Source organism: Rattus rattus, chromosome 13 (genome assembly GCF_011064425.1).
Source record: "Rattus rattus isolate New Zealand chromosome 13, Rrattus_CSIRO_v1, whole genome shotgun sequence".
In the NCBI taxonomy this organism is placed as follows: Eukaryota; Metazoa; Chordata; class Mammalia; order Rodentia; family Muridae; genus Rattus; species Rattus rattus.
In genome coordinates this window covers 68,915,258-69,198,344 of record NC_046166.1, presented here as the reverse complement: position 1 = coordinate 69,198,344, position 283,087 = coordinate 68,915,258, and the positions used below count along the sequence as shown (strand labels likewise).

The 283,087-nt window shown below is 47.0% G+C and overlaps 2 protein-coding genes across 3 annotated transcripts; both read left to right on the top strand.

Annotated features, from left to right (window-relative positions):
- The first annotated feature begins 93,816 nt into the window (after positions 1-93,816).
- Positions 93,817-230,292, top strand: Dlgap2 (DLG associated protein 2). The gene is made up of 12 exons (XM_032918939.1): positions 93,817-93,903; positions 124,816-125,885; positions 143,960-144,171; positions 175,972-176,119; positions 181,178-181,397; positions 204,918-205,270; positions 206,152-206,193; positions 212,089-212,174; positions 213,437-213,852; positions 221,943-222,034; positions 225,500-225,652; positions 228,209-230,292. The coding sequence occupies exons 2-12, from the start codon at positions 124,884-124,886 to the stop codon at positions 228,425-228,427; spliced, it is 2,943 nt and encodes a 980-aa protein (XP_032774830.1). The 5' UTR covers positions 93,817-93,903; positions 124,816-124,883; the 3' UTR covers positions 228,428-230,292.
- Positions 230,293-261,806: 31,514 nt separating this feature from the next.
- On the top strand, positions 261,807-271,991 carry Cln8 (CLN8 transmembrane ER and ERGIC protein). Of its 2 annotated transcripts, none has more exons than XM_032919124.1 (3): positions 261,807-262,064; positions 268,362-269,020; positions 270,454-271,991. In XM_032919124.1, the coding sequence occupies exons 2-3, from the start codon at positions 268,478-268,480 to the stop codon at positions 270,775-270,777; spliced, it is 867 nt and encodes a 288-aa protein (XP_032775015.1). In that variant the 5' UTR covers positions 261,807-262,064; positions 268,362-268,477; the 3' UTR covers positions 270,778-271,991. The 2 variants fall into 2 exon arrangements, with proteins under 2 accessions (XP_032775015.1, XP_032775016.1); XM_032919125.1 differs by lacking the exon at positions 261,807-262,064 and adding an exon at positions 262,219-262,404.
- The last annotated feature ends 11,096 nt before the right edge of the window (positions 271,992-283,087 follow it).

The window sequence follows — 283,087 nt, the reverse complement described above, 5'->3', positions numbered from 1 at the left end:
TGACTCTCAAAACAGTTCCAGAGGTGACAGGATGTCCCCAACTGCCCAGCCCCTGAGCTTCCAGGGCCTCAATCCTACACACACCCATCTACTCCAGAATGTTGGAGAGCATCCACAGAGCACCTCAGTAGGTGAATACAAACTATTAGAAGTTGCTTGGCTGAGTGTGAGTGCTGGAGACATTGGCCAGGGTTCAGGTTGAATGCTGGAGGAATAAATTCACCCAGGCCTTCTCAGTAGGGTCACTTTGCTTTTGAGCACCTGGGTCACACTGAAATAGCTAATGTCTTTTTGATGCACAGGGGGCAGGGGGCTCTGCTCATGGCTTTGTTTAAAAGGGATTTAAAAAAATTAATATTATGTGTCCATTGTACAGAAAACAGGGTTTCTTGTTTGACACATCCACTCGATGCACTTCGTGAGAAGGAGAGGGATGTTGGCTCACTGAGCTGAGGAGTGAATAAGCAGCTGCTGGCACTCTTTCAAGTAATTTGTAGTGGAATATTGGGGACATTTTTAGTCCCCTGGATCTTGTAATGACTGTCTGTCCAGCTGTAGAATGCAGCCTTACCCTTCTCCCTGGTGGCCTGGGCACCACTCACCCTGCTTAAGACTCTCTCAGCTGTCTGAGGCAGGGCACACCGGTGCCCAGACACGGCTCTAGGTGGGTCTCTGCAGGACCGTGTAAGGTGGCTGGCGAGAAGGTATCACAAGAAGCAGAAAATGCCATGAGTGAAGAACACTGTCGGAGTGCAGGCTGCCACCGGCCCCATCCCTTATCCCCATCAAGGAAATTCCCCGAAGCACTGCTTCCTACACCTGGCAGGAAACTTCCAGCATTCAGTCCCCGCTGCACCCCACACACACACAAGGTGACTCCCAAGGACAGCATGGCCCCGTTCTTTCTGCTGGCATTTCATGGGTCAGCTTCTCCCCACACGGGACTTAAGAGTTCTAAGATGACCCAAATTCATCTGACGTCTCTACCGTAGGGCATGTTCATAGGATGCATGTTTATCGTTCTTAGTGACTTATAAAAAGTGGAAATCTATGCACTGCCTTTTAAAACGGCTTTATCTCTACTTCCCCCTCCTAGCTTCAGAATTAATTTGAACACCCAGCCCCGTAGCCCAGCTGCCTGTTGTAGCAGGATACATAAACACTTCGACTTCTGCTGGACCACGATCATTTTAGGCGAATGGCGTCAGATGGATCATATTATCATTTGGCTGGCTATATCCTCTGCTCACTCCATAGTCTAAGCAGAAGCAGAAATCCATCTGGAAGCTGCCAGCAGCTGCTTATTCACTCCTCAGCTCAGTGAGCCAACATCCCTCTCCTTCTCACGAGGTCCTGTCCGAGCTACTGGAGAAGTCTCGGTCGGTGACTGACTACATTCCCACCCAAAAACTCTGGCACAGGACAGGACACTCTCCAGTTCCTGTAAATAGAATCCTAAGAAAACAGGACAACCAATGCATGACTTCAAGCAGGAATTTCTGTCCTGACACATAGGCCTGAGCCGGGCACCTCTCGCCTTTGTTACAGATAGCCCTTCTCTGTGGCATGGCGTCCTCTGTGTGCTTCCTTCCTCTCACTGAACCAGATGAGAAACAGAAAGAGGGAGGGTGGTCCTGAGATGACGGATCCTTGGGAAAATGAGGTTTAGAAGAAGGGAGCAGTCAGGACTTAGGGGCAAATCTTATCTACAACCAGGTGCATATTGGGACCCCTCTGAGGAGTCTCCAGCGGTACCTGCATTAGCAGGAACTGCAGATGAGAGAGAGCCTCACACAGACGCACCTTTCTCCCCTCTGAGGACTCAGCTTTGGACCTGGAACAGACAGAACATATCATGTCCAAATCCTAATGGCACCAGCGAGGTTTGGCTCCAGTCCACCTACCTACACTGCATAACCTTGGGGCAGCCGTGTTCCTCCTGAGTCTGTTCTTCACATCTTAACTGCTGAGGACGGTTGTGATCTCCTTGTGGTGATAAGGAATAGGAGTTGGGGGTGGCTGCAGCATTCATCCATGCAGGGAGCTGCTACACCGGTCTATCTCACTGTGCCCCCAGAGCTGTGCCCCCACAGAGACCCTGGGTGTTCTCTCTCTCTCTCTCTCTCTCTCTCTCTCTCTCTCTCTCTCTCTCTCTCTCTCTCTGCCCCCCCCACTCCTCTCTCTCTTTCTCTCGCCCTCTCCTAGAGCGCTGATGTCACTTTCTTGGAAAGTACTTCGCAGGGGGCCCTGCTGAGCACTGAAGTTTTCACATTGATTTTCCACAGATTTATGTTTTAATTAGGGAAGCTAAGACTTTAGCTTTGAGCACCAGCACGCATGTCTTCCAGATATTTATTTTAGCTTAAGATGCATGGCTTCACAAATTCCCGAGCTTTTCTTAATTTAGTGCAATTTCAAAAGTGTGTAACCGGTCTCTCCTGCCGTGGCTCCTTCCCCATGATTTTCAAACATTTTATTGCTCTTCTGGCATTCCTAGGTGTACACACACACATACACACAGACACACACACACACACACACACATACACATACACACACACACACACACACATACACACACACACACACACATACACACAGACACACACACACATACACACAGACACACACACACACACACACACACACACATACACACACACACATACACACACACACATACACACACACACACACACAGACACACACACACACACACACACACACATACACACAGACACACACACACACACACACACACACACACACACACACACACACACACAGACACACACACATACACACACACACACACAGACACATACACACAGACACACACACACATACACACAGACACACACACACACACAGACACACACACAGACACACACACACAGACACATACATGTACACACAGACACACATACACAGACACACACACAGACACACACACACACACACATACACACACACACACACACACACACACACACACAGACACACACACACACACACACACACACACACACACACACACACAGACACACACACATACATACACACACACACACAGACACACACACACACACACACACACACACACACACACACACACACACACACTGTGCTCCAGCCCTACAGAGTACAGGGTACAGTGCTGCCAGAGCCCCCAAGCTCGTTTCTGTTTGAATATGAAATTTTCTCATTTTTAAATGTTGGCAAGTAATTAAAATACAGAAGTGGGCCAAACAAGAACCTTCTGCTTCTGCAGGTAGAGGAGGCTGCCAGCCAACACACTTTCATCCTTGCTGCAGAGGAAAGATGGGGATCATCAGGAGAGAAGACCTGCATGTGGCCTTGAAATTCCTCCTCCCAGAGCCATGCTGAGAGGACTCTGAGGCTTGATAGCCTTGCATAGGAAGGAAGAAGCACTTCCTCTACCCCTCAGCACAGCTCAGGGACAGAGTTGCTGTTGTGTTCATAAAAAGATGAAGGAGAGAAGGAATGTTTGGTGGATGGGTAGCAGGGGTGGGGAAACGGGGAGCCTCCGTGGGCCCATGCTAAGGCATCCCTTCCCCCTGAGGGACCAGCCACGGGTCAGTATACTATAGAATAGAGTTTATTCAGGGCATGGGAAAGGCAGTTGAGAAGGTAGTAGAGAGAGAGAAAGGCAGAGAAAAGGAGAGAGAGAGAGAGAGAGAGAGAGAGAGAGAGAGAGAGAGAGAGAGAGAGAGAGAGAGAGAGAACACGAGTAGTTCACATCCACTCCCACAGTTACCTGGCAACAGCCAGGTATGGCTGACACTATAAAAGGGGTTGCTTGCCCCCTCCTCACTCTCTTGCTCTTGCCCTCTTCCCCCCTTATCCCTTCTTTCCCCTTTCCCTTCTCCCCCCCACCTTCTCCCCATGTGCTCCTGGTCAGCCTCTACTCCTCTCCTCTCCTCTCTCTCTCTCCCTGCCCTACTACCCTCTTAACCCCCCTCCCCATGCCCTGAATAAACTCTATTCTATACTATACCGTCATGTGTGGCTGGTCCCTCACGGGAAAGGGTTGCCTCAGCATGGACCCACTGAGGCACACCCTTTCCCCAGACCTCTATAAACATAACCCCCCACCCCCCACCCTTTTGTTAATAACAGTGGTGCAGGAAACCTGGAACATATCCCTCTTTATCTTTTTTATACACATCCCTGGCCATGAGCACATGGACAGAGAGGGGGAGGGGAATGGGGAGAGAAGAAGAAGGGCAGAGAACAGAGTGGGAGCAGAGGGACAAGAACAAGAGAGAGCTGAGGGGGCAAGCAGCCCCTTTTATAGTGAGTCAGTCACACCTGGCTGTTGCCAGGTAACTGTGGGGCAGAGCTTATACAGAATGCTAACAGTTGTCCTTAGCATTGTCCTCTGAAGACGCCCTGCTGAGTTCAACACAGGAGAAAGCCTGAGATTGACCCCCGGCTTCTCATTAGCTCATGGACCACAGGCTCTGCAACCTTCAACACCCAGTGCTTTTTGGACTTCTCTGCTTCCTTAGCTGGGCAAGGGAAGCTTATTCAGAAGTGGGGAGAAGCTGGGAGGGAAGGAAGCCACAGCTGCTGCTAAGGGAGGTCTGAACTGACCGTCCATCCCCATGGAGCTACCTCCCCCCCCCCGGGGACTACACTTTGACTGCAAGTACAGCAAGCCTCTAGCTGCACTTTTTCTGCAGTGTTCAGAGGTCTTCCTCCCACCACCCATCACCATGCTCCTTCCCGGGCACCGTGTAAACCTTGTTCACCCTTCAGTGAGACTCAGACCTTTATCTTGGCTCAGGCATGGTTCATCCACAGAGTGGATGCACAGCCCCTGAGTAGCCCCATACCTCTTCCCGCTGGGTAGTCTGTTTCTTCCGTAGGACTGTCCTCACAAGACCACAGAAGAGATCTGCTCTCAGATCTGAGTGGGAACTGGTTTAGTCACTAAGCAAAGTGACTGGATGATTGGGTCAGTCAGAGAATGTAGGATAGGAGGACCAGGTATCGGGAAATAACAGGGCACATGGTTTAGTTGAGATAATCATTAATCCCGTGTGTCTGAAGGGCTTCATGTCACATAGTGGACCTCATTCGAATGCACCTGCTTCCTTGTCAAGGCAGCCAAAGGCTCTTACAATTGAGTAGATGTCCTAGGAGAGGTTTGGCTGCTGCTTGGGGTGAGCATAGCTTCTAGAAGTTTGCTCACCCATACAGAATAATTCTCGCTAAACTAAAAGCTGCTGCCTGAACGTCCTCCAGCTATTAACGGCATTGACCTGTCTCCAAACTCAAGTATCCAAGCGTGCCAAGCAGAGCAAAATCAATCTCAGGTCCCAGCAGACAGAGCCATGCAGCCAGCTCTCCTGAATGTCTCCTGGAGCTGAAGGCACGGTGAGGGAGGAACCCATAAAAAGACACAGGAGGATGGAGCAGCTCCACACTGCTGAGCTTCAAGCCCAGAGGGGCACAAGGGCTCAGCTATAAATGCTGCACCACTTTCCCCTCAATGCCCTGAACAAATGTTTGCCCAGCAGGAAGAATAGGAGGTGGCAGGGCACAAAGCCTCTGCTTACACTCCTGCATCGGAGCTTGGCCAGCTCTGTTCTTGTCACATTCTGCCTGTCCCGCTGTCCCACACAGCTTCTGCAGCCACAGTGCAGGGCCTTAACTTAAGGCCCACCCTAGCATTCTGAGTTTTATCATCGCATATCCAGGCCATCAGCCTCTGCTCTGCAATCCCATAACAACCACAGACCTTTAGCCTCTCGTAGTTTCTTTTTATGTTTTCCCTTTTATTTTTTAAATGAGTTCTAATATCCTATTTTTTTCTGAATTACCAACATTTGTGCAATTATTACACCATGAAACAGACATTGGTCACCTACTTGTACCAGATACAGAGCCAAGGATTAGGGACACAGTTGATTAAGATGACAGGGAGTTCTCAGGCTAGCCATGTCTGTGCCTATCTAGAGGAGGGTATAATTCTGCCTGGGTGTGTTGGGTAGTACCAAATAGATGCAGGATCCAACCTGAGCCAGGAATTTCTGGGACAAGGCTTCCGGGATTGACCAGCACTGATGGGAGGCCTGGGGAGAAGATGGGGAGGACCAAGGGTTTCTGGATTGCAGGGGTTGTGTAAAACACTTCTTCTTTTCCTCCCTCCCTATTTAGGGACTCTCAACTACAGTCTTGTTACTGGTGTGCGTATTAACTGCACACTACATGTAGAGCATGTTTCTAAGGAAAGAACCTTGTTTTCTTAAACCAAATGGAAGGACCTGGCCTTGTAGGAAATGTATGATCTGTTTAGGCAGCATCATACATGAGACAGCATCATTTCCTGTGAGGATGTGAGGCCATGGCCTCCTGTTTTGGATTATCTTCTGGATCTCAAAGGTCTTTAAGAAAGGAGCTGAAGGGTTTTGCAACCCCATAGGGAAGGACAACAATACCAACCAACCAGATCCCCCCAGAGCTCCCAGGGACTAAACCACCAACCAAAGAGTACACATGGAGGGACCCATGGCTCCAGCTGCATATGTAGCAGAGGATGGCCTTGTTGGGCATCAATGGGAGGAGAGACCCTTGGTCCTATGAAGGCTCAATGGCCCAGTGTAGGGGAATGTCAGGGCAGGGAGGCAGGAGTTGGGGGTAGGTAGGTGGGGAAGCACCCTCATAGAAGCTGGGAAAGCAGGGGTGGGATTTCCAGAGGGTAAACTGGGATAGGGAATAACATTTGAAATATAAATAAAGAAAATATCAAATGAAAGAAAAGAAAAATCCATTGGAAGCGTCTGTCAGATAAAATTCAGTGATCAACAAACTCAAAAAGTAGGGCATACTTGGTGACTTAATAAACCCAGCCTTGCTTGAGATGCTGGAAGTCAGGCAGGGCAGGGCACCCACACTCACCCCCTCAAGAGCCATCCTTGTCCTAACCATCATGGAAGACAACTCACAGGTGACTAAGGAAAAGCATTTGGGAAGGCGATTTGGGCTGCTGTGCTTGGAAACGATTCGGTCTCTGTCTTGCAACAAAGAGAATGAGAGGCACATCTCATTTAGCCTCGCTTTTGAAACGGTTTGCACTTGTGTGTACATTCCTTCTGTGACTCAGAAAATTACACAGTTGTACAAGTAGTTACATTGTATTTCTGTTTAAATGCCCCAGTTTTGTTCAGAAGTAGCAAGCTACTGACTTATCCTATGTCCAGGGGTGAGTCATGCGCAAGTTGGCAGGAGAGTGAAGAGGAAGCAGCAATGAGGGGAAGGAGGTTGTTCAGCTGCGGCATCACCAGAGAACAGCCTGGCCTCTGAAGACAAGGGGAAGGCCTTCAGTGGTGTGTCAGAAGTTGTTTTAATTTTAATTTGACTCCCATTTTCATTTTAGCATACAGAGACTGTACCAGCCCCAGCCTGGGTTGTTGTGAGCACTTATTTTATTCATTTATTAAAATTGTATAAGTTCTGGATGCTGAATTTTCTAGACCACCTGGGATTCCTGCACAGGCTCCTGGGCTCCCCCACTCATCCTGTAGAGTCCCCGTGGAAACAGACATGCATGGAGAGAACCCTCTCGTCAATATGAACGAGGCACGTCCTCAATTCAGGCCCTATTTATGAAGTGGGAGCCTATCTAGGGAAACTATTTGTTGAAAATAGTTAAATGTATACCCCTCAGTTACGAGCATACTCGACTTCCTGATGCCATGCGACATGCCATGGTTCTGTCTCGCTACCTCTTGGATCTGAGCAATCAAGTCTCAGGACAGTGAGTGCTTCTCCACACATCCCTGAAGTCCAGCATGATCTTCAGCCTTCCGAAATGTCTTTATCTAGGAGCCATAGGCTTTTCATGTCTTTCTGACACAAAGGCTGACTCGCCTTTATGGCCAAGTGGTCGTTTCCATCATAATGTCTACTGCCACTTCCACCTCATCGTCTGCAACCTTTCCAGCTTCCCTTGAACTCTGCCTACACACAGCACCACACTGTGCTGGGTATGACCTGAGAACCTATATTGAGAGCCCTTGCCCCTCAGAGCTCACGCACTAAGGTTCCATGGACAAGTTATACTCCTCACCCCTGAGGAAGATGAAGTTCCAGAAGCTGCGGATCAGTTTTCAGGGTTGGCGTCTCAACTCATCTCAAGGTACTGTAACCAAGTACCTCAGACCAGACGCAGTTTGACAGACAGGCACTGATTTCCCCATAGTTCATCTGTCCAGACGCCCGACATGCAGGAGTGGCTGGACATGAGCTTGTGAATGGTGCCTTTTCCCTGAGTCCTCCCCATACATCTGTCCTTTTATGGGAGTCTGTGTCCTGGTCCTCTTTCCTTATGAGGATTACGGTTGTGTTAGATTCCATCTCATTCAGTCATCTCGTGTCTACAAACGTGGCCTGCTTTCATTTCCACGGTGAGCAGTTCCAGGGGATTCTAGACACAGACCTGGTGAGATGTGCACCAGGTTCAGGGCTTGCATTTGCTGCTTTGCTGAGGTCTGTCTGTCTGCCTGTCTGTCTCTGTCTCTGTCTGTCTGTGTCTCTCTGTGTCTGTCTCTCTGTCCCTGTCTGTGTCTGTCTCTCTGTCTCTGTCTCTGTCTCTGTCTCTCTCTGTCTCTGTCTCTGTCTCTGTCTCTCTCTCTCTCTCTCTCTCACACACACACGCACACACACACGCACACACACACACAGCTTTCTCAAGTCCCAGAGGCTCTCCAAGAGAAGGAGGTAGCTCTCCCAATGTCTCTAGGGTCTGTCTTGTCTCTTCATCCCTAGGAGAAGAAATATAAGAGGAACATAAAGTCTAAGCATACAAAAGCAGAAACGGTGATGGGCTAAGCCACAAGAGGATGGACCAAGTCAAGGATCTGCTCGCTCAGCAGCTGTGATCTCTCCAGCTCAGCAGTGTTTTCCCTCAGTGTGGTCCAGCCTGCTCGACCACACATGTCTCTGGGGAGATGAACATGGACCTCAGCAGTTCATTCTCCCCCATGCATCTCTACACTCAGTTCGTCCTGAAACAGGCCCCGGTCTTTCCCTTAATGATACTCACCTGTGCCCCAAGTCTGGTCCTCCAAAGTGATAGACTCCTACTTCAACCCACCTCTCAGACTGTAGAAGAGACACACAGCCAATCACAGGCTCTGGCCATGCTTGGCAGATGCTTAAAAGTCACCACTGAAACATCAGTCAAGCACCCTTGTCCTTTGGAGTAGCAGTGCTCCTTCTGCTTTCCATCAGTCTGTCCCAGAAGACCTTCCTGCCATCTGTCACTCATGATACTTTGGCATGCCTGGGATGGTGAGTGGCAAGAGGAGTGAGGTTCTTCTCCCCCATGCCTTGTATCTTCACACTGTATCGTCAGTGTGAAGCCATGGATACATTACTGCTTGCTTGGCATAAGTAAAACAGGAAGGAAGAACTTTAGGAGGGAGAAAGTTTACCTTCTGCTGCTTCCTCTGCTGCACATGAGCAAGCCAGGGGGTTGGAAGGGGCATCTGCTCTAGGACCACCCCATGCTTGACCTAACTCCCTGCTTCTTTCTTTTCTTCTCCCAGGGTGAGATCACTCTGCTGTATTGGCCCCTGGCCTCAGTCATTTATCAAATCCTCTCTCCCTCAGTTTCCGTCTTGGATATGAGCATGGATGAGGGATGACCACAGCCCAGGATTGCTGTGAGAACCATGCATGCATGTGCTTGGATTGGTGCTTTGCATAGACTCTAGGCACTGTGAGGTGGGCAATGGTAGCAGTGACATATCAAGGGTCTGGAAGGCTCCAGCGTGATTCCCTCAATGCACCTATATCTGCCTTGTCTCCCTAATGCAACGGGTTCCCCAAGGGAGGAGTGAAGCACATTTTCCTTCTATTCTCTAGTTTTTGTCCTGAGCCTCAGAATGGGTCTGGCACTGAGCAGGAGTTGAAAGGAACTGAAATAGTAACTCTCCCACACACAGCTGTAGGATTACCACAGCCTTAAACATGCACTTTCTAACATAGATTCAGTGCTGCCTGGGCCCTATATCCAGTTTGGACTGTGCATGTACTAGAGAGTAGCTCAGGGGTCAGCATGAAGAAGAGGTGCAGGCCCACACTGGCCCTGTGAGCTCACAGCCTGGCCATCCACAGCTAACATTCTTATTAGGTCTTGGCATCTCTACTTTGCAATCTTTAAAGCAGAGTCCTGTTTGCTTTCTTCTGGGGCTAATTGGAGAAGCCGGGATTTAAAGATCTTTTGTATGTTCTCGAGTTTGATGGTAATGAGTCTGAATGCTGATATTTGATAAATAAATCATGGATAACGGCATATCCAGGGATTTGACTGAGAGAGCAGGATTGGGTAAGAGCATTTAGATCCTGTTCTGTCGGTTCAGCAAAGAACAGGGAGTGAATATTCATGTGTTGTTCCTGTTCGGAATGTGTTGTAAGGCTGTTTCGGCCTCTGGAGAAGGGAGTGTATGTCCCGTTTCCGGTTTGGAAGTGGAGCTCTGGGATTGGTGTCTCATGATCCAGCAAGCATGTGCCAGAGTGGGTGTTCTTCTTTAAAATGCCTCTTGGCTCTGAAAACTGGACCCAGCAAACAAACCGAAGATTTCTCACAAAACTATTTTTGTCAAAACTATTTTTGCTTTTTTGTCAGCCTCTTTGCTTTGCAGGTGACTTGGCCCACAGGTGGACAGCACAGGGGTGACCTCACCTTCTGGTGTAGGCTTCTAATAGGCTGCGTCCCTATAATCAATCATTTTGACAATTAAAAATGTTGTAATGAGTATCTGATGAGGCTCATTGGCTGCAGATCTCCTAAATCCTTTCCTCGGGTACTAATTTTATAACTTTTGCTCAAAATATACCATGAGTGACTATGCAGAGCTAAATGAGAACAGTTAAAGTTGATGTTTATGAAAATCTTTCCTCCCTCCCTCCCTCCGTCCTTCTCTGACCTTTTTCCTTCCTTCCAGAGAACAAGGCTTGTATGAAGGTCTCATCTTCATATCTGTGTACATCACATCCTGTATTTGTCATGTTGATACTACATGGGCTGTGTCTGTATCCTGTTTATGTCCATGCCTGTGTGTCTGTCCTGCCCATGTGTTTGTCTAAAACTCAGTGTCTTCATTATTCTGAACTCTGTCAGGTCCTGTGTTTTGAGTGCTAGAGTCCAGAATTCTCAGAAGCGACATGACTCTAAATAGTCTGTCTTCCAGCCTTCTCCAAGAAGGAAGAGCCAATTATAGCACAGGACACCAGAGGAAACAATGGCTCCTCAGGCTGTCTTGGGATGTGTCACTCTGTGAGTGGTGTTTAGTCTTTACAGGAGGCCAGGGTTCCTCAAGGAGACAAGAGAACCAATGTCAGAGAGATTTGTCTACAGCAAGACCAAAGGGAAATGGCTTTGTGTTTGGAGGCCACTGTGAGCCCTCTTGTGCAGAGTCAAGGGCACAGTTCCCAATGTGAGAGAACACCACAGACCTGTGATAGTGTGGTAGTGAAGTCTGGAGCTCCAGGCTATGGCTTCTAGTCTTCAGTGCACCCCCAACCCCAGAACTGGTCAAACAAGACTTCCAGGCCTACTAAGACCAGCTGGTTCATCCAGCTCATCCCTTGAGGTTTATACTGAAGGCTCAGGAGAAGCACTCTGAGGCCAGCCTTTCTAGGAGCAATCAGCATAGAGGAACAGGTCTGTATGTCCGTGAACTCAGGAAGTGGTGGGAGAGAGTGTAGCTAGGTGCTCTTACTCTCTTGACGCTCATGGTATACCAGATGTCCCAATTCTCAGTGGTAGGAAACAGACACTGAGCAGGCTTGCTTGACAGAAGGACTTGACTCTGCCGGCATGTTATTAACTCCCTTATGCATTATAAACATCACGCAATGCCTCAGAGCAAACCTGGCTATGAAGGTGAAGGAGTGAACCCACTTCCCAGCTAGTGATGAGCCCCAGACTTCCTAAACCTCAAACTACTCTGGAGTAAGATGAATGGTGTGGATTAGTGAGAGCTTGAGGAATGCAGATGTAAAACTCTTAACACATCTTTCACTGCTGGATTCTTATTTACAGAGTTGCAAGGCAGGCAGTGCCTTTTCTCAAGTGGACAGGAGACAGTCAACCACGTTGTAAGTTATTTCAGTGCAAGAATGTCCATGTTTAGCCTGTGTTTTGTTCTTCAGTGTAAGTGGTAGTTCCATTTAAACATGTATATAAGACCTCTATGTGTGTTAGCATTTCAGAGAAAGAACCATAGGGTCATTCTTAACATAAACATATGAAGGATTGCAAAGTGAGAGGTAAAGTTCCTAATTCTGGTGTCCTTTGAGACCAGATTTGTGTTTGTTCTGACATGCCTTCTGCAGCTCTGGAACTGAATCCAGGGGTAGTTCCCACGTCCCTGCTCACATTAGGTGGGCTACGCTGGGATGCACTTTAAGTGCTGTGTCTTGGCTCTGTGAATGTCTGGGTCTACTCGTGTTTAATTGAGCGACTATGCAGTGTGAGTTCACACTGGGGAGAAGCTTCACCTTACGGACCCTTCATGCAAACTGTGTATGATCTGAGTGTCCCACAGAGGAGATGGGGCCAGGAGCCTAGAAAGGTAGGAAGCTTGACTGCCATCACCTTTGAGGAATATTTCATATGCCTGCCCATGGCCCACTGGACAGCAATAGTGAAATTGAAGCCTCTGCAACCTGGGTGCTTGCTACATACCCCATGTGAGTACCAATGTCTCCATGCCAAGCATGGAGCCTGTGTACCATGTCTGGGATTAGATATGTGTGGCCTGTGAACATACTTACTCACCAAGGCTACAATGGAAGAGTCTTCTTCTGACCAATTGCAGTGTTTTCATCAAGAGTTGTGCATTATTTGACCAACAAAGACACTATAACCCTGCCCCTTCTTCACTCAGATTTGACTTATGAGTATAGTCCCTATCTTAATGCAGTGGTCTTTATGCCTGCCAATCAGGACCATCATTGGTCCAGCTTTGTGCCACGTGCTCCTCATTGCCATTTCCTGGTACACAGCAGACAAAACACCTAAGAGGAAGGTCCTTTCCCACCTGCGACCTTTCTCTACTTCTCACCTATGTGGCCATACACAACTGAGCTTGTAGAATGTTTGAGGAGATGGTAAGCTAGGGCATAAGTAGAACAAGTGTCTAGGACAGTCTGTGCAGAAGGGTAGCCAAGTCTGCAGTGCTAATGGGAGAGTCACCAAGTGCCACCTAGACATGAGATGCGGTATGGACAACTGTGGATGGTTTACTCTCCATAGGGAGACCTGAAATTCCTCTCAACCATGGCACACCCTCCAAACTCCCCAAGGCTCATGCTTACGGTGGCCCTTTTCCTTGTCATTATAAATGGGTGTGTTCAGTTGGACATGGTGGCAGCATCCTTTGTAAGGCTGACTCTTCCACAGAGAGGCCTTGATTCTGCTACCCCGTCTTCAGGCGGCCAGGAACCATGCCGATAGCAGAGGCCTCTGTCCCTCCTCCATTCATTTGCACATTCAGATCAAGGGTCACTGAGAAAAGCCTTCTATTGTACGACTCTCTATCTCATGGTTAAAACCCTGCTCACATTAGATGATGCAGGGATGCTCTCTGTTCTGTGCTGTGGCTACATGTACAGCTCATAAGTGCGCCTCAGGTCAGGAGCCAGAGGTCACTGCTCCTCGTTGACCTCTGAGAGTTTTACACTCGGCCCTTGTTGATCTTCTCAGAGTCTATTAGTTTCACCTTATGTTAAAAAACCATTAGTGTGGGGTTATACTAGACTACCGCAATCACCAGAAAAGACTTGGTTACTTAATTGGCTAGTTCACGTTAGTTTGAGGAGGCAAATGGCGCTATGCCATAGCCTGGTGAATGGAACCTTAGCCCACTGGGACTTTGCCTAGTGATGTTCATTTCTGGAACATCCTTTGTCCTTGGGAACAGTCTCCAATCCCCTCTTCAGGTTACAAAAATTGGTCCCAGGCCTTCTACCCAAGAGCTACTGCTTGACAGATAAAATTACCAGCCACCAGAGAGGATCAGGATACTAGTAAGCTATATAGGTGAAGGCTGTCACCCTAGCTTGGTGACAGATCCAGACCCGTCTGCCTTTGGTCCAGGGAAAGCAGCCTCCTGGGTAGAGGGACCCAGACAGGGTGCTTGTTTTTATCCATTGGCCTGAACTCATGAGCTGCAGGTCCATGAAAGAAACAGCATGAGCCTGAGGAGAGGGCTGCTCCAAGCAGCCTCTGTGGTGTGCACACACAAAGCTTCTCATCTGCTGTAGGCCTGACCCTGAGCTCAGAGCTGGGACTGCCATTGTGCTGAAAGATCAAAGGTCCGGAGAGACTGAGGTGCTCTGTGGGATCCAGCAAAGTACTCCTTCCCCTTGGCTGACAACGGGGCTTCCTTCAGAGTTAGGAGTGAAAAACAGAATTAATTTCTTTCCCTAAAAGGTTTAGTTGGTTTCTATAAAAACTGTGAAATGTGGAGTGCGGGTTAGCAGAAATGTTCTTGTTATCTACCTTGCCTGACAGGATAGGTGCTTGCCCCTGCCGGGTGACTTCCTGATACTCTCTCAGGCACTGGCCTCCACCTTGGAACCTTCACCCAGGTTTGCTAGTCCTCACAGATCACGGACTCTGTGTCAGGAGCTTCCTGGCACACTTTCCTAGCCTCTTCCATCCTGTGCAGCAGTCACATCTGTCACCCTCATCTGAAAGATGAAGAGAGGCAGGGGGTGTGCCACTGGGAAGAAGTACCACCATACCTCTCCTCCACAGAGATCTCTGCCCTGCTGGGGTTCTCCAATGCCTTCAACACCCCTCTTCATTCAACCATCCAGTCATCCTGGAATGCTCTCCTTGGCTCTCCCTAGCCCTGGTGACCATGTTACCATATATGACCTCCCAGATCCTTGCACTGTGAAAACAGGAATGCTCCATCTGGGCCTCAGATGCTTTTGCTTTCTGACTAGGGAGGGGCACCACGAACCACACATGCAGGGTGTCATCACCTAGGGTAACCCAGACATAATAACCTGCCGTGCCTCCTGACTTACAGTGTGCTCGTTTATTTTGCTGGGCCCCAGCATTCTCATCCAGATTTCAAGAAATGCTCAACTGCTTCCCTGGAATCCTTGGGGCGAGAGAAAACTCCACTTCTTCATTTCATTCTCCCTGTGTCCCGGCCCTTGGTGATAAGTACTTCATAAAAACAATTTTAAAATAATTGAGTAATCACTCAATGAATACTTCCAGGTAAATTTGGGCAGAGCATTTAAAAAAGAGACCTGGGAAGCAAATAAGAATGAGGGAAATCTGTTAACACTCCCCACCACAGAGCATTACAAAGAACAGGTGCATGCAAACTCAGGGCAGCTTTGGAGCTTGGATACAGTCTTACCTTGTTACAAACTAGCTAAGCTTGACCAGTGGTGGCAGCCATTGTGCCCTGTATTTGGAAGGTCTCTCAGAAACACCCTGTCTGCATCATGAGTCAAATTAAGCTGTTGCTTTTGGAAAAATCACAACTCAACGGAGAAAAAAAAATAACAAGCAAAAACCAAACTCTCACCACATGTCTATGAAGTTACCTGTACAGATGTGCTATCAACAATGCTTTCTTTACTCCTCAGTGGAGACAAGACCTTTTGTCTGTCACCCAACTACAAAGTGTCACAGATCAAGGAGCTGTGTGAGGGATCTGTGCTTCAGTGCTCTGAGTCATGTCTTGAAATAAAAGGCACCCACACACTTGAATTCAGGGAGGCCTCCAGGCAGCACTCAGCCGCTTCAAAAGGCTTTGTTAGTATTGTTCACCTGTGTCACCGTGAAAACTACCTGGAAATGGAGACACAATGGGGAGAACTGTGTGTGGCCCTATGCTTTGTGGGCCTGTTTTGCAGGGGTCTGTGGGAAAGCTGAAGTTATAACAGTGGGAGCATGTGGAGAAGAGGCTGCTCACCTTGTCAGAGCGAGAAGGCAGAGAGACTCACAGGGACTACAGGCAAACCATGCCCTTCAAATATATCCCTCATAATTTCTCCAACCAGGAGAGTGCCCCCCCAAGTAGTTCAGCCAGCTGTGAAGTCATTGAAAGATTAATCATTGATGGAGACAGTTCTTTCATATAAAACCAGATGGGGACTAAGCCTTTGACATGAGCCTTTTACTGGGGGTTGGGTTACCTTGTATCCAAATCACATCATGATCAATAAAATGATAACTATTGGTTGTTAAATGGACCAAAGGCATAGCTTACTGCGGGGGTGGGGAGCATTGGCCTACTAAACTCAGGTTAAATTACAGGAGCTCCAAGAAAAGATAAAAATACTGTGAGATCATTTGTACCATCTTGGGCATATCAAATTATCTCAAGCATGATTACAAAAACAAAGATTGAAGCCATTATGCTGACCAAATAAAATAACACTAAATAGTTGCTCATTAAAAGTAGACTTAAAGGTAGATTGCAAGTGGAGTAGTTGCTAGCACATAGAGAAGAAATGATCCTACACACCTGCCATAGAGCCTCAGCAGAAACTGCATGAAGGCCACCAACAAGGGGGAAGGAACAAGTGGTTCATGGGAGACCATGGAAAACTGTGCAAACAGTCAACGAATCCAGGAAGATATTCAACTTCACTTCTATTTTTCGCCAGTTTGCCACCAGGCTTTAAAATGAGATTCTATTGTTTGCTGGTCAGACTGACAGTCTTAACAGCTGATCCTAGTAAAGTCTGGGAAATGAGCTGCCAGGTGGTGAAGGTTTATGCATTAAAAATGTCTGAGGGTCAGTTTGGCAATTTAAAGTGAACATAACTGTTTTAGGAGTGCAATGTGGGGGTCACTTGATAGCCGTGTGCCTTGTGTGGCTCTGATGTGCACATAGCCTGCGAGGGTGCTCTCCCATTGTCTATGCATGAAGAACTGGATGGGTCGGACCACTGAGAACTCAATGGGTGGGACCTGAAGCCTTTATGGCAAAATTCTGGAGACTAGGCATACTGTAGCAACCTCACTGAAACAAGCAGAGAGTGGACCAAGGGAGAGTCAGCAACAATGTAGCACAGAGACGGGTGTAGACAGTCTGAGAAGCTCCTGGCTTTCTTTATTTTGAGGACTTGTTTAGGAAGCCCAAGGACTACATACCCTGCAACCAGATCTGGATATATTGGCCCAAGTGTTACTTTCCTAGACACTCACAGAAAAAAAAAAAAAAAAAAAAAAAAAAAAAAAAAAAGCTCTTTATTCAAGGTCACCCAAACATTGCCCATGTTTGCAGTAACTCTATAGGGACAAGAAACATGGAGTGAGCTCCGGGTTGGAGGACCACCAGCAGTTGTAAGCAAGCATCTCCAGCAGAGCGAACTAATAAATCTATTGACTGCTCACAGGGCCCAGGGCTGTAGCTGCAAATGCCTTTGGCAGCGGGTTCCACTGGAGAGAAGGTCATTTTGCTTCTTTCTGTCCTCTCGGAGTGCAGTTATGTTCACAATGACAATTCCCTAAGCCTGCTGCTAGTGACTTAGTGACTCCATCTGTGGTTAGTGCGAAAGAGAGTTGGGAGTGTGAAGGGGTTTTCATGACCTGTGGTTCATTCAGATGTTAGGAAAGAATGTCGCCTTATTTGAGCATCAATTAAGGGAAGCTCAGATGAACAAGGACTCTGTAAGAGAAATCACGGCACCAGAACTCCTTGCCTGTATAGCAGAGCATTACCGTTGGGACCAAAGGTGTTGTCACTGCTAGGAGCTAACTTGGTCTCAGACAGGATTTGGTAAGTTTGGTAGTTTTCTGTTTGACGGGGAAAGAGCTCTGTGAATGAATTGTGCCTGGACCACGGGCACAACCCTGACTTTGAGTCCCTGCCTCCCAAGTACCCACTGGCACCTAACTACAAACACGCCAACTCCCTGTAGCCACCCAGATGTCACCAGGGACACCATGACTCCATTACGTTGCTCTATGATGTTTAGAAACTCCATCAATTTGCAGGCAAACACTCTGGGAAATTAAAAATATGGTTCCAGAAATTTTGCAAGGGAGAGTTGGAAGCGAGTGGGGAAAAAAATGCAAAGACAAGAGAAAAGGAGGGTAGACAAACACTTCCCATAAACTCCAGCACATGACTGGAAGGGTTCTATGGGAGCATAGGGAAGCGGCACAGAGAACTTGCTCCTTTAGAAAATTCTAGAAAAAGAAATCTGTAGACCTTACCAACAGTGCCTTCCATGTCATAAGTCACAGGAGGGAGGGGAAGTGTAAAGGGGGAGGAAGAAAATACACAGCCTTAGGGCTTCACATCGGAGGTCTGAGGTACAGCTGTGCCAAGTCTATTAACCTCGCGGTATCACTGGATTTGTGTAAAAACATACACATGCCCGATAGGTCAAAGGTGAAAATTTCAATTTAAAATGAGAATGAAGCAAATTTGAATGGGTCGAGCAGAGCTGAGCACAGGCAGTGACCGGGGCATCAAGGGAAGGGTGGGTTTGAATGACTTGTGCAGTGTCTGTCAGACAGTTGCTGGGATGCCTCTGTCATAGGAGCAGAGTTCCAGCTTGGGACAGTGAAGTGCTGGAGACAGAGAGCGATGACAGCTTCGCAAAAGTGCAGGCGTCCATGTGCCGCGGAACTCGTGCTTAGAGACTGCTGGAGTGGCAAGTGTTGCACTCTGTGTGAGGGGGTTTGGTGTGTTTTTTCTTAATGTTTTGAAATTATAATGACGTCATTTCCCCCTTCCCTTCATCCAACCTTTCTATCAACCCCCTTGCTCTCTCTCAAATCCAGAACCTTTGCTCTTTAGTTGTTAGTAAATACACCCCGCTTAGTCCATATAATATTGCCTCCATGTATATGATCTTAGGGCAGACCACTTGGTACTGGATGACTAATTTGGGGTCCCTTCCCCAGGGAAGATTATTTCTCCTCTTCTCGCCATTCCCCAGTCATCTGTGGTTCTTTGTCTAGGGTTGAAGCTCTGGGAGCCTTTCCTCTCCCATCATAGCTTGCCTGTTGGGCTTCTTACACAATATGACCATGTGAGGAGTTGATAGAGCAGAGCCTGGTTCCATGGACGAGATTCTTGGTGATGGAGTGATTCTCTACGTAATTAGACAGCCATGTGGAGCCTGGCTCTTGCTTCAACAGGAAGGGAAGGGGACCAGAGCAGTGGGGGAAGCATTTGGTGTCCTTGTATTTAGGATGTCAGTGACAAGACAGATCCAGTAGCAAACCAAAGCTTTGATGCTCCGATGCGTTCCCAAGGTGAGTCTAGTGGGTTATAGATGAGATGGGGGACCCACGCAGGACATGCACAGAGCTCATGGAGTGTGCTACTGTGTTTGCTTGCCAAGGGGGAACTCTCTCCATGCAGTGAGGGTGGGGTCAGAAGTAGGGGGAGGGGTTGGAGAGCAGTGGTGAGACAAAGAAAAGCAGAGAAGTGGGCCTGAGTCCTCTTGGAATGCAAGATAAAGACAAAGACGTGTGAATGCATTGGCTTCCTTATGACATAGGTACCTGAACATATATACAGGGATAGGGAGTCGTTGGGCCAGAAAAGAAAGAGGAGGGCTCACTCAGCAGAGGAAAGATTCAGAGAGGTGACTTTCTCCTTGACCGGACGGGACAAAGGATGGGACGAGTGATTGTCAGTGCAGTCTTTGGAACTCAGAAGGATCTAAAATAATGATCAAAGAAAAAGGTTAGTATTAGGAATGAGCCAAGGAAGGGAAGGGCAGTCAGCAGGAGCACGTAAGACGGGAGAGCTATTGAGAGAGCAGCCGTCGAGATTCTGTCGAGAGTTGGGGTTGTACCAACCTACACATCTTGTGATGCTCACCCCCTTGGCTCAGCACCCTGAGCACAGAGTGCTGAATGGCTAGCGTTTCCTGACCTCCGAGTCTGCAGAGGGAAGAGAACAGAAAGAGAAGAACCACTCATCCATCAAATATTCTTTATCTCTGTCCTTCCCTTGGCGACATCTGAGCAATGTGGGACTCTGTGATCACAGCAAGATCCAAAGCAAGAGCTCTCTGGGACCATGGGCACAGAGCCACCTAGAGCAGACTCCTGTTACATAATTACTTAGAGATCAGCCTCCCCGGTTCCCCAGAGGTGGGGCCAACACACAGAACGGCACCTAGGTTCCCCTGTGGAGAAGAGACCCGGGGAATTCTTCTCACCAGTGCATAGCAACAGAGCTGTAGAAATTTAGCATGCACCATGGAGGTTTTTATCTGAAAGTTCCAGAGCAGGAGTCAGAAGGCCAATGCTTCAACACATCTGGATGGCAGGAGAGGTCGTTCCGAAATCAAAAAATGAATAGACCTGCTGTGTGGACTATCAAGATGCAAGCCAACTAACTGTGGGATGATCTTGGCCTAAAGTAGCAATGTTAGTGGGAACATTTTGCCTCCTGGGACTTCTGTAGTGGACACAGAGACATTTCCGTGACCTACCACTTGTGGTGAGATATTTCCCTTTGAAACTCTTTTACATGCTTTTAAAGCTCAATTTATTAAAATAGCCCCATTTCCCCCTGCCTTCTATCCCCCTCTCCTAGAGTTAATGAATTTGTTTCTGTGCAGGTTCAGGGTGACACAGATGGCCAAGAACTCTTGAGTATCAGGGTTGGGCTCAGGTGCACCCATACTGCTCCTTCTCCTTCCCAGACCTCTGTACCCTGTGCCACACTGACATTAGAGTGGTGGCTTGTCTGTGCCGTGTGCCCAGGTAACAAAGGGTGGCTGCTCTCCCGATTCGAGCATTTGATTTGTAGGAAGACTGTAGTCACAGCACCTCCATCTACCTCATCACCTCATTTACTCTGCACTGCTTGGGGATCACAGTGGGCGGGGCATTTCTTATATGGCCGAGGCTCTGTCATCATCAATAGACTTATGCAAATCTCCTTTGCAAAACCATAATGTAGTTCTCCTAGGCAACTACATTACGTACGTGTGCGTGAGAAGCAGTAATTGTAGTCCAACAGTTAGCGCCCTTAAAATGAGTATGACCAGATGGAAGCATCCCTAGGTGGTGGTCAGGTAGCTTGAGCGGATGCAGGTGACCAGTCTTTACAAGCTGAGGTTATTTGAAGCAGGTACCCGAAGAAATGAGTTGCATTAAGTCATCAAGGGAAGGAGCACACCTTATGAGTAGGATTCGCTTCTGAGATCGGGGAGTCTAGGAACCGCAGCCATTGAGTGTTTTGGAGTGTGTATGGTAGGGAACCGGAAAGAGTCACTCAAAAGTGGGTATTGACACCAAATCCCTAGGTCTTTGTTTCAAAGGTTAATACTCTGAGGCCCAGGGTTAGACATCGGGTAAAGATCTCTGAACAGGGAGGAGGGGTGCATGACTGCAGAATGCATGCTCTGGAGGTGAGCAGGTCCCCCGGAGGTTTTAGTACCTGCAGCTCTGGGTGTCTCACCTTGGAAACATGGGTGCTGCAGGAGTAGTGACGCAGTGGGGTGCTGAACACTGTGACACATGGAGACAAGTGGGGAAAGCAAACATGAGCCTTTCCTCACTGAGCCCGAGAGCCACCTGTGAGCATGTATAACTAGACGAAAGCAAATACGTCCTGTCGGCGGTTGTCCCTGATAGACTGTGCCTGCTTGCTTGTTTTTACACATCTGCTTTGAATTTTAATTGTAAAACTGTAACCTTGGGTACTGAGGAAAGACCTGTGAGGGGAGAGAGCTAGCACCAGGAATGCAGGAATGCCTCTGCACAGTCCGCTGAATGCCAGCGCCACGCTGGTCCCATCTACCACACGGTGACCTAGCCAAAGAAACACTCATGAACTCATGGATGGCTCTGGGGACATATTTTCTGTTCCTGATATTACTCAGGCATCTTTAAAATAATTTGAATGTATACATTAGAGGGCTGCAAAGTGATAAAGCAGGATATAGAAATGGTGGAAAGGCTCCCACTGAGAAGTCACCTAGCTCACCGGCATGTCATGGTAACTTTTTGTGATAAAAGTAGCTGAGATCCATTTATCTAACGGCCCCTCTCACAAGGTGCTGCTCCTTCCCGTGGGCCTCACGCTGCACACCGGTTTGTCACTCCTGAGTGGCTTTGCTTTGAACCCTCTGACCCACATCCACATGTGGCTTCAGGTTGATGCTTCGTCCTCAGGCTGTACCTTTGAACAGTTTCCTGCCCTTCTCGGGCACTGCTCAGTTCATGCAGGCTGTGTTCTTTTGTGCCTGCTTCCTTTCCCTTGGTTCATCCATCTGTCCATCCATCCTAATGGCAGCCCCCTCTCTGAAGGCTATGTGACATCCCTCTGTATTCGCGTGCCTCTGTCTGCAGGCAGCTCCCATATCTTGACCAAAACACTGTTGCAGCAATGAACAGCAGTGGTGGAAGTCATCAGAGGTGGTGACAACACACCCCTTGGATCAGCACTCAGAAGCGGGTCCTGTGGTTCTGTTTTTCATTTCCTTAGGGGTCTCCATGCTGGCTGTGACTGACTGGCATTGCCACGGGTGGTGCTCAGGGTTCCTTTATGCATATATATTCGTCAGCTCTGAATACTGAAATATTCAAGTATTAGAGAACTATTCACCTCCAAGGGAGGAGAGCCTCTTTCCTGCATGGGAGGAGATTCTCCTTTCTTAGGCCAGAGTGGTTAGAAAGCATTCCCGACTCCAAGCTTAGACTCATTTCTACTCCGTGGAAGTGAATGAGTAATGCCTTCTGTCAATTAGATTGGGTCACTGGTGTCCAGTGAATATCCCTTTTCTCAGTTCCTAATCAGTGACTCCTTTTTCCCTGGAAGCTCTCAGCAATCAAGAGATCCCAGGATCCAGTCATTTTCTGGTCACCACGAAGTCTAAGCCCCCGTATACTCTCTCTAGTGTCACAGGGTTCCTTTCCTTCTGAGCCCAACAGCCACTGTTGAGAATGGAACGGAGTGAAAACCCGTGTGCTTGGTCTGCCATTGTTTCAAAGAGATTGGTTATTTTCATATCAGCTTTGAATTTTAATTGCGACCTTACGTGCTGTGGAAGCAAACTGGGCATCAAACTGATCCAACTGTCCTGCTAATGAACTGGAGTTGTCCTCTGTCTCCAGAGATGCACAAAACCTGGCTCAGCACTTCTCCACTGCAGCAGACGCGCTGACTTGAGCGAGGTGATTGAACAGGACGGGCTGCAACCCCCACGCTCTTCCTTGTGGATAATTGCAGTTTGGTGTTACCAGGCATCTGCGACAGGACTTTGCCAAAGTGCCTACCTATCTTATGTGTGTGGGCTTGTCATGTGTGTGCCTATGTTAGGCGGGATCCCTTTTTTCCTCCCAAATATTCTCCCCAAAGGCAGAAAATTTGGTTTCGTTATAAACATAAGGCAAAGGCTTCTGGAGGGGCCTTGGGCTTGTTGAACTCTCACAGAGCACCACTGTCAAAGGAAATTTCATATCGGGTGATTGCTGAGAACTGACTGGCTTAGTTCGGGGTCTTCCGGATGGCTCTGCTTCCATCAATGGGCAACAGTGGATAACCCTTCATGAGGGACTTTCTGCATAGTATAGGGCACCAAACTCCATTGTTAGACTCCATCTACTAGCTACCTACCATGTAGCAATAATGTGTCTCCAGAGTTTATAAACACCACCATAGGTCTAACCATCTGCACTAGAAGAACCCACGTGTGCTTGGACATGGCCAGTTTTCGATATCACCTCTATCCTCAGGACTTACTTCCAGGAGTCCAGGAATGCGGGAGCCCCCACACCCTTAGCCTCACTCACCCAGCATATCCCAACATCCACATTCCATTTTCATATCCTGTCTTCTTACAGTCAATCTGATGTTTCTCCCCTCATGAGTGCTTATTGAACTCCTTTCTCTGCAAAGACATTTATACCCTCAGAGACTGGTAGATCACCTGACACCCACTCGTCTCCACGAATACCAGTTTCCCTTAGGTTCCTCAGGCACCTGGAGCCCCAGTGCATTGCACACACCAGAAGTTCTGACAGCAGATCACAAGGCTGGTGGGGTTCTGAGGGCAATGGAAGATCAAACTCTTTAGGCTCTCAGATCTTTGAGATTGTGTTTTCCAACAATTCCAGCACACAAGTGTTCTGTGTTGACCATCAGCCAGTGACCATCTCACTGCTGAATTAATACCATGTTACTCATGACTTGAAAATACATCTCAAGATATTTGGTGGCCCTCTAGTGAGTTTTGTACTAGGCATCTTTATGGACACACAAAGGCTTTCCCAGTGAGATCAGGGCCAGGGATCACAGCTCTGCCAGGATGACAGCCATCTTCTGCTGGCATTGTGTGGATCAGATTTGCAACTTTAAGGCTGAGATTTTAGAAGCACGGAGGACAGAGTACTCACTGTAGCATCCCATGTGTTCTGATGACCCATTGGGCCATGGCTTCCACTGCCGTACTGAGCAAAATGGAGGTGTTATGGTCATCATTTGCTGAAGCAATGTCAGGCCACTGCTGGGCTAAGCAAAATGGAGATGAAGCAATGACTCTCTTCCTGAGACATGAACCCTTCGAGAAAAATGGGTTCCAAACTTCAGCAGTCTCTGCCCAACCCTTTTCACTGTGGCAATATTGTCTCCTGTTGGAAGGCACTGTCCTGAGAACAGCATGGAGGGTAAACTGGGATCTGGCGGGAAACCCTCTGCAATCATTTTCAGAAATCCCCCAAATGTAAGTTCTAGAAGAGAGATGAATACAGGGAGAGGGTCCAAAGCTCTCTCTACTCCGCCTCATGCATGGGGGTGAGCTTACTCAATCATTTTGATGGGCCTAAGAGCACTGGTAGCAGGAAAAATAAACATGATTTCCAGTCTTCGGGTTCCAGAAAAGACTAGGCTCAAACTGAATATTAAGTAGACAGGGCTCTCACCAGTCTGTGGAGGGAACTGTTATTCCAGTATGAAGGAAGAACACATTCATTCTCTCTTTTTGAGTTGGACATTCGTCTCCTGCTCTCTGGGCCACAGTAACCTTTCCAAGAATCGTGCTACCACCTTCATAGATTCTCTAGCCTGCAGACAGAAGTCAGTAGGACTCTCCACTTCCACACCTGTGTGAGCTGATTCCCACCTCCCTATTCCTGGACCAGTATGTATACATGTATGTATGTATGTATGTATGTATGTATGTATCTATCTATCTATCTATCTATCTATCTATCTATCTACCTATCATCTATCTAGAGATATGTAGATATAGATAGATAAATGATAGATAGATAGATAGATAGATAGATAGATAGATAGATAGATAGATGTGTGTGTGTTTATGTGTGTATGCCTCTGTGTGTGTGTATATATGTATGCACATGTCTCCTATGGGTGCCTTTTCTCTAAAGGACTCTGGTGAATAGGTGCTGGTATGCAGACCCACCATAAATAGGAAAGTACAGTGAGTCCATCACTCCCGGGAGTATCAGAGGCTGATATGGAGTGGGCAGCAAGGTGACCTTCATGTGCTTGCCTTTTCTTGTGACCTCAAGCTTCAGTCAGCACCCAGTCACCCAGGAGTGGCTGGAATTCTACTGGCTTTAAACAGTACCTTGCACCTTTTGAGAGATGGATGTAAGTTGGCATGTCAGAACTATCCTCGTGGAAAGAGCACTGTGAGTATTTCTGTCCTCTCGAGGATGGAGCTCATAGCAAAACAAATAGTGCAGGCTCTCGGTGTTGACCAGCTTCTACGCTGAGAGAATTCTACAATATTCTGGAAATATTGACTTAGGTGCTCCCTTTGTCCCCATCCTCTCCCTTCAAATGTTTCTATCTAGTACTTATCTACAGAGTGAGTCTTCAGTCATGAGCAAACATTATAAGGTCAAGAAGTAAGCATGTCTCTTCTTGGAATGACATGTGTTCAAGTCATTGTTAACAGTTCTATAGATGTCGCTTTTCTGGTATGGGAGATTCACTGGGCTTGGTCTTCAGCAAAAGCAAATAGATGAAAACCCAGCACAGCTTCTAAGTGGACAGGACCAACAACACACAGTGTTTCACACAGCAACAACACCCTGTGACTACAGTCCACTGCTCTCCTGGAATCCTCTTGTGCTTTGCTTAGTTTACTCAGTGAACTTCCTCAAACCCACTGCTCTTCAGTGAGCTGTCCTGTATTACTCTATAGCAGTTAATTTTTATGGCCCTGTCCTAAATCGTCTGCCCTGAAAATACCTTTTGAGTTTCAGTGAGATGTAAACACAGGATATTCAAGATATTTTAATGTTTCTTTTTTCTTACAACTCCATAGTTTTAGATGGTACTTTGCTAATTCGTATGCGCTGAACCAATATTTCTCTGGCCTTCCTTTACAGAACTTCAGTGTACCAAAGGCTCTTTGTCAGTAATGTGCTTGCCACACAAGCACAAGGACCTGAGTTCTGTCTCTAACACCCACATAGGAGAGCTGACATTGGTGTTGTGCTTGTAATGCCAGGGCTGGGCAGGTGGAGACAGACTAGGCCAGCCAGACTATCTAGTCAGCTCCAGGTCCCCAGTGAGAGACAAATAAGTAAATAAATGAATAGGTTTAATGGGCTTCTTAGGAAGGACATCTGCAGTTGTCGTGTGACACCCACCCACCCACACATCCACACTCACACTCACAGAACACAAATAAAGAAGCTGAGGCATGAATAGAGCTTACAAGGAACACACCCTCCTTGGGAGACCTGCAGGTACACCCGTGCTCTGAGCTCTCAGTAGCCCAACCCCGGAAACCCAGTGCTTCTTCTTAATAGTTATTCTCTGAGAATAAACATTCTGCTTAACAGAAAAGTAACCCCTCATTCCAACTTGATTTGAAGAGCAGTGCTTAAATTTGTCTAAACTGACTCATTTTAACAATGCACAGCGAATAGCTAGATCTGATTCCAGTGTATCTTGAAAAAAAAAGTTAGAGTTAGGTCTAATCAAACACCAAAAAACGGTACACGATTTTTGAAAAACAGGAGACTTTAATGTTATTGAATAACTTCACACTTAAAAAGTGGAAGAGGACATTAACCACTGGACCCACCGTTTAACTTTAGTACATAGCTTTCTGTCTGAAGCCTAGGCGTGTGGCCTCCGGGATAGAAGGAACTTTGTGCCAATGTTGGCGGGTCGAACAAGAGGATTCTGGGTAAGACAGTGTGAGTGGCAGATATGGCCCTTGCTCCCCTTGATGAGTTTATTTGCAGCTTCCCTGTTGCCTAGGACCATCTGCTTAAACTTTAAAGAATGCCCAATAGATACATGTTACACGCCCACTGGTTTCGGTCTTTTTCATCCAGAAACCTTCTAAATTTTTATTCATGAATTTTCTTCAACTCAAATGTGTGGAAAGCCAAACATTATAACTCTCTGCCGAGCAGTGATTTAATTTATTTTCCTGCTCAGCTCTGCCTCCAAACCACTTCTGCCTCCAAACCTGTGATATAGTCTCTTCTACCCGGGTCCCAGACCACGAGTGAGCAGGTCAGAAATCCAGTGTGCGCCAACTGATAACGTGCTCGAAACGTGCTGAGAGCAGCAGCAGGGTTCCCAGGAGACGTAAGAGGGTGGACACATCTGATGGGCCCTCTCCAGTGTGAGGTGCTCCACAGTCAACGACTGGCTCCGTTCTGGCCAACATCCCTTCCAGAACGCTTTGTTCAAGCATCTCTTACTTGTCCTTACATCAACCCCAACCTGTGGTGGGCCAGATTCGACATCAGCCTGGCTTCCATTGCCCTCTGTTGAGCTGTCCAATCCTTGGGACCTTGGAATTTGGGGGACATGGTTAGCCTGCCTTCTTGCACTGCACATTAGATTCCAGTCCATATCTGCTCCATGCTTCACCTTCTGTTCTTCAGGGCTGCCATTCTCTCTCTTAGTGTTGTTCCATCTCTTTCGGTCCTTCCTCTTTTTTTTTTTTCCTTTTTGGAGGTAAATGTTCTAGATGGTTCTGGGAATCTTTCCTGCCTCCATGGTTCATCGCCTGTCTTCTACTGAGTAACGTCTCCAAATAGCATGAGTTAGCAACTGATCACATAGACTCCTTTGGCCCACAGAAAAGAATGAGGAAATCCTTTGGTTGGCATACAGAGTCTTTACAATCTAGGCTCCACTGGCCGTGTCCACATCACCCTCTTTGGCTCCATAGGCTCTGTGTGGAGATAGGAGACACAGGCAGTTGGTCTCAGGCCTGCCCTTGGGCACACAGACAGAGCTTATTCAATGCCAAGAAGTTCCTAGTTGACCCTTCCTCTCTGCCATGTGTTGGCAGAGCATCATGCTCACGCCATGAAATTTCAAATGCGCACAGCAGCAGGTTGTCTACCTTGGCAGTATCCTGTCCATTAGTGTTGCTTTGTCTGGACTTTCCTCCAAACAGGGAAATGTTCCTTCCCTGTGGAGGTTCCTGTCCTTGAAGAACCAGAGCCTTAACATTTTTTGAGCTCCCAGCCTCTCCCTGCGGGGGCCACTGTTCTAAGACTCACAGATGATACCCAGTTTCCCGTGTGCTTTCATTATGGACTGAAGTCCTTCTGTGGTCATCCTGGCCACCACAGCCCCTTAGCCTAGTTCAGTTCCTTCAACTATGCACTCTTTGTCGGAATGTATTTTAATGGATAAAGCAAATAGAAGATGGAGCACAGGGACAGGAAGTGAGAAGAACAGAGAGACGAATGGCTATGCATAAGGACAGATGAAGAAATGAATGACTGCTGAGATAAATGACTCTTACCAGAGCAAGGAAAATACAGTTGAGATGCTGAAAAGGCATAAAAAACAGGTTTTCCCAGATGACTCAATGAAGGGCACACAGGTTTATTCCATTTCTCAAAAAGCTATTGACAATTTTGCATTAAATCAGACAAGTTGTTCTGGAAACCTTAAAAACACTTTACCACACACACACAAATATGTTGCCTCCAGATCGGGGAGGACAGAATAGTTGGAGTCGTTTCTCATGAATAAGAGGGACGGAAGGGAGCCAAACACCTGGTGACTCATCATTGGAGTGAGAGATGCTATTGAGTCAGATGGGCACCATAGAGTCCCAAATCTGTAGTTCCTCTGAACCCAGCGACAAGATGGTGGGAAGACTGAAATCTTCATGAAACTACAGGAAATGAACCGATGTGTGGCTGTCCTCAGGAAAGCTACAGCGTGAGAAACACTTGTAGACATATAGTATCAACTGTGTGCCTATGACCACTCAATGAGGGGCCCTTGCAGAAATACAGTATCAACTGTGTGCTTACGGAATGATAGGCCCTTGTGTGTCTACGGAAGGACCCTTGAAGTCATTATAATCCATTCCCCAGCGACCTGTAATCAGAAGGATCCCAGTATTCCAAACGAATAAACATGGTGTGTGTGATACACTGAAAACAACTACAATCTTACACTTCCGTGTAAGGAAGGTATTTGTTTGGGCTTCTACAGGCAGGGGTAGGTGGTCGAGCAGAAACATAATGGACAGATTGAGTCTAATGAGAGATATGGTAGAATTGCCAAGGATCTAAATGTCATTTCTCCTGAGCATGCATCTAATGCTTGGGATTTCTTCAGTAGTCACCCTAGTGAGTGGAGAGTAGACCACAAAGGCTAGACACCTCTGCTCCATAGAGGAACACTTCAGGGTGAGCCTGTAGCTTATATCATAAGGTCAGGGTCAGTCAAGTACAGTGGAGCCTGCCAAGGTCGGTGACAGGAAGTCTGTGGAATGCTTGATGCAGGTCAGGCTCGTGTCAGCATGGAAGCGAGGAGGGCAACTGCTAAATTGTGACCTGTGAAATGTGTTCTCAGGGATTTCATTGCCTGCTCAAGTCTCGGTGGCTTTGCTCCTCAGTGGGTCTCAGCTTAAAAGAATCACATAACCTGTTCTGTTTCTTTCTGTGGGGTGAATGAGTGTATTATGTGAGTGCTTGAGTGTTATTTTAATGGGGGTAGGGCAGGGTGGGAGGATGGCACATGGTGCATTTGTGCATTTTTCAGCCCTACATTCTATATGTTCAGCCATCAGAGACTGCCCTGTCCCATTGTTTAAGTTTTCACGGAGACTTCAAAACCATCGTTGACCGACTCCTGAGAGTCAGTTGAACCAGGAACCCCCTGCCCTCTCTTGAGTTGAGCAGTAGGGAGTCTGGCTGTTTCCCGACAGTCTGTCCCTCCCATTCCTTGGCTACAGTGAAGGCAATCACGGGACCCTGTGCAGGGGGAGGAGCTGTTAGGACAGCACAAGAGCCTCCTTTCACTTCCGTAATGGTCTCCACTGAAGAAGTGACAAGAGATCTGCCCAGAAGCAGAGATGAGACCTGGTATGTTTGCTGTTACGCCACAGTGTCCCAGTTGTTCTTATTAAGTGCAGGTGACAAAATCTCTCTCTTACAACCCCTTTCTGCGATGCAGTGTTACTGCCCACCCACAGTTACAGATTCCTTGCCTTTCTAAGTCCTTTTGTATACTTTTTCTTCTTGATCCAAGTCATTATTCAGGAATTTCCATGAAAACTGTAGTACATACTGAGCGTTCCATTTTCTCAGTGATACCTTAGCCTGGGTTGGAGTCAAAATCGCTCATTTACACTGGTCTTTACTGTGACGCATTTTCAACCAAACATGGCATCCCTCACTGTTTCGGTTCTCCCTCTTCTGACTGACTTTACTCCTTATTCCACCTTGATTGAAATTCTGTGATCACCTATGTTCAGACAGGCCAGTGCCTTCCCAGCATGCTCTGCTCCATGTGGTTCTGTTGCCATCGGGACCTCCATGGTTCGGCATGGATCGTTTCTGTGTTGTGTGTGGACATTTGAACAGCTTAGGCTGCACCGAGTACCAGCTTCCCAAAGAGAGAAGGACCCTTTTCTGTATGTTGTAGATGAAAGTTGTGCTGTGGCCTTCTTGACTGATGACAGGCAAACCACAAGTCACTCCAAAAACTGCTAAGCTGAAGAGGACAGAATAATTTATTGAAATAAGCACCTGGGATATTTGAGTTTCCTGGTTCAGAAGCGGGAATCCTAGTCCTGTAGGCAAAGGCCACTATTGCCTATGAGGAGAGTCTACCATCCGTCCTTTATAATTCCAAGTGCTTTTGAATGTAAAGGTGTGCACACATGCCCTGTTTGCATACACCGCAGTCTTTATACTTTGAATAAAGTTTTGAACTGCAAGCCATCAGTATCATCAAGTTCTTATGGCTCCAGAGTAATGGCATTGCCACAAGTCACACATAATTAGTAACTAGGCCAACAAAATATATCAATGCCTTTGTAATAGGTAGGCCAACAAAAATTGAAAATATAGAACTGGTCTAATGATATTTATTTGGTCTTACTATAATCCCATGATATTCCATGGGAGGGGTTAGTTAGTTTGCTAAAAGTTGAAAATATAGAAAATTCTATTTCTATATATTTATATGTAATTGAACAACTGTTAATGGTCAAGAAGCAAGCATATGTTTTTAGTACACAGAGGAACTGTCCCCAGAGACACTGACTTCACTGTGTCCACTATACACGGCACTGGCTTGAAGATACTCACCAGTCCTCAGAACATCCTGCAATGTGTTTGGGGCTGTTACACAGCTATCCGGGGAATTCTGCTGAACCTCCATATTGGCTCATATCATCAATGGGTGGGACACACAAAGAGGCTTCAGGACAAGGACTTCCCCATGATGAACGTAGCAATCTAATCCCTGTCATCCCAAAGACACAAGACTGGTGTCTGCCATGGCTAAGGCTCTGATCTCCTCACCCCTTTAAGAAGTGGTTCATGAATGTGACACTTGAGGCCAACACAGGCATCATCAGGAAACCTCACAGGACCCATTGAGAATAAGAGGTGTAGGAAAGTCTCTTCTTGGGGGATATGTGACTCACAGTTTTGTAAATTGATGTCCTTGTTCATATTCATCTCATGAAGACAAAAGACAGAACAAAAGATTGGGCTAAGGCAACAGAATGTGGTTAGTAATAGTACACTGGGGTCCATGCTGAGGTCACTCTGTCATTTCTGCCAGCTGTGACACGTGTCCTTACTACCCAGTGTATTTGGACACAGCATATCCACTAAGTACTCAAGGTACATAGGAAAGCTAAGGAGTGACCAATGGGGCTGCAGGGACACGTGGTGTCTCAACACTTAGGATGGGACATGATGATTCCCACTGGGATCTCCAACTTCTGAGATTTGGGGATGCTGAGGGTGGAGTTTGGTTATGTTTAAGTTAAATGACTACATGGTTGGAGCAAATGGGTTGAATGGTGCCAGGATTGGGCAATGTCTACTTTGTCCATTGTGTGCATTCAGAGCAGTACCAGAAAGGTCTGGATATGGTAGGCTTCTGCTGTCTGGGGTATGTAGAGGAGAAGTGGCAATGGGGCTTTCCCATCTACCCACTGTTCATCTATTGACAGTTTTCCAGATGATGAGCAAGGTACCCAGGCTGCATGTGATCTCCGCTCTTGTAATGGTGGTTGTGGGAGATTTTCAGAAGGATTCGAGAAGTGAGCTGAGCTAACATGCTGGATCTGGGATGAGCTCCTCTGTGAAATATGCATCCCTACCAGAACTGAAGCTTTGCTACTAGTGGCTGTAGGCCTGGGGTTCTGTGAGGCCCTCGGGTGTTTCTGTGAGGATATTTAAGGTTGATGTCTGGCAAATTGCAACTCTTTGGGGGAGGTAAGGTCCACCATAAGAGAGAAGAAAACACCATACTCAGGGTCTCAGGGATCTGTGACATCATGGACAGGCCCCAGAAGAGGAAGCATCTCCTCTGAATAAGCTCTTCCTTCGAGATGTAACCCCAATTTTTTACATGAAAAGAAACATTCAGGAAAGAGTAGGTAGGATCAGTTGTGTGCCTTGCTCAAAGTCTGTAGCAGCACACGTAAGTGCATTTCCGTGCTGGGTATCTGGAGCAGGTCTCATACATTAAATACATTTTGAACACTTCTTCTTGGCTCTCCCAAGAGAACAGGGTAAAAGAAGATCCCTCCGAGTCATAGACAGTTTGCGGAGCAACGTTCCAGATTCTTCCCCATAGCGAGAACTCACGGATGTCTCTGGATCAGACCCTGTGGGCATGCAGTCCTGGGTTCCTCTCATTAGGAAGTCAGCTCTAGGAGCTGATGAAGCAGCCCTGCTTTCTCAGCAACCCTCATCCTCTCCCATGAGATTTAGCTACGGCGCTCCTTCTGCCTAACCTTGATTTTCCTAATTGAAACGTTTCTCTTAGCTTTCTTAGTGCCCTGTCAAGGAAAAAAGAAAGCCCTATTTGTTTTCTATTCCTCTTTGTGTGACTGTTACTATGGGCCTGGCTATCTCAACTCCTGAATTTTGGGTTCCTCGACTTAAAGTATTTTTCCACACAGTGAAGCCCGTTTTTAACTTTCCCTTCTCTCCCTCTGGCGATGTTTCTAGAGATCTTATTCACAGGTAGAGGCTAAGAATTTGAAAGAACTATTGGTATATAGGTCACTCACCATGGACAAGCAATCTGTTATCCTTAGGGGGAAAGGGCAAGCAGGGAGGACTTCTGGGCACAAAGGGGTCCTCTGAGTACCTGGAATAGGGCACATGCCTGCCCGCTCACTCCCATCTGCCTCCTGCTCCCTCCCACCAGCCAACCTGCCACATCCTAAGGTTATCGAGGTGCTCCCTCAGTATACACACATTCATAGCACAAGTGTTTTAGTCACCAGGGTAAAGATGTTTGGGTCATCCCCACAATGCAGACAAGAGACAGTCTTTTATGGAATCTATTTTAGAATAATAAATGAATAACTAAACTTCACAGCTGAGCCTAAGCCCATGGTGGTAATTTCATGTACACATTGGAGCTTGTCCAGGAGAGTCTTATTTTATTTATCATAAATGAAAGTGAGCAGAGCTTGTAAGCACAGGTTAGCCTCTCTTTTTACCATTCCATGTTGCTAGTTTTCCTCAGTTCCTGGAGACAGTTTGTCTGGATAAGAGAGGCCTGGGATCTTATGTAGATCTTGCCACTCTCCCCAAGTCCCACCCCATTTCTCACTCAAGAGGGGCTGAGGAATCTCTGTCTTCCACCATTTCTGGCTTGTTGATGTCTTGCTTGAGTTGGTCCTGCTGTCTTCATGTTAGCTACTTCTTGTACCCTGGCCCCAAATGGATAATGTGCCAATGCTTTCAAGATTGGTGTTGTCCTGTTTTATTCTGGAAGTGCTGACCCCGAGCTGTTCTGAAAGCTCAGTCCTAAGAGAGACAGCTCATGAGCCTGGGTAGCTGTGATTAGCAAAACATGCTCTCCTCTTGTTGAATGTTCAGAACAATTAAATTCACAGTAGCTGTGAACACTGGCAATATGCATTTAGGAAATGTTTGGAGGGAGAGAAACAGTCGGGGAGGTTAGAGTGGTTCAGGCAGCAGGAGCAGCTAGGCCTTATGATTGAGGAAATCATGAAAACTAATCTCTCTCAAGGTAACTCCTGTGTCCCTATACTCAGTCCTCAGAGGAGGAGTGTTAGCAAAGTACAGTACAATAGGTCAAAAAGAACTCAAAATGACCAAGCATCACAGAAAGCTTTCCCATGACCACCTCTCTCACATACTGTCTTAGTTAGGGTTTTACTGCTGTGAACAGACACCATGACCAAGGCAAGTCTTAAAAGGACAGTATTTAATTGGGGCTGGCTTACAGGTTCAGAGGTTTAGTCCATTATCATCGAGGTGGGAACATGGCAGCATCCAGGCAGGCATGGTTCAGGAGGAGCGGAAAGTTCTATATCTTCATCTGAAGGCTGCTAGTGAAAGACAGCTAGGATGAGGGTCTTAAAGCCACACCCACAGTGACACACCTACTCCAGCAGGGCTACATCTTCTAATAGTGCCACTCCCTAGGCCAAGCATATGTAAACCATGATATTCCACTCCCCGACTCCCACAGGCTTGTTCAAACAAGAGTCTAGGGGAGTCATACACAACATAATGAAAAATAGATTTAGTCCAACTTCAAAAGTCTCAGTAGTCTATAGCAGTCTCAACAATGTTAAAAGTCCAAAGTTCAAGGTCTCTTCTGAGATTCATTCAGTCCCTTATCTGTAATCCCCAAAGACAGGAAACCAGCTGGGCAAATTCCAAATTCTGCATCTCCATGTCTGATGTCAAAGTGGTCTTCAGATTTCCAACTCCCTTTTCTTTCCCTCTTTGTTGACTGCAAAAAAACTTCTTTTATTTGGGCTGGTTCCACTCCCTGTTTGTAGCTTTTTTCAAAAGATAGACCACATCTGGCATCTTAAACATCTTGGGATCTCCAAGGTAACCTCAATGTTACAGCTTCTTGTTTCAATGTCTGGGATCTACACATGATCTTCTGGGCCCCTCCAAAGGGCTGGCCTCACTTCTCCAGCTCTGCCCTCTGTAGCAGTCTAAGCTCAGGCTGATCCATTGACACTGCTGTTCTTGGATTCCATAGTATTGGCATCTCCAATACACTGGGGTCTTCCTCTGCAACTAGACTTCACCAATAGCCTCTCATAGGCTCTCTTCATGGTGCCAAGCCTCAACTCCTTTGCATTACCCCATCAGCCTGGGCCATCAACTGCAACTGAGGCTGTACCTTCACCAATGGCCTTCCCTGGCCTCTCACAGTGCCCAGCCTCAGCTGCTCTTCATGACCCCTTCATGCCTTCAAAACCAGTACCACCTGGATGAGTCTTACACATTACCAAGTCCAGCTGCAGCAGGAGGTACAACCTTGGCTATCTCTGAAACATAGCTTCATTGTGCTCTCAGAAAATACTTCCCAGAAGATTTCACCTCAGTGATGCTGGTCTCTTCCTAATCACTAATTTCTTAGCTCCAGCTAACCAGCATCAATTGTTCCATAGTCCCTTCTATTTTTCACTCTAAATTGAGAGCCACATGGCCGAAGCTGCCATATTCTACTGCTTGCTGGGGCTGGAATGCAGCCCCCTTATTCTATCACCAGCTTTCTCTTTCCTCCCTCTCTGCCAAACTTGGTTTTCCTGGAACTTGCTCTGTAGATTGATCTTGAACTCAGAGATCTGCATGGCTCTGTCTCCTGTAATGCTGGGATTAAAGGTGTGTAGCACCATGCCTGGATTTCATCTTTTTTTCACCTAGAACCTGTTTTGTCCCAGGCTAACCTTGAACTCAGAGATCTGCATGGCTTTGTCTTCTGGGATTAAAGGGGTGGCCCACCATACTTGGATCTAAACTTAGCTGGTTGCAGTCTTACCCTGAATCCATTAATCTGTTATCTCCTAGAACATAGGATTCATTCCATTTCACTTCCTGGTGCTCTTTTAATACTTGAACCATATATTTTATATTTTTCCTTTCTAAACTTGCTACACTTATTTAAAACGTCTTCATGAGACTCAACCATAGAAGTAAGTCTCTACTGGGATTTTTTTTGAAACTTCTTTTGTCAATGCAATTAATATAAGTCTCTTTACCTTAGACTCAGGTAGACTTTTCTTCAGACAAGGGCAAAAAGCAGCCACAATCTTTACAAAAATACCACAAACACAGTCTCTAGATCATATACTGTAATTCTTCTCCACTGAAACCTCTTGGGTCAGGTCTGCACAATTCAAATCAATCTCAGCAACAAAGTCTTTCATATTCCTTCTAGGATAACCCATTAAGCCTCACTTTAAGCCTTCCACTGCGTTCCAAATCCAAAGTCCCCAAATCCTCATTCTTCCAGACAATGGAAGGCCTATCACAGAAATACAACTTCGGTCTTAGTTAGGGTTTTACTGTGGTGAACAGACACCATGACCAAGACAAGTCTTATAGAGGACAACACTTAATTGGGGTTGGCTTACAGGCTCAGAGGTTCAGTCCATTATCATCAAGGCAGGAACATGGCAGCATCCAGGCAGACATGGTGCAAGAGGAGCTGAGAGTTTCTGAAAGCTGCTAGTGGAAGACTGGCTTCCAAGCAGCTATGATGAGGGCTTTAAAGCCCACAGCTATAGTGATACACCTACTCCAACAGGACCACATCTTCTAATAATGCCACTCCCTGGGCTGAGCACATGTAAACCACGACACATAGCCTGAATGAACTTGGCAGAAGTAGCAGCCAAGTGATCCAAAGCTCTTCCCAAGAGGCCAGTTGAAGAGAAGCTTTTAAAAACACTGACAAATGTAATCTGATATTTGTGTAGCATCACATAGAGAGTAAACATTCTTTAAGGTAATCTCACAAAATGTATTTTCTTGTTAGGTAAATGTATTACTGGTTAGGGTCTTGTTGGTAGAGATCAGGTCATTGGGTAGGGTTCTAGTTGGTAGAGCCACAGTCATTGGTTAGGTTCTGGTTGTTAGAGATCCAGTCATTTGTTGTGTCCTGATTGGTAGAGCCACAATAGTTGAGCTACAGTCATTGGTCAGGTTGTCGCCGGTAGAGATATGATCTGAGTTGTGATGTCAAAGCTTCTAATTTCTCCTATTCACTATTCTAGTTTGTTTGTATAGTAGAAGCATCAGGCTTTGAGGTCATCCCATCTAACCCCACCCCACTGTACCCCATTACATTTTCTATAAGACAGTGGTCTCTTTCACCTGCAAGGACCTCATCATCCCAAGGCCATCTTACTCATGATTGGTTCATGGCCAGGCCAAGTTCTGGAGAGACCAGACGTGAGAGATGAAGAGTTAAGGAAGAAAGCCCAGATTTATTTGACCTCCAGATATGTAAAGGAGTTATACCCTAAGGTAGAATGCTAGTCTTTCAAAAAACAATAAGCTCAGGCATAAAGCTTACTGAAGGTTCATTCCTGAGGATGAATTTCAGCAACCACCAAGATAAAGACAGAAAACATGGCATCTTAATGCAACGGGGAACCAAATGGGCACAGATATACCAGTGCTGTGGTATCATGGGAAGGTGCTAGGTGTCCCATCACCTCTCCACCCATAAGTTCCGCTTCCTTGATGCAGGTCAAGCTGCCTCTGTCTGCATTGGGTCATATTCAGTGCTTGCTCTCCCCTACCCTCCCACCAGAGCAGAGGAATCCTTTATGTCCATTTAGAAATGGTTCAGGCATCATGTGTGTGATCTGGCGGGGGCAGTGTGGCAATTACTGTGGGGCGAGGGAACACAAAGCAAATGGCGGAGGCTGGTTGTCCTAGGCATTCCTCTTAATTTGGAGATGTTCTGCAGAAACCCTTGTACCACAGAGGAAAAAAACAGACAAGAGAGATTCAGTGCATACACAGAAGTGTAATTCATTTTTAATGAGAACAGTTATGTTACGGTAGGTAAAATAAACCACGGAGTGGAATTTTGCCCTTTGGGTAATGTTATGGCTCATTAATGGGCTTCAGTGTTCACGTTCAAAATGACATTCTTGGCAAAAAGATTTTAATCCCTATATGTTATCAATGATCTGTGGTTCCTTTGGTTGGATTTTAATTTAGACTCTAAATAAGCTTTTGGGATCATCCTTGCTGAAAATAAGAAGGAAATAATAATGCTGACTAAATGTCGAGAGGCTCATTACTTTCGGCGGAGGAGTCACCTATGCACATTAACGTCTTGCTTCCTCACATGCAGAAAGAACGTCGTTTCCCTGCCAAGGTCACTCAGGCAGATACCTGAGACTGAGGACTCTGGAGTGTAGGCTGTGTTCTGATGTTGGGAGTGGTGGCTAGATTTACACATCCAGAAAACCTGGACCCATGCACTCCCTGGCAAGAACACCTCTATGGCAAACCCATTTCCTCTGACATGTTTACTAAAGGATCCACAAATAATACCAATGATGATGAAGCTTAGTAATAGGCGCTCTCTCTCTCTCTCTCTCTCTCTCTCTCTCTATATATATATATATATATATATATATATATATGTGTGTGTGTGTGTGTGTGTATATGTATATACATATATATGTATATATATATATATGTATGTATATATGTATATATATGTATATATATCATATACACATACACTCACACTCATACACATACATATACATGGTTTTTAATGACTCTTTTGGGTGGCTAAAATGAAGGACCACGTGTCTATTTTCACCCCAGCATGGAAGAGCAAACATAAGATATAATAGGTGACCCGTCAGCGTCCAGTCCTCCAATGCTCACGCCACTGTCACTGATCATTGAAGCCTTGGCAAGGCGTCACTGTTTCTGCTGTCTAGGGCTGTTCATTTGGAAAGAGGCCAGCACAGCTGCCCACGTACAGTGAGCACAAGGAAGGGTTTAGACCTGGGCTGAGCTCTAAAGGGTTAAGCCACCTTCTTTACCTTGTTATAGTCTGCAGTCCCTGGGAAGGAAAATATCAGTGGCTCGAGTGTAAATTACCGAACGGAAGTGTCATCTGTAGAAGTTATCAGGCTTTTGTAACCGACCGATCTCCTGGCTGGCATATTACTAGAATCACTGTTGCTCATGCATTGATTCATTTCTAGGACTCCTTTAAAGCCTAAAGCTCACCAACCTCACATTTTTTTATAGTAGTAGAGTATGGATGTCTTTCTCTTGATTCCCCATGACCATTGATGGGATTCCCGAGAGGTAGAAACAGCTCTCAGCATCCAGGGGTAGGCTCAGTCCCCTTGCTGGGAAGCAGGTTCTATCCATGGATCAACCCTCCTTCCCCAGTAGTGGGGCACCAAGAAAAGAAGCAGGGCGTGTAGGTGCTTTTTCTACCATTGAGCCTCAGGCTTTCTCCATGAAAGCTGTCTCCAAAGACAGAGGTGGAGAACCCTCAGACTCTGAGTTGTTGGTGACCTACCTCCTATTTGTGGTCACCTGACACATTGGCAGGTTTGCAGTGAGGCCTTGGTATCATATGTGTATGATGTATATGTATATTTGTGTATGTATGTATATATGTGCATACACACATTATATCCATATACATTACATATACATATACCACACAACACACAACATGTACATTATACATATATATACACATACACATACATATACATATACATTTACACATATATGAGATGCATAATACCTCAGAAGGACAGACAAGCTTCTGCTTCCCTCTATACTACATTCTATATAATGTTGGTCACCTTTCTCAATTGTTCTTTATGTGTATGGTGTCTCTCTCTACAAACTATGACTGTCATTAAATCCATCCCATGAGCCCTTTGATTCTTGTCAGCAACCCCGATCCCACAGCCTTCAGGCAGGCTGGTCACACCACACAGGGGTCAGGAGGACTTGAACCTGGCATTCTGAACACGCAGTACATTTTCCTCACACATCCTCGCTGTAGGCACAGATGTCTGTGTCCGCCCATCCCGCCTCGGCATAGACGTTTGTAAAGACCAGCTGTGGGATGAAGACTGTGACACATAACATTCTTCACGGATTTGTTTTGCCTTCTTCACAAAAGCAGCTGCCAAATTTAGCCTGAGAAATGGCCTCTGCGTTCAAGAGCTGCTCCAAGCTTCAGATAAACAGGCAGACAGGCAGCACGGCATTGAATCCAAGGGGTTAGAATCCATGGATTAGCCCTGTTGAGGAGACGGGCCTTGTCTAAACATTTGTTTTTAAATGCCCCACGAAGATCTGTGGGATGTATTCTTTTAAAACTGCTGTCTGCGGGACAAAAGAGACGGGAGGGGAGTGAAAGATGTTGAAGTTATTAAACCTTATCTTCCTTTAATATTTCTAAATTCAGGACTGTTTATTAATGGTGAAAAAGCATGCACGTTTTAGAGCATCATATCGAAAGCACTCGCACCATGCTGCTCTCTTCTGTATGCATCATATTGGCAATGTTGTGATTTGGGGGAACAAAAGAACGGGAGGGCCATGGCCCACCCACTGCCTGTGGCCTGCAGACATTCCTTCTGTGTGCTGAGATCTGGTTCAGAGTGGGCTAGCCTAACCCAGGACCTGGGAATCTGGTTCATGAGATGTGACTCACCTATGCCAAGGACATGAAGCTAGCACATGAATACCCAGATCCCTACGTCAAGGGGTGTGTGTTCTTCTGTATAGACAGCACCTTATGATCCAGTCAGGTTTCATTCCACAGACTTCCAACAGCAATTGTCCAGGCTCTCAGAAGCAGGCGAAGGGGGAACTGTACAGTAAGTTCCAACTCCCTGCTCTATCATCCCATAAGATCTGCTGCGTTTAGGCTCTAAAGTCTCGAAAAGGGCTTGCCTTGGAAATAAGCCCCCAATCATACTGCCTGTGTTAGATCTCTTGAGAGGGTTCCTGTGCAGTTCCCACTGTGAGGCAGGGTCAGCCTCAGGCTACACGTGACTCTGGTGGAGAGTAAACAAGTGTTAGCTGGCTCCCCAAGGGTCTCGATGCACAGACAGCTGGCCACGGCCCGGTACTACAGCACATCTCGAAGAATATTTCATGGATGGACACTGGAACCAGCTCATAAGTCTTGCGTTAGAAAGGTGTGGTGGACACTGTCAGCCAGTCACACTTGATGGCCTGTGAACCTGCCCTGGGTGTCACCCAGCTAGTCCCCACACGTAGAGCAGAGTTGTAATCAAGGAGACAGAGCTCCTGACCTCTGGACAATGTAAGCAGCGGACTGAGCAATCTGGAGTTCTTTCGACATACATCCAGCAAGAGCTAAAGCACGGTGAGAGGCTTAGAATTGTATTAAATACTGAAACAGAGGCGAGCCGAAATGGGAGTCTTGTGCTGGGAGATGAAGCCACTTAGGCAGCAGGTAAAGCTAGCCAGTGTGCTCACCGTGTTTCTCACCGGGAGAGTATGAGCTGGGACTGCCTTGGGGCTCCCAGGAACCCTAGAACTACCAGAAACAGGGAATGATACCTCTCTGGAAGAAACAAGCTCAAACCCCATATGCAAATATTATCAGACAGGAAAAGCAGAGTGGGAACCTTACCAACCCCCTGGGTGGATTTTTTTTATTTTTATTTTTCCAAACCGTCTCTTGCAGGTAATCAAAGAAACAGTGCCCAGTCGGGTCTGTGCTCGAGGCATTCGGGTCAAGCTTGGGAGCATTAAGATGGGCTCTGTGCTTGGACGAAAGTGTCCACAGAGCTGTGCCCTCTTCTGACTCAGGCTGAGTCTAATTAAACACGGAACAGGTGGAATGGCTCCAAGAAAATTTGCTCTTTGTCCCCAGCAGCCACAGACCATGGAGAGGAGCCTCTTATTAGGGCCGAGTGATGGACACACTCGAGAAACACCTGAGAGGCACAGGAAGGACACACACAGTCAGACTGTGCTCTCACCACCTTCTGCAGTGGCGGCCTGTAGCCCTTCTGCAAACCAGCCACACAGCCTTGCAAAGCTACCCAAGACTGTGAGGCATCTGGACAAAGGCACTCTGTAAGCATGGCATTATCTCCACACACTTCCCTCCCTCTCCACTTTCCTCATATCTTCTTCCTCCTTCTCCCCTCTATCTCATCAGCCTGCATAGGTAGATCTCAACAGCCTCTATTCATAACCCAGGGGTGTTGACTCCCAGTATTTCCTGTCTTCGCATATGCACACAATACCCTCTTTCTCTAAAACTGCAGCTTTGACAATGGAGGGGGCGCCCTCATCTGTGGCCACTCTGGGATGCTTGGGCATTTGGGCATGGAAGCCTGTGCCCTTTAACCCACTTTGGCCTTCTTTCTTCTCATATTAATTACAGAAGCATTGCTGGGTCAGACTCTTTGTGTTTAAGCCTCACGTTCTCTGCCGTAGCTTTGCGGCTTAAGCTACTTCTGTGCACTTCGGTGAAGCAGAAATGACTTTGCCCCTGTGACACGCGTGGCTTAGGCAAAGCGGCAAGAAGCCGAGTGCTGGATAACCTCTGAAACCGTCATTGTTAACACGGATCATTTATAATAAGGAGGAGCAGAACCCGCACTGCCCGAGAGCGTTAGACTCCACTCTACACGAAACCGTGCTTCTAACGTTCTGAGCAGATGAAGTAGACTCATGGGAGTGGATCTCCTCTGGTCTTAGGGTCTGATGAAATAGGGTACCAGAGCCCTGCCTCAGGGGCCTTTCCTCTCATTGCAGCTTCTGGCAGTATGGCCCCATCAACTTAATCCTCTTAATTAGCACCTCGTTTGTGCACTAAAAATGAATATCAATGCCAATATTCAATGCCCCCTGAAAGAGACCTAAATTGAGCACTTGGTTTAGAGGATTGGTTAAATCCTGGGCTATTTCCACTTTAGCTCTCTGCTCCCACTAGTTAAGACTTCTGCCACCCTGTGCCCACACAGGACAGGGAGTTGGGGTTCCCTAGAGGTGAGGAAGAAGTACTTCAAAGGTGCAAGGATGCTGACCCCTGCGTCTTGTGGTACATACACCCAACCTCCCATTTTACCGCAGGCTCCCCACTTTCTCTTATCCTATGTGGTCAGTCCCTCCCACTTCCTGGACACAAACAGCTGCGTCCTGACGTCTGTCTCCTTTCGCTAAGCCCACTGTCCAAGTCAGGGGGCGTTGAACGGCTTGCCCAGGAGTTTTCTGAAGCACAGAATTATTCATCTGGCTCAACCATAGCGAGACCCATAAAGCTGTGGCTTAGTAAGAGAACCCTTGGCACTCGCGTATGTGGCGACTCATGTAGCCTTTGACTAGGACAGTTTTCTTTTTAAAACTAATTTGTTGTGCCTAAAATATTTTCAGGACACTAGCAATGAGGAAGGAAATGGTGAGTGTTTTTTTTTTTTTTCCAGGGTGGTGTTTGAGCCCTCACCGTATGAGCTTCTTCAGATAATGACTCCCCCACATTTGGGACTGTGTTGGATGGTAGAATTCTTAGGGTGAGGAGGCACTGCCTCCTATAATATACAGTGCTGGTTGCCATGGGAACTGTGTGCCCAGGCAGCATCTAGTCAAATTTGAATGGTGTCTAATACCAATATCCTGATATTAATAACCTCCATGGTTTGTTGTTGTTGTTGTTGTTGTTGATGTTGTTGTTAGAAATCACATCATTCCCACAATTGTTCGACACTAACGTGAAACTAGGAACATCCTGTTAAAATATGGCTGTCCTCTTAAAAATAGCTTTTGGTTATGAAGAAATGTCCTCTTTATAATAAGCACGAAAGGGAGAAATGGGAAATTACAGGCCAAGCTAGTCTTAAAGGTTAGCGACTGTCCTCCGTGTGGATTTACTAAGCCTCGGCGGTGGGGCGTGCTTAGCCATTGAAAACTGAAATATGTAAATGGAGAAGTGAAATCCACACAGCAGGAGGGGCCAGCGGACTGCAGGGGGTTGGACCTTCACCTCCCCCATATGAAGCATCCTGAGGACTCCTGTGCACAGGGATAGAGGAACCAGGCACAGAGGGGGAGTCAGGAAGGGACAGCTGAGAGGGCTGTCCCAGCTACCTGAGTTGGTGTCCTCCTGAGACCCAGCCTTAGGCATGGCCAGCACTGCCTGTGCCTCTAAACCGTGCGCTGAGATAAGCCTTTCTTCTGCAAATGGCTTCCGCCAGCCAGGCATCTAGTCACAGCACCTAGTGGAGGAAGGAATGTACGACAGCTTCCAGAGACAGAGGTTCAGCTTACAGACACTCATGACCATTGCGTGTGGCCTGTGGAGAAGCAGTGTGCAGTAGGGGAAGCACACCCACCTTGTGGCCATGAGCAAGAGGTAAAGGAAGGGACTGAGCTCCACACGCTCCTTCAAGGGCACAGACACTGGCCCTAAGATCTCCCACTAGGCCATCGCCTTTTCAAGGTGCTACCGTCCCCCAGCATCAACACACTGAGGACCAAGCCTACAATACTCGGACAACATCGTAGACCCACCTTGGTTCGGGCTCATGGTGACTCTTCCCATCTGTTCACACGGCAGTGATAGGCAGTGAGGCCTGAAGGTGCTTGTGGCCGGTGAGCCAGTGTCTGTGGCTAAAACAGAGGAATTGGTCAGGTTTTACCAGGCAATCACTCCTTTATCTTTTTCACACCGAGTTTATTAGAATTCCCATTACAGTTTTGGAGCCTAGCTCTTTGGTAGCTATTCACGTAATCGCTTGTTTTCAACTGCTGCTTCCGTGCCCAGGTTGGAGGGCCGACCTTCTGGCCGATCTTTTATGAAGATGAACATTACATAAAAGAACCTGGACTGCCGTGCGCCCTCCCAGCTCTGTGATGTTTTTCCAGGAGGGTGGCTAAGACTTACTCAGGAAGATAAGACAGGGGGTTGGATCCTTAGAACGCAGAGCCTCTGAAAGGAAAAGTACGTCTTAGGGATGTAATCCTAGGGTAACCGGGAGCCCGAGGAAGGGCAGCTTTGAGGAAGAGATGTTCAAATGAGGAGATGCATTAATAAAACTGATGTGCTGTGTTTATTCTGCGTTAATCTCCTCATTAAAATGCATTTTGGGCTTTCATAAGTTCTAGAAGAATTAATTATGCATGCACTATTTATCATTGAATTTAAAATTTGCATAAAATTACATTAGTTAAGTAGACGTTTATTAAATAATAGAAATGTCTTCGAATCCCCACTTTTGCTAAATGTTCACTCGCTCAAAGCATCTAAGGCCACTCAGAGGAAAAGTCTTATTCTGGCCACTCTCTTGTGTCCCAGATATGTAACACGGGCAACAGTGGGACCCACCCATGTCTATGGAGGCTACAATGTGTTTGCCAATCACGTGAGCTCTTAAATTTCAGGGCTGTAGAGCAGACCAATACTTGGCCCAGCCAAAGAGAAGACTGAACGGTGTATGGAGTCACCTGGCCCTGGCTGGCCTACCCTCCGATCCCTCTGGGACTGCGGTTCTCTCGGTCTCGCCAGATGCATCTGGTGAATGTATCGGCAGACTCTTCAGGTCCTCTCCCAGAAACGAGGGTTGTAAACCTGGTTTGCTTATTTGTTTACGGCTTCTTCTAATTGTGATTTAAAAACTGACTCCCCTTTTATCATTCACTTCCTGCCTAATGCGTGTTCCTTTTTGAGACAACCATTAATTATCCTTTTAATGCTGCATATATATGAGCAACTCCAGTGCGCACTTAAAAAAAAAAAGTCTTAAAGTGTTTTCATATCACATACGTTATTCCTGAGTGGAACAGAAGAGCTTAGACAACATGGATAAACATGAAGAGATATTAGAATAGAATAGGGACATCCAACGATTCAGTTAGCATTAGGAAACTGCTGCTTCGAGTCTGTCATCTGCCCTATACCTGTCACTTCTTATTTCTAATATCACCACATAGTAGTAGTAGTTCACTGTCCTTTTGTGTTTCTGTAACACGTGACTAGCATGTCTAACATGTTCAGGATCAGGTTGCTTGGAAGCAGCACCAATAAAAAGCAAAAAAAAAAAAAAAAAAAAAAAAACTTCTGAATAAAGCAAGCAGAACCTGTAACCTGAGCTTTGTCAGAAGCATGTTCCCGGCATTTCGGTGATTTCCCCGATATTTATGAACGACCTCCATTCAGACTTAGTTAATGGATGGGAAAAAGATGCCCCGTGCCTGCACCTGCTCTGGTCTCCAGTGTGACTCCAGGACTCCACTAGCAAGGCTGTCGCACCCTGACATGCAGGAGGCTAAACTTTTTAAACTCATAGTAGCGCTATCCAAATGCTCAGGTTGTTAGATAAAGGGACATTTTAAGCTCTCTGTTCTGGAAGTTAACATCTCAAATATTTCTGTAGTCGGTGCTTTTCTTTGTGTATTCTGTCTGGTATTATTTATACAGTAGTTTGTTGGGAAGAAAGTGGAAAAATACAAGGAGGAAAAAAGGAGAGGGGAGGGGAGGGGAGGGGTAGAGAGAGGAGGGAAGGAGAGGAAGAGAGGAGGGGAGGAAGGAGCGGAAAGGGAAGAGAGAGGAGGGGAAGGGAATGGAGGAAAGGAGGAAAGATGAGGGGGAAGGGTAACAGAAGAGAGAGGGGAGGGAAAGCACAAGAGGGGAGGGGGGTCAGGAAGAGAGGAGAGGGTTCCCTAAGGAACACCATGGAAACACTCCACCCTTTCCTCACCATCTCTCTTTATTGTACCCATTGTTTGCTTGGCTAATGGTCTACATCACCATTGCTCCTCAGCGTCTTCCCTATATGCCCGTTCCAGATTGCCTCTATGCTTTCTTTGTCCTACGGCCACCTTCCAGCCAGCCCTGACCTTCCCTGGCTATACTCTTTCTTCACATGGGAACTGGACTTGCTGATTTTGTTTCTCCAAACCCCAGCAAGCAGGCCAGAGTCTGGTATGGCCGCATCTGGGCTGACTGTATCTGTGGAAGTTGTGTAAGATGTATTCAGTGTTCAGTAGATGCAATTAGAGGTGCTTCAGGGAGCCAGTCTGGTTCTTTATTCAAGTGGGTCCTGTTCAGTGGGGAGGTAAAGACACAGTCTGAGAAAACAGTAGAAAACTGTGCATTAGTCAGCATCAATGTGGTGCTCATATAGCCTGGCTTTCCAGCACAGATTGGTATACCCATGGCCCACATCATGATTCTTGGTTCTTTCCCCTTTCAATGTATCTTGCTTGAGAAAATAACCCACACAGCCACATGACTATGATACATACTCCTCTGGACAGACCCAGCCTGAGAGTCACCTATCAGCCCATTCTTATGCCCACCTTATTCAGGCATGGCCACCCTGACAGGGTCAGGCAATGATGGGGTGAAGACAGGTAGAGTGATGGTAGCCTTCACAGATGAGACATAGAGCTAGTGTCCTGCTCAGTTTTTAACCACCAACGTGACACAACTTAGAATCTCTGGGAACAAAGTCTTAGTAAGGAGTTTTCCATATCAGATTTACCTCTGGGAAAGTCTGTGAGGAGTTGTCTTGATTGTTGATTGTGGGAAGACCCAGCCCATTGTGGGTGGCACCACTCCCTACTCAGGGCATCTGGAATTGGGTAGGACAGGAGAAGAAAGAAGAAACAATAGAAAGCGAGGATCCAGCCACCAATCTTTGCTCTTGACTGGGACATGACTAGCTGCTTGTGTTTCTACCTTCGTTTCCCTTAAATGATTGACTATAACCTGGAAATGTAAACCCTTCCTTTCTTTTATGTTGATTTTAGCCAGGGTATTTGTCATGACAACAGAAATGAAGCTAATAAAGCTGAACCTTGCAAGGTGACCCGGGGTAGATGAAGCCATGCATGCCTTCGTCTTGGAGGACACATGGCGGAGGGTACTGCAACCACAGCACATGTACATAGAGCTCACTGTTCAGTGCTCTCAAACCTTCGGTAGACCCTACCCTGCCACTGGTTCTTGGGGAAGCTTATTTGCCTGTCTCCTGAGTAGCTCTGAGAGACAGAAGTTCCAGCTAGGAGTAGCAGAGGACATCCAGGTAGGCACGACCAGTCAGGCATAAGCCTCCCGTGCTCTGCAGACGATGGGTGGCAAACAAGGAAAGGCACAAAGAGACGGACAAGGAACCAACTGGAAGCAGCTTTGGAGGCAGAGAGGTGATGCGTCTACAGTGTGGGACTGCAGAGACACAGCCAAGATCATGCTGGCCTGCTGCTCTCCACATCACCCTGGGGACTAAAGTCATAACCCTGCTTCGTGAGGCTACCCGGCAACTTCCTGTTGTCCATTTTCTCCACTGTTCTTGTCTTCCCTCCAACCATGCCCTGCACCCACAGGCCCTCTGGAGTTTTCAGACACTATTCTGAATAATAGATGTGGCAGGTGCTGTAGGATGAGGAAATACCGGAGCTGTGTGGAGATCACAGTTGTCCTGATACTGAGTGGTCCAGGATGTTTTGTCTGATATTTACCTCTTGCTCAAAAGCCTGAGAGGCAGGAAAGTGCTGTTCAGGCAAAAGCCGCAGACAGAGCCAGAAAAACTCGGAAGGCTCAAAGGGTAAAGTTTATTTTAAAACAGACACTGTAGCAAGTTTTGCTTAGCACAACATATTTTTTTGAGAGAATGGTTTTCTTAAGTTAGTGTGTTGCCTTACGTATGATTTCTGGCCCCCCCCCCTCCCCACCTGCCGTGGAATATCACCTTACTTTGAAATTATAAAATTAAAAGTCTAGTTTTTTAAGACTCCACAGCCTTTAGTGAGTTGGCTCATGAGAATTCTCTGAGCACATCCTGAGCTGTACAAACCAGGAAAGAATTACCCACCCTCCCACCCTCCCTTACCACCTGAGCCTTGTTACAAGTTAACAATGTCTCCACTTGGTGGATCTGCTCAGTGGCCAATTCCCTTTGCAGAAGACGTCCTCATGCCCTGCAGGAGGGCCAGCATGCAGTGGATGTGCCCTACCTGGTTCTGTAATGCATTATCACATTGAATGAGTCCAATCCTCATGATGGGGGGCAGTGGTAGCTGCCATTTGATCCTCAAAGGACTTAAGCTCGGAGCACAGCAGTTCTAGGTTCCTTCCTCCCGGAATATGGCAAGGTTGGTCCATCTGATGCTGCGACTACGCCCCTAACCAGTGAACCCCCCAGCCTCTCCTCCTCCATTGTCTTTGTCCTGGTGTTTCTGAGTAGCACGTAGCAAAGAAGACTGATTTACCACCCTTAGGGAGAATATGCATCCACCCATTTGTGTGCAACTGAGGCAGCTGGCATTTCTCACTGTGCTGTTGGAGCTGAGCTTGTGGCCATCTATCTTCTGTGTGTGGGTCTGCCTCCCTCTGCCTCCCTCTGGACAGCTGCGGTTCAGGCTTAGCATCAGGGAACCCTGTGTCTATAACAACAGCGGCCAATAGCAGAGAGCCTCTGTCCCACTCTGCCACAGGCCATTCCCAGGAAGAACATGGAAACGTGGTAGTAATCTAATGACTCCGACAGTGGCCCATAGACGTCAATCTCCAAGCCTTTCTGTCCTGGGCAGCCAGGTATGCCTGAGAGACTAGAACCAGAACACGGGTTCTTACAACCCAGGGCCGGAGCTGGGTTGGAGACACTTGCTGGGAAGGCCTGTCAGGTGCTTCTACATGACGGGAGTGAGGGTTCTAATGGGGCTGAATACATGGAGAGGACCTACAGATATGTCATAGGCTGGCTGTTCTGGGGCCCTGCACATGGACCATCAAGGCTGAGCTTGCAGAGCCTAGCAAGACCCTGCAAACCAGTAACACGTGGGATACATGTGCTTTTCCTGAGGGGCCACCCTGCCCAGTGAAGCACCGGGTAGTATATGCTGCAGCTGTTGCGGATTTTAGTGCTTGTAAGGATGTGGACAGTGACTAGAGTGAGATGCTCAGAGAAGAAAATGATAGACTGAGATCAGAGGCTGCAGAACGTGGATCACAAAGGTGTGATCATTCCAGGGCTGGCCCGAGCCCTGCCACACATCTAAGCAAAGGGCGCAGAGCATCTAGGGCAGTGCTCTTCAACCTTCCTAAGGCTGTGATCTTTAATACAGTTTCTCATGTTATGGTGACCCCCAACCATAAAATTGTTTTCCTTGCCACTTCATAACTGTAATTTTTCTGCTCTTATGAATCATAAGGTAAATATCTGATATGCAGGGTATCTGATATGTGACCTCTGTGAAAGAGTTGTTCGACCCACAAAAGGTTGATACCCATAGGTTAAGAGCCACTGACCTAAGGTCTGGTTTCCGTACCAGTGGTTTTCCTTATGTGGTCTTAGAGTGTTACTCCATTGAATAATACTGACCCAAGTCAGGGTCCTAGTGTTCCAACACCTCCTAAGAGTCCCGGCCTACGTTAGTATTGTCATCTTCCCCTGGTGTCCTCTGTTCCCTGTGGTCAGAGCGAGCACCATCCCGCCTGAGGTACTTGGTACCCAGGCTCTTCTGTCTCTGTACAGAGAGACCAACCCAATGCCTGTACATTGCTGCAACTCCACCTGCTCTCAGCACTCATGCTCAGACATGCAGAGTCGCACGCTAAGTTAATGCAGAGAGGACCAGGGCTTTTCCTTGGACGGCTTAAGGGGCTGCATCACTTCAGAGGGTGGAGAACTCTTCATTTGCACAGGGGGATTGTAAGTGAGGGACTTAGTGCGGCGCTAATTACTTTAAGAGTGTTGTTTGTTCAGACGCAGATAAACAAAGCTATTCGATGTCCTCTCAGTGGTGCACTGAGTGTTGTTAAACTCCTTTCTTTTTGATCCATCACTCACAAATAAGAAGGGCTTGGTGTTTATACAATTAGAGTCCTTGATGGAAGAACCCAAGAGGCAATCGCTTGTCTTCCGTTGAAGTCTGACCTCAGACTTAGTGGAGCAAGACCGGGGATTCACGGATTGCGGCCACCAGGGGCTTAGCCGAGATTGTTGGACAGATGTTCCTCGGGCCTTCGTCAACACTTCTCAGGGATAGCGTATAATCCTGGGTCCTCTCCTCCATCCTGCGCTTGCCTGTTAGTGCAGCCTCCCCCGCTGTGCTGCTGCAAACCCATCACTTACTGCCCGGATGAGTGGACGCTCACCTCCTGACCTGTAATCTTAGCTCAAAACGGAGTGGGGCATGAGTAAGAGCAAGGACTAATTTTCTAGACGTTGGAGGAGCTGAGACAAGATTCCTGCGCCGGCGTAGTCAAGATGAGCAGTCCAAGTTGGATGCACGGCCATGTGGTCTTCGTGACTGGAGTATTGCTACTTGTCATGAAGATACCCAAATATAAAATAAACGCTGGGGCTCCATAGATGTATATTTCTGGATTAATAACATCCTGAATCCCTTAAATCCTACAAGGAGAAAAAGCAACATTTCAGCATTGACTGTAAACTTCCCCTTCTGTGTTAGTACGGCCTCAGTTAGGTCAAATCATCAGAGACACCAAGACTCAGGGCACACCTCTTCAGAGTTCTGTGGCAGGGCCAGGCCACTTCACAACAGCTGTTCCAGTCTCCTCTGTGTGTATACTCTGCCATCACACCCACATGCTGACGTTCTCTTCACATTCACAGGGTTGGGAAGGTCTAAACCCACCTATCGGGGACCCCGTCTTGTTTTCCTTTGGTGAGCTGTATAGAGGACAGACCACCACCACCCACCACAGAACCGAGGCGATGATCGCAAAAGGAGCTCGTTCTGCCAGTTCAGCCCAGGGCAGCCTTACTCAGGAGAACGTTCAGGGAGCGCAGCAGTAAGAGGTCAACTTTATGGCTAGCAAACGTGTTTCTGCCTTCTGCAGTACTCTCAGGCTTGCACGGTGCCTTGGTTTCTTTATCTGTCCGGAAGAACTGCTGCGACCTTAAAGCTGGGAAGCGGCCAGCTGGATGCTTGGTTTGGTATCAGCTCTCTGTGTGGCTCCTTTGTTCCCATCACCCCTGTGATGACTCAGCCTGGCCATGTGAGGAATGTGGTGGAGTTAGTTCTGCCCTCTGGAGAGGATGAGGCACACTCACACCATCTGAGACTCATGCCTGCCCAGGGTTTGCTCATAAATGATCTTTGTGTCTGATCAGGCTCAGTTCCTCTCACCCTCTCATCTGGGAACGTGTACAATGTGGATGGTGATTCCCTGGGGCAGGTGGGATCACACAGCCCTTGTTTGTTCTAACACAGGCCAGTGCCCCATCAAAATAAGGACCTCATTTTCTCCATAACTTCTTCCATCAAAATGGCACCTGCCTCCAAGCCAACCAACCACTCTTCAGCTCCCTATCTAATCCTAAAGAAGTCCCAGGTCAGGAAGACTGAGCTTCAGTATCTAGCCTTTGTTTGCTTCCATGCAAAGCCTAGCATCCAACATGGTCCCTGGGGTGGAGCTGACCAGCCGTAGCCAAAGACCAGCCTCATTCTTGATGCTCCGGTTAGCTCCCATATCTTGCAAGGAGCACAGACAGAAGGCCCCCTTCAACTGCTGTGCTGACCCTCTTGACCAGCTCTTTGTGTTATTAGAGAACTAAGGGAGCCCAACAGAAGTTCAGGAAGGTTAAATACAGAGACCTAGAATCTGGACAGTGGACAGTGCATATACTTCTAGCTCTCCCACATTCTGTCATGTGTGTGCCTTGCACCTCTAGGATTTTTGACTAATGAATGAAAGAGTAAATGCCCAAGAGCTCAAGGCTTGGCTCAGAACATTGCAATATCAACCCTTCCTGTGGCTACTCTAAACCTGTGGCCTAAAATATAGATTGATAATGTGCCCGTGGCTTAACCCTGATCCTCTAAACTTCCTCTCAACAACATTCCACCAGTCTCCCTTACATCCACCATATTGGCCTCCCTTCTTTAAAGGCCACTTCTTTTATGACCTTCACTTCTGGAGTTAGCTATATCCTGACAGATATATAAATTGTGTACATCTCAAGACTCTGCCCACCTCCCCATAACACACTTCCCAGGCTGCCCACTCTCACTCCAGTGTCCCCTTGTTGGATTGTGGCTTTTCAGAGGTCAGACCATGCCCTTCCTCTGCCATCAGGCCTTCAAGGGTTGAGGAGAGGAGGATGTGATAAGGAACCAGTGAGAGCATGAGTCAGAGGGATGCTGAGGAAAAGCCAAGGGGAGCTGGCCTGTTGGTATCTGTTGAGTAGCTGCCTCCAGTGGTGACACTGCGGGTCCTCAGAAACAGAGCAGCAAACAAGGTCTCCATCCACGGAGACTCAAGAGGAACTTTATCTTCTCCTTTCTCCATTCTCTGTGCATATATAGAGAAACCCTGACGCAGCGAAGCTTATTGCTACATCCATAATGAACTCCAGAGAACTCTCCACAGTTTTGCTACCCTATGTTTAATTTGAATCCTACGAATGTCATTTCATAGATGGAGAACTTGGGGTTTGGTAGGCAAAGGAATTTACCCAGGATGGAATTAACCTTGTCCTTGTCATGAATGGCTTTGTGCCCATCTATGAAAGCTTCAAATATCTACTGTGGCTCATGCCATCCGTGTACATTCACCTTCCACTGGCATGCTGTGTCTAGGATGGCCTAGCTGGCGTTCTAACAGGTCCCGAGCTAGGTTGAGTTCTCAAAGTGGAGTCCTTAGAGCAGCTCTGCTCCCCTGTGAATTCCTTAGATGGATCACAATACCACAGTTAGAAACAAGGGTGATTAATGAGCACCAGCCACTGTCTTAGTGAGCGGTAGTAGACGTGTCACCGGGAGCATGGATCTCCACTTGAACCATGGGTTTTAGACCTTCAGCTGTCAGGACTATGCTGGAACATGGGGACCAATGCGAAACATCATAAGAAGAACACACAGTTCTAGACAGTGAGATACTTGATGGGTGGGAATTCACAGAATATACATGGTACCAATGCCCAGGGAATAGAGAGCAAAAGGCCTTCCACAAGACATATTGTGCGAGCTCTCAGAACTGGCAGTACCCATGGGGGCCTGAAAGAAGGAGATTCTGGAGACCCGGGAGCTAGTGACCCAGGGGGCGAATGTGGTTTTCAGTCATGTAAGGTAGAGCTTGGAGCATTGTGGTAGACACAGGGCTCTTCCAAGCAATCACGGTCAAGAGACAGGGGAAACCATGTGAGGTCAGAAGTGCGCCAGCCGTAAAGAGGAGACTTCTTCCTCAGAATGTGAGGGGCAATCCTCTGCGTTTCAAAGATACCTTGAGAGCAGCTCAGACCATAATGAGATGTACTTTTCTAACTGGGTTATTGGTAGGGTCAATCCAATTCCTCAATGCACGAGTGACAAAATTGAGCCGGTGCCAGCGTGTTCACGGGGTTGCTTTGAAAATCGTTATGAATTCTAAATGAAACACCCAAGGAATTAAGTGGATTACTCTTGACTGAAGTCATTTGCAAACTGAATTTGGTGACAACTTACAGAATCTCTCTCGGGTCCCTTCAAAGAGGTGAGCATAATTCAGTCCGTGCCAGAGACAGCATCCACCTAGAGTAGTGCTCCGTCCAGGCAGAGATGAAGCAGAGGGGGCTCTACGGAGTTCTGGAAGTTCTGAGAACGCTGCCTTTCCATGGAATCAGAGAATTTGTGAGGGTCCGGGGGGGGGCACAGCCGTGAAAATGAGCTGTCATCAGCTATTCTCATTAGAATATGCAATTGCATATTAGCAAAATGTGTTTGGGATAATAACCAGCAGGCATTTCAACATGCGCCCAAACTGTAAGGCATCCGGCAAGAATTATGTTTTAAAAAAAAAAAATGGGAGAAAACCTCTCATTAGACAGTTCACTTTGATTTCAGTCTCCATAGAAACTGGATATTCAGATACATGGAGATATTTTTGTCTTTGGAATTTTTTGCATGTCTTGGAATTTGGACATGTGCACGGACAAAAAGCCAGATGTGATATAACGTATGAGGCGGCAATTAGAGAAACCAGTGCCAGGCAATGAAGTTCTCGCTGCTGAATGGCAGACTGAGAACCTGACTAGGAGGAATACCTTCTAACTTCATGAGACTAGGCAGCAGGCCTTTAGCGTGAGCAGCAGTGCCCGTGCATTGTCTTATGTCCACACGACAAGTACATCTGTGACTGAGTCTATGGCGCGGTCCCAGTTGGGCTCTCATCTGGTTGGAATGAGCTTTGATTTTGTCCGTGAAATTTTGATTTTTTTTTCCTTTGACTCTGCTGAGACCTGCTGTTCTTGCATAAGTTGGCAGAGCCCAGGTCTGTCCCACCTTAAGAAATAATTCCTTAATCCAGATGACGTGGAGCTGCAGTTAGAAAGAAGATTCTTGAACCCAGGGATCGGATATAGATAGACCAGAACGTCCATGTTACAACAAACCCCCTCGGAGTGTTATCTTATGACAGATATGTCCAGATCCATTAGCATACCAGTCTGCTCCAAGGAAACACGAGAGTCATCTAAATCAAATGCCTACATATTTCTGAGTTCAATTTCAGGGTCCAAAAAAAAGGGGGAGGGGGATTGAACATTCACGATACCTCAGGGGTGGTACTAACCTCACATTTTCCCCTGCAAGCTTAGACTGAAAGCTTCAGGTTTCTGTCTTTTCCAAGGTTCTATAAGTTCACAAGTCTTCATGTCCCAGGCCCCAGGCCATTTCTGTCCGTGAGGACCTGGGAAGCCTAGAAGGTACCAGGTACTAGCCTCAGCCTTCTCGTGCACCCTGTCTCACTGTCTCTGCCCTCTGTATGACCAGGTCCCACTGATGCAGAATGAATACCATCCTTCTCTTAGGACCTGGAAACCCCTCATCTCCTCCCAGGGTCCCCGATTCAGAGGCCCACAGATTGTCTTATCTAGGGTTGAGTAACTTCTCCTCAGAAAGCAGATCCTGTAACTCCTGGCCTCAGCTTCATCGGATAACAGAGTGGATGATAACTCTCATCTTACATGTGATGTCACTGACTCAAGCTAGACCACATACATGCTCAGTGAAGGCAGGCACTGTTTAGAGCCTGCTTGCTTGAGATCCGAGCCTCCCATGGGCTCCAGATCAATACACATGCCTGAGAAGCTCAGCCGGGGGCTCCGAATCATGTGACTTCAGACCTGTCAGACGTAGCCTAGGTTCTAGAAAGAGCAGTCATTTTAATATTGGCCCAAGGGCTTCTCGTTGATCGCATTCTGAGGGATCTTTTCAATTGACTGGTAGGTTTTGCCAGGAGATATTGATGGCATAGGTTCCCACCATGTTACCTTTACTTCAGAAGTGATCATGCTGGCCTTTTCGACAACCTCTTTTCCCAGACAGCATAGCAGTACAGCATTTTGAAGACAGGAGGATTTGGGGACTCCCATCCCCTACCCTGCCAAGTTCTCAGCTCACTGCCACCTCACCTCTGAGGAGCATGACTCTTAATGGCAGCAGTGTAGCAAGGGTGTGAGGTGTGCCCCACGAGTTGCTTCTCTGAGCTGCCACACAGCTAGCTGCCCTGCACCCTAGTAAGAACGACTGTGGCCCTTTGGTATCACAAAGGGAGACTGCCCTGCGGCTGCTGCATTAACCTGCCTTTGGCAGCCCTGGAGCTGTTTCCAATCTGCTGTGGTGTCTCTTTGGCTTCCGGCAAGCAGAGGACTCCTGAGATGGTGGTTCCAGATGTGGGCCAATTTAATTCTAGATCTGTTCGTTCAGAGGTTGCCAGCACTGCCAGCCATGATGGCAGCCCCTGCAGTCCCAGCGTTCAGGAAACTGAAGTAGGAGGGATGTAAGTTGGAAGCCACCCTGGGCTACATTTGTAAAAAATGGGAAAGGGGGCAAACTATAAAAAGGCATCACTGTTTTTCAGTATAGTGGGCGTTTTCAATTTATGGATTCACTTTACGTCCTCATCACACCCCGCACCATATCCCAGACCAGCCCTCATGTACCCCTCTCTCCAATACCCCTCCCCTTCCCGCCTTGGATACCAATCCTCCCTAGCATATGAAGTTGAATCAGGACCGAATACATCACTCCTCTCATTAAACAAGGCAGCCCAGCTAGAGGAAGGGGATCCAAAGTCAGGCAACAGAGTCAGAGACAGCCCCTGCTCCAATTGTTAAGGACCCACATGAAGACCAAGCTGCACATCTGCTACAAATGTGTAAGGGCGTAGGTCCAGCCCACATGTACTCTCTGGTTGGTGGTTCAGCCTCTGTGATCTCCTGTGAGCCCAGGTTAGTTGACTCTGTAGGTCTTCTGGTGGTGTTCTTGACCCCGCCAGCTCCCTTCACCCTTGTCTTCTTCCACAAGACCTCCTCCTACCCCCAGATCTGCCTAATGTTTGCCTATGGGTCTCTGCATCTGTTTCCAACTCTGGATGGCTTCTGAGAGGTTTCTGTAGCTAATGAAAACAGATGCGGAGACCCACATATAAATCAGATATTTTCAAGTAACAGGAAAGTATCCCTAGGGCCAGCAAGATGGCCCAATGGGCAGATGTCTTGGTGTATTTACCTAATAACCTGAGTTCAGTTCCTAGAGCCTGTCATATGCCTACCTGCAGGTTCTTAGCTCTGATAACAGTGCTGGGTACAGGTTTCCTCTTGTGGCTGGGCCTTAAATCCAATCAGAAAGTGGTTGGTTTCTCCCACGACGTTCACGCCACTATTGCGCTAGTGGGCGTGTCTTGCCATGCTAGTCAGTAGTATAGCCCCAAATTCACAGTCGGGTAAGCTTGATGGTTAATTGTATCCTCCGGCCATAGGACTAGTATCTTCCAACATTGTGAGAACCAGCTAGTAAGGATGAGTCTTCCAAGTCAGCGTCATCTCGGTACCTCTAGGTCCCATGACCGAGGTGCACATAGGACAAGCTGACAGCACTACATTAGAACTCCAGCTCTGACGAGACAGGTTGTCCTTGCCAACATGTTTTAAACCCACTTTGGAAGGGAAACAGCATTTGATATTTATTTTTTAAAAGTTCTTTTTTTTTCAAGTTACTCCTCTTCCTTCACGGCTCTTGACAAGTCTGTCTTCTCTCTAATGCGATGTGTAACTTTATCAGCTAAAGCCAAACGCCTCCCCTGATGCTGGTCCTCTCATGCTCCATCCTGAGTCTCTCTGCGTCCCCAGCGTGTGCTCATAGCAGCAGCTGAGCTGGTGTCGGGGAAACTCCCTAATCCGGTTGTTCTCGCTATTTTCTTCATTAATCCTGTTTCCAAAGGCTTGTGTATCCCATAGCTCGGAATCTGCTCTGCACTGCGGTGCAGGGAGGTGATAAAGGCAGAAGTCCTCATTCGTCCTCAGGCCCTCATATGACCTATGCTGGCTTCCCCCAGTGTGTTTGGAAACATGTAATTTTCGAGTTTTTAGTAACTTGGCCAGTTGGGTTTATTGCTCTGAATACATGTGCATTCCCGCACAGCGAGGGACCAAACCTTTGCTGATTTTGTGGTTTCTAGAGGTATTGTGCCCTCTCTTTTATTGTGTTTGACAAGATGTGATGGCTGAAAATTCGTTGTTTTTGACTTTCAAAATTGGCAGCTTCCTGTAGTTCTGCCTAATACATTTTTACAATGGCTGTTTAGGATAGCTTTATACAACGCTTTCAGGGTAATGGCTGGCATTTGAGGAGTTAAAATTCTCTGAAAACTGGTCTGTAATGTGTGCAGCATTTTATGCATCTCAGGGGCCCCCTCCCTCCTTCCCTCCTTCCCTCCTTCCCTCCTTCCCTCCTTCTCTCACTCCCCCTCCCCCCTCTCTCTAAGCTAGCCTAAATGTTAGGCAGGCTTCAGACAGAGCCCATGGTTACAGAGCATTCCCATAGGCGGCAGCAGGCTCACTTAGCCTTAGGGATGTGGCTGTGATGTCTTGGGCTAGCCAAAGAACATAGATCATATGTTTAGAGAAAAAAGATAAAACCAGGAAGAGAGAAGAGAGCCCCGAGTGGCCCAGAACAGGATGAAAAGCCATTGTCTCCTGTAATGACCATGTACCCTACAGGTTCTACATAACCCTTGGGTCTGGTGACCTTCCCACCACTTCCAGGAGGAAAATGCACCTGCCCTAGAGAGAACCCGGAAGTATAGAAACTGTGCCTGGGGTAGCATCTTCCCGAACATCATAAGGTTTAAACACCAACATGTGCGCTAACCAGACACATCCTAAACTGTCCTGAAGTTCTGACGTTGAGATTCTGATGAACATTGCAGAGGATAAATGCTTGAAAACCCACTATTGGGCAAGCGTTTGTTTGTCACCATCAGGAAAACCTTAAGTGGTCTTGAAGTCATTGCTTCCTCACGTTGACTGCAATACCAAGCAAGTGTCACTTGTAGATCTGATTAATTGCATGTGCATACAAAATAGGAATAGAGGCACACGGCACTCCGTGGCACTCGGCGCTCAGCACTAGACAGCACTTGGCCCTTGGGAAACCATGTCAGTTTCACAGTAGCCCCTCTTTGGGTATTTTGTAATTATATTGCTTTCCTAATGGGAAGCAAAGTGAGCTGACAGAGGTGTGTCCCTTAAGATCCCTTTGTAAGTAGAGAAGTCAGGAGCACGTCTGCTTTGCAGTGTAAATGGGAGGTCTTGGTGCGCTGAGACCCTGGAGACGGCCATGCACCATTGGAGATGATTCCTCAGTTCCGGCCCCATTCATGCTCCCTTTGAGCAGAGTGTGCTGTCATGGTAATGATGCAGCCTGTCGGCTGCCATATTCAAGACTCAACCCCACTTTGGCCATTTCCCCCAGGCCCCTGAGTATGGAGATGAGCTGCTGTTTGGAGTAGCTGTGAAAAGAAAAAAATCAGACTGTTAACTCCAAAGCTTGCTCTCTATTTGTGGAGCAGACGCAGACGCAGACGCAGACACTTGCCAGGCTTTCTAATGCCTTACTGAATCTAGTGCTCAAGGTGACCCCTTGAAGAACATGATTTATTGGCAAAGCCAATGGAGACCAGAGGGGTGAGAAGTATATGTCTGTCACGGGCTGCAGAGATGAGTGAAGGTTGGGACTAAGGACCTTTGTTTCCCACCAGGCCACAACTGCCTTCTTGCTGACCACACAGGCTACAGCCACTGTCATAACTGGTGCCTACTTTTGGTTTTAGTGGCAGAACTTTGAGTTCTTGGAATGCCACCTTTGACCCTTTCAATAAATCGACATGGGTAGTCAATCTCATTATTTGTTCAGATTATTAGATGAAGGCAACATTTCCACAACTTAGAAATACAAACATCTTGTAGTTTTTGGCATGGGCTCTTTGGTGAATTTGGGGTCCAGAGTGATTCTTCCAGGTACGGATTACAGAGTCACATCGTCCGCTGCTCAGGTTGTGGTAGCCTATCTGGCTACATGTGCTGTCTTCACGTGGAATCTTTGGGGCCCTCGGTCAACCATACATACAGAACTAATTCTGGAGAAACCATTGCTGGGTTTTCAGACTCATAAACCCAAGGAGGCTATGCAAGTGCTGATCCTGAGTAGTGGTCGGTGATGTTGCCTTTGGATGAAGGCTGGAGGGGCTCGGAGGAGAGTTTCTGGTCAGACGTATTAAAATGCGTGCTATTTTCTCAAGTCCAGCACCACAGAGACAGCTGTGGGGGTAATCCAATTGATTCCTCCTGTCCTCCTCACACAGGCTCAGCTCCACAGCGCACTGTTGCTTGGCAACCAGCGCTCGGAGGGTGAAAAGACAGGCAGAGAACCACCTCCAGCATGGTTCGCTGGCCACTTCCTGGAGAGACATTATCTCTGTAGAACACACCAGACTCCCTGCCTGAAGAGCTCCTGGGTACCATGGAGGCCACGCACGGCACCCATTTCATCTGCAGAGAGAAACGCTTCCTCTCTCGAGTGACTTATACAATCATCCTTCTGCATCCCAGTGCAGGAAATCTGAAGCAGCAGTCAGCTGAGCAGCTAGCAAGGTTCTGGGTGTGTATGAGGGACCCAACAAGAGGGTATTTATCGATGACAACACACACTGCGGAACCACGGTGTTGTGTGCATTCTAGCCCATGCATACAAGCAACCAAGACAGGCTGAGTCCTACTGGGATTATCCTTGGGATTGCAAGGCTATGCCTGCTCCTGGCTGGCCTAGACACACTAGTTCAGCATATCAGCACAGCGGGAGCAGTTTTAGTACATGGCTTCTGGTGGTTTGTGTATATATTTCTGCCCCATAGGACCAATAGATGTCTTAGACTTCACTGAGGGTAAGGGTTGTAGAATGAATGGTCAGACAAAGCAATTGGATCCAGTAAGCAGGACTGATATCACCATACCATGCACCACCCACAAAGTACTTCTAGAACCATTTGGGTACTAGTATCAGTAGCTGCATTGCCTAGGCAGTGAGCACTGGCTGTCAGCTTGCTATTCAGGGGAGTTCTACACAGTATGAGTCTGACATAGGGGAAGGATGGACGAAGGACGGAGCCCCAGTGAGCAGTGGTTCTAACAACACGGCATGAACTTTTCCTCTCATGTTCTGTGAGTTTCTTTCTGTTTTGTTACCTAGGCACCATAAGAATCTACAAAGACCCTCAGAGACATGGAGGTTTTTAATACCCTTCTAGGAGAATAAGACACTACGGTCTCATTATTGTGGGAGAAATAGCCAAAGTTCAGGAACACAAAGGAAGAATAGGCTACCATAGATGCATTGGTGCCTATAAACCACCTTCATGGGGCAGCAGTGAATTCCAGCCTCAAAAGGTGGCATTGCCAGAGACTACGGGAGCAGAGCACTGAGTACACAGCAGATCTGGATGGCTCTGGAAAGAAAAAACATTCCTACAGCTCCTTCACCCTCACTGTAAATACCACATACCTTACCGCCTACCCTTCCCCACTAACACAAGAGATGCAGGACTTAGAAAGATGAACAGGAAAATGCTAGTTACAGATCAAGAGCTGACCCCTCTGAGCAAGCACCCCCGAAGGAAGTGAGCCACTCTTCAAGACAATTAGTGGCCTTCTGCTTGGTGCTGGAATCAATTAGCCATGTGTGCAAGAGCACACAGCTTTTACCCAGCATGCATCCTGAGAGCCGTATGGAAAAACAGTCAGAGGGTCAAACCAGACAGTGAAAGAACTCATTACAATATTTACTAATTTGTAGGAAGCACTTTGCTTCCCCCCCACACCCACACCCACACAAAACGGTTGTACCATGTTGACCTGAATAGTTTAATGACAGCTTGGCGCCAACCACGCTAGCAGCCCAAGCAGTAACAGAGTGTACACTTGACCTTGGCCTCCGTGTTCTGACAGCCAAGAACACGCTTTCTTCAGCATCGGAAGTCCACTCATCAGAGCTGAGAGTGGCCCAACAGTGTGAAGATGCAGAAACTCCACGGGCATCTGCTTTGCATTGTGATTATATACCTAGATTTAGTCATCGAAGCCCTCGAAACTCGTTTTGTTTTGTTTTGTTTTGTTTTGTTTATGGCCAAGATCTGCCTAAATCTTAATTCTAACTCTTCTGGGAAGGGGGGTTGGGGATTTGGCTCAGTGGTAGAGCGCTTGCCTAGGAAGCGCAAGGTCCTGGGTTCAATCCCCAGCCCCGAAAAAAAAGAAAAGAAAAAAAAAAAAAAAACCTCTTCTGGGAAGATAGGAGCCTGCGATGGTTTGAACAAGAATGGCTCCCATAGGCTCATGTATTTGAATGCTTAGTTGTTATGGAGGGGCTCAACTTGAGAAGAATTAGAAACTATGTTGTTGGAGTGGGGTGGACTTATCAGAGGAAGTATATATGTCACTAGGGTGGGGCTTGAGATTTCAAAAGTCCAAGCCAGGCCCAATGTCTGTCTGTCTTCTCTCTCTCTCTCTCTCTCTCTCTCTCTCTCTCTCTCTCTCTCTCTCTCTCTCTTCCTACTGCCTGGGGATCCAGATATAGAACTCTCAGCTATCTCTCCAGCACCATGTCTGTATGCCTGCCAACATGTTCCCCATCATGGAGTTGCTATGGTCTCCTCACAGCAAGAGAAGTGACCAAGACAGAGAGTGACCAAGACAAACTGAAATCAGAGTGGTAGAATTTCAAAGTAACAGCTGTGTTTTCTACCTCGCTTCTGTTGTTCCCGTCAGACAGGGAATGTTCTGAGAAGAAAATTCTCAGTGTCTCAGAACAACAGTGAGGTGGGACGTCTGTGTCACAGCTACTCTCTGTGTGTTTGGCCATGGTGTAGATCAGAGCTAATATTGGGGCAGGAGGATCTGTTTGATATATTGAATTTTTTTTCTTAAATGACAGTGTAAATCTGTCGTTTAGAAATTATTTTAAACTACTGCTAATTTAGTCTTTGCTAAAAACATGGCTGAGAGGGTAAACATTCTGAAGTTTCAGAAGGCTGGGAAACAGGCTAAAGAAATTTTCTGCTAGGTCTGAATATGATAGCCAAAGGGAGACAGAAGTGCCCCGAGGGCACAGAAGAGACCAGCCTGACAAGTGTGGAAGCCTCACAGCATGTGTCTGGCTTTGCACCCTAGGCTTCTCATCACACCCAGTCAGATCTTTAAGGAGTTCAAAGGCTGGTGTCATGTGCCAGTGCTTCCCTTGCTGTATTTTCCAAGTCCAGGGTAGAAAGTGGCCAGAGATTGGGTGGTTTATGTAACAGAAATGTAATCCTTCAGAGTTGTAGAAACCAAGTAGCCAAAAACACTACTTGTTGCCAGGGTGCACCTGAAAGGCACTGGGACCTGTTCTCTTCTAGGCTCTCTATTCTTCAGGAAACGTCAATATTCCTCAGCTGAGGAAACACCCCTTTCCTCTGCCTCTGCCTTCACATAGCCTCTCTGTGTATCCCTCCTTATAAGAGTATCAGTTACTTAATCAGGATCACCCTTTTCCTGTGCGCATCACCTTACCTTGGATACGGCAAAAGCCAAGCTCATAGCCCAGGTGCCAGGGATGCAGGCTACAATGTATCTTTGGTGGCAGAGTTGAACCCATGACTGACTACGACACACCCTGTGAAAGAAAGTACTGGGCAGCTAAGTCTAGGAGGTGAAGCCCATGTAGTCCCCACTCCCCTGCCATGATAACTTGGATGGTGGGGACTTGAGAGAGTAAGTCATCCCATTTCCTTCCCAGTGAACTGAAGCTGTTGATATCACTGAGAACAGCTGGATTTGCATGGAGCATTGAATGGCCTTGTACTCTCCATGTCCAATGTGGGCAGAGAACTCTGTCCAAGGATACAGAATGGATTATTTTTAAGGTACTGCAGGCAGGATTTTTAGGACCCTTCCATCTTGTTAGTATTCATGCTCAGTCTGCCTAAATATGTTTACTGGAGAAGACTTTGGGAAAAGGTGTTCTTTCTTTTTTTTTTAAGAGGGTCATGGAAGTTAGCTGAACGTTAATGCCTACCCACTTTCGAGCTTTTCACTTGCTCTTGAATTATTTTTTTTGCAGCAAGTTCTCCAGCAGTGTGCATACATCATTCGTTTTAGTAATGTCTTGGTTTTACTTCAAGATTGTTCCCAAGGCCAGGAGTACTCACTCTGCATTTTCCCGTAACTCCACTCAGCTGATTACTGGGTTCCCTGGAGGAAACTCCAACACTGGTCTTACTCAAGTGTTTCAGGACTTAAAGGAAGTAGCTTTGAAACTCCGCCTTAGACCCCTTCAATAGCAGATGGCCCAGGGATATTTCTCCAAGAATGACACAAATAAGGAATCCTGTAGGATTCAACCCTAGCTAGTCAAGCTAATCATATCCATATGATGGATGTGTGATCCCTGCCATTGTGCTGTGGGTTGTTTTTTTCTTTTTTAATGTGATCTCCATCAAATGAGGCTCTCAGCAATGGCTGGTCTGTTGAGCATTGCCCTTCATTTCCAATGTCACCCTCCAGCTCCATGATGAGAGATGGCCTCATCCCGTCCTGTGGCCAGTGTCCCCTCCAGGGAGAGCTGGAATTCGATCTACCAGGTTGGCACTGTGACATAATGGTTGATAAATATTTTTAATATCACCCCTTCCAAACGTAGCGTTTTTTCATGCCATCCCTTCCTAAGGCTTCTATAGGCAACTTAAGCGACTGAATGAGAGAACTTGCCCCAGCAAAAAGTCATACCAGTCTTAAACAACATTCAATGTTCAGCTAACTCTCCAAGTCACTGGGTAGTATTAGCTAAAACAAGTCAGACTGGAAGCTTGTGTGGCCAAGCTCCACAGTCTGAGTCTCCTTTTGGGGTTGCAGTTCTCCAATGGCATTTCCTCCAAACCATTTCTTCCCCTTCATTGTCCCCACCATCCTACCAGTGTGCTGACCTAGGCATCTGTCACCACCATGTCACCAGCTCTTTGTCAAAACCTTATGTCTACCTCTAGACTGGACCTTTTCAGGCTGTCTTAGTTAAGGCTTTACTGCTGTGAACAGACACCGTGACCAAGGCAAGTCTTATAAAGGGTAGCATTTAACGGGGGCTAGCTTACAGGTTCAGAGCTTCAGTCCAGTATCATCAAGGTAGGAGCATGGCAACATCCAGGCAGGCATGGTGCAGGAGGAGCTAAGAATTCTACATCTTCATCTGAAGGCTGCTAGCAGAAAACTAGCTTTCAGGTAGTTAGGATAGAGGTCTTAAAGTCCATACCCATAGAGACACACCTACTCCAACAGGGCCATACCTTCTAATAGTGCCACTCCCTGAGCCGAGCATATACAAACCACCACACAGGCCTACCTTGTTCCTCTCATTTGGAGCATCCAATTCCCCCCTCTCTCATAGCACCTGCCTGTATCAGGTGATCCCTAAGCCCCCATGTCCAGCTGGTCAATTCCTCAGTATTCTGGCATCAGACTCTAGCAAGGAATGGTACTTCAATACCAAGAAAGAATCTGAGTAAGATAACAGGTAGTGTGTCTCAGAAGGACAGTGCGCTAGTCAGAGTCTCACATTTATCATTCCTGAGCTCAAAGTCTAGTTCTGGAACCCTATGATAGGGTGACTCAAATATACTCTCCAATTTTCCCTTTCTTCCTCCACCTTCCAAGCTGTGGTGATGGTCATACCTGGCCCCATAAATCTACCGTCCGTGAATGACTCTGTCTCTGCTACTTCTGCATCTGATCAAGTGTCATTAATTTGCTTAGCAGCCAGCCCATTCCATGGCAGGCACCCCATATGGTCTAGCAGTGAGAATAAGACCCTGTTTCTTAGCTGCCTCTGTTTGGTTAGGTGAGCTTCACAGATGTCCTGCATGTCCCTGTATCTACTGGTGTGATAGGATACCATGACCAGTACAACTTAGAAAACATTTATTGGAGCTCACAGTTCCAGGGCATGAGTCCATAATCATTATGGCAAAGACAATGGCAGCAGGCAGGCATAATGCTGTAGCTTACATCCTGATCCAGAGGCACAGGACACACAGAGAGCAGCCAAGAGCTAACTGGGAATGGCATGGGTTTTGAAACCTCAAAGCTCACATCCATCTCATGACATTTTTCCCCAACAAGGCCACACTTCCCAATCCTTCTCAAACAGTTCCACCAACTTGGGATGATGTCCTTAATATATAAGCCTATGGGGGCATTCTCATGTGAACCGTTACCTGCTGAATATACAAAGAATGGCAGGCAGTGGGGGCAGTTTCAGCCAGTGGCTGGGAATCTGCTGAGAAAGCACCATCGAAGTAAGGGTCTATAGAAGATGACACTAACATGTAGAGATCACAGCTAGAGTATCCTGAGTAGGATGCCCTCAGCAGAGACACAGGAAGAGAAGGAGAAATGAAGAGCCTGCCTCAGGTCTCCCTGAATGCTAACTGCCAGCTTTAGAAGTTGTTCCACTTTTTTTAGGATACACTTATTTTAACAGTGAGGATATGATATGGCTTTTTCCCCCATATGAAGCCTTTTCTAAGGTTTATTTTATATGAGTGCTTTATCTGCAAGTATACCAGCACACCAGTAGAGGGCATCAGATGCTATTACAGATGGTTGTGAGCCACCACGTGGGTGCTGGGAATTGAACTCAGGACCTCTAGAAGAGCAGCCAGTGTTCTTAACCATTGAGCCGTCTCTCTAGCCCTATGGGTTTTATTTTTATCATATTCACGGGTCATGTATTTTAGAACTAAAGGAACAACATTGAGGATCAGGGAGACTTGACATCAGGCAGAAATGGCAGCATCTCGGGAACCAGGACATCAGCAGCAGAGGAACTGTGGGAGCAGACCACATTGCGTTCATGAGGGCAAGCACGTGAACAATAACTCAGCTTCACGAGGCTTCGGAATTCAGGCTCCACACATGCTTTCTCCAAAGTAAGTGCAGAGTCACAGTCAGTCGCCAGACTTGAGGTCTATGCAGAAAACCAGACTTGTTAAACCAGCCTTGGAATAGATACTGCCAAGGGGCATCATGGACGGAGACCAGGAAACCAGTGAGTATCCACAGCATGGAAAGTAGGACCAGAGCTAAAGATGCTCTAAGTGTGTAGTTCCACAATCCGTCCCCCAGATGCTTAGTCTAAAATAAAGGGAGGCATGGCCATACAAAATTCTTTTTGTCCAACATAATATTTTTATCGAATATTTGGGAATTTTATAGAATGCACCCCAGTCATACTCACTTCCCAGCCCTCCCAGACACACCCTCCCACCCTTGTTCTTGGATGATCACCCCTACCACCCCATATCCCAGAAAGAGAAAAAAAAATACCTATTCCAATTTGTGTTGCCCATATACTCACTGGAGCGTGGTCAAACTCCCAGTGCCCTGTTCCTTAAAGATAACTGAGTTCTTTCCCGCCCCCTGCCAGAATTCATCAACTGTGAAGAGCTACACTCCAGCATCTTTATCATAACTTTAAAGGACTCTCTTCAATAGCTTCCTGTCTAGACTGTTTCTTTTTAGCTGGGCGGGAGGCTGTCAGTGTTTCTCATTCTTAATTACGATACTGCAGTCATCAATACCACTGCAAAGGAAGCTCACTTGTGTGATACACTGCTCCATCCAGTGCAGTGGAGGAACAAGCTACCGATCCATGTAGCATGGACACACACACACACACACACACACACACACACACACACACACACACACGCATGCACACACGCACACTCTATAGGAGGCCAGAAAGCCTGCAGTGGGGGATGCTTTCAAGGAACAAGAAAGCTATGGGTAATGAGCTTCCAGCCTACATTCTTGAAAAAGCAAAACAACACAAAAACAAAATAAAACAACAACAACAAAAAAAAAAAAACAGTAAAAAATTCTACCTCCCTGGAAACCAACTATGCATGGGGATTTCTGGCCAAAATCTATAGCTCGGTCTAGCTGAAAGGATCTTCGATATTTCCGAGATACCAGGAAAGCCTTACTCTAGCATCCTTTCTTCTTATAGGATGGAATGCAGAGCCAGCCTCGCTCTGAGGCAAGAAACCTGGAGAGCGATCCCCTCTGAGCTAACTACAGAGAGAGAGGCTAAAAAGAGTCTTGGTGACAGCGATTTGCTCTGCCCCTTTTCTCACACTGCCCCGAGGTCCAAGTTCTTCTGCCCTCGCTAGACTACAATTTCCTCATTTCATGAGCAGGGTCATGTCGACATCTGAGAGTTATTATGAGCTCATGGTATAATGGACTTGATTCATAGAAGTCTTTCAACAGATAATAGCTGCTTTCATTTCAGAAATGAAGCTTGACAATATCTTCCTTCTCAAGGGCAGGCCATGCTCCCACCTTATGAACCTCTGGGCTGTGTCTGGGAGGTGGAGCACCAGGTATCCCCGGATCTCTGGGTGTCGTTCTGGGCATGGGCATGTACCTTCGCCATCTCACATGCTCAATCTATGACCGGGAACCTAGGAGAACCTACGTGCTGAGGTGATTGTGTGAGTCACACGCAAAGGAGCTCAGAGTCTGACACACAGAACGAAAAGATGCTTCATTGGTGTTGGGCATCATGGACGTCATTGTGAAGGCTGGCCCTGTCATTGTACTGTTTACTCTGCCGCACGAGTTATTTGTTTTTATACTCCGTGACAAAGCACCCGAAAGAAACACGTGAGGTGAAGGGGGCTTGATCCTCGCTCATGGATTCAGAGGATCTCATTCCATTATCTCTGGGCATTGTGTCTTGGTCAAGACATCATGGCATCGGGAGTCTGTGGTAGGAGACAGCTGTTTACATCACTTAAACAAGAAGGCAGAGAGAAGAATGCCAGACTTCTATTAGCTTTCCTCTTCCCCCCTCTTATTATGTCAAGGACCTCAGGGCATGATGCATTTCTCCCTAGTTTTCCCTGGGAACCCCTAATTAGCACACCCAGATGTGTGCTCAACTGTCCCCTTAGTGACTCTAAATCCAGTGGAGTTGACAATGGAGGTTGGCCATTATTAGGTCCTTGTCAACTTGACCCAGACAAAAGGCTTGCCTCTGTCTCTGATGCAAAAATGGATTTGGCATGTCTCCATGAGTCCACAAAGTCTTAACAGTTCCATTGTTATTCAGGAAACATAGGTTCAAGGACTCCCCTGAGTGAGGCTCAACACACCTCTTAGCCAACAGCTACTATAAAAATTGTAAAAACACAAAATCAAGTTATATACACCCTTGGGTCTCCATTGCAACAGTGGGCCAGAGTAAAGACCCCCATTCCAAAAGGGAGACGTGGAGATATCAGTAGGAAAAATGGGCCCCAAAGAAGGCCAAAGTCCAGAACAAGTATTAAATCAGTAACTCCATGTTACCGATGAGGGCGGACATGTGGTAGCATCATTGATGGTCCAGCATTCTTGGATGTTCTCTCTTTAATGGCCTTCCCATCCTTAGCCTTTCCCTTAGACTGACTTCACTCTGTATCCTCAGCTTCCTTTGCAGACACTCTGCATCCCCGTGTCTCCATTGCAACTTGAGTTTCGATTCCCACAGCTTCAGGTATTGTCCTCCCAGGAGCTGTGTACAGAGAATCCAACCTGCTGCACACTGCTGACCCTCACAGGTTTCTGTCTAGAGTCGTGGTGGAAGCCTCCATTGATTGACGGCACCTGCATTCTTTGTGCTCTCAAAACCGGCACCAAGTAGATAACACCAAGTTTTGTAGCCTTGTTCAAGCAACAGCCAGGACCCCTGGGACCACAGCTTCAATAGCCTTTGATACATAAGCCCCAAAAACACTTCTCTAGGCTGACATTTTCCAGCAGTATCTGAGAGGTTCTCTATGTCAAAGAAATGTCTATTGGATTTGCAGTTTTACACTCTGGAGCCATGATGGGGAGGGGTCTTTCTACTTCCTCAAATTCTCCTAAATCATCTTTTCTGTTATTACCGGGCAAAATATTTGTCTTGTCATTAATAGTCCTTATATTTTTAACTGCTACAGGGCACTTACCACAGCTTTAGGTGAGCTCCTTTTCAGATGTGTGTGTGTGTAGTGTGTGTGTTAAATCTTTCTGCTCCATGTGTGTGACCAGTCCTCACTGTAAACTCACCTTCAAAGCATCCAGTAATAACGTCAACACCATTACTGCTATGTGATCTTGAATTTTGCCCACTACTTTTGAATTCAGCTGTGCTCTTATTTTCACGATGTGGGGAAATTATTGGCCAGAATGTAGTGCGAACGGCCCCTGGTTCCCAGACGAGGGAGGAAATGCCCGGCTGGTGAACACAGGCTTTGCTGATTACATTTGAATCAGCACTCTGAGCTGCTGGGCTCCTACCTCGGTGGCTTATTAAACTCTGCCTCTTGCGTTGTAAGGCATATTTAGCCTAAACTCTTCCAAATTTCTAACAAATCAGTCCAACAATGCCCAGGAATCCCTTAATTGTGTTCAGTGGCAGCCATGGCCTCCCTACCCTGACACTGTCTTTCTAAATTTGTCATTTTTGATATGGCCAAAATACCCAACAGAAACACGTTGAGATAGGAAAGGTTTACTTGGGCTCGTGGTTTCAGATCTCATAGTTGGTGGACTCCAGATGTCTGGGCAGGATGTTTCACAGCAGAAGTGTGTGACAGGGTCCTGCAGTTCCCATCACTCAGTCCAGGGAGAATAGGAAAGTACTGTGGTCACATCTCCACTAGCTTTCCATTCTTCTGTGGTTTCCCCAGTCACGGTAAGGTAGCACCCACACTCAAGGTGGGTCCCCTCTTCAATGAATCCCTTCTGAAAATGTTCTCATAGACACAGTCAGTCAAGTTGACAAGGAATTGTAACCACTGCAATTGGTAACCATGCGATTCTCTGAGGCAGAGTTGTTGGGGTTGTTTCAGTGTACACACACACATAACACAAGCTTCGCAAAGCAATTTCTTTCAGGTGCTTCCACTATCCTTGCCCTCCACCCCTCCCACCTGCCTTCTACCTTATATCACAGTCGATGCTTTCATGATATATATCATGATAATATAATATATATATTGTTCATATATAATATATATATTGTTCATATATATATTGTTCATATATATGAACAATTATTGGAATATATTTCCAATAATAATCTTTCTGAGACTGAAATATTTCATTTAACATGATGGTCCAGTGGCTTTTGTTTTCCTAATGTACAATATTACCTCATTCATCTTGATAGCCTCATGGAATGAAACCCCATTGTGCATACACACCACATTTCTGTTATCTGTTCATCTACTGATGGACACTTGGGCTGATTCCGAAGGTTGACTATTGTGACTAGTGTTGCAGTAAACACAGATGGGTAGGTGTCTCTGTGGTACACTGGTTTACAACCTTTCAAGTGTGTGCCTAAAGGGGGTATAGCTGAATCTTGTTAGTTCTATTTCTTTTCATTATGTGACGACTTCATACTGATTTCCATGCTGTCTGGGCCACTTTAATTCTACCAGTGCTGCATTCGGAGTCCCCTTTCTCTACACTCTCGTTAGCATGTACTGTTGTTTTTATTCTTGAGCAATAGTTATTCTGAAGAGGAAGAATCTCAAGATAGTTTTAATTTCCATCTCTTCGATGACTAAGGATGTTAAACATTTTTTTTATTCACGTTGGCTATTTGTACTTGTATTGGAAACTATTCATTTCATTGCCCCATTCATTTATTGGTTGTTTGCTGGGTTTGGTTTGGTTTTGGATCGTTTTCTTTTTCTTTAAATATTCTAGATATTAATTCCATTCAACAGGCCATCTCTGAATCTTTTGATTTTTCAGAGCATCTTGATCATATGCAATCCCATTTATTGATTCTCAGAGCTGTTGTCCTCATTCATTGAATTCTTTGTCTGGGATTTCACCTAGATCACTCTCCTTGGAAGCTAATGGGAATCTAAGGAGAGTCTATGGAACCTTGTCGGTTGGAAACTAGTGAGTCTCACTTCAGACTCACTTGGTGTCTGTATGTCCAGACTTCTAGCCCCTGAGACATTGTCTGTTACAGACTCAGCTCTCCTCAATCTGCTAGAGGGATTCTACTCATCAGGGCCAAGATAGAAATCCCCTGGCTTTCACCCTGAGGTTGCAGAGAGGACCATGCAGTAAAGGACTTTTGCCTCTAGGGCCATAGCAATTGATTTAGCTGCTGTCTTTTTAAAATTGTCCTTGGCACTACTCTACCCAATGCTGAGCAGAAAGAAAATTTTCCCAACATCTAATATGGTGTGCTGTCCCCAAGATTCCTGTCTGGTAGGAAAGCAAGTTAGATTAGTGTTGTATTCAGTATTGATTGTGCTTTTCTGAGTCTTTGGGTGTGTGTGTGTGTGTGTGTGTGTGTGTGTGTGTGTGTGTGTGTGTGTGTGTGTGTGTGTGTGTGTGTGTGTGTGTATTATTTCTCTGGTCACTCCCAGCTCCTTTCCTAGCCTGCAGTTGCCCGAACTCCAGAATGTCCTCTGTTCTTTCCTCCTCCATTCTGATTCCTGAGGTTTCCTTTCCTTCTTAGCTACTGAGACTAGCATCATCTCTGCCACCACTGACCTCCTGGGACAGATCTCCTCTGACTGTTCTTGGTTTATTCCCATGTATGGGTGCTGTCCAGTTTTCTCCATCTTAAGTCAGGTTCATCATCCCTGCAAGGATCTTCTCTCTCCCACTGAGTTGAAAGCTGCATGACTATAACCTGTCATGTCTATCAGTAACAACCACCTTTAGTGAATTGTTTAGTTTCTGAGAAAGGGGAGCTCAATGACATAGGAGTCACTTCCACCAGAAGTCACCTTGGTGCTATGGTTCAAATGACTTCTCTGAAAATCCTACAGGGTATCTGTCTTTATTCTCAGCAATGCCCTGTCTATGCAAAGGTATACCATGGTAGCTATGAGTCGGGTAGGAAAAAAGATTTAACTTGACTTTTTACTTTGCTGCTGGATCAATCATCAGGATCAATGGAGGCCTAGAGCTAATTGCTTTCCATGCTGCTTCAATTCATTACCAAGGCTACCACGTCATTGGCCCACATAGAACCTGAACTTCAGGGTGGATCCACAACAGAGTGAACTGGAGCCCCCTGAATGGTCTCTGCACGTTAGAAGTACCCAGGGGCTTTGGGACAACTAGTGAGTGTTAACCAAGCACCTGGTGCCACTACACGCTGCTATTTCTACAGTGTGACTTATGGGACATCTTTTACTCCTTCAACCCAAGGAGAGAAGCTTGGTATTCATGCATACATGTTGCCCTTGTATGCATGTGTTTGTATGTATGTGCTTGTGTGTATGTGCTTGTGTGTGTATTTGTGTGCATGTGTGCATATGTGGGTGTGTTTGTGTGTATGTATGCGTGTGTGTGTGTGTGTGTGTGTGTGTGTGTGTGTGTGTGTGTGAGGGTGTGTGTTTTCTTTAAGAAATCTCAGAAGTACCTTCTTTCATAAAAAAAAGAAAAGAAGTACGTGTCTGGATTGCTGACTCTGCAGTTAAGAGCACTTGTTCTTATAGCGGACCCAAGTTCAGTTCTCAGCACCCACCCAGTGACATATAATAATCACCTCTAACTGCAGGGGAATCTGACACTACCTTCTGGCCTTCACAGGTACGAGGCATACATGTAGGCAAAACATGCATACATGTCAAATAAGTCTACATTTTAAAAATAATAACAAAGAATGTTTTAAGCTACACCTCTGAAATTTGCTCTAAGAGACAGCTGGTCACTTTTCATTCCGGATGAGCATCGAGGGTCCCAGGGCAAGCATAGCCTTTAAAAGAAACATACGCACTTCCATTTTTTGGAAGTCTTGGAGACCAGAAGAGTATCAATAGTGATGACTACCTGGAGATTTCCCGGCACTCCATTCGGCATGCTTTCCCCACCTCTTAGTTACTGCTTGGTTCTAACAACCCTTTGAAGAGATGCTTGTAAAAACCCTTCCAAAGTCACATCTGCGTCTGTGAGAGGAGAGCATCCCATCCCCATCCAAAGACTAGAATAAAGCTATTCTAGTCGTGCTAATGGCTCTCTCTTCCTTGTGCCTGGAGATGTCAGTGGGCCTATTCCCCTACGTTCTCACTAATTTTTATAGTTCAGCTGAGCACAGCATGTGTATTTTGAGCTGAGTCAAGCTAATTTCCGCTGAGACCGGCCTGGGTATTTTCATCGCACACTTCCTCTTGGTTCCTCCTCCACTGCAAAATTTAGCAACTTGAGTATTGTTCTCACAGCGTGAGTCTCCTGAGGAGTCAGTGTCACCCCTCAGCGACTTTCCTACAGAAGGACCAGCGTGATGGCTGCCTGTTCTCATCTAACTTACCAGCCGTGGTGCTGAGTCCAGCTCTGCTCTGAAATCTACTTGTTTCCTGTCATGTCCCTGGGATGCAAGTGTATGTAAAGAAAGGCTGACTTTTAGGTAACTCATGCAGAATAGGATGTCTGCCATGCTGGAACTGATCAATCTCTGGGGACAAGCCTTTGGCTAAGGAAGGTTTGATTCATCTCACTGGCAGCATGCTAGTTGGGAGTGAAACGCAATGAGGAGGACCCCTGAGAGGAAGATAAGTACTTTTCCACACTTAGCCAAGCTCTGAGCCCTGAGGCCATTTCCCAGTTCAAGTCTTGGATGGGGTCATAGTCTTTGGTTAAGGAATAAAAGGTACAGACTATCACTTGATGTCAAGACAGATGCAATAGATCTAGTCTAGGAGTTTGTAGCTTTGTGCCTGGAAAGAATGGCTGAGCTAGTGTCTATTCTCTCCCTCCCTCTCCCTCTCCCTCTACCTCTCCCTCTCCCTCTCCCTCTCCCTTTCCTTCTCCCTCTCCGTTTCTCTCTCTTTTTCTCACCCTCCCCTCCTCATCTCTCTGTATACATACATGTATATACGTGATATGGAGAGCAACCTCAATATCATTTATCTGGTACTCTATACCTATTTTTTTTTAAGGCAGGGTATCTCACTATCTTGAAACTCATCAAGTAGGCTAAACGGAGAGCCCGTGAAGACTCTACTTCCCCGGTGCTGGGCTTATAAGCCAGATATTGGCTTAGCATTTTTATATGGGTTCTTGGAATTGAAATGAGTCCCTGTTCTTACGAGGCAAGCACTTTACTGGCCTAGCTGTCTCTCCAGCATTCTAATCTTGCCTTTTTCATTACTTTTGCTTTTTTCGAGACAAGGTCTCACTACATAGCCTTTCCTGGTCCTGAACTCACCATATAGACGAGGCTAGCCTTGAGTCTATAGAGATCTGCCTGCCTGTATCTCCCATGCTCTGACCTTTTAAGCCAAGATCTCCTTCTATCTCCACAGACCTCGGTTCTACACCCCACCCTTCCCCTCCCCCTGCCTTGTGGCTCCATTCAACAGGACGTGCTCTAGAAATTCCTGACTTTGAGGAAGCTTTCTCTTTTATGGACATTCTGACTCAGAAACATTTCTTCGATGCCTACCAGCCATCGGCCGCACTGTTATTCTTGGACCATCTGTCCAAAGTACCAACTGAGTTGTCCCATGTCACCTGTCTGCAGTCGCAACAAACAGCATTCTTCTACCATCTGCTCTGAGGGCTGCAGATTGGAAGCAGCTAACCGGCATTTAGTTCCTCATGGTTAAGCATACGGGTTAACGTGGGTCCACGGGCTCAGAGCCCATGTGAAATTAGATGATATGTCTGGAAAGATTTAAAAGATTGGAAAGAACGAATACTGCCAAATGAAATTCTCACCCAAGCCAGTGGAGTATAAATCTAGACTGTTTCATACTCCTCTGCTTATATTGGAGTCCCAGTCAGTCCTCACTTGCAGGGTAGGCTGGTCAGCGAGCATGCTGATAAGATTCCAGGAGTCACTTCCGCCACTGGTTCTGGCGTTAGCCCAGGCCACTTCTAATCTTTCAGGTGAACTTTAGGGCCTACCTTTGTTATTTCTCTTAAGCTTCTCTTTTGCTAGGATAATAACAGTATTTGGGAACTAGAATCTTTGAGGCCAAGTTCTAAGTGAAAGCCCCTGTGTTGTTCTGCAGATTAGTGCAAACTTGCAGCAGTGGCCTAAGGCATTTTGGGAAAGAAGTTTGGCTCCCGGGGCCTGAGATGCTGTTCACTGGAACTGTTCTCTGTTCCAACCCCAACGCTTCAGTTACGCATTTATGTAAGAGCCATTTTGGCCTTTCCTCTCAGTGAGCATCTTCTTCAGGCTGATACTTGAGGCGCTGTCTCCATGTTCACAGCCACCTCCCTTCTTTCCTCTCAGGACTGTTACTCAGGGGGAAGCAGTGTGTGTTGGGGAGTGCAAGGAGGGTGCTGAGGAGGAACGACATAGACACTTGGCTGTCCTGACGATTTCTGTCACTTGCCCCTGGGTGGTCATGTGACTTTTCCCTGGTCAGTGCTCACATACCTCTTGCTCCTCCGGGTGATTGCTCTGTGGATATGTCTCTCCATGATGTGATGCGTATCATGCTGAGTTAGCCTTCCCAAACAAAGCCTGTGTTGTTATGCCTGGTAATCCAGGAGGACTTCTCGAGGCAAGGCTGCTCTCTTAGCCTAGACTTTAGTGACAGTCGTTCAGGATGGGTGGAAGGAGGGTGCAGGTCACGGTACAGGTGTCACAGGGTGCAGGTTCTAGTTCAGCAGGAGGAGGGGTCTGCAGGGACCAGAGGTGAGCATTTCCTGGCACGGCACATGCATTTTCAGTCGCATGCAAGTCATAGAAAATCATCTCTGGAAACACATAATTGCATTAGATCGTCTGGATGGAACCAGGGAAACCAGACCAGACAGGTTCCGTAGGGCACACAAAGAAAATAGGAGCACAAAAGGAATTGAATTGAAGCAGATGAAGTAGTGTTCAGACCACAGAGCCCAAAGGATCCAAGAGGATTTTCTCAGTGACCTTTAAAAGGAAGAGACCACGGGTCTCAGAGCCAATCAAAGTCAAGATGAAATTCATTCCAAACCTAATGGGGCTTCCTAAACCAATTCAGTATCAGGTCAGGCAGAGAAGGACGTGTGCCATGAGAAGTGGCAGAATACGGATGTCTTCTGCTGAGACACGTCTTCTCCTTGGTGGTGAAACGGCTCCTGTGTACTTTTGCGAGAGGATGTTTTGTCCTGAAAAACCAGCAGGGTCGATTTGCAAGGAGCTAAACAAACAGATCGAGGGAAGTTGGGTCCATCCCTGAAGGAAGATGGGCAGCCCCTGCTTGGTAGAGCAACTATGTCACCAAGAGAAGAAAAGCATGTGTCACCTCTTCTTTCGAGTTTTGAGACAGTTGGCAGTGGAATTCTCTTTCATTTTGATGAGTCCCCAGTTTCCGCCTCCCATACCATCCTTGTTATCAGGCCTTGGCTAGCCGAGCAGCGGAAAAAACCCCTTGCTGTCAAGGCAATCCTTCCCCAGGATCTCAGCAGTGGCTTCCTGTAGTCCGTGCTGGCTGTTCATGTCTTGGTATCTGCGCTTTGCAACAAAGTAATAAGAACAGCCAGCAGAACCTTGGCGTGGAAGCCTTCCATCAGAGAGAAGTGAGGAATGCTGTAATTATTTATCCCAGTAAGATTTATTATAAAGTATCCCGTCTGCTTATCTAAAGTGAGCTACGCTAGCGTGACTCTAATTTCCTTAAGAGCCTTGTTCCTGCTCTAACTGTTTTTACATATCTTAGAGCTCACAAGCATGCTATCAGATGCGGACAGCGATCCCACCAGGACGTGATGACAGAATCGGACCCAGCAGTTGACTGCAGGGACCACGCCCCTTGTCAAGGTGTCATCTTTAATGACATAGAGGCTGGCTTTCTTTCCCCATTCTTTAAAAGTGAATTTGCCCACATTTCCTCATAAGGCAGAGAGGATGGATGACGGGGACATCTGGGGACAGAAATGATTTGTTGCTCAGGATCATGGATTTTTTTGTAGAGCAGCAACCGTGCAAAAGACTTTACATATTTTGCATGCGTATATATACATAAAACAATTACTTAAACCTAGAAAGAAAATAGTTTATAAGCAAATAATGTAAAACAAAACAAAAAAGGCAGTTCATTTGACTGGTCCGCCAAATCATTTATAATTGTTTTCAAGTAGAGTTCACATTAACAAAATAGCAAGATAACAAAAGGAAGCGTAAGGGGAAGGTGCCTTTCAGAGTTAGTTTTTATCGTCTGCTCACATGCTGATGTGCGGTGACATTGAACAAACGAGACTGGCCACTGACCAAGGCTGCAGCCTTGGGCTGAAATGGGAAAGATGCTTCTGTCTGATTCTGCCCAGTGAAAAGGGCTTTTCTGTAAAATCTTAAGGGCAGGGTGAGCAGCAGATGATGTTCTGCTGGATGTTATTTTCGAAGGTAGTTAATTTTCAGATGATGCATGAAGCAACATCTGACTCACTGGGTGCCCTGGAAACACCCCGGCTGCCAGGGTCCACAGGGCTGGCTTGTCTATGACTCATGCTGATCATTGCCTTCTTGGGCCACAGACCTGGGGGTGGAGGGGTTCCAATGTGTCCCTATACTCACCTTCTTCAGTACGTTCCCCAACCCATACTATTAATGAGCATGTCCCTGCTCTCATACCCCATCAAGTACAGCCCTGCACCCAATACCCTTCAGAAAGTGTGGCTCACTTGGCTCCAGGTAGAGCATCAATGACAGCTAAAGAAATGATTCTGTCCAACTAGATTAGTAAATGGCTGACTTTAGTTGGGTTCGTTACAGAAACCTGGGTTACTCAAAGGCATCTCTGTCATCTAAAATCTCACAGTAGCATGGGCTCTGACTCACAAAAGCTGCATGTCTGGAGTTCTTTGTACAAGTTGCAGGCAAATCGGACAATTAGAGTCAGTTCTCCTCGACAACTGTTACTATTTCTGTAACTCTGAGAATGGACCTTGTGAGTCCTGTAACTTTCAGGATATCCCTGTGCTTTGTAAGTTTTATTTATTCCATAGGCATTGCATCTTCCTTTTTTTCAAGTAAGAGGAAATACATACTACCTCCCCAGTGTGTCTAGTAACACTCTGTGACCAGCCAGGGCAGCAGCAGGATCTTCAACAAACACAGCTGCCTTATGGGAATCTTTGAAGGACTGTCTTCTGTTCATTTAAAGCCTCTTGAATAGCTAAAGGAGTCTGGGCTCTGTGGAGAACTGGAACTTTGCAATGGGGCTATCAGGCCAGAGCTTTAAAAAATGTTTTTCTAGAGCTTTTGTGGGCACCAGGAAGAGGAATAGAAGCAGCCAAGAACCCAGAAGTTTCAGACGCTCTCCCAGATGGTAATTTTCTGGCTCCTATGCAGAGATGTGTGTGCCTTGTACTGTGCCCTGGTTCCCCTGCAGGCTAAGCCACTGGGAAGGAGATTGGAGCAAAGAGATCTCAGGGTTTGGGCTTGAGAATCCTTGAAAGAAAAAATGGTCTCCTTATACTCGCCTATGGGTAAGAATGACGTGGAAATTTCAACACATTCTGGGAAGGAATCCTGGGCTGATGGGGATTGCAAATGCGAAAGGAAGAACCAAGCAGTGGTTCAACCGAGATAGCAACCAGAGCTGGTAGAGAAGAAGGGAAAGGGATCTAGGGTGCTATGGCAAGTATCTGGAGGACCAAATACAGTGAACAGTGAACTAGAACAGTGAACTAGTTCAACAACAGGAATGACTTACCAATGACTCCATCTCAGTCAGTGTTGTGTCACTGCGAAGGAACACCAGGACCACGGCAAATCTTATAAAGGAAAACACTTACTTGGGGCTGGCTTACAATTTCAGTAGGTCCAGTCCATTCTCATCATGGCAGCGTGCAAGCAGACATGGTGCTGGAAAAGGAGCGGACAGCCCTCCATCTTGATCCACAGGCAGCAGCAGGAGACTGCAGACCACCACACTTTAGCATATGAGACCTCAAAGCCTCCCCTCACAGTGACACAGTCCCTTCAACAAGGCCACACCTACTCCAAGAAGGCCATACCTCCTGATAGCGCCATTGCCTACGGGCCGAGCATTTAAACACAGGAGTCTTTGGGAAGCATTCTCTTTGCAGAATTACCCTGTGTGAGTGCCCTAGCCCAACAGAACAGCCCTCACGAGTTCCAGAGCTCAGCCCTTCTAGTTTTAAAAAATAAAACTTGACTCAAGCTTATGCCAAGACAAACATTAAAAGTGGGGTCAACAAAGCCTCCTCATGGAAAACTATTTGGAAGAGGAAACCTGGAAGCCTAGGGGATGGCACTGCCAGGTTCCCTCCCACAAGTTTCTTATGTGGAGCCATAATCTAGAAGACATGATCAAGATCTACTGACAAGGATGAGGAAGAACCATACAGCACCCAGGGGAAGTGCCCTACTGGAAGCCACCAGGGTAAGTCTGGTTGAGATAGTGGCCATGAGCTAGACCAGGACTTCTTATTACCCAACATCCATGCTTATAAACTGTGTGGAAGAGTTGTGAAAAATTCAGCCAACCAGAACGTCTTGTAACATTCATGGAGATAGTGTCTTCCAGGTCTTTTCCACGGCCTCTGCACACTTGTCTCCCAGAGTCCCTGGCTGTGTCCACTCGTTCCCTGGAGTGAATCACATTTGTTCCCCTGTCAGCTCATCTCTCTGTACACCCCTCTCAGCCTCACCGCTCTCTCTACTGCCCACTGGAACGCCGGCCACCACGGCCGCAGCATCAGATGCAATCTGACATTTTCATGAGGATGGATACAGTGAGAGTGAAAATCAAACATTAATGCCAGGAATCTTCATGGCCTGGTTCTCCGAGCTGTAGAGAATCGTGTGGACAGCATGCCTTGACAGGAAGGCTCAGAAATGAGCTCGGAGCTGAAGACGATTTTTAATGTGCTGCCCTGCCGTTTTGCTGTGAAATTATTTCTGCCTTCTTTCTTCTCATCTTTCCAGATAATTATAAGCTTTTAGTATAATTTAGATGAGGCTGATTAGCCAGGCCTTCTCTTGCTATAAACTAAGTTAATGAATTGCGGATTTATATATACAGTTTTTCCACCTTAGAGGCAGAGCAGGACTTAGCATTATTGAAATGCAGAAGATGTTTTGAAGAACAGTCATGCATATTCAGCATTCATGGAAAACCACTGGAGAGATGTGGTTGTGAATGCCACATACGAAACAAGAAGCAGAGGTAGCACACGGCTGTGCACTTTATTCAACAAAGTCTATTCTCGTGCTGGGGAGAGTTAGCAAAATATCGGGCCGTCTGTAATCTCAGGTCTACATGCTAAGATGGCGCTGTGTGGTAGCCACACATACTCCCCACTCAGAGCAGGTAAGGTGGGGCGCACACATGAGAGATCACCGTGATCCCAACATGGAGTTGCTTAATAGCTGGAGGGCGGTGGGGAGTCCTCTGAGGACTCAGGCACCACAGGAAGTCAATCAGGGAGCAATGAGCATCTTCCCCATCTGCAGGCTACATGCGTGTACATCCTCCCAGGCTTCCCAATGCAAAGGCCACTCCATCTCTTTTGCGCTTTCGCTTTGAAAGGGACTTCCTAAGTCATCTACAGCTCGCAGACGTTGTTTGGAGTCCTGTCTGTTAAATGCCAGTTGCTCTGCCAAGGTCCATTGTGTGTTTCTCTCAGTCCAAAACCTCTGACAGGAGTAATACGGTTCAGCTTTCCAGATAAGGGGGGACTGAAGTGGAAGTCTCTTGAAACCTACTTCAGCCTGCATTTGAGCCGTTTGAGCTGGCCGGTGTGGCAGATGGGAACTGTGCCAGTCGTGGGAGTACTCCTCTAAGGTACAGCAGCAGTGGGGGAAGGGGCAGAGGGTCTCTAGGGAAAGTGCAAAGCCGCGGCTTCTGAAGGGGTGGGGAATCTGTTATTTAACACTGTTGCCTGTGCTGGTTACAAAGTGTGTTACTTTCAGATAGTTCCTTAAGGCAACTACACTGAAGAGGACAGAGTCAAGGAAAAGCTTCCTGCTCTGCACATTCGTGCTGGCAACAGAGCTGAGCTCCGGATTCCTTCGAGAGCAGTTCAGGGTCATCTGGGGGCACTCTGTGACCTCTGACACATCCGGGAGCAGAAATGGCAACAGAGTTGTTTTTCTCTCACAGCTCTGAACATTCGAAAGGCTCATGCCAGGCGCTTTGAAATTGCCAGGGCATTTCACTGGCAACAACAACAACAACAACAAAAAAAAAAAAAAAAAAAAAAAACACGAATTGCTGAAAGAACAGAGACAGCCAAGGAAGCCAACCATGTGGACAGCACCGTGTGTGCCACAAGGTGACGCTGAAGTGTGTGCACGCCTGAGGCGCAGCTGGGCTCTGCCTCAGCGTGGTCCCTTCTGTCCCCTGCCTTGATGCAGCCTTCTATGCATAAACAAGGAGGAGGCTGAGACAAATTGGGATCAGCAAGCCACCCTAGCACAGTACAGTCATTTGGGGGTGGGGGGAGACGGGTTGCATTTAGGTCAAGAACTATACAATTTGTTCAGCCAAATCGATCCAGAGACCAAGGACTTAAAAAATGAATAGCAATCTTGTCGCCGCTGTAAAACCTCCTATTTATTTGGTTTCCTGCACTAAACCCAATGTGTGATGTATTTAGAGAAAGAAGAATGACGGCCTGGGTGTGATTTGTCAATGAGTAATGGGTAACCGGTTTCATCTGTCAGTTTTTAACAAATGTTATTCGTTTTATTAATATCCAAAGTGAAATAGGTGAATAATGGCGGGACCTGGGGATATAGATCAAAATTCAGGTTTTCAGCTCAGTCGTACTGAAAGTGGCCACTTATAAGGATTCAGGGCACGAAACAACCACAAATCATATTTCTGAAGTTGGTTTCTTTTAGAAAATGAGAGTGAACCAGCAATACTTTAGCTGGGAGATATTTTAATCAAGAGATTTAATATAATGAATTCTGTATGTCATTGAATGAGTTTCTTCAATTCCGTGTGATGACTGAACACAGATTTTAAGTAGTTTTGCTGAAGATGAGAGAGTCTGAATCTGCAGTCACCATGTTAGGTCACCCCCTATGCCGTGTGATGTGACGATCTGTAAAGGCAAAGTCACCTGGGCACATGCTGTTATACAGGATCAGAATCCTCAAAGCAGCATCCTTCTCATATACCACTGAGTATCTGCACAGACACATACACACACACACACACACACACACACACACACACACACACACACACACGTCCAGTTCATACATGTGTAGTGGATACCTGGGAGTTAAATGTGAACTAACTGTCCATGGAGGTGGCTGGACACATGCTACACCTCATTAGACGAGAACCCCCCACCTCCATTTCTAAGATGCATTGGATTCCATAGAATAAAAAGTGTGGGACCATAGTGTTTCTATTATATAATATCTTTACATTGGAATTTCAGGGACACAGAGAGGTGGCTTAGCAGTGAAAAGCACTTTGCTGCTCCTTCAGAAGACAGGGCTCAGTTTCCAGCACCACCATCATCTGGAAGTCCACCACTGCCAGTAATTCCATCTCCAAGGGATGCAGTGCTTCTATGGGTACCCACAAATATGTGGTCACACACATGGACAGGCACAGGCACAGGCACACAGACGTGCAGGCACAAAAATAAAAATTCTCTCTCTCTCTCTCTCTCTCTCTCTGTCTCTCTTCCATATATATATATATATATATATATGTATATATATTCCATATATATATACATATATGTATACATACATACATACATATATATATATATATGGAATTTCAATACTTACTAAGAGTACTTCGTGTGAGGTCAGGGAACTCAGTTCCAACAGTGGTTTTATCCCATGCCCCGGATAGTCTCAGGAGTTCTTTCAACAAACCCAGTCGTTGGAATTACCAGAGGAGGCACCAGATGAGAGACATGAGGAATCTGCTCTATGGGTGGTCTGCACACTATTGCTTTCCACCACACAACACAGCACATGCAAACCTCACTGAACATGGAAACAGGCGTGGCCTCATGGAGCACAGAATCAGCTCGGAACTTACATGTATGAGGGCCTGGTTTGACCTACTTGTCCACAAGGGTCAATGCTTGGCATCCAAGAGCCAGGATGTCCTTGCTGGGGAAAGAATGACTTAAAGAATAAGAGGATATGACCTCAGGCACCTGAGCATCCTGGCGTGATAGAAAGGGGACAGCCAAATCTGCCTGGTCATTCTGATTACAGCCAGCGTGACCCAGGGCAGCTGCACTGGTGTGGGCAACTCACACCCGTGTGCAGCAGAGGGAAGAATGTGGACTTGGAGCCCAGCTCCTCCTCTCACATATGCAGAGCTGTCTGTCATAGGACATTAGGTTAATTACACACCACCTCTCATTTCAATTAGTTCCATACTCTTTTATTTTAATATTCAGATACGAACTCTTTTTCTCTGAGGTTGTATAGCCACAATCAGCAGCTAGGACATGAGGGTGACAGGTCAACTATTGTACCAGGACAGCTGGAACAAGAAGGGGGCATGGGAGGTCCTGGATTTAGGGAGGGTAAGCGAACATATTATTCCACCACTACCGTGGCCTGTGCTCCTCTACACACCCTTGGGAAGATACAAGGTGGAACCTTCCAGGCAGAGGCAGGCACCTGGGTGCAGTTACCTCTGCTGATAAGGCACTATTCACAGAGCCATAGAACCCTTGTCTCTTGCAGCATCCTATGTCCCTCTCACATGATGTTGGCAGTGAGCATTTGGAAGGTGTCTTTTTGAGCTGCGTATCTTTATGTCACTCAGTGTAGGCAAATTGGAAGCCCCAGACAAACGGGACGCTACTATCCCAGAGCAGAAACCTAATCTTGTTCCCAGTGATCACTGGGATCTTGATGTAATGTCAACACTTTGTCAGCAATAGGAACCCGGTGGGGGAGTGAATATGAGCTCATCTCTGCAAGCATCCTGGTCAGTCTTAATTCTGCTACTGTTTTCCTGAGGGAAGAAGGCGGTAATCTTGATCTTCCTTAGAGGAGAAGGACCCTGCACATCCTCATCTCCGGCCACGTTCACCTCAGACCATCAAATCCCAGTAACAAAGATTTCAAGTATCTTCGCAGTGTCCTCTGTACTTGTAAAGTGGTATATAGGCTTGTTGAAGAAAGTACGAAGAGTTCCGAGGGGAAAGTAAAATACGGCCGTAATTCCTCCAATCAGTGAGAATCACTGTAAGTGTCAGGAACTCTGGTCCTCCTTTCATGGCGAGGCCGGGCCATAAAGAACAGTTTCCATGCAGTCATCCTCACTAACACTGCTGAGAGCTTCTACATCACCTGGAGCTCCTTAGCATCCTGTGCTATAATCATTCCGTCATTTGAATAGCCACTCTGCCCTAATTGGACCTTGGAAAATCAAGACTTGCCATGTCATTGTAAAAGGAAGGAGGAGGAGTAAGAGGAGGAGAGAAAAGAACAAAACAGAAAAGAACCATCGTGGTGCTGGAGAGATGGCTCAGTGGTAAAGAGCACTGACTGCTCCTCCAGAGGTCCTGAGTTCAAATCCCAGCAACCACATGACGGCCCATCTGTAATAGGATCTGATGCCTTCTCCTGGTGTGTCTGAAGACAGCTACAGTGTCTTTATGCATATACATAAAGTAAATAAATTTTAAAAAATGAAGCCTCTCAGTCTTGCCCCAAAGTCTTGCACAAAATCCAGAGAGAGAGAGACAACTTGGGTAGATCCAACTCACACAATGATACCTGTATGGAGCTGATGTCACTCCTGTTGACGAGGAAAAGGCAACACTAGAAGCCAGGCATCCTCAAGTAGGAAATCAAGACAGTATTTCGAAGATACTGTAGAAAGCTCAGCTAGTGGGTCCCTGCACAGCATGCATGAATCCCTTGGTTCAGCTCTCAACACTACATTCACCAGGAACAGTGAGCCCTGATAACCAGAATTTCAAGATTATCCTCGGCTACATAGTGAGTTTGAGATGTGCCTGGGCTCCATGAGAGAGAGAGAGAGAGAGAGAGAGAGAGAGAGAGAGAGAGAGAGAGAGAGAGAGAGGGAGGGGGGAGGGATGAGAGAGAGAGAGAAAGAGAAAGGAAGGAAGAGAGAGAACTAAGTCTTTCAAATGAAGAATTTAGAAACTCAAGCATGTTCAATTGTTAACATTATTCTTTCTCATGTCAAAAGTTTGACATGTTCTCTTTAGAATGCGTGTCGCACACTGGAGAGATGGCTCAGCTGTTAAAGGTTAAGGCTCACAACCAGAACTTCAAGAAACCTTGTTATGTAATAAAGAAAATGAGCTTGTGATTGCTTTTCTGCATGAGGCCAGTGTTATGGAGGAGGTCGGGACTGGGCTAGAGAACTCGGGGCCTCTGTCCAGCTCCAGGTTGCTGCCAGAGCAGACCCAGCAGGGGTGGACTAGAGAGGACGAAGCCTTCCTAGATGGAGAGTCACTCTCAGTTCTGAACACATCTTAGGTTTACCTCTCTGACCATTAGCAGAACATCTCAGGCCTTCCTTCGTGCACGTAGGCATAGCTGGGTAAGATTCGGCCGGTGATGGTAGTGGGTTCCTCATTACATTTGAATTTCAGAAATCCACTGATGTCTGAAATATTCATACTAACTCTGAAACTCATCCCCATTCCTCTGAAATGTGATGTATCTGTACATTGTCCAGTAGCCTTCCTAGGACCTCGTGCTCTCTAACATAGAGTTGACACAACATAGAGTTGTTTTGGAAGAGGGAACCTCAACTGAGAAAAATGCTCCCATCAGATTGGCCTTTGGGCAGACCTATGGTGCATTTTCTTGATGAATGGTTGATACGAGAGAGCCTAGGTCACTGTGGGTGATGCCACCCCTGGGCGAATCATCCTGGGTACTCTGAGAAAGCCACGAGGAGCAAGCTAGTAAGTGGTGTGGCTTCTGTTTCAGTCCCTGCCCTGCTTGGATTTCTGCCCCGACGTCCCTTTATGAGTGGCTCTGATCACGACGTAGAAGCTCGAATAAACCCTGACCTCTGCGAGTAGTTCTCGATCCTGATTTTTTATCACAGAAATAGAAAACTAACTACAATAGACCTGGTAATGTGAAGGGTGTTCGATCCACTCCTAACCCAGATAAGGAGCAAGCTCAGTTTCAGTCGCCCTTACTCTGGTCTCCGAGAGTGTCTGCAGAGCAACAGTGACGCCATTTGAACAGCCACACTGCCTAAGTTTGTGACACGAGCTTTGCTTTAGTTGTGAGTTCGTGTTTTCTGTGCAAGAATGATAGGCACGTCTTGGAAGCATCTTTGATGTAAAACCCCGTTAAATAGTGAGGTGTAGCGGCAAAGGACTTAACACTTGATGTATTTAGAGCTTGAATTTAAAACATGTTATATAAAATGTAATTAACGTCACTTTTCAAGTGAATAGTGTTCAAGTTTAACTAGAGACACATAATCTCTTCTTCAAGCTTTCAGACATTTAAATAACAAAGTCTGCCTTTCTAACGTCAGCGCCTTTTCATATCCCCAGCCCCACCCCCACTTCCAGTCCAGAGAAACCAAATTAAACGTGTGCTGCTTTTAGTCATAAGCCTGTTTGAAGGGCAGTCAGGTCATGGCTACCTGAACTGGACCCACCCTCAAAGCTTGGAAACCGGAGCAGAGGCAGCCCTAACACTTGTGGCTTAGAATGCTAACGTTCTGCTGTCAGTAGTGGATGCCACCTGCTGTGAGAGAGAGCCTCTCCCTGTCATCTTCAGCTGAGTGGAGTGGCCTCATCAGGGCCTTTGAGTTTTCCTCTTAGCCTGATTCAAGTGACATTGAACTATGGGTAAAGAGTCTGCAGACTTCGGGGCAGCTTCTGCTGAGGCTCAATCTTCTGTCCAAAAGAGAATGATGAACCCTCTGTGTTGTCAGAAAACTCTAAATGAAAGGCCCTGGTTATTGTCGAAGCCGTGGCTGGAGGCAAGCTGGAGCTGCAGCTGTGGCTGCCGTGGAAGAGGAAGCCAGCATTAGGACTCATCAGCGTCATTGTACTGGCTGAGCAGAAATGAAGCCTTCATTTAAGCAGCCTCCAAATGCTATCATTAGCAAATGGGCCAAAATGTAGACTTGGGTGTGCTGTCTTCAGAGGAAACTTTTTAGAGAACACGGAGGATCTAGAAAGTAAAGTCTGTGGGACAAGGTGAAAGTCAGCAAACTGAGCTTGGGGGTATCCAGGAAAGCTCTGTAATGTGGCTCACTGAGAGCACGATGCCACTGACGGCAGGGTTTTAAGGACCCCGCCTCTGGGACCACACAAAGCAGCTGGTCAAGAGCCTCCTGAACATAAACAACACAGGCCAGGATTCACACATTGTTCCAGTTCCTCAACCTGTAAGGTCAGTTTGTCTTACAGAGACTCTCCTGCACACCACACAGAGATCCAAAATGAAAAACTATGGGTGTGGCAACCAAGGGAGTGACATGGGAGTGACGCAACGGGGCCTGTCACACACGTTTATTTGCATGGTTCCCAGATAGAATTCTGACTTCAAGCTGAGCCTCCTCTCCCATGTCTACCCTGTAAGTAAATAGAAGGTACGATTCCTTGGAAAAGCCAGAACAAAGTCCTTGTCAACCAGAGAAAATTCCAGATTGAGGGGTGTGGTAAACTTTGCCGGTGAGGAAGGCATCAAGGTGCATATTAGGCCCAGTAGAGCTGTAGTAGAGCTAGAGTAGAGTTAGAGCAGTGCTGTAGTAGAGCTAGAGTAGAGTTAGAACAGAGCTGTAGTAGAGCTAGAGCAGAGCTGTAGTAGAGCTAGAGTAGAGCTGTAGTAGAGCTAGAGTAGAGTTAGAGCAGAGCTGTAGTAGAGCTAGAGTAGAGCTGTAGTAGAGCTAGAGTAGAGTTAGAGCAGAGCTGTAGTAGAGCTAGAGTGGAGCTATGGGAATCAGAAGCTTCACTGCAGTTGCAAAGATGCTTCTCCTACCACCTTAGAGCCCTAAAGAGGCTGAAACATGAAGGAGTGGGCAGTTTACAGAGCCATCTGTCACCAGGGAAAGCAGGGAGATACAACTGAGCTCTGTACAGGTCCCACCCAGCTTTGAGTGCTGAGGGTCAGGTTTTGATACTTTGACCTAGAAGCAGAAGTTCTACATTTTAATACCAGTGTGAAAGAAGATGGGCATTGGACCAAAACGTATATCATGCAGCAGTTAAATGAAGTACCTACCCTCTAGAAACAAAGAGAAGCCAGGACCTTCATCTGCCTCTGCCCTTGGCAGACATACCCTCTCCTACAGTTTTCTCTACCCTCTACCTGGGTTGACTTATCCCCATTACCTGAGCTGACTGTGCCCTCTACCTGGTGTTATAACCCCTCCTTGAGTTAACTCTACCCTCTGCTGTCCACAGAGAAAGTAAGGTGACACTTTCACTCTCCTCCCACAAACATAGGAGCCATGCCAGTCACAGAGAACACCAGCACCATCCTCCCAGAGACATCTGCACACAGGAACCACATTGTCTACAGAGGCAAAATGCTATCCACACCACCCTCCCACAGATGCTGGACACAGGAGCTGTACTGGACTGTGCACTGCCTTCTTGAGAATATGACCCTTTCTTAGAAGTGATCTCCTGGCCCAACGGTCACCTGTCTACCCAATCATTCCTCTCGTGTCTTCTGCCTTTTTGTCCGAAGATTTATAATTTATGTCATCCCAGTCCTCAGAGTCACCATGGAATCTCCAGATACTGCCACTCTGGCATTAATGACAGAACTGTGGGACTTCTGCTGTTGATAGAGAAGAAAGAAGGTCTGGAAGCAGGGATAGCTGAGACCGTGTGTCCCCTGAGGGTATGCTCAACCTCCCCGACTTGCATCTTCTTCCGTGGGAGCTTCAGTGATATAACTATGTGGTTCCAATGGTGGGAGGACCCTGCTCCAGCATGAGCCATCTTTGTCCACCTTCAAGAGAGGATGAGTGGCTGGTACTCTGGACAGCTCATCATTGTGAGAAGCAAGCATGGTATATGGAACCATGCATCCTGTTAGATGCAGTCTTACACATGTCCGAGCTGTGTGGGAAGCTTGAGAACTAAGTGGAGCAGGAGAGTTTTTACCTGTAAAACTTGCAGGCAGATTCAGAGAAAGGGGAAACCACACCTGTATCTTGTGTGCAAAGGAAGGAGAAAATGCACGACAGGCTCGTGGAAGCTGTGCCTCTAGTCTAGAGCTTGGTACAACCTCTCTTGCCGTATAAAAGTGCCACGAAGACCCTGTCCACAGTCCCTTCCCCCTGCCTCATCTCTTGTAAGCACTTTTCATGGAGCTGAAGGGTTGAACCTTGGAAGAGGGGCTGTAACACAGAATTTTAGAAAGGTCTTTTTCCACACAGAAAAGACCCAAAAGGTCTCTGGTCACACTCTTCCAAGCACATCGAGCATTTAGTTCCAGTGAGAAAGAAAAATAAGTCATAAAGTAAAGTGAACCAGAAACGGTTCTGAGGGAGCAATGTGCATGGAGGAAACTCCGAGAGCCAGGACAGTGAGAGTCTCCAATGAGGACCGATGCTCATTAGACGCATTCACAGGGATAAGTGGGTAGTTTGCAGAACTTTCCACAGAAAGCACTCGCCTAGTCCTGCTAAGGATATGATGGAAACCGAGCATGGTGTCAGATACAGGCACTATTAATTTTATAGCACTGATTAATCTCATACGCAATCTCACTGCTCTCTGGGTCCAAGATCCATTGGCCTTGAACATGGAAAGATGAAGAGGCTGAGTCAAGGAGGCTTGCAATCACCCAGATTCAGAATGCCTGAGAGCCTGGCTAATGGCACAATTGTTCTTCTGCCCCAGCCATAGCCTGTGTCTCAGATTGTGTGGCTTACCTTTTGTGTTAAAGCTGAAGTGAAGCAGTTTTCTTTAATGAGTATAAAGACAGATGGACGGACAGACACGGGGGGGCAGGGACAGAAACAGGGAGACAGAGAGGTAGAGAAAGGGAAGAAGAAAGACAGAGACAAAGACAGAGAGATAGAGACAGAGAGACAGAGAGAAACAGAGAGGGAGGGAGAGATAAAGAGAGATCAAGATCAAGACTGAGATCTGCTGATCACCAGTACTCCCATGTCTTCGAGGCTATAAAGGGGCAGATATGGGCTCCCTAGTATAATTAGGATGGCCATCCAACTTGACACGCCTTTGCCTCCTCTGCATCAACATCATGCCTCCCATTCCTCACCCATTTATTGGCATCCAGTGCACAGACACTGAGACTGTAGACAAGTAGACAAGGACACTCATGTCACCGGTGGCCTTCCGTCTGAGCAGGACACTTGCCTGCACAGATCAGAGACTTGGAGTAGGAATATGGCAGAAAGAACACTTGGCCTGATAATCCAAAGCCTGGCTGGACAAGGAAGGGCTGTATGGCATCTACAGCAAGGCAGCGTTTGTCAGCCCTGAGGTGGCAAATACAAGGACTTCTGCTTGCCTTGTTTTATACCTGGGCCTTAGTTGACCCACATCCCAAGACTTCCTGTTAACATAATGTGACCAACAGGAGTCAAAGTAAATGATACAGACCATCGCTTCTGTGCCTAAAACTCAGGGCTGACCATAAACTCTCCTACCATCCCTTTTCCCCCATCAGCTCTGTGAGCTGTGACACCGGCATTGTGGTATGATCAACAGACAGCCTTGTTGTGCTTTCTGTGCTGTCCGTTTTCTCAGCATCATTGCTAGCTAAGCATCCAACAATGTAACGTTACCTCCCATTCAGATCTTCCCTGTTAAATCTCGTTGCATACACAGTGTGTGTAGGATGAGGGAAGGTACGAGAACTGACTCACGGTCTGTAGCAGAGCTCCTTCTGCCTTTGAGATAACACTGGGTAGCAGCTGTCTCCATGGAGACTGTACTGGGTTAGAACTGGCTATGGTGCTGGGTCTTAGTATGGGCTCAGAACCTACCATATCCCTAATGGGCTTGCCTATCTGCTTGTTGGAAAGCATAATAAAGTATGTGGAAAGCCTACACAGTTAGGTACTACAAAGCTGGAAGAAATCGTCTTAATGAAATACTGAACCTGAGTCCAGAAGGTGGTTATTGCACACCTGTGTTTTCTCGGGGTCAGGAGAGCGTAGGACATGAAATTTGACTTCTTTATTCAAGGAGGCTCTAGCTTGGTCCTCAGCATCTTCCATGACAAACCTGCCTCTTTCTTCTCCGAAGTTCCTGTGTAGCAACAGCTGGTGATGTGCTGCCTCAGGGGTAGTGACAGTGGAGTATGTAGATCCAGTCATCATATACTTGTGTAGATCCTGTTCATTCTACAATGTAAATAGGGGTGTTCTCTCCCAGAGGAGATATGTACCCAATCTCAGAGCCTCTCCACCGATGCTGGAAGCCCCCCACAAATGCACAAATATGGGGTCTAAAATTGCAGTTATATTATAGATGTATGTCAGATTGGTGACATATTGTGTAGATACCTCTGCGTATACATGATGCCATCATTTTGATGCACAGCCCCACATGTATGTGTGGCATGATGTGGCACACATCAGTCTGAGTTGCTTCTCCATGTTCTGATGAGCACATTGCAGACTATGGATCAGTGCAGGGGAGGCCATCCCAGGCACTGAACTCAGCCTGGCATCTTTTTAAACCACACACTGGAGTGCTGTGCAGAAAAGTGGAAGAGGGGTCCACACACCTAGCCCAGGTCCCCAGGAACTGGTTGGATAAGACCATGTATCCATTCGCCTTCCCACTCTGTCTCCAGACACGCAGGGAAGAGAGCTGAAATGACACATGCCATGATCATGCTAAGGCAGCAGTGTCTCTGCTTCACAAGCCAGAGAAAGCAACTAAAAGTGAGTGTGACGACCTGAGCTGGCCTCTCACAAAAGGAGAAGTTGATGCCCATGAAAAATCCACCCAGAATGTACTTATGGGGTGACTCACACTCATTAGGACTTGACTAGTCAAGGAGGTCAGGCCAACAATGGTCAGGACATCTCAGCAGCCTATACTGATGCTAAGGAGATCAAATACGCCCAGAGGCATACAGGGAAGCTAAGGTGTGTTTGCAGATGCTCTGCAGGGAACCTCAGAGAGGAGTGGGCCACACGTGGGGGTCTTGGGGCTGTCACAGAATGTGACAGCTGCTCTAAGGTTATCCATACAAGACACCGAGCTTTGAGCACCGCCGTGGGAAGAAACGGAAATGTGTCTCTGTGTCTGTCAAATGTCTCAGCCACGGGTAATGGCAGCAACTTCACCGGAACTGTAGTAAGCTTGTCTTTCTCTTGTGTCTTGCAGAGGAGGAAGGAGGAGACTTGGCCCAGCCGGGCCTCAGCTTCCCAGGTCCGGCAGAAGAGGACATAGGTAAAGTGAAGTGGCTGATAGAGGGTGGGGGTGTACTGACTGACAGCTCAGGGTCCCACAACCTCCGTCTCACCCCATCACTGGGAAACTCACAGTAAACTTGCTAAGCACGCCCGGAATGTGGTGGCAGTGGGACTAGAGAGGCTGTGCTGATGCTCTTACACAAACAGTAAAATCTCGTGAATCCCTTGTGAGAAAAGGGCTTCCCGGACCCACATGTTGATGGGTTAAAGACATAAGACTGCAGAAACCATGTGCAGACAAACCCCCTTCACCCACCCCAGGCTCAAAGGAGGCCAGCAGCCCCACTCTCTACTGGAAGTGGTTGATGCCTTGGGCCAGCACAGTGCAAGCTGAGGTAGATGCTGGTTCATCAGGAGCCTGTTGGAGAACATGTATCACCTCTCCCTCCCCGAGTGCTCAGATCGGTCTCCCCTGGGACTATCATTTGATGCCACTCCTGACACAAAGGGTTGGTTCTACTTAGGGCGGTTGGTCAGTTGGCAGGGAGTTCTACTCATGAGGGCGACCGCCACTGCCAGAGATGAAGAGAGTTGAGTAAAACCAACATCAAACATTAATCAGATAGGGAACGCCAGTGTGGCTCTAGGCTCTGCTCTATTGCATACTGCACTTGCAAACCTTCGGGGTCAGGTGTTCTCTGAATGACACCAGGCCACAGACTGTTACAGTGCACAGACAGGTCATGGGGTAGGCCCCTGCTTGCTTCTTTTTGTTTGCTTGAGACAGTTTTATGCTACAGCCTAGGCTGGCCTCAAGCATACACAGTCCTCCTAACCCAGCCTCCACCGTGCTTGGATTCACATACAGACTTGAGCCACCATACCCAACCTAGGCAAATCTTCCAATGGGGACTTCTCCTTAGTTTTCTTCAGGCCATCACACGCAAGGACCATGTTGCTCGTCTGACTGGCATAAGTAACACTGGATACTCAAGGAGCCCTCTTTGCATGGGCTATGGCTTATTTCAAAGAAAGCTCTGTCCCCTCCAGGTTCTGAAACAGCTCGCTCTTCAACTTTAAGCTTACAGAATGGTTGCCTAAGTCCGCAACAGTGTGGGAGCTCGCACTGGCTAGGGGCTCCAGACTCACACTTAGTTTTTCTCATCGAGACCAAAAGGAGCAGTTGTGGTAGCAGTTCCATTCTTCCCCCATGACAGACAAAGCAGGTGGGAATTTCCCCCCAAGGGCCTGTTTCCCAGGCAGCAGGAGGTTGTGACTTGGTGCATTGGCCTCCAGGGACAGGTATGGATGCAGAACATCGAGAGCCCTGGTCTTAGTGCAGGAACCTAGAAAGGATATTATCTCAGGGAAGCCAGGAGCTGGGGCTTGCCTTGGCTGCGGAGGGCTAGCTTATCCCTGAGTTACAGAGAGTGATGTTGAGGGGCTGAAGCCAGGGTTGTTGTCCTACTAAGAGTGGTGCACAGATTGGCCTGCACGTCATGATGTCAGAGAGGGAACAGAATTAACCATTCTTCCCATTGTCACTGTAGAGTTTAGGGCTTGGTTCACTCACAGCGTGCAACAACTGATACACCCGTGTGTCTACAGAGCTCACCACTTGCTCCTAATAGAAGCTGTACCCCTCCAACAGCCCCCAACATCCTATTCTCTGTTTCTATGGATCCGCCTACACTGAGATATTTAATGAGTTTGTCTTCCGGTGACTGGTTTATTTCACTGAGCATGAGGTCTTCTAGGTTATTCTGTGTTGGAACATGGTAGGATTTCGTATTTAGAGCTGGGTACTATCCCACAGTGTCTGAACCATACCATGCTCCTCTGTTTATCCATCAAGGGCCATGTCGCTGTCTCCGGTTGAGCTGCTGGGCACAGCACTATAGAAGCACAGTTTGCCAATATCTCTTACCCTGTGCTTCTGCTGCTCTAGTCATGTGTGCACTATGGTATGGCTGCACCACATGGCAAGCCAACGTTCGCTGTCCTGAAGCCAGCCTGCTGTTCGGGGATAAGGTCATTATAAGAATAAAAAGGATCAGTCAGTTCTGGAAGCTTTGGGTACCAAGAAACAGCGGGGTGTGGTGATTTCTGATTTCCAGTGATCGCTGGGTTCCTGTTTGAAGTGGGGTAAAGGGCAGGGGTCCTAAGTTTAGGAAAAGCACCAGCAGCCTCTCTGGACGTCTGGAAGAGGAGGAATACATACTTGGGGTGTGCCTGTGTAACTGTGGTTGGCTCTGAGCAGAAGCAAATGCTCAGGGAACCCTCTTTGAAGCACCAGAGCCTAACCACAACCAGCTTCTGTCGCTGTGTGTGCTGGCTAGGCTTTGTCAACTTGACAGAAGTTAAAGTTATTTTGGGAAGATGAACCTCATTTGTGGAAATGCCTCCCTCAGACTGTGTGCGGGTGAGCCTGTAAGGTATGTTCTTCATAATGGTTGATGTGGAAGAGCCCAGCTCACTGCAGGGAGTCTTACCCCAGACTGGTGCTCTCGGGTTGTCTAAGATAGCAGCCTGAGCAAGCCTCCTCATCAAGCCCGTAAGCAGCATTCCTCTATGGCTTCTACAGTTCTTGCTTCTAGGTTCCTACTAAAGTTCCTTCCCATCTTGACATCCTTCTATGGTGGACTGTATTGTGGAAGTGTTAGCCAAATAAGTCCTCCCCAGGTTGCTTTTGTCATGGTGCTCTATCATACCAATCACCTAACCCAACCAAGAAACCTAACTAAGGCAGAAATTGGTACTGTGTTTGTGAGATATTGCCATGACAGACAACAGGATTGTAGAAGGACGTTGGTACTTTATGCTAGAAAAGCTGTTGAGTGTTCAGACCACAATAGGTTATTGGAAGAATGTATAATATGATGCAAAAGTATAGTTAATGGAGGCCTGTCTTACAAAATATCCAAGAGCAGTGTGAGAGGCCCCTAAATACACTGTTGAGACTGTTAAATATTTTGGATTAAGAATCTGATTCTGCTCAGTTGAGGCTGAAGAATTGGCTGTGATTAGAAAGAGTCCATAATCACTTAAGCAAAACCTTTGGGGTTTTGGGGACAATTGATAGTGGTCAGCTGAGGCTAAGGAATCAGCTGTGATTAAGGAAATACAAGCATCATTGAGGTGAATTCTTCTGGTAAGTGTTTCCTCTGAATCAGCACATAAAAGCTATGGTCCAGAAGTGGCCACGAATCTACCACATGTTGGCAGCCCAATTTAGTAATGTGTGTGAGTTTCCCAGGTAATGCTGGTCCACGAAGGGATCATGCAGAGTAACCGAGGCTTGTTACTAGTGGTGAGATAGCCGTTGGAAAAGGTGTAGCCTCAGTTGCGGTAGAAGCTGCAGGATCGAAAAGGTCTTGGAGAGAAGTTGAGGCCTGGTACCATGTGTCAGGGTCAGAGTCTCTGAAGAGAGGTCTGGAGAGGCTGCTGGTGAAGGTAAGGACCAGTTACACTGGAGGGCCCAGCATTTGGAGATGCTAATACCATGTGATGCCTTCCAAGGAAAGCAGCAGGTGTGGAATGTAGCCTGCTTGAGCCTGGAGACAAGCTGTGTGTGCTGTAGTTTGCAGAACTTGAGAAGTGGAATTGCCCAGGCCCTTGGGAGCCCAGATGATCCAGAGTGGATCCCATATGCCAAGCACTGAGCTTTTTACACTGTGGATTTTGCCTTTTTTTTTATTTGATTGCAGCTCTGTGCTCATTCTCCCCTCAAGAGGAAGAACTGATTTAACTTGGTTTTGATTTTACGAGAGCCCACAGTTGAAAGACTTGGGATATTTTAGAGAAATATTTTTAAGTGTTTGAATTTTTGGAGATTATGGTATTATTAAAAGAATGTGTTTTATATTGCAATAGCAATATAAAATATTATGGATAGATAGATCAGAAAGGGAAGACTGTGGTTTAGTAAGTGATAAGTGTGCATGTCAAGTTGACAGGGCCTCACTTGTGCTGCTGAGTTGGTCTTTTGTTTTGATGGTTTGTTTGTTGTTTGTTTGAGAAAATGACTATAAGATTCTCTGTATGCAAGTTAGAGGTGGTGCATCTTCTTGATTAATGACTAATGACAAATGATTGCTGTGAGTACTATCACCCATGGGCAGCTGGGCCTGAACTGTATAAGACACTCTTGGGCTTAGCCACCCATGAGGAGAGCAAGTCAGTGAGCAACGTTCCTCCATGCTTTCTGTGTCAGGTCCTACCTTCAGATCCCTGCTTTGAAGCCCTGCCCTGACTTCCTTCATGTTGGACTGTGACACAGGAATATAAGGCAAACCACTGCCTTCACAGGTTGCTTTTGGTCATGGTGTTCTATCGTAACGACAGAAACCTGCCTAAGATACCACAGCTGGGAACTCCCGAAACTGGTGCCCTGCTGCCTCTGATGAGCAATGCCCGGCCCTTGGAATCTCTAGAGATCCCCTACTTGTCCTTACTGCTGAAGGGAAACCTGTGTTTGTTTTTGCATTGCTTGTTATTGTCCTTGCTTTCTTAAGTGAGCATTGAAAACTGGAATTGTATACATTATAGCATATGATGTGACTATCAATATACACTTAAGTTGAATGATGATTAAATCAAGACCATTAACCTATCACCTCACATATTTGCATGTTTTCTGTTGTGAGGATGTTTTCTGTTGTGAGGAAATTAAGAACTAATCTTATATACAGTGTGTTGCTATAGTTACTATCAAGATGATGAATTGTCTTCCACCAGCATCTCCCTACTCTCTACCCAGCCTCCCGTGGCCACATTCTTCCCTCAACTCCCCAAGACCAAGCTTGAAGGTTCCACATTTTTTCTATGCCTGGCTTAATTTAGTTTACATGATCCTCTGACTATTCTATGAGGCCACTAATGGCAGGACTCCTGCCTTTGTCAAGGCCGAATAGTGTTCCACTGTGCATATGTATCACATTTTATTGGTTCTCTCATCTATTGATGGGTACTAGATTATTTCTATTTCTATTGTTGACTATTGTGAACAATATTGTATTTTCTTTGGAGGGATACCCAAGAATATTATGCTGGGTCAACCACCCCACATAATAATAAAATGTACCCAGAGTTCTTGAGAGACCTGCCATGAGATAATTCCAAGCAAGAAGACTCTAATCAACTGAAAAAAGGACCTAATATCTTCTTATGTGTTACGTTAGTAAAGGGTGGTTTCTAGAAATCATATATTGTCCCCTTGTCTGAATAAGTGTCTCTTCCATTTGAGAGCATCTGAACTCCCTGGTGCTCCCATATGGCATAACATCCTATGATGAGAGCTGCAGGGCCTGGGAAGGTGTCTACAGCATTTACCTCCAGTATTGGTAGCAAGGATTAATGGGGCTCATTCCCAGTGGCCACGATGAAGGAAGAAACTTGCTCTTCCCAGGAAACCCATGTCTAGGGAAAATGCTCTTTATGGTTCGTCTTCCCTGTCTAGCTTGACTGGATCTGGGATGCTGGAGGAGGCACGTGTCTGAGTTGACTATCAGACTGCATTGTCCCAGAATCCAAGACCAAATAAAAGGGAAGAAAGACAAAGGGAGAGCTCTGAGCAGCAGCTGTCTGACTCCTGGCTGAGGGTTTGATGGGAGCAGCTGCCTTACGCTCTTGTAGCGCTTTCCCCGCTGTGATGGATGGTCCCTTCAAACCGTGAGCCCAAATAAATAAATCCTTCCTTCCTTAAGTTGCCTTTGTGACATGTTTTTCAAGACAATATGAAAATTAACTAATATACTGTCGGGTATTAAGCTGACCTCTCAGTAATTGGTGTGAGGTTCAGCTTACTTTATACGATGTTATAGTTGGACTTCCTCGTGTGTGGAATCAGTCAACCACAGCTGGAGAGCATTTGAAAAGCATTTCTTCCGAGCATGTGCAGGCTCCTTGTCATTTCCCTGTAAACAATGCACAGAGCAGCTCCATGCTTGGCGATGACATGGCGCGTCCTATTTCAAGCGTGAATATTCTTGCTGGATATTCTTGGAGCCATCCCCCATCATGCAGCAGGTGATTCCGGTTCTAAAGGCGTTGTTTCTTCATTTTCTGAGATGTTAGTTGAGCTGTAAAGGGCTCGTCGTTTGCTCACATTTATGTGGAGCGTGGTGAACACTTATTGTTTGCATGGATAGGTTATTTGCAAAGTTAAATGGGGGAAAATGTTGGGAAATCCTATATATGAGACTGGTGGGGGTGGGGGTCGCTTTCTTACATTGCAGCTTTAAAATACATTAATATAACACCTCCTGCTCAAGACGCTATACACGGGCAAACATACACACTGTGGAATCTTCGGGGCTGAGTAGATGGCTCATTGGTTAAAGGCTTACTCCCTAGGTGTGGGGACTGGAGTTTCGATACCCAGAATACGTGTAAATATTGGGAGGGTATGATGGTCTGCCTGTAAATCTAACCTTAGAAGGCAGAAACTGGAGATTCCCCAGAGCGAACTCTTTAGAAAAGTGTGCTACTGGCAAGCTCTGGTTTTGATTGAAAGACTGTCTCATTATGTGTCTCATCTAAGATGGACGCAGAATCAATGACTCTCAGCATCTGCCTTGTACCTCCAGATGCCCACCACACACAGGGAAATAGAGAAAAAGGCTTCTCCAGACGATGTGACCTTACACAGCTTCACCTTAATATGTCACACTGAGTGCAAGAGCATCCCACAGAGATGAGGATGCTTTCCTTTGTAACAAGGACACCCTTCCAGATGTCTGTATCAGTGTTCTTTTATAAGCAGGGACAGGTATCTGTGATGGGCAGCGTTAACTGTCAAGTTGATGAAATCTAGGATTACCTAAGAGATGGCCTCTGGGATGTTATCTTGGGTTAATTGACTTGAGAAAATCTGCCCACGGTGGGCAGCACCATTCCCCAGATGGGATCCTGGACTGTGTGAGCGGAGAAAGGGGTGAAGCAGCACAGGAATAGATAAGCATCGCTGTCTCTTCCCTCATCAGGGATGCTAGATGACCGGCTGCTCCAACCCCACTCCCTGCTACCTTGATTTCCTCGCCAGTATTGACTGTAACTTGACCTAAGAGCCAAAATAAAGTATTCTTTCTGTGAGTTGCTACTAACAGGGTTTTTGATCATAGTAACAAAGACAGCACCCACATAGCTTTGTAACATTGTTAAATGCTCACACTTGTTCTTTCACTTAGTTTCTAGAGTCCATGGAAATAGTGTCACAGAATGGCATTCTTCTGTCAGGAAGACGACCACCCTCTTTAGGGCCCCCACTTAGCCTCTGGCTCAGCAGCTGAGTTCTGCCTCACACAGCTCTGCCCCTTTTCCTCACCCTCTAAGTGCTTTTATTCTATCGCTCCCTGATCCCTAGACCACCAATAGGATTGCAGAAGCCATCCCGAGACTGCCCCTCCTCCATGTGTGATATGGGGCAAAATTGTCAAATACTGTGGAAGAGGACTGAGAAACTAACCTCCAGTAGTCCCGTTGGATAATTCAAGAGAACTTATTTTCATTATTCTATTTTAGTTTAATGTTTAATTTTTCAACTCTATTTTAAGAAGAAGATTCTTGCTGCGTAGCCCAGGCTACCCTCAAACTTACAGTAATCCTTCTATCTCAATCTCCCAAGTGCTGTCACGACAGACATGAGCCATCATAGTCATAATTCCAATTTAAATTTTTGTTCCCATGCAAACAATCAGCATAGAATTTAGAGCCAGGGATACTGAGGGCTCCTGGAGGTCAAAGGGGTGCGGTGTTCATGGACTGGCGCTCTGAAGTCAAATGTCAGTTTCCAGCTGTACCAAGCCTAGACCCTGGCCAGGATGGTACTTGGGACTCCCTTTGCCACTTAGGACCCTTATTGGCACATTCCCGAATGCCTCAGTTATGGAGTAAGTGTATAAAGGATGAAGACTGGCAGCCCAGTGCAACACAGGGCGTGTAAGGAAAGAGTGTGTGAGTAGCAGAGGCTGGGAAAGCAAGGCAACATGTCCAGAAACCAAGCTAGAGCTGAGGGCCCAGGAAGGTACAAGAAGGCGACAAAGACAGTTGCAGGAATGGGTGGCTTTCTGGAAGCTACTAAGCCCCTGCAGATAGCTAGGCGATCGGAGCTGGATCTGAGTGGGAAGGGTCTCCTGTGGGCAGTGGCTTGATCTGGGGATGCATGCAAGAGCTGTGCTTACGTACCCGCAGTCACAGTAGGTAAGTCATCTGAGGGTTCCACCTGGGAGCACTCAAGACTGAGTTCAGGACAAAACAAGACCGGGTATGGTGTGGCACTGGCTGCTGGGTTCACCTTCTGAAGGGCTCAGGAGAGACCACCCAGGGCTATGCTGTGCAGGAGGTCATGACCAGGGCTGGAGCAGGTGGCTTATAGGCTCACCAGGCCCTGGAGGCAGATGACAGAAGGAGAGGCCAAGAGGGGGAGAGATGAGTCAGGACTCCTTGGGCGCACCAGCCAGATGCTGTTTTCAACCTCGGGCTCTTGCGAAGTACAGAATAACAAAGTTCATATGTGGTTCTCCTGGAGCCTTCCAGAAAGGAGAGAGCCAGATGCTTCTACTAGAAAGCTGCACATCCTTGTGGAATGTGCTCGGCCCACAAGGTGCCAGGTATTACAGATCTCTGATTTGTGATTTATTTGTTTCATTACACTTTAATAAAACACGGAGAGTGTTGTTTTTCTTTTCAGTTCCTAACTAGGTTTTGGGGTTCACCTTTCTTCACATGGAGCATTAGTTAGCATAAACTGCAAGTTCTCATTTCCAAGGGAACTGTCAGTAAAAGACAAGACCATAATACCAGACAGTGCCTACTCCAGGGCTCCCCTTCCCTCCTAGACTTGCAAGTCAGCCTGGTTAGCATGTCAAGTGCTCTCTGCCTGACGCTGACTTCTCCTTTCTCATACGTCTCTGGGACTCACTTGAGTGTTAATCTCAGATATGAACACCAGGCATAGGTACCTCTGTCTGTATTTTTGAGTGCTGGCCAGACCTCCTGAACTGTATAGGTAGAGTGTGTTTCCTGCACCGGTCTCTGCGCCCATGAAAAGGCGTCCTTTCAAATGAAGCAAGGAATGCTCACCAACTCCCACAGTTTGTAGCTTGACCACCACGATGGCCACGTATACCAAATAAATAAATAGAAAGGCACGTGGACCTTTGGACAAGGGATGGCTCGTTGTCACCATCTCTACTACCACTGTGGCCCTGTGACTGGGTAGCGTCACCAGCAATAGCTTCGAGCAGAGCTGCAGGAAGGAAACGTAGAGCACGGTACAGGGACGGTGGCTCGGTGTGCTGCCAACAGGCACCTGCCTAGATCAACGTCATCCAAGAACATGATTTCAGTGACAACTGAGGCCCTTTGCAAACTGCACCATCTGAAAAAAATGCCACATGCATTTTTCTATCTGGAATAGCCTCGGGGACTAGGGCTTTGCTTTGTGTACAAGTCATTAGTGGGCTACAGTGATGGGAGTGTTCAAAACTAAGTCCAGATTTGTGCAAGGTATTTGTTCCTCTGGGTGGAAACAAATGGAACTGAGCGGGCCTTTCCTGAGAGTGATGGCCTGCTTAGTGATGTACAGGATGCTATCTGTGTGTAGGGAGAGTGACCTCCAGACCTAAGGAAGTATCTCTACAGGAAGAGGAAGTTAGGGTTAGCTGCCAAATCCTTGACTTCCTGGAAACTATAGTTTTCGGGAAAGAAAAGCAGCAGATGCTCTGTCGTGGATTAGAGTCCAGGGGATGATACCAGCTTTGATGTGTCTGTGCTTCCCTGAAAGAGGTGGCAGAGATGAGAAGGTTCCCGGTGCTTCTGAATACCTTGTATCATCCCAGGACCCTGGGTCAGCATGTTCTGTCCTAGGTAAGCCTGTGAATATAGCAAGTGTCTGCTACCCATAAGTCAGGAGACTGCAGTGTAGAAGACGAGGGATTTGTCCAATGGTTATTCTAGTTCTGAGCCAAGAGAAACCATGTGGGATCTTCTGGTACCCATTTCCTCTAGTGTCCAGTGTATAAACAACATTCACTCCATTTGCCACCTGGTATTGAATTGGGTGTTATCTAATTTAATTAAAAAGTATGCATGGGGAAAAAGAACACAGCACCAACGTGCCTGCAATACATATGTTTCCATGCTAAATCCGTGTGACGTGCCTCTGTGAGCTGACATCCTTAAATCTCTCAGTGTTTCCTGAGGCCGTTAGTTCAGCTTAAAACCCGCCCCATGACAGAAGCATGTGCACTTTCATCATGAAACCCAAAAGTAAATTTCCTTAGTAAGAAACCAGTTTCCTTGGAAATGAGAACTTGCAGTTTGAGGTAACGAATATGATATATGAACCAATGTGAGCCCCCAAACCTAGTTAAGAACTGAGAAGAGAAACACTGCTCTCCAAGTTTTATGAAAGTATAAAAAACATGAATATGTAACATACAATGAATACCAGTCAACCAGCTAGAGGTCGCACTGATTAGACTAACTCGCCATCTTTAGAAGGCCCTTGGGATCAGAGTTGTCTGAATCTGAGGAAAGGCAGAGACCTGTGGTCCCCTATGCCTATCTCACCTGCTTCCAGGACAGGTAGTAGAGGAGACACATGGACCTGAGGTCACCTGCTCATCCCGCAAACGCAGTGACATCCGAGAAGAGGAGTCTGAGCTCAATGCCAACACTTCTAACAAAAAAGTAGACGACTTTGAAATAACTCATGAGTGTTATAACCCACCACAACAACATGACTCAACTCATTTCTTTTGCACAGTTTCCAAAGAGGAGACTCTCCCAGTTAAATACTGAAGTTCACCTTAACAGAGTGCCTTAGTTAGGGTTTTACCACTATGAAGAGACACCGTGACCAAGGCAAATCCTATGACGGACAACATTTAATTGGGGCTGGCTTGCAGGTTCAGAGCTTCCGTCCATCATGGTGGGAAGCATGCCATCATGTAGGCAGACTTGGTGCTGGAGGAACCGAGATTTACATTGCGATCTGAAGGCAGCAGAAGGGAACTGGATTCCACCTGGGCATAGCTTGAACGTGTATATGAGACTTCAAAAATCCTGCCTCCATAGTGACACACTCCAACAAGGATTCACCTCCTAATAGTGCCTCTCCCTGTGGGCCAACATTCAAACACAGAAGTCGGTGGGCACCAAACCTATTCAAACCACCATGCAGAGTGAGTCAGCTAGCTGAGTACAGGTGGTGGGGTGGGCATGCTTTAGGAGTGAACACAGGGTGTCTGTGTACCATCTCCTGAAGCTTCCCCAGTTAAAGCCTAGCAGAGGACACTGAACCCCAGGCTCCAAACACTTGACTTGTACTGTGAATCCCACACACTCATAAGGGAAGCCACAGTTTGCAGCAGCCTGAACCAACAGGGAACCAACAGGGGACACCCTCAGCTTATTCAAAGCAGGTAGCATAGTAACTGGTCTAAGCCAAGACACTGATTTACTGATAATTCTGAAATGTCTGAATGCAAATCCCTTAATACAATTTTTGTGCATGAAGAGACCTCATCAAGGTCTAGTACATCCTGAAAATTAACTGGACCAATGCATGGCCGTTTTTAACATTTTATGGTAAAAAACTCAAAATTCGGATTCCGAGTATTGGTTCTCAGGGGGGGTCTGAACCTGGATAGTGTGTGCCTGGAATTCAAATACTGAAATCTTGCGCCTTCGCGGAACATGTTTCTTGACCTCTCAGTGACCCAGTGGTGGTGCATAAGTTGGTCCAGGGACACAGTCTGAGCCATGGGGAGATCACAAAAACAAGGTCTGTATGTTTCAGCCACATCAGAAGATGACGGGTGAAAACTCGTGTGTGCCCTCTGAGTCTCACTGTTCGCCACTGGCCTTCTGTAACGTAGGAGAAGCTAGTCTCCAGTCTCCACAGGCAGATACTGGCTAGAAATAATTAGGTAAAATTGGTAAACCTAAAGATTAAGGCAACCAGAGAATGAGATATAAAGGCAGACGCATTAGATGAACAACAGGTTTTTCTCCTTTAAAATTTTTAAAAGCCAGGAGGGCACAGGATGGTTTTCCTCAGGACCTAAAATATTTAACTGCCGACCTAGATTACTGCATCCACTAAAGCTGGTTTTCAAATGAAAGGAGAAATGGAGACATTCTATAATAAACACGAGCTAAAGGAATCCACGAGCACTATGCTAGCACTGCAGAAAATCTTTAAAGGGACACTGCAAAGAAAACGGAAAACAGCAGGAGGCTACATAGAAAGGGAAATGCTTCTTAGGAAACTGGAGAAGCAAATGGGTATTAGGAAACAAATACTACAAAATGAGAGGAATAAGTGTGTGTGTGTGTGTGTGTGTGTGTGTGTGTGTGTGTGTGTGTGTGTGTGTGTGTGTGTGTGTGACCTTTTTATGAGACAGGAACTCTCACTGAACCTAGAGCTTTTGATCTCAGCTCAACTGACTGGGCCGAAACTTCGTCGTCACCCCACCACCGGCCTATGATCCACATGACTCAGATCCTAAGACCTATGCCAGGGTAACAAGTGTGTAGCTGCATGCCTGGCTCTTAGGTGAGGATCCAGACTCAGACCCTCATGCTTGTAGGGCAAGCACATCGCTCAGTGAGTCGTCTTCCCAGTTTGGGACACACGTATAGTAGGAATTCCAGACATTCACGATCTCAGTTTCCTAATGAAAAGAAACAGACCAGCCAGCAGCCTGTGGTATAAAACAAGAGCACGGAGTAAAGGGCTGAAGTGCTTCCAAACCTATCCTGTGAAGCCACGATTAGCACAATTTCAAAACTACATAAACACATAAACAAAAAGTAGTGTCCTTGTAATATAGATGCCACATTTTAATAAGATACTAGCAAACTGAATGCAAAGACATCTTTGAAGGTTTTTAATATTTACATTTTTACTTTTCAGTTGAAAAATAGATCATTCAACACATTATACATTGTGATCAAATTGGACTTGTTTGAGAAACGCAAGGGTCCTTCACCAAAGAACGTCAGTAAACACAGTATCGAGTGGAATCAAGAACAAAAGTCACACGATCATCTCTGTAGATTGTAAAAATGCCTTTGTCAAAATTTAACATCCCTTCAATGATGAACACGCTGAAGTCGCAGAATAGAACAATCAAAATTAAATATATTAAAGGGGAGTACATCATAAACTTGTAACATATCTTACATGGGGATAATTGAAAGCATTTCCTCTTAAGGCAGAGGGATGTTTGTGCACTGTCTTCACTCTTGTGCAATATAGTGCTTGAAATGCTAGCCACAGTGATGAGACAGGAAAAATGGGATAAAAATAGGAATGGAAAGATTAAAATTGTCCCTTTTTGCAGATGGGATGGTTGTATACATAAAAGATCATGAAGACTCCTCCAAGAGATCTTTACATATGATATTCAGAGGGTAAAAGCCTTCAGCAAATTAAAATGAAACACATCAAATACTCTTTCAGTGCACTAATAACCAGTTTGATGAGAAAGATATCAGGAAAACAATCCATTTATAACAAACCCTCATAAACAGGACAAAAATATCCTAGGAATACAAGAAGAACATCTATAAAGAAAATTTATAAAGCAATGAAGAAGTAATATTGAAGTGAAGACCACACCATAATGCGGAAAATCCCTCATGTTCATGGATAAGAATAGCATATGTAAAAATGGCTTGTTATTGAAAAGCATCTATAGATTTAAGACAACCCCCATCAAAACTGGAGTAAAAATGTTAATAAAATAATTAATTCTAAAGTTTCTCCAGAAGCACAAAAGACCGAGTAGCCCAAGCAGTTTTAAGGAGAAAGAGCAACGTGAGGCTGTCATAACACTCGACGTCAGACTGTATTACTGGAACAAAGACAAAGGCAACAGAGCACTGCATAAAACATATACACGAACCCACGAAATAACACCAAGGACCCATAAAGAAACCTGCACATACAGAGTCACCTGGCTTTTTGACAAAGATCCCCAAAACAAATGGAGCTCCATGGAGAGGACTCCAGCCCTGCCCCCGTACTGTCGTAAACCAACCCAACAGGCATCGAGGCCTTAACGGAAGCCCTGGAACTCTGACGCTATTAGAAGAAATGCTTCAAAGGATAGACAAATCCTTTCTGAGTTGAACTCTAGTCCCTTAAGATAGAGTAAAAAAAATAAAAATGGCAAATGGTATCACTTCAAACAGAAACGCTCTTGACAGTCCAGGAAACACAGTAAGACACAACCTGGACATTGGTAGAAGTGTTTGTCAATTATTCATCTAAAGGGCTGATGCCACAATATATAAAGAACTCAAAAACTTAAATACAAACATGAATGAATAATTTAATCGTAATCAAAAGAGGAAATACAAATGGCTGATCAATATATGAAAAATTACAACACCTTCCACTGTCAAGGAATGGCAGGTCGAAATGAAATTAAGATTACATTTTAACTGCTCTGCTAAAATTAAGATCAGTATGTTTCAATGGGGAAGGTGTGCCAGTTACTGTGTTTCAATTATGTGCTCTTAAAGCTTGTTGACAATTCTCACTGAGGTTAAGAAAAAGACAGATGTGGAATGAGTTGTTTGCTTGTGTCTTCTTCTAATAGACAAATTGCTGGTGTGTGTGTGTGTGGGTGGGTGGGTGCGTGGGTGGGTGGGTGGGTGGGTGTGGGTGTGTGTGCTATTATGTTGGTTCAGAATACTTAATTGCTATTTTAAGGAGTTTATAATAAGTTTAAGAAGTGCTGTAGATTTTTCCAGGCTGATTCCCAGCCCTGGCCTGGAATCAGGAGACAGCAAGAACAGAGGCTGGGGGCCCAGGGTTCCCATGTAGATGACTTTTGGCCCTGGCCCTGACTTGCTTTCCCAACAGCTTTGGCCTCTCTCCTTCTCCTCGTGCACTCCACTGCTGTCCCTGCAGATGTTCCACTCTCCACCTTGTACTCTGCAGCGTCTCCAGGCCTGTTGCTATAGTGCCCACCTGAATGTCAATAAACGGCAGCGGTAGCAAAAAAAAAAAAAAAAAAAAAAAAGTGCTGTAGAAATGATGCTTCTGTTGTTCTGTTGTTTATAATTGGTCAATTTAGCTTAAATATTATACTTGTTAAGAAAGTAGTTACTTCGTTGATCACAAATGTAGGGGTAAATATTTTTGTTCCCAACGTAAAATATGAACATAATATTGTCTTGACCTTCAATTTATGAAACTATTTCCAACAATAAAAATAATAACAAAAATGTAGAAGAAAACAACACATCCTCCTGAGGAAGTCAGAGGAAGGGACCCCTTGTAGACCACTGATGGGAATGTTAACAAGTTCAGACTCTTTGGGAGTCAATAGAAATCCATCCCAAAACTAAAGCTAGAACTGCAGTAAGACCCAGGTAGCCCAGTTCTAGATATACACCCAAAGGAGTCAAAGTCAGTCAGTCGTGCCTGCACACCCCACTGTCTATGGCTCTGCTCATTGTGCCCACAGTGGCTGTAAACTCACAGCCAGCACGTGCAGCATTGTGTATTCCTATGTACGGATCACCCTAAGGTCTGAAAGTTTCTATCTGGAAGTGTTTCTGGTCACCCACAGGGTGTCAAGAGAAGGTATTTGCATATGGTGTCTGTGCTGGTTCTCAGAGAGATGTTCCTGGGCACCAAGGATTGGGGAAGGTATGGTGAGACCCCTGGGCAGGCAGCCAAAGGTCAAGTATAATGAAACACAATGAGGGCGCAAACATTGTCTGACCGGTAGTGAACAACTCACAGAGGAGGAGCTAGGAGGTAGGTGTGGCTTCTCTTTAATGATGAGCAGCTGAACCCTGACGGGAGAGAGTGGCCAAGGTGTCTTCCTTTCACCTGATGAGAGTTAACCACTGAGGCTTCCTGGGCAGAGTGAGTAAGAGAAGCACTGCGGTCAACACAAACATGCACACACATATATGTTAGAATGCACATGGGTACACACAGCGCAGACACACACGTGAGCACATCTACAAATGCATATATGTGTGAGTGTACATGCATGTGCACCTCCACTGACACGCACAAATAATTGAATGTGTGGATGTACATCCACACATGCCACATCCATGTGCCACACATGTGCCACATCCACACATGTATTTACATCCTTACATATAAATCTGCATGCACAGAGGCACACAGACACACACACTAACTTCTTGATCTTATTCCTATTCCTAACTACCCAGCGCTCTAATGGGCTTTGCACTGATCCCACCTTTAGCCCTCAAAGGCTGGGCCTTGTTAAAACATTCAGTTTAAAGAAGGCAGGAAGACACATAACTGGCACATGTGGGGTCCCCTCTTCTCTAACTGATCCCCATTCTCTCAGCATTCAAGTGATTTTTCAAACACTTTGATCAAAAGGACCAGAAGTCTCCCCAGCCTGTGCCTATGCCAGCTCCAGCAAGATGCTGTGTGACCTGAGCAGGAGCAGTCACAGATCTTGGCATGAGGGAGGCAGCTGGAGCAGGGCCAGCGTGGCCACAGGACATCTGTAGAGCGGCTCACAGGACTGGAGCCACGCCAGGTGCGTCTGCTAGGACCCGTGGTAATAAGGGCCTCAGAGACTGAGGCAGTCGAGAACCGGTCTCTAAAAATAAGGAGAGAAAGTAAATACGTCGCACTGGATGGAGGAAGTTACAGGTGTTCTTTCACCCCTGCTTGCCGGTCTAAGGGAGCATCCCCACTGGCCACTGGGCATTGATGGCCACCAGGCTCCTGCCTTTGCTGTGTAAGACTTCTCTGTGAGTCTGAAGCTTATAGTCACTGGTTGGTAAATCATGTATTACCCTTGATTCCAAAATAAGATAATACAGAATATAAAAGAATTCTCCAATCTCTCACACAGACAGCCAAACCCTCTGCAGAGGGAAGAGAAACTTCTTGGACTTCTGAGCCAACATCCTTGGAAGGGAGACCACACCTGCCCGGGCTTTCTCCTACAAAGGAGACCGTGACCCACACATGGGTCTGATCTTGTACCAGCTGCATGCACCCTCCTTCCAGCCAGCAGTGAACAGGCTACGACTAGTATATGGTTCCAAAGAGAGTGGAAGGCACTTGCTGGGCCCAGCGAAAGGACAGAATCTCTCTGTTGTGTGGAATTTGGTAGCCCCTGGGCATTGCCACACAGTATCTTGTCTTAGTTTGAGTTTCTATTGCTGTAACAAAACACCATGACCAAAAAAACCAAGTTGGAGTGGAAAGGGTTTATTTGGCTGACACTTCCATATAACTGTTCATTATCGAAGGACGTCAGAACAGAAACTCAAGCAGGGCAGGAACCTGGAGGCAGGCGCTGATGCAGAGGCCATGGAAGGGTGCTGCTCGCTGGCTGGCTTCCCGTGGCTCGCTCAGTCAGCCTTCTAGGACCACCAGCCCATGTGTAACACTGCCCACAATGGACCAGCCCACCCCCATCAATCACTAATTAAGACGATGCCCTACGGCCCAATCTTATGGAGGCATTTTCTCAGTTGGTTCCCTACTTTCTGATAACTCTGGCTTGTGTCCAGTTAGATAAAACTATCCAGCACAGACCCTCTGAGAAAACACAAATATTTTTTTGCACCATCCGGTCCAGCCAACCGTCAGGCATGCAACCCAAATGCCTGAGGAACCAAGCACTCTAAGTTCAGCTTTGGGAAAAAATCTCATAACAACGCTTTCCCTAGCAGATGTCTGCCCCATCCAATAGCAAGAGACCTCTCCGAGAAGACACGGGCCCTGTTTTGAAATGCAGAAAGCATGTGTGTGATTGCTCCCCCACCCCAACTCCTGCAGAGGGGCCTGACCAGGACTTGCAGGTGTGAGTGGAAAGGAAGCTAGGAGTTGATCTCTGCTTAATGGAGCAGGGGTTTGTTTTGAAAACAAGACGCAGGGTGTATAAAGTCTCTTCGGAGATGAAGGAAATGCAGATGGGGGTTAGGGAGTCACTGGGTGACTGCTCTGGGTAGGTGGAAGGAATGCCCACCCCTCTCGAGGAACAACACATTAACTGGATTTCAGTCCAGGCGGCTTCATGGACTATCCTTGAAATGGCATCTTCAAAAATAAAAAAAAATAAAAAATAGAAGTCATTAGCACTGGCAGCCTGGCTGATGATGGAGTCTGGTGTGTCTCAGACAGCCCCAGTTGAGAGCAGCTGAGGGATGTTATGCAGCATGACGTCCCTGCATTAGGCAGCCTGCCTGCACCGTTTAGTCTTCCAATCAGGCACAAAATCGAGTTTGCTGATGTGTGTAGCTCTCACCGAAATGCCTGATGTTCCCAAATTGCATTCTGGTCAGAAAGGTCTGCGAATTACACCCTTCCTGGCCAGGACACAGTGTGTTAGTCCCTGGGATTTTCTTTGTTTTCTTCTTCACGGCCTCTTCTCTGGCCTTGGCGGACCAAGTAGGATATTGTATGAAGGGGGAAAGCAGGTATATGTTCAGAGAGTGTCTTTGTGAAGTGCAGAGAGCAGAGCTACAGTTCGTATCACAGCAACCTATTGGAGCTGTCAGCCTATTCCATATGAAGAAATGGAACCTAAAGGTTCATGTGACTCATCATGCCCATCAGCTGATGAAAGATCAAACTGTGGTTTGGACTCAGGCCTCCTGGCTCCCATGGTGTTTGTGTTGGAACGGAGCTCAAATCAGATAAACTCTGGTTCCCCCTGCCATCTGCTGCAGTTATTATGTATTGGATCTTTGATACTTTTTTTTTTGTTAGTTCCTGAAAATTTTCATAGTGACACATAAACTTACAGTCATTCTAAAAGTCAAATCGGACCAATTCTAGGGATTTCTATTCTAATTACTTTCAACGACCAGAAATAATTTTAGTTAGTGTTTTAGTCGCACATTGTTGTGTGACTTTTCCTGGGATGATATGAGCAAATGTTTTCTCACTGTATATAGAGCATCAACAGACAAAATAAACAATTCTACCAAGGTTCAAGTTGGTGAGCCAATGTGTTTATTGGAGTTACTTACAAGAGATTCATCAAAGGCAGCTACATGACTGAAAAGCTCACTTTAATCTCTGCCAATCATAAAAGCTTCATCCTGTCAGCTCTCTGCATAATATACTGACACCTTACCAGTTCAGACAGTCTCCTTTCCACAGCAGTATTTACTGCTTATGTAGTATTGAGGAAGAAACAGCCTTGTGAATTTGGTATGTTTCAGGAACTTCCTGAGACTTGTGAATTGTTTATATTCTAAATCTTTTTAATATAATATTTTTGTTAGCTCTTTGAAATTCAACATATGCATATAATATATTTTAATCATATTCACTCTCCACTGCTCCCTTTAATTCCTCCAGAATCCATGCCCACTTCAACTTTATACTTTCTTTTACTTTTTTTTATAACCCACTCATTCCAGTTTGTTCTGCCTTTGTATGTTTATGTGCAAGATCATCTACTGGAACATGATGGAACAGAGGCCACAACCCTAGAAAATTGACTACTCCCTCCTCTGTCCGACCCTCACATCTTCCTCCTTCAAGGATGGAATGTTTTAATTCAGAAAACGTTGCAACAACAATATATGTGCATATATGTGTATGTACATATACCCAAAAACCCAAAGCTCAGAATGAGCTATCATGTTTACCTAGAAAGCTTTTCAAAATATCAGGATAGTAACTCTGTGCTATTTCACACAGTGGTTTGAGTTTTTCTTTCTTCCTGAATTTTAGGATTTTGCAATAGGGTTAGTTTACCTGATTTCTGGAAGAGCTATGCAGGTCTGAGAGAGCGAGTCTGGAATCATGGTTAGGACCTATGAGCAAACAAGATGAAGGCTCTTTTCCATTCAGCATGTGATTCCCTCCTTCAACAAGAGCTGTTGCTTTGGAAGCCACATGGGTACCTTGTGTCCCAAGGAAGGACTCCAGACCACTCAGCCAGCCAACCCTCAACCTCGAGTATACCTTAGAACCTCCAAAGATCTCGTAGAGCTAGGATCTCAGCTGAAGGTCTGATGCCACACACCCCATTCTGTGGAGGAGCACAGTAGGCTTATTCTTGGGAGGGTCCATGAAAGTAACTACAGACTCGGGTTTCAAGATGCGCAACCATGTTATATTCAGAGGCCAGGTGGAGAAGAGGAAGCCAGAAAGGAAAGCAAAGCTATCTCTCATCTTGCCACTGCTCTAACCCACTTCCAGATTCTGATGCCTTTCCCACAAAATTACAGGAAGAACCCTGCTTTCATTTCTGTGCCTGAGTGAGGTCACTGGGTGAAACCAAGCCACTGTGTCACCATGTTCTCCCATACAGCATGGGACTGTACAGTCTACCCACTGCAGATCCACCCATCCACAGCTTTGATCATCTGTGACCAGATCATCTTTGCAGTCTTGATGGACGCTGTGCACATTGATACTCTGTGCTTAGGACTCTGTGCTCTTTGCCTACCTTCTGAATTTACTCATTGAACCTTTTCTTCTCAGTTTCTCAGCAGCTTCAGGAAAGCTGGTATTTTATGGGTGACTTAAGTAGTAAACCGCTCTATGGGTTTGTCAGTTGGCTTCCACTTTGGCCTGGTGCCCCCTGGAAAATTGTTGTTAATGAGGTCATATTTATGGCTTGTTTGTGGAGCTCTGAGGTCCTGGGTCACTGTTAGTCCCTCAGCCCTCAACAACACTGTTTGCATCTAGAGCTGTGAAGCTTCTCTTTGACATGGTACCTCTTCAGAGAATCTGAATAGCAAACTTCCCTTTGGTCAGGGGTCAAGGATTCAAGCCTGAGATGTAGTATAAGTTAATTGCTTTCTACTTTGTTCTAATTGAGGGATGGGAAGTTGTTGAGCTGTACTTCCATTATAGTCAATAGAATAACAAGGATATCTTCCACATAGTTTTTTTTCCCAAACATAGTGGTTGTTTTCTGACAATGGTCATACCACTACTGTCCACCCTTAGCAAAGACCGGAACACGTTGGGGATGACACAGGCTACCATCCTCACACAGAGAAAGGACCTCCTGCCTTCTGTATGCAGAAGTGTGACATCATCACTTGTAATTGTCCACCTGACACAACATTGAATCATCTGGGAAGAGAAATCTCAGTGGGATTATGTGGATCGGGCTGGCCTGTGAGCATGTCTAAGGGGAGTTGCCTTGATTATATTAATTAGCATGAGCCCACTGTGAGTGCCACTATTCCCTAGACAAGGGATCCTGTTCAATACAAAGGGTTAAGCACAAGTAAGTATGCATCCATTCATATTTCTTTATTGTGGATGTGATTCGACCAGCTATGTTGAGCTCCTGCCTTGCCTTTCATGCTACAGAGTACTATAACCTAGAATTATGAGCTGAAATAAACCATTTATCCCAACAGTTGGACTTGTTGAGGTATTTTATAGCAGCAACAGAAATGAAACTGAAATTCACAACCTCTCTCAAGACTTCAGGAATTCCCAAACACAAGCACAGACGTGTAATAGGAATACCGTACATCTTAAAAACTGTACTCTGAGGATAATGCAGATGGGTTGTTTGACTCTGTCTCTGTTGTAACAATTTCTCTGTGCCTCATCCTATGAAACAAAATGTCCCAAGCTCTCTGTGCAACTTCAGGCCATTGGCCCCTTTGCATGCTGCTTTCTTCCTCTAGAACACAGGTCTTATGCTGGTTGACCATGGTTCAGCTATTAGTTGGTTTGTTTGTTTTTTAATAGTAGTGATCCATTTCTTCCATTTAGTCAAGTGTCACCCACTCAGCTACTACCAACAAAGTATATTCCAGACACTTGCTTGGTCCCTCGGAAGCTTCAGTGCCCAGTCTAAGGTGGGAAGTGGATGAACTGGCCTGAACGTAGACAGATGTCGATGAGCCTTGAGTCCAAGTCTATGATTTTTAAACATTCTTAGGAACATTCAGCAGGCTGTGTGTAGAAAGATTTTCCTGGGCATTTTCTAAATAACGCTGATGCTTCAAACGTGAAGGCATCGCATCACCTCTCAAGAGGAGAGACTCAGTGACAATATGGCCACACTCCTGCCCACCTTCCACCATACATGACCACTTGTGCACTCTGCTGCTCCACAGAGGCCCTGTTTGCTCCCTGTGGCACCTCATCTGCAGGATACACTCCCAGACACCTGCCAGGTTTCCTCCCGAATTCCTCGCCACATCTCGGCCAGGTGTAGACATATTCAGGCAGAGAACTGTGAGCCTAGAACAGTGGTAGCTCATACAGTGCCCATATGAGCCCAGCGACATGAATATGACATGGGTTGGGGAGAAAGTAAAAAATGGCACCCACTCTAGATTCCTACCTGCAAATATCAGAAAGAGAGCTACCCCAGTACTTGTCAGCACGGGGTTCTCAGCAGCAAAGCCAATAGCAGCCAGGTTCCTTAGGAACAGAGTATGGCATTGAGGTAACCAAGATCCAGAGCCAGGTTCTTACCAGGTAGGTAGTCAGTCCTCCCAGTACTGAGCCAGCAGCTTTGTCATTCTGCCTCATACCATTTGCAGAGCAAAAAAAAAGTTATTAAACTTATTTTAATGTGAGTGTGTTAGCTGTACTCCTCTAGGGTCCTTAGATTCTGAGGCCCCGGGATGATAAGGAAGTTGGGCTATGAAAATGGGATGATTGATTTATATCTGAAAACTGCTAGGAATTGGCCTCCTGTTGCAAGGTGTATGCTCAACGTGGGACCCACAGGGCTAAAATTGCACCAGCTGTTATGTTGTGAGTATATAAATGCAACTGATGCCCATCATCTTGTGCAATGTGAAAATTTGGGCTCACAGAGCAGACACTATAAGCTCCGGTATAATACTATGGCAACCAAAAGAAAGCATGAACCAGTCAGCCCGAATTGGAATGTGCTGTTTGTCCATCTGTCTTTGATAATGCTGCAAGGACACCTTCTTCCTTTCTTTGTTCTGTTTTTTTTATCTAGGACAAATTAATTCAATGAATCCATAAAAATGGCCTTCATTCCTATAGTCTTATAACTTATTGGAGAGGTTGAATCTTATTCACATGTTGGTAATTTATGTCATCATCGTGTCTCTATAAGATGCCTTTCCTCTTGTTAATTAATATTTTCAAGACAATGGTTTCTTTATGCCCATGAATGCCTGTACATATGTCCCTGTGTGTGTCCATGTGTGTGTGTGTGTTTGTATGTGTGTGTATAGTGTATGTGCATGTTTGTGTGCATATGTGTCCATGTGGATTGCATGAATATGTATGTGCATACACATGCACATGTGCTCCAGTACTTCTGTGCATGTGGAAGAGACCAATGCCAGATATCTTCCTGGCCTATTCTTCATGTTATTTTTGAGACGTCTCTCACTGACCCTGGAGCTCAACAGGTAGCTAGGCTTGCTGACCACTGAGCACTAGGGAGCTCTCTGTCCAATGTTTGATTTGTTCTTCTTGTCATATAGGTGAGAGGATTCTGAATCTAGGTCCTGGACTCCATAAGCCGGCTCTCCAGCGCCTGTTTCCGTACGAACCTTAAGCAGTAACAGTGGTGCTGAGAATTTACTTCCCTTCCCTATATTATAGTGTTCTCTTTGATTTCGAAGCTGTGTTTTTTTTTCTCTGACCACATCTCTGGCCTTCCTGTGATTTCCTCTTTCTCTCACTGGCTGTAGAAAGAGCTACGTTAGAGCTGCCTGGAACTCCTGCCTGAGGCTCTGGTACAAGTCCTACCTTCCCCCTCTTTTTTGATATAAAAGCACTTCAGTAGTTTACCTTATTTTCCCATTAACATTTGTAGCATCAGATTAAATTCTTTGGCAGTGTGTAAACAAGTAACATGAAATTGGTTCCCTGATACCATAGAAACACTCTGTGTGAAGCGATTTGTTTCATTTAAGAGGTTTTTTTTTTCCCTTTCTCTTTCCTTTTTTTTTTTTTTTAACATAGAGTAACTGTAATTGCCTTGCCAAAGGGTAGAGACACTTTACAACTTCTCAGACCTTTGCCTCATTTATTTCCCAGGTCACACTCATTTATAAATGCCCTCAAGTAACATGAGAGCCACGCTTTGCCACGCAGTGACCTCGCGGTGCACTTTAATTTTTAATGTGTCTGTTTGACTCTTAAGAAATATTTTGGCTGAGAAACACCTAAAGAAATGTTCAACATCGTTAGTCATAAGGGAAATGCAAATCAAAACAACCCTGAGATTTCACCTCACACCAGTGAGAATGGCTAAGATCAAAAACTCAGGTGACAGCAAATGCTGGCGAGGATGTGGAGAAAGGGGAACACTCCTCCATTGTTGGTGGGGTTGCAGACTGCTGCAACCATTCTGGAAATCAGTCTGGAGGTTCCTCAGAAAATTGGACATTGAACTGCCTGAGGATCCAGCTATACCTCTCCTGGGCATATACCCAAAAGATGCCCCAACATATAAAAAAAGACACGTGCTCCACTATGTTCATCGCAGCCTTATTTATAATAGCCAGAAGCTGGAAAGAACCCAGATGCCCTTCAACAGAGGAATGGATACAGAAAATGTGGTACATCTACACAATGGAATATTACTCAGCTATCAAAAACAATGACTTTGTGAAATTCGCAGGCAAATGGTTGGAACTGGAAACTATCATCCTGAGTGAGCTAACCCAATCACAGAAAGACATACATGGTATGTACTCATTGATAAGTGGCTATTAGCCCAAATGCTTGAATTACCCTAGATGCCTAGAACAAATGAAACTCAAGACGGATGATCAAAATGTGAATGCAGATCGCTCATGAGAGACACAGCCAGAATACAGCAAATACAGAGGCGTATGCCAGCAGGAAACCACTGAACTGAGAACAGGACCCCTGTTGAACAATCAGAGAAAGAACTGGAAGAGCTTGAAGGAGCTCGAGACCCCATATGTACAGCAATGCCAACCAACCAGAGTTTCCAGGGACTAAGCCACTACCCAAAGACTATACATGGACTGACCCTGGACTCTGACCTCATAGGTTGCAATGAATATCCTAGTAAGAGCACCAGTGGAAGGGGGAAGCCCTGGGTCCTGCTAAGACTGAACCCCTAGTGAACTAGACTGTTGGGAGAGGGCAGCAATGGGGGAGGGGTGGGAGGGAACACCCATAAGGAAGGGAGGGGAGGGGATGTTTGCCCGGAAACCGGAAAGGGAATAACATTCAAATGTATATAAGAAATACTCAAGTTAATAAAAAAAAAAAAAAAATTAAAAAAAAAAAAAAGAAATATTTCAACCTCAATTTCCAGCAGATTTTCTTAAATGGGTTGACTGGAAAGGGTGTCTCCTGGGAGCACCTCTCATGGGAGCACCTATCTATGGGAGCACCTCTCATGGGATCATTTCTCTGACATCTCCATTCAAATGCTTTGGGGAATCTCTAAGACTCCTAAACGCCAAACTGGCTCGTTCTAGAAAGAAAATAAAAATCTCACTCAAATACTGAGGGTAGCATTTTGTGAGCGGTGGCTTGAGTTCTTCCCCTCTTACCCCTCAGCAGGAGGAGTGCCTATGATCCTGGGGTTGGGCAGGTGTGTGTCTCTCAACCTGCCATCCACCTAGGTTATTTCCAGAGGAGTCGTTGGATGTCACAGGTCTGACCTATGCGTTCATAAATTCAGCACCTCCCCCTAGCAGATTTCCTGTTCAAACACTTTCAGATTCAGTGAGATGGCTCAGTGGGCAAACTCACCTTCCATATAAGCATGAGTTCCGTGGGACCATGGTGGAAGGAGAGAGCCAACTCCTGCAAGTTGTCCTCTGATGTCCACATACATGCTGTGGCACATATATGTACAGGCCTGTGGCCTGCACGTGTGTCTTGCACCATCGTGTATACTGCTTGCAGAAGGCAATCAGACCCATATGGGTGCTGGTAATCGAACCCAGAGCCTATGGAAGAGTAGCCACCAGTGAACCATCACTCTAGTCCTTTAGCAGCTTGTGGGGCACCTGCACACACACACACACACACACACACACACACAGAGAGAGAGAGAGAGAGAGAGAGAGAGAGAGAGAGAGACAGAGACAGAGACAGAGACAGAGACAGAGAGACAGAGACAGAGAGACACAGAGAGAGGACAACAACAATAATAAAATGAAAAAAATTAGACAGTAATAACAAAAACAAAAATAAGATTACAACATGACTACACACTGGCAGCCAGCCCCCTGTCCCCAATATCTCTAAGTTTAGTGAGCGAATATGTGGCTTCTGCAAAGGCACTACGTGTTTCCCACCAGAAAGCCAGTGCTATCCAGATACTAACAGGTTGAGTAATATGAATGCCCACACCGTTTATACAAAGGACTGCTGTGCGCCTCTTTATGTCAATACTTTCTCTTATTTTGCTTTCTTAAATTTTATGTTTAAAAACAAGGAAGTTGGGGTCACCGCCTTGTGAACTGTATTTCCAATTTCGGTTGGCTTGTGGAGAAGCATTCAAGGGTAGCTGTCCTAGGAAGCGCTCTTTTGCTGCTGAATTCTGGAGCATGCGTGTTAGGATCGACACGTTTCTGAACTATAATACAATCACCAAAGCCAAATAAAAGTTAAGAGAGGAGGCCAGTGGGTTGAAATTAATAAGCCTCTGATTTGCATTAGAAAGGATCCAGATAGGAGAAATTGTTTACAAAACAATTATAATTGCTTTTGCGATGCCCAAGTTCCATTTCAGAGTAGATTTCTCAAGCATAAAACATTAAGCCCTGACCTTTGGCCTCTAGAATAATGAGACCAGATCTTACACCCAATGGTAATTCTCCTCTGTGCTTCGGAAGCCATTGTTTCTGAGTTGTTTAAAAGTTCTTTATTAAGCCCATGAATAAGATGTCATTCGGTAATTAAGCGCCCTTACGTTGCAGATGTACACACTAAGTCCACTCAGCGGAAAACAGCAATGCAGTTAGGGACAGAGCTGCAAGGCTGGACACCTGAGCTCAGAATCGTGTGCTCTGCACGCCCCTATTCACCTGTGCTCCCGGGAGACACCTGAGCGAAGGCTTTCATCTTGTGGTTTTGATGTGTGTGTGATCGGTCTGGACTTTGGCTTCTAAAGATCCCTGTGTATTTTACAGATTATGGAGACTGCCGTTCAATCCACTCAAAGAACCAAGAAGAATCACTCAGGGCTCTGTGTGTGTGTGTGTGTGTGTGTGTGTGTGTGTGTCCGTGTGTAAGCACGTGTATTTCGAGTTTATGATACACAATTGAACTAATGAAAAGGGTTAATGAAATGCTAAATATTAGCGTGAGGGTGTGGAGGAATTGATGAGTTTTGGGTAAATTTGGGATATTTTGGGGCATTCGTCTTATTACCCTCGATTTGACTTTATGGACGGTGAGAGTCCTTTCTTTCCACCTTAAAAGTCCACTCTGCTAAGAAATCCTGCATCTCAGCCTGAAGCCGTATGTTTAAGCATACAGCTGTGAATGGTACTTGCAAGGTGTGGCTGGACAGGGCTGAGGAGGAGGTCGTGCACAGCAGAGGCAGCCCCTAGAAACACTCTTCAGAGAAACACAGAAGAGCAGCCCTGCCTCACGGCCCTCAGCGGTTTCCATCTGAATATACGTATCCTTTGCCATCCCTTTTCCCCCAAGTCTCTGCTTCTTTCTCCTACATTTTACTGCCTTTTATCCGTTCCAGTTCAGACAGGGCTGCATTAATCCCCCTATAGGAGGTATCAGCTGATCTCAGTAGGAGATATGAAGGTAATTTTAAAAGAAAGATGGCCACAGCTTTTATGTGCTTAGTGCGGTCCTGATGTGGTCTAAAGCATCTGTTTAATTTGTTTATCTGTTGCTCATGCTAACCCTGGAGGTGGGTGTAAGGATCGGGTTGTCTGCAGCTTCCCTGGGGAAGGGGGACATTTCTGGCTCTGTACTCCTGGGTTCCTCCCCCGTGTGCTAATTCCCACCACAGGAGCAGACGTACCTCTCCCCTTCACTTTTTACACTTTAGGGTTTGGATTTATTTCTTATGCACATGTATGCATCTGCATGGGGGTGGGGCAGCATTGGGTGACTTCTACTGTTGTTCTCCACCATATGAACCAGGGTCTTCCACTCAGCCTGGTGGTCGCTGACCACCTAGACTGACTGGACACTGAGCTCAGGGGGTCTGTCCCCCAGAAATGGGATTCTAGGCAAGGACAACCATGCCCAACGTTTTGAGCGACTGTAGAGGATCTGAACTCAGACCTCATGCTCACGCAAGAAGTACTTTACCCACCTCATGTTTCCAGGTCTGAGGGGACATTTCTTTTTCTTTTTCTTTTCTTTTCTTTTTTTTTTTTTTTTTTGAAAAGTATTCCATTTAATGGGCAATGAAATTTTTTTCTTTATTAACTTGAGTATTTCTTATTTACATTTCGATTGTTATTCCCTTTCCCGGTTTCCAGGCCAACATCCCCCTAACCCCTCCCCTCCCCTTCTATATTGGTGTTCCCCTACCCATCCTCCCCCCCATTACCGCCCTCCCCCCAACAATCATGTTCACTGGGGGGTTCAGTCTTGGCAGGACCAAGGGCTTCTCCTTCCACTGGTGCTCTTACTAGGATATTCATTGCTACCTATGAGGTTGGAGCCCAGGGTCAGTCCAAGTATAGTCTTTAGGTAGTGGCTTAGTCCCTGGAAGCTCTGGTTGGTTGGCATTGTTGTACATATGGGGTCTCAAGCCCCTTCAAGGTCTTCCAGACCTTTCTCTGATTCCTTCAACTGGGGTCCCGTTCTCAGTTCAGTGGTTTGCTGCTGGCATTCGCCTATGTATTTGCTGTAATCTGGCTATGTATGGGCCACATGTGGGGCAGTGAGGGGACATTTCAGTAGGGCTGAAGACAGGCTCCTCTGGGTCAGGCAGGGGTGAAGACTGGTCTTCACTCCTACACAATGTGAGCACAGCACAAGGTCCCACGGCTGCGTCCTGCGGTGCTGCCTCCCCCAGCACTGGGTTTCTCCAGAGAGCTAGGCTGATCCTGAGGACAGGTGCTTCATGGGAAACTGAGGAAGGGTGGTGACATTAATGAACACGGAGAGTGGCAGAGAAAGACTAATATGGTGCCAGCTACTGACCGTAGTACCTCACAGTCTTCAACTCCAGCTGAAGCTTCTGAGAAGTGTTAGCAAGTTGCTAGGTTTCCAGACCTTCTTACCTGACCCTTCAGTTCTGTTCCCTCAGCTTGTGACAGGGTCAGCCCTATGCCCTACAGAAGGTCAAGGTGATGCCCTTGGGAAGCCCATGGTGCACAGAAATGTTAGTGACATTTGTAGAACTGACAACAGACTTCTCTGTGTGTGTGTGAGATGGGGTGGGGCATATATCCATGCCCCCATAAGTCCTACTGCAAAAGATTCCTTTACGTTCTGTTTTTAATGTGTGCAGAGATAGGAACACGCGGTTGAGTGACAACTCTAATTGCTGTCGTCTCCTAATAGCAAAATGCTGTTATGAACAGCTAGAGATTAAGCAAGTAAGATGACCCACGTACTTAATGCTTGCTACATCACAGCCTCCAAAAGAAATCTGCAGCTCCCAAGACTTCATCATCTGTGGGGCAGACCTGTAGCACGTGCCCTTACTGTGCGCGTCACGATCGCTGTCATCCGAAGCCATCGCCGTCCCATTTGTCGGTGTTGTGGGGCTTTGGAGAGGCAATGTGGGGCCCCACGCCCACTCGAGGAAACTCAGAGCCGCGCCGTGAAAAGGAGACAGTGCCGCAGATGTGCTGCACAGTGAAGTTTTATTATTTCTGCTAAATCTTTATCCCGCGGCCCTGTCCTTTGATGTGGCCACATTCATTACATAGCTACTGGGCTGAATATTGGGCTGAAAGAAGACATGTGAGTGGATCAGCAATGGGCTTGTAAAAAGAGCCCGGAACTGTATTAAATTATGAGATAATGGGGGGAAATAAAGCAGAAGATAAAAGGGCAATAACTTTGTGGTGTGGTTAAGTCTGGGTTGCAGAACAAGGTCTTGAAACGTAGCCACTAACTGTGGCTTTCTTTGAAACCTTCCGCCTAATTGTTAAATGCGATATCCTCTAATGCCTCCTGTCTGAGACACTGGTGCTGTGGCTGGACCCTAGCTGACGGAGGCACTTTGTTCCAGCCATCCCAGTACCAAGGGAACAGCCCCACCACCCAGGAAGCCCCCTCTGGGCTCACTTACCCCCGAGTTGATAGCCACTTGCCATGCACAAGAGAAGACGGTCCCTTTGCAAGCCTCAAGGGGCTTCTGTCACCCCCAGCCCTGCAGCCACCTGCTGGGATTCCTCCAGGAACACTGCTGTCCACTCTGACAGCACCCCTTCATGCTCTAGTGCCTTAGCCCTGACACTCAGACCCCTTCCTTATCCGTCGTTTCTGTGTCTGAACCGGTCTTGACAGTTGCAGTCCGGAGCTGACACAGGATGCTTCGCACCCAGGCCTTAGGGTGGGTGCGTGGCAGAGGTTTTCCCAGGATCGTGTATTTTCCTAACAACTACAAGTGAGCTGGGATGAACAGAGAAAACCTCTCCTGCCTTCCGTATCGGGTGTTCATGGGTATGTGTGCTGGGATTGCAAGCGTGTGCCGCCATGCTCTGCTTTTGGTGCGGGTGCTAGGGTTTGAACACAGGTTTGGATACTTGTACTTGACTGATAGAGCTCTCTCCCACCTCACAGTCTGCCTCTTTGTCCCACCTCACAGTCTGCCTGTTGACTCCCTCTGTGCATCTGGACAGTGCATCCAGATGTTAGATATTTGTTGGTGGACCCTCATGTGGGAAAACCAGGTTCTGCTTTTTAGCATCCCCACATCCCGAGGAGTCACCACGCTCTAAACTACTGTGGTTGTCCACTAATCCAGGGGCTGGCGACAGGGAAACTGACCGTGTGTCCGTCATACCCCAGTGCTCCCAGGGTTTCACCAGGTACTAAAACCCGTTTCTGTTTTGTTGACAGACCAGCAGTACTCATGGTCCCCAACGCAGCACTTCAATGAAGAGAGGTACTCACCCGCACCCAGGAACATGAAAGGGTTAACTGGAAGCCGGAACCAGCCTCAGCTGTGTGCGGGTCACACCTGTGGCCTGTCGCCCGCTGACGACTGTGAGCACCCCCATGATCACGTGCATCATGGGCCAGACGTGCGGCAACCTTATCTTCTCAGCCCGGCCGAGAGCTGCCCAATGGACCACCACCGCTGCTCACCCAGGAGCTCCGTCCACTCAGAGTGTATGATGATGCCTGTGATGTTGGGCGACCATGTGTCCAGCAGCACCTTCCCCAGAATGCACTACAGTTCACACTACGACACGAGGGATGACTGTGTCACGTCCCACGCGAGTACCAAGGTAAATCGCATTCCCGCCAACCTTTTAGACCAGTTTGAGAAACAGCTACCCCTGCACCGGGATGGTTTCCACACACTGCAGTACCAGAGGGCCTCGGCTGCCACGGAACAGCGAAACGAGAGTCCAGGCAGAATCCGGCATCTGGTCCACTCCGTCCAGAAACTCTTTACCAAGTCTCATTCTTTGGAGGGATCGTCCAAGAGCAACATCAATGGGACCAAGAGCGAGGGTCGGGTGGATGACCACCACCAGAGTCACCTTTCCAAACACAGCAAACGGAGTAAGAGCAAGGAGCGGAAGCCAGAGAGCAAGCACAAGTCTGGTATGAGCAGCTGGTGGAGTTCCGATGACAACCTGGACAGTGACAGCACATACCGGACACCCAGCGTGGCCCACCGCCACCACATGGACCACATCCCACACTGCTACCCTGAGGCGCTGCAGAGCCCGTTTGGGGACCTTTCACTAAAGACTTCCAAAAGCAACAGTGATGTTAAGTGTTCCGCCTGCGAAGGCTTGGCCCTCACACCAGACACCAGGTACATGAAGCGTAGCTCCTGGTCCACGCTCACGGTGAGCCAGGCTAAGGAGGCCTACCGCAAGAGCTCCCTGAACTTGGACAAGCCCCTGGTCCACCCAGAGATCAAGCCTTCCTTGCAGCCATGCCACTACCTCCAGGTAAGGCTCAGGTGACTGTCCTAGTGTGGAGCGTTGTACCCATTGCTGTCATTTGTAATTGATGGAAGGGCTGAGTTAAATGCATAGAATAAAAGAGAAGTTTGAAGGTGTGTGTGCCTTGTAAGGTTCCAAAGCAGGCCAACACGCTTGCTCCATATCTCTGTGCAGTAGCCAGAACTCTCCAAGTCCACCGCCTTGAGATTATAATTGCTGAGATGTAATAATGTTACATTTTTTATTTGTGAAGTTCAGTCGTTTGGTATACATGTTCCGAGCATGGTGATACTCGATGTCTGTCACTTGTATGGTAACTTTACAGCTTTTTTCTTGTCTATTACCCTGATAAAAATTTCGGTTCCTTTAAAAACAAAAAACTCACATTGTGATGAAAGCTGGCCTTGAACTTAGTGTACAAACCAAGCTGGCTTTGAACTCACAGCAATCCTCCTGCCTCAGCCTGGGTGGGATTATAAGTGTGTTCAACCACGGCTGGCTAAAAATACCATAATTTTTAAGTTTTTATTATAAGCATGGATCAAATATACATAGTAGTGGGTCTCACTTTCATATAGAATTTGGTCACGTTCACTACCATACTCCTGTTGATTCTCCTGCATTCCCTAAGAATATAATCCAAGACTAACTGTAGCCATCCTGCTATGTAATAGATCTCTCAGATGAACTCTTCCTGTACAACTGAAATCAAACATCCTTCTAACACTCCACACACCTTCCCCCCGGCCCCTGCTCTATCTCTGTGAAGCCCAGCTCCTGAGCTGTGAGGGAGGCTGTTTAAGAGTTTGTCTTTCTGAGTCTCGTTTGTTTCACGGAACGTAATGTGTTCCAGGTTTGTCCCTATTGTGAGTGGCAGGGATTTCCCCTACTGTCTATCTCTTAGCTTGAACAGCATCTCATGCTATGTGTACAGCATCTCATGATGTGTACAACATCTTACGCTGTGTCTACATCATCTCACGCTATGTGAACAGCATCTCATGATGTATGTACAGCATCTCATGCTGCGTGTACAGCATCTCATGGTGTGTGTACAGCATCCCATGATGTGTGTACAGCATCCCATGCTGTGTGTGCAGCATCCCATGATGTGTGTACAGCATCTCATGATGTGTGTATATCCCTTCCCTTAGCCAGTCACCCACTGATGCACATCAGGTGGACTCCCTGTGTTGGCTTCTGTGAACAGAACCATAATGTGAATGATAGGAAATGGGCTGGGTGTGGGTTCCTTTGAACTGTCCTTTGAAACACCCTTCCAATGTGACCACCCATCCCTTGGTGCCAGGGACGTAGCACATCAACACAAGCACCTGGAACACTTAGATACATGTGTCTGTGACCTGTCATTCACATGAGATCACTTCCCTCATGACAACAGTGTCCCTAAGCAGTGTGGCACATGGTGATGACAGAGAGTTTTGTTGGTGATAAGGGTCCCTGTTCTCCAGGGTGTGGATAAGACGGATTCACCAAGACAAAAACATACTAAAGACATTGCTAACAGGATCCAGAGCTCTGTGCAGCTCTGCATTTTATATAATTCCTCTCTCTGACTCCTGATGACTCTCTCATCAAGAATGACAGGGGAGGCCTGAGTTTAGAAGACACTGCCACTCCTGAGGAAGCCTCTGCAGCCACTGCCAGCCAGTGGCACTGTTAGTACAACCTAAACACCTCAGGTTCCCTTAGTGTATAGTATGTATCTGATTCACAAGTCACAAACCCCTTTCCTGTAAGAACCAAAGCTTGGCCTGGCCACGTACTGGCTGAGAGAAGCCCTCTCAGATACTGAGTAATGGCTCTAAACACTGGCTGAGTCACCAAGTGGCCAATTAACGAAACAGATGAACAACTGTGAATCTTTCCGGGAGTCAGGTGGCAGAGGCTTCCAGCAGTGCCAAATCTTCCTGGTATATCGTCCAAGGCTCACTGGTTCTGTTTTGAAAGGAAGATGGCTAACCAAATTGCTTGTATAGACAGATTTATTCAAAGAGACAAATTGGTGGTTAGATAAAGTATTATTTTTACAGCAGTAGGAAAGGTTTAAATTTTGCTTGTAGTTGGCAAACCTTAATGATATCCAAATGTAAAATGTTCTCTCTGCTTATCTCAAGGAACACAGTGAGTAAAACTGGGGCTCACTCTGGTTCTATCACAGTTATCATAGCAAAAGCTTGTCTTTTTTTTTTTCCTTTGTGCCTGGGAAATCTCTGGTGTGGTGTTCCCTGAACACAGGGCAGTGCTGTAATGGGTCCACCTCACTCCAGTCCTGAGCTCTCTTCTCTGCACTTCATCCTCCCCTGCTCAGCACCACCCCACAGCCCAGAGACTACCGACCCTGCTTTGCACATGCTCAGTACTGGCCTGGAGGCTACCATCCCCACTTTGCACATGCTCAGCACTAGCCCACAGCCCAGAGGCTAGCAACCCTGCTTTGCACATGCTCAGTACCAGCTCAGAGGCTACCAACCCTGCTTTAGAACATTCCCTTCTCAGCCCTCCAGTCACCCTGTTCTCAGTGCCTCTGTTTATGGAAAATAGCAATTGTCTCCAAAGGTCGCATGCAACATCACCTTTTACCTGACACTCACTAAAAATCCGTAACTTCCTGGTGGTCTTACTCTGTCTATACCTCGCCCCTTCCCTACCAGGTTAGTGGAAGGGGTCCCAATTACCATATCCTTGCAGCCGTAATGGTTTCATAATCCATCTCTGAAAAATCCATGCTACAGGGCTACGAAGATATGCTCAGTGGGCAAAGAACTTGACACAGAAATGTGAGGACCAGATTCAGGTCTCTAGCACCCATGTAATTATCGGGTGGGCATTGTTGACCGCTTGTAACCCCAGACTTCAGAAGACAGAGACCAGGGACGCTCAAAGTGATTAGGCTAATCAGAGTAAGTCAAAAGAGCAAGGACTGGAGTTGGGGATTTAGCTCAGTGGTAGGGCGCTTGCCTAGCAAGCGCAAGGCCCTGGGTTCGGTCCCCAGCTCCGAAAAAAAGAAAAAAAAGACTGGGCTCAGCGGGTGAACTCTCTTTGATAACGTGGAGAGTAATTGAGAAAGGTGCCTGACATCAAATATGGCCTCCTTATGCATGTGCACACGTGTTACAGGTGAACACACACAAAAGCACTGACACTTGTGTATGCACACATTAAAATGGAAAGATGCACCCTGAACGATATAGGCTTCTGCTTAGGTAAAGCGTCCATGATGTATGGCCAGGCACCAAATCAGTCTTCAGGTCTTACCAAGGACTCACAGCTTCTCTCCAGCGGGAGCCACAGGAGGGAGCCTGCCCCGTGTCAGAACCATCGTCTGCACCTCATGACCCACACGCTGGCCTTTGCATTTCTTTTTAAATTCCTTGGTTTGGGAACTTTCGTCCTGCCCAGCCCTAAAGTCTGATGTTGTTCCAGATGTTTCCACAGGCTTGGAGCTTGCCGCCAACTTTTGGGCTTCCCTCCCCCAACAGATTGATCACTGAGGACTGTATCCGTTTTTGTCTCAGCCAGCCTCTCCAAGCCTCAATGGTAAAAGCCAGGTCAACCCCACTTCCTCCTTTCTGGAGCTTCCTCCTTCTTTGCCTAGAGCTAGAGTCAAAAGGGAGAGTTAGCCAGTTAGTCAGGGGTGGGGGTGGGGCGGGTCCAGCTGTTACCTTAACCAAGATGGATCTTGCAAACATCAACATCGAGGCAGCAGGCAAAGACCAAATAATCTGGTGCTGTGCGGTGAAGATTCAATGGAACGCTGCAGTATTGACGTAAAGTCCCTCTGGTGCTTCATAAACCTGTGGGAAGACACAGCTGAGGAAGAGAGGTAAACAGCCACAGAACTACAAGCCCCAACAGCCTTAGGTCTTCTCAACCTCCATCAGTCCTTCCGTGGCTAACGATGGCCTGGGCTGGGCTTTGCTAAGCATGGCAGCTGCAGGGGCACAGACCTAGCTCCCTTCCCAGTGTTCCCATGGACAGCACGCTCCAAACATTAAACCTGGAGGGTTGGAGGTTTAAGGGCCCTGAAGGAAGGAAGTTATGACTTTCACAAGGACCCCCCTCCCAGCCCCAAAGAAATAGCTTATCCCTAAAGATCTTTCCCGAATACACCATTCTCTGTCCATTTTCACCTCTGCACGCCTCTTTCCTTCTTCCCTGCCGTCCTCTAGCTCTTGTGGGGAGATTTATGAAATACACACACCTCAGGCAGCGTTTGTCCCCAGACCCAGCTGAATTGATGTCTGGGTACATTCAAAGATGTCCTTACAGGGTTTTCCCCTCACTCTGGTGCTGCTAAACTTTCCAGTGGCGAGGTCCTGGCTGTGGGCCTCACAAGCTCAGGCTTCACTTCATAACTAGCACTGGGAATTAAAGGAAAGCTAAAGGCATGTGCCTGAGGTGCTCTGTAAGGACATGGTTTAAAAGAACAAGAAATCAGTGCCCAGGGGCAGCCTTTTTTTTTTTCTGCCCCAAACTAGAGATTTGCAGTTGAGCAAAAGGACAACTTTCTACATTCCTTTGGATTGTACGGAGCCCATCTGTAGTTAGCACTCCAGGAAGATTCAGGTTTATAAGTAGGTCAAAACCCGGTAAATAGAACTGAAGGGGACTTCTGGCCCATGATCTTCTCTGAAAAGGCTTTTGTTCTCTGCATCGGCAGACAAACTATCTTAAGGCCAAACTTGGGATAAGGTGGCAGCAGTGTAGATCAGTGATTCACTGTATCCCGCTCAGGAGCCAAGCGGTTCTCTGTGTGCTGAGGAGACCCAGGTCTTGGAGGGTACCTGGTACCAGCCAAGGAGGTCACATTTGTTCTTCCCCATGGAATATTCTCTTCCCTCAACCCCTGTGAGCACCAAATCCACGCCTCTACCATGCCCCCATTACCTGCCTCTTTTGCCCCATACCCTGTCTGAGTTGTGGATTGGCTTTCTCCCCATAAATAGCGGGGGACCGCAGTGACCCTAGCTTCTTTGACCCCTGCCAAGTAAAGATAAGCCCTCGGGGTCTGCTTCCCTGTGTGTGTAGCTGGTAGCACAAAGTTTTGAAAGGTTGAGAGAGATCAGACAGAAAGGGATGAGGAAGTGTTTCCTCTGAGTAACATACAGTGCGCTGTTTCCGATTGGGGCCCTTTCCTCTGAGGTCTTTCCAGCCCGCTGCCCTCCTGAGCTGTTTCTTCCCCATCTACACATGGGATAAGGCATAAGCCCTTCTTGACAGACTGTGTGTCTCCTTCCCTTAAAGGTCCAGCGTGAACTCACAGTTGGAAGCTTATCTCCACTTATAAAAAATACAACTTAATCTCCTTTTCCCACGGCATTTGCCCAACCCAGCAGCATTCGTACTCCAAGTTACATTCAAGTTCACATTTACTGCATACAGCCAGCAGTCTAGAGTACCAAGGGACGCCCAGCCTTAGCCATTGGCTTCCACAAATCCCAGACGTGAACTGTGACTGTGAACCAGTTCGAGCATCCCAACAGATCCCACACGCATGTCGCCTTGCCCGTTGCCTTTACAGACCCTGTACTGTGCAGCCTTTTTTCCCTCTCATCTTATTTATTCTTCGTAGCTGGCAGACAATTGCTCTGTTTGTGGGGAAGACTATGACACTTCAGCACATACAAAAAGACAGGGGTCAAGCCGAGGTGACACACAGCTCCGTGTCTGTGTCACCTCCTGTTCACAGCATTCAAGTTCCTCTCGTCTGGCTCTTTGTATGGATTCCAGGGTGGTGTGCACCGTGGGCACTCGCTGTGCTCTGCGGAATGCTAGCCTTACTCCTCCTCTCCACCGGAGTTTGGTACCTGCTGCCCATTCTCCCTCTCCCACCTCCATGCCACCCTTCCCAGGCCTCACTAACCACTACTGGACTTTCTTCATATTAGACATCCACTTTTTTTTTTTATCCTCACCGATGAGTGAGATACACAGTGTGTCTCTGTCTTGTTTTATTTACTGTATATCCTCCATCACAACTCAAATTGTTGCAGATGACGAGATTTCCCCTTTTGTGGCTCAACGGTTTCCCACTGTGTATATTTATGTGTGTGTATAAGTGTGTATTACATATATTAATGCATCATATTTTCTTAATCCATAAGTTAATGGTCACCTTGATCAATTGCACACTGTCGGGATTAGGCTGCAGCAGACGTGGTTCTAAAGGTACCCCTTGAACAGACGGTTTTGTTCTCTTTGGATGTACACAAGTAGATCCAGTTTAGATATTGTTTTTGTGGGGGGAGAGATCCCAAGACTGTCTCTGATAATGGCAGTGCTGGCTCACATCCCATAGACTGTGAGCAGGGGCTGTTGCCCTTCTATTCTCTAGGCAGAATTTGTAGGGCTTCTGCCTTTGGGAAAAGTCGGGGCGGGAAGGGGAGCATCTCACCTGTGTTCGGATTTGCGTCTCCCTGGTGAGTAGCTGTTGGTCTATTTCCATTGACTTGGCGACTATCTATTCTCTATAGGAACTGCTCTGCTAATTTCTCCATCTTCTAAGAGGACTCGTTGGAGGGTGCTATGGAGGCGTTTGAGTTGTTTATGTGTCTTGAAATTTATCGCTATGCATGGTGCTGCATGGCTGTAATCCAAGATCTTGTGAGCTGGAAACAGAAGGACTGGAAGTTCAAGGCCAGCCTTAGCTAGATAGTGACTCCCAGGTTCTGTCCCGGAAGGAAGGGAGGGGAGGAAGGAGGGAAGGAGGGAAGGGACAAAGGAAGGAAGAATCACTTTACAAGTGGGAGGGGGGATGGAGGAAGGAAGGAAGGAAGGAAGGAAGGAAAGAAGGAAGGAAATTATTCTCCTATTGGGAGACAGGGCGACACTGGATCGGCTTCTGAGATGAAGGCTGGATAGTCCAACAATGGCTGCCTATTGAGGTGACAACTCAAAAAGCTGAGAACCTAGGAGCTGATGGGATCACAAAGCAGGATGCCTCAGCTTTTCCAGTCTGGCACTGAGAACCTTCAGGATTGCTAAGGCACTGCTTGGAAGGCTGGGGGAGCTGACTCTGATGTCAGCTGGGGACAGCAATGGCAGTGACCGCAACAGATGGCAGAGCGGAAGCACCCCATGCCAGGAGTCAGAGGTGGTCATGCAAGCGAGCTGCTTTGCTCTCACTCTCCGCATTCGGGTCACCATGAGGAGGCGCTAGCCACTATGAGGGACTGTCTTCTCTGCCCAGTCCATCCTGACAACGCCCTCGTGGACCTGCCGAAGGTGTGTCTCCTAGTTGACGGTAGATTTCATCAAGTTGAACGTTAGTCTTAGCCATCCCAGATGGGGAGCACACTGGTCCTGTGCGGGTGGCTTTTCCACTCCGCCGTCCATTGCTTCCTTCGCTGTGCCGAGACTTCTTAGCGTCATATAATCTCATCTGCTGTTATTGCTCTCCCTTCTGAGTCATATAAAAACCATCTCTCACGCTGACACGTGAACTCTCCCTGTGTTTTCCTCTAGGTTCAGAGTTTCAAATATTGCATTAAGTCTTTGATCCACCGTGAGTTCATTTTTTTTTTTTTATTAACTTGAGTATTTCTTATGTACATTTCGAGTGTTATTCCCTTTCCCAGTTTCGGGCAAACATCCCCTTCCTCCCCTCTTCCTTATGGGTGTTCCTCCCCACCCTCCCCCCATTGCCGCCCTCCCCCGACAGTCTAGTTCACTGGGGGTTCAGTCTTAGCAGGACCCAGGGCTTCCCCTTCCACTGGTGCTCTTACTAGGATATTCATTGCTACCTACGAGGTCAGAGTCCAGGGTCAGTCCATGTATAGTCTTTGGGTAGTGGCTTAGTCCCTGGAAGCTCTGGTTGCTTGGCATTGTTGTACATATGGGGTCTCAAGCCCCTTCAAGCTCTTCCAGTCCTTTCTCTGATTCCTTCAGCGGGGGTCCCGTTCTCAGTTCAGTGGTTTGCTGCTGGCATTCGCCTCTGTATTTGCTGTATTCTGGCTGTGTCTCTCAGGATCGATCTACATCCGGCTCCTGTCGGTCTGCACTTCTTTGCTTCATCCATCTTGTCTAATTGGGTGGCTCTATATGTATGGGCCACATGTGGGCAGGCTCTGAATGGGTGTTCCTTCAGTCTCTGTTTTAATCTTTGCCTCTCTTCCCTGCCAAGGGTATTCTTGTTACCCTTTTAAAGAAGGAGTAAAGCCTTCACATTTTGATCATCCGTCTTGAGTTTCATTTGTTCTAGGGATCTAGGGTAATTCAAGCATTTGGGCTAATAGCCACTTATCAGTGAGTGCATACCATGTATGTCTTTCTGTGATTGGGTTAGCTCACTCAGGATGATATTTTCCAGTTCCAACCATTTGCCTACGAATTTCATAAACTCGTTGTTTTTGATAGCTGAGTAATATTCCATTGTGTAGATGTACCACATTTTCTGTATCCATTCCTCTGTTGAAGGGCATCTGGGTTCTTTCCAGCTTCTGGCTATTATAAATAAGGCTGCGATGAACATAGTGGAGCACGTGTCTTTTTTATATGTTGGGGCATCTTTTGGGTATATGCCCAAGAGAGGTATAGCTGGATCCTCAGGCAGTTCAATGTCCAATTTTCTGAAACCTCCAGACTGATTTCCAGAATGGTTGTACCAGTCTGCAACCCCACCAACAATGGAGGAGTGTTCCTCTTTCTCCGCATCCTCGCCAGCATTTGCTGTCACCTGAGTTTTTGATCTTAGCCATTCTCACTGGTGTGAGGTGAAATCTCAGGGTTGTTTTTGATTTGCATTTCCTGATGACTAAAGATGTTGAACATTTCTTTAGGTGTTTCTCAGCCATTCGGCATTCCTCAGCTGTGAATTCTTTGTTTAGCTCTGAACCCCATTTTTTAATAGGGTTATTTGTCTCCCTGCGGTCTAACTTTTTGAGTTCTTTGTATATTTTGGATATAAGGCCTCTATCTGTTGTAGGATTGGTAAAGATCTTTTCCCAATCTGTTGGTTGCCGTTTTGTCCTGACCACAGTGTCCTTTGCCTTTTATACAGGATGAGAGACAGGGGTCTAACTTCATTCTTCCACACGAGGGCCATCCAGTTTTCTCTGTGCCACTGATTGTTGGCTCTGTCATTTCTCTGGTATATGTAATTTGCACCTTTGTCAAAAACCAGGAGGCTACCAGTCTGGATTTCTTGTTTTCCTATTCTGTTCCATCCTCTTCTGTTCCATTGGTTTGTGTGTCAGTGTATGAGATTACCATGCTGTTTTGTTCACTGAAGTTCTGTAGTGTGTGTGTGTATGTGTGTGTGTGTATGTGTGTGTGTCTGTGTGTGTTTTTGTCTGTGTGTGTTATGTGTATATATGTGTATGTGTGTATGTATATGTATATGTGTATGTGTGTATAAGTATATGTGTGTATGTGTGTATGTATATGTATATATGTGTGTATGTGTGTGTCTGTGTCTGTGTGTGTATGTGTGTATGTGTGTATATGTGTTTATATGTGTCTGTGTGTGTATGTGTGTATGTGTGTATATGTGTATATATGTGTATGTGTGTATGTGTGTATGTATGTGTCTGTGTGTGTATGTGTGTGTATGTGTCTGTGTGTATGTGTGTGTATGTGTATATATGTGTATGTGTGTATATGTATATGTGTGTATGTGTGTATGTATGTGTATATGTGTGTGTATGTATGTGTCTGTGTCTGTGTGTGTCTGTGTGTATATGTGTGTATGTGTATATATGTGTATGTGTGTGTATGTGTGTGTCTGTGTGTATGTGTGTGTGTGTGTGTGTATGTACACCAGTACTCATTTTGCACAAGACAGCCTTTATTATCCAGTAACTTAAATTTAGAATTCTTTTTTTTTGTTTGTTTGAATGCAGGATACATGACTGTTCTATGGATGGTCACATTAAATCTACTAATTGCTTTGTGTTGTTTATTTTGAGGTCATATATATGCTTTAAAAATATCAATTGTTCTAGTCCATTAACATAACAGGTCTTTTCATTTGTGTGTATGCATATATGTCAGCAGGGAAGGAAGAGAAGAGGGTTCTTCCAGTTCCTTCAATGGCTCTTTTCAGTTTCATTATAGAAGATACTTGTTTCCTTCATTAAATTTATTCCTAGATGTATTGTTTCCTTGTAGGTGCTGTGAATGAGAACACTTTCTAGGCTTCATTATGAGCAAGTTTATATCGGTTTCTAGCAGTGCTTCTGATTTCTGCACATTGGCTTTGTTATCCTGCAACTTTACTGAATTCACTCATCAGTTCTAACATCTGTCTGTCTGACATCAATCAGTCTTTTGGTGGAGACTTGAGGGGGTTTTTTGACGTGAGGAAAGAGGGATAATTTTACTTTTCCTAGTGGAACACTTTTCATTTCTTCTCAGATGTGATTGCTCTAAGACCCCCAGTACTATGCGCTATACCAAATATGAACTGTAGCCGCACGTGCGCCTTCTTTTATTGTACAGCATAAAGAAACACCTTCAACATCTCCTCCGCCCTGCTCCACATGATGTCGGCTACAGCTCTGTCACATAGTGTCTTTAGTAGTATGTTCAGGTGTGTTCTTTCTATATCTAACTGGTTGACGTTTATCATGAAGGGATGTAGAAGTTGTGTCTTTTGAGATGGCCAGTCACACTCCCCCTCCCCTCATCTTCTGGTCATGTGGTGAGTTATTTATTGGCTTGCATACTGTAAGCCAGTCTTGTATTCTTGACAATAAATGCCTCTTGGTTGTGCTACATAAGCTCTCGAGATGCACTGGGATCAGGTTGCTATTATGTTGCTAATATGTTTCTATGTGTTTTCACCTGGGATGTTCCCTTTGTTGCTCGGTTGTGCCCGTCTCCTTTGGCTTCCCAGAACGGGGGAAGTTTCCTCTCTTTGTGTTTTACTTTGAGAAGAAACCACGATTGTTCTTTACAAGTTTGGTAAAATTCAGCACTGAAAGCATCTTGTCCCAGATTGGCGTTTTTTCTTCTTCTTACATTTGTTTGTCTTCTTTTGTTTTTCTTCGTTTGAGGTTGTTTTACTGCTGACTTGGTCTTTTTTTTTTTTTCTTGTTCTTTTGGTTATTAAAGTTTCCTATGTCCTTATGGCTCAGTGTTGGTTGATCATATGTGTTAATCCATGTCCTCATAAGCTTTGCCAGCATAGCTTGTGAGATTTTTTATAATGTACCTTTGTGTCTCTGGCTTATGAGTTGCAATGTGTCCTTCATTAGCTTAGATCTCATTTTCATCCCCTCTCTTGTTTTATTCTCAATAAGCATCACTAAAAATAACACTGAGCTATAAGGATAGCATCTTCATCACAAACCACAGGATTGGCACACCACAGAGAGCCACACAGGTACCGCCAGGGCCAGGCAGGGGCAGTGGGAGAGAATGACCACATAAGCCCTATGGTCTCCATGCAAGGAGTGACAAGGCAGGGTCAAGAGAGGATAGGACAGTTCAGTTTGAACACTGTCCCTAGGTTGGGATTTAGCTCTCAGTGGTAGAGCGCTTTGCCTGGAAGCGCAAAGGCCCTGGTTGGGTCCCCAGCTCAAAAAAAGAACCAAAAAAAAAAAAAAAAAAGAACACTGTCCTAGGTATCTGCAGCAGAAGGGCAGTGGCCTCCATGTGGGGCCCACAGGGGAGATTGGGATGAAAACTCTGCTTCTGTGAACTTGCTGTGAAAGTCAAGCTTGAAAGTTCCTTACTGCCCGCACGACCTGACAAGCCCCGAGAAAGACTGTATTTCTGTGACTATCAAAGACCGAAATATCAAAGCATCCAGAATTCAGAAAACAAAAGGTCTGACTAACCTAATAGAGGCCTCCCTAGAGAGGAAGTCAGGCGACCTGCAAAGGGAGCCGTGAAGCCCCAAAGCAGTGAGTTACTTGAACAAGGTGTCCCTACACGGCCTAGTAAGGAAAAGCTGGCAAGTGGGCACCATCATTTAACCTTGACTAAGAAATATGTGGCTCATATCAAAGATTCTTCCTGAACGTTCTCCATGGAGGCCTAGGAAACAGGCCCGCCCACACAGCTTAATAAATAAAAGGATGTAAGAATTGCCTCTAACTTACTGAGTCAGAGATGTGGAACCCATCTCAATAGTCTTCCTGCCTGTTCTCCAGAGAGCCACCTGGGTATCCGGCACAGGCTACGTAAGGCCCACCGTTCTCAAAAGGACAGACTGAGACCTCAGCTGTGTCTCCTGTAACCCCTGACCTCTTGTCACAAGAGACCGCTTAACTATGTCTTTCCCACCAGGCTATCATCCCTTGTCTTCCTGACTGCGGCTTCCACAGAAGCTGCTTTGAGTCCCCCAACGCTAAACAAGAGCTGACTGACGTTGGGCGCTCAAACCCTCTCAGTGTTGGCAGCTGTGGAGCTGCAAGTTACTCTCTCAAGAATACTTTCAGCCCACGCGGACTCCAGTGGGCCTTGTTTCGTGCGTAACAATGCCCAGAGAATGACTCTCCAAAAAAGCATTGAAGGAGAGACAGATACAAACAGGAGAAGAAAATGGAGACAGGGACAGACAGTGAGACGGACCGATTCAAACACAAAGACAGACAGAGACAGAGACAGAGACAGAGACAGAGAGAGATACAAACAGAGACACAGACAGACAGAGACAGAGAGCTCCAAGGGAAAGGAATGATCATTTAGCCAAGACCTACTGATTCAAAGTAACTTTGGAGCAGGAAACTGATATCCAGATCCCGGAGGGATAAATTCTGCACATATTTAGGCTCCAGTGTATCTGTGGAGATGAGAGTTGAGTGCTCAGAGCACGGTGTAGAAGGAAACACAGGCATGGGTCTGAGGCTGGCCTTCATAGCTCATCTTTTTATACGTGGTTTCTTAGTGTCAGTAGGTACCAGAGGTCTCCCTTCCTAGCCCTGAATGTAGGAACATTCTGCCTTCTACATCAAAAACCCTCTTTATCTCTTGCCTCTCTTATAGTAAACACTCAATGTCAGCCAGAGCTCGCCATCACAAACTACATCTCCACTGCCCAGCTTGGCTAGGGAGACCTTGGCCTTGGAATTCTTTTCACACCCAGAAGCTCTGCACAGAGCGCTTGCTGTGTGCTCCCCGGGGTTTCTTTGCACAGAGCTCTTGCCACATGTTTCCCAGGTTCCTTGCCTTCGAAGTATATCCAGGCATCCTGCTCTAACTTCCTTTATGTTGCTGTGATAAAACAATCTGACCAAAAGTGATGGGGGGTAGGGGGGCGTGGTTTCAGCTTGCATTTCCAGGTCACAGTTCATTGCCAAGGGAAGTCAGGGAAAGAACTCAAGACAGGAATCTAACGGCAGGGCTACTTGCTATGTCATGCATTACTCTCTCCACCAAGGAACTCACTCGTAGCCAAGGAAGTGCAGGAGAAACCATAGAGGAATGCTGCTTGCTGGCTTGTTTGCACGCTGATTCTCTGGCTCATGCTTAGCTAGCCTTCTCCAGCCTAGGACTACCTGCCTAGGGAATGATGCTGCCCACAGTGGGCTAGGCCTTTCTACATTAAGGAATGATTCCTCATAGGCATGCCAACAGGACATTACTCAATTGAGACTGCCCTTACAGGCGATTCTAGATTGTGTCAAGAGGACAGTTAATGTTAGCTACCCCCTTTACTCTCCTTCCCTGTCAGGGGTTCTCAGCCTGTGGGTCACGGCCCTTATGGGGGTCAAAGGACCCTTTCACAGGGTCATCTAAGACCATTAGAAATGGTGTGCCCCATTATACAAACATCCTTCCAAGCATTCTAAAATGAATGCCCTATTTAGATGCACATTATTGAGAGGTGGGGCCAATAGGGCAGGGAGGGAGAAAGATAAACATGTGTGCATGGCCTGATCTCTAGCGTAAAAGAAAAAGAGGAAAGTAACTTTTAACTGAAAGTAGTTTAATAACAACGACAAAAAGAAAAAGAAAAAAATGTTGGGGCATAGCAAACCCGCACAGAATAAAGTGTTCTGGTGTTTGTTTCTGAGTGAAGGGTAGCAGTAATTGGAGAACTACAAATTAGACCGACACGGGCGTGTTGTAATGAGGACTCAGACTCCAGCAAGGCTCTGCCAGCCCTGGGGGATTTGGAAATGGGTAAACAATTCCTGGTAAATTGCCAGCTGAGCAGCCTTCTCTCTCCCCTTGATTTACATGGTAGTTATATCCAAGAGAGAGAGGGGAAAAAAAAATCCATTGCTCATTAAAATTGCCAACTAGAACAAATAACCTGATTTTTCACACAAAGCATAGCAAGGCTCAAGGAAAACTGTCTCAGATTTGTGCAGGATTGTAGGCAGTAATTTCTTGGTGGAGTCGCACAGGGCTCCCTTAAAACAAGCATCTTGGGACCCCTGGGCTTGTGAAAGAACTCCCTGTGTGAATTGAATCTCCCCAGATGGGTCTGTGGACAGACTGGTGGCTCTATGTGATGTTCTGCTTAGATTCCCTTGTCATTCATCTGCCCTCCGTACACAGCAGGCAGGGACCAGCTGTCAGTCTCCCCCGTGGCTCGTGTACTTGATGCTTGTTTAAAACACACAGACACACACACACACACACACACACACACACACACACACACACACACACACACACACACACACACATGTTGCTGAGGGAATGAGGAAAATGTTTCCTGAGAGAGCACAGCTTTCAGATGCTGCGTCCCTTTAGTTTACCTAAAAAGGACGTTATTATAAAATTCTAGCCGCTCTCCCCTGTGCCTTGCCTGTTGAAAGAAAGATGTTTTCGTTTGAAGTGTTAAGCCACGCGTAAAGTACAAGCACGACGGCGCGTGCCCGATGTCCATCTCGGGAGAGTTCCCCCTTTCACAGAACTTATAAATGCCGTTCGCCCCTGCACGCTGGCGACTGGGGTAGCTGATTGCCTTGGCCTAGGGAAGGCAGGGGGTTGGCTCTGCAGTGGCTGGAAGCCTCTAGCTTGTTTCCCTGAGGCTGCGAAGCTGCCACATGCGAGTGCCAGGTGCACACTTGGCCACTCCTCTGCGTTCTGCTGCGGGTTTTAACGGTTTTGCACCATAAGGGGAAGGTTTATTTACTGAGACTCAGTGGCTTTTCATAGCCCGGGCATATGCTCTGGAAATCGGCTGCTCCACACTCCTTCTGTATTGAATTTTTTTTTTCTGTGGAAGGCTGTGAAGTTGGCTTCTTAAATCAGAAACAGAAACATACAAGCTGGTCTCATTTGTTAGTTAATTTGTAGGCTGCTGGAGAAAAAAAAAAACAATCTTTACCTTGTTCTTTGTGGAAACACGGTTTGGGGGTTTTAAAAACGACTCTCCCCTAAACCAGACAGTGTGAGCCTCTCCTTCGGAGACAGCTAGTCTCTCCCCACTCTGTCCTTTTCCCTGTGATGACCACCACCTGGAATGCTCACCGACAGATGAAGAATGCAGGCTTTTCTGGTCCAACCCAGGGGCTGGCCACCTGTCCCTTTTTAATGCTGTTTATTCTGCCTGCACCATTCTGCTGGCCAGATTCAAACTAAGTGGTCCCTGGAGCCTCCCTCCAGGAGCCTGTACTGGCTGCCAGTCACCAACTCACCCTAACCTTTCAGCCTAATCTCACCGTCATCCATTCCCCTTCAGGGTGCATTGCTCTCATGGAAATGTAGTGACATTCAGGGTTCTGGCAAAACTAATACACAGCTTAGAAAAGCTTATGTAAATAGATGAGAAAAGTCATTGAAAACTCTCTAGCTCCCTTTCTCTTAGCTGATACCTGCCATGCACCTATCCTCTCCCCCCTCCCTGTTGGTCCTACACTGAAGTAAGCCTGCCCACTTCCTGTGCCTCCCCCTCCAGTGGTTTGAATGTATCCCCGAGAGTTTATGTGCTGGAAAGTGAGTCCTCAAATCCACATGCTCATAGATTCAGAGGTAACCCTTTGGGGCAGTGAGCTGTACTGGGAGTGGCCATGATGACGCACGGCCATGATGATACAGTTTGTGGTAAGGAAGTAGAAGAAGAAAGGCTTGCTTGTCTCACAAAGGGTCCTCTCCAGAAGCTAAGCAGATGCCAACATCATGCCTTTGGCCTACAGAACTATGAATTAAATCAACTTCTTCATAGCTTACTGTATCTGTGGTATTCAGGGATAGCCTGGAAAACAGGCTGTGCTACCTTCATAACCATATTATTATAGCTAAGAATAGATTCTTCTGAAATTCCAATTCAGTCCATGTGCAGCCATTCCCAAGGACAAACTACCATCCCTTTGTCCCGGTGACTGACTTTCGAGGTTTACACAGGATATGAATGGGCTGGCACACCTTTGCCTAGAAACCAGGACACTGGTCATGGTGTGGACACCCTGGCCATCTGGTAAGAGCCACAGAGATGGATTTCCATTTGTGTGGTTACTAAAGAGGCTTTGGTAAGAAATCACCCAGATAACAATTGTCAGAGGCCCCAAGAGTTCATTCATTTCGCACACATACGGTGATATTTCTCTAGTGTTGAAGGATATCCGCTGTCAGGACATGGTGTCTCCCTCTAAATCAAGATTTTTCCATGGGCGGACCATCACCGATATATGCTGAACACAAGCTCTCTATGTCATTGGTTTCCATGTCACTCTGCCTAGGACCTCAGCTGTGTGTGATCCGTGTGGCCTGGGCTTTAAAATCTTAACATGGTCTTTAAATTTTTACCAAGCCATCTCGCCATGGTCTTTGCTCTTCCTCAGACCTGTGCATAGTTTGGCACTGTGTGCTTAAAATGCTAAAGCACCCGACCTACAAGCAGCACCTACCCCAGCTCAGGTGTATAGCATATTACCTGTTAAGCCCCTGATCAACAGCTGCCTCTCACAGTGCCAAGCCTTGCTACAGGGCTGGGGGACTTCATTCCGGGGAGAGCCAGCTGAATCCCTCCCCTCCCTCTTGGGCCTTGTGAGTTATGTTATACCCTGGCACACAGGCATAACACACACAAACACACAAACACTGGCCAACCCAGGGTACAGAAAGGGAGAAGAACGCAGAGGAGCTCCTGACCATAATGTGGAAGATGTCTGATCTACAAGGCATAGCACACGCCATGCTGTTCAGGAAGGAGCATTGGTGCCTTCTGCCAAAGAGCTTGCCATCCCATTAGCCATATGGGTCTCTGTCAGAAGGGCCAGAGCACTTGGCTTCATGCGGTGTTGAGGCTAGAAGGAAAGCAGGATCCCTCTCAGGCCACTTTCAGAATATTGCTGAAACACCGAAGTGTTCTACAATGAAAATGCCACTTTGAAAAATTTTTTTAAGTGCATAGTTTTACCGCTCCCTCCACCAGCAGCATCCGAGACCCTCTTCTCCAGCCAGGGTCACCCTTTACTGGCTGTTGGAACTGTTGGCAGAATTGCACAGACTAGGCCAGTGCCTTGCTTATGAGCTGTACTGAGTCGACGGGGGGTGGGGGGAGCTGGGCTGCTTTTCTGAGAAACATCGCGCTCACTCCTGTGAGACGTAGCTTATTGGAGGAGCCAGGATGCTGCCCAGCTTCATCATCTGGTGACCGAGGCTACCCTCAGGCCAGGGACACCACAGGAAGACTTAGAGTTGGCATTCTCTGAGTCTTCAAAGCACGGTGTACAGTGGTATGAAGCTCTGTGTGCATAAGGTGATGGGATATCTTTCTTCATCTGCCAGTGCTTGTGTTTTGTGTATGTGATGTGATTCTGCTTCGGGGATTAATTCCCTTCTCCTTTGTTAGCGTTTGCTGCTGGAAGACATTCAGCCGTTAACATCGGTGTCGCCATCATTTTCTCCTCTGTTTCTTCTACTTGGTTTTCTTTCCTTGCAATCACCTTTGGTTCCGAATGGAAATCTCAACGTTAGAAATTTTTCCTGTATTCCTAGGACCATCTCAACCTTTCCCCATAATGTTTATCTTTGACAATGGGGGAAAAAAAATCAATGGCTTCATACCGAGGGCCTTTCTTGGTTTGGAAAACACGCCATTACATGTACATGACTTTAAATGATAAACAGCCAGTGGAGCTACGTCTTCAAGAAATCACGGGACACACCCTTGGGGGACACGACTGACGTGGGCTGTCTCTGCTCTTTCCCAGGTGCCTCAGGACGATTGGGGTGCATACCCCACAGGCGGCAAAGAGGAGGAGATCCCCTGCCGTAGGATGAGGAGCGGCAGCTACATAAAAGCCATGGGTGACGAGGAGAGTGGGGAATCAGACTCCAGCCCCAAAACATCCCCGACGGTAGCCCTCCGGCCGGAGCCGCTGCTGAAGTCCATCATACAAAGACCACTTGGAGACCACCAAACGTAAGAGAGACTGGTCTTTTCTTTCCTGACCTCTCGCCTCTTCTTCCCCAATGGCTGTTTAGCTGTGGGCAAGTTATCATCAATTTGCTTCTAAGTTGACAGTGTTAGTTAGAGCCCGTGCCATCCATTTACTCGCTCTTTCCTTCCCATTGATATCTTAGCATTTATTACCAGATTTTTAAAAAATATTTCTTTTACTTGGTGGGATTATAATATAATTATATCACATTCCCCTTCCCTTTTCTCCCTACACACCCTCCCATACACTCTTCCTGGCTCTCTTTCAAAACTGTGTCCTCTTTTCTCATTAACTGTTCCTTAAGCACAACCTGATCAATCTGTATAATAGTATGTGTATGTGTGTTTTAAGGGCTGACCATTTGGTATTGGATTACCAATTGGATGGCCAATTAGACCTTCAGTTGTTTATTTCATAATTATGTTTGGGCAATATCTTAGGATTTCTATTCCTGCACAAAACATCCTGGCCAAGAAACAAAGGCCAAGGAGTTGGGGAGGAAAGGATTTGTTCAGCTTACACTTCCACGTTGCTGTTCATCACCTAATGAAGTCAGGACAGGAACTCACAGGGCAGGAACTTGGAGGCAGGAGCTGATGCAGAGGCCATGGAGGGATGCCGCTTACTGGCTTGCTTCCCCTGGCTTGCTCGGCTTGCTTCCTTATAGAACCCAAGACCACCAGCCCAGGAACGGCCCCACCCACAATGGCTGGGCCCTCCCACCTTGATCACTAATTGAGAAAATACCTTACAGCTGGGTCTCATGGAGGCATCTCCTCAACTGAGGCTCCTTTCTCTGTGATAACTCCAGCTTGTGTCAAGTTCGCACACAAAACCAGTAAGGTAGGATCTCACGTAGCCCAGGTTACCCTGAGCTCTTGATCCTCCATCTGTGATATACCAGAACCTGGCACGTCACTCCAATGTTTGCATTAACAGGGGCATGCTTCCATTCAAATGACCGTGTGGGCATGTGAGAGGAAATATCTGAACAGGGGCTTTTCTGAGGACTTCCACTTCATAAGTACATGCTTAGACAACAGATTTTTGTAAGGGCGGAGAACGCAGTTCGGTCCCACAGACGTAAGATCAATAGACATTGTTTATTCATTCGAAGGTTTGTTCATTGATAAGTTTAACCTCTGAAATATAAACAGTTAAAACCCGCTGGGGAAATCAGCTATTGAACTAGGCAGAATGCAGCTGCTCTCAGCGGTTCCCCTGACGGCGTGCCCAGTATGTCAGGGAGCGTGGTTGTGAACGTTGTCAAGAAGCACTTGGTGCCTTCCTCGCTTCCCGTTTCCAGATGCCTGTGCTGTGTTAAGTGGGCAGCAACAGGGGACAAGACGCTCAGTCTTCTCTGTGGCTTGGAGTCACTTCCTCTGATGGACGGTGAAACATCAAAGTCCTAATCAGATGAGGCACCTTCATGGATCTGGTACCTAGCCTGGGGCTCACAATAGCAGGGCAGTACTACCATAATTTTCCCCAATAAACCCAATAACTCATGAACATGGGCTTATAGAGTAGAAATTTAAAAATTGAATTGCAGCGTGATATTACTGGGGGGAACCATGCACCTGGGGGGGGACGCTGTATAAGCAGTTCTCCATGCAGCCTGGGTGGGGGGCGCTGTAGGAGCAGTTCTCCATGCAGCCAGGGGAGGAGATCATCTGGGCAATGAACAGAGAGGTGCTTAGTGCAATTTGCATTAACCTCATTCCTCTACTTACCTGCAAGTCCAACTGGGTTGTGGGCAGGGCCATCTGTATGAAGGAGGGTGCTCCAGGCTACATAGAAACCACTTTAGTTAACTGAAGCTTTTATTTCCTAATAAGCCACATAAATAAATCATTTTTATTCTGAAGCTTATTTATATTCAAAGACTGTTTCAGATGAAATTGATTATTCTGAAATTGCATTCAAAATATAATTCTAAACAACCGGGTGGGCCGGCCTCGGTATTGGTTCCTCTTCACATCATAGAATTTCCCAGCAGGAGCGATTGACGAAGCCGTCCTAGTCCTAGATGCAGAGTGAAATCAAAGCGTGAGAACAGGCACAAGAGTGTGCCCGTCTCTCTGAGATTCTAGTCTGTCCTGTGCACAAACCACGTGGTTAGCTTTGGCAGCGCCATAGAAAGCAAATGTGATACATGGATTACCAGTTACCTGGGGAAGTGTCCTAAGTCATCATTTCAGCCTACTGCACCCTAGGGACCCTTTGGTGCATACGTACTTCCTGTGTTACTGTGCAGTCCCATAAACTAGAAGGAGTCAGCAAGCTTTAGAAACACATAGCCTAGGGGCCGGAAGGAGGCTGGGCCTCTGGTTGTCAGTTATCAGTTCCTCTTTTGAGCTGTGTGCAATAGAAAATCTGCTCTGTGAAAACTACAGTTATCCTGCGTCCAAAGCTGTACCTCTCGGAACAAAACCAGAATTATTCCACTGAAAGCCGTCTTGTCCTTCATCATTAAAGTCAGTCCTCCAGTCCCCCACCCCCACCCCGTTACCAAGTTACAATGTATCCATATTGTTCCCAAAGACACTTTCACCTCCCCAGATACGCTCTCCAGAACACTGCCTGATGTTAAAAAATCTTTCTCAAGGAAAAGTAAAGCAAACACCAAGCGCTGAGGCCCTCGGTGCAGCTGTCTTCGTACCTCAGAGCACAAGCCTCTTTGCTGCCCCATTCACAGATCAGGATGGCTGCCGGAGGCCAGATGGAGGCCTGCCCATCTGTACAGCAGCCCCTGCTGTGTGCGGAGCACCGAGCAGAGTTATTACCAATTAATTTAAATGTGAATTCCAAGCTACTACTGAATCCAATTTACTGCACTTTTTAATTAGCTTACGTATTAGCGTTGAGATACTTGAATTACCAATTCCAGTCTGTTATTATGAAAAGTAGACCTAATAATTTAATTTGAGCCTTTTGCTTTGTTTTGCTTACTTGAATTAAAAATCGAAAGTCTAATAATGTTGAACCTGCCTGAGCCATTCAGTGGTGAAGGCAACACTTTAAATTTGTAGGGAAAGGGAGATTTGCTACAAGAACTACACTCACACTCACTGTAAAATGATCTCTTATGGTGCCATCAAAGTCCTCACATATGCGGCTGTGTGTTCTTGGAGACACATGAGTACTGTGAGGTTTGGTCTTAAGGACTGAACTGAGCCATGACAAGGACTAGTGAGGACTGCCACTGGTGCTATGTGCAGTAAGCGGAGGGAAACCCGGCCCTCAGAGGGGCGTGGCAACTCACAGTAAGCAACTCAGATGAAAACAGAAGCCCGGAGAGGAGGGAAAGCAGCATACAGGCTGACTTGTCTTGCTTTTCTGGGCCTGTGTGTCTGTCCCTGCGGAAGTCCTTCACAGGCATCGTCCGCCAGCTTCCTCGGCCTCTCTTGTGGATTTAATACCAGCTACTCTTCCCGCAGCTGCAAGGTGTTCCAGACTTCCTTATGCCTATTGAGCTTCCTGCTTTGGGAACCTGGTTCTCTATCTCTCCAGCATGAAGGCAGCCATTGATGGGCTATCCAGTCCTGTGTGGAAGCCAATTCAGTAAAGGACCATGTAATTATTTGTTTAGTTTTGCCCTTTTAGAGAACACTTCCTGATATAGAAACACATATGCACGCGCGTGCATGTACACACACACACACACATTCTATAGCCTTCGAATGGATAAGAAATCTTTAAACATTTTACATGCAAAAAAGCTTTAGGATACTGGCTAATTTGAGTTAACTTTAATAAAATTAAAAAGTTATTCGGGGGCCAAAGCAAAGAAGCCAACAGACCAAAAGTGCTGTCCCCAGGGCTAAACAATAATGAAAACCTGGGAGAAAGCTTCCCATGTGAGAACGCACGTCAGTATTCTTAACGTGTAAAGACATCGCAGGAGTCAAAAAGGGGGAAAGAGTGCAAAAGCAGGTAATTTTAAATAATTATATCTTTCTGGAGAATATGACGTTCAGAACCGAAAGACCTAAAATTTACTCTGAAATGTTTTCTGAAGACTATAAAGCCACGAAAGAATATAGCAGCAGTGTCCTGTTTGACTGTGTCCCTGTAAGAAGCTTTGGAATCCCTGAGTGCCCATCCGGAGGAGTTTAGGGAGAGCGAGCGAGCGAGCGAGCGAGCGAGCGAGCATGCTGCTGGAGAGAAACCACAGTTAGGCAGCTCTCAGCACTGAGCTCTGTCTCTGGCCAGATTCTCCGATTGATTAGCACCAGCACCTGACACAGCAGGAGCCATTTTCCCACCACCAGGCAGGAAAGCATTGACCTCAACTTTTACTGTTCCACAAATGGTAACAGTAACTTTTCACCGAAACTTAGGAGAACAAAAGGTGCGGCAGACATGGCTCGGTGGATAAATTTCCTGGAGCAGGAGCATGAAGACCTGAGTTGAGATATGTAGAAAATCATCCAACCAGAAGCTAGAGAGGTGGCTCAGCAGTTCAGAGAGAGTGATTGCTTTTACAGAGGACTCACATTGGGTTCCAGACACCCGCATCAGGAGGTTAACAATCACTTTGAACCCCAATTCCATGTGCAGCTGCACTCATGTGCATATACCTACACAGACACATAATTCCAAAATAAAAATAGAATCTTAAAACAAAAAGGATAGGAAGAAATCACCAACAAGCTTGAAGAGAAAAACTGTGTATGGATAAAAGCAGAAACCCCCGACTGTAGGAAACGGGGAGATGTGAAGTGGTCCAACCCAGCATGGGAACTCAGAAAGGGGTAGGGCAGAGGGAGTCCTAAATGAGCAATTGAGAAGCTCCCAAACTAATGAGATACAACCAGTGGCAGATGTGAGGATCCAAGATGGACGCCGAAGCCAGTACAAAGCCCAGCGTAGCTATGCACTTAACATTGTAGCAAATCCAAAAGATACACAGAGAAACAACTGGCACACTGAACACAGAGAAGAAACAAAGATTACAGCAAACAATCTAATGCAGTCTGTTCAAGGCAAGAGACAGGAAAGAGAAAGGTTTAGCATTAAAAAGAGGGGTTGGGGAAGCCCTGGGTTCTGCTAAGACTGAACCCCAGTGAACTAGATTGTTGGGGGGAGAGCAGCAATGGGGAGGATGGGGAGGAACACCCATAAAGAAGGGAGGGGGAGGGATTAGGGGATGTTTGCCCGGAAACCAGGAAATGTATATAAACATTCGAAATGTAAATAAGAAATACTCAAGTTAATAAAAAAAAAAAAAAAAAGGGGTTGGGGGTTTAGCTCAGTGGTAGAGCACTTTCCTAGAAAGCACAAGGCCCTGGGTTCGGTCCTCAGCTCCGAAAAAAAGGAAAGGAAAAAAAAAGAAAAGAAAAGAAACAAGAACAACAAGAACAAAAAAAAGTCTACTAGCCATATGTCATCCTAGATCCGGAAAAAAATACTGTCCATAAATTGAAGTAAATGAAGACGTTCCAAAATGAAATAAAAAACAAAAACAAAACAAACAAACAAAAAAACTGAGAATCAACTCAGAAAGAGCTGCCAGGAACACCTCAGGGTTTTATCCCAGATTGAACATCAGCCTTGCAAAGACTCCTCCCTGGCTCGGACTCTGCCCTACCAGGTGAAGCGGCAGTCTCTCTGAGGGATTTAATAGGTCCCAGTGTCTCACTTACTCCCTTCTGTTCTTTCTGAGTTCCCACGGACCACTTCACATCTCCCACGTTTCCACCATGCTCGTTTCTGCTTTTATCCCGCAGGAGTTTTTCCCTTTAAGTTTGTTGATTTCTTCCTATCCCTTTCGGTTTGAGACTCTAAGATTTAATCCTTCCAGCAGCCTTGACTCTCTTGCATTTCCTGGTGTGGGTCTCCCTTGCACATTTGGGCCCTCAAGGCCTCTTTCGGGAGCTGGTGATATGGCTCGGTTGACAGAACGCTTGCTTCCATTCACAAAGTCTGGGTTCCATTTCCAACATCACATAAGCTGGGGCCGGGGTGGTACACACCTGTTGCCACAGGATGCAGGAGGTGGAGGCGGCAAGGTCAGAAGTTCAAAGTCATCTTCAGCTACATAACTAGTTTGAGGTCAGCCTGGCCTACACAATACCCTATCTCTTGTGTTACAAAAAATAAAAATAGAAGTCTTGTTTAGATCAGCCACAGAAGCCCCCAGAAACCCTGCCACTTGAATCATAGATCTCTTACCTTTGTTTCTAACCAGCCACGTGGCAGCAGCCCCGTGCACCATTCCTGATAGGTTCTTCATGAGCTTGCGGAGGTCTGAGCATAAAGAAATATAAAGGCTTTTAGTCCTTCTTGCCAAACCTGGATATCAGCCATTTCCCAAGGACACCAGGGACCCTGGCACATCCCTTTTCTCCTCCAAGTTCAGGATAGACCTCTTGGAAAGTCTCTGGAGGAAATTCCCCTGCCATCTGGTCCTCTGGAGCACAGAGTTGGCACTCCCATCCCCTCTCCTACCTCCTTCCATTGGTGTGATAAAATAGCCCAACAAAGGCAGCCCAGGAGAGGAAAGGGTTTTCTCGGCTTACAATTCCAACACCATCTCCTCATTTAGGGGGCGTCGAGGCAGAATCTCAAGCAGCCAGTCCTGCTACGTCCAGAATCGAGAGCTGAGATAACGAGTGCCTCCTCGCACCCTTATTTCCTTGCCTTCTGCTTACGCTTGGCTACCTCTCCTGGTTCTTGTGTTGCTTGGGGCCCAGTCCATATGGTGCTCCCTGCAAAACAAGACAGTCCCCCTTAGTCACACACCCCCAGGCAAACGTGATCTAGGCAGTTCTTCAATGAGGCACCCTCCTGAGCTGACCCTACATCAAGTCAAGTTGGCAATTAAAGCCAACCACGCACTTACCTCCTGCTTTACCCATGAGTTGGCACACAGGAAGGCAGAGGCCGTCTTCTGCATCATTGCTCTCTCATACTCTTCTCTCGGGGTTATTACTGACTGTACAAAAGCAAAGGCTTAGGGATCACATGCAGGGACCATTGCTCGTAAACCTAACAAACAACCACCCCCAGAGGCTCCTGGGAGGTGACTTGTCATTAAAGAGTGACCACAGCAGCTGTTGGGATGGGAGAGGAGTATGCAGCCAAGGCACACTTTGTCAGCTTTTGTACAATTAGTCAAGGGAGCAGATGCCTCCACAGACACCACACACCTCGAACTGGCAACGTTTCAATTAGCAGGAAGCCGTATGCTCCCCGGTGGAAGGTTCCTCTCCCGCCGTTTCCATGGTTATCTGATAGCTTCCAGATTCATAATTTCTGTTGGAGACCGGGGTGGATTTCGGTGCCAGGCCCTGTGAATCTGTTGCCAGCTATGTGCCTGTGTTTGTATCTCTGAGTCTAGCTTTCCAGTGCCACACAGCTCATGATGACCCCAGCGGGGACATGGATTCTGGGAGGTGGCTGAGCACCTGGCTTATGTCTCTCAGGTCCATGCCATGGGGAAGCAATGGCTTGGTACACTTGGCAATCTGCAACACTGAGGGTAGATCTTGGGATGTGCCCCTGTGCTGCCTGTGTCTTGTCCTGAGTTGTAACGGGCATCCTTCTGTCGTAGCTCTCACCTAATGTTAGCTGTTCCGTGGAGCATCACTTTTCTACATGACTTTAATCTCTGTGTGCACTGTCTATACAGTCCTGTTTTAATATTTTTTTCCTGACAGTTTAGCATTCTTAAAGTTTAATTTAAAAACCGAGAGCCTATCCGGAGAGCTCAGCCAGTGAAATGCTTGCTGTACAAGCATAAAGGACCTGAGTTCAAATCCCCAGCACCCACATGAACTAAGTAGGTGGGACATCCTTCTGCAGTGTCTAACCCTGTAAGTGTGGCCCTCACCCCTCAGTCATAGAAACTTCTACTTGCAATAGACAGGACATTAAAGAAAACCACAACCAATCAAAATACAGAGTTGTGGAGCCTAGTTCCAGTGGATACATATTCAAACGACTCCCCCACCAAAGGTTCTGGCTTTGTGTTGAAACAGCGGGGAGAAGGATTATAGCAGCAGAGGGTCAAGGAGTTCTTTGTGAGACTGTCGCCTAGTAATGTCGGATGCTACACCCCTAAAGTCTCGATGACATCACCGTGTCAACATGCGCTGAGCAGGTCAGTAACAGTAGACCAGAGTGAGCTGAGAGAAGCCCAGGAGGCCTCAGCCTACACAGAGAACTTCAGGCAGCTAAGGAATGCTGAGAGCAGGAGAAACAGTCTTCTCCAGGGAAGAGCACATCAATTTGTTATCCAATGCCAATTAGTCAGCCTTGGGATTACATATGCAAACAATATCGTACTGATTAAGCAAGTTAAATTTAGTAAGGCATACATATACACACACACATATATACACATACATCATATACATATACATATATGTATACACCATATACATAACAACAATGAATGAAAATGGAGAGAGGCCGTGGGTTTGAAAGAGAGCAAGGAAGGTTATATAGGAGTCCAGAAGGAAGAAAGGGAAGGGAGAGATGATTTAGCTATATTATAATGTCAAAAGAAAACCAAATTATTAAGCAGCTAGGTGTGAGGGCCACTAATGTCACTCAGACGTTAAAGGCACTTCCTGCCAACCCAACAGCCTGAGTTTGATTGCTAGGAAAGAAGAAGAGACCTAGGTGCACAGACAGACACTTGTAATCCAAGCACCGGAGGACGCAGAGAAAAGTGGGCACCTGAGGCTCCCTGGCCAGCGAGCCCAGCCCAGTCAGCAAAGATCCAGGCTGGGAGAGATCTGATCAAAAATCAAGGTGGACAGCACCACCTGAACAATAACATCTGAAGCTAACATCTGGCCTCCACACTCCCATCCGTACACATGTCCATCCACACACAAATAACCCTCAACCTTTCATGTGCACGCTCACGCACGCATGCACACACACACACACACACACACACACACACACACACACACGCATGCACGCACACAAGTTTTAAAAGGAAAAGCACATACAAGCTGGAGATGGGGCGCAGCTCAGAGATGAGGCTCTCCCTGATCACGTTAGAGGCCCTGCATTTGACCCCTAGCACCAGAACATTGGCACAAGAAAGAGGGCTGCAAGATGGCTTCCCATGTAAAAGTGCCTAAGACCAAGCCTGAGTTCAGTCCTTGGAACCCTAATTATGGAAGGAGAGAACAGACTCTCGCAAGTCGTCCTCTGACGTCTATGTTCATGCCATGACGTTAGCACTCCTATATGGATGGATGGATGGACGGATGGATGGATGGACGGATGGACAGACAGACAGACGGACGGACGGACGGATGGATAGATGGATGCACATGCATGTGTCCATTCATTAACTAAGTTTTTAAAATATTGCGCCAGTTCTTTGAGAACGTCACACACTGTATGTTGATCAATTTCACCCCTGCACATCTCCTCCCAGATCCAGTCCCTTTTATCACACCCACCAACTTTGTGTCTTTGTTATTCTAAACCCACTGAATCCAGTTTGTGCGGTGCGTCTACTCTTAGGTGTATGGCCATCCACCTGAATGTGGTTGACCACTGGAGACCACACCATTAAAAAAAAAAAAATCTCTTGCTCCCAGCAGCTACTAATGTCCAGTATCTCCTCAGCAGAGGGTGCACTTCATGCCCACCTCCCCACGCCATGCTGGGAGTTGGTGTGCCATGAGCTTACATAGGTCCTATGTATGCTGTTACAGCTCCTGTGAGCTGTACATGCAACTGCTCTGCCGTGTCAGAAAACAGTGTTTGACCGTAGTACTCTTTTGCCTCTGCATGTTAGCGCCTTTCTGCTTCCCTTTTTGCAATGATGTCTGAGCCTTTAGATAAGGGGCATGATATGGATGATATGATATTATTGGACAGATATAATATATAGACAGTGTTGGACATTCCATAGTCTTATTCTCTGCACCCACAGCTGTGCTCACTGACATTTCCATGAAAAGAAGCTTCTCTGATGAGGACTGAGAGGTGAATTAATCTGAGGGTATAACAATAAGATGTTAGAGGCCGATTAACACAATGGCCATTTAATGTAACAGTAGCTTCTCCTCTAGCACCTGTGACCTGACTGCCACAAGCTCTTGGCCTGATAATGGTGAACATTTCATCTTGTGAGTCAGGTCTTAAATCCAACCAGAAAGTCATTGGTCACCTTTGCAATATTCATGCCAGTATTATACCAGTGGCCAGGTATTGCCAGGGCACTGTCGTAGCTTATAGGATCCCCAATTCCTTTTCTCCTCTGTTAGCATCTACAGCATTTTACAAAGCCATGGAGCTACAGGGTGGGCTCAGGCTTGCTTTCTTCATACTCAGCAATTCAGGTCAACAGTGTCTTCCGCCATCAGGTCCTACCATCAAGTCCTAGAGGGTAACAAGAGCAATGGTACTGACCCAGAATGCCATGGGGTCTACAGAACCTCACTGGTCAACAGCGTGAAAAGATGTAACCCGTTCCTCATGTAGGGCTGTCTGTTTGTGATCCTGTGGTCTCTAGTAGGAACATAGCTACAGGATGACTCTGCTCAGGCTCTTTTATACATGGATGCGTGTACGTGTACATATGCGTGTATATATACATATGCATGTATGTGTACATATGTAGACGGAAGCCTCTGCCACACTGTTTTCCAAATGATTAGGTCTTGAGGTCTTTGGTAATTGTCCCTCCTTGTACTCCCTCCTCTATCCTGCACCTCCCCACCCCCTTTAGCCCTTTGTTTCCTTATTTTTCTTTCTACCTTCCTATCTGTGTTCTATCTTCTCTCCCTTGAGAGCCCCCCTATGGCACCCCACTAGCTTCCTGGTCTCTGTGAGTATTTCAGCTGACAAACACATCTGAAGATTCAAATATAACATCTTAAAAGTGAGAGAAAACATTCAACATTTGCCTTTCGAGGTCCGGGTTACCTCAGTTAAAAATGATGGTTCCCAACTCCATCCATTACCTGAGATTTTCCTGAGTTTGTGTTTAACAGCTAAATGAGATGTCATTGTTCAGGTGGGCATTTCATTATCTCTTCATCTGCTGGCACGAAAGTGTGCTCGTGTGTGTGCGCACACACACACACACACACACACACACACACATGCACACACATAAACAAATAAAAAAGGTAATTTAAACACTTTTAAAATGACAGAGCCCCAGCCCTGGTTATAGCTTCTGCCATCTCTAACTCTCCAACCCAAGTGTCTAATGCATACATTCAAATCTACAGTCCGTCAAGACATGTCATTTTTCTGACCCACCACTATGTCACACAGGAACAATCCGGAGGAACAGCATGAGAAATCTGTGCTGTATGTTAGTGAAAAATTCTCCCGAAGGGTTGTCTATGGGAAACCCAAGGTCATGAGAGTTCTTCCACTGAGCATAAGCCTTCTGGGCAGTTTTCAAGCTTTAGAAAACATCAGACAGCTAATCAAATGAATGATTAAATCAATTGTTTAAAGTGTAAAATTAGTTGCACTCATGACAAAAGCCTAGCACAAAGACATTGCGTATAGTAGAATGTGCCCAAGTCATTAACATGCCATAGATCCCACTGCTTAGCTACTCTTCAGTGCATGCAAGCATGTGCAGGCAGATATGTATTACGACATTAAGATGGGATCATATGTGTGCTGTACATGGTTTCCCTCCAAACTATTTTATTAGCTTTCAATCACAGCCAAAACACACTACCAAGTTCACAGTTTAACACAGAACACTGTGAGAAAAGCTGGGGTCCTGCGTTGGGGTCCAGTGTATGACATGTCTGTCACTGGGCAGCACCTTTTCTGGTGTCACCCTTTACTGGGTCGAAAGTTGATTTTCCCTCAGGTCAAGCTGTTGCGGTGTAAGGTGGAGACCCTCACACCCCTGCTGGCCGTTACTGCTGGTTGGCTCCCCACATGTAGGGGCCTCCACAGAAGTATATTCTGGCTGGTGGCCCCAGCTGGTGGCCAGCTAGGCAAGGAATGTCCTTGTCACGCTTCAGACATCTCCACTCTCATTCTGTATCGCTTTTTCCTGCCTTCCTCTTTTGATTCTGGGGTATCTGGGAGGGCTGTAATGCTTCCTGAATGATCTGGGTTATCCCTCTACTTTAATGAGTGCTGGTTGGAGAACCTTGGTTACATCGACAGCCTTCTTCCCTCTGGCCATGTAGCGATGGCACATTTGTAGATCGCATTAGTGAGAACCGAAGCTCACAAGGTCAGAACCCTGACGTAGACAACAGCCAGGCGCAGTCGTCTCTCACGGCCCTGTAAATCTGCATCGCCCCGACAGGAGTTCGGTGAGTAGATAAGCTGTGATTTAAGTACCTTATTGCTGGGGAACTGACTCTGAGTTTTCGCGCTTGCAAACAAGGGCTGCGAGCGCTGTTGAGACTGCTGACCTACTTACCGCCTGCACAGTTCTCTTTGGCAACACAACAAAGGAATTCTCCTGGGCTGCGTGTACCTCCAAATCTTTCATCTTTGTCAGGGTAAGGAAGACGGCTCTGACTAGCTTGGAAGTGATCCCACATTGCTTGATACATCGGCAGTTTAGCACCTTGTCTCTGTGAAGTCCTGAGGGACGGGGCAAGGGTACATCCCAGCTTGGTGTACTCCCTATCTTCCTTAAAACGCTAACAGGATGCCTTCTTGGAAACATGGTGGTGGGGGGGCATGCCTTTGACTCTAGCATTTTGGAAACAAAGGCATCTGGATCTCTAAGTCTGAGGCCAGCTGGGTCTACAGATTAAGACCAGAACAGCCAGGCCTATATAGAGAAACCCTGTCTTGAAAAACAAACAAACAAACAAAATCATAAACATACAACGAGTCTTGGGAATCTCTAAACTTTTAACCTACTGAGCTTCTGACACTATCTGTCCTTCTCCAGCAACCAATTCATTGCCAATTCATCTATCTGTTCATAGAGATCATTCCATCCTGAGAGTGATGCCTAGAACATTCTTCTGCACTTGCTTCCCAGGTGAGATAACATTGGCCACAGATCTGTCCCCCTCAAAGGTTATCCTGAGAAGAAAAATGCCCTTCTAAGGAGAGACCAGAGGCAGTTGACCTAAAGACCTCATTGTATAACCAGCTTGGATTAGACTTCCAATTTTCTCCTCTTTCCTTGTTTCCTGGTTTACCCATTTCTTCTGTCATTGTTATCCCCCCACCCCTGTGGGTTCCTTATGTATCTTTTGTTAATCAGCCAGATGTGAGTGCCTAGTAATTAATTTCTTATGAAAAGTTAAAGACTATGAATCTTCCTATGGATGTATCTTTATCAGACCTTGGATGTGTTGGCAAGCAACACTTCTCTTTTCTAGATTTTCTGCAATTTTCATTTTGCTTTCCATTTTTACTGAGGAATTGAATGAATGAGTGAGTGAGTGAATGAATGAATAAATGAGTGTGAGCTATGAGTCCTGGGAAAACACACTTAATCTTGATCATTCTTCATTCTGCTTACCTTTACAAAATAGAAATATAAATGTGGTTGGAACGTAATTATTCACTCCTGCCCCACCCGCAGCTACAGAATGCGTTTCCCGCAACGGCGGTCATGCAGTGAGCACATTTAGGCTCATCTTTATCTACAGGTAACTTGTCTACTTCCCCAGGGGGCCTAGCCCCATGGACGTTCATCCTAAGATGCCTGGCAGGTGGCTGTGTGTGTGTGTGTGTGTGTGTGTTTCCTGTCAAACAGTGAAGAGTTCCAAGGGACCATTCCTTCAGTGTAAGATACTCTCTCTGTTTCCATGGTTATCATAATACCTGCCAGAGACTGTGAACTTAGAATTTCTGTACCCAACCTGATGGCTGATGAAGGCCTAATCCTCAAGATTTCAGAGGTGAAACTGAGAAATGGGTCAGAGCCAAAGAAAGCAAATCTCCTAGATTAGGACACCATCAGAGTGGCAGTAAACCCACTGGCGGAAGCAACGAGGGGACACCACGTTACACTATGTGGAATTCTCTTGAATAGTGAAGACAAAGGGATCTATTGAGATCTCTGGTAAATATTTACCAAAAAATAGAAAATATGAAGACTGACTTTATAGATCATCACGTAACTAAGGCAGGAAGAATGTGTGAAAGGCAAGGACACTAGTAAGGCACCCACACCAAAAGATGCTCAATTAAAAATTACAAAAGCCATCCTCATGGTTTTACAAAGTGAAATTTTGATAATTGCATCTCTTTGTGAAATCAGTGTTTTGACTTGAATTAAAACTGCCTTCAAAATCTCTCCCATTGAGCAATGTGGCAACCTATGCTTTAAAAATACACACTTCAATTTCTCTGTGGATCCTCCTGAAGCGGTAAGACTGTAGCAAATATTTAAGCAAAGCAGGAGCTCCCGGAAGAAGTTAAATCTCTCACTATTATTTATGATAAAGAATTAGAAACACCAGTCTTCATTAAAATGGGGAATTATGATTAATTTGTTTATTATCAATTTCCCAAGGTCACCAGCTTTTCCATAATAAAGAAGATCACAGCATTATTATTTTGAGGGCATCATCACTAGGCTCATGAGGACCAGCCATCTTTGACATGCATGGTAGAACTATGAAGGCTGTGTAGAAAGCCTGGATGGGGAAACTGAGGGCCCTCCAAGTGAGGGTGGAGTTAGCATCATAGTCAGAAACGACTCCTTCCGTTACAGTTCACCATGGGACAAATGGACAGTGTCCTGAGGACCCTGGCCTTGTCACAGAAGTAGGAATGGAGCTGGATATTCATACAGGAGAAGAATATGTCCCACTGATGCTGCTGCTTCTTCTTTTTTTTTTTTTCTTTTCTATTTTTCGGAGCTGGGGACCGAACTCAGGGCCTTGCACTTGCTAGGCAAGCGCTCTACCACTGAGCTAAATCTCCAGCACCACTGATGCTGCTTCTATGATGGCGTCTAAGTAGACGCCACTGAGGCTCCTGGCTTTGACATGACCTGGTTCTACCTGCTCCCAAATTATAAGTCTGAGGGTGCACATCCAGATTGCTTGGGAAGAACACAGAAAGGAAGTGTTTTTCTTGTCCTTGTGTACCTAAGGGGACCCATCCCTATGCAAACCAGGATTGTAACACTGAGCTCCTGGGAAGAGTAGCTCAGGCTGCAGAGCCTAAAAACCGGACACTCAACACTCGGTAGCACGACCACTTCAGGGGGACAGGACCCCATGCTGCTGCTGGTGTTCAGGAACCTATGCACTTCAAAGGCTGAGGTCTGAATCCACAGGGCAGGAGTAAGCTAGAGGTCCCAGGAAGAGATGAAATTTCACTTTGAGTCTGAAGGCCAGAGGCTGGCTGGAGACTAGATTCTCTCTTGTTTGGGCAACCCAACCCAGTTTTTGTTTTTGTTTTTGTTTTTGTTTTGTTTTGCTTTCCTAAATCCTCTGCTGATTGGATGAGTGCCCCAGTCCATTCCAAAGGGTCTTCTGCTTTACTGAAACAAGTTTGCCAGTGAATTTTATTTCCTTTCCTTTAATTGCTTTTTTGGTTTGTTGGTGGTAGTGGTAGTTGGTTGATTGTATTTTATCTTTTATTCATTCTTTTTTTTTTTTTTTTACCAAAAACGCGTGTCACGTTAGCATGAGATAAGATACTAAAAGGGAGATTATTGTTTTCTGACATCCCTGGTAACCTGTAAATATGTTTCCCAAACAGTTGTGTTACGTTTTAAACGCTCTGCATAGGGTTATAACTTAAGCCAGTGTGACAAAGCTTCCAAAACGACACTTATTTCCAATGACACTGCCTCATTTTATGTCCCCCACTGTGGGAGTGTGAAAGTACTAAAGACAAACCCTGGAGTGGGGCTAAGCCAGCAGTATCCATGGCTAACTGCTGACTTTGGTGGGCAAGCCATCCTGGCTTCTTCTGGCCACTGCTCAGCAGAACCCCTACACTGGACAAACTCCGCAATTCTGTGGCTTCAAAGCCCGGGTCTGGGTGTGGATGTGGTACACTCCTCCAGAGGCCCCAGGAGCTGTCCTTGGTCCTTCCAGCACCAGGGCCATGTGGTCATAGCACACATAGCTTCATCTCCCAAGACCTGCCTGTGTCTGTCTCTGCTCTTCTGCTCCTCCAAGCACCTGAGCAGCCTCCTTACCCTTCTTATGCAAGCACAGAAGGTGGTCTTTCTGTCCTACCCAGCACTTTTCTTTTGACTGCTCCCTCTGGGGCTCGATCCCAGGCATCATCAAGCCCCGCCCTTGAGCATCTTGCTAGGCCAAGCAGGATGGGTGAGCAGGTCAAATGCAGACCTCTATAGAATGCACACAGAGTTGCTGTGCACAGGAAGACACAGGCCAAGTTTGCAGATATCTATGGTCCTCCTGCCGCCTGTCTGCTCCTTTGTACCATGCATGACCCTGAGTCATCTTCATGTTTGGATCTATACACGTTACCACAATAAGAGGTCCCTGTATTAACTTTGTAATATGCATTGATAGTTCTGGCCCTATGCCTCTGCATCTAAATACTTAATTCTAATCTGAAGAATAAAGCCTTGATGGGAGATAATGCCCAGAGAAGTTTCACAGCCAAGAACCTCTGAGTCTCACAGATGAACAGAAACCTCCTTATATAGACATGAGACAGTGGATCTTGGAAATGGATGGGGAGGTGGGTATCAGATAAGCCTTCTGGTCTGTATTCATTCCTCACTTTATCCTACCTGACACCTAATGACCCCATGGACCTGTATGTTTTGTGTGTTCACACTCCTCTCAACCACACTTCCTCTTGTGCCCGATGCCTTCTGCATCCAGTTTTGGTGGTCACTTGGCCACAGAATCTCAGCACACACAATGCTGACTTTACAAACTCGTGGTCACAGCCCTCAGGTTGTTCTATCTACTGGTTCTAACCAATTCATATTTATCACTGTCCTTCACAAAATACTCTTATGCTTTTGTTTGACTGCTTGGTTTTGGTTTGGTTTTTTTGGTGGTTTTTGGCTGTTCTTACTATCCTAAGGTCAATTGTGTTCCCCAAAATTATCCATTCATAAACCCTGTGCCAACTCTTTACACATTGTTTTCTAATCTCTCTGTTTCTTTCTTCTCCTTCCTTCCTCTTTCCCTCCATCTTCACTCCCTTCCTCTGTACTTCCTCCTCTCTCTCCTTCTTTCCTCTCCTCCTGTCTTTATCATCTCTCTGTTCCCCACTACTAGCAATTGAACCTAGCAATTGAACAAGCTAGACCATGTGCGATGTACAAAGACCTCCTCCTGGCCCCGTCACCGTGATGGAGTTAGACCCTAGCCCCAGTCTTTCCAGTCTTTATGGAGTGATGAATGACCCAGCATCCTCTTTCACTCCTCCCCTGACCTTACTCCTGTTCCCTCACTCAGGAAATGCATCCTTGAGACTGAGGTGACCCCACAGCACAGCACAGCACCTCACACAGCTCCTCATGGCATCTCAGAATCCCATCTGGGTGGGAGGGACCATCACACCATCTGTCCTCACAGGGCTTCTCATAATGCCTGCCTTCCTTCCTTCCTTCCTTCCTTCCTTCCTTCCTTCCTTCCTTCTTTTCCTCCTTCCTTCCTTCCAGTGCCTTGGTCCATGGGTGGGATTTCCCACCAAGGGATGTCTTCATTGTGAGATTTTTCCATTTATCATTTCCTATTGTTCCCTTTGGTATCGTTACTGTGTTTTAGTCTGCAGGGTTTTCCTGCCTCCTTTTTCCTTTCTTGAAGCAGGCTGTCACTCTGTAGCCATTCTAGTTTAGTTCTTTTCATCTAACTACATACTGCCATTCCTGGCTCATTAGCATCTCTCTCCACTTTCCGATTAAATCAATACTTCTTTGGCACTCATTTCTTTCTCTATCCCACAGTCACTGGCAGGCTGTCATGTCCAGGGACCATTGCTATGGAACTTCAGCAGCGGAGTGGCTTTACTACACTGGTGTGGTGACAGCTTAGCTTACATGTGTACACAACTCGTGAATATTTGGTCATCTAATATGTCAATGGCATAGATGGGAGTTCCTGCTACAGAGTATGCAAATTATTTATCAAAATGGGCATCTATCATTAAATCATGCTATACTAAATATATTCTTGGAGTGATATCAACCAGAGGGTGGAAGAGGAAGGCCTGAACCTTTTCCCCACCAACATTCCAATTCAGCAATAGCTTATGGATACTTCCCCTGAATGAGAAGTCCAGAAACCAGCAGAAAGTTGCCTGAACATCTTAGGCACTCATAAGGGCAAACTAAGAAGATGGTAGAAAGAGTTTCATAAGAATGCATGCCCCTTGGCACAGTCCCATGATGTCAGAAGAGATGCCCTACTTCTCATCCCAGGGAAGAAAGGGGGTGGGGTGGCAAGGACACCACCACGACTTCTCCAACAGGCTCTCTAGAGGTCTGGCTTTTGACTTGGAGATCTGAATGATCTACAGAGTACAGCTACCCAGAGCAGAGAGAATGGAAGTGGTGGCTTGGGATAGTAGATATTTTCGTCATCCACCAGGTGACAGAAATCCTAGTGATAAGATTCCTCTGGGGAGAAAGGTTGGTGCACGTTCCCAATTCCACTGCTTTGCTGAGGCTCACATCCCTTTAATGTTGATGGGTCAGGCGACTTCTAGCTATCTTGGGAGTGAGCTGATGACTTGGGCTAATCCGCGCTAAGGCTCCTTCCTTCTGCTCAACAGAGAGCAAAGGAGCCTACTTCTCACTGAGAAGGGAAGGTTGGCAGAGACACCCAGAATCGCTGGTCTAATAAACCCACTGGAGTTCTTTTCATGTGAGGCAAGGGTAGGGGAAGAGCCTGCCTCCCCTAATGTGTAGACACCAACAAATAAAGGCAAGGAAGACCACAAAAAAAAAAGCCAAAGTGACAAAGAGCAGAACTGGAAACCATTCACAGAGCAGACGGGGTCCATAATCCATTTGACAGAGAGTTCAAAATAATCGCCATGAAAGTGCTCGTCAGTGCAGCCGAGAAGATAGGGGATGAAAGTGGCTTTCAACAGAGCGAGCATGCGAAGACGACAAAGCGTCATGAAGAAAACAGCTGAACTGAAGAGGCTCACCATTCAACGGCAGAGCAGGTCAAGCAAACACTGAGCCAGGAAAACCAAAGACAGAAGTCACTACAAATAATTCAGTCGGGAGCTAAAGGACAAAAAACAGAGAGTAAAGACAGCTTATGGCCTAGCCACTTCTAGTCAGAAGACAGGCTGACGAGTGAGGAAGGATATTCCAGGGAAAGAGAACACAGAGAAAGTAATGGTGGTTCGTGGCTGTTTATCATAAATATTTCAGTTGTGGGCTTTTGTTTGCTTGTTTGTTTTATTCTTTTTTTGGCTTGCTTGCTTATCCTTATTCCCTAGTCTCTTGAGCATTGGCTGTCCTGTGTTGCCTACCCGCAACCCCAAGCCTTGTCAGTCCTGTCTGTTGCTATGTCTCATGGACTCGGAACCAGGCACACTATACTGAGGTCCACAGCAAGGCCTCACCCGATAAACAAATGTATGAGAGGAGTAAATGAATGTGTTTCTGAGCTCTAGGATTGTTCAGAACATATGTGCGAGGCTCATTAAAAAATGTGTTGATTCAGCAAGAATACAGCAAATACATAGGTGAATGCCAGCAGCAAACCACTGAATTGAGAACGGGACCCCCGTTGAAGAAATCAGAGAAAGGACTGAAAGAGCTTGAAGGGGTTGAGACCCCATATGAACAACAATGCCAACCAACCAGAGCTTCCAGGGACTAAGCCCCTACCTAAAGACTGACTGACCCTGAGCTCCAACCTCATAGATAGCAATGAATAGCCTAGTAAGAGCACCAGTGGAAGGGGAAGCCCTTGGTCCTGCCAAGACTGAACCCCAAGTGAACGTAATTGTTGGGGGGAGGGCGGTAATGTGGGGAGGATGGGGAGGGGAACACCCATATAGAGGGGGAAGGGGGGTTGGGGGATGTTTGCCCGGAAACCAGGAAAGGGAATAATATTCGAAATGTAAATAAGAAATACTCAAGTTAATAAATAAATAAATAAATCTATCTCTGGCTAAAACAAAAAAAATGTGTTGATTGTATCAATATGACGCAAAGAGTAGAATATTGTTTTATTAGAGGACAGTTGATATTTCTTATTAATGATATATTGTGGCCAGTACATGCTATTGAAATCAAGTTTCTTTTAAAAAATAACCCACTTCTAGACAGGTTGTATAATATCAAGACTCTTCACTCTGAAAGTTAAAGTAGGAAACATGCAAACTTCTGCAACCTACTGCCTATGGCCAGAGACATCTGGAGGTATGAATACCTAATTCAGACATGGCTGCCTAGTTCTGCTTCTCTACATGTGCCTTCTCATCAGACTTGCCTGAGCCATAGCAAAGTGCCACCAACCATCCCAGGCTCCAAACTCAGAAACTGACCCAGCAGATGCATGTCCCCTGAGAAGGAGTAGAAGCTAGCTCCCTCATCCCATAGGCATCCACTCGACTCCTGCATAGCACCATCTTCTTCCTACTGGAAATCCCCATGCATCTCAGAAGGTCTAGGCTGCTCTGAACATGTAAGGAACAGACAAACTAGGCCATGGAAGTCCCTGGGCCTAACAAAGGGGAGAGCATTGAGCAGAAGAACAATCCCTATCCAGTACAGAGCATTCTGAAGCCACAAGGGAATGAGGAAAGCTCCCAGAGCGGTAGGATCGAGCCAGCTCATGTGACAATGTATGATGGGAGGCAGAAGTGAGAGATAATACAGTCATGATGGGACTCTATAAAGGTGACATTGAGTACATTGGGCTTGTGGGTATTTACAGGGAAAAAAACAGAGATCTAGGGCAGGGATCTTTCTCACCACTCAGGGAGGTAGAGTTAGGCAAGGCCATGACCCAAGGTGGGAACATACCTCACCTTTCCTGAGAGGCAGAATTTAATGTGACCAGTGACCTAAAGTTAGAATGGGCCTTACTATTCAGGGGAGTCAGAGTCCACGGTAGCCAGTGACTCATGGTGGAAACACCTCTAACCATTCAAGGAAATCAGAATTCACTATGGCCTAAGGTGGGAATATCTCTCACCATTCAGGGGAGTCCGAGTCCAGAGTAGCATCTCTCACCATTCACAGGAGGAAGGATCTAGTATGGTAAGGACAGTTACCCCAAAGGGGACAGTAGAAACATTGGTTATAAACACAGCAGGTTGGAGGGGGAAGAGCAGTGTGTTGGTCATGTTATTGCATACCCATAGCCATCTTCACTGGAGGTAGAGAAGGAGCCAATGATTGGAGAAGATGGGTATAATCATCCTGTTCCAACTGTAATGGAAACTCTAGAAAAGCCACAAGGGCAGAGGTGGGGAGGCCTGTTATAGGGTCCCCAGTAACACAGACCCACTTCCTCACATGACAGCATCCTCACCAGCACAGCAGACAAAGAAAAGAAATAGATCGTGTTCTGTATACTGTGAGAGCCAAGCCAGAAAGCCTCCCTGAAGGCTTTGGTAGGAAAGCAAGAAGCAAGGGACCAGTGGGACACCCAACACTTGGGACCTCAGTCTAAAGTCAGAAAGACAGACCAGAAACCTGCATTAAGACCTCATGTAGGAAATGTGAAAGACCAGGATGGGTTTATGAAGCCTAACAGGTCAGGGGTTTCTGCCATGCAGAGGTCAGCAAAACAGCCTTGGACCCTGGTCTTAGAGTGGTCAGTAATATAGGCATGTGCCTCAGCCTTATAAAGGATGCAGAATGGGTGTTGATGTCAGCCCTGAAGATGACAATGAGGAACCCAAGGGTCTCAACCATGCAGCAGACCATGGAGGAGGCATGGACCTTGGCTTTGCAGAGAACAGTGGGATAGACAAGTCTCGTCATGAAGTAGAGATAGTGGAGTGGACTCATTCCTCAGCCTTGGAGAAGAAAATGGACTAAGCCTGAGTCTCAAGCATGCCGAGGACAGTGGGATAGGGGATAATGAGGACTGTATCTCTGACTCAGGTATAAGTTGGGACCAAGTAAACAAATTTCAAAGTCATTCACTGTGGCTCAAATAAAATTAAAAGGAATCAAAGTGCATGGGAAGAGTGGGTGTCGCAAGTCTCTAGCCAGTTACAGAGATCAAAGGCGAGTATGCTGTGAACTCATCCCCCCGTCCACTGTGGTCCATCGCTGCTTCTGTCATCAGCCTTTTGGACAGCAATCTGTGGCTGCCTCAGTTATGTGTGTGGCTTTGAGGGAGGGTAGGGTCACGGAAAGCCTCCAGTCCCTGAGCCTTTCTGAGCTCTGAGAACCATATTTCACTGTGTGTCTAATCCGATTCACCACACTTTCAGGCCTGGCTGGAGACTGACAACTCCAGATGAGACACTGTTGTCATTGCTAACTCATCATCATGTCCCCACACTAGCGCGGGATCGGAGGCTGCCCAGATCCCTGCAGTTCCACACACAGATGGGCCTGGATCACAGCTCTAACAGCTGAGACATACAGACTTCCCGTTTCTGTGATATTTGTCCAAGGAGCAGACCTGGGGAGGGGTAGGAAGCTTCTGTATCAAGAGTTTCCTGGCAGGAAGCTGTGGTTCAATATTTGATCATTTAATATTTGATGAGATTCCGTGAGAGTTATTAAACTCTAGTCACCTCAGTGCGTGATGTCTTCTGAGGCCTGTCTTCTCAACCCAGGGTAACTTGGGACTCCGGTCTCCTCGCTTGCCTCAAGCATCCCAATGCCCACCTTCCCTACTGGTGCCTGAGTCAGAGCTGGACCAGACAGAGTACACACTGAGGGATAGAACAGCAGAGAAAGGAAGGCGGTTGCTGGCTCCTCTCTGCAGGCGCCATGGTTGCTCTTTGAACCATTCCAGAGCTGCATGCTCTTCAGGAAATATGGCTCTGCTATCGGGGGAAACATCTGAAGTGAATCATTGTTTCCTCTAAATGCGGGAAACAATTCACCTCCCAACACCAGAAAATAGACTCCACACGTTTGTTATGCTTTGTAGATGAAATGATTATTTAAAAAAAATAATCTTGATTTCTGAACAGTCCTCAAATATGATCTGGTCTCTAAACCACCTGCAGTGTCTCTTTAAGGAGGAGTTTGGGAGCATACGGTAACCTTCCATGTCCTCTCTCTGGAAACAAGATGGTAGACAAGTGGGCGTGTCTGTGGTAGGTCTGCAGTGACAGCAGAGCTACCTGAGCAGGCTGCTGCAGGGAGGTGTGGCTTTCCTGTTCTGCTCTTGGTTCTTGTCACAAGATGGTATGGCGCCATCACCCCCTATCTACAGAAGCCATAGTGACAGAGCCAGATCAGAGCTAGCCCATCAGCCTACAACGTAGGGGTTCCACAATCTCCGCTATTGAGAAGTGTCACCTTCACTTCAGTCTGCTGATCCTGAACACTGCACCCACAGGGGAGCAAGCCACGTGTAACCGTGGCTTCTTTGGAATCAGGAACTCAAGATTTGCCTGTATCCTCTGAGCTCAGCTGGGCATTCCTCTTCTCCCATCTCTGAAGGACAGGTGGTAAAAAGCACATTCTAGCAGAGGTTGGTGTGACCCATGACCTAGGACTTGACATGTCCATTTAAAGGGAAAATAAAGCATGCATGCAGACAGCGGTGAGCTAGGCCACCAGAGATCAGCTCTGAGAACAGCCTACTGGCCCGTCTCTGTCCATTGAGTTATTAATTCACCATATAGGCATAATCACCCACCGCAGGTGTGTAAGGACATAACTGGAAACTTACAATCGTTGTGCCAGAATCTCAGCTCTAGTCTGCAGCTGGGGACACAGCCGTACGGTCACCTCTCAATGAAGCCTTTCTTTTCTACAAAGTCAGGCTAGGCAAAGCTTCCACTGAGGTCACATCCAATCCCAACAGAGCAAAGTAAATAATTTAATAATACCACTCTTTTCTATTGCGTGCCTTCCTAGATTATAGGGAAACTTGGTCACAAGATGAATTTTTACAACACATCTCAGAAATGATGACTGTCCCAGGATTAAATTTCTGCCTTCTACTCGAATTAGCCTCAGCAGAGGTTAGTGGTGAGACCAGGTTTTGTGAGGCATGACAAGATCTAAAGGTCTTAGAGCCAACAGCGTTTTCAGTGGAAATGGAGCTAAGGAAGCCTTTTAGCAGAGCCAAGGGCCTCAGAAGACAAGATAATGCCTGATGTCACCTCCCTCCTTGAGGATTTGTCATCTAAGGAACCAGCTGGTTACCACACATGTCCTCAGGAACACATGTGGACGCTGCCAGAATGCTAAGCAGAAAGAAAACAGACTGAGCATGCAGGACAGGACCTTGTAATGGAAATGGCTTGCTGCCAACACCAAGGACCTTTATGGGAGTAGAGCCCACTCATGAGACTATAGGCATGGGAAGGAAGTCAGCTTAGAGCTGGTTTAGTGTACACAGTTTGCCAGTGTGTAAGATGTGGTCTCACAGCCAATGTTGCCGGCCTCAGTTACACGCAGACACAGAGTCAAGAACTGGTGGCATAGCCACCCATAGACCGTGTGTGTGTGTGTGTGTGTGTGTGTGTGTGTGTGTGTGTGTGTGTGCCTGTGTCTCTCTCTCTTTGTGTCTCTGTCTCTCTCTTTCTCTCTCTCTCTCTCTGACTCTGTGTGTGTGTGTGCCTCTCTCTCTCTTTGTGTCTCTGTCTCTCTCTTTCTTTCTCTCTCTCTCTCTCTGACTCTGTGTGTGTGTGTGTGTGTGTGTGTGTGTGTGTGTGTCCACCACCATACTTGACTGACTAATGGCATAACTCAGTTCCATGTGACAAGCTGGTGAAGCCTGGGCACAAACACTCCTTGCAGAATCTTTGGCATATATCTGATCTTCACTACAAGGTGAAGCATCTTGATAGGAATCAGCACACAGTGGGACAGCCAGTGACTGACACGAAGCTGCCCAAATATGCACTAAATGCCAGTATGGCTTTTGGTTCAGATGAGGTTCCAGAATAATGGCTTGTGTTACTAACCTGTGTACAGAAGATAAACTCTGGAACACACGCACACACACACACACACACACACACACACACACAGATACACACATACACACATACAGATACACACAGACCCACACATACACACACACATACAGATACACACATACACACATATACACACATACACATACAGATGCAAACATACACATACAGATGCACACATACACATACAGATGCACACATACACACATACACATACATACACACACACATACACACACACACACACACACACACACACACACACACACACACACACCAGTTCAAAGCAAATGAACATGGAGTGGAAGATTCTCATATTTTGGAAGAGAGAAGCCCCGTCCTCTCACTGCTTTCTACAGTCACATGACCTGGGCACTTTCCCTCCAGGAGGTGAAAGTAGCAAGGACTTCAGCAGGAAGCCAGCATCGTAGTGGACTAGTATATTAAAGGGTGGGATTCAGGCTCCCATGGTGACAAGAAAGATGTGCAGAAAAATGGAACCCCATTTAGGACTCGGTTGAAGCCCATGGGAAATGAAAATACAGTGAGTGTCCATTGCTGGACAATACTTGGAGCTTCCCACAGCCTACGTAACACAAGCCCAGAGAGCTCAAGGCACCAGACAGACTAATAACAGCATTCACAAGGAGAAAATAACAAAACCCAAAGGTCTACCAACCACATCCATCATGAAGAAAGAAAAGAATGGGGAGGAAGGAGGGAGGAAGAGAGGGAGGGAAGGAGGAGGAAGAGAGGGAGGAGGAAGCAAGATCCCAATTGAAAGAAATCTGAGGTCAACTGAAAAGAACTGTAAAGCAGGTGTTACGGTCTCATGTGTTACATAAGGCAGCCATTATACAGCTGAAGGTCTTAAAGGGTAAGGTTGTCTAATTGCTTTATTTTGGTCAGCATGTACCAGCTGTCTAACTCAGTAGGGTTTCGGTGGTATTTCAACACATATGCACACATACGCTGATCCTACCCGCTTCCCTTCCCTACCTTGATAATGAGTATCATGCCTGGTCTCTAACACACACTATCCTATTGCCAAGTCAACTTGTTTTTTTATCATCTATGAATGGCGGAGAACATGTGTTATTTGTCTTTCTCCATCTGTTTGATTTTACTAAATATAATGTCCTGCAGAACCTTCCATTTTTGCTGAAAATTGGAGGATATGATTCTTGACTATGGATGAGTCATTGATAGATAGATAGATAGATAGATAGATAGATAGATAGATAGATAGATAGATAGATAGATAGATGATAGAGATAGATAGGTAGGTAGGTAGGTAGATAGATAGATAGATAGATAGATAGATAGATAGATAGATAGATAGATAGATAGATAGATAGACAGATAATAGCGAGATAGATGGGAGAGGGGGTAGATAGATGGATGCATGTGCATGTGTAGCTATGTGTGTGCATGTTGCATGTGTGCCTGTGTGTGTATCTGTCTCTGTGTGTTTGTCTCTCTCTCTCTCTCTCTCTCTCTCTCTCTCTCTCTCTCTCTCTCTCTCTCTCTCTCTCTCTCTCTCTCTCTCTCTCTCTCTCTCTGTGTGTGTGTGTGTGTGTGTACACATTTGAAGGCCCAGAAATTGATATCAGGTTCTTTCTCAATTGCTCTCCACTGTGGTTTTTGAGAAAGCATCTATCACTGAACCTAGAACTCACTAATTGGCTATCCTGGCTAAACCTCCAGAATCCAGCACTGGTGTCGTAGGCACACATACACACCCTCATCCTGCTTTTACATGGATGCTAAGGATCAAACCCAATGTCTATGCAAAACTTCAACTGAAAATCAGATTTCTCTCCGATGAGGCTTGCTACCTCAGCTCCCTGGAGGAGTCCGGAGACAGCTCAGTCAACTTCCAGAACCACTAATATGTACAGCTACTTCCGTAGAGTTATCTCCACGTCCTTCTAAGCAAACTAAACATGCTGTCCATGGGTATTCACCACAGTTCATTTTGCGTGTGACACTGCTCCTGTATCGGGAGCACAATCCCCTGTGTGATGCTCAAAGAACTCCACAAGGGAGTGCAATACACCATCCGGCTGTGGTTTCAGTCTTTAGCATCCTATACTGTTCATGACATACTGTTCAGGAACCCTCTACAGAATTACCCTATACAGGGCAAATGACTCTCTATGGAGGCTTTGCCTCAGACTGCAACAGACAGTGCGGGGGATAGGGAGAGGACTCAGGGTACAGGGGGAGATGATGAGATGAGGCACCAGAGAGATACAGTGGAGAGAGGTGGTGTTAGCATTAGGATAGGCTAAGGTTTCATTCAGGTTTAATATTAGATATAGGCTTAGGCTTAGGGTGACGTGCCTCTTCCCACACTTGCCTAGACTCCACCTGAGATAAAGAAACTCCAATTCCAAGCTCCAGCTCTGATGGTTCCATAGATGTTCTACAACCCATGTTTGCACCCGTATAGCCACTGCTGGCACTCCTTGGTGGCCTCTATCACCATGTCCTTGGTCAGAGCTGGAGCCCACAGGCCCAAGATACTCTTTTTTGCAAGTCTTGTCGAATATGTCACAGCAGTGGGCATGGAGCACATGACTTGAGTCCCTGAGCTCTCCGTCCCAGGAAATCTGTACTCCAGATTCACAGCCTGAGCCCTCACTCTGAGGTGCAGCTCCAGTTTTCAGATACAGTCATCACTCGAGGGAAGGAAGCTACCCTTCCAGGAAAGAGAATGTATATCTCCAGTCCTTATGCAGGCCCTCTGTGAACCTTACACCACCAGCACCACAAGGGGAGCAAAGCAATGGAGTAATTCATTCCCTGAACTCCGTGGTGGGAGATGCCCCGATGAGCAAAACTGTGGGGTGCTGCAAAGTCAACATGAGGTCACTTGTGGAGTGCCAGCAGGCAGATTGTCCTCACAGCGGCCCTAACCAGGACTGAGAATTGCCTGTGCCACAGCCACCTGGGTGATATGGAAATACACCGTGGCCTGAGGACCAAGGCTGACTAGGGGATTCTGTAAACCATGTACTAAAAGACAGAGGATTTCCACTTTCTAGGAGGAGCCACGCTCTCGCCTAATGTGGTTTACCACGTTCCATTTAAGGCAGCGGGGGAGCATGGCTGTTTCTAAATGGGTGCTACCCATGTCCTGTTCCATTTATAAATGTGAAAAGGTGTTCTCTGTGTTTGGATTACGACGAACACAGAGGCTTGTTGTCTTATTGTTCTCCTTAGTACGAGCTAGAGTCGACTCCTCGCTGCTTTTTAAGGTGACTCAGCGAGGATGTTTTCCTTTGTTTTTGTTTCAAGAGTATTTACACCGAGTCTAAATAGCTGTATTCAAAGACTCGCAGGGGCAGATATTTTGTTATGTAAACTCATTTTTATGAAGATCTAAAGTTACAGATGGAGCGTTTGATCCTAAATAACCTGGAGCAGTTTACCAAGGTGGGTGGGGGCAGTGAAATGCTAGAAAGCCCATTGTTTTCCTTCAGAAGATTACACGTCACTCTTGGAGGGTTCCAAAATGGGTTTCCCGCCTCCCTCACGCATACACGGTGATCTAATGTGAGCAACATTTGAAAGGCAAAAACTAAAACAAAAATATCGTGCAGTATTTCAGAAAATGGTCTCCTTCTGCGGCTTTCAGAGCTAGTTACCACCCGTCTACGTAGGAAGCTATCTTTTTAAAGAATCTGTCAACCGAGACGACAAAGTTGAAACCACCACTTTGAATAAGCCAAGGGGAAGAAAGTCCCCTCCAAAATGTTAGAGGGGTTCCAGGACAGTCTCTCACAGATGAGCAATGGCAAGACCTTGCTAAGGATGAGACTTGCTACCCCATGATGTGCAGTGGATCTCACCTATGCACACCCTGCTTCCATGGGCCTCCCACAGTTGGTTGGCTCTTGGTGTTCAGTCCCCAGGTATGTGATTTTGTTTATTTCTTTGTTTTGGGGATTTGTTGCTTCTAGTTTTATGAAGCAAGTTCAAACCTCCACTGTACTAAGGTACAGGCATGAGCCACTGTACCCAGCTCCCAGACCGTGACATCTGAGGTGCAATATTATACAAAGACAAACCATTATAATACTTTCAAAAGTTATGGTTAATCCTATTAAGGCTAAAGGGTGTTTTGTCAGTGTTTTAAAACTATAGCCAGCATTCTGCATCTGGGTTCTAATTCATAGATTCAAACAACCACAGATCGAAATATTCAAAACTAAAATTCCAGGAAGTTCCGAGAAGGAAAATTGAAATTTAGCACGAGGCAAGTGCTATGCTGAAACTGGGAGAGTGAAATGAGCAATGGATACATCCCTTGACACCCCAGCGTGAGTGGTCACCTGTGGCCACTGTCTCTGTGCTGAACATGTAGAGACTTTTCTTGGCATTACTAAATGATACCTAAGTGATGTCTAGCAGCTACCTAGCATTTACATTGTGTTAGGCATGTTAGTCATCAGAAGATGATTGAAGGGTATAGAAGAATGTGATTTGTAGGTTATATGCAGATACCAGGCCACTTAAAGTATGTAGGTCATGGGACATGATTATAGCATGCAGAAGTAAATGAATATCAGCATCCTTGGGTTGTGGTCTCCTGAAGTCCTGGGACCAGTTCCCTATGAGATGCCAAGGGAAGGCTAGTTATAGTAACAAGATGGACTCAACCACTCTGGCTTTTTCCGAGCAACTATGATCTTAGAGTTAAAAGGTGAACGGCAACTACTGTGAGTTTATGTCTAAAAGAAAGCAATCTCTGTAAGATTTTCTATAGGGGCAACTTTTCTTTAGGTGCTCACTCAACTTTGGAAAGAGTTAGAACTTTTATTTGAAACACAGTCTTGGATCCTGGAGTAGGTCACCAGTAGGGGCCTGAGCTGTGAAGTTGACAGTCAGGGAACCAGACGCTGGCTTGGAAGAGTGGGTACCAGGTCTCAAGATGGTATGGATGGTAATGTTAATAAGTAGGAAGATCTAGGGAAAAAGACACCGGGAGCACAAGGTAGACATGGGAGTAAGAAATCAGAGATGGCAAATTGTCGGTACCGAGAGCCAGGCGTAAGCCTGCAGGTTTAAGAAAAAAACACATACTCGGGTCATTTGTGTCATGAGAATGCCAAATCTTTTTGCTTTATTCACTGAATATATACCCCAAGTACACCAGGTGGAAAATTCCAGGAAGCACAGTGGGGAAACTGGCTTAAGCCCTCAGGAACAAAGAAAAGAGAAACAAAAGACAGGAACCAGTTCTCTCCCAGGTGTACCACCCAGGTGTGTTGCTTCAGGGCCAGGGTGTTCCTTTGTTAGGGACAAAAAGCTTCTACATGCATCAGCAGGGCTTCAGCAGGGGTCAAACACTGTAGGGGACCCAGGAGGGTCGGGACAGCAAATAAAAGGTGGAAGAAGGCAGGCCTGGGAAAGTTGAGATTGTAGTACATAGCGCATCTCTTTGAGAGTAAAAATTACTTTTAGCAGAATTACCTTACATCTACAATTGGTAAGCATCACCAAACTGATTTTTATAAAGTCAAAAAAATTTTTATAATGTCCCATTTTCAAACTGTGGGAGAGGTCACATGGCATGGGTGGAGGTCAGAAAGACAACTTGTTTCTCCCCTTCTACCACATGGGTCCAGGGGTTAAACTCAGGCGTTTGGACTCGCAGTCCCTTCTGCCTGGGCCTCCTCACTTGCACCTGATGCAAGAAATGATTTACTTTGTTTGCCAGGCATGGGGGCGGGGGAAATCTGTATCTGTTTAGTATTTATGAATATTTCTATGTGTGAACTGCATCAGCAAACCTAACGCTCCACCGTGCTCCGAATCAGGGGAGGGAGCGATTGGCAATGCCTTTCCCACACTACTCCATGAATTTTTATGGCACAGTGGAAAATCGGACAATAAAGAAAGCTACCAAATTACCCAGAAATGTAGGCTACGCAGACTTTCCCACACTTCAATGTCTTACAAAGCAACAGGATGGGAAGCTGGAAAGTGACGCTTTTAAAGAAGCCCAAAAGACAACGGTCATTGTGAGAACACATTGGTCCAGACTCCCTGCTGTATCTCTTTGCTTGTATTGTATAATCTGTTCACTTTCAAACTAAGCGAGGGGCTGGAGAGATGGCTCTGCAGGTAAGAGCATTATTGCTCTTGCAGAGTTCTGTTCCCAGAAGCCATATTGGATGGGTCATAGCCACCTGTAACTGCAACTGGAAGACATCCGTGTCCTCTCTTGACCTCTGCAGGCAACTTCACTCATGTGCCCTCTCCCCACTTTGGCACACGTGCATACACAGGAATAGAAATAAAGACATTATCTCTTAAAAAAAAACAAACAAGCAAACCCGAAGTGGTGTCTTTATGTTTTTCCAAGTGTGCAAAATTGCCAGTGAGCTAGCAAGGTTTTATGAGGTGTTCCAGGAGTCTGGCTTAGATCTAGGCATTGGGTTTGTGCTTCTGCTGTCTGAGTGTTGAGGGACTCCACTAATGTTCTGCTGTTGTTTTGTGTTCTCTTTAATGGATGGTGATCTCAACCTCACTGCCCGGCCATAAGGAAAAAAAAAAATAGTCTCAAAGCAATTGGCCAAATCTCCTACCGCCCTGTAACTTTTTATGCAAATCACATTTATAGATGCAAGACCCATAACATTTGCATAAAGCAAAGTCACCCATTTAAAGATGGTCAGTTGGAAGTGTCCCTCCAGCCACGGCACGGAGTTGAGGTGTCAACTGTCAGCCATCTCCTTCTGCCCTTCCCCAGATGCTCACAGACCACGTTCCTCTCTTCTCTGTCTTTGTAGCCAGAGCTACCTGCAAGCTGCCACTGAGGTGCCTGTCGGTCACAGCCTGGACCCATCAGTCAACTACAACTCTCCGAAGTTCCGGTCCAGAAACCAGAGCTACATGCGGGCCGTGAGCACCCTCAGCCAAGCCAGCTGTGTGAGCCAGGTGGGGCCTCTTCTGTGCTTCTTTTCTGTGCAAGGTGCAGCCCCCACGGCTATGCTGGAGTGAGAGGCTCCTACGGGGAAACAACACACAGGCATCCCCGGGCAGCTCTCTCCTGCAAGGAACATGCAGCAGTGTCTTTTCATTTAGCATGGGTTTCCTTCCTTTTCCAACAAAATGACCTCATCGGCTTAGGCTACTGGACCACCAAGGCCTAGTGCTTGTCACAGGTTGCAGTGGGACACAACAGAGGGCATCTGCCTGGCACAGGTAAGACCTTGGTGGTCTAACAACCTGGCCTGGTAAGGAGAAGAACTAGATGCCACTGGTTCCTGGAATAGTCTTATTTCTCTCTAGGCACCCAGACTCAAAGCAGGATCCAGGGTCACCACAGAGTAATAGTGTCTGGATCCAGCATAGGGAGAGGCCCTAGGTTTCTCCCCTGGGTAAACAGACCAGACAGTCTGGTGTCAGACACTAACAACAGCAGGTTCTTCTGGTGTCAGGCATCCCAGGATGTTCGGCAAGGAAGAACTGAATTTCTAAGCTTCAATTAAATACCTGCTTACTGGTGGGAGCTGCTATTAAAAAGAAATGCCAGATTAAATTTAGATTAAAAATCTAAATGCCAGTAATCCTAGTATACAGGAAGCTGGGCTAGGAGAGGCAGGGATTACAGGCCACCAGCAAGACCTCATCTCAAAAATATGTAATTATAATAAAAAAATTTTTAAAGTTTTAAAGAAAAATGACAATTTACATTTCTTATCAGCTTGCCAAGGAATGGAAGGGCTTGGGCTCAGGGTCCATCTTCTATGCAGTTGTCAGAACAAGGAAGTCAGTGGATGGGGGTATTGTTGAGGCGAGAGTCCTGTATACCAGAAGTACTCATTAACAGCAATGTTTGTTCTTGCTATGACCGTGACAAATAGTAGTGGTGTGTAACTCAGACACTAAGATGTCCCCTAGCTATGGACAGTGCTGTGAACACTTGCTTCTAGCCAGAGGTATTTTCCCTACAATCCTTTCTTTGCAGAAAGTTGTACATAGGTAGTTTTCCTCTTACTGCAGAGGGGGGAGTCTTGTCCTTAATTTAAGGATTTTACCTTTTTAATATACCTTGGTGATGGTCTGCTTTTAGAAACTAAGTCGAGTTGCCATGGGCAAGGGTCTGTTAGAAATAACATGGAAAGTTATTTCTGCCCCTAATGTACAGGTTGGGACTGTGGGGGCTTAGCTCTAAAAATCCCATGTTTTACCAGTTGCAGACCAACTGGTAGGCTAATCCTATGTCCATACCTAACACTCTTGCAATAGGATTAAAACACAGTCCGATGTTGGGAATCAGGCTACTATTATGGCGTGATTCATCAACTGAACTCCCCATTTCCACATAGAAGAATCAAAGATGACTTTGGGAGGTATCTGCAGTTCATTCAGTGTACACTGTAATAGCTCCCACCCCAGGATAAGGATTGCTGAAATGGACTTCTGTCCCCTTAAAGGTAACACCTTCTCTTTCAGTTAATTCAATTCATTTTCCAAATAAAAATTTTAAAAGCAGGTATGAAGCCAAGCATGCTGACACATACCTGTATCTCCAGCACTCAGGTACTGTGGCAGAAGAATCATTAATTCAACTATAAGTCTTTAATCTGTCTCCTTTAAAATTTTTCTATAATAATAAAAAAAATCCCCTCATCCAACCCCATTTGTCCATGAAATTTATTCTTCAAATTTGTTGGACAAGGATCTAGAACTACCAACTACTATGTTATCCCTGTATGAAATGAAAAAGTCTCCTCTACACTCAAGGGTACCCTCATGGGGTTCACCCTTCAATTTGGAGAACAAATGAGTTAATATGAGTTATTTTCCAGCGCATAGACAGCTAAAAAAAAAAAAAACAAAAAAAAAAAAAAACAACTCCATCCCTAAAATGTTTGCTCAGCATTGGTAATGACTCAGGAACATTTTCCTCTACCCCTAGAGCTCCTTGTATAATTTGCAGTCAGCTTGGTAGGCTGCAAAGTTTCTTCTCCCCAGAAGGCTTACTGTTCATATAGCCTTGGTGAGTAGTCTTGTAAATCTTCTAAGTTTCAGGAACTTCCTGAAACTTGTTAGTTGTCTACGTCTTAAGAGTGTCCCATAGAGCCACATGATAGAAATACCTCATCTCAACCATGTTCTTGTACACAATCAGACTATCACCATCACTTAGCCCAGAATGCTCTCATCATCCCAAATTGAAGCCCTATCTACTTTTCTCAGTCCATAGTCACCCTTATTCTACTTGTATTATTTTAGATACCTGCTGTTTATGTAATTACTCATCAGGGGTTCCCTCTAGAACTCACTTATTTCACTAAGCACATTTTCCTCCAGATTTGTCCATGTTGCAGTCATGTGTTCTAGGCATTGACCTACTGTGGGTTGAGGCTTTCATGATGTCATGCTCTAGCTCCTCTGGGACGTCTGTCTCTAGCTGATAACACATACCTTCATGGTCAGTCATGTTCTGATCCATTCTATCCTTCTTAGAGCTGGTCTTATGAATTACCCCAACCTGCTCCTGATTTTTTGACATACTTTTAAGGTAATATCTTTTTTGTAATCTATCTGCCAGCATGGTCCAAGTATTGAGAAAATATTGGTGAACCAGAAAGAATAAGATGGAAATTATTCTTGGGGGTAAGGGTGATACTGGGAGGCAGGGAGAAAGAGAAGCAATGGAGAAGACAGGGTGAAATCCGGTTTGAACATCACATTGGATAGAGAGAAGCCAGAGTTCACTGGTCTTGGAAGCAAAGATGTCACATTGATATGGGGAAAGAATGAGAATCTTACCTAGTGTTTTTGAAGCTGATGAACTGAGTTACCAGCAAGTTCTACAGTTACCTAGTGAGGCAGAGAAGGCAGAGATGTGTCATGGCATAAAGGAGCAACTTGTTCAAACTCTAAATGAGGGAAAAAACAGTATTTGCATGACCTTAGCCTGTGCCCAGGTAAGAGTAGACAAGGGAGCTTGCATGGGGGTGGAACATGGAAGTCTCACTTAAGAACCTACTCTAAGCTTGATCACGGTAGCTGCAGAGAGTTGTGTGCAATGACATGATTCTGCACACTTCACCGAGACAGACACTGTCATGGGCAGCCAAGAAGATGTAGTGGAGGAGAGGGTCAAGGTGGAGAATGGCAATGTAAGACAGACAAAGGGATTTGCCTGTGTCCATCATCAGGCACTGAGGATAAACACCAGATCTCAGCCAGAGTGCAGGTTCTCACTAAGCCATCCTGTAAGAGAATTGAAATTGAAAGGGGAATTGGAGAGATGGGGGACAGATTTCAAGCATAGGTGCCCTTCTGTGTCCCTGAACACTGGCTGGCTGCCTCCCTCAGAGAGATCCCCATCATACTACTGACCAATGCCCCATCTGTCCATGTGTGTCCCTAAAGAAAGACACACACGAGAGAGAGAGAGACCCATAGTGCATGAGAACTCTAAGGGTAGGTGTATTTTAGTGTCTTTTCCTGCTGCTGTGATAACACCCTCTGATAAAAGGGTTTATTGAAGGAGAAGGGGAAGGAGTTTATTGTGGTTCACAGCCTCACTGTGCAGTCCATCACTACCCAGGAGTCAAGGCAGCACAGTTTTGAAGCAGTTGTTCACATGGTGTACACAATCAGAAAAGGAGAGCAATGGATGCCTACTGCTTCCCAGAGTCCTCTCTCCATTTATACAGTCCAGGATCCAAAGTAGGGAATGGTGGTGCCCACAGTGGGTGGGTCTTCCCACCTCAACACAGTCAAGACAGTTCCCCGACCCCTGAGCACATGCTCAGAATCCCAGTTCTCCAGGTGATTCCAGATTCTGTTACCATCTCACCAGTCATTTCCCAAAACTGAGTCAGTGAGGTAGGGATGAGCTGCAGACTGAGCATTCAGCCTCTTGTCTCCAGCACTCAACATAATCCCAAGTTCACCAGCCCCATTTGAGCTTCTTATACTTAAAATCCCCCACGCTAATGCATCTCCCACCTAACCTTTTAGCCTTGTCTCAGTTCTGTAGCTCCTTTAATTGAATTTCCAGTTTAAATCTATAGTTTCAGCTCAGGAACAGTGTATGATACGTGCATATGAACGTCACCATCAGGATGTGTCAGGACAAACATGTCCTTTGGGGTCATCAACCCTAAGCAGAGGCCCTGTGGCTGAGCTAATGACCCATCCTGTGTCTATTCAGCCTATGAGCTCACCTGGGCTGACAGGCCCAACACAGTGCTTCCTCGAGAATATTTGGAAAAGTCAGGTTCCCAGGGTGAACCTATAACGCACAACTTAAGACACGAGCTGAAAATGCATTGCCTTTATCTGCTCTACGTTTAAGTCTCAAGTTAATAGGGAAAAAAAAAAAAAGAAACGCAAGACTGATATTTAAGTCAAGGTAGCATGTTTAATGTGTACAGAGCTCCTCCCAGTCAGCCATGTCTTCCCCACCCCAACTCTGCTCATGATGCCGTAATGGTGATGAGGGCAGGAATGCCTCTGCCAAATTTGGGATTCGTTTCCATGACAATGAGCAGCAGCTGACTCTCACGTCCTGAAAATGAACTAAAAGTAGCTGAGGCACTTGAACGTGTGTGCTTACTTCCACAGCCTCCAACCCAGAGTCAGCCTGAGCGGTAGGTAGCCGGGGAAGGTGAAGGGGCCATGGGGAAGGAGCACAACTGGCAGCGCGGACGTTGGCTCTGAACCAGGTGTTTCAGGGGGCTTCCACTCACTCTGTCCCCTGATCTCTGTGATGGCTGTCAGTCAGCCCGGTGAGTCTACAGAACTTCCGTCATCGGTCGCTAGCTATGCACCTTCTGTTTTGTAAGAACTCACCCAAGAAGCTCTCCCCACAAGCCTAACAGATTCCCAGGGCGGATTTCAAAGTAGAGGCGCCGAAAATATAAAGCTGTAACCAAGGACTGTGAGTGCGTTCTGTCTCTGTGTCTTGTGTGACGAGGTTGTGATCACCCTGATGGATCCCGGGCGTCACGTGTGCTATTGCTGTTCTAGATGAGTGAAGCGGAAGTTAATGGGCAGTTCGAGTCAGTGTGTGAATCTGTCTTCAGCGAAGTCGAATCTCAGGCCATGGATGCCCTTGACCTTCCCGGGTGTTTCCGAACAAGGAGTCACAGCTACCTTCGCGCCATCCAAGCTGGTTACTCCCAAGACGATGAATGTATTCCCGTGATGACACCGTCCAACATGACGTCAACCATCAGGTCAACAGCAGGTAATAGAATGTCCTTTTTCACCTACCTGTCAGAAACCCTACAGGTGTGCTTAACTGCTTTTCCTAGAAGGGAGCTGGCATACACCTCCACCGCAGGTAAAATGTGCTCGCTGAAATTACCACACACACCCCATAATGGCATGCGCAATAGCCTTCTGAAGCATTTTGTTCAAAGATAACCGAGCCTTTCTCTCGGGATGAATTCTATAAATTGTCCAGGTTCCTTAAAACAATCAAAACAATCAAATATAGCTTTCATTAGGATTTCTTCAGCAGACAGGAATGTGAGTGCTAACATTTGCGCCGTGCTTGTGTTCAGGAGGTTGGGGTGCCGTCTGAGTGGATATTCAATGACTCCTGTGGTAGTTCTGCATTGCAGAGTCCAGCCTCAGCCACTGCCACTCAGGAGCAGATCCATAAATGTGATTCATCACTACAAAGCCAGCCAGTAGTGAGTGTAAATTCCCTCATTGACTTAAGCTTGGAGGATTCAATGTCACAATTTCCCTCCGTTCTTATAGAAAAACCGCATCCACACCTTGAAGATTTACCACCTAGACCAAACGCCACTGCCCACTAGTTTACTGCACAATTATTATTTATATAACACAATGAATATACATGGCCCAGAGAAAGCCGTAAAACATGGTGAGCTGTAAAAGTTTGCCACGCTCCAGGTGAAGACTGGAAGAGAAGCTGTAAAATATCTCAGTGTCAAAAACCAAGGTGTCTCAGAAAGCCTAAGATTCGAACTGCTGGGGCCATATCACGGGAATTTAAAATATAGTCCCAAGGAGAAATAGAACATACTTTGTCCATATTAAGTCATGTCAGGATCCAGGAGACAGGCAGGGGATGTGGCAAGAAGGAACAAGCGTTCAGAAGGAAGGAGTCAGGGTGCTAACTACAGGCCTCAGTAGTCAATGCTAACATGAGGCAGGACCCAAGGACCCACACACCACCGAATAACAAACTGAAGATTGTCTGTCATGAGGTGTGGTCTGTACTGCTGATTGCACTGCAGGAGGAAACGCCTCTTGCAGGAGTCTCCTTTGCTTAGCTTGGTGAGATCTTGGGCTTGCTTACTCTCTGACTCCATTGTAGGGGTCTTCAAAAGAAGTAACAGTAAGAAATATCTTCCAGAGGACATGGTAAATCCTCTCCTACAAAAGGAGTGGAAACTCCCTGTCTTCTCGTATGGTGTGGTGGCACCAACAGGAGCTCAGCGATGCCCTGAACCACAAGCTGTGGGCCTTGATGAGAGATCCTCAGGGTACTCTGTTCTCATTGAAGCGTTAGAGAGTAGAGGACACTGCCCAAGTCTATGACACTTGAAGCAGACAGAGTTGTACACGTCAACAGAAAGGCACGGCCATGGGACTCTTGAGAAAGGCAGTTACAATCTTTGGTTCTCCCAGATGCCCTGCGTCACATGCTCCTCTACCTCAGTGATGTCATAGATCACCCTTCCTCCCCGACCCACATGTGAAAAAAGAGATAACTGAAAGCTTAGGGAAGGATGGAGACCCAGGCACTACATTAAAAAGCAGTCTTGGAAGCTGGGCCTGAGCAGCGTAGTCCTGACAGCCCAGCACTGAAGAGGCTGAGGCAGGAGGACTGGGAGTTTGAGGGTAACCTGGGCTACATAGTGAGTCCCACAGTAGCCTGAACATCTTGGTAAGACCATGTCTCAAAAAAAAAAAAATCAAAAGGCAACCCCCTTGGAAGGAGGCAACCCCTTGGAAGGGAATGACTCGTGTTCACTAGTGTTTGTTGAGTGCCCCCTACAAGCAAATGAATAATTAAGCATCTCCATGGTCTTCAGAAAGGCTTTGAAACAATAATTATGTGGTGGGAAATGGCTTTGCTGTTTTTAGAGCTGTCGTTATGGAGAGAATAGAAATAGAACAGATTTTCACAGAGATAATATAAGAATCGGTACCGAACTCGAGCTGAAGTCCTGATTTATGTACACAGTAAGTCTTTCTTGCCAGGCACACTGCACATTCCCAAAAATCCACACACAAAATAAATGTTTTACATGTTTCTATTCCAAGTTCCTAATGGATCTTGGCCTAGTTACGGAATCGAAATCTTTTCTAGACTACGGGGCACAGAGCAGCATCCTGGGAGAGGTTGTGGGTGGAATAGGCAAGCAGCGGTGGGCAGCTGGAGGAGCACTGACATCACCATCATGGGGGTAGCAAGGGCACCATGATAGAAACTACAGTCAAACCATCATCCGCCCCTCTACAGATGTTAGAGATGTGCAGCATGGTCTGGCTAATAAGATTATGAGTAATATCAAAGATATTTGTTAACCTGGGAAAACAGTATAGAGGAAAACTCCCCATGTCACAGACTTCAAGTGGCTAAGCATTTCGTGACTGACCTTTTAGCTCTTTCTCTATACATGTCAGGTCACATAGTCCTAAGAGTCTTTATCCCTGAGAGCTAGGGGAACAGAGTGCTGTGGCCTTTCATTCTCCATCCCTCTCACAGCTGTGCAGAAGCTCAAGATAACTTGATGTATACTTTACTCTGCTCCGGGGACTTTAAGACATGAAAACTGTAGAGGTGTTTTTGAGGGAAACAGAGCCTTTCTTGGCTCTTAGGTGGGCTTTTAACTCAAGAACTAGGGGACCAGACACTCATGTTCACACAAAAGTTGGAGTCAGTAGCCTCTAGGTCTTCAAATTCGAAGAATAAAATTCATAGATGGTTAGTCTTGGGAAGCTTTTTATTCGAGGGAGGTTGAGGAACGTGACAATAGGGGTCCTGGCAGTGGGGTACTATTCAGTGTCACCACCCTGGAGTCATTAAGGCTCCACTGGAGGGAGGCATGTGGATGAGCCAGTCTCGTTCCCAGTTCAGGTGTCGACACCCTCCCATATGGATTCCAGGTCAGGTTCATTTAGAGGGAAAGAGATACTGAAAAAACGAAACCATTCTGTTATCCCAGGTCTCTAGACAAGCCAGAACCCAAACCATTTTGCCTTAAGCACTTGTGGCATCTCTGACCTGTAGCAAGGGTAAGAGTATCTGTGGGGCTAAGGGTATTTGTAGCTTTTAGTCAAATTAAGGACTATACTTTCATGATTCTTTTCCCCTAAACTGCCTGTCCAATTCTATCCCCTCTTCTTACCACATTCCTGCCTTGAGACTCACATGTGGAACTTACCCTCACCCCCAAACCCTGGAAGTCTATAAGATGGAGACACTCCCTTGGGTCATAGAACTGAGGGATCTGACTACCTGTGCCTCCTTCCATGGCCCCATTATAGCTGTTCATGGCCATGGCGTTGTAACTTTTCTAATATCCTAGGGCTGAAGTACGACTCCCTCCAGTACCTTCTTAATGCTGGCCATGACTCCCGCCTGATCAAGCTGTTCTTTGGACCCAAGGGCTCACTCTCTCTGCCCTCCAGGCCACACATGGCTGCCTGTGCAGTTGGTGTTGCCACCTTCCGAACAAGTTCATGTGGAAGGTCAACCATGTCAGCTCCCTTCTGGGGCCTGCCTTCTTTATTGGTTAGACTAATAACCATACTGGAAACTCACCTTTGGTCAGAGCTGCCTGTGAGGGAGGGAAGTGGGTTTAAGCGACCTTACTCTTCAGTACTCCTCGCTTTTGTAATCTGCTACACTACCATTTGATGGCTACCTGCATTCTCATTAAGATTGTTTTGGTAAATTAGCACTCTTCTATTACCCTGGGGTGCTTGGCATGCACCTCCATGGTAGGGTGTTTATCCAGAAGGCAAGAGGCTCTGGGATTTGTCTCCAGAACTGAAAGAGATTTTCTGAGAAAAAAAAGAGATACTTTTCTTTTATGGCTCTAAAAGAGAAATCTACTTTCAAAAACATCTCAAAGTGATTGTTTTGAAGTGTAAGATACATTTAAACATATTCTTTACAGAAGCTTGGAAAATGTGAGCTGGCAATATTAGATTCTCTCACCTTATAAACATGTTAATGTGGAGAGTCCTGGGCTCATGCAATAAATCAAGTGTCAAATGTACACACGAGCGAATTACTATAGATTTTTAAGAATATAGTAGACTGTCTTAACTTAGACACTGACAGGTGGGTGCTGTCAGCCGGTATGACAACCAGACCCCTCCCCTTCTCAGCAGCACTGTGGTGATCTTGGAGTCCAGCCCACCAGGTGACATTCATCTAGTGTCTGAGGTCCCCAGCAAGCCTGGGACCCAGCACTGGGCAGGATGTTCCCTCCCCGCTGAGTCTTTCCATTATGAAAAGCAGTGGTGTTGATTATAGACCCCTCCTTCAGTGAAGTGGTTTTGAAAACATCTAACTTCCGTTTCACACTTGGGTTCTCTCTCATCTATGAAATGATTTATCAGGTAGATTTGCTTGTCTAAATACCCATTTCACTCGATTCTTCGGGGGGAAGCAATGCTGTTGATACTGCGGAGGGAAGCAGTATAAAATTAGATGATAATGGGTTTTCTCCGGGTCAGAAATCGTCTCCACACATGTCACAACTGATTCTAGAAGTCATCAGAAGCAAGGGAAAGCCACACAGGGATGACGGAAGGAACAGCGCAGCCCTTCTTCATCTTATTATTCATACTTCTACAGCGACTTCTCTCTCCAGGGTGCATAATAACTCTGTTTCCAAGACAAATCTTCGCTAACACACAGGAGGGAAGCTGTCCTTATTTTTGTGTGTGTCTTGAATATTAGACAGAGGGGAACTGTTCTCGGTACTATGGATTTTTTTTTTCCCTCTGTACTTTTTGGCAAAATTCTCTGTTGTGTGATCGTTAGGTTTTTACAGATAGACAGGCCAAGTTTCCGGCCTGGGAGTTGCTTGGAGCGTTATGACCTAGTCTTCAACTTCTTCAAATCTAATAAGCACTTCCCAATGAGGTAAGGAAGAATCACTAATACTTTAAGAAACAAATTAACAGAGAACGTTGGAAAAATATAAAGGTCACACACGTCTTTCAATTTCAAGATGTAAAAGTCCAAAATAAAAGAAAGAAAAGCCAACTTACATATGAACAGGAAAACGTGGTGCTGCGTATGGATTTGTGGTACGCTGTGTTCAGGGTGCGGACATCTTTCTTTGGATATAGAACTGTCTTGGATATGTATGAGCTTCCCTCTCAGACATAAAGCCTGGGAATGGCTGTGAGTGATGGAGTAGTTGTCTGCATACACCTGCTACTTGTCACGGAGATGTGTATGGAAAGTGGTGGACCCCGAAGAGAGGCTTGAGACACCATGGCAGCACCCAGAAACCCCCCAGATACCATGAGGCTGGCTGACACCAAGGCCAAGTAGTATGAACCAATACAGGGAGGCACGCAAACCTGGAGTCAAGAAGGTCCATGGTGTCGGAGGCCCAGAAACCCTGAGCAGGAGAGGGGGAGAAACCAAGTTCACCTAAAGGATACAAGAGCTATCGAGCAGATACTCTGCACTGTGGATCAGCACCCTCACAGCTCAGAGGCTGCTGGGTGACTCCCAGCAGAAGAGTGTTACAGGCTGAGTCAAGCCCTCCGTAAATATGGAATACGTTGAATCTCCTACCTTTGGGCCATTGGCTTATGACTACACAGAGATAGGCCTCTACTGAGCTGATTGAGCTAAAGCGAGGCCACCTGGGTGGCCTTCATCCGGAAAGACTGGTACCTCATAAGAAGAAGAGATTTGGAAACAGGCACACAGAGGAATGTTCCAGTGAGGACAGAGGGGAAAAAGTGAGCCTTGGCACTGTAACTTCAGACTGAACGCCTCTTGGTGTGAGATGGTCCGAGGCTATGGTTTCTTGTGCTGCCAGAGCCAATGGGCACAAGAAGAGTTGCCAAGTCTGAGCTTGCTCTGCTAAGGGGGGTTCTAGAGATTACTGCCAAACCCAATCGAATCATATGGGTGAAAGGGACATGGGCCAGGCAGCACTGGGGAGCTCTAACAGCCTAGGGAGGGTGTTCCTCTATGGTTGGCTAGAGAGTGGAACACAGTGAAGAAATCTTAGCCTGCATCACTGTCCCCATGAGACTCAGAGGGCTGCAGGCCAAGTGACATGATTGATTCCATCAAAGAAGATGGATCACCCAGTTATCAGAGGAGACATAGTTGCAAGAACCGTGGTCCACATGGAGGCAGAATAGACATGGGGAGAAACAGGAGAGGAAATGCATCCAGAGGCCAGCCTTGCCAGCCCACTGTTACCCTCTTGAGTTTAAAGTCACACCTCAAGAGTGATAGTGTCTGAGCCCAGAAGTGCAAGGAGCAACTGCATGCTGAGAAGAGAATTTCTTTAGGGTATGCCAAGGAAGTAGGAACAAGGATGCAGGAACAGGATGTGGGAACTAGATGCAGGAACAAGGTTGCATGAACAGGATTCAAGAATAAGAATACAGAAACAAGGATGTAGGAACAGGTTGCAGGAACAAAGATTCAGGAACAGAATCCAGGAATAAGGATGCAGAACAAGGTTGCAGGAATAGGTTGCAGGAACAGCACAGGTTCAGGTACAGCTAACAGGTAACAGGTAATAGGTAGCTGTTAACCCTCACCAAACAGAGCCAATGGGAGCCCAGCAGCAAAAAAGAACAGTGTGGATCTGTGAGAGCTATGGCAGCTCCTTTGTATGACTTCACTCCATACAGACCACTGATGACACACCAAGGAAAGACTCCGTTCAAGGCTAGCTTAGTGAACCAGTGAATTTATTAGGGTTACTTAGAAGGAGTATGGGTAAGGTGTTAACTTACAGGAGCATACATAAGGACTCAAACACGGATGTGTCATAGAGAAGCCTATCTCAGCATGAGTGACAACTCACAAAAGCTGTGCGTCCCTGGAGTTCCCTGCATGACTCACAGACAGATCAGCTGGTCAGAGAAGCCTCTGTCTCTAGCAGTCATTACTGCTTATATAGCTCAGGGGAAGGGAGTCTCACCAATCTTGTGTTTCAGGAACGTTCTAAGCCTGGAAGGTCTAGTTGACTTTCTGGGTATGAAGAACGACCCTCCTGAATTAAACATTTAAAGTCATAGAAAGATGCCACACAACAGTCACTGACAGCACGCAGAGGTGGGGCTGGTGCTCAGGGACAAGTGTGGAAGTCAAGGTTGGAGAAGAGAGAATTTCAGCTTCCATACATCAAGAAGGAGTCTGCTGAAGGATATCTCCAAGAGAGGGAAACTCACAGAAGGAGCACAGGGCTGCATCACAACCCTGGAGACATGGTTGCCACTGACTTTTGGCAATATGGCAAATTGGGAAGTCTGCTAAAAGGCCCTGGACAGCATAGGTCCTCTGTAGAATAGCACAGATCTTTAGAGATGAAGCCAGCCTGTGATCAGCTGCATCTCTTGGACAGTTGCAGAACCTAGGACACCAAAGAGGCACTGGGATTGCAGCCTTAACAAGCAGGCGTGTTCATTCCAGATTCACTGTTGTAGCATATGGCCACATCTCTATGTCTCAGAACCACACGGACCTATCCTTTGTCCACTGTAGGGACCCCTGAATCACTTGGGTCTATGGGTGATAGCCAGACACTGTTTTGCTAGGAAATTACACCCAGGACTAAAATCTAAAATCCTCTGGGCTCAGAGCCCACATTGTGAAACTTATCTTTTCCTCCTGCTCACAATATCAGAATTTCTGCAGAGACCACATCTTCTGCCCTGGGCTATGGCTTAAGTCCATGATGAGTCAAGAAACCAGAAGTGATTCGCCCATGCAGAGGTCGGTCCAAAGTGTTCCCGTGGATGTCCAAGGTGTCTCTGCGAGTTCTGTGGTCTACCTCTCAGTCTTCTCAGAAGCTGCCAACACTGGTGGCTTCTGGGAATCCTGAGAAGCCTCCAGATCTTTGTGCTGAGTTGAAACCCAGATTGTGTCTTTGAAATCCCTTCCCTGTGAAGTTTAGAGAAATATACCAAGGTCCAGGGACCTAGCCTTTTTCTTGTGTCTGAGCTCCAATCCGAGGTAGACCCTGTTGTCAGGGCTACAAGTTAGGATGGCCTGCAGAAATTACTAAAGAACAAGATGATGCATGGTAAGCTGAGGAAGCCTACCTCCATCCCATGAGGAAAATGTAAGAGGTTGCAGCTCAGGGGCTCAGAGAGAAACAGTGGCTGAGAAGGGTCAGCAACCACAGCCCCAGGGCTTCAGGCAGTGGCTGGTCTGACATAGCCGCAGGAATTCAGAGGCCATAGCAATGAGAGAACGAACTGAAGGTTCTCTTACCAAGAGGGTTCTGGCTGCGTTTCAATGTTTCACCGCTGTGAGAAAGCTGATGTAGAGAAGTGAGAGTTAATTTCAGATCATAGCCTCAGGATCCAGCCAAGGTTTCATGACCCAGTGGTTTGGGGCTTGTGACAAACTCATACATCTTGGCAGAGGGTCCATGAGGGAGCAGGGCGTCCTAGCTGACAGGGGGCAGAGAGGTAGATAGAAGATAAGTCTGAGGAAAAGATATATCCTTTAAAGACACACCCCAAGTAACCCACCTCCTCCAGTCAGACCCCACCTTCTAAGAGCCCATTCAATACAATAAATCCTTCTGTGGGTGGGCCACACTATGGGTCAGAGTCTTCCTTCGTGCTCCAATAGCCTCTACCGTACAGGAGCCAACCTTTTAACACATGAGGCATTTGGAGAACATATTCAGACCACGGCACTGGCAGTTAACAACTGTGCTAATCAAGGCGCCATGCTCACAGAAGCACACAATCCTAGAGCTCAACCCAACCTTTGCTACAGACCCCACAGGGGCCCCCAAGGTCTCCACAAACCCAAGCGTAGCTAGGATAAAAGTGTGTATCTCGTTTTCTGGCTGTAAACTTCACCTTAGCTCCTCCAACCATGGTAGCCGGTCCGCAGTGAACTCAGAGGGCCACATCCAGATGGTGTTCACGTGCTTTAGAGTCACAGCAGTTACCATGTCATTGCCAGGCCTCTGTCTTTGTCGTCTGGGCCACAGACTTCCAGGGGATGGACGAGAGAACATACTTCTCACAGCTGTGGAGGAGAGGCCTGAGCATCAGGGAGCATCCCGATCAACACCTGGTGGGAGCGGCTTACTGGTTCATAGATCGCACTTCCGCTGTGTGGCCTCACATGGCAGGGGGATCAAGGCAGCTCTCAGAGACCCCTTTCTCAGCACACTAATCTCACAATGAGGCTCCAGCCTGGACTTTACCTCAAAGGCCCCTCCTCTAACACTGTCACCTGGGAGTCATCGGGGAGAGTGGTCCAGCGGTACCTTACCCCAGGACCGAAGCTGCTGGAGATGCTTGTGGTCATCAAGCATAAACCTGAGGCAGTTCCTTGAGCTGATGACAGTTTAGACATGAGTTATCGTGCACAATGAAAGCAAGCTTGATTAAGAATTCTCGTGGATTCGGGAGCCCTACCTCGGGCTGGGCTGCCTTCTCTTCTTCACAGGAGCGGAGGTGCCCAGTCTTATGGCACCTTGGCATGCCATGGACGGTTGATATCCATGGGAGACCCTGCTCTTTTCTGAAGAGAAACAGAGGAGGAGCAGATGTGGGGAAGATGGGGGGAGGGACTGATGATAAATATAAATGTGTGTATACATATATATATGTGTGTGTGTGTGTGAATATATGTAGGTCTCAAATTCACAATAATTCTCACATTTACATATGTAATTGTTATATAATGTGTGACTATATGCACATATATACCTACATGCACAAATACACATATGCACATACACACACATTATATATATATATATATATATATATATATATATATATATATTGTTTTCAGGTAAGAAATTGAGGGAAATTGAGAGAAACTCTAAAGGGACAGAGTTCCAAAAGAGAAAGAAAACCACTACATTTCCTAGGCCTAGGGCTTTTATGGGGCAGAGGCAGAAACTTGGCAAAGGCTAACATAATCTGTATGGAGACTGATTAACTCTTTGGGCAATCACGGGCCCAGGCAATGGAGAGCCCTCACACTCTATGCTCATCATCCCGGCTCAGCCAGGGAAATTACAATGTGCTATTCATGCAGTCCCCGCCAGGTAGGGCGGATGAAGCTCCCACTCTGTCCATCTCTGACTCTGTCTTTGACTTTGAGCATCTGCTAAGCCATTAGTTTCTTGGCCACCCCCATGTTCTCACGTGTACGTGATCAGCTTGAAGCTTTCTCACGGCAGAGAGAAATAGCTAATTCTATCCCTGCCACCAAGATGTAGTGGGATCTTTCTCGGCTACGTCATATTTAGCTCATTGTCTGTGAGATAGTCTCCTAGGTGAACGCATCATAAGAAGCCATCCTTACTTAAAATTTAGTCTGCCATAATGACCTGCTATAGAAGCAAGAACATATGAAAAGACCATGTGGTTGCCAAGGCCTTCAGGGGGCCAGCTGGCCTGTCATCATTGGCCCAAAGCCTGCCCTCATATCTGTCTAGTTTGGTTACCTAATGCCTACCTACCCCACTCCCCATTCATCTTCATCGGTGCTTAAGGTTCTGCTATTTCAAACCTGTAAGTCTCCTATACCTCCAGCCTGTGCTCTCAAAGTAGAGTATGCAAGCAGTTTGCAGTTCTTACCATGGCTCCTTTCCCTTACTATCCAGAGAGAGCTGAATCCCATCTTGGGAGGACTTCAGCACATTTGAAGGGACACAGACATTCATAGCAACCTCTTCCTTTTCTAATTAATATCCACATACATGTCACAAGAATTTAAGCATTTTAATCATTACATTTTGATATCGTCTTGTGTTTAAGGAATTCACATCGTCTTGCATGCAAGCACCATTTTGAAGCGTCTTTAGAGTTCACCAAGCATCAGAAGGCAAGACTAGGGACCAGGGCAGGTCACATTTGTGTGGAAACTCAATAGAGTCTGGAGGATGTGGATTTGTGATGTGGTCTCAAGGTCCTCCTACACTAGACACATAGCATGTTGGCCCACATCCCAAAGCACCTTGCTATAAAGTGCCTGGGTGTAGGAAGGCAGGATCTGGCTTCTGGTGACCACAGTGATGATGTCATAGGGAACCAGCCATGTAGACGCCACCAGCTCTGGGTCCAGCCTCAACCTACAAGGCTCCATGAAGCCATTCTAAAACCATGTCCCATTCTGAACAATGCTGGGTTCCCAGGCTGCTAGATAGACCAGCCAATAGCTACAAGGTAGGTAGGTAGCATCTTTCAGAGTACTACCCAGGGCATCACTGTCCCTACTATCTAGACCTGCTCAGATGTATATTAACTTCTTTCAACACCAATATGATGCAGGACCAGTAAAACATTTGAGTGACCAACTAGAAATTTTACATGTAATGACCCTTACACCAAGATTCACACTCTCCGTGGTCCTTCTGTATCCAAGTATTTAAACTCCACTGTGCTTCATGGTTGTCTCAGACCTCTGGGTGTGTGAGACTCTCTTTGCAAGACTATGACTTTAACCTTTCAGATCGTAATGTTCAAGAAACCTCCTAAGACCATTTCCTCTAAGTGACGTGGGTTCAGTCCTGAACCTCAGAGCCTCCTCAAGAGTCGGCATCAGTTACTCCAGGTGTGTGCATGGCCACATCATCACCAGGAGCTCAGGAGGCCTAGAGGTCGAAGGAGACCTCTTGTTCTAGTCCACTGGTCCACCAGCCTCCCTAGGATGTCAGTGCTTCCTTCCACATTGGACACTCTGAGTGTACTGGGTCTGCATGGGCTGAATCTGTACAGAGACAGGAGTTCTGCTGCAGAACCTTTCCTATCCTGCTTCACTACCCACATAATGCCTTTCCCTCTGCACTTCCTCCCCTGTGCCTTCTCCCGGTGCCTCCTCCCTCTGTGCCTCCTCCCTCTGTGGCTCCTCCCCCTGTGCCCCCTCCCTCTGTGCCCCCTCCCTCTGTGCCTCCTCCCTCTGTGCCTCCTCCCTCTGTGCCTCCTCCCCTCTGTGCCTTCTCCCTCTGTGCCTCCTCCCCTGTGCCTCCTCCCTCTGTGCCTCCTCCCTCTGTGCCTTCTCCCTCTGTGCCTCCCTCCCTCTGTGCCTCCTCCTCTGTGCCTCCTCCCCCTGTGCCTCCCTCCTCTGTGCCTCCTCCCTCTGTGCCTCCCCTCCCCTGTGCCTCCTCCCCCTGTGCCTCCTCCCTCTGTGCCTCCTCCTCTGTGCCTCCTCCCCTGTGCCCCCCTCCCCTGTGCCTCCTCCCTGTGCCTCCTCCCTCTGTGCCTCCTCCCCTGTGCCTCCTCCTCTGTGCCTCCTCCCCCTGTGCCTCCTCCCTCTGTGCCTCCTCCCCTGTGCCTCCTCCCCTGTACCTCCTCCCTCTGTGCCCCCCTCCCTCTCAGCCTCCCTCCCCTGTGCCTCCTCCCTCTGTGCCTCCTCCTCTGTGCCTCCTCCCCTCTGTGCCTCCTCCCCTGTGCCTCCTCCCCCTGTGCCTCCTCCCCCTGTGCCTCCTCCCTCTGTGCCTCCTCCCTCTGTGCCTCCTCCCTCTGTGCCTCCTCCCTCTGTGCCTCCTCCCTCTGTGCCTCCTCCCTCTGTGCCTCCTCCCTCTGTGCCTCCTCCCTCTGTGCCTCCTCCCCCTGTGCCTCCTCCCCTCTGTGCCTCCTCCCTCTGTGCCTCCTCCCCCTGTGCCTCCTCCCCCTGTGCCTCCTCCCCCTGTGCCTCCTCCCCTGTGCCTCCCTCCCCCTGTGCCTCCTCCTCCCTCTGTGCCTCCTCCTCTGTGCCTCCTCCTCTGTGCCTCCTCCCTCTGTGCCTCCTCCCTGTGCCTCCTCCCCTGTGCCTCCTCCCCTGTGCCTCCTCCCTCTGTGCCTCCTCCCTCTGTGCCTCCTCCCTCTGTGCCTCCTCCCTCTGCGCCTCCTCCTGTGCCCCTCCCCCTGTGCCTCCTCCCTCTGTGCCTCCTCCCTCTGTGCCTCCTCCTCCCTCTGTGCCTCCTCCCTCTGTGCCTCCTCCCCCTGTGCCTCCTCCCTCTGTGCCTCCTCCCTCTGTGCCTCCTCCCTCTGTGCCTCCTCCCTCTGTGCCTCCTCCCTCTGTGCCTCCTCCCTCTGTGCCTCCTCCCTGTGCCTCCTCCCTCTGTGCCTTCTCCCTGTGCCTCCTGTGTTATCTCTCCATCTGCCCTTCTCCCCTTTCTGTGATTTTGCATCCTCATTTAAGGCCAGGTGATCTTCACCAAGCCAGACATTCTCCTAGAATTACCTTTCCCAGAAAAAGACCTCAGAGAAGAAGAGCCCCTGAGCCCACTTGACATGGGTAGGGTTGGAGGAAAATATGTACAGTTCCACCGAGACTTACAGAAACATAAAGGTCAAAGGCAGGACTTTTCCCAGAACAGCAGAACCCATTCAAACCCGTGGCTCCTAGTTGACTTTGATGCAGACTTCAAAGTAGACTCGCTCCTAGCTATAAAATCATTGCCTAGGACCCTTCAAAATGTCATATTTATGCTCTGGAAAGGTGCTAATTATTTAGGAGCCTAAATCTAATTTAACGGAACTCCTTTTCAAAAAACACAAAAACAAAAGATGTTCGTTTCAAAGTTAAGTGGATGCTTGAAAACTATTTTTTAAGCTAGACACGGTGACATGGGCCTATAACCCCAACGCACGGGAGACCAAAGCAAGAGGCTCATTGATTCCATTGAAACTATGTCTCAATTAAAAAAATTAATGTAACAGAGCCCCATGAAACCTCCCCTCGTGTTTGACAGCCAGCATTGCTGTTCAGACCTGACACTGAGCGTCCGCTGTTATTGATGGCAGCTGGGGTATTGAGTTAAGTCAGATTCTCTCAAGCCAACTTAATGTTTCCAAGATTGATGTCGGAGCTGAATGGGACTGATTACTCTGAAATTAGTCTTTCAATCCCTTTGGAACGCCAGATGCGTAGAATTCTGAGCAGTGCCCGGTGGCGTGGTGGAATAGTTTGAAGGAGTCAGATTGTAAGACTTGCGCCACTCTTGGTATTTCCAGAAGAGCAGGGACGCGGTGATAAAGCAAGGCAAGGAACAGTTTGTGTAGAAAGGAGGGACTGTGAGCACACGGAACCAGTTCTGGTTCATGGGAGCGGGGCTCAGCTCTATCCTACCCTGACCTAGTCATGTCAGAAGAAGAGCACATGGCGTCTCTTCAACACAGGTACTAGGGAAATCTGAAAAGGCCCCGGGGGGATCATCACTAAGAATATTCTGCCCATCTGTTTTCTATATTCTACCCATTTATTCATGTGCTTATTTTTGGTGCCAAGTAAAAATAAACTGATCGATCATACTAATGTTGTCGTAGCCATGATAAAGAGCAGCTAAGGCATCTAACTGGTCCTGCCTGATGCGGGCATCCACAAGCACACTGCGCCCCAGAGGAAAGCCCCAACCCATAAAACGAGCACGCTCGCTCCTCCGACTCTATAAATTGCCAGTGCGTGCTTCGCTTGCCTTCTCTGGCCAAGGCTGACATTTTCCCTGTTTGTTGTGTTGATTTATAGCAGGTCATTACCTCACCGCCGTTCTAATCAATCATCCAGTTGATGGAATCAAATTTACAAATATTTACTTAGTACCCAATGTCTATAAGATATTGTAAGGATGTTCTGCGGAATGAAAGGGAACCAAATGAGATTTGAGGCCGATTTGGAAGCTGCAGACATGTACAAATATATTAATAATCATTATCTTCAGAAACATCTATATGAATGCTTGCTAGCTGACATTTAATCCTTTCTTCTAATTAATGTCAATTGTTACAAATCGTTCCAGGATTCGTAATGTGATCACAGTTCCTCTTGGTTATGCCTGTTTTGAGGATGAGCTGAGATCTCGGATTTTTAACTGTAAGAACACAAGTGTTACCTCTCGGCCCTTTTTTTTTGTAAGTGTACTGACAAGTTTTGTATCCTCTTGACCCAGGCTAGAGTTATTTGGGAAGCAGGAAGCTCAACTGAGAAAAGGCCCCCACTGTGTTGACCTGTGAGCAAGGCTGTGGTGCGTTTTCTTGATTGGCGATTGATGCAGGAGAGCTCCCATTGCTTTATAAAGCCAGGGCATGAAGGCGGTGCCTTCTGAGCTGGTGTGTATAAGAAAGCATGCTGAGCAAGATTTGGGGAGCAGTAAGCAGCACTCCTTCGTGGTATCTGCACCAGCCTGGAGGTCCTGCTCTGACCTCTCTGGATGATGACCTATGGGTCGTAAAATGAAACAAACTCTTTTCTTCCCCAGTTGCTTCTGGTCGTGGTGTTTTATCACAGTCACAGAAGTTCTAAGGCAGTAAACCAGGGCTACATTTATGAGTATCCTCAAAGGCTTGCCATCTTCATGGCAGCTCATTACCATGCAACACTGGGTGCTTTTGGAAAGATTCCCAGGGTAGACCAACAAAGCCATGAGACCTATTACTGTTACCGTGAAGCATGCACACCTGAGAAAATTCTCCTCACAGACTTTTGGGGTTGGACAGTCTTGGAACATTTTGAGGGCATGCCAGTGTCGAAGCCAGAGTTGCTGAGGACAAAGGACTGAGGTTGAAAGTCATAAATCCCATTAGCTCTTGTGGGCCCATCCTCCCAGATGCTCCTCAACTCCACATGTGGCCATATTCTCATGGGTGTCTGGAACCCATAGATCACTCAAAGAGCTACCTTTTGCTCCAGATCAGGACTTATAGGATCTTTGGCTTTCCTGGGGTCATTAAAGACAGCCCATTGCGGATCTGCCTGGTGAATAGGAGTATAACCGTGTCCCAGTTGTAGATGCATCAGGATCAGACAGGTTGTCTCCAGGACAACCATCTCTGGACAAATGTGCTGCCACAAGCCTTTGGAGCCACTGTCTGGCCACCAGCTGCCAGATATCTGGCTTTCTTCTCTGTACCCACTGATCCATGCACAGAATTCCTAAACAGGAAGCCTCTCCCGTGTCAATAGCATGGAAGATGCCTGCTTTGCAAGACAAATACCAGCTGTAGAAAGGGCTCTAATGCTATTCCCCATCTGGAGTAGTGCTCATGAGAAAAGAAAACGTATCATGTAAGAAAGCAAAAATGAGATACTGTCCAGTGTGCGACTGCCTCAGGACAAACCAGTACCACTTCTGGCCAGATGTTTATTAGTTCCTAAATTTCATGCGTAACATAACGCTTTATAAATCCATGGCACAGAGCCAACATGGCTGCACAGCTCATGTTGTAAAGCCATCTGCTCAATAATTAATCCCCTTCGTGCCATGAGAACTGGGTGGTTTTCCTCATCACATCTTTATTGGCAAGTGGCTTTGGAACTGGGAGGTCCATGTGTCTTTCTTTCTTTAGTAATCCTATTAATTTGGGACTGACTGCCCAGTAAGTCAGACCCTCACTTAGCAGGGAAGCTAGCAAGGTCTGTGTCTGTCAAGGGTTCAGTGCAGGAGCGTCTGGACTCTCCAGTGTGTCCGCCATCCTGTGAGGGACAGTTCCCTAGCCCACTTTATTAACCATCTCTCTCCTCTACCAGAATAAGAGCAGCACCGTGAGGCAGGGATGTTTCTTGCAGCTGAATTTGCAGTGCCTGGAATTATTATACATTGTATCACACCTAGTGCACACAGTATCGAGTATACATTGTATACAGATGTGCTAAGTCTTTGTAGATTTGTTTAATGAAACAGTGAATCAATGACCCTGTGATCGAATAAATGAATGAATGAGTTGGACTTCTCTGTCTCTGTGTGCACTTCAGGTACTAGGGGTTTTATGAATGAGTTTTCTGAGTGGAGAGAATGGGAGATGAGGAGAGAAAAGGGAAGGGAAGAGAAAGAAGGAGAGAAGACATCATGTCTTACCCTGTCTGTAGCACCCAGCGTACGTACAGTAAGCTGTCCTTGTATGTTAGGACCTTGTGCATGGATAGGCTGCTCCTGTGTGTGGGCTTCTGTAAAAATTCTTTTACGAAATGTACATCTTTGTTTCTGTATGCCCTGGAGTTAGAGGCAGATTTTCTTAAGTAAAGAATAGCATTTGCTACATAACCAAAACCAGTTGCTAAACAGCATGGAGGCCCTCTCTGATTACACAGCAAATTGCCACTTTGGCCCGTACATCAGGCCTCCAGGCACCGTACCCAAGCAGAGCCTTTCATAAGTCACTGTTTGCAAGACTCACTCTTCTAGCCAGGCACCCTTTGCCTGGGCCAGAGAGGAACTGGGCTTTCCAGAGATGGAGCAATGCTATGAACCTGCGTATCCTCTGAGAAGCTCCTTGTGGTTGGTTGACGATGCCTTAGTGAGCAGAGAGTTTGAAGCACATGAACCTCACTTCCATTGCCAAGAAACAGCTGGAAGGTACAGAAAATGTCCATTGTGAGGACTCCCCAGGTCCGCATGGAGTTTGTCTTAGCCCTTGGTGTGGGATGCAGGAAGAGAGCCATGGCCCTTCACTTTTCACCGTGAGATGACTGCAGACATGACGCCTGTGGTGTCTAAAGTCAGCCACCCTGCCAACACCCACACCCTCATTCTCTCAACAGCTGCGTGCCTCCAGGCCGCTGGATGGCCATGCTTGGCCAGCTCCTAGAGAAGGTGTTTATTGATTCACGTAGGCCTTGAAGGTTCTCAGAGGACTGCACTTCAAGGACACTCATCTGTTTTCACAGCTGACACTGGCTGTCTGCCTGGACAGTCTCAATGAGGCAGAAGGCAAATCGACACTTGCCTGTGTCGGAGGGGGATCGATACCAGTGTGCTCCTTTTCATTCTATTCGTCTTGAAATTACGACACTGCAGTCCATGGTCCAAGCAAACTTTATTTAGTGTATGTTAATTTTACCCCGAAACATCAGTAAGTCAGGTATGCTCTGTCTGCCCATGCAAGAAACATTAGCTTTACTGGTCATGAATTCTTTATGGAAAGCCATCTCTCCGTTAATGAAGAGACATTGATATCTAGATTATATTGACCTCGGGAGGTTAGTCCCACCTGTGAACTTAAGTCCAAGGTGTACCACACAGAATTAGCCTTCCCTTAAACCCCAGTGAGACAAATACAATTCCAGAATCACTACAGCAGAGACGCCACTCATTTCGTGTGTTGGGATGAAACTAAGGTTTGTGAGTGCGTGTGCACACAGATACACACTGAGAGACAATGGCAGGGCTACCCGCCACACAGTTCAAACATGTCCCCAGCACATTAATCCATACCCCCAGTCGCCACCAAATAGGTCTGTCATTAATCTATGGGCCTCAACTGAATTCTTTTCAAGTGTTCCCATATAAGTTTAAATTTAAAAAGTTTAAGTTTAGGAGTCCCGAAGATTAACCCCAGGACCTTCCACATGACTTACCACTGAACCACCTCCTTAGTTCTTTGAGAGTATCTCACAGTGTAACCCAGTCATCTAGTCTCTAACTCGTGGTCCTCTGCTTCCTGCATGCTGAGATCACAATGTGGGCATCGTGCCTGCGTCCAAATTCTCATTCTTAAGGAACTGGGTCAAAGTTGGTATTGTACTTGGAAGAGAAACAGAGTACAGGGTCTGTTCGTTTGAACTTTTGTCTTGCAGTGGTATCATTACAAAGTTCCCTGTTGACCAGCGATGCTGAGGGAGTCCCTCTGGGTCACCTGACCCTTTGTAGGCTCCATGCATAACAAAATCCATTGGTTCTTCACATCTAGTGAGAGCTCTCGCTCAGTGTGCGGTATGATTTGCAAAGAGTTAAAAATGAAAACAGGAAGTGTCTCAATGGTAAAGCAGCTGTCAGCGCTTCGTCTCCCTGTCTGGGATATGCTAAGTGCTGGTTACACTATAATTTCTTGCTAATTAGCACGTTCTAAGCAGACATCTTATCTGCTAACCCTCAGTGTGGCCCCAAAACTTGTGTCGCCGCCGCCTAATTGTTTTGAAACTTTCGGGAGACCATTGTGTGAATGCCTGTGGGAAGTGGTTTTGGTGTCTCCGTTGATTTATACTCATGTTTTGAGACTAACATTAATTAAAGTGTCAAAATGTCTATAATCCTTTATGTCAAATCTTTTTTCCCTTCAAAGTTCAGTTTCCCTGGTTCCTCTTCTCATCTAGGCCATCTCAGGCTTGATTACTGTGGTTCCTTTCATGCCGCTATACTTAAAGATCTAATTAAGAGAGCGCCGTGACTTCGAGGGTCGTGTGCACAGAATGGTGATGCCTGCCATTCAGGATACGCTCTGCATCGATGATATTCGTGTGCTTCACAACACAGAACACACCACGGATTTTAAATCTCTTTATTGGCTGAAAGAGGACTGATGGTTTGAATTCAGAAATGTGCTCCTGGAGTCTAGGGGTTGAGAGTTACATATGCCAGGGAAGCTAAGTCACGCCACCATCATAAGGAAGGGAGAACAGGGCAGTTCATTCTATCTCATTTGAGTCGCCTGCTTTCTAATAAAGGGGGTTGATTCAACTCTCCTGTCAGACCTTGGCTAACCCAATGTGCCGTGAGTAAGCATGTGACCCACAAGGGGTCACACTGTAGGCATAGGTGTTCTTTGTGGAGTCATAATTGTGTGGATGCTGGCCTTTCAAATGGAGCCACACTGCGTGTGTGTGACCATCCCAAGTGCAGCCATGTTGGTATGGGGGTATCTTATGTGGACAGAGTGTGTTTCTCTGAAGCCACATTGTGTGTGTGTGTGTGTGTGTGTGTGTGTGTGTGTGTGTGTGTGTGTATAGGTATCCCATGAGGAACATAGATGGGATGTTCTTCCTCATGATTGAATTTCGTAAATATGCATGTAGTAAGTTGGTAGCAATCTCTGAAGAGGTGAAGGCTTTGGACCAAGCTCCGGGTTGCCATGGTAGTTCTGCTTGGCTTGGTTTTGGTTTTGGTGTTTGGTTTGGTTTGGTTCTTTTGTTTTGTCCTGCTCACTGAAGATAGGGATCCTGAGAGGCAGTAGGTGACTATGACCTAATGGCCGGGTTTCTGAGTGTTTAGCAGAAACATGGACAAGCAGAGATCGAAGAGGATAATTTCCCCGTGGTCACAAAAGCACAGCATCTCATGCCTGTAGAAAGAATGACACAGCCATTTCTTGTGGCACGAGGAAGGAGGTACATGAAGCCCGCTCTCTGAAGGGGGTGAGCATGTACAATATGCTTGAGGAATGGCTCAGCTTTGGCCTGATTCTCACAATTAATCATCCTGATTCTCCCATTGTGCCTACCTGGAGCTGAGCTCCAGATATTGGACAGTGTGTGTCATTTTCAGAATGCTGAACAGCTACAATTATCAATTCAAGACATCAAAACAATCAACATTAAATTGTATCAAGGCAAAAGTTCCATGCCTTGTCAGGGTCATGGGCCCTAGAAAAATGATTCCTGAAACCAACAGCTGATGGCATGATTCTCATGTAATGTCTGCAGCATTTGTGCTGGGCCTTGTATAAACCTGTAAGAGTCTAGGTGGCTCCAGACTCTTCCTCTGTGTCTGGGGAGGTGGCAGCGATGATACCTATGTTCCCAGTGGGTTGAAAGATACTCAGGTGTGGATTGACTATGAAAACTAGTAATTAGAGATTTTCAGAACAGTTGACTTTGTAGCAATTAAAGAGACATACATTTGAATTTACTTTCAAAAAGGTTTACTAGGAAAATATGGTAGCTTAATTAGTTGGGTTTAACCTCTGCAATAAGAAGGATCTCTCTTTGGATGTTCTCACTGGAGCCAGAGCCAGTCTAGGATGTCCCCTGACACTGCATTACTGACACCGAGTAGACATTAGCTCTGCCCCTCTATACAGGCATCAAGGCCCAGCCTGAGTCCATCACATGGCCTTGCAGTACGCAGACACAGATCTGAACACTGCCAAGCTATTTTTTTTTTCTTGTCACTGAAGAAAAGTCACTGTTTCTATCTTCCTGCTAGAGTGTAGCAAGCCCTTCACTGGGTTTTGCAAGAGCCCTGTTAATTCCTTAGCTGCACCTGCTCTGTGGCTACTGTTCCTCAAAGACACCAGGGTCAATACTCCTATCTTTGCCCTTTAACAAATGTGCCGCCAGCCGAGAAGGCACGGTGTTTGGTTTCTCTGGCCTCTCTAAGATCTGTCCTAACACTCCCCATAATTACACTGCTGATTTGCTAGAGAGCCATGAAGCCACAAAGTTACTTTTGGTTGTTATATTTTCTGCTGTTGGTTTTAGCAGTTCTGCATTGTGTTGTGAATTGGGGCAGAGGACACTTGCTTGGGTAGGAACGAGGTAGAATTGGAGTGTTTCTTCAAATCCCTAGAAAGGCCAACTGGCAGCAAATTTAACTTTCTCAGGAGTTCACCCAACAGGAGGTTTAATGTTCTCTAGCATGCTATGAACTGTTGTAGGACAGACCAATCATTTTTAATCTGTTGAGATATACACTCTGTGTGTGTGTGTGTGTGTGTGTGTGTGAGAGAGAGAGAGAGAGAGAGAGAGAGAGAGAGAGAGAGAGAGAGAGAGAGAGAGAGAGGTGTCAAGTGCCTTCTTCAACCCACCTTATTTTTAAGAAGCAGGATCTCTAATCGAATCTGGAGCTCACTGATTTGAGGAGACCCCCAGCTCCCAGGTTCTAGGATTAGAAGCCTGGATCTTTCCTTATATGGGCTCTGGAGAGTTTGACCCAGGTCCTCCTGCTTGTGTGGTAGGTGGTTTACTTCCAAATTCCTCTCCCCAGACCCACATGCAAATCTCTGATGCTTCTCCATCCCACATTCAGCGTCACCACCAGGAGGTGAGATTTCCCTATAGTCTGTATTCTCGCACCGAGACTCAAAGCTGCATGGACTGTGTATACCACCAAAAGCACAGCCCCACATCAGTCCACACTTGCCACGTGGCTCTGCTAGCTTCCTACCAGCCGACCAGGTCAGAAATGCATCCTCCAGAAGGGGTAAGCTCCCTTCTAAACCCTCACTGCCTCAAAGGGTGACATGAGAATGGCCTCCAGGTTTTCCAGGGATGTGCTGTAGACACTCTAAGTTACCAGTTCCCAACCTGTGGGTCACGACCCCTATCTCCAAAAATACTTACATTATGATTCATAACAGCAACAAAATTACAGTTATGAAATAGCAGTGAAATAATTTTAGGGTTGGGGGTGGGGTCACCACAGCATGAGGAACGGTGTGAAAGGGTCGCAGGATTAGGAAGGTTGAGAACCATGGCTAGAGATGGTCTTCCCGGGTGGACCTGCCATTTCCCCTTTGAGTGTGGGGTGTGGCAGGGCACAGAGGTGGGTGGGGAGGTATGGGGTGTGTTGGGGCACAGAGGTAGAACCGGAGGTTGGACTGGTAGATGGGGTGGGGAGCTCCCAGGGAGGTTGGGACAGAGCAGTGGCTCAGGAGCCTGAACCTTCCACCCAGCACAGGGATCTAGTCATGTGGACCTCAGACTCTAGGACCAGACAAAAGAGGAACTGAGGAAATACCACACATACGTCTCCATCATTCACACCTTAGAAATAACTTACCGTGAGGAAAGCAAGAGCTGGAATTCCAATAGACACCCAGAGAAGCTCCAAGTGGGATGCCGTCCCACAGGGCAAAGCACATTCAGAAGATGGTACTGTGGACAATAACATGTGCTTTGGGAGCATGGGGTCAGGGGGTAGAGAGAGGACGATGAGTGTGAGTCTTGGGGTACTTGTAAAACGTGGTAATGGAAGATGCCAGTGCGTGAACACCCCAGAGGCTGGAGACACAGAAGGTCGGTGAGTAGAGCGAGAACCTCACCAGGTACATCTGAGTCTGAAAACAGTGCCTAGACTGCTTTCCGTTTACTAGCTCTCTCTGAGAGATAAGTCCACATCAGCAAAAGACCTTTAAAGAAAAGGAGGTGGGGGTGGCGCTTCTAGGTGTTTTCTCTGTGTCAGGAAAAGCTCAGCCCGGTTTGTGACACCCGGCTCTCTACTAGTTTCTATCCTGACTCTTGCCGCCACGTTCTTTAAATCGCATCTCCACTCCTCAGCATTGATGTGGTGCTGGCATGGCGAGCTCCCGTCCCTTCATTTGTGAGTGTTAAATAACAACTACTCATTATGAAGAAATGTAGAAAGTACAATCAGAAGAGAGAAAACTGCCATTACTGTCCCCCTGCAATTAATGTGACTGGCATTTTCAAAGCGCCCCCTTGGTTACCCACACCGACGATTCCCTATGCATGCATTTTATTTGGGACCCTGCCTGCTCCCCTCACCTAGTGTGGTACAGGGGGTGTTAGCACAACTCCGTGACCTCCATGAAGTCTGGTATAGAAGTGTTCTGTCCTACACACACATACACACACGCACACATTTTCACACATACTCACCCTCACATGAGCGCACATGCTCACACATGCACACACACACAAACACACACACATACACACACACACACACACACACACACACACACTTTTACAATTTGTATACTAGATACTTAGGTGCTTTTATGATTTTTTTCTATTATTACCTATACACAACAGGATCTCGTCCATTGGCCTGACTTTCTAAGGCCAGATGCCCAGACTGAGTTGTGGATCAGAGCTGTAGACCAATGGATGGAGGATTTCACCTGACTAGGCCTTCTTCTCTTGCAGCTGTCTCCTACACAAATTACAAGAAGACGCCTCCCCCGGTGCCTCCACGGACCACCTCCAAGCCTCTGATCTCTGTGACGGCCCAGAGCAGCACGGAATCCACACAGGATGCCTACCAGGACAGCCGTGCCCAGAGGATGTCCCCATGGCCCCAAGACAGCCGTGGCGGCCTCTACAACTCCATGGACAGTCTAGACAGCAACAAGGCCATGAATTTGGCTCTGGAGTCAGCGGCAGCTCAGCGCCACGCGGCTGATACTCAGAGCAGCTCCACAAGGAGCATTGACAAGGCGGTCCTGGTATCCAAGGCTGAAGAGCTCCTCAAAAGCCGTTGCTCCTCCATCGGGGTCCAGGTAGTCTCCCCTGACCACCCTCCCTGGCACCTTAACAGGTTGAGTCCAAAACCAAGTCATAGCCCCAAGTGTTTGGCCCCTTAACAGAAGCAGGACAGTAAATGCTGAGAGGCCCATGTGCTTGCCACAGCATGAGAGACCCCAGTAGAGAGCCCAGAGAGATGAGACTCATGTACTTCCCCCGCCACACACACACAACTACACAGAGGTGTGGCCCTCGGGGCTGACAGGTAGGCAGATGATAGCATAGGCTACTTCGATGCCTATTAAGGGTGTGAGGGACTTGCCAAAAATACCTCAGCCCTTAAGAAGTATTGGGAATAAAGAAACAGCCAGACCCAAGTGCTGTGCTGTGAGCTGAGGGTGTGACCAACTGGGGCAGTGTGCAGCTGGGCCCTTCCTCTCACAGCCGTCTGTCCCAGAGGCCTCTACATACAGGAGGAGTATCCTGCGGTGTCAGGCTGTGCAAGGGTGTCCCACCATCCCATTAGTCTCCCGGTTCTAAGCCTGGCTGGCCCTCCCACTCCTCAGTCGACTCAGAGAGCTTGACTTCGGTGCAGTGAGGCACACTTAATACAAAAATAGGGGGCCTATCTCACAAAGTGTGTCAGGTGACCTCCTTCCAAGCCCTAGCGGACATGGTTGCCAACATAGGTTTGCCTCTTGCTTTTGCACCTCAGCTCAGCCTGTGTGGCAGGTTTAAAAATCATAATGATTAATTCTCCATGCATACATCCTGCAAGGAAGAAGTTCACAGAACTGGAAGGGATGGCCCCATATAGGACTGGGGGGACAGGCAGAAACCAGGGGGGTGTCTGTCGGCCCACTGGCCTGGGTCCTTGAGCCGGGTCTCCACACTGTGGCTTCGTTGGTTTTTTTAGGATTCTGAATTCCCTGATCATCAACCCTACCCAAGGTCAGATGTAAGTACCAACCATCTCCAAATCCAAGCTCGCATGAAGTTTTTTTCTCTCTTCTTTGGATTCTTCATATGACTGCTCTTGTCACCTCTCTGTCCCGGCTCTATGTGCCAGGCACTCTGCTGGGTGCGTCACACTGTTTCTCAGAACCCTTGGCAACCCCTAGGAAGTAACTCAGGCCCCACTCCAGGTAAAGACACAATCCTAGCAACTGGGGAAGCATGGAGCGTTCACCATTTCTCTGTCTGTAGGTAAGACCCAGAGTTCTCCAAATACATCAGTGCACGTTCACTGCCAGGTCTCCAAGACCCCCTCTGGTATTCATAGCCAGCATTGTTCATCCATGGCCTGTGATAGGACTGATGACAGAGAGTCCACCTCTGTGCAGCTAAAAGGACCCGGTACAACTTTAAGAGCTCATAAAGTTGGATTGTCATGCTCCAAAGGGAGACAACACTTCATGCTGCCCTCCTCGTAGCTGGGCCAACACCTGAACTCACAACACACATCCTCCTCCATATAGCCGGACCCCATGCACCTCGGGCCAACTCACGTTTGCAAGCGCTAATCCTCCCTCGCTCTGTGGCACGCAGGCTGGGTTTGTGCCTCCTGCCTCTTCTTGGTACCCCAGCACCTAGCACAGTGCCTGGCACATAGGGAGCTCTCGGTTCATGTTGAGTATGGAGTGGATTGTTGTATTGGTGGTGAGTGCCTAGTGGAGAGATGTGTGAACATCACAATACCAGTTGGGAAACTCATTCAACTTCCTTCCTCAGTGGGGAAAGAAAAACAAAACAAACAAACACCGTGACGCGAGCCCAGAGAGTTGCCGCTGTGCAAGTAAAATCAATTGGAAAAGGCTAAAGTGAAAATGTAGTGGAAAAAACGTAAGGGTTAGGGTAACAAGGAGACGTGGCCAGACCTTCACTTCACAAGTGAAAATGAAGGCTCGGGAGTGGCTCTTTAAACAATCGGAAGAGTATTTGTAGACACCGGGCACCAGAGACTATACCAGTGCCTGAGGGAAGTACGACAGACTGTAACAAGTAAATAGGCTTGTGTCACATCCCTGTCCCTGGCTCTCTGACTCATCTTGGATTAACCCTCATTAGTGACCCTGGGAGCCATGTATCATTATTCCCAACCAAAGGCGGGGAACAGGTGACCAGGGAGGATGAGTGCCTTGCCTGAGACTGCCTGGCTGAGAGCACCACTGTAATGGACAAAGCCCAGCAGGTGGCTTCCCACAGCCCTGCCAGGGCTCAGCTGCCAGGAGAATTAAAACTAAATTGGGAAGCCATTCTGCACCAGGGGAGTCTGCCTTAGCATTCTTCATAAACACTACTAGGATTATCCGCCCTGCCTGACCCAGAAACAGAAGCCAGCCTCACTGTGTGTCCCCAGCTTATAGAGAAGGGTCCATAACATGGTGCCAAGCACTAAAGGACACTACTTCCTACCTGGCCTGGCCCAGACCCCTGCCCAAGTACCCAGAACCCCCCTGTCTGGGCAACCTTGAGAAGAACCATGTGAATGTAGGCAGTACACAATGGGTAAGCGTTGCCCTCTCTGCTGAACCGTATGACCCATTGACTCCTGGAGTAGCAGTTCCCAGTCTGCGAGCATCATGTGACCCTGTACAGTCAAGACTAAGATCCAGGCACCCGGAGAGATGGCTCGGTGATTAAGAGCATGGACTGTTCTTGCAGAGGACAGGAACATGTCAGTCAACTCGCAGCAGCCATAGCAGCTCCGAGAGACCAAACAGCTCTGGGCTCCACAGGCATGCACAGCCCTCACACACACATATGCACAGAAATGCCCAACATACATATAACTCACACTAAAGGAATACTTTTAAAGAGTAGTCCCCAGGATCTAACTGGAGCCTGCTGGGTGTGCACAGTGTGGTACAGGTGACATTCTTTACATGGCCACACTGGCACTCTGTCCTCCCTTTTCTCTCTGCCCAGCTTAGAGCTCCATACTTCCTGGATGGTTGGACCCTGCATGGTAGATTCAGCCTTAGGACCACATGGCTAGCTCTCGAGCATGAGAATAAAAGGTCGAGTCCTCTGAAGTTGCCTACACAGGTCCTTAGACCTGGCGCTGTCTGTCACCTGGCTCCGTGCCTCTTCACCCCGCCAGGCCTGTGTGATCCTATATGTTTGTTTTGTTTTTGTTTTTGCTTTATCGGTTTACATTTTGTTTTATCAGTTTATGGAGTGTCTGATATACAATGGTCTTCATTTTGTGTGGCCGCGTGTTCTTGGGAAACTGCCTCGGAAGATCTGGAAGCCTTAGTGGAAGCACACACACACACACACACACACACACACACACACACACACACACACACTGCTTTAACTGCCGTTAGTCAGAACCCCCAAGCTCCTCACTAAAACATCCTATTTAGTGCCTGGACTCAGAATGGGCTCCGGAAGGAAACAATGAGTGAATCTCAAAAGCTTCTCACCCGCCTCACTCTGAGGAAGGCTTACAAGATGGAGCCCAAAGAGCTTGCTTGGAGAGTAACAACTCCAGGTAGGAGCTCAGGTGTACAACTGAGCGTCCTCAATGCTCCAGGCTCTCCCCTTAGGGTCCGACAGTTCAGGTTCAGACTAAGACGGCTTTGCTGCATGCGGTGTGGTGCCAAGCCTGGTCTGGTGAGAGAGAGGAACTGGGCACAGGAGAGAAAGCCTTAGGCTTTTGCCCTATAGATACCACCCTTGGGCCTGCATACATTCGCATCATGTGTGCACACATGCACATACTCAAAGGCACATATAGAAAGTCTCCATCAAACTCCTTAGACGTCTCAAGCAGATCGTGTCCACAGACACCTTTCCCACCCTCTCCTCATAGCTCCCTCTCACAACGTCCCTCTGTATATAGCCCAGCAGAGTCACATGCCCAGAGGTGTAACGGTGCCTATCAGTCACCTCAGTTACTTGCTCATGTGTCTTTCCTCACTGTCAACTGGGGAACCCCTAACCCCCATAAAGATTCTGCCTCCAGAGCTACCCAGAAGGACTCACTGATTCTTCCTTCTGTTGATGAGCTCTCCGCCCTATCTGGATCTCATAGGCGGACATTCACACACTGTTTTAAATCTATTCACACTGGTGAGCAAGTTTCTTCGGGAGATGCTATGTTTTCTCTCCCCCGTTGATCACAGTAGCTCTCCCCCACCCTGCATTTCTCTTCTTGGAGCTTTGGGTGTTAGCACATCTTGAGCTCCTCTTAGACACATGCTGTCAAGCCCTTCAGCCTTTACCTTCCACCACAGATAGCTTCATGGTCTTTTAGACTAGCTTCCTATGACAGCTTCTATTAAATTGACCAAACTCAACATTGTGTGCATCTCTTCAACTTAACGTGAGCGTGACCCTCCCGAGGGTCCTTGGTGGCACTGAGAAGACATGGAGTGCTGCAAGCAAGTCTCCCTGTCTGTCTGCTCTTTGTCCTGGAAGGTGTCGGCTATTTCCGTATTTTTAAGCAAGGAAGCAAAGATTCAAGAAAACTAAAGAGACTTTCCTAGTGGTTGTACCATCAGCTTGAAGCACAACCAAAAATGTGCAGGAGCTCTGCCTCGAGCTCTGCCTTTCTCCGTCACCCTAAAAGTGACTTACATTAGAAAGAAAAATGGCGGGTTGAGGGGTGTCTCATTCCTTAGTCACTAGGTAAGATGTATGTGTGTGTGTGTGTGTGTGTGTGTGTGTGTGTGGTGTGTATCTGTGTATATCTGTGTGTGTATCTGTATGTGTGTATGTGTATGTATGTCCGTATGTCTGTCTCCTAACATTATAATTAATAATGTCTGCCAGTCCATACACTTTAGTCCAATTCCATCAAAAACGTTTTTGACGTTGTTAACCTTACGACCCTCATTTAAATAGCTGCAGGGCATACACCATCATGACTAAATAACAAATTACTAAAGAGCCCTTTCGCAGCCTCCATTTTCCTGTCTTTCCCCTTATAAATAACTCTATGATGATACAGGCCTCACATGGGTCAGAGTGTATCACCGTCTCCTTCAGCTGCATCCCAGGGGCTGAAGTAAATCAGACAACCATCTTCTATATTTTTATGACAGAAGTGTATGCTGTTTCCACTCCGAAATCTCTCTGAGATTTGACAGTACAAGTCCAGATATGGAGGCGCATGCCTATAACCCGGAACTAGGAAGACTGAGGCCAAAGAATCAAAAGTTTGAGACCTAGTTGGGCAACACAGTAAGACCATGTCTCAAAATTAGGTAGATAGATAGATAGATAGATAGATAGATAGATAGATAGATAGATAGATAGATAGATAGATAGTAGATAGAGCAAGCCCCTGGGCTCTAACTGTAGCAAAATAAATAAATGGATGAATGAATACATGATAGCTGTCTATGTCCTGACCTATTATTTTAAGCACATTAGTGTATATTCAGGTCTTTCATTCGAAATATCAATTTGACATGTTCAATTAGAGTACTTACAATTCAATAGGCCCATGACCACTTAAAAACAGGAGGCAGAATGGTGACCCCAACAAGAAGGTTTGTCTGTCCAGATTTCTTCCTCCATTCGACCCTTCCCTCCTTCCAGCTGTGGCGACCAGCAGCACTGATCCCATCCACCCTTTGATTAGAAATTCAAGAGCTCTGAGACTCTCACAGCCATGAGGGGTGGAAATCAGAGGTCTGAGGTCACAGGCTCCTGGGCTGGAATCACGGCACTGCATACAACAATCTGGGTGCCCTTTGGCAAGTAACTCACCTTCCTTGGTTCTCTAGGAACAGCCGAGGTCCCTGTGTGGACAACAGTGATTAAGGTTAAGGCACTGAACCGGTATCTGGCTCCTGGTCTATCAAATCACATTTATCCACCACCTACACATCCTGTGCCCTATGGGACCTGGAGGTGCAGCCACGGATCACACACCAGCCTGGGCCAGTGGTTTCTCCTCCCAAACGCACAGGGTACACTGGCAAGGGGTTAACTGCTTTGTTCTTCCCGGTAGTGAGTTAAATTTTTAAGAAAACGTGTGTCTGTATCATGGCGTTTGAATTTGGGCTTAACAGTCCTGTAGCTCTGTCAGATGATGCTTCGAGTAGAGAGGATACTGTCTGGCGCCTGGAAAGATCTCCACAGTTTTACCAGCCTTGGCTCACAGAATTTCCTACCCGGGTACCCATTGTGTAACTGTCTCCCATAGCTGACAATCATTGAAGTGCCTGGTGGGTCTGGGAGAATGTAGCCACTAGGGCCATGGTGAGGAGCCTCCTCAGGATGCCTGTCTGTTGTCACCTTGAGCAGCCTCCTGGCCATCCCAGCAGCCATGAGGCTTCCTCGTTTCTCCCCCAAAGGTGTTCTCGTCCCCTTCCTGTGTCGTTCTGTGTGCGGCTGCAGCCATCGGTGCTCTCTTCTTAAATTGCTTATCTGTCATTGTTAGCTGTGTTTGGTTCGCACTGTCCTCACCTTCCTCACCGCAGTGCGTGGTCAGAGCATCCACGTCTTGTAACAATGCAGCCCAGCAAAGTCCTGGCTGATTGGGTTTTTTGGGGGTTTTCTTTTTTTTTTTTTTATTTTTGACTTAGCAATTTTATCTGCATATGTCTAAAAGGCTCGAGTGCAGCCTTGAGTTCAAGGGGTTATGTAAAATTCAGTGAAACCCCGGTAGCCACATAATTACACAGAAATGAATGTGCATCCCCCTCCCTCGCCCTCCCTTTCCCCCCTCTGTCCCTCCCTCCCCTCCCTTCTCTATCTGAGTCTACTGGATCAAGTGCATTTCTGCATTAATTAAACACATCCACAATCAATTACAGCAAACGAACAAGAAGGAAGTAGTCACTGACCAGATTCATGCCCCAGGTCTAAAGTGAGATGTTCTGTGTTGAATTAGGTAGAGACAGCCACGGATTCCGACACGGAGAGCAGAGGCCTACGGGAGTACCACTCTGTAGGCGTGCAAGTGGAAGATGAAAAACGGTAACTCCCCCACCACACCCCCTCTCCCCCTAGCCAGATGCTTGCAGAATGCTGGGCTCTAAGATTCTTGTCTCTGCACTGGCCGTCAGTAACTCATTCTGCCTTCAGAGACAGGCCATTCATTTATATTCCCCTCGTTGGTGTCGCTCAAATATGAATGAACATGGGTCATGCCTTGTTTTTATAAGAGGGAAGGGAATAATTCTTTTCAAAGTAATTTACCACCTCTTAACATAGCATCATAGCTCACAGCGCTGGGAGGTCAAAGTCCTTTATCCAGAATCCTTTCTCAGAAGGAGAGTGGGCTGGGGGCAAGGCAAATAAATGTGTTTCTCACCTTATAATGATGAAAATAATGAGGGAGAAGTAGGAGAAACACAGAAAGAAGGGGGGAAGGGAGAGGTCAGATACAAGCTATGCCCTGGAATTCTCTCATTTCAGAAGATTTACTAAAAGCACAGAACACCAGTATGCATCTGTGACAGTGGCATTGTTTTGAACTATGGCATAAAGATTGTTTTCTTGGCATTAAAGAATGTATTTGCCAGCCACAGCAGCAAAAAGTACCAGGCTCTATGTTGAAAGCGGCAGGTGCCCTCTCCTAGGCATTGTGTGGGGGCAGTCCTTCCTGGAGAGACTCGGGATCCAACAGGAGAGATGTGGACTGCAAAGAACTTCCCATTATAACCTAAAGATTAACTTCCCATTTTAACCTAAAGATCTACAGAAGGCATTGCCTTATGCACAGGACATAGCTCATAAACTTGGCATGTCTCCAGAGCAGTGGTTCTCAACCTATGGGTCATGACTCCCTTGGGTGTCATATATTGGATACCCTGAATATCAGATATCGACATGACAGCTTGTAACAGTAGAAAAATTACAGTTTGAAGTAGCGACAAAATGTTGGGGGGGATCACACAACCTGAGGACCTATATTAAAGGGTCACAGCATGAGGAAGGTTAAGAACCACTACTCTAATAAAGGTAGCCTTTGAACACCACTCAATGTACTTGAATGGTCAATGGGTGCCACCTAGAATCTGAGTTATTGATATTGAAGTCCACTCATTTGTCACACCCTGTGTTCCTCACAATGACACTCAAGCACAGTGAGTTAGACTTATAAGTTGGTATCAGTGCTGAGGCTCAGGGGTATCCCCATGAGGGTCTAGGGGGGTTGGCGATGAGGCTCAAGGGTGTCCCCTTGAGGATCTGCAGGATGAGGCTGAACTTTCGTCTGCACTTCCCTCCTTTCCCAGGCACGGCCGTTTCAAGCGTTCCAACAGCGTCACAGCTGCTGTGCAGGCTGACTTAGAGTTGGAGGGCTTCCCTGGGCATGTCAGCATGGAGGACAAGGGCCTGCAGTTCGGATCCTCCTTCCAGCGACATTCAGAGCCCAGCACCCCGACCCAGTATGGGGCACTGAGGACTGTGCGGACGCAGGGCCTCTTCAGTTACAGGGAGGACTATAGGACACAGGTGGACACTTCTACTCTGCCGCCACCGGATCCCTGGCTGGAGCCATCCCTGGACACGGTGGAGACCGGGAGGATGTCTCCGTGCCGGAGAGATGGCTCGTGGTTTCTGAAATTGCTGCACACGGAGACGAAGAGGATGGAAGGCTGGTGCAAAGAGATGGAGAGGGAAGCGGAGGAAAATGACCTCTCCGAGGAAAGTAAGAACTTGCCTTTCCCCACAGCGCGTTAGACAGGCAACTTCTCAGGGAGGCAATTGGACCAATGACAGTATCAGTAGGGAGATAGCCCTTCCACGTTCGAGCAAATGGAAAGGAAATGCTCTCTGCTGTCCCCCACTCAATCCCAAGAAGCCGTTCCCTGCGGGACACGATTGTCTTTCCGTTTTGCTTTGCTTGGTTCTGCTGGTTGGATGTGAGATTAACAGTGCTAACTCTTACCCTCGTGGTGTGCTTCACCTCATGTTCCACTAACCAGTTCTCTGATAACTTAATTGCATTATGCCCCAGGAATACTGAAACTAAGCAGGAATTCCCCACCGCAGGGCGCAGATGGACTTTACCCGCAGGGCCCTCGGCTGAGCATGCGCAGTGCTGACTTGTCCAAACCGCCAGGCTCTCAAGTCCCTGCTTCTCCACCGAGAGTGTGAAAGACTCGCTGTCTGCCTCCCTCTCTTTTACTTGAAGAAATCTACCACCAAGAAGTAGAATCAAGTGGTGTAATGTGGAAATGTGCTTCCCAGAGGCTGGGGCGGGGGAGAGTGTGGGAGGGTGCAAGGGTGCGAGGGTATGGGTGTGTGGGGGCGGGGGAGGGTGGAGAAACAGAAAAGGAGGAGCAAGAAAAGGAAAGAGGAGGAAAGAATGGGAATTGAGGGAAGGAGCCTAGAACGAAGGGAGAGAAGAAATGAGGAAAGAGAACTCCTCTAAGGAAAGGGGGGTAGAGGTGGGAGGAGAACAAAGAGACGATTGATTAGGATTCAGGAATAGTCGTTTGTCCATAAACCCACCACTTCTGAAATTAGTAAGCAAACTGGCCAAGGAAAACAGATTCAGTCAATTTGGCCAAATCAGGAAGAGAGAGCCCCTGCCTTGTCTCTGCTTCTTCGGTAGCAGTGCCACATTTATAGAAAAGACGAAACCCGGAAGGTGTAAGGGTGGAAGCTGTCAGAACCCTGTGGGGTCTCTGCCTTCTAGGCGAGGTCCTCCTCTGGCTGGCGTTTCAGCCTTTCCCTTCCACCCATGTGGGATTCCCTGATTTTTTTTTCCCTCTTTTAATTCCTTGGAGTCCATTTATCTGACAACCAAAAGGAGGGTCATGCATGTCTGTAGTCATCGCATCACCTGCCAGGAGCGGGACATCGTTTGAACTCGTGTCATTCTAGAACATTCTAAAGGTTCCGATCCGCTTTTGAATATGCAAATAAGGATGCAGTGGTTGCTCCCTTTGTAAAGCAACAGGTTCCACCTTACTCTGTTTTCCATGCTTAGTCTCTGCTATAACTTTCCCATGGGTTATATATACATCATATAAAAACAGTGCTTACTGACCATGCACTGTCTGCCAGGTCTATGCAAGCATGTCTCACATGTGCCTTAGTGCTCAACAATGTAAAATGGAGGTAACTTTGCGGGACGTGCACGGAAAGTGCTGGGGTTTCCCATCAGCCCCGCCCACATCCACACTGGGTTTGCCCATCAGCCCCCCCACACCCACACTGCGGTTCCCTATCACCCCTGCCCACTCCCACACTAGGGTTCCCCATCACCCCCCCCCATCTATTCCCACACTGGGGTTCCCCATCAGCCCTGCCCTGTTCCTATGCTGGGGTTCCCTATCAGCCCCCACCCACTCCCACACTGAGATTCTCCATCACTCCCTCCCCGCTCTCACGCTACGGTTCCCTATCACTCCTGCCCACTCTCACACTAGGGTTCCCCATCACCCCCCTGCCCCCCTCCCGTCTGCTCCCACGCTGGGTTCCCCATCACCACCGCCCACACCCACACCGGCTTTTGCATCGCATGTTTACAGTTTCAGAATCTGAGATGCTCTGTTTCCAGAGACATCTTCACCTTGTCCACATTCCCCGGCTGTTTCAGAACAATATGGGCCCACTCACCCCAACCTGGGATGACATTTTTGATTCACCACTGCCGTGAGACACCATTTATGGTCCGTGGAGAATGCCTAGGCTGGTAGTACACACACAAACAAGGTCATTGTGACAGGGCTGTGGAAACGCAGAGAGAGGAGGTCAGTTCTTTTTTACATAAGCAGTAAATACTTAAGTATGAAAGGTGCTGGGGTTGGGGATTTAGCTCAGTGGTAGAGCGCTTGCCTAGGAAGCAAAAGGCCCTGGGTTCGGTCCCCAGCTCTGAAAAAAAAGAAAAAAAAAAAAAAAAAAAAGAAAGAAAGGTGTTGGAGTACAGTCACAGGTTATCATTTTTTCTCTTTGGGGGGATCCAAGAAAACTGTTTCCTATTGTGTCCCAAAAGTACTTACGTGTCACTAAAGTGGCCGTAGGATCCATCCTCACAGCCGTGATGTGTGTGAGATCTCTGTGCTTGACTGCATTGGCTCTGGGAACGTGCTCCCCTCTAGGCCAACTATAGATCAGAGTAAACTGCCCCCACCTCCTGGTTATAGTCCCTTAAATGTGCTATTTAACTTTCTATGAACTGTAAGTGTCATCTTCTGGACTCTTGCAATGATGTTTATGCCCAGCGAGAGTTTGCTGAGCGCTCAATGACCAAGCCACTCTTGGTAGGCCAGAATGATACAAGAAACAAGTAAGCTTCCACATAGAAGGTAGGCGTGAGTGACATAGGACCAGGAGAAGCCTTCATCAGGAAGAGCAAGACACCAGAATAGTGAGAGAAGTGTAGATAAAGCACTTCAGAGGCTCAGAGGTCTGAGAGGAAACTCCTAGGTGACAAGGTGAACTTGAACCATAATCTGATGGCCCAGAAAACAGATGGGGTCAAAGAAAGGGAGACTTAGGACACAAAAGAGACACAGAGCTTAGAAGCAGGAGCCCATGGTCTGGCCCATCCTGAAAGGACCACTTAAGCATTGCCCTTTCCACCTGCCTGGCAGAAGGGTCATCCTGTACCACAGTGGGATTGATGTTTCTCAAGGGTTGTCTTTGCAGTATCCCAGAGATTCCCGGGTCTCTGAAGGCAGAGATTGCAATCAGTGTGTTTTATGCAATGGTGGTACCTCACACACAGACCTCCACAAATAACTGGTAAGAAGAAAGGGAAGGAAGGCAGGAAGTCTTAATGAACAGCAACATTCATATCCTTCTCATACATTATAAGCACATCCAGGATCCCAGGGCATTGGTCTGTGTCTGCAGTGGAGTGCAAGCCTCATATGGTGCTAACCCTGAAACAGTAGCTAAATGGTCTTGGCTTTCCTGTTTTTTCACCCACTGAACATGACTTCAACACCATAAGCCTTGAGCGCAGAGACAGGGAGTAGAAACTCTGATCTATCCCTAAGTTCTGCTGTCCTGGGCACCCGTGTCTCCTTGTGATCAGAGAGAACGAGATAACAGAACTCTGGCTGTAGCTCCCACCTGCCATGATTTCCACATTCACCTAGCCCGGAATTAATCAAGTTCATGGATCTCCCTAACAATGCTTAAAACTAAGATAACCTCCGAGTCTAGGTCTTATTTTAGCAACAGTCATTGGTCTCCACACTTTTAAAATTAAGATTAAATTAAACGGCTTATTAAGCCAAAACTCCGCGCTCTGAATATTGAAATTTCCATTGCATGAAATAATTCTGGCCCCAACTATAATTTCGTAATCACAGTTCACTGAACTGATTGAATGGATCTAGATTTGTTCAGTGCTGCGTGGCTAATAAAGGTTAGTCTGAGCCAAATACAGACTGATTCGGGTTAAGGCCTACTGTGCAGGCCTCTCACTTTTGATACAAAAATGGAAATATTTAAGACATAACAGAAACTCCTGCAAAACTAGAGTTTGGCAATGGTCATATTGACTAAACCAGATGGGTAAGGACGTGAAATGAAACCAAAACTTACTAAGTCATTTGAAACAAATAAAAACATCCTAAATATCTCATGACCATATGGAGCTGGGGGCATCTCAAGACTTCCATACAGTAGCGCATGTACAGTCAGGTCTTGGGATGAGTTTGGGGTTCCTTGTCTACAAACGTCTGCTCACTTGAACATTCCCCAACTGAATGCCGAGAGCTCAGGCAATCAGAGAGACCTTTACAGATCAGACGTCCCAGATCGCCTTTCACAGTCGGGAAAAATAACCACCAGAATCATGAGTCATATAATACCAGAGTGGGATCTGATGCTGGGCATGGGATCTCCCAGGTCATATTCCATGAGGGGCGACAGTTGTCTGTGGATGGAGCTACAACCCATAGTTAAGGCACACAAAGCATAAGAGACACTGCCCCTGTCTCTACTGGGCCAGGATTCTGCACGCCCCTGTGTAACATGATGTCTACCCATTGCCTACAGACTTCCAGCAGGAGCCAGGCCAAAGAGTGTACCCAGTTTGGGGGCAAGACTGGCAATGTCATCAACTGGCCGGAGTCTTACTGAGAGTATGAGAAGAGCCTGTGACGAACCAGACAACTAAGTCAGATGCTCATGATCTAGAAGAAACCAGAAATAGATGGGCCTGGGGCCAGAAGGGAAATTTTTGGGAGCAGTTGGCCACCTCTGGTGCTGTAAAATTAATAACCAGGGAATCCCAAGAGAGGCTGTCAATACCAAACAACCCTGCCGATGCCTCATTATATGTCAATACCAACTCTGCAAATTCTATAAAAGTCCACTTTGAGTTTTAAAATGTTGCTGGGATTTCATCGCAAATTTTCATAGAATTAGAAATTAGACCAGACATGTGAAAAATAAATCCAGCGCCAAAGCAGCTAATCCAATTTTTTTTCTTTTTTGTTCACCAAAGGCCAGGGTTATATCAGGTTCATTGAAAATGTGCATTCTGCTGAGTACCTGTCCTTATCTACGTCTCTTAAGAGGGCACTGCTGAAACTCTGACAAAATTAGGCAACCGTAATGGTAAAGAATAAATTGAATTTTCTCTTCAAATTCCCTGCAATTACAGGGAGCTATTGACAATATAGGTCTCAGATAGGATCACTCCCATTCGCTAAGTGGCCGAGTTCACCTGCCATTAGCAGCTGCTCGTTAGCCTCGCTCCAGTGTGCTTTATCTCCCTGGCACTGCCTAATTTAGACCTGTGACAATGACTGCACCTCATTAATCCATACTGAGAATTGCCGTATAGCATTGTGCTAAAGGTTATAAATGGAAGCCTTTCGTGGATACTTCAGCAGAATTCCATTTCAAGGGGAATAAAAAGATTAGGTATTTAAACTTCAAATTTCATAGAACAAATGGGTTTTGTATTACAATTTAAAGCAACAAAGTTAGTTTTAAAAAACACAAAAATATTCATTCCTGGCTTCTGTAATTTCATAGTAACAGTTTGACTAAAATGAGCCCCTTTGAACATTATCAGTCACTTGTGTTACAGGATACAATGAAACAGGAATTCCGCCTTCTAGAAACAAAGTATTCATCTTCTAGACACCAAGACTGCTGTTGTTCCTGTTGTTCCTGTAGGGCATCCGGTATGAATGAAGGATGGTGTGATATTTGTCCCTCTTTGAGACTCTGTTCCCAGTCCAGCCCACCTACACCTCTCTGTCCCTGCATCTTCCCCTTCCCCCTTCACAACACAGCTGGACTCAAATCTGAAAATCCAAAATTCAAAAGTCCTCGAGCAGCGGCAGGATTGGACAAGTAGAAAATTCTGCACCTGACCTCACAGGACAGGCCACGCAAAAGGAAATCTGGTGGCTAAACTTAGGTCCCATTTCCCAGTGCCTCATTATACGTAAGCAAATATACCCAAATCCAAAGTAATCTGAAATTCACCGCCAATTCAGACACCCTTCCCTAACCATTTCTAAAAAGGCCTGTTGGACCTGACCCACCTCCAGAGGCCTCTGCATCCAGTCTTTCTCCGTTCTCCCTTCTTCTTGTCTCCATCTGATGGAGATCACTATATTCCCCTCTGGTCAGCTCAAACGTGCTTTCAGGTGGCGCCAGAGTGTGCACAGTCACTCACAGCCTCAGCTGTCCGCTTTAAGAGATACAGACAGGGTGTGTACCAGACTTTTCTCTCTAATCTTTCCCAAACCTGTAATTTTCCACGGTCACATTTTAGAGAATAAAAATCTACAAAAAAAATAGGGAAGAAGAGAGAAGGAAAGAAAGAAACAAAGAGAGAAAAGAAAACCCAAATAAGAATGTTTAATCACTTCACTTCGGAGCACATGATATTCAATGGGGCAGGGGGGACCCTGGCTTTGAACATCCTGCATGTGACCGTGTGACCGACCTCTGAGTCACAAAGTCTTAAACTTCCTTCTTACCAGCCTACTGTTTCTGCAGCGCTATCTTACATTGTCTCATCACATTTGTCTGAGTTCTCTGTCTTTTCTTTCCTCAAGTCAGGCCAAGGACGAGTACGGAAGCAGCTACGGCTGGCCTATCAGGTCAAAACTTGGGAGGCCAGCTTCTGGCGCTGGTAGAATGTTTCTTTTAGTCTTCGAGTTCCTGGAGCTCAAACCCACTCCTCGCTTGATTCTAACAATAGACTGTTGGGCTGAATGCATCCTCAGTCCTCAAAGAACTAACCCTGGGACAAGCCGTAGCTATCACTGGTCTTTTGGATATTGGCCATCAAGGAGGAAAGTTACAGGGACCAAGGGTGTCTCTGAAACTCAGCATCATCCGCTGGGGATGACTGTTGGGCTGGGTTGGTACAAAGCACCATGGGCTGCCATAGTTCCTGTTTATTGGTCCTCTGCTGGTCAGAAAGCTCTTTTACTTTACTGGATAAAACCTCAAGTGGATGAGTAGCTAGTTGCAATGCACAGCTCTCCAAAGCAGAGCAATGGGTTTCTCACCTCTGTTTCCTGGGGAATAGAACTCCAGGACACTTGTCCTCCTTGTCCTTGGCTGCTTTCCCCAAACTGAGCACATAGCAGCCAGGTGCTAACCAGAGCTCTCTTCCTGAAAACGCTGGGAGAATAGATCCAGCCAGCAAACCAGAAGTGATTTGTTCCAAGTGTCTGACGTGGGTGGGTGCCTGTGTTCCGCAAGGGAGCCGAAAGGAAAACTCACAGGCAACTGAGGCTGATTGCCTGGTAGTGACGAGAGAGGAGTCTAGATAACTACACGGTCGAGGTTCTGGGGGTGACATAGGAGCTGAAGCTAGTGAGGAAAGCTGGGCAGAGATAAAAAGCATCCAGCAGGAAGAAAGGTTCCCAATGACTCCCAGAGGTTCTGAGGCATACGTGAGGTGGGATCCACAACGCAACTGTTTTCAGAATCATGCAGCACTCACAGGGAGGCACAGAAGGGACAAAGAGGAAGCTCAAGGGCTTCTTGGAGCAAGAGGCAGAGCTTTTTCCTTATACATTCTTAAGACAAAGTCTTCCATTTTCCCGGTCTAAATCTAGAAGCTGTCACCATGTGTTAAATCATTTTCTGTGGATAAAAACATACTCTTTATTATTTTTAATTTTAATATTTGGCTTACCAAATAAAGCTGGTGAGGATTGGGAATCCTTCGTAGAGAAACCTTGAGTAAGGCTTACTCAGGTGACATTAACCTCACAAAGGGGTTTAATAGGCCAGTGAGTCTGACCTACCACATGGCTTGTGACTCTGGCTGATTTGGAAGCATGCTGTGACCTTCCTGTGTGATTGCCTCCTAGTAGCTCCTCCAAGATTGAGACACATCTCCCACCATTGCTATGAGATAGCCACCCTCAGTTCCCTGGTATTTAATCGAATTCACTGAGATGGCCAATACCAATGTGTTTCTCTCAAAACTGAGGAGTTACCATTGGAGTATTAGTCAATGGGGTCTTCTGGAGTCCCAACTCCAAGGACTCACCTGAATACCAAAGCTAAATAAACTCAGGACCCAAAATAAGGAGATTCTGTAGCCCATCGCCTTATGGAGTTAAATCATCCCCAGTACCCAGTGATAAGACCCTCAGAGCTAGCGTTTGGTTGTCTTCATGTATCCTCATGAGCTGGGAAGGAGTGGGAACTTCAGCTGATGGATGTGTTCAGTGTGGTCCAACCCCAGTGGAAAAGCATGGATGGAGGTTCTGGTCCCAGCTCGATGGACGCCAGACATTCTTGCTTTGTTATGATCGACTGGGTCTTAATCTTCCCTGTGTCTCCCAGTTCTAGGAAAGATCAGGAGTGCCGTGGGAAGTGCCCAGCTGCTCATGTCCCAGAAGTTCCAGCAGTTTTATTGGCTTTGTCAGCAGAACATGGTAAGTGGCATAGCAGCCCCATCCCATAAACCCTGAGGTATGCGCAGCGTGCGTGGTCACAGAACCTTTCTGTTACTTTTCCATTGCTGTGACTTTTCAAGGCACCATGACTGAGGCAACTTATAAAGGAACGAGTTTATTAGGAACGGACAGTTTCAGAGGGTGTGTTCATGATCATTATGGGTCAGAACATGGCCGCAGGCAGGCATGGCACCGGAGCAGTAGCTAAAAGCTTACAAACTGAGGCACAACTCTCAGGAAGAGAAAGGGCTAACCGTGAATGGTGGCGATATGGGCTTTTGAAACCTCAAAGCTGCACCCCAGTGACACACCTCTGCCAACAAGGCCACAACTCCTATTCCTCTCCTGAACAGTTCAACCAAGTGTGGACCAAGAATTCAGACATATGAGCCAATGGGGGTTAGTCTCATGCAAACCATCACACTCCTCATTGGTCAAAGCACCCCTAAGCAGGGGTGGGAGAGAACATAGCCCAGCCCTAGACCCACATCCCAAGTCTGGAGTCCCACAAATTGTCCCTGATTACACCCTACCTCAGGGCACTTATTCTCTGGGCCCTGGAAACCTTCCTAACTCTCAGAAGCCCACACATCTTGCCCTGGAGAGCCACACACATAGCTCCAAGGACCAACGTCCCATCCTTAGGGATGTGCACCCCACCCGAGGCTCACACACCTAGCCCTAGTTATCTACATCCAGGCCCTAGCAACTCACATGTCTCGGGCCAGGCTGCAGGCGGAAGCTGGGGCTGCAGCTGCGGCTGGGGCTGGGGCTGAGTAGGGCATGCGGGTGGAGAGAGAATCTGACTGGACCTCCTCTACTTGCTGCCTTTCCCAGAGAAGAACGCAGAAGAGGAGGTAGGGAATGAGTTGCTGTGGTGGCCGAGGTCACGAGGAAAGAAAATCAATGGGGGGGTGTCGAGCAAAGATGCGTGTTCACGTGAAGAGATTAAGAAGAAATCTTAGAAGTCATTTGGCCTTTGCAGATCCTATAGTGAGGACAGAGTGAATGTGTCTTGAACTAGACTTATGAATGCAGTTGGCATTGATCCTGGGTCTTCCTAGCAAAGAGAGGAGAAACTCACCTGTATACATCTCTCTCTATCTCTCCCTTTCTCTCCTTTCTCTCTCTCTCTCTCTCTCTCTCTCTCTCTCTCTCTCTCTCTCTCTCTCTCTCTCTTTATACATATATCTATATCTGATCTATATATCTGGTCATCTCTCTATGTCTACATCATCTATATCTCTTTACTCTCTATCTATATATGTATGTATAGGTATATTATGTATATGTGTGTGAATATGTATCCATGTATGTATATCTATACATCTGCATGTATGTTCATGCATACTGATCTTCATATATCCACATATGCCTGTACCCATTTACTGCACGCACACACATTGTTTGGTTTCTTCTGACTAAAATACTCAGAATTCCACGAGAGACATGAATCGTATCCACAGTCCTTCGTAGGGAATTTCACAGCCCTGACGTGTAATACCAAACATTCTCCATAAAGGCAAAAGGCTCTGCTGGGCTTGTCACGGTGGAGGCAGCAGGTGCTCTGACCGTGCTGTGCTTGTTAGCTTACATGAGCACACTGAACTTGGAGCACGTTCGACTGCATATGCAGGTGCGGCCCCTCAGAGCTGCAGATCCGGGTCCTTTATTGGGGTCATTAAGGATAATGCTTTCTCTAACATTTTCCCTGCTAGCCCATTCAAGTTCATCATGACGCTTAGCTTTGGCGTGAAGCTTCATGTACATTTAAAGGGCAATCTGGGAGGTTTGTGACCTTGGGCAATGAGACTAGATAAATGTCTGGCTATTATGTGTGGCTCTGCCTTCCTCTGCACACTACCTATGTGAGATTGGCTTGATCATCAAGAATGCCGGGCTGGGTAGCTGTAGTCAGGGTGGCCAGGCAGCCTCTGCGGCCTCTCGGTATAGGTCATGTTGCACGGAGGACAATGCTTACCCTTGAGCCTATTAAATGGGCCCCTCTTCTGCACCAGATGCAACTGAATTAGCCTTGAAATGATCCACCCTCATATCTTTGATGCCTTTCGAGTTAAAAAAAAAAAATCTGGCTGGCTATCTTTTCTTTTTGTTTCTCTTTAGGATCTCTAAGACCCTAGTTTGAGGGCAGTGTGAGAGACATAAGCAGAAGACAGAACATATTATTCATTCTCCAAGCCATGGTTCATGGTTGCTGGGGCAGATATTTAAGAAGTTTACCCATCCTTAAGTATAAGAAATGACTCTAGGGAAAGACAGATCCCCCCTCCCAGGCGTCTTCAAGTTGAGCCGATGTGGGCAATTTTTGATGTAGTTATATCATAAGGTATTCCTACACACTCAAACAGAATAAGACAGAAATCTTAGAAGGAAGCTTACACTGCCAGAGTCGGCTTTAGCTTGGCAGAAGTATGGACAGGAGTCGCCCTCTAGTGGCTCGTCGTAAGAACAGCAGAGCCCAGCTCTGAATCCCACTCAGGAGGAAAGGGACACATCCTGTGAGTTCACCTTCTAGCCTGTGACCCTCCCTGGTGGCACAGGCTGTTATCTGGGTGCCTGTGAACTGTGAAGAGGCAATGGTGCCTAACAGGTATAGTTCCCATGTGAGCAGAAACTCAAGCTAAATCAACTGTGAATCAAACAACATTCAACCCAAACCACTGACGAAACCTGAACAATGTAAGCACTTCCGAACAAATGTCTGATCGTGTGCATCTACAGGATGAGCCAGCCACACGTTAAGTCAAGGGAACCATACACAGAATTGTCACTTGACTATCACAGTGAGAACCAATTGGACCACACCCTGTGCAGAAGTGAGGTGCGGCTTAGACTGAGAACAAGGCCAGGCGCTGTCCGTGGATGGCGTGGGGTGGCACCCCTTGGACAGGCTGAGTTAAGTGGGAGGTGGTGTTTGTGAGTCTTTTGTTCCTTCAAGAGATTGGCTTGACTCTCCGTGGGAAGAAACTGAAGTCAGGTCACCTTTTGAAGTCATACTCCATCCTCAGAACTAGAGCTGGGACCCAACAAAATAAACAACAAAATAAACACAATGAAGTAAATGACTGTGATCCTAGTGGCCTAACCACGGGTAGTCTGTCCCTTCTGAGTAAGTCTCATAGCTCTGCTGCTTTCTCGAGCTGCGAACCATTTGAAGGATGGAACCCAGAGAATCTATACATGCTAGGCAAGCATTCTACCACTGAGCTACCTTCGACCCCCAGGATTTCCAAGTTGGAACATTAAAGGGGTGTGTGACGTGTTTGTAAGCTGCTGGCGTGTGCCTGGGCTAAGGTTACTTTTTATGGGGGTCATGGAGAGTCTCCCGCCCTGTTTCAAGTGAGTGGAACCTCTCCTGGTCTGATTCCTTGAGTGACTTACAGGAGAAGGAGCAGCCTCCCTAACTTCCCCGTGTGCCCACAGGACCCCAGCGCCATGCCAAGACCGACATCACAGGATCTAGCTGGCTACTGGGATATGCTGCAGCTGTCTGTGGAAGATGTCAGCATGAAGTTCGATGAACTGCACCAGCTGAAGCTCAATGACTGGAAGATAATGGAGTCGCCCGAGAGAAAGGTAACGCAGTCGCATGGCATGGTGGTCCTAAGCACTACGCTCGTAGGCCAGTGCCAGAGGATAGCCGATTTCTCCACCATTAGTTATTGATACAGGAACAGTGTGTGTGTGTGTGTGTGTGTGTGTGTGTGTGTGTGTGTGTGTGTGTGTGTGTGGAGGGCAGGATGTTACAAGCACTACACAAATGGACAGGATTGGAATCCTGGGTGCGTGAATAGCAGTGTGTATCTTGCTATATCTCCAATACACAGACATCTCAAAGACACCAGGAAAGATCCCTACATCTGTAATCTAGTTTCCTCCAGGGATAAACCCGGGCTCATTTTCATCGGATGTCTGTTTGGATTGTATTTAGTCAGCCTCCCACAGGTAAAATCTTAGATCCGGCTAAGATGACAATCTCCTTCTATCCAAATATACTTTCCCGGTACACATAGGGAGCTAAGGACAAGACTGCATTTAAACCTTATGGAGCAGTCCAAGGGCGTGGTCTTCCTATAGGGCTTCACCCTTACACAGGCTGAAAATTTGCATTAAATCTGAGTTTGGCTCTCTGCTTCCTGGTGACATCATCTCAGGAGAGCACTGTGCACACTCGGACTTACAAGCTCCCTAGAGAAGTAATCAAGGTCTGGATTTTCCAGACAGATACAGTCCATTAAATTGAATTACAGTTAAAGGGGCCAGCGGGATGGCCCAGTGGGTAAAAGTGTTTGCCACCAAGTCTGACATTCTGAGGCTGGCCCCAAGATCCACATGGTGGGGGATCTAATACCTACACATTGTTCTCCGACCTCCACAAAGGCACTGCGGCCTGTGGATACCCACGCACATCATCCACACATATCCTCAATAAATGAATGTGATTCTTCTATTTGAAATTCCAGTTAGATGCGATAGTAGTATATGAAGTTCCCAAAACTTCAAAGGCCGAAGTGGGGTTGTTAAGTTCTAGACCTAAACTAAAGAACAAGACTCAAAATGAAGTAAAATCAAGTCACAGTGCAAACAGCCCATAATAGTCTGGGGAAGTACTGCTTAGTGCATACGCGAGAGTGAGTAGCTACTGATCAGGATGAAAGCCATTGAGGGCGCTTACTGTCTGTCTGCACTTCCTCCGACACTGCTGGTGGCTGGCGAGGCTCAACGCCAGTCTTACATGTCCCTGAGGACAATGAAGAAACTCCTCCTAGCACTTAGTGGGAGGGATGTGGAACCCAGGTCCACACGACCTGGAGACAACACACAAATGCAATAATGAGATCAGACATGTAACCCTCACGCAGACAGCAGCCCCTGAAGTTTACATTTCTAAGGGACCAAGAGCAGGAAGAAGCCCGCAGGGATTGAGTCTCCTCCTGTGAAATATGTCCTTGCTCAAGACACTCACCCCAGTGCAGAGGGGCCAGTTCACACCTTAAAGATGTGATAGCCTCTAGCCTTAGGGACAAATTTCAAATACTGAGACTGATTCTCACCTTTCCAGAATCAGGGGTCACGGTGGGCATGGGCACACACTGCCCTGGTTCCTGTACACAGCTTAAATGCAGAGACGCAGATGAGTGCCCTCTACTTCGGAGGGAGTCCCCTGATATCCAGGAGAGGTCTGGATTTGCCTTCAGTAATACTATCCCAGTGTAAAGGTCTTCATGAAATAGTCGCAAGTCCTCTCTGCACTGTATACATTTCCAGTGTTTCCAAGTTTTCTCTCTGGAGGTGCATATATATTGCATATGAATTGTTTGAGAATCAAAGCTAAGGGAAGTGTGTGTGTGTGTGTGTGTGTGATTATATGTGCAGTAAAATCCATGTGGGTTTAGGCTCATGATTGAGAATTTAGCCAAAGGCCCCCTGAGGTTCTTGTCCATATAAGATGATTTTCCCGAATGCACATCCTGCCACATAGAAGTCAGGTGACCACTGCCACACTCTCTCAAGGCATTTGCTAACATTCAGGTAGGATGATGCATCTGTACGTGTGGGGATGAGGGAGAACTCCTGCAGGCGAGAGCTAACGGGATATCTGTGCTGAGATGAAGTTTATTTTCTTATCCGTAGACACTGCCCTCAGCCTCCACTGAAAATGAGGATTTAGAAAGGTAGATGCAGTAAGATGAAGCTGTCCCACTGAGCACCAATGGGGGTGAATCTGGCAGTGTCTACAGGGGCAGGAAGTCAAGGGGAACTTGGAAGAACCAGGGTTCCAGGGCTTAGCATATCGGGCCCTCCCCTGACTTCCTTTGTTACTTGCCCTTGAACTCTTTTATTTTTGGCGGTGAGCCTACCCTTTAACGGCTGAGCCATCTCTCCAGCCCTTCCCTTGACTTCTAATGGCCTCTCCTCCACTTCCCTCTGACTTCCTCATGACTCTCCATGACCTCTTGACCTTACTATGACCTCTCCCCTCTCCCCCCAACTGTCTCTACTTTCCCCATGAGCACCCCTCCAACCTTCCCCAGACCTTCTCCCCTGATTGATCTTCAGATGTCCCACCGCTTACTTCTGTGACCTCCCCATGACCTTCCCTGACCTCCTCTGACTTGTGATGCTTTTCAGGAAGAAAGGAAGATCCCCCCTCCAATACCAAAGAAGCCCCCCAAGGGGAAATTCCCCATCACGAGGGAAAAGTCCCTGGACCTGCCAGACAGACAGCGCCAGGAAGCCCGGCGCCGGCTCATGGCAGCCAAGAGAGCTGCCTCGTTCCGCCAGAACTCTGCCACGGAGAGGGCAGACAGCATCGAGATCTACATCCCCGAGGCCCAGACGCGGCTCTGAGGACCAGAGGTGGCCACACGCGCCTGGTTTTGTTCTTTTTCACAAAATGCTTGTACAGTTTATTGCCTACCTGGTAGTTTCTGTCTCACCCTCCACCGGATTCGCCCTTGCCGTGCTCTCTGCACTGTAGACAGTGGACGCTCCAATTCCTAGTTTGCTGAGCTCCTGGCAAGACTGACTCTGAAGGACATCAGCTCCGAGGAACAGGCCTGGTGAGCCCTGACGTACGTCCCTGTTCTCAGAGGGCCGCCAAGTGGCCTCTTGAAATGGACCCTAGCTTTCACTTTGTTCTTTATATTTTTATAAATTGTGTGATAACTAGAGGTCACTATACACGGGTGCATCTCCCCACTCTCGAGAGGCATTAGACATCCAAGTGGAAGGTGCTACAACTCGAAGGGCCAGAAAGACAGACAAAACCTGTTCCCTCTCACCTGAGTTACTCTCCCCAGCTGAGCTGCCCCATGCCCTTGCTGTCCTCGCTGGTCCTGTCGCCACATCCTTGGTTGACATTGTGATGACAGGAAAGGGCTTCTCCAAGGTCCCCACAAGGTGGTTCTCTAAAAGGAAATGTCAAGGCTACCCACCCCCAAGAAAAAGATCTAGCATAGAATGTTTTTGTTAAAAGCTAAGGTGAGCAGTCCTCTAACAGAGGGACCCATGGAAAGTTCTGGCAGGAGCCCAGAGAATACAAAGAGGGGAAAGAAAAAAAAAAACAACTAAGAAATAGTCATGGTAATTTTATCCCTTGGTAACTTAAACCATTACACACAGCATTTTCTTTAAACCTCACTGCAAGCTAACATGAACTTTTTATATCTGTTACATGCATTCTCAAACTTGACTTCCCAGGGTACCTTTAAAGGAGTTTGCTTGTTTAAGATGCCAGTTGTGATGTTGTAAACCATATAAGAAATATGAATGTGAGCGGTAAGTATATCCGTTAAAAATGGTAAAGAAGAAAAGTTAGTTTATGCTTGTATTTTTCCAGGATTCTTCTGTTCTATGCAGTACTGCTGAAATTAAGAATATATCTGCCTGTGATAGACATGAAGAGGGAGAGAGAGAGAGAGAGAGAGAGAGAGAGAGAGAGAGAGAGAGAGATCATGCATGGTGATTTCCAGCTGTGGAATTTAAGGAAGGTAATCAGTAGTCAGACTCTGAGGGTGCAGAGAGGAAAGAGATTGGCTCTGATTAACGGGTTTTTGTGTAAATTATGTTTACAGTTAAGATCTCATCCTATGACTTCTGCATGGGGAGTTCAGATGCCACAAAAGCGATCAGATTGCCCATGGCCCTGATCTCAGAGTTCTTTGTTCTTCACATATAGGCAAGGTCCCACCCCACCCCGGGTCTCCCCTCTAACTGCTTTAAGGAGCACCGGGTGCTCAGCCATGGGCAGAAAGCTTTCAGACAGCCCCGTAGCACTTTGTGTTCTCCCTGTGACTCGCACTTTAAACTGTCCCCAGTGCCCCCATCTGCAGCCTGACTAGAGAGGCAGCCTTGCAGCTGGGGCGTTACTAGGACTACACCGTCCTCTTCCTCGCCCTCTCCATTCCATTTCGCATGGGGGGCACGGTTGATGTTACAGCATGTCAAGCCTCAAAGTTTTACCTTTTATTTTTAAAGCTGAGTAGTTAAGAGTTCCCTGTGATAGCAAAACCCTATATAAATCGAGCCTTGTGTCTGGTATATATTTTACCAAACAGCCTTAAAATATATTTGGAAGCAAAACTCATACGAATGTATATCCTTTAAAAAATGCAAAAAATAATAATAATTCCCAAAATATTCTTCTATCACCAAACCCTATTTCCCCAGAGTGTTCAAAGCATTTTATACCTAAATAAATATGTAAATCCTGAGTAGTAGACAATAACAATGCTTCCTGCTGGGCTCATGCCTCTGAGTTACAAACAAGTGTGCTATAAGCACTGGTATGTCGGACTTCCAGAGCAATGTATCCTAGAGGAGCTATTTAGATGTAACCAGAGGAAAACAGAACCGATGAACATCCCCAAGCTGAGGGAAATACGAAATGCAAATGTCCCTGCCGCCCACACCCATGAGAACATCTGGTCGCCTTTCTTAGTTCCTCATATGTACACAACATACACAGAAACAAATTGCAACATTAGACAATCGTCATTCACTGTAAACCCCAAATTCTATGGTCCCAACTTGAACAAAGTATCTACTAGATTTTCGTTAGCTACATTGTCTATCTTTAGTTCGCATCCAACCTCACCCAAAGCCTTGGCCTAAACTTCCCCTAGCTGAGCAAATCTTCCTTCCCTGAGACGCATTGCTGGCCCCTCTGTCAAAGTGAAAAGAATGTGCCCCTGTCTGGTTCACTAGGTTCCAAAGATCATTATTTAATGGCCGAACAAACACCTGCTGCTAGTTCTAATGGAGCGTTAGCCGTTCACATCCCCTTGTAAGTGCAATACCTTCAGGTCTCATGTGTGTGACGCTCTGCTGTGGAACAAGATAAGCCATGTGTGCACTGCATTGTCCGGGCAAAGGCAAACAGCATCGGTTGTATGTGCCCGCTGGTCCTCCAGGCTCCTTCAGCCCACTTTCCAGAGGTTTGTGGTATGGAGTTCTCCTGTGGCCCAATGATCTCGTCCAAAACACGATAGAAATGAAAAATGGATACAAGGCCAGGCTATAACACGGTGCACCCCATGTTAGCTATAACAGTACACCGGTGTCCCTAGAGATGCTTCCATCCACGGGAGAGACTTGAGGGGCGCCAGTTTGGAACCCCTTCCTCACTTGTTATCAGGCTGATCTGGACTCTACTGTGCTGACGTACAAGAAACAGTGGGAAAGCAAGCACAGCTGGAGTGTGGAACCAGGGGGAAAGATGTGGCTGAGGAACAAGAGGATTGTCGGTGTACATTCCCTCACATCTCTATTTGTTCCCGTTGTGATCATTGTGAAGACAACCGTCACCAGAGTTGGTCATTCCCAGGTTTTTATCACCAATCCAGAATGGTGTAGAGAGGAGCCCACTCGTTTTATACCCAGAAATCACCTTGCTGTTGAAAGGGAAATGCCCACACCTTTTAACTTCAAAACCGCACTTGAAGGCTTCAACTATGTAATAGGAAGTAAATCCTTAGGGAAAAAAAAAAGATGCAAATTATATCTAAGACTGCCTCAAAATATATATAGGCACGAAACAGTAAGCTACAAAGTAGAGAAAAGGCATCCAGACGGCCTTTATGGAAATGTACAACTTATAATTAGAATACTACAAACAATACACAGTGCAGGGATGGATCCTGCTTCTCCGCGTGTCTGTCCCAGTTCACCCCAAGGTGATTTCTGCCTTTTGTTAGCATAACAAGCAAGCCCTGTTTTTACCGCCCTCGCTTAAACCTGCTGCTTCTGCTTGTTCACTATACACCCCAACCTCAGGACCCCAGGATGAGACGTCTCTGGAAATATGGTGACATTGTAGACACGTGGCCCAAGTGCCTGTAGCAATCCTAGAACTCCCTGCCTTAGAAACAGCTGTCTGGTTTGGGCCAAACTTTTTTTTTTGTTTGTTTGTTGTTGTTGTTGTTGTTGTTGTTGTTTGTTTGTTTTTTGTTTTTTGTTTTTAAGACAGAGTCTCACTGTGTATAGCACAGGCTAGCCTTCATTGTGCAATTGCCCTGCCCCTTTCTTCCGGGTGCTGGGATCATAGACATGCACCATCACACTCAGCCTTGGTCCAAAACTTTTGGTAGTGGAGATGGTGTGGAAGGAAAGAGTACTTTGAGATGGATCATGAGATAACCAAGTGTGAGGCAGCCTTCCTGTGTTTCTGACACGCTGGAAGCCAGTCACCCTCCGAGGAGCACGAAGGTCCGGTTTCAGCGGCTTTCTTCCGTCTGAGGCAGTCATCTTGCTCAGGGTTCTCTGACTACAGCTCCAGGACAGAACATCTACATGGACAGAGGCTGACAAGTAGCATGTCAGAGAGACTCAGATGGTCAGGTCAGCAGGATTGTTCCTGTTGAGGACAGGGAACTCCCTCAGAGGTTGGAGAGGCAGCATCAATCCCCTGAGGGGCTGTATCACGAAGGAAACTGGCTGCCTGGAGCAATCATGAGTGAGAGAGAACACTTAAGCCCCACCATGCTCAGCCCACGGGCTGCAGACTTGAAGCCTAGAGCACAGATATACTTTCCTAAGTCACATGCTTCATGCACACCCATGGACCAGCCTCAGGCATCGTTCATGTTCTTACTGCAAATTTAACATATTACTACCTTCATAGTTACCCCTACATTCGCTGGTCGTTCCGAGGAGTTCTTAGTTCCACCCACTCACTGTTTATACTTTTAAGTAGCTTTGGATCAAACCTGGGCTTCTAAGCCAGGCAACAGGCTTAAGAGATCAAAAACATTAATAGCCTCTGGTTACCAATTGCCTCAGCTACCTTGGCAAGTAGTGGACTTTGCACCACACTATTCCCTGTCTCACCTGCCATGAGTTGAAGACACCACATCAGCTGAAGTCATCCCTTTTTCCTTTGTGCTCAGTGTTCCTCCCATGATAAGTGGCAAGGGGCAGCAAACTGGAGGAGGTGAACTTCCCGGTCAGGCTAGGTACCTCTACACAGTGGCAGCCAGAAGTTGAAGATATCAAGGAGAAGGCACCGGGAGCCCTGAGGCTCAACCAAGCTCCTGGAGCTGATGCACGCAACTGCTAGGACCCTGTCATGAGTCCGGTTTCTGTTTTCTCTTCCATGATGTGGCATTAGTGTTACTATCCCTACCTCCCTCGAAGGCAGGTGCATTGTAGGGGTTGGTGACATACCCCCCTCTGGCATCATTGAGCTTAGAGGTTTATGATGAATGTGTATTGTCATTTGAGATTTGTGCCTGGGCTCTCCTCTGTGTGTTGTAGCCCCCACTCTATGCAGGAAGCTAGCAGAGCTAGGACAGGGCACTAGGAGGAGGGACCTCCTCCTCCTCCTCCTCCTCCTCCTCCTCCTCCTCCTCCTCTTCCTCCTCCTCCTCCTCTTACTTTGGGGTCCTGTTCTGCCAAGGTAGGAGGTTAAAACAAGAATACAGAGGGGCTCAGAAACGGAACATAATAGCCAGGAACTTCTTTTCCTGTGGGCTGTGACTTCAGTTTCTATACTCTTCCATGAACAAGAATCAACAACACCAACCGGAGTTGGGCAATGTTTTTGCCAGCTCAGCCCCTCCTAGATGAACTGGACAGATATTATCCTATGATAAAGTGATCCGAGAACAATTCTGGCCTGGAAAGAGAGGGTCGTGCCTGTGAAGAGAACGGATGGACTCAGGCCTGCAGCACTGTCGCCACAGAGGTACGGACTCTCTCCCAGACCCCTGCTCTGTGGGCATTGCTCTACTCACTGCAGAGATGGGCACACCGACGCTCTGAGAAGCAACCTTTCCGTTCTCGCCATGCTGAAGAACACCACCATGTTATGAGTTGCTGTCCAAACCCTGGCATTTTGATCCACTGTTAAAAAAAACAAAATGACCTTGTTTCCCTCTCAAGATCTGATAGATGACTCCTTTTCAGAGGACATATTAGTTATCTACAAAACTACTACTTTTTAAAAGATTTTGTATACACACAAACCAAGGTAACAGCGGTTTACCTCCCGATTTTCTTAGATTTTAGGAGACTCTTAATCATTGGTGCTTATTCTGAATCTGAAAGACTTCCCGTTGCAGTGCCAGAGAGATGGCCCTAAAGAGAGGGGTGGCAGGATTCCTGTAAGTGGTTATCCTCTGAGCAGTGGTCTCCATGGGGGGCGGGACTCGGATGCACATCTGCAAGTTCAAGGACGGAAGCCAAGGTGGACTGTGGGACCTTAGGAAGCCACTTGTCCATGACCCTAGTTCTCCACCCCACTCCAGCCATCTCAGACACTTAGTCACCTTCAAAGGGCTCCACAAGAATTGTCACCCTCCCTCCATTTTCAGTTGGTTTGCTGCATTCAGGAAGGTGTCCCCTAATGAGCAGCGAGAACTGGGCTGCTTATCTCCCAACGATAGTCACTTACCTCTGGCCAAGTACCCTTCTGTAAAGACACAACCCTCTACCCGCCCTCCATACTGTGTGCCAAAACCCAGGTGTGGCCTAAAGACTGAGTTTAATGCCTCCTATAGGGACACAAGGAATGCTAGAGCAGGAGACTAGCAATTTAGTTAAAGGTTAAAAGTATATAAATATATATAAATAAATATACATATAAAATAATACCCACGACAAGGATCGACAGAGTGCCAAATATTCAAACTGTACAGAGTTACACTCACCAGAACTAAACTATTTTATGTAAGTCTCTTACTCACGCCTTTTCGGGTTCTTTTGATAACTCCTACTTACCAGCATGCAGTACTCTATCTGATGTATCTCCCATTGCCAACACGGTTTCTTCCTTTCCATTAATGATTAGTCAGAACGTCGGTCATTATTTTAAGTCATTCTTTTCAAAGATTGCTTTTTTAAGTTTTCTTTCCTCTGTGAGTTTGTTTTTTTTTTATTTTATTTTTACTCGTAGGTGACTATGGAAACATCATTGCCCAGAATCTTCTATGATAACACCTCTTTGATTTGATGTCTGTATTGCCAATATCCACCTCCTGTAAATAGTTCTGCAATTAAATTTTTGGAGAAAAGTGATATTTACTTTTACTGGAGTAACTTCTCTGTGTGATTTTAAATTCAGCAAATATAGATCAAAGAGTTTTATATAAGAAAAAAATTATACTCCTCCTCCATTATATATTTTATTGTTTTAAATATCCTGGATATATATATATATATATATATATATATATATATTAAGATGGATTTAGGGAATAAAGAGATTGCTCAGTGGGTAAGGCTTTGGGACCTGAGGTCATATTCCTAGCACCCATGTGAATGCCAAGTACCTAGAAAGCAGAGGCAAGGGCTGCCCCAAGTAGTAGACCTATGATTTCTGGCTTCAAATGAGAAATCCCGCCTCAATATATAAAGTGAAAGCTGGTCAAGAGAAAACACTTGATATCATCCACTGGCCTCCACATGAATACAGACATCTACACATACCCACAACACACATGCAAACATGCATACACATGCATAAAAAGAACCAGACAAACCTCAATGCTATGCATTTAATATGTATGTAAAATGTCACAGATTATCGTGATCTGTCAGTTAACACTGCAGTATTTAGTTAACGGGTTTCACACACCTTAGAGTTACAGGGAAACTGACATGGGTCACACAAAGATCTCTACATCCTGGGTGTAGTGAGGCAGGGCTGGGGACTGATGACCAAGTCCTTTGTGTACCAAGTCCTTCGTGTAGAAGGACAGAAAGACTCCACTACCCAAGGACCCAAGTTGCCCAGATGTAGGTTAGGTCTCTTTTAAGGGATGGAAATGGAGTTCATTTTTCCAATACTTCTGTTCAACTGCTTGTGTTAATTGAGATGAGAAAATCCAGACCAGTGTGGGTAGTGCCAGTCTCAGTTTGGCTCTTGGATTGTGAAAGGGCAGAAACCATGAGCTGAGCATTTATTCTCCTCTGTTCTTGATGTGACCAACTACTTCAAGCCCCTGCCACTGTGCTTTCATCTCAGTGATAACTATAACCTGGAATTGTGAGGTCCCCTGGGCTGCCTTTAGTCACTATGTTTTCTTTCAGTACTAGAAATGGCACCAGAACAAGAAAAGTTACAGAAATTCCTTGACCTTTTCTACTCAATTCTTCTGTAGAACTAACCTATTTTAGGGAAAAGTGTGTGTGTGTGTGTGTGTGTGTGTGTGTGTGTACATATAGATGTACATATATGTGTAAATATATTAGACTACATATATATGGAAATATACATAAATTATATAAATATATTCATATATAAGGATGGATGGACAGACGGACAGATGGACAGATGGATGCTCCTGAAGTCCTGATCCTTCTGCCCCAACCTCGTAAGTACTAGTATTACATGTGTAAGCCACAAGCCAGGTAATGATCTATCACAAAAGAAAGACGCAACAGAAGAGGTGATCTTTAGAAAATGTCACCTGCAGCAATTTCAAAGTTTCCAGCTCATTTCCGATATTTGACATTTTGAATGAGCTGCCTTGTGAATACAAGGACTCTGGGGAGTTCGGGCCCTTATTTTGTGTTAGCTTTTTTTTCTCCTTGCGAGCTCTCTAGTTACCGTCACTTAATACGCTCTGAGGATGGTTACTTGCTTCTTAATTAAGTGGAGAGCACTTCACCAACGTGCTTCAGGAGAGAGGAAAAGATTTTAGAGCATACTCGTGGTTTTGCGCTCTGCAGCCCAGTGCCTCAGCGTGTCCTCAACAGCCTTCCTTGAAGTTTGGAATTGACTGCATAGATTTCACCTAAACAATTAGAGTCTGAGACAGACGAAAATCCATTTCCAGATGATTTCATGAGACTGGAAAAGGCTTTTCAGAACTCGGAGTGAAATTCAGTCTCACATCAACACATTTAGCATGGCCAAGATTAAAGAAAGATGCAGACTACGTGTATAGACTCACATCATGGGTCTCTCAAGCCAGCCCTTCTCTGGTCCTTCTCCTCCATTTCCCAGTCTGTAATGAGAATTCTGGAATTTGGGTTTGTTTTTTTTTTTTTTTTTTAAGAAACAGAACTGTTATAAGACTATGTTTTCATTTTACCCTCAGGTATGGGAAGTGGGGGCTGCTTATCCACTGCATCTGACTACGATTTGCCCTGTGCTCTAGCAGGGGCATGGTTTTGCCAGCTGCAGATCGTTTCTGAGATTGTGTGACCTTGGGAATCCTGGGGACTTTTCAGAGGATTATACATGCTAGGGCCCTGAGAGATGGGATGGGTCGTTGGTTGGTTGGTGGTGGTTGTTGGTTGCTGTTGGTCATGGTGTGTTAAGTAGTTGGGCAAAAAGAAGAAACAACAAGAAGACGAAATCAGATATCCTTACGGCAAACTCAAACTCGCCCCCAAGCAACTCAATGTCCTTGATCAGCAGGAAACAATCTACCATATAATGTTGCCCCTTTCCCACCCCTGACCTTATTCAGGGATCTCTCTCCTCTTCATCCTTTTCTCTCTCATCCAGTGTTAGGGGTTTGAAAGGGTGAAAAAGTGTAGAGAAGGGTGGAAGAAAGAAGAACCCACAAAGTAACCAAAGACAGCTTCACCTGCTTCTGCATGTATACACAGGCATTCTTGTGTTGAAAAGCCCCAAAGGAGGTTCTTCAACAGCTAGCCTCTTCTCTGGGTCTCTAGAAGTCCGGCCTGCTCATTTCTCTACGCCCTCACCAAGCTTCTTCCTTCTTGACACAGGACCTGTTCTCCTCGTTAGTGTAGTGGTTAAGTATCCCCACCTGTCACCCGGGACACCAGGGTTCGATTCCCCCCGGTGGGGAATCCACAGACATTTGTCTTTTGCTTTCTCAGTCTAAAAGTGCTTTCTTAGTCTAAAAGGAGATTTAAAAAAAAAAATAAACAGAGGCCATTATGACTAAGAAAGAAAACCACAGGACCCATCTTGAAGCCCCGAACCTTTGGGCACTGAGACTGCATTGGGGCAGGCAGACACATAAGCAGCGGCTGTGCCCTCCTCAGTTGCCTGGCTTCCCGATCACAATCACACTTACTGGGATCATACTCAGACTCACAAAGCAGCAGCTTCCAATCGGTCCAGTCCCAGGCCCTGCCAACATGCAGTGTCTGGGATCTGAAACACTGCAGTGGTGCCTCTCGGACTTTGAAGATTTGAGCATGACTCCTCCTACCTCCTACCTCCATACCCTAGCTGTACCTGTCACCAATGTCTTGTCTATCCATCTCAGGATCCAGCTCTGACTCTACCTAGGGCTCAACAAGTTCCCTCAATGGCTTCCTCTTGTATCCCCGACTTCCAAAGGTGAACTCCTCTCTTCCTACCTCCCTCTGCAAAGTGACGCTCTGCCTGATAGTGACTGGTGCATCCCACTAAGCAGGAAGCTTTAGCTGGCTGACTGGCGATCCACTGCGAACATCCTTAGAGAAAGCAATCACGGAATCCCTGTTTATGTCCCTCTCTTATTTCTTCACCTTAATTAAGTCCAGAGAACCCGAGGGCGCGTGAGGTATTCTTTAGACCTCAGCAGAGCCTGACCAGAAAGCACCCACAGATCTAGTCCTGCTGCTGAGTCAATAAACATTTTAAACAACGTTTATGTCATGAGCACTATTTTAAAAATACTGTGGCTTACGATCAAATCATGGACCTTGCATGGGGCGTGTTAACTCAGATCAGGTAGCTGGTTGGGGCCAGATGTTTCCAAGTGCTTGACATTTTATTCAAGAGGTAAATTAAACCCCACACAGATTGAAGAGTGCCTAGAAACTTTATTCAAATCAAAGCAATAGAAAAGGATATACTGTCCTGCAGCAGAGGACGAGAGTGAAAATACTCAAAGGGCCCAGATTGTTATTTGGGGGTTGCCTTTTATGGGAATTCCTGTGAGGGAAAGAGGAGCTTGGTTAATGGGGGTGTAGAGAGGGTGGTTCTCTGTTTTCATTGATAGATCAAGTTATATAATCCTTTCCCCATTGCACATGGTCTTTCCCATAATGCATCTGATTTTAACCATATGCACATCCGATCACACATAGGCATAAGATGTTCAATAGGGGACTCTGCCTACAAGCTCTTTTGAGGACCTAGTTTTGCCTTACTGGGAATGCATCCCAAAGCAGTTCCGGCTGGGTCAGCCTTTCCAGGCTTTTTATCAGATACACTGGGAGGATATTTGAATAGAGACTAAGTTTGGTTGTGGTTGGAGGAGGAGAAACCTATTCCACTGTTCAGAGGGTGTCCAGATAGAACCTATGCCCGCCTGCCTTAACAGTTCTACTCTTGAGTCAGTTTACCCCAGAGGGGCAGTCTGTGAAGCTGCCTCTGTTCTACTAACATCTTCAGCAATGGCCATGGATACCACAGACAAAGCGGGGTATTCTCGATGCCCGGGAAGGTGAGAGAGCACTGCCTTTCTTCTTCTCTGGTGCCAGGGAGCAGTGACAACCAAGGCAGATGTCACACATGTGAGCTCTGGGTGTGGGTCACGCCAAGGGATCCAAGGCCTTGGCTACCTACTGTTAACCTGAAGGAGGCCTGCTCTTCATCTCATAGTCCGTGTGGCCTTGTCTCTCAGCGTTACCTTAGAACGAGCGAGCACAGCCTAGAAAGCAGTCCTTGGTGGATCAGGCTGGTAGTACACAACTTCCCACAGCTAGGAAAGCTTATCTGGTGTTGCCTCCCAAGTGCTGAGATTACAGGACGCACTACCATGACAGTTTCAGGCTCCCTTGCTAACATCTAGAGCTCAATGCCTGGTCCTTTTGTAGTTTTATAGTTGTGTAGTGTCTCACCGTAGAGCCAGGCTGGTCTGAGGCTGACATCCTCCTGCCTCAACTACCAGAAGGATAGAATTGTAGGCATGGGTTGCTGTTCACAGCCTCAAATGCATCTTGGGACTGCTCCCTCCTGCCTAAGGAAGAAGGAACTCTAGGCCAGGCTTCCAATGGCTCCTGTGTTTACTAAAGTGAATATCAATCGCTTCGAAAGCTTCGTTGCGATGTTATTTAATCTGTATCAGAGAGGTGGCTTTTAAGTTTGGTTTCTGTTGGAGTTTTTTGTTTTTTTTTTTTTTGTACTTTTTTTCTTGAAAGTAATAAGTATATTTTTGAAGACGTAATTGCAAGAGACATTCCAGACACTCCGGAACCTTCTAAAGGTTTCATATCCACGAGCCACACTAGCAACTGCCTGTGTAATAGCCTTAGTTGAGCTCCGTCTAAAGCATGATCCATGGAAGCTTTTAGAGATGAGTCAGGGAACTGGATTTGAGGCTCGTTCTTCCCTAACTCATTCGTAGGTGCCGGGCTGGGCTTTCCTGTATAATCACAAAGAAATACTTCAGGGATTCCTCGTTGGAGTTAAGACACTAACACCAAGGCCTCTGTGTGAGGAAGATCTCTGAGTGGCCAGCAACCCGGATACAAGTTTCTTTCTCTTTGTGGGGGAGCAGGAGGGTCAGGGGTTCAAGACAGAGTTTCTCCATGTAGCCCTGGCTGTCCTGGAATTCACTCTGTAGACCAGGCTGACCTGGAACTCAGAGATCCTCTGCCTCTGCGTGTGAGTGCTGGAATTAAAGATGTGTACCCCTGTCAGCAGACCACAAGTTTATTTCTGAACTCAAACATTTTATCAGGTGGCTAAGGATAATTTTGACCCCTGGACAATGAACTTGCTCGGACCAGCAGCTCTCAACCTATGGGTCACAACCACGGGGGGAAAAATGCACATTTTTGTTGCTCTTAGAAATGGAGACACCACTCAGTCGTAAAATGACAGTTATGAAGTAGGAAACAATTTTACGGTTAGGGTCACCACAACATGGGGAACTGTATTAAAGGGTCTCAGCATTGGGAAGGCTGAGAACCACTGACTTTAGGTGTAAGTTTAAAAAACAAACTAACAACAAAAACAACAAAATAAAAATCCAGCAGCAACAACAATGCCTCCCCCACTTGCTACACTGAAGACTTCTCACAAGAGGGCACTGTGCCAACATCCCAAGCCACAGATTTTCTTATGCCTCTGCTTCTGATACAATCAGGAACTGGAACTGCAATAATTCAATTACATAAGCCGATTTTATCTTTATTTGGGGTTTTGCTCAAAGATCTTGAATAAACAGGGGTTTTTTTATAAAAAAAATAACATTGTGTTTCTAAATGTGATTGGTTTTTATATAAGCTGCCAGTCACGGCTGCCTGCCGAGTATGAAATATTTATTATCTCCGGAAACTTGTCTGAAGGGATGGCATTGACATAGGAAGTCTGTTTTGTGACAGAATAACAAGAAAATGAGTATAATAAGTAGAGTAAGGAATGGCTGAAATCTTTTCATTTTAACTCTCACTCAAAACTAGGCAGTAATCTGAGTGTTGTGGTGAAAGCCTATAATCCCAGCGCTTAGGAGTGGAGGCTGAAGGGTCAGGAGTTCAAGGTTACCCTTGGCTATATATGAAGCTCAAGGTCAACCTAGACTACAGGGGATGGCATCTCAAAACAACAGCTGTGACCCAGAAGAGCTTAGTCAGTAAAGGGACTCCTGTGAATCCATGAGGACCTGAGTTCAAGTCTCCTACACCCACGTAAAAGTTCAACCTGAAACTCTAAAGCTAGTTGACAAGGGACAAAAACAGATCTCCAGAGCTTGCTGGCCTGACAATCTACCTAATCAGTGAGCTCTGGGATCAGTGAGAGACCCTGCCCCAGTGGTTCTCAGTCTTCCTAATGCTGAAACCCTTTAATCCAGTTTTTCATGTTGTGGTGACCCCCAGTGTCTTAGGGTTTCCTTTGCTGAGAAGAGACACCATGACCAAGGCAACTCTTATAAGGGACATTTAACTGGGGCTGGCTCACAGGTTCAGAGGTTCAGTCCATTATCATCATGGCGGAAGCATGGCGCATCCAGGCAGACATGGTGCTGGGAAAGGAGCTGGGGGTTCTACGTCTTCATCTGAAGGCTGATAAGAGAAGACTGGCTCCCAGGTGGTTAGGAAGAGGGTCCCATTGCCTACCCCCAAAGTGACACACTTCCTCCAACAAGGCCACACCTCCTAGTAGTGCCACTCCCTGGGTCAAGCATATTCAAACCACCACACCCAGCCATAAAATCATTTCATTGCTATTTCATAGCTGTAATTCTGCAACTATGAGTCATTATATAAATATCTTCTATGTGACGGGGGGGGGGGTGGCAAACCCCACAAGTTGAGATCCACTACTGAGGAGGAATCAAGGAATGTCACCAACATTGACTTCTGAACTTCAAACAAACTTGCTTAAGGAACAACAGAGTACATGTGCAATTCAAAACAGCAAAGTAATCACTCTCTACCTCTTCCCTGTTATTTTGTATATGGAAAATTCTCACCAATAGGCGTTGATGAACTGCTGTTGCCCAAGGAGAAGTTACTCAGGCAGGGATACATTTTAGTGGGGCACACACAATGTCATGCACCTCCTAGATTCCCCACCTAAGCTTCCGGGCTCTCTGACATGATGATTTAGATCTCATTTTGAGTCTTTATTGCACTGTGTCCGTTGGCATGAGCCAACCATCTGTACCTTTCTACACACCAGGGAAAGAAAGGAGAACACAAAGACAGAGATGCAGAGACAGAGGAAGTAGGGGGGAGACAAAGCTGTCTTATGTATGGTGGAAGGTGTCGAACCCTGGGATTCCCCACTTAATCTTCATTGTGTTGGGTCTCAAAAATAGGAAATTAGTAAGAATCATTTATACTTTTTCTTAGATTGTTGAAGGTGAGAGAGGGAAAAAAAAATACCAGTACCACCACCACCACCACCACCAACAGCAACAACAACAACAACAGCAAACTTAAGGCCCAGTAATGGGCTGTCTTAGTTAGGGTTTACTGCTGTGAGCAGACACCATGAACAAGGCTACATTATAAGGCCAGCATTTAATCAGGCCTGGCTCACAGGCCCAGAGGTTGAGTCTATTATCATCACGGTGGGAACATGGCAGCATCCAGGCAGACATAGTACAAGAGAAGAAGCTGAGAGTTCTACATCATCATCTGAAGGCTGCTAGGAGAATACTGTCTTCCAGGCAGCTAGGATGAGGGTCTTAAAGCCCACAGTGACACACCTACTCCAACAGGGCCACACTTTCTAATAGTGTCACTCCCTGGGACAAGCATATGCAAACCATCACATGGGCTAATAAAACCCGCAGGAAAACCAGAATAACCACTCCTCCTATAACTCTCCACTCCCTTAAAACCTCTGCCCAACAGCAGCAGCACCCTGAATTCTACCTGGACTCAGACAGCCTGCATAGCAGGTATAGAGTCTTACTCTTCATCAACGTGTTTGAAGTTCAAAATTGGTGCCCACAGTGCTGGTTGGTTTATATCAACTTGACACAAACTGGGATCACCTTAGAAGAAGAAACCTTAATTGAGGAACTGCCTCCGTCAGATTGGCCTGTGAGCATACCTGAGGGTCGTTCTCTTGATTAATGATTGAAGCGAGAGGGTCCTGCCCACTGTGAGCAGTGACACCCCTAGCAGGTGATCTTGAGTTGTGTGAGAAAGCATTTTTGGTTTTCATGGCCTCTGCTTCAGTCCCCGTCTAAGGTTCCTGCTTGAATTCCTAACCTGCCTTCCCTCAGTGATGGAGTTTTGTAACCTGAGAGTTAGGTTGAAATAAACCCTTTCTTCCCCAAGTTGTTCTTTGGTGGTGTTTTTTCTCAGCCACACAAAGCAAACTAGGACAGGAGTTGATAACAGTATTGGATATTGCCTTACAGACCGACAATGATGCTTTGGAGTGGGGAGTGAGGAAGAATTTGGAGCTTTGGGCTGGAAAAGCCATTGAACACAAGGGGCTTAAAGAGCTGTTGTGGGAATTTGGAAGACAGTTCTAAAGGAGATGCTGCTGATAGGGGCCTGGCTCAAGTGTTTCAGAAGGAAGCAAAGACTCTGTTGTGGCTGTTTGTGTGGTAGTTTGGATTTAAAAAAATCAATGAAAGTGAACCTTTGCTTTAAGGGAACAATCAACACTAGTTATCTGGGGTTGGCGAGTCAGTTATGATTACTAAGAGACCAACATCGCCGAGTTGAAATCTGGGAAGTGTATTCTCAGGGTCCACACACAGAAGCTGTGGTCCAGGGGTGGCCAGCCATTGCTCTCTCTCAAACTGGCAGCCAACCTTGGGAGGGTGCAAAAGCCTCCTGTGTAGTACTGGTGTCGGGCTTGGTGGCATAAAAGCTAAAGAGTTTCAGGGGTCACCAGCAGTGAGAAGCTGAGGCTTGACACTGTGAGAGGCCAGGAGGTCATCAGTGAAGGTGTAACTTGAGCTGCAGTGGAGACCCAAGCCTACAGAAGGACACGAAGACGCTGGGACAACCACTGAGGTTAGCCGTAGCGATGGAGTGGAGCCCACTTGCACCTGTGAGAGGAGTTGTACGTGCCGGGAGTAGCAAAGCCCGAGAGAGGCAGTTACCCAAGTACTTTGGAACCCAGAAGATCTTGAGTGAGTCATAGCTGGGGCGTTGAGCTACGGGATCTGATATACACTGCTGGATGTCAGCTTTGCCTTGATTCTACTGTAACTGCACTGTGGGTCTTTCTTGGAATACAAAGTACTTACCTTATTTTTCTTTCATAGGAGCCTAAGGTTGAGAGACCATGGGCTTTTAAGGAGATAGTGGATTTGTTGTTGCTGCTGCTGTTGTCTTGTTTTGTTTTGTTTTGTTTTGTTTTGTTTTGTTTTGTTTTGTTTTTCAAGACAGGGTTTCCTCTGTGTAACAGCCTAGGCTGTCGTGAAACTTGACTTGTAGATCAGGCTGGTCTCCGGCACCCAGAGATCCACCTGCCTCTGCCTCCCAGGTGCTGGGACTAAAGGCGTGCACCAATGCACCCATAGATATTTTTAACACACTTCAAAGTAGTTGAATTTTTTTTAAGGTTGTGACTTTTAAAAATTATACTGTATTTTATATTGTGATGCTAATACTAACACGACACCTTGGGCACAAGCAAGAAAAAAAAGGTTAAAGTTTAGTAGTGATGTGCTTTTATGTCAGGTTGGCAAAGGGTCAAACAAGTTTTTCGGGTGTTTTGTTTGTTTTTTTTAATCCGTTGACACAAGCTAGAATTATCCGGGAGAAGGAAGCAAACCTCGGTCGAGAAAATTCCTCCATTAAATTGGCCTGTAAGCAAACCGAAAAGCTGACTGAGTGAGCCATGGGGAACAAGCCAGGAAGCAGTGTCGTTCTTCATGGTTCCCGCCTCCACACTCCTTCTTGAGTTCATGCCCTAACTTCCCTCAGTGGTAGACTATGATTGGGATTCATAAGCCAAATAACCCACCCCCAAGTTGGTTTTGGTCAGTGTTTCATCATTAGAGATCAAACGAGAATATGCCTTCTGCTCCCACCTACAGGAATCCATGTCTCACCCATTAATTTTAGTGACTCAGCAGGGCAGTAATTAGGAGCCTGCAGGACAGCAGGGCTACTTCAGCGCTATACCCAATCTGTGAGCCTATAACTCGCCAAAGCTGGCTGGACTTTCCTACGGATCTCTGGATTTGGAGAGGAAGATGAACCCACCATGGAAATCAGTGGAGAACTCTGATATACAACATTCGCACCAGAGACCGCATGAACATAGGCTCCAGGGCACGTGCACAGACGTCAGTGTGCATTTACAGAATGTTAGCACGCCAAGGAAGTAGGCAGCAGTTAAAAATCCTGACAGCCTAGTGGCAAAGGAAAATGCAGGGTTGCCCTCCAGAGTTTGGTGGAGTTGACCCTGCTGTGAGCAGCCATCATCCCAGACAAAATGTGGGCCCTTAGCCTTATCTACTGCATCCACAGAACTAGGAACCAAGAGTGCGTGTGGATTCCGAGAAACACTGGGTGTAGATGAAGACTTTATTATGGTTCAGTTGTGTAGAACCTACAGGAGTTACATTGGGGTCCTAGCCAGTGCACCTCATTAGAAAAAAGTCCAGTTGGAATAAGGTCAGTGGCAGTGGGGGATTCCTAATTATGTACAGTGTTCTTACCAGGGGCTTCTGGACCCAGACCATGAGTTGGTAAGGTATTGATTCCCTAGAATGCCTGGAGGCTCTGGGACTCATCAACCAAACTATACTGGGAAATACTTTGAGCCTTGAATCTCAGTGCAGGTTAATGTACGTCACAGAGAGGGGATGAGTCCATCCTGACATGCGCTCCCTGAATGTTTGACATCAATCCTGCCAGTCACAGAAGATTGGACATTCAGTCTTTGTGCGTTTTCCTTCAGAGGATATAGACAGAGGGTTAATGCGGAAGTAATTAAACTCTTGAGCGAAGTACATAGTTAGGATAATTGAAGACTAGACAAGGTCTCCGGGGGGTCCTGAGTCTGTCTCTGGAACACTCCTCATAGACCCTAGACAGCCTGTCTGGAAAGCCCTTGTAAGTTAAAAGCTGTGTGCAATGCACTTAGAGAGTAGAGTAAGTGGGGCAGGCAGCTGCCTAGAAGCAGCCACCATCGACTAAATGTCAGCCCAGGCTCCTTAGTGGTGGTTTTAGAAAGATATATAAACCCGCAGTGGGCATCATCCAGAAAATACAGAGATTTTTTTCACTGGGAATCCAGGGCTAGCGGAGAAGCAGTGACATCAGCAATGGTTGCCATCAGGACAGAGGAAGCTACTGGGAGGCAGGGAAGGCAAAGGACAGCGGTGGGGGGGGGGCATTGGTGACTTCAGTGACATGGGAAAGTGCTGACCCAACCCTACTGTGTAAATCCAGTGGATGAGGGTACAAGGGTCAGGGGTCTTCCAGAGAAGAAGGAAGCATCCAGAAAGGCAACAGCCGCAGGTGTTTGCCCCCACAGCACTGATGAGGTGAGCCGGGATGGGGGTGGGGCGTCTCTTCATTTGGGAGGACTGGGAACTCCTGAGTGCATGGGACCAGCATCCATTGCACCAAGGCCAGCTTGGAAGCAAGAAAGGCTCTGGTGTCGGACTAGGAGACGTAGGAGGTCCCCTTACCTGTGTTACCACAGGTGGACATACCAGTCACACGTGTGTATTTGTGACCATATCATCTACATCCATAATTAAATCCGTGTTGGATCTATCATTTGTATTAATTATATATAACCGAATCAATCGTCTGTGCTTGGGTCTACAACCACAGGTGTGTGTGTGTGTGTGTGTGTGTGTGTGTGTGTGTGTGTGTATGTGTGTCTGAGATGGAGAGAAAAGGTCTAAATTATGCTGTTTGTGCCAGATTCAAACTCTTCTCTTAACCAACACTTCTCACTCAGCCTTCTGTAAACAACCTTCTTCTGTTGGGACTACAAACATGTGCAACCACGCAGGATATATATATATATATTATATATGTATAATGTGTATATATATGTATGTATAATATATATATTATATGTATATATGTGTATGTGTATATGTGTATATGTATAGTATATATGTATTATATATGTATATGTGTGTATATGTATATGTGTATATGTATATGTATATATATACACATATGTGTATATATGTGTGTATATGTATATGTATGTATATATGTATATATGTATATTATATGTGCATATATATGTATATATGTGTGTGTATGTATATGTATATGCATTTTTTATTTATTCATTTGATGGTGGTTGAGATTAAACCTTATATGCTTTGGCATATAAGGTTTACCTATACAACAGGTAAGGGTTCTACCACTGAGCAACATCCCAGCCCCCGTATTTGTTTGCTGAGTCAGAGTCTCATGTGACACAGGCTTGTTTTGAACTTGCTCCTTAGCAAGGATGACTTCAAACTCCTGATCCTCCTCACTCGAACTTCCAAGCTCTGAGGTTATGGACCCGCACCACCACCTTCAACTTCACATCTCTGGAATGAGGAAGCGAGCACAGACAAACCTCGCAGCTGCGTTGCGTTCAAGTTAGAAGTGGAACAGGGACCTGGGATGTGGGCACCCATGCAAGAGCTCTGCATATTACTCTTTGGGGACTGAGTTGGTGACAAAGTGTTATACACTGGGTGGCTTGAGACCATCGTAATATTCCCTTCCAGAGCTGGAGGCCAGGTTTCTGAGACCAGATTGTGAGCTGGGTCTTGCTGCCCTTTGGATGCTCAGGGGAAGGCCCATCTGAGCCTCACTCATGCCCAGGGTTCTGTGTCAGGTGCCAGCAGCACTGCCGTGCTCTTGGGTCACATCCTCTGTCCTCAGATGTTCAACAATCAGAAACCCACCACGTGCTGAGCCCAGATTCCCAGTCAGAGTTCTCAACAGTCATCAGCTACAATTTAAAGGAACAGTATGTTCTTCTCTAGTGGGTAGCCCAGCCCTAAAAGAAGTTTATTTGGGGTCACAAATAAACTGGTCAGATCTGGAGCTGCATCGGACAATGGCTTCCAGGTGGCAAAGTGCCCAGACTGCTCAGGGCACCCCTTAGTAAGAGAGACAGGAAGCCCTCATAGGAGCGTCTCCTCTGACCCCTCTCCTGTGCTTTGCAAAGCAGGTGTGAGTCAATCAGGAGCCCACTTTGATGACCTCATCGAATCCCAATCTCTGGCTGAAGGCCCTGCCTCTATGCTCCAGCATGTGAGGTTTAAATTTAGATATCCACTCTCTCAGCACCTCCTGATGCAGAGTGAAACAAAGCGCAGGGGTCCCTGGGGACACCCAAATCACAGCAAACCACAGCAAAAGGAAGTGAGAACCAGAAACAAGCAGCGTTCCCAGAGGGCTCTCCGGACTGAACTCAACAGCGTGGAACCTGTGGCCTCACACTCCCTCGTACATACTCTTCCACACACACCTTCTCTCACACTGCCTGCCCACACACCCCTCAGCCTCCCAGACCCTCAAACACACACACACACACACACACACACACACACACACACACACACCCCATGCACACATATACCCTCTCTCTCACACACATATAAACACACACTTGCGCACACACTCACACACATATACTATCATACACACTCACACACACACACACTTACACACACACACACACACACAGAGAGAGAGAGAGAGAGAGAGAGAGAGAGAGAGAGAGAGAGAGAGAGAGAGAGAGAGAGAGAGAAATGAAATTCCATCTGGCCCAGGACTACTCTGCCTTCTCTCTTTCCTGTCAGTAGTATGATCTTGTCTTTCATGTCATAATACAGAATTGTCAGACAGCTCAACAGTCTGAATTAGCATTTGCACATGGCATCACTTTATGAGTTTACTTTTGCAGTGCCAGGTACCAGACACAGAGCTGTGTGTACGCTTGGCTGAGTTCTCAACCCCTGTGCCCCATCCCAAGCTCACGTGATATCATCTAACCTGCTTCCTAACCTCCGAGTTTCCAGTAATGGAAAATCATAGGAAAAGTTGGATTTGCTCAAAAGCCCTGCTGACGGTTCCCTACTGGGCATGCTCAGGAGGTTCGCATGGCCCCACTTGTTCATGGTGCAAAGAACTTTGTGTTGAATAAAGCACGAAGGGACACCTTTCACTATAGGGCCCCAAAGATCTTAAAGTCTTTGCCCTGCTGACTTATCCTATGGTCATGGCACTTCATTGAGAATTACAGGGAAGTGAGTTTCAAACTTTGTCCCTCCCTTTTAAGGGGATCATCTCGGTGTCTGGACCATTTTCACTGGGCTCCAGTTTTGTGCTGAAATCCACTTGCCCATCTTTTTAGAACACTCTCAGACTGGAATTCCCAGAACTCGGGTCTTTCTGTAGAAAGCTCTCGGGCTTCTAAGCCAAAGCTATTGTTATTCCCTACTATGAAACACATTCTCCACTCTCAGATGCTGGCCCCAGGTATTCAGGATAGAGCAGAGGGACCCTGGGGACAACTGGAGAGCCCATTTACTCTCCATCTGAGTTCCGGGGTTAGACCTCATCATAGTACCTACAGGTCAATGAAACTATCACTAAAGGGATGGCACCTTGCTCTACAGCCAGTCACCTCCATGGCCTTCCCCGGGGTCCCATAGCAATCCCTGGCCTGCCAACCCTGAATCAAGAGCATCTCTCCAGATCCTGTCTCTCAAGACCAGGTAACTATGGAAGCGACAGCACTGCACACTCCTCCAAGGAAAGAGAAGCATCCAGCACTTCACTGACCTGTTGGCTGGTCATGAACAGAACATTCCTCAGTTCTGTACTGTTAGTTGGCGTAGAGATTCAGACCCACCCACCATATTGGTCTTGCTGTGCTGGCTTCTGTCAATGCCCTGGAGCCTCAGTTACCAAGCCCCGAGCCCCCAGAGACTTCTATGGTTTGTAGAAAAACCCTTCCCAGGGGATATTTCCACACTTCCTCTTTGTGTCTCTCTCTTTATCTCTGTATCTCTAGTATGTCTCTGTCTTTGCCTTTGTCTCTTTCTGTTGTCTCTCCTTGCCTCTATCTCCCGTGTACTCTGTTTGTGTCCATTCAATCCATGCTTCTCAGTCTCTGGGTCCCGACAGGGATCAAACAACCCTGTCACGGGATTGCCTAAGGTCATTGAAATCACAGATTTTTTATTACTACTCATAGCAGTAGCAAAATTAGAGATATGAAGTAGCAAGGAAATCATACTTTTATGATTGGGGAAGGAGGTGTCACCACCACATGAGGAACTGTATGCAAGGGTCGCAGCATTAGGAAGGCTGAGAACCAGTGAGCTCGATGATCTTTTCAGGAGAAAGACTAGCTTCCTTAGTGCTTAGAAATGAATGAGGGCATGGTAAGAAAGGATTTCTCCGGCTGGGGAATTGGTTTAGCCCATGAAGCAACTGCATCGTGAGTTATAGTAAAAGAGGAACAGAGTTCAGATTCCCAGAACCCAGGCAAGCATCTGGCAGGAATGGGGACCTTCTTTAATCCCAGCACTGGGGAGGCAGGGACAGGGGATCCCTGGGACAAGATGGTTGGCAAAACTAGCCAAAGTAAAGAGTGAACGAGGACGACAGCCAGTATAAACCTCTGCCCTCCGCACGTGCACATGTGTGCCCACACACATGAGAACAAACAAGCACTCGTAAGTGCATACCATGCACACATACCCATGCAAAAGAAAAATTCCCCTAAGCAAAGTCAAAGCACTCCCGCCAACAGAAAACCAGTGTGTTTGCAAGGTGCTGCTACCATGTTATGTAGTGAGACAATGGGTGTGTATCCTGCATAAAACACCATGACCAAGAAGCAAGCTGGGGAGGAAAGGGTTTATTAGGCTTACACTTCCATGTTGCTGTTCATCACCAAAAGAAGTCAGGACTGGAACTCATACAGAGCAGGAAGCAGGAGCTGGTGTAGAGGCCATGAAGGAATGTTACTTACTGGCTTGCTTCCCCTGGCTTGCTCAGCTTGCTCTCGTATAAAACCCAGGACCACCAGCCCGGGGGGTGGGGGGATGGCACTACCCACAATGGACTGGGCCCTCCCACCCTTGATCAGTAGTTGAGAAAATGCCTTCCAGCTAGATCTCATGGAGGCATTTCCTCAAGGGAGGCTCCTTTCTCTGTAATAACCCCAGCTTGTGTCAAGTTGACACACATACCCAGCCAGTAGAGATGGGGAGAATGAAAATTACATCAAGACTCATAGCTGGATCATGCATTTCTGGTGCCTCATACTCTACAGCCACATAACAAGCCAGAGATCAGACAACTTCCAAAAGGTGGCCCTTCCCATACCAGCCAGACCTGCTTTTCCACAATCACCCAAATGCTAGGGGAAGACAGGGAGAGAGGCTGCACTTGTCTGTGGACCAGTGTTCTTCCTGGAAACTTCTCTGTATCCCTGGAGGTGGAGGAGCTGGGAGAGAGGCCATCAGAGATTAGCTGAACCCAGTGTGGGGGCGCTAAGTCACCCATGTGAGGACTCTGAGGTCACTCAGGCATGGGGTCTTTAAACACATGGTCTGGTAACATCTGTTTGACCCTCAGAAACAGCCTAAAAACCTGGATATTGGGGACCCATAGCCATTCCACCTAAATGAGCTTTTGTTGGTGCCCGGGAGAGCACCCTTAAGAACGATCTTTGGGAAGCATGAGCTATGAGGCTCCCAGGGCTTCCAGACCAATGCATGAGGTAAAGTTAAATAGCTGAGGACCAAGGGAGGCTCCTTCCTGAGGCTGACCGTGCCCCAAGAGCTGAAGTGCTGATTCAGTCAGTGAACCACAGAGCTCCCCACAAGGCTGAGAGAAGGTAGAGTCAGGTGGGAAGGAGGACCCCACCCTCCTCCTCTCTAGGCTCTTCTGGAGGCAGAGGCCTGTGACATTCCTGGTGAGTGGTAGGAAGTGGCCGGCCAGGGAAGGGGGCCTCTGTGAAAGCTCAGGTGTCAAAGTAATTAGCTGGTAGTTTAGGCACCAAGCATTTGCTTCACATTTCTGGAGCTCGGCCGGTCGCCTAGAGTTGGGCAGGACAGACTCTGTCCCCTCAGACAGCTATTCTCTGGTACAGGGTCAGATGTCCTCTCTTTGTGTCCTCACACAGTGAAGAGGCAAAGACCATTCTGGGTTTTCTTCATAAGGACTCCGATCACTACATAGAACTGTACATTTCTGACCTCCTATCTTTCCAAGGATCCCTCAGTGAGCTGAGCCTGGGGGCGAAAGCCTTTAATCCCAGTGCTCAGGAGGCAGAGGTAGATAAACCTCTATGAGTTCAAGGGCCAGCCTGGACTACAAAGCAAGTTTTAGAACAGCCAGGGCTACACAGAGAAACCCTGTCTTGATAAAACCAAGGTGGTGGTGGTGGTGGTGGAGGTGGTGGTAGTGGTGGTGGATGTGGATGAGGAGGTACTCCTCAGTACCTCCCCTGTGGATAAGGATTTCATGAGTTCGGGGGGAAACACACTGTGATTGTAGCCTGGATTCATCACACTTCTGACTAAGCAGCACCTAGAGTCTAATTCTAAGGTGACCAGACCAGCATCCATCGGTGACATCCTTTCCTTCCACTGAGGCCTTAGCCATGTGCCTGGCCTGGACAAATGGGTCCTTTAAAGGAATAGCACAGGGGCTGGAGAGATGGCTCAGTGGTTAAGAGCGCTTGCTGCTTCTCCACAGGACCCAGGTGACCCACATGACAGCTCACAACTGTAACTCCAGCTCCAAGAAATCCCGTACTTCTGACCTCTGAGGGCACCCGGTATGCAAATGCTGGTCGGACACACAGGTTACACAGGACACATAAAATAAAACGTATTCAAAATGAATGGCACGGCGTTATCTCGGGGGGTACATGTGTTTTGCTCCGTGAAGCTGCTTTCCTAGAGAAACCAGCAGCCACACGGCGGGGAAAGACCAGGCATCCTGTGGAGGCGGATGCTAGAAGGTGAGACAGACATCCTCGCTACCCCAGTCGCCTTGGTACATGCACTAGGCACTCAGTTACCTCCATCTATTTGTAGGTAACTTGCTCCTGGAAGACTGCGGCCTCACAGGGCCCAAAGAGTGTCAAAACACCCATCCAGAGGAACCCAGTCAGATAAGCCAAACCCAGAGCAAGCCAGGGCTGATAGACAGTGCACTGTTGTCTGCACAAAGCTTCTCTGACTCTGGCAGCCACCCCATGCTCCTCTCTCCCACATCTAACTCCACAAACGACAGAAGGAACCTGGACCCCCACAGCTCAGTCCAGAGCTCCAGAATCCCCAGGTATCAGGTCTTGCTCTCCTGTGTAGACCACCTCGGGGTCTTTTTGCCTACAGAGCCTAGTGTCTACCCACCACTGTTGTGAAAAAAGTCTATTCCCACCAAATCCCTAGGAACTGGAGACAGACACACCAAGCAGGTCACAAGAAGCACCCACTCAGCCTTGAGATGCCAGGAAGCAAGATGTAGGCAGGGAACAGGGGCAGGAGGAGGAGCTAGAATCTCCAGGGTAGTAAAGCCCGATAGGTGGGGCGGGTGCACTGTGGGTTAGTCGGTGTCTGTAGACAGACCTTGGCTACCTTCCCACATCTGTGAACCTGGGCGAATAGCCAGGCCCCAAGGGTGTCTGAAGTCACCTCCAACACGGCAAGTATAAACCACAACACATGCACGGATATCACAGGAACATAAAGCCTCCACTGAGGCCTTAGCCATGTGCCTGGCTTTGGAAAGTGGGTCCTTTACAAAAAAGAGTAGAGCGGGCGCTGGAGAGATGGCTCGGTGGCTAAGAACAGTTACTGCCCTTCCAGAGGACTGGGGTTGATTCCTAGTACCCACACGACTGCTCATAACTGCCTGTAACTCCTGTTTCAGGAGACCCCATACCTACTTCTGAGGGTACCAGGCATGCGACTGTTGCACAAACATACATGCATACAAAAGCCTGGTGATGGTGGCTCGCAACTTTAATCTGAGCACTTGGGAGACAGACACAGGTAGATCTCTATGAGTTTGAGACCAGTCTGGTCTACAGAGCCAAGTTCCAGGACAGCCAAAGCTACACAGAGAAAGCCTGTCTCACAAAAACCATAAACAAACAAATAAACTAACGAACACCTAGATACATACATAGATAAATTTTGAATAAGTAAAGTCTAAAGCCGACAATGAGTTGTTGCACTGGTTTTCTACGAACCAGTAACCACCTGTTTCTTGGTGCTTCTTTAACACAAACTGCGCTGTTAATTTCTGGAGAGGGGGACAAAAGCCAAATTATGTGTATTGTCAAGAGTTTTGTTCCTGTGTGCTTAGGAATCAGAAGCTAAGTGGGTATACTCTTGCCAGGCTGTGTGACTCTCCCCCTTCCTGGGAGCCTTAGTGTTCACCATCTGGGTCACCCACTTGAGGAGGCTGCTTGCCCACACAGGTCTGACAGGATGCTGTATCACAGTGCATCACCTGATGTGCTTTAAGTAGCTTACACAACAGGTCTGACAACTGGGCTCCGGCTGGCCACTGCCAGGAGAGCATGCAGCAGGTGGGGTGCAATGATCGCATCCCTTGGTAACAGGACTGCTTCCTATTAGACGTCCTGAATGCCTGTTCAGTAGGGTGACTTAGGCATCATTCCTGGCGAAGGCCTGCCTACGAAGTAATTTATTAAAAACGCCTTGCCTGCCTGGTTCTGTCAGCCTCCAGAGAAGGTAGGACGGGCTCTGATTGCCGGTAACTGCAAGGATATTTGGAGCCTTGTCCCTTTGCCACTTTGGGAATTGTTTGGAATTTGTGTTTCCCAGCCGGCCTGTCTGTGGCTTTGGTTCAGCTCTTCTCGGTTTGATTCCTCAGTTACACATCTAAGTTCCTGTGGTGAAGAGCTGGAACGAAAACATTTAGGTGAGTTTTCGTTTGGGCCATTATGGAATAGAAGGAACAATGCACTCCTGTCAGGAAAGCCTGAAGATTGCCCCCTCACTGCTTTATGAAAAACGTGGAAATACTTTGGTGGGAGGAAGGGGGTTTATTCAAGTCCAATCTCGACAAGGAAGTATGTTTTTCTCCATCCCAAACCCTGTCCCGGTGGGGAGTCGGGGAGGTTAGCTAGGTATGGGGTGTTTTTCCTCAGACTACCCGTGGGAAAGAGAGGCTGTTCTGTGGAAACTTAAGCCTCAGAGTCTTCTTTCCTCTTGTTTGGAACCCTCCTGCCTCCTCCTGTCTTTTTCTTTGAAAGCCAAGTTGACCCACACCTCCTGAGCTGGTGTCTGTATATTTCCATTTGGATATATTATCTTTTGGTAAGTCAATCTCTAAGGGTGGGCGGGCTGCTGTGTGTTTTAGACACCTTTTTTTTTTTTCCAGAATTTAGACTGCCATGGGTAACTAGATGGGCTGTTAAAAGATTGGGGAAGGATGAGGGGAAAACAGGCCTAAGGTAAGAAGTCCCTCTTCTGTGTATACTACAGATGGAGTGACAAGTCAAGCCAATTCCACCCCCAAGCACTGTTCATTTGAGTTCTGAATTTTCAGGTTGCCTTTAAACAGTAGGAACATATCCTAGGGACAGTATTTCCATCTATGTTGTTACAACATTGCCTGGAGCATCCCACATTGGGGGCCTCTGTTACTGTTTCCTGTCCTTGCCTACTTGATTGCAATGTGTCTAATGTTTGAAACAGTAGAATTATCACAGCATAATTTACTAAATGGTTTTTATGTGGCCTTATATTTGATTCATGTCGCAGTACTCTTTGTGTTGGCCAACAAAGGAGAGCTTTCAGTCTGTTAAGTTGCTTAACTAGTAACTGGAACAAAAATCAGGTTGGTTATGCGGAGGTATTAAAGTGAAGTTGTCCTAAGTCTGAGAGGGTTTACAATGTTTCTGAGGTCACAACCACTCAGGAGGTAGAGGCAGGAGGATTTAGAAAGACTAATGGAGATCGGGAACTTGAGGTCAGTCTGGGCGACATAGTGAAACCTTGTCTCTGGAAAAAAAGAAAACAATGTAGTTTTTTGTTGATTTGTTTTTGTGTCTGGAAAAGTGGCTGATAAGGTTTGCCTACCATCAAGAAGACTTAAATAGATCCCCAGCATCATGGAAAGAGGGAAAAGGGGGAGTGCAAGGAAAAAGTTGATGAAGAGAAGAGGAAGAAAATCAAAGATAAGAAAGGAAGGAAAAATTTGGCCTGAACCCCTCTAGGTCTGGTTGAAGAGTTGGCTCAGTCAGCGAACTGAGTCTGGATCCCTACCATGCATATTAACAGTCAGATATGACGATGCATATCCTGTCACCTCAACAATAATGACACGAGAAGCAGACGGGAGGATGGGCCACTCACTTGGCCAGCTAGCCTATCTGGGCCTAGGTAGCAGACTGTCAGGCCAAGAAGAACCCGTTTCAAATACAAGATGGAAGGCCGCTGAAGAATGATGATGCTCTCCATGTTCTCTGACTTACACACACACACACACACACACACACACACACACACACACACACACACACACATACACACACACACGGGGCGGGGGGAGAGGTGAGTAATGAAACCAAAACCCCCTCTATGTTACCGGAGTCCCAGCACTGCCGGTTAGCATCCTCCCAGGAAGTGCAGCACAGACCGTTGTAAAGCCTGCTGGGGAAGAGCACGCTTCCTCCTAGTTTCTTCCTAGACTGTAGCATAATCTTACTAGTGGCTCAGACTGAAGCATGGTGTTCTCTGGACAGTTCCTACTAAAGCACAGTGTCTTCCACTAATGCTTCCTTTTGGAAACAATACCCTCCCACCCCCATGATTCCTACTAGAGCAGCACCACCAACTAAATGTTGTAGTGGTGTTGTAGTGTTAAGCCAGGGGTGTTTCTTCTTCCTAGGTATGGTTTTATTTTTTACCCTCCTGGCTGGTGACATTCCGTGCTGATAATTTCTGCTGTGGATTGACTTGGCACCTTTTCCCCTCCAGGGGCCAGAAGCTCCTCACCACCCTGCCTCCCAAGTTGTGGACACCAACAAAAGCCCCTAGATATGGACACATGTCCCCACAAGACTAAGTCACCCAGATGAGAGCTGTATGACTGCCCATGTCACTTTCAGTACTTTACTTGTAGCTGACTGCTAGGGCAATATCTTTGCCCCACCCCCACTCCCACTCCCACTCCCACCCCCACCCCCAAGATTTAGATGATTATTACCATTAACTTCCCACTTCCAGTGAGTCCTGCCCTGCCCTGCGACTGAGTACAGACTGCAGAGTTTGGGGTCATGAGATCTGCTCTCAATGTAGAGACCAACAACACTGTGATCACAGGTTTGGCTGAGGAAGGCTCTAGTACAAGGTCACCTTCCCGGAAATTCTCTGCCCAAAGGCCCATTCCTGGCTGCAGGCCCTGGACCTCAAGGCTCAGAACTCACCAGGTGTCCAGAAGACTTAGGTGAAGGCGTGGTTTTAGGACATGGAGTATGTTTATACCCACAGGAAACCTTCCCTTATGGCCTTTTTAAAAAAAAAAAAAAAGGAACTTTAATTTCGCAAAAGTTAAATTAAAAAAAAAAAAAAAGGAACATTCAATCAGGTTGTAGGAGGGGTTATACCCTGTAGTGAGGTTCTATAGCAGGGACAAGAATGGACTCAAGTCGAAATCCAGGGCAGTAGGAACAGGGTGTGTATGTGTGTGTGTGTGTGGTGGGGGGAGCGAAGTAGGAAACGACAGAGGAGAAATAAACACCCAAGTTAAGACAATGATCTTGTTACAAGAGGCTTCTGCCTGGTAACAAGCCAAATGATAATAAAGCTGCCCTCTTGCCAGAATTTTATCTGCAAGCAAGGCTGGATTTTTTTTTCTTTTTTCTTTCTTTTTTTGTTGTACCAACTCGATAGGATTCTTGCTAAAACTGGCCTGAGGTCAGGACTTTGAGAGCATAGCTGGGTCTTGCTGGGAACTAGGTTGAGATGTGCCACTAGGAACACCCAAGTGCAGAGAGGAGCATGTAGCTATTCCTTTGATACATTGTAAATCCGGTCTTAACAGCGCTGAGGGCCCATCTGATAACAGATGCAGGAGGCTTGTCCCGGTGATTACACATGTAATAGAGCTCCATGGTTAAGAGTTTTGACTGCTATTCCAGGTGACCTGGGTCCCGTTCTTGGCGCACACATTGGGTAGCTTGTGACAGTTTGTAATTCCAATTCCATTTCCAATAAATGCAGGCAAAAACAGGAAGAACAGACTGAGTGCAGACTCTCAGGCAAACATTTGAACTAGAACCAAGGGGGATTAAGGAAAAGGGTTTAACACTGGTCTTTTCAAAGGGGGTGGGGAGGTGAATAAGCTGGCAGAAAGCCGAGTTGCAGCTGACTGAGAAAAAAAATCACTAGTGTAAGCTCCAGGGTTAATAGTCAAGCACTTACAAAAAGGAGAGCACACAGCCAAAGACTGAGAGCTTACTTTTCCTTCAGTAAACGAACTCACAGTGTGGTTTTTGAGGAACAATGGACAAGATTACAGCCCCACCAAGTAAGAATACGGCTCACAAGGGTGGAGGAAACCTTGTCTGTACTAGGACTGAGAGTTAAGGCATGTGCCTGAGTGTGGACAAAGTTCATATTCCTGTCTGAAATGCTCAGAAAACTCTAGGTCTATGGCTGGGAGAACACTGCAGCTGAACCCACTGAGGCCCTCACGTATGGCTCATTGGAATTTTATCATTCGTGTTTGCAAAATCTCTATTAAAAAGGAATGTGGCCTAGGAATATCGTAGGCAAACTTTACAGTGAATTTACTCAGATTCTGGGGTAAGGGCTCCTTTATTTTCCCATGATCTCCCCTACCTTTCTGTTCTGCCTCACCCGTCCTTTAGTTTCTCTGTGTAGCCCTGGCTGTCCTGGAACTCTCTTTGTAGACCAAGCCGGCCTGAAACTCACAGAGATCTGCCTGCCTCTGCCTCCCAAGAGCTGAGATTAAAAGCATGTGCCACCACACCCCACTTCACCCATCCATTTTTGAGGGCATTTTCTCTGTAAGGTGCCGGTTGATAGGCAGTTTCTCCCTAGAGATAGCATGCATTATCCTGTACCACAAGACAAGGGCCAGGCACATTGCACATATGGTTGACGAGGAGGAGAGGAGCTTGCGGTTAACATACAGTATGGGTTGAATAGATATAAGAGCCCGCGTCTCCCGTTCCCATAAACGTCCCTGATCTCTGGGAAATGACTCTGTGGGCCCAAATCTAGGAATCTCTCTCCATCTCTCACCCAGAGACACACCCCTTTGAGGACTCCGCCATGTTTAGAGTCCAGAAGCAAGAGTTAGGTAGGAGAAATGTCTTCTTTTACTCTCGAGATAAGATAATTCCATCATTTCGCCCCTCCCTTTCCCTCACACATATACCACCCCGCCCCCACCCCTGATCTCTTTCAAATTCCCAGCAAGAGAATTCTTATTACCCATCCCCTAATGCCTTGTAAGGATAAAATCTTTTTATTATTTTATTTGTGTATATTTCTGGACATGCCACACTGAACATCGATACCCAAGGAACAACGAAATGTCACAATGAGTACATTTTTACTACCAGGAAATGAGTGTTAAATTCTCCTCCCCTCCCCCACACACCACCTCCATTGAACTCATTCCAATTGCCTTCTCCAAATGGCCCGTGGCACAGTAATGGAGTCTCAAACTTCCTTGAGACTCACCATGTGCTGGTTATGGTCCCGTGGAATGTTTGTCACAGTGCTTGGGGCAGGCAACTGTAACATCTGTGTGGATGAGTGAGCAGTGTGGTGTGGGAGCCTGACACAAGGGAAGCTTAAAGAGTGCTTAGAGGAGGCCTCCAGCCAGGCTGGCCAGATGGAAAGTGAGTTCCTCAACTTGCAGGTGAGGATGCAGGGACAGAGGTCAAACGGGAAATGCGTTTGTCTGTAATCAGTCTAACCCAGGCTGGCCTTAATATCAACTCCTTCCCTGAAGATGACCTTTAACCCCTGACCTTCCTTTGGTCAATATTACCAAGCTGTGCTCACATACCCAGATCTCTATTTTGTTATTTTGACACAGGGTTTCAAGCAGCTCGGGGTGATCTTGACACTATGTTATTGTTCATACTAGCCGAGTAGAAAGACTAAGCCTTGGACTCAGGGGGTGCACCAAATATTGATGGAACCTCAGGGAAATAACAAAACTTGAATGTGAGTGTAAACTCTTTGCTGTAAATAGGTTACTCGGTGGTGGCGCTGATTTCCAAAGGGACCCTTGCAGCATAGGGCTGAAGACACAGCTCATTGGCCATTTTATCCATCTTGTGTGATGTTTCTCAAAGGTACTTCTGAAGGTGGCCTGGTTAACTATGTTGCAATTTCTGGGTGTTCCGAGACAAAATCAGAACCAGGAGGGTGGGACTGTACAGGACTCTATTCCTTCTAGAGTCTTTTAAACTAGCTATCCTGCTAATTATCAAGATGGTATGATAAAGGGTTCTGGGGGCGGGCTGTGCTCTGTGGCCACCTGTCTGCAATCCAGGGTAGGGGTGGGCAATTGCCCTATCTAGATAAGAGTCTGGCTTTTGAAAACACCTGACTAGCTGACATTGCACAAGGAGTGCAGAGGCCAGATGTGACTCCGGAGTCAGGTTGCTTTTCCTGCTATGCTAGCTGGATGCCGGTTCTCTAAGTGCTGACTTTCTGCTCACTGGACACTATCCTACCTGCCCCAGGTGATTGGTAGGTAATGGGGGTGAACTGTGTTGGGAGGTCTTTGCCTCTCTTGTAATGCTGGCTCTGAACTAGCGTCAGCTCTTAGCAGGTACACGGAGCAGCTCCGCACGCGCCCCCCAGTCACTTTTTCCTTAGGGACCATATGCCGGCACTGTCCTTGTGCAGACAGGAGCTTGCCTGCTGTAGCAAGGGTCACAGTCCCGTCCCTTTTGTCCGCGTGAGCATGTATATCGGCTCCAACCAGTCGCTGGGAGTTCCAAGCCTTGGCCCTACGTTAGGCAGCACCAATCAGGAGATCCGTGCGCTTGCGTTTCAACTCTGTGCTCTGACGTCAGAGGGCCTAGGGATTTAGGAAAGAGGGGAGGGACAGGGAGTGAAGGGGTGTACATGGGAGGGTCTTGAGGACATGTCCACCCAGAGGATCGTGGAGGGTCAGTTGAGGGAGGGTTGAGGAATTTTCCCCACGGACTTCTCCGTACCATTCTTCAAGGTTCCAGCACCAACTTAACCCATGATAGTCAAATCTAGCATAGCGCACTGTCAACTGTGTAACTGGCTCCAGGCGCCCCCGCGGCGCTGGATGGGATGGTCCGCACCCCTGAGACTGCCTTGGTAGTGTCCTAGGGAGGCGAGGCTTAGGTCTGTTGTCTTCAGCAGTGCGCGTGCGCAGTAGACAGTGTTTGCTCAGCGCGCGACAGTGTCGTGGGTGATTTCTCTGGCGCTAGGGGCGGGATGGCCCAAACCCCGTGCGCCAGCTGAGGCGGGGACCCAGATGGGCGTGGGGTCCTAGTCACAGGTGCCACCCACCCGCCGGTATCCTGTCCTCTCTGGCTCCTGTCACGGGGTGTGTCTACGGCTCAGGGGCTCCTGGGACAGCGAGTCTGAGTAGCTGATGGGTCAAGAGGCAGCGCCCCCTTCTGCTCACCTGAATGCAGGTGAGATGCGGAGGGTACCCTGTATACACCCGCCTGCAGCGGGGCTGCCATTGCCTGGCCGCCCGAGGAGGAAGAATTCCACTGGGTTTGGGTTTTTCCATGTTTAGGTCATGGGCCAGCAGGGGCGCGGGTGGAGGAGCCAGTCTGGGTCCTATTGGATAGGTCGACCTGGGATGCAAGAGAACGTGGGGCAGCACAGTGGTGAACCAGTCTTGGGGCGAGAGGGACGGGACGCAGGGCTAGGTCAGTACAGTGCTAGGGGATGGGGAACTTGAGTGTGGATCATCATGGGACCAGAGGGTGAAAGGCTATGTTGACCAGATCACCCGATCACCGAGAGGTAAGACTGGGCGGTGTCAGCACTTAGTGTAGGGGAGGGAGAGTAGGAAGGACACCTTGCTCTCTGCACACCACAGGACGTAACAGGTCCTGGGGCTAGGGTGCTGCCTCAAAAAAGGATGCCTAAGGCCTTTTGGGTTTTAAGACTGTGAGAAGGACAACTTGGGTGACAGTTCCTTAGTGCTGTTTGAAATTCTGTCGGTATTTGTCAGTGTTTATGTATGAAATCTGTAGCCATACACTGGACGTGTTCCCATGTTTTCTATTTTTTATTTAAACTTTTCAGGAAGAGCGTGAGCATTTGGAAGAGGCCACGATTAAGGAAACATCAGATATTTTGAAAATAGGAGATTCCTTTACACCCAACCAAGCCTTCCAAGGCTCTCGTTAAACCTGCTCTAGCCTTCAGGTACTTAGTTGTTATGGAAACAGTGCTCGTAGACCTGGGCCTCCCTTTGAGACTCCGCGGAAGTTCTCTCTGAACAGGTCCCTGGGAAATTGAGTACAGAATATCTTAGTGTGATAGTGGGAATCTGGAGAATCCTGTTAGGATACTAGATTACTAGGTAAATAAATCCCAGTGATGTTTCTCTTAGGCCACTGCGAACCGTATGGGAGAGGATTAGTGAGAGGCATTACTGATGTGTTGCTAAAGAAAGAGTAAACAGAGGCCTGTTTACTGTTAATAAAAAGGAAAGGTCTTATCTAGAGAAAGACTGACTCAGCGTGTGCCCAAAACTCGTGGTATTGCTTAGAGCTCTCTCAGAGGATTACGGGTTTCAGTTCTCTATTTCCAGGTTTCTGGGTTTGTTTGTTTTTTTTCTCGTTTTGTTAAGCATATATTTCTTTTGGTGACGGGCAAGTATTTTGGCCAGCTGCCTGTGTGTGATTCCGAAAGTGTTAGGAGAGTCGTCATGCCTGTAGTCCATGACATGCTCTATTGATATAGTGACAGCCACTGTGGGACGGTATCTACTGTGAGTAACCGTAAGAGTGCTGAGCTAAGACGTGTGAGTTAGCGTGCAAGTCATGTCCCACTTAATGCTGGGAGGGAGAGACAGGGTCCAGATACCGTGTGATCTCGGGGTTTTTTTTTTTTTTTCCCCCTGGAGCTGAGGACCGAACCCAGGGCCAAGTGCTTGCTAGGCAAGCGCTCTACCACTGAGCTAAATCCCCAAACCCCCCCCTTTTTTTTTAAAGATTTTTTAATTTATTATATATAAGTACACTGTAGCCGTCTTCAGACACACCAGAAGAGGGCATCAGATCCCATTACAGATGGTTGTGAGCCACCATGTGGTTGCTGGGAATTGAACTCAGGCCCTCTGGAAGAGCAGTCAGTGCTCTTAACCCCTGAGCCATCTCTCCATCCCCTGGTCTCAAGGTTCATTCAGTACAATGACAAACACCAGATCATAGCACAGGCCTAGGGTAGCTGACTCAGAAGCGGCTGGCAGAGAGGCTCACAGGCAAGGCTCCGCACTACCATGACAAGCGACAGTCTACAGCACACACAGGGGGTGCCTGATTCAGAAGTGAGTGGCGGAGAGACTCACAGGAGGCGAGGCTTGCAATCTGTCCCATGCTCAGCGCGTCTCAAGCTGCAGCTCCTTCCTTTGGGTCCTCTTAACTTGATGCAGCCGGGGCAGCCATCAGTTGTCCTCTGGTCGGAGAGCTGGACAGCATAGTGATCTTCACTGTCAGAGTATCAAAGTCTCTGCCTGCCTGCTGTGAGCCTCTGCTTTCATTGGCTACAAGGAGCGGTCACGAACTAGCATTACATCAGTACATAGTACTTCATTCTTATCTGCTGGACACGGAGCTGACGTGAGCCGACTGCTCATTCAACTCTTATCTACTACACATGGCCTGGCGGCTCCTCCTTGTAACATCCAACCCAGTCCTGTTCTAATTTCTCATTAACATGAGCTCTACATCTAAACACAAAACCTGTGAGTGCAGTGAACCCACAGCCTTTTGGACCATGGTTCCCCACTGTGGGAAGAGAAGTCAGGGTAACTTACAGTGCCCCAGAGGCCACACCCGACTGGAGATATGAAGCTACTGGGTGCTCTGTTGGTGGTAGATGGTGTGTCTCATGGTTGAATGAAGGGGAAAACAAAGGAAAGGAGACCATGGCTATGACTGAGGAGAGATTATTTATTGTAGATATGAGGGAGAACACCACCAGAGGCAGAGGTAGCTGGGAGAGTCCAGAGTGAACATGACCCCAAGTCGGGTCATGTGAGGAGAGTGGGTGGGAAGAGGGGAGAGCAAGAGCCCCTCAGGGTAGACAAGATAACTGGATTATATAGGGTAGGGCAGCCCAGCTCCTGAGCTAGAGAAATGTAGAGTAGGGGTAGGGTGTGTCAGCCAGGAGAACCCTGTATGGGGACTGAGGGATGCTGGGAGAATCCAGTGGCCAGTGTTGGCCCTGAGGTGTTATCAGAGAGAAGCGTCAGGCGCCTGTATGCTTTTCCACTGTGCAGTGTGCTTTACACAGTAAGCAGCCCGGAGGAGTCCTCAACATTGAGCGTGGTGTGAAACAGGCGTGCAGAAGGCGACCTCAGTGACCCCTTTTTTACCTTTCTTGTGTGAGAGGGATGTGGTCAGTTTGAGGAGCAGACATAAATGCAAAAGGAGAACCGAGCTGGTCCTCTACTCATCTTCTGCCTACGGGGCACAGCTATGACTCTGCAGAGGGACCCAGCAGGGCTCTGCAGGACCCCAGGGAGGGATGGCCAGCAGATGCCAACACCAGACAGGCTGCCCGCAGCCAGATCATAGCCTGCTACTCTCACGGCTGAGGAACCTGACTTTGCGGCCGACTCCCCGGATGAAGGATGCTGATTGGTGATGTTAATTGCGAAGACAACACAGGCTGCTCGGAGCCTTGCGAAAGTTGTCCTGTAGAAACACGCACCTAGCAGGAGGTGTCGAGCATGCACGGATGGAAAGGATTGGAGTGTGATGTGGGTTCTGGTGTGCAATCCATCACTTCTGTAGCTGTTCAGCACCTTTTCTGAGACGGCCAGGAGGTCTGTTCGGCTGTGTCCATGTCAGTAACTGCCTTATCCCTGCACAAAACATCACGATCAAGAAGCAAGTTGGGGAGTAAAGGGTTTGTTCAGCTTACACTTCCACACTGCTGTTCATCACCAAAGGAAGTCAGGACTGGAACTCAAGCAGGTCAGGAAGCAGGAGCTGATGCAGAGGCCATGGAGGGATGTTAGTTATTGTATGCCCTTCCCCTGGCTTGCTCAGCCTGCTCTCTTATAGAACCCAGGACCACCAGCCCAGGGATAGCACCACCCACAAGGGGCTGGGCCCTCCCACCCTTGACCACTAATTGAGAAAATGCCTTACAGCTGGGTCTCATGGAGGCATTTCTTCAAGGGAGGCTCCTTTCTCTGTGCTAACTCCAGCTTGTGTCAAGTTGACTCACAAAACCAGCCAGTACAGTGACTGCTGGATGTGCAGTGCTCCCTTTGTATGCCCTCGCTCTAAAGATACCTATAAGATTCGGAGCTCTTCTCTCTCTGCTGAAGACGAAACTGACTGCTTGGTGTGCCTGAAGCAGTGGGTGCTTCACACTCTATTATCCTGTTTGTCCGGGGGTCAGCCACTGTGTTCAACCAAGCCATGGGAACCCACTCAGCTGGGCCATGTTTGATCCGCTGATCCTGGTGCTCTAGGGTTCCTCCTGCTCTGATCAAACCAGAACCTTGTTGAGACAGTAATCGAGTCCCTTGATTTAGGAAGTGGAGCGAGTAGAGATTTCCAGAGTTGGGGGGGTCCACCCAGATCAAGGCCCAGGCTGCACAGGAGCAGACATCTTGGCCACCAGTACAGTGACGCAATTACAGCAAAATGGGAACTTGCTCCCAGTCTCATGACTTGGGGACCAAGGCAAAATGGGGGCCTTTTTTCCCTCCAGATCTTGAAAGGAAGATCTGCCTTCCCTCCTAGCCCTAGACTGGACATTAATATGTCTGGGTTACAGAGTGGAAAGTACTCAGCAAGGTGGGAGGGTGAGGGGATTACGTGTTCAGAGCTCCGTTCTCAGAAAAAGAAAAAAGAAAATGGAGAGCCAATACCAAGGCCAGGTACCCCAGCCCTGTGGGAACCTGTTAGATTTTTGTGTCAGAGTAACTTCGGAGTCACTGGGAGCGTGAAATAAACTAGTGTAGCTGCAAAGCAGGGGCGTGGGCCGCAGGTGTAGGCAGTGCACGGAGCAGCCTCTAGGTCGCCATCTCTAGAGAGCATTTCTGTGTGCCTGGAAAAACACACTGGGGACAGCCAGCGACACAGGGCTCCCAGGATTGCAGGGGATCCATGGCTATCAGAGTTGGGCCCACACAGCTGAATCCTGTGTTCATGTAAGGGGAAAACCAGCACTCAGGATGTTGGCCTTGGCTATAGGTCCACTGCCAATTACGTGTGTAATGGCTACTGACTCTTTGTCCTTAGGCATGGGCCCTATCACTGGAGCTTAGCCTGAGCCACGTGCTCTGGTCTTTCCTGTGGCTGCAGAATTAGCGTAGGTAGAAAGTTACTGCAGTGCTTCTGGTACTTACTCTGCGGCCTCACGGGTCAGTCGGTGGCTGCAGAGCCCTGTACTGTAATGTTCTGCTTCTGCCCCACCAAGCGGCTCTGAGGAAGCGCCCCCCCACCCCCACCCTCCAAGGAAGCAGGGCCAGGGTTGGTCCCTCCTGCTGTGGGACCGGCTTTCTGTGGCCGACACTGATTCTGGAAGTGAAAGAACCATTAGGTCTCAAAATTCCCTCCAGCCTCGAGACTCTTGTTTTTACGGTTCCACAGACACAGTAGGCTGCAGCTGACATGACCCTCTGTTGTTTATGAACAATTTAGAATCTGTGCATGCATTCCAACAAGTATTTCACGAGGGCCTACTGTGTACCAGCCATCGTACCAGGCAGTGGAGGTATAAAGGTGGACAGGCTGGCCCTCTGCCCCTGCCCCTGCCCCTACCCCTGCCCCTGCCCCTGCCCCTGCCTCAGAGGGCTGGTGTGATCCAGGCTGAGGCTAAGTACTAGAGTGCAGCTCAGGTTTGGTCCCGGAGGGCATGCGAGTTTGTATGAAGGCCATCATGAGAGCATTAGACCCACTGCCTGGTGCTTCTCCACAGACTAGAGGGCATGTGAGGCAAACGGATTTAAGCTAGCCCGTCAGGGCCAGGGGCAGGAGGCCGTGTGCAGAGAGATTTGAACTCAGAACCCGAGAGCTGAAGCATTGAGCAAGGTGCAGGAGAGTTTGAGGCCGGGGGCCCAGGGAAGTTAGCAAGCCCGACCTGAACGCCGATAGGTCCCGCAGACTTACTCTGGTAGTTCTATTAGCCCTACAGAGGAACCAAAGCCCTTCAGCCTCTGGATTGTGTAGTTTATAACCAGGCTGCTGCAAAGATTATAACTGAGACTGGAGCACTATGGGAAAAGCTTTGCCCCCATGTCCAGGTTAGTGCCTGCCTCCCTTCGTGATGAGCATCTCGGATTCCTCTTACTTGCTCTCTTGTGCTCTCTGTTAGGTACCTCGCAGGGTTTATAATCTTTGTAAGCATAAGAGTGAGGCCAAGGGGGCTGGAGAGATGGCTCAGTGGTTAAGAGAACCGATTGCTCTTCCAGAGGTCCTGAGTTCAAATCCCAGCAACCACATGGTGGCTCACAACCATCTGTAATGAGATCTGATGCCCTCTTCTGGTGTGTTTGAAGACAACAACTTATATATAATAAATAAATAAATCTTTAAAAAAAAAAAAGAGTGAGGCGGAGCATTTGAGAAACGCTCCTCACACCTTTGTCCTGCGGTGGGGGGGGGGGTAGGGGTGGGGCCGGGGGTCGGGGGGGTGGGCGGGTAGACTGCGTAGGAGGAAGGCAGTGGTGTTTCTGGCCCTCACGTTTCTTCTGAGTCAGCACAGGGTGAACTTTCTTTCTTCTTCAGGTTGAGGATGGGTACCCGATGACCCTCGAGACAGCTTCGCTGAAAGTAAGGAGTGGTGTCAAGCCCAGCTGTCCCGTGTTGGCCCCAGGGACACTCCTGGCATCCAGATTAAGATCATGACTCCTGTGAGCAACCATGGCGTGGCGGAGAGCATTTTTGATCTGGACTATGCTTCCTGGAAGATTCGATCGACTCTAGCAGTAGCTGGCTTTGTCTTCTACCTGGGCGTCTTTGTGGTCTGCCACCAGCTTTCGTCCTCCCTGAATGCCACCTACCGCTCTCTGTTGGCCAAAGAGAAGGTCTTCTGGAACCTGGCTGCGACGCGCGCTGTCTTCGGCGTCCAGAGCACAGCCGCAGGCCTGTGGGCGCTGCTGGGAGACCCCGTGCTTTACTCCAACAAGGCTCTCGGGCAGCAGAACTGGTGCTGGTTCCACATCACCACTGCCACCGGATTCTTCTTCTTCGAGAATGCTGCCGTTCACCTGTCCAACCTGTTCTTCCGTACTTTTGACTTGTTTCTGGTCGTCCACCACCTCTTTGCCTTTCTCGGGTTCCTTGGGTCAGCGGTCAATCTCAGAGCTGGCCACTACCTAGCCATGACCACTTTGCTCCTAGAGATGAGCACGCCCTTCACCTGCGTTTCCTGGATGCTCCTGAAGGTGAGTGCGTCCTGAGGGGTTGGGGGTGGGGTGGGGGTGGGGTGGGGTTGGGGTCCTGTGGCTGCCTGCAGGGCTGGATTGTCACTGGGACCTGCCTTAGGACCTGTGCAGTAAAACATCACCTGGCTGAATTTAGCTTCTTCCCATTTATGTGTCTGTTTAATTGGTATTTTTTTAAGATTTATTTATGTATTATATAAAAGTATACTATAGCTGTAGGTGTCTTCAGACAACACCATCAGATCCCATTACAGATGGTTGTGAGCCACCATGTGGTTGCTGGGATCTGAACTCAGGACCTCTGGAAGAGCAGTCAGTGCTCTTAACCACGGAGCCATCTCTCCAGCCTGGATTTGGTGTTTCAAGACAGGTTTTCTTTGTATCCTTGGTTGGCTACCCCAGAACTAGCTCTGTAGACCAGGCTGGCCTCCCAAGTGCTGGGATTAAAGGCCTGCACCACCACCACCCAACACTCAGCTTCTTAAATTTTAGTCTAATAAGAGTTAGAAGAAAGATCAGTGGCTCTTAGGACTAAGTCCCTAGTGTTATATGTCTTAGAAAGCATTATTCCTTTTTACCTCAGTACTTTCTGAAGAGATCTATTTGTGATATTCTGTACACTCAAAGGGCCACCCCTTAAGTCAGTGACTGAGGGTGAGGGGATTGTTACAACACATCATGTATCTTTACAGTGGTGTGAGAGCAACCTTCTTTTTTTTTGTTTACTGAATTCAGAAGTTGGTTCCTGGTCCACAAGAGGCGAGAGCCTGGTCTCTGACCCAGTGGCCCTTGCCTTCTGAGCTTCCTGAACTCCAGGAAACTGGGCCCAGCGGTCCCATCCCCAGCCACCGAGTTCCCAGATTCTGTTCACACAGGGCACAGTCCCATCGCGGAGGGAGCAGCTGCCCCATCCGTGCCGGGGTTGGCTGTCTGGGGAGGCCTGAAGGCTGGCATCAGGAAGCACCTGGTCTAGGTTGGGTGGCTGGGCTTGGCTTTATGTCCGTGGCAGGCCATCAAGGGCCTCTTAGCTTCAGCGACAGCTGCTGAAATTCACTTCTGTGCTCACGGCACGGTGTTATACCAAGTCCATTTTAACCTTCACCCCAAGGCCCTCTGCGGTGAAACAGGCCCTAACAGAACCAGGTCACTCGGTCTATCCAAATTGCTCCAGGGTGCGTATGCCTGGATAAGCACGTCCCGTTCAGTTGATGTGGTGTTCATTCAAGATAGAAAGATTTGAGTTTTGCCTTTAGCGTAGGAAGGCCAGCCCGGTAAGGCGCTGGCTGAGGCTTTTATCTTCCCTCGGAGTCGAGCCCAGGAGAGCAAACGCTGGTGAGACAGACGCCTATGGCTTTGAGCTGAGTTCCGGCTCGGGAAGGTCACGGATGCCTTTTACCTTTTCACACTGACACTTGGGTCCGCTTTGTCCACAGGCTGGCTGGTCACACTCCCTGTTCTGGAAGGTGAACCAGTGGCTGATGATCCACATGTTTCACTGCAGAATGATCCTTACCTACCACATGTGGTGGGTGTGCTTCCAGCACTGGGACGCCCTCGCCAGCAGCCTGTACCTGCCCCACTTGGCGCTGTTCCTCTTCGGGCTGGCCCTGCTCACAGTCATCATTAACCCTTACTGGACACACAAGAAGACCCAGCAGCTTCTCAATCCCGTGGATTGGAACTTTGCACAGCCGGAAGCCAAGGGCGACCGGCAAGAAAGGACCAATGGCCAGGTGCCTCGGAAAAAGAGGCTGTAGCGCCCACCCAGGGACCCCCGGTGGCTGGCGACGCCAGTCGGCGAGCCGCGGTCACACGGACAGTGACTTTTCACGTACAGATGAGGACGAGAGTGAGTTTGGATCTAGGCGACTACTAACTTGTTCTTTAGTACTAATTCTAAAGTACCCATGAAGTATTGTTGGGGCCTTGACGTGCTTGCAAGAGGTCTTTGCCATCATGACCTCCTCCGAGTCCTCCGGCCCGGGCCCAACCACAGCCTGTCTGCCAAGGTGGTGTTAGGGAAGGAGCTGTGGCGGCCACGTGTGCAGGCAGCCGAGGAGGCCAGTCTGGATCCCCGAGAGGATTCATTAGGAAGGACCCCCGCGTGGGTGTGGACGTGCCTTATTTGGAAGTCACGTACTTTTTCGTTGCAACGAATCGACCCTAAGAAAATGTTTACTAGCATGTGGGATTTTTTTTTTTTAAGCCCGCGGCCGTGCACTGCCCTCTGGTGGCCAGAGGCGGAAGGACACAGTTATGGTAAGGGGCTCTTGTTGGTGGCTTACTAGAGCCTTGTCCACCCCTCCTGGCGCCGTGGCGGTGTGAAATCTTGTACTTCAAAAACAACAACAATAACCACAAAACCCAAGGAACCTAATAACCTCTTTTTTAAATGAGAATTTTTAGTGACGTATTTCTTAATTGACAGAATAAGGTGTCTGGATCTTTGAGCTATTTCTAATTGACCGAAGTGGCTACCCTAGCCCCCGATCCTGCTCTGTCTTTCCCCTCTAGGCTGTGAGGGGGTCCTACACTCAGAGATGCTCATCCTGAGTTGCTAGGGCCCAGATGATGAGCACTGTTTGCGGGTTAGACCTCCAGACCCTGGCCAGCAATGCTCTCGGCGGACACAAAAACTTTTCCCAGAGAACAATTGTACAGGGTTTTTTGTTTTGTTTTGTTTTGTTTTTGTCAAAACTACCTGTGAAATGGTGGTTGCTCTTGAAAATCATGTGTGACTTCCGACTGCCGTGGATTGCCGGCCTTGGCATATTTTGCGTGTTAGCCCTTTAACTTTTATCAGGATGTATGACGCCTATTTATTTCAGTCTAAGAAAGCCCTTACCTTGCATTCCTAAGATTATCAACTGAAAACCCCATAGCCCCCATGTCTGCTTTGTCCAGGCTCCAGCCTGGCGGTTTTTAACTGGGCAGAAGTTTAATAAAACGACAGCTCTTTCCAAAACCCAAACACGCTTCCTGTCTGATAACGTGAGCTGAGGCTCACTGAGTGTCTGAGAACACTCCGCCTGTCCTGAACATATTGACAAGCCTTCATGGGACCAGGATGCGGTTGGGGAGTGTCTCAGTCAGGGTTTCTACTCCTGCACAAAACATCATGACCAGGAAGCAAGCTGGGGAGGAAAGGGTTTATTCAGCTTACACTTCCACATTGCTGTTCATCACCAAAGGAAGTCAGGACTGGAACTCAAGCAGGGCAGGAAGCTGGAGCTGATGCAGAGGCCATGGAGGGATGTTACTTACTGGCTTGCTTCCCCTGGCTTGCTCAGCCTGCTCTCTTATAGAACCCAGGACCACCAGCCCACGGATGGCCCCACCCACAATGCGTTGTATACCCCCTTGATCACTAATTGAGAAGATGCCTTACAGCTGGGCCTCATGGAACCATTTCCTCAAGGGAGGCTCCTTCCTCTGTGATAACTCCAGCTTGTGTCAAGTTGACACACAAAACCAGCCAGTACAGGGAGTTCATCTGACTTTCTCTGGCCTCTACTAGGAGCGTGACCTCATGTTACATCCTCTGTCTTCATGTGTGTCAGCTGAGTGGCATTCTGTAGCTCAGGAGGGTCCCAGAGGAAGAACAGAGACCAACCATTTCTAGTTTTGTAGGCTGCAAGTCCAAAGTCCAGTGCTGGCAGCTTCAGTCAGGAAGAGGCCCAGTCCGTCCTACATGGAATGTTTCTTTACCCCCAGGAGTAAGTCATGCCACGTGTCTAAGGAGCAGAAGGTCTAAAAAGGCACAGGAAGCCCAAGTTAGTTTCCTGGAGGCCTTTATAAGCATTACTGGCTGGACACAAGGTGATTTATGTATTTTCTTTGCCTGGGGATGAAGCTCACTGTGGAGGCTGGTGACTGGGAGGAGGCCCTTCCCTATCCCCTACCATGGATGTAATGTGTCAACATAACCTTAGAGTGACACATTCAAATGCTAGTACAAAAAGAACGTTGCCACACCCCATGTCGGTCAGATGTCACCAGCTCCATGAGGGCTGATATCTCTTGTTCCCTGTAGAGAGAATATTTTGTGTTCTGTAGGGATGCATCTCCTGTCAATTAAAAAGTCTATGACCTACGGCTTAGGGAAAAAAAATAGAAGATGGGACATCTGGGAGGCAGAAAGACTTCTGGGATAGAGCCAGGCAGGAGATTGTCTGAGAAGACGTGAGGAGACAGACGTGAGGGGACAGACATACAGTACCTGAACACAGGTAACCAGCCACACAGCAAAATGTACATTAAAATAAATTTTAAGTTATGATTCTAGTCAGAGAAGAGCCTAGCTATATGGCCAAGGTATTTTGTAAATATATTTTGAGGGGTTGGGATTTAGCTCAGTGGTAGAGCGCTTGCCTAGCAAGTTTTAAGGAAAAAAAAAAAAATATATATATATATATATATATATATATATATATTGAATCCGAGCCTTATTTCGGAGAGCATGGGAGGACCAGACATAACTTTGACAGTTCCCTGACCATTTCCAGATATGGCTGCCCAGACACTGACTGGCAAGTGATGGGATGATCCAACAAATGGAAGGAATCCTCTGTCTCCCAAGCCGGGTCCTGGCAGAAGACATGCTAACCCAGAAGTAGACAGTGTTTGCTGAGGGCATACTCAATAAAGTGACCCAGAGTGGGAGGCCAGGAAGCCAGTTCCACCTCAGACAGCCAGGAGGGCCCAGGGACAGGCAGGTGGCCATTACCCGAACTCTGAGAAGAGCCTTTCCTCCCATGGCAAGGGTGTACAAACACAGACCACTGAGTCCGTCACACAAATTGATACATGGGAAACATTTCTTTTGTTAACTATAAGAAGTGTTTTACAAACTAACATTCACAGGGTGCTTAGAGGGTTTGCAGCAGGAATTCGCCCCTTGGGATGGGAAACTGGGCGCTGAGGCTGTTGATTCCATTTCACGCTGACAGCCAGGCTGCCTGCTTTGAGATCTCAGGCAGTGTCTGAGCCTCGCCTTTCTTCAACACTGGCTGTCTGTGTGGCCCCCAGGCCATCTAAGGACCTACTGCTGCAGGAGGAAGGGGAGCCCCCTAGGATCTCCGTTCCGCAGGCCCCATAAGACTCACCTAGGAGAAAACCAACACAAGACACAGTTGTTAATGCTTGTTACGTTTAAGTCAACTCTGTGTCTACATTTTTGTTTGTTCTAATGAGACGGGGATATTAATTCAATGTTATTCAATGAATTCAATACCCTTTTTTGAGCCCTATCCTCCATTTCAGTAACTGGCATGCACGAACACATTTTTATTTCTGTTACAAATTTTTAATTGCCTAGGGTTAGAGATATAGTTCAGTGGTAAACGTTCGGATTATATACGCTAGTCCCTGGGTTCCAGCCACAGAACCACAAATAAAAAATAATAGTTACAAAAGAACTCCAACTGCTGGGACTAGATGTCCCTGGGCAGGGTGGCACCAAAAGGGGGGTTTCCCCTTCTCTAACATACATACATATACATTAAAAAAAAAAAAAAAAAAAAGGAACCTCCTTTCTCTGATGACTCCAAAAGGCCTGCCTCTGCTGTGACTTCTCTCACAGCATAGCCTCAGCCCTGGGTGCAGAGGACCGAGCCCTACCCTGTCTTTGGAGCCCTGAGTTCTGGATGTCTCTCAGACACAGAGCACTCTAGCTTCCGGTTCTGACTAACCCCCCTCCCCCCCAAAAAAAACCCAGCCCTCCTCCCTGTACATCTCTGACGTTTGCTGTCCTGCTAGGTTATATTTGGTGAGTTCATTGTTCTGCTGCAGTCTGTTGGTGGCACGTGTTTCCTTTTAGTTCACTACAGTAAACAAACAGCCCCAAACTCGCCAAAATAGGTAAAAAGTGAACCAAAAGTTGAAACCCTTAGTTATTACTAAAAATTATAGATGCAAGGTCTTTCTATCAAAAAGTTCGCTGCCAAAAATTTAAAGTTATAATCCCAGGTAACTTACACAGACGACTTATTGTGTTGGTTTTCAAAACTGTTCTGTGACCAGCGCACCTCAGGGCAGGTTCTCTGGAGGAACACAGCACGCTAGCACCACCCAGAAACATTGTTTCTTTACAAAAAAAGAGGAGGGACTGCCTTGCTGCAGAGCCAGAGATGGGCCAGAGGCTCCTCCCATGTGTGCTCCCCTTAGCTCGTGACTAGCTCAAATGCAGAGCTCTAAGCAGCTCAGGAAAAGAACTCATTTACTAAACGTGGCTTTCATTTCTTATTTTGAGGTTCTTGTTTGGTTCAGCCACCCCAAACTCCTGGCCAGTTGACCCTCTGTAGTGCTTCCCTGTAACCCTGGCCACCCTTGGGTTCCCACATCATGGAACTAACCAGCAAGTGTGGAGGGACTGCTAGAATGTATGCTTTTCTTCTCATAGGAGGGTGAGCCAGGAAAACAGGGGGCCGTTTTCTGTCCCTTTCTGCCTGGTGTAGTCATATCTGCAGGGACAGGCAGGGACAGAGGATGCAAGCCAGAACACTCATCCCACTAGGGGCAGCAGGGTGCGATTACTGAATCCTCCCTATCATTTCAGGAGCCAGGCTCTGAGTTTAAAGTCAGCTACTCGGTTTCATTTTCTTTTGTTTCTGGATTTTTATTTGTTTAGTAGAAAAGGGGGAAAATAAAAACAGAAATCAAAAGCTTTTAGTTGACTTTTTCCCCTTCCAGTTTGCCAATTCTGTCCACTTTAAAGCTTTTCTCCTTCCCAGACACTCTCCCTCCCTCCCTCCCTCCCTCCCCTGTCTCTGCCTCCCCTCTCTCTGTTTCCCATTTGTCCTCCCTTTTCTCTCTGGAGGTGGGTCTCCCAATATTTCCCAGGCTGGCCTGAAAGTGGGCTCAAGGAATCCTCCAGCCTCAGCTCTCCTGCCTGCTCATCTGTTCTGTGTACTCTCAGTACTCAGTGCTTATGTCATAAGGACAGAAACATTTTCTCATGTAACCATTCCAACCCAGCCGGAGTCCAGGCTCTCTTTGTTGTTGATTTGGTTTGCTTTGCTTTTCAAGGCTGTTTCCCTGTGTACCCTTGGATGTCCCACAACTCACTCTGTAGACCAGGCCAGCCTTGAACTCAGAGATCTTCCTGCCTCTGCCTCCCAACTGCTTCCTGCATCACCACCACCTGGCTAGACCTAGTTTTTGTGGTTTTTTTTTTAATCTAATTATACCCTGACATTTCCTTCCTGCATTTCCTGCCGTTCCAGGACCATTGAGTCCTCTCCTCTGTGTGGGTGGTGTGGTTTCTCAGCCTCTGCAGGAGTTGGGAGTTAACTCCCTTCCTGTGCTGTTTGGTATGCTGTTCGCAGGATGTGTTCAAGGCTCACAGCTGACTAGAGCACTGGGTAAAGCTGCTGTTCTGTGGCGTGACGTGTCTGCTCACAGATCTTTATCTGTTGGTGACCCCCGATTAAGACAAGCAACCCGAGTCCTTCAGACATAGGCTGTAAGGAATTTCCTAGACAGAGTGGAATAGTCTAGTCTTATCTCACTCTGGGACAGTCTCAGCGAGTGAGATCTTGAGTAGGCATGCAGATAAAGCCAGAGGAGGGCTGTTTAGATGCCAGTGAGCCCTGGCACTGGCATTATGTAAAGGACCCTGAGGATCGGAGCTTCTCTGGAAAATTCCATGCTGTGGATGAGGACAGTTAACAGTATCAGCGGGGTCGTCTATGAGTGAGACTCCTCGCTCTGATAATTGAGGCTTGCAGCTAAATCCGCACATTGCATATTTTCCCCGTCTTTCTATGTTGCAGTACGCAAGGTGGAGGAGATTGGAACTGCCCTTTCCTCTTCTGGGCCAAACTAGATAAAGCCAGTTCCTAACCCCCGGGGGAGTTTTCCTAGGTTTCTGTAGAACAGTGAGCAAGGAAGCCAAGATTCCAGATACAGTCTAGTTGTGTGCTGTCAGCATTCCAGGACTTGTGGTTCGTGGCTGTTTTTCTTTGTGTGTATGAAATGTGAAGTACTCTAAGGAACTATCTAGAATTACATCCAGTGCGGTGTAATAGCCTCTGAGAAGCTGTGGGCTTTTATTGTTGTTAAGGTGGAGAAAGCTCCATCCTCCTGCCTCAGCTTGCCTGTCCTAATAATTCTGTTTGTTCAGTTTATGACTATGACTGTTTTGACTGCATATATGCCTATGCACCACCTGGGTGCCTGTGCCTGACGAAGCCAGAAGAGGACGGCAGACCTGGAACTGGAGTTACAGTTTCAAGCTGCCCCGTGGGTGCTGGAAATCAAACCCAGGTCCTCTGGGAGAACATCGGTGCTTTTAATCATTGAGCTGCCTCTCCAGCCATAGCTAATCATTCTTTAAGTGCATCAGTGGAAATTGTTTTCTGTCGTATCTCTTTCTGCATATCTTAAAAACACAAATATGGAACTTACATGCCAAGGGAACATGTTCAAACAGGGTCACCACGTCTGCCCTGATATAACCCAAATTCAGACTAAGGCGGGTCCTTGAGCGAGGCAGAAGCGAGGCAGACCTGTGAGGCTTCTGTGCGAACAGAGGATTAGCATTCGCTGGCCTTACTTTCTGGGAATTAGCAAGCTTCTGAGAGGAACGGAAAGACTACACTGGTTGTTGTTGGGTAATGCTAGCATGAAATTATAGGCTGGACTCCGGATACAGTGGAGAAGGGGTATTCTAGGCCGGGCTGGATACACAGTTGGCTCTGTTTCCCAAAGCCTAACAGGAGAGGCCACACCTCAGCCTGCATTTCCTGAGGTGAAGTGGAGGTCAGGACCCCTGGGCTTTGGGCCTTCCCAAGCTCCACCTTCCCAGCACCCGGACACCCACTTCCACTTCCGGAACTCCCAGAGCCCTTCCATGAGCTTCCGCACATCCTGAGTGACCCTCCCACCCTGTGATAGAAGACGCTTCCCTGACTTTGGGCCTCTTCCTTAAAAGGTCCTGAGCAGCTGGCGTGAATCTGACAACTTCTGGGTTACTACCAATTGTGCAGGCGTGCGTGACCCCGGCGTAACTACAAAACATGGCTCTCATTTCAAAGTGAGCAAGTAGTAGTTTGCTCTGGGCCAGATACGGCTCAGGAGAACAGATCGGGCAGACGGCTACAGTTACAGTTACAGTTACAGTTATGGCCTGATCTACCTGGTGGACAGGGACACCAGCTGGATGGGCTGCAGGACAGCAGGTCCTGTCACATGACATTAGCTTTAGGGCTGGTGGAAGCCAATGATCTGCCAAGCAGTACAGTCTAACCTGTTGTAGACACATTTCCTTCTAACTGAAGCATTTCCTCTTAGAGGGAGGGTGTAGGGCTCTAGCAGCTAAGGAAACTTGCCAGGAGGAGGGAGGTCAGAAGATTCACAGAGTTGCTCTCCACTCTCCAATGCTATAAAGGCAGAAAGCGATTGCTCTGTAGAGGGGAATGCCTTCTGTGGAACTGCCTGCAACGCGTGCACGGGGCTCTAAGGGAGCTTTTGTGAGCTATGGCCTGAACTCAGGTGGAGGCTCGGCCATGCAGCTGCGAATGAGTCACCCATGCTCCTTTAGGTTACCCCAGGAAACTCAGTGCTTTGTCTGCCTATGGTGGATCCTGTCTCCCCAGGTTAAAAACTCACAAAGTGTTTAAGTCAGACAGAGGTTGGTAGTGAGCGGCTGTTAAGGGGACTAAAGATAGCTACAGATAATTTTGGCTGTCCGCCTGTTACATTTTAATTCTCCACAATCGTGAAGTTCTAGTCTCTCAATCTGTCTGCTGGATCTGGAACACAGACGTCACTCAGAAGGATGTCCTCCCTCACCAGAAGGTGCGCGTGTGATAAGAGAGGGAGCTGGTTGCCTCACTGTGAGCTGGGCAGGACTCATGGCAATGGGGCAGGAAAACACCACACAGTCCCTGCTGGCTGTGCCTCTAATCATGGCTGCTTGGGCTCCTTGTTGTCTCTGTTAGCTCTGTTTGTACCAGGGCACACAGGACTCCGCTGGCTCTGGCGGGGATGCTGTGGAGTCTCTAGCCTTCCCTCATTTCCACTACTGTCCTCTCCTGCTGCTCAGTCTTCCTTCTGTGCTGCCAGAGCTGTCTGAACAGAGCAGAGGGTGCTGGGGGCACCATGAGGGCCAAGAGGATGGAGGTTATTGTGACGAACCACACCCTTGGGTCCTAGCCGCTCACTGGGCCACACCGTCAGAAAGGGTAAGCATGTAGTTAAATCGCCTGTCCCTTCCCCTGACCCCCCAGAAGGTGCACTTTGGTTCCTCCAAGGACTCACTTTCTCCTCTTGGACCTCTTTGCTCTTCATCTCTCCCTCTAGCTTGAGTGAGCAGAACAAGAAAATAGGCAGTTGTTGTAGAAGCTTGGAGAAACAAAAGGTCCCTGTTCCCACAGGAACAACGCGCCCTTCTCCCACGACATTGTGCAGATCCACTGACAGAGCCCCAGTGACAGCCAGCCAGCCTTATCTACACGGTCCCCAAGTCGTCTCTTTCATAGTTTCAACGTCCCTCCCTTTTCTCTTTGGCCTCCCATTTATCACAAGGAGCCTGGGTTGGGGCAGGGACAGAAATAGATCTCTAGGTCCAGAAATCACCAGGGTGTGGTCTGCCAAGCTTCAGTCTGTGCCTGGAACCTGGAGAAGACCCTAATTCTTTACCTTATCAGATTAAAGCTCAGGCTGGTGACCCGCAGAGACCCTGGGTATATGAACAGAGGGCTGTATGTAGCCCATAGCTCTGTGGAAGGCAGGACTGGGGACACATACGCTGTGTGGCTTCATCCCTCTTAGGAGAGTACATGAGGAGTGTGCTCGATGTGAGCAGGCCGAGTGCGTCTGCACTGTCCATTTCCCATGGTTCAGAGCTGCTTTCCTTCCGACATCCATCCACCGTTGTAACCTCCACTTGTGTGTCCGCCAGCCTGCTCTGAGGGGAAGGTGCCCAGTAGCTGGGTCAGTGGTAGCATCTGTGAGTTAGATGGGCAGAGAGGGTGTGGAGGTACTGTGGGTGTCAGCAAGTTTATCAGGCAAGTGACAGCCGGGGACACTTGGTCCTGCAGGCCAGGGATGCTTGGCCTTGTGGTAGAAGCTAGTAGATATCCCTGTCCTGAACTGGTTTCTATTGTACTGCCAGGTGTCACCTACTGGGAGAAGTGCCAACAGTTAACCTGGCCCCAGAAAGTGGTTTCATCTTAAGTTTAGCACAGCAGCTTCATTTCCCACGGATGGGAACAGGGATTTAGAACAGTCCTGCTCCCAGGGTCCGCTGAGGGTGGCTCACCAAAGGGTTCAGACAAAAATGACATCGTTCTGGGTGGTTCCGCTCACCGTCTTCATGGCTTTGCATGAGATGCAGGAGAAGAAGGACTACACACAATTGCACCGGGAATCCCAGTGACTTTAGAGGTCTGCTGCTGCGACTCGGAAGTCTTCATCGCTATCAGGAGTTGTGGCAAGCGCTGCTTCCTACCCGAACCCACGTTTTTCCTGGGTAATCACATGGCCTGTGCTGTTCCCAAGACCACCTGCCCACCTCAAAACTTGATCCTCCTTAGTATGAGTTATCTCCCTAGGATAGTTCCTACCTCTGTGCAGAAGTCCCTGTTGGTTCCATGCTCCACAGACTCATGGGGGCCTCCAGAGGCAACTTAGAGTGACACGGAATAAGCAGGTCCTTGTGGCTCTGAAGCCTGTGCACCCAATACAAACCAGGGGAAATTCTGAAGGGAAGTGTGTCTACTTAGGAAAGAGGTAATTGCTGACCATTCCCCAATGCCTTTCCTCTGTTCAGTCCCTTAGCGTTCTCTGTGGCTCTTGAAAGCCAGTGAATAGCATCCCTCTGCAGTCTTGGCCTCAGGTACTGCCAGCCATCAGATGCCTCCCCTAACATTTCCCTCAGCGAAGGGTTGTGACCTGGGAGGTGTGAGCTGAAATTAACCCTTTCTTCTGCAGGTTGCTTTCAGTCATTGTCTTTATCATAGAAATAGAAGGCATAGAACGTGGGAGACCTTGACCTGTAAGTAATGTAAGGACTGCAAGCAGCTGATTTCTGGTTATTATGAATGACTCGTTCTTAGACATTATCACAGCAACATGAAATGGACAAAGGCAACAACGGGGGGGGTGGAGAAAAAAATAAGTATTAGTTTTTTTTTTTCCTTATCACTAATAATAGCCTAACTAGACGGGACTTAAAGGAGGAGGGCTTATTTGGCTCGTGGTTTGAAGGGACACGGTCTGTCACGATGGGGAAGGCATGGTGATTGGGGGCTCCTTGGTGGGAGCTGCTTATTACCTGGCACTAAGCAAGAAATAGAGTGGGAAGGATGGTTTGAATATATATTCCAAGGCCCACCCTCCTAGTAACCCTCTTCCTCCAGCTAGACCCCTAAAGACTCACAACCTCCCCCCCACAACAAGTGCCACCAACTGGGGACCAAGTTCTGAAATACACAAACCTGTGGGGATGCAGCTCACACACAAGCCCTCACCATGTGCTGACAGTATCTACTGAAGCACGTCTTGTACTTTCATTTTAACCAGGCCCTGAGATGAGCAGGAACTTGATTAAGGCCACTTAGTGCTTTTTTGAGAGTTTAGTGTATTTTGTGTCCTATTGGGAGACCAGTAAGATATTTTCCCACGTTTTCTTCTAGAAACTTTAAAGTCATTTCCCTTTTGCCTGTGACCCATTTCATTTGATTCTAAGATTAACAATATAGCTATTTTCTGTGAGCTCCCACCCTTACACTGGTTGGATTACTTTGTAACATTGTTTAGATGCTTAGGGCAGCCTGGAATGGGTAGGGAGAGTTGACATCTGTAATACACCATTCTCGGCATCTGACACACCAGAGAGAAACAATCTGTCACGGCCATGACCCAGTTGACAGCATCAGAACATTACATCAGCGGATGCAGAGTGTGGGTTCGATTATGTAACACAAGCAGTTCCATCTCACGGGTCATCTTCGATGATCACAGTGCCAGCCATACAGGATCTTCATGAGGTTTGAAGGTTAAAACCATATACTGCTAGGGCACAGTGGAAGTACGCTTTGCATATGTAACTAAATATACTTACGTATTTATGAGTGCATTTACATACTAATTAAAGGAAAAATCCCTCAGTGTTTGATAACGAAGCCTAACTTTTCTTGGCATCCCATGGGTCAAAGAAGACTTGAAATGGAATGTCCCACATTCCCACCTGTGGACTATCAGACGTGGTGATGTGTGATATTATAATAGATTGGGCCGAACTTGAGTCAGTCCAACTCCTTTCTGACCCCCTTCATACCAAGCCCTGGCTGATGTGGTTCTTCTCTCACAGACGTGTGTGTGGGGGGGTGATGCTATGTGCTCTCTACTCCCGGGGAGCACATCACAGTACCGACCTATTTCCTCTCACAAAGCTCCTTGGGAAATGTTCTTCATGATTCCAGTCTGGGAGTTCTTTGAGTACTTTACCCCGTGGTCTTCCACAGAGACAATAGGAGTGTCTTCTCTGTGTTCAGACAGGTTTGAGAGTTCAACACAGTCCGCTCCAGTAACTTTAGTAAGTGCTACTTCCAAACGACCCTGAGCTGTCACCTGAGCTGTCACGGTACCTAGGATATAATCTGACCTACCTAGTCATAGTAGTCTGAGAAGTGTCATAACAGAGCACATTGCCTCTACCAATCGTGTTGGTGGGAGAGGTGACAGTCCAGCATGGAAACACGTTTGCTATGTGCACTAGCTGTGCACCAGTTAACCCTTTGATGGGTGGCGTCTTCCCTTAATAATTTAATGATTTGCTTCCCTTTACATGCACAAAACAAAGGTTCATGCTAAACAAATTCAACTTCCCAGAAGGGCTTTTCCAGAATATCCCAGCAGACACCTGCAGGTCTTTTCTTATGATCAAGGTCCACAAGCGTGATGCTCCTGGTCTCCACAGCGCCTTCCTTCCAAGGCTCAGGCATAAGCAGGAAGGTTAGCTAAGCTCTCCCCAGCATCACTTCCTGCATTAGAGAGCTGGAACTCAGGTTCGGGGGGGGGGGGGGGGGGGGCAGGGGGGACGGACAAGAGGCTCCTGGTGAC

Bases quoted from the DNA above. Each gene is read 5' to 3' on its own strand.
- Dlgap2 (XM_032918939.1), top strand. From the start codon at position 124,884: ATGAAAGGGTTAACTGGAAGCCGGAACCAGCCTCAGCTGTGTGCGGGT. The intron at 125,886-143,959 runs GTAAGGCTCAGG...GCTCTTTCCCAG, and splicing joins AGCCATGCCACTACCTCCAG to GTGCCTCAGGACGATTGGGG. The intron at 181,398-204,917 runs GTAATAGAATGT...CTTCTCTTGCAG, and splicing joins AACCATCAGGTCAACAGCAG to CTGTCTCCTACACAAATTAC.
- Cln8 (XM_032919124.1), top strand. From the start codon at position 268,478: ATGACTCCTGTGAGCAACCATGGCGTGGCGGAGAGCATTTTTGATCTG. The intron at 269,021-270,453 runs GTGAGTGCGTCC...CTTTGTCCACAG, and splicing joins TTTCCTGGATGCTCCTGAAG to GCTGGCTGGTCACACTCCCT.